General features: G+C 40.5%; 1 protein-coding gene across 2 annotated transcripts; it reads right to left on the bottom strand.

Annotated features, from left to right (window-relative positions):
• Positions 1 to 45,520: 45,520 nt before the first annotated feature.
• MYOM2 (myomesin 2) lies at positions 45,521 to 287,325 on the bottom strand. 2 transcript variants are annotated; one of them, XM_073626642.1, is made up of 37 exons: positions 287,235 to 287,325; positions 243,196 to 243,323; positions 239,042 to 239,164; positions 229,439 to 229,619; positions 226,211 to 226,368; positions 223,878 to 223,970; positions 203,331 to 203,419; positions 202,227 to 202,274; positions 199,711 to 199,875; positions 195,524 to 195,685; positions 190,240 to 190,381; positions 189,705 to 189,904; positions 183,451 to 183,504; positions 182,748 to 182,875; positions 180,240 to 180,423; positions 179,802 to 179,976; positions 170,293 to 170,414; positions 156,739 to 156,926; positions 115,567 to 115,693; positions 106,075 to 106,253; positions 104,984 to 105,098; positions 104,506 to 104,662; positions 104,308 to 104,414; positions 103,976 to 104,020; positions 99,544 to 99,680; positions 87,440 to 87,584; positions 85,609 to 85,668; positions 84,059 to 84,126; positions 76,900 to 77,013; positions 76,653 to 76,740; positions 75,048 to 75,086; positions 65,534 to 65,639; positions 52,123 to 52,286; positions 51,889 to 51,925; positions 51,778 to 51,800; positions 50,369 to 50,424; positions 45,521 to 46,818 (listed from the first exon to the last, which is right to left on the bottom strand). In XM_073626642.1, the coding sequence occupies exons 2-37, from the start codon at positions 243,300 to 243,302 to the stop codon at positions 46,435 to 46,437; spliced, it is 4,470 nt and encodes a 1,489-aa protein (XP_073482743.1). In that variant the 5' UTR covers positions 243,303 to 243,323; positions 287,235 to 287,325; the 3' UTR covers positions 45,521 to 46,434. The 2 variants fall into 2 exon arrangements, with proteins under 2 accessions (XP_073482743.1, XP_073482744.1); XM_073626643.1 differs by lacking the exon at positions 239,042 to 239,164.
• Between the last annotated feature and the right edge of the window lie 1,033 nt (positions 287,326 to 288,358).

Here is a 288,358-nt window from a genome sequence, read left to right as displayed (position 1 = left end):
ATAGACAATATAGATCCCCCTTCAAGTACAGACCTCTCAGTACAGACACCCCTCCCCAGTACTGACCTCTCAGGACAGTCATTCCATAGTACAGCCCCTCCCTCCTTGCCCAGTATAGACCTCTTAGGAAAAACAGAGAAATAGGCACATAGTATTAGGCACTTCAAATGCAATAAATGCATATAGAATGGCTAATAAGATGGGGTAGAGTTCAGAGTTCAAAGGGACTGTAGTAAATGGAGGGATTAAAAACACAGTTCAGTGTTTGAAGGTCATGGTTCAAGGGAGCCATGGTGAAAGGGTTAAATACTATATAGTCCATACACCAGGGCTGGCTTTTCTCAAGAGCTGAAGAAGACTCTGAAACCGTAAGAGCAAAATGAAACAAGAGAAGCACCTCTAGGTGTAGACTGTAACAACATTTTATTAACTCATAAATAAATCAACTCACATGCAGTAGGAGACTAAAAGGCTCATTAGTGTAAAAATTCTAATGGAATGTTGCCACTTCACGGTGATGGGAGCTGGAGGTAACCTGGTTCACAGCTGCTGGCAAAGACCTTTTGTGTGCAATGGAGAGCTCATTAGTGTGAAATCCTCATGGAGGGTATGCCACAACCCAGGGGTAGATGATGGAGGAAAGCCAATGTCAGCCTGCTGGTATTGGTGGAAGAGCCGACCAGACCCACTGGCAAGAGGAAGCGAGGGCTAGAGTGCTCCGTAGAACACGCTGTCAGTGTGGTGATGTCACTGGGGAAGGATGCAATGTGTTCCTGAGCATGCGCAATGGCAGAACCAAGCAAGTGCGCTCCTTTCTCAAGCTGAGAAAGCAGCTTGAGAAACAAGTCCACTTGCCAGGTTCTGGCATTGCGCATGCTCAGAAACACGTTGCATTCTTCCCCAATGACATCACTACGGTGACAGTGCATTCCACAAAGCACTCAAGCCCTCACTTCCCCTCACCGGCGGGTCTGGCCAGCTCTTCCACTGATACCAGTCGGCTTTCCTCCATCATCTTCCACCGGGTAGTGGCGTACCCTCCATGAGGATTTCACACTGATGAGCCTTCCATTGCACATGAACGGTCCTTACCAGTGCCTGTAAACCAGGTTACCTCCAGCTCCCACCACCATGTAGTGGCGACTTTCCATGGGGATTTTAAGACTAATGAGCCCTTTAGGCTCCTACTGCATGTGAGTTGCTCTATTTATAAGTTATTAAATTTTGTTACAGTCTACACTTAGAGACGCTTCTCTTGTTTTTTTTTTAGACCTCTTAAGAAAGTCACCCCCAGTCACCCCCTTCCCATGTACAAATCACTCAGTGCAGAGACACACTTGCTGCTGTCAGGGGAGCAGAAGGAGGAAACTCACTGGGGGGTGTCCCCCCAACATACTTTTTTTTGTGTTCCACTGCAGCCCCATGCAACACAACAAAATAATGTTGGATGAACACAGCACCCCTAGGGAGTCAGCTCCTGATGCAGACCACAACTCCACACCCCCCCACAATAACTACGTGGGATAGCGTTTCATAGAAAAACCACAATGGGCCCCATTTTTTCTCTAAACTCCACCACAATAGGAATATCTCTAATTACTTTAATGGTTGTATTCATGCTATTATTTATACTGCTAACCAATACAGTACTACAATAAGGTAAATTTTAGATAAAATATTCAATAGGGAAACAAAATATGATTTATAAGGAGAAGAGAGAAAATGCTTGAAAGTGTTGCACAATGGGACACATTGCAACACCTCATGTAAACAGACTGTGAAAACTCTTGTAAGATTTTTTTTATACAGCATGTATGCCAGAACACATTTTATCTATGATTCCCATGGAGCCATGTGTTAAAATATCTGAGAGAAAAGAAAGGATACTCTAAACTTGTGAATATGCTAAGTATGTTAGCTTCAAACTTCATTTTGCAGTATGATTATAATTAAACCATCGCCTGTAAATTAAATGTAATTTCAGTTTAATATATTTATATCAAGCAGTTGCTGTATGTAATATATTTGAGCTTGACTTACCAAAGTAATAGAGCTTGTTCAATTTGTACCAAATCTTTTGCTGCTATTGAGCAAGAAGTTTGCTAACATGCCCCTTCCTCAGGTCAATTCTTGTGTACAGCAAATCTTCAGGGGATTTGCTGTACATTAGTGTTTTTTTTTTTTTGTTAGTGTAATGCCTTTTATGGTTTAATTGGATTATGTTCTATACTATCTGGTGCACTGTACTGTTTTATTTCTGTCTAGGGGATACAAGGTTGCTAGCATAAACAGTAGAATTTGGCTTGTGGCAATACTGCCTGGATTCAATTTGCATCCAGCTTTAAAAAACAACCTCAAAATTTAAAAAAATAAATAAATTCTTCATATTTAATTAGTTCCTATTTTTGGGACTATTAAACAAATTATTGTAAAGAGTCCTAGGAATCTGGCCAGTGTCATAGGGGACACATATAGATGCTAAAATTTGAATGAAAAAAAAAAAATAACGTACAGCAGGGAAAGGGCCTTTACATGCAACTGCAGGGGCTACATCAAAGATACAAAAGACTATTTAAACTACAGGTTTGGGGGATACTTTAAAGCTATACGTGGGGTTATGAAACAGCACAGTGTACACTGACAGTCTCTAAAATATCGTTGTCTGGAAGCTCATATTTAGCTGTTGAATTAATTTTTTTATTTGCTTTTAGGTGTAGCTTATTTACAGCAGCACTCCTGCTTTATTTCAGTTTTTTAAAAAAATAGGTTGATTTATAAAGACACACATACAGTAAGTCAATGAGAACAATGTTGTCCTCCAAACTGCTTAACCCACTTACTGTATGTATAATGCTTGTTTTGTGAAGGTTGATAAGTCCCCCAGGAGCCTGTCTGCCTTCTTCCTTCTCCTCCCCTCCAGCACCCTCATATTTCCCCTTCTTGGCCTAGTAATGCCAGCATCTGGCAGCATATAGAAAACCAATGTTATCTCCAGACTGGGTCTACACTGGGACCTTGTGATTAGCAGCTCCTGCCTGCAAGCGGATAAGCAGATGTTTTGCTATTTTTATTTTCTTTCAAACCATGGACTCAGAATATGCTTTTTTTTTGTTTACTAAAAAAAAAAAAAAAAACAAAAAAATATTTTAAAAAAGTAAAAGAACTACCCTAAAATAAAAAAGGACAGTTTAAAACTTTAGCTTCAATTGGCTTGACATTCAGAAGCGCTTGATGGAAGTTATCCTACAATAAAAATAATAACTTTGCAGCTGAGACACAGCTACAAAATCGAAAATTCCCAGTGAGAAGACGACAAGTTTTTAAGCCTAAATAGACCTCAAATTCAGAAACGTGGCCGGAGGTCTCCTACAAACAATTGCTGAGACACAGCTACTAAAAAAAAATTCCAGTGCGAGGGTAACACACTTTTAGACTAGGCATCAAATTCAGGGACACATGGCAATAGTTTTCCTGTAAAAACTATAGCTTTGCAGCTGAGACTACATAAAAATAAAAACAAAAAGAGGTTATTTGAAAAAAATTATTTGTAAGAGGACGGCATGTTATTGACCTCAGAAAGATTTTACCCCCTTCATTACTAAGGAGTTTTTTTCAGCACTGTCCTATTTTATCAGGCAATTTTTCTGCCATCTTAAAGCGGAGTTCCACCCAAAAATGAAGGTGACCCCCTGACATGCCACATTTGGCATGTCATTTTTTGGGGGGGGGGGCAGATACCCTCTTTTTAGGGGCATCCAGCTCCCACTTCCTCCCAGGGCTCCGCGGAGCCGGAAGGAAGTTCACCTCTCCCCCCTGCCTCCGTGCAATCTTCTGGGACACGTCACAAGTCCCAGAAGATTGCCCGGCCAATCACAGCACACAGCGTGGCTCGTGCTTGTGCAGTGCATGCCTGGCTGTGAAGCCACAGCCGGGTGTCCACAGTCACAATGCCGGCGCCGAGGAGGGGAGGGGGAGAGGAGTGGGGCTTTGTTTGCCTGCATCGCTGGACCGTAGGACAGGTGAGTGTCTGATTATTAAAAGTCAGCAGCTACACTTTTTGTAGCTGCTTACTTTTATATGGGTGGAACTCAGCTTTAAGAAAAAGTGTGTAGGGCCAAAATTAAATGAACAGCGATTAAATGTGAATACTGTGTTAAATGCACAGCACATTGAAATAAAATCCAAAAAACTGTTAAAGTGAAAAAAATGCTAACATGAAAAAAATATATTTATAAATCCAACCTTGAATGAAAATTTACAATAAAAAACCAACATAGTGAAAAATATTAATTTAAATTCACAGTCCCATGATAGAATCAGCAATATAAAAGTATTGTTGAAAGCACAATAGTTCAGTGCAAAGATGTGCACAAAAAATTGGTGGTGACTTAAAAAGTGAAGAGGTGATCCAGTACAGTGCTCCAGAATCATCCACCACACCGCTATGAAAAGGACACTCACCGAAAAAGCTGGTTGCCGTTACAGCAGCAAACACGCACTCAGTGTAGATCCGCCATCTGTTGTGGGGAAGGCTGTTCAGCAACTCGCACCATTCAGATGTAGCTGTAGTAAATAAAGCTCACGGAAGCCAGATGAAGTCTCCATAGTGTAATCATTTTTATTGGATTTGTATTTTAAAGCCAAAATAAAATGAATCATAAAAAACATATGACAATGGGTGTCACTGCCAACCTGGTATTGGACAGTGGCCTGACGTCAGCACTAGTGTTTCCTCCCCAATGCATTTCGTCCAAAAGGACATTATCAAGGGGTCCTCTAGTGTTAGATGTCAAACTAGTTTATATAGCCTCTCAAAGCTGCTCAATTCATGGTGTCTCCTTAGAGAAATTGCAAACAGAAAGTGATCTGTTGATCATTTTGTCGGTGACCAGAAGTGACACGGCCACCAATATATCTATGCTCAAAGGCACAGGAAATACCAAAAATGTCATTTTGTTGAAGACCAGGAAGTAACCAAAGTAATTGAAACAATAACTAAACAATAATGAAAAAGATGAGAGTGTTGGTGTCCCCTAATTCAGGAAAAAGTGCATATCCTGTCTGAAAAATTCTCAGAGAACATCAAAAATAATATAATATAATATATATATATATATATATATATATATATATATATATATATATATATATATATATATATTATATAAAAAAAACTAAAATCTAAAATCAGACAATGCAGCCAATGTGCAATAATGATCTGCCACAGTATATTAATATATAAGAATGCATGAAAATATATAAAAACATACACATTTGTAGGGCAAATATATCTAAGAAAAGGGAGCAACAGTCAACAGTCAAAATTGTTTGTATAGCCTCTCAAAACTGCTCAAAACACAGTGTCTCCTTAGAGAAATTGCAAACAGGAACTGATCCGCAGGCCATTTTGACTCAAAGGCACAGGTAATAACAAAACACCATTTTGCTGAAGACCAGGAAGTAACCAAAGTAATTCAGTTGAATTACCCCAACGGATAAGAGTGTTGGCATCCCCTGATGCAGGAAAAAGTGCATATCCTGTCTGAAAAATTCTCAGAGAACATCATAGGCTATATGAACTAGTTTGACATCTGACACTAGAGAACCCCTTGATAACTTCCTATTGGACAAAACATGTTAGAGAGGAGACACTAGTGCTGATTTCAGGCCACTGTCCGATACCAGGTTGGCAGTGGCACCCCTTGTCATATGTTTTTATGATCCATTTTATTTTGGCTTTTAAAATACAAATCCAATAAAAATGACTACACTATGGAGACTTCATCTGGCTCCCGTGAGCTTTATTTACTACAGCTACATCTGAATGGTGCGAGTTGCTTAACAGCCTTCTCCACAACAGATGGTGGATCTACACTGAGTGCATGTTTGCTGCTGTAATGGCAGCCAGCTTTTTCGGTGAGTGTCCTTTTCACAGGGGTGCAGTGGATGATTCTGGAGCACTGTCCTGGATCACTGCTTCACTTTTCAAGTCACCACCAGCGGTTTAGACGTTAATGGCTGTGTGTTGAGTTATTTTGAGGGGACAGCAAATTTACACTGTTATACACTGCTGTACACTCACTACTTTACATTGTAGCAAAGTGTCATTTCTTCAGTGTTATCACATGAAAAGATATAATAAAATATTTACAAAAATGTGAGAGGTGTACTCATTTTTGTGAGATACTGTGTATATATATATATATACAGTCAGGTCCATAAATATTGGGACAGCGACACAATTCGAATCTTTTTGGCTCTATACACCACCACAATGGATTTGAAATGAAACGAACAAGATGTGCTTTAACTGCAGACTTTCAGCTTTAATTTGAGGGTATTTACATCCAAATCAGGTGAACGGTGTAGGAATTACAACAGTTTGTATATGTGCCTCCCACTTTTTAAGGGACCAAACGTAATGGGACAATTGGTTGCTCAGCTGTTCCATGGCCAGGTGTGTGTTAATAACTCATTATCCCATTTACAAGGAGCAGATAAAAAAAGGTCCAGAGTTCATTTCAAGTGTGCTATTTGCATTTGGAATCTGCTGCTGTCAACTCTCAATATGAGATCCAAAGAGCTTTCACTATCAGTGAAGCAAGCCATCATTAGGCTGAAAAAACAAAACAAATCCATCAGAGACATAGCAAAACATTAGGTGTGGCCAAATCAACTGTTTGGAACATCCTTAAAAAGAAAGAACGCACTGGTGAGCTTAGCAACACCAAAAGACCAGGAAGACCACGGAAAACAACTGTGGTGGATGACCGAAGAATTCTTTCCCTGGTGAAGAAAACACCCTTCACAACAGTTGACCAGATCAAGAACACTCTTCAGTAGACTTGTGCACAACGGAAAATTTTGTTTCGTTTCGGTTAATTGTCATTCATAAAATACATAATTTCATTCTGTTATATTCATTACGTTAATACGTTTTCGGATAATTCGTTATTATTCATAGAGTGTCGATATTCGTTATACTAAATCTCAAATCATGTCAAATTCATTCGTTATATGCGCTATAATTTCGTTTGTATTGGTTGAAATTCGATATTTATGTATGTATATATATTCGTGATAATGATTCATAGTTTGGAAAGTCGTTTGTTTATTGAATCTTTTAACACACACATTCACAATATCTCTTCTCCTCTGCTCAAATACAATACAACACCCTTCTCACTCAGTTCTCAGGAATGCACTTTGCCAGTAATCCAACCTCTAGCACAAAATTAATCAGCTGATTGGACTGTAAGATTTACTTTGAGTTGACCTTTTGTTTCATTAGACCTTTAACGAATTACTGAATCATGTTGAATTTATTCATTATATCCGCTATAATTTCTTTTGTATTCGTTGAAATTCGTTATTTTTTTATTCGGACGTTCAGATGCATGTCCGAAAGATGCAAAATTTGTTACGAAATTCGTTACGAAACAAATTGCACAAGCCTACTCTTCAGGAGGTAGGTGTATGTGTGTCAAAGTCAACAATCAAGAGAAGACTTCACCAGAGTGAATACAGAGGGTTCACCACAAGATGTAAACCATTGGTGAGCCTCAAATACAGGAAGGCCAGATTAGAGTTTGCCAAACAACATCTAAAAAAGCCTTCACAGTTCTGGAACATCATCCTATGGACTGATGAGACCAAGATCAACTTGTAGCATAGTGATGGGAAGAGAAGAGTATGGAGAAGGAAAGGAACTGCTCATGATCCAAAGCATACCACCTCATCAGTGAAGCATGGTGGTGGTAGTGTCATGGCGTGGGCATGTATGGCTGCCAATGGAACTGGTTCTCTTGTATTTATTGATGATGTGACTGCTGACAAAAGCAGCAGGATGAATTCTGAAGTGTTTCAGGCAATATTATCTGCTCATATTCAGCAAAATGCTTCAGAACTCATTGGACGGCCCTTCACAGTGCAGATGGACAATGACCTGAAGCATACTGCTAAAGCAACCAAAGAGTTTTTTAAGGGAAAGAAGTGGAATGTTATGCAATGGCCAAGTCAATCACCTGACCTGAATCCGATTGAGCATGCATTTCACTTGCTGAAGACAAAACTGAAGGGAAAATGCCCCAAGAACAAGCAGGAACTAAAGACAGTTGCAGTAAAGGCTTGGCAGATCATCACCAGGGATGAAACCCAGCGTCTGGTGATGTCTATGCGTTTCAGACTTCAGGCTGTAATTGACTGCAAAGGATTTGCAACCAAGTATTAAAAAGTGAAAGTTTGATGGATGATTGTTAATCTGTCCCATTACTTTTGGTCTCTTAAAAAGTGGGAGGCACATATACAAACTGCTGTAATTCCTACACCGTTCACCTGATTTGGATGTAAATACCCTCAAATTAAAGCTGAAAGTCTGCAGTTAAAGCACATCTTGTTAGTTTCATTTCAAATCCATTGTGGTGGTGTATAGAGCCAAAAAGATTAGAATTGTGTCAATGTCCCAATATTTCTGGACTTGACTGTGTATGTGTATGTATATATGTATATATATATATATATATATATATATATATATATATATATATATTGATCAATCCTGATACTGACTGCCTATTAGACATGTGCACACTGAAATATTTCGTTTCTGAATTTCGTTTTCGCCCGAAAAATAAATTTATTTAGTTACTCTCGAAATTCGTTTTTATTTATTTTGTTTTTCGTCCGAAAATCTAAATTAAGGTTGAATCTGTCATTGAAGGCTTATGGTGTCTGTCGAATGTTCAAAGAAGATTTGAATGAGCAGCTAAACTGTACGACGCCGTATAGTTTACCTGCTCCGTCGAATCTTCTTAGAGCTTTCAACAGACACCATAAGCCAAAGCACGTGTCTACTTGTTTCTAGCTATTTTACTGCTCCTCCTCTTTGGTTACAATCAGCCAACAACATTCATCATCATCATTATTTTTATTTATCTTTTCCCCCCCATGTTGAATCTTTTCTCCCCTACGTCTAATCTTTTCTCCCCTACGTCGAATCTTTTCTCTCTATGTCGAATCTTTTCTCTCTATGTAGAATAATCTTGGACTAATAAAGTTAAGGTTAGGCACATTCGACCACAGGTTTGATGGACACAGATTGTTATTGTCATCATCATGTCGAATCTCCTATCTATATCGAACTGCTGTAGCAACGAAAACAAAAATAAAGCATTTGTGTATGTCGGACCTTTCGTTTTTCGAATTCTGCACTTTCGTTATCGTTTGTTAAAACGATAACAAAAATACCTGAAAATCGGACGAAAATGCATTTGGACGAAAACGAATGCACATGTCTACTGCCTATCTCATTTGTTGAGGCCCTAAATGCCAGGATAGTACAAGTACTCCCAAAGGACCCCTTTCTGGAAAGTAGACAGTCCAAGGTATTTAGTAAGAGGCATGGCAAGTTTTTTAAAGTTGTACTTTTTTGTCACAATTTTTGGTAAATGAAGAAATAAAGTAAAATTTGGGGGTTTTTTTCCGCATTTTTTTTTACATTTTGTCACCAGTGCAGTACAGCATAATATGGCTGATGTGGCAGTGATCAGGGATACTGACTGGTGACAGTATGTGAAGAAAAATAAGTAATAATTTTTTATTCAATTTTAAAAAAAATGTAATTTGTTTTTATTTTGTTTTTTTTTACATATTTTTTTCAGAGTAGTTCAGTGTCAACAGAGTGGCACTATAATACTCAGGGGTGTGATCAGGGATTATTTTACACTGTATTTGCCTATTATAGTGCTGATCACTGTAACAGCAATCATTTTAACTGTCATGAATGACTTTCCTTTATGACTCATTGTTTATTATTGTGATACTGTGATTGGCGACAGCTATCACATGATACAAAGAAAGAAGGTACAGTATCTGGGCTTGTGGTTAACCTATGAAAAGCTACTGAACACTATATCCTTGATACTAGGCACAAAACAAACAACAAAAGTGCAGCGCATACAATCAAAGAAACACTACATTTTAAATAAATTAAGTAATAAAATGACAATACATAACATGGTGCTAAAAACACAGACGCGCATGCGTGGCAGCTTATAATATGCAGCATGCGTGGCCTAGTTTCGGCCATTTTTGTTACTGGAGGAAGGACTGATTTTATCTCTGGCTTTTTATATGCTGTTTGTTGTCTACAACAGCCTTTTTCAACCAGGATGCCCAGTAACCATAAGGTGCCTTCAGGTTTCTTCAGAGGTGCCTTGGAAAAATGCCTAAAAATTGCCCAACAATTGTATACAAGCTAGCGGGTGGATCAAGTCTGCCTTTCAGTTACACAAAGGCACAGGTTTTTATTGTGCATCATTACAACCTTCTAGCCTCCGGCATCCTAGCAATCAATGATGTCATTGGTAAACGTCATCGCCTGCACAGCATCCTTGTTTGCCTCTCCCCTGCCCCTTTCAATCAGCAATGGGGTCACATTAGCTGAGAGAGGGAGATAAAATGACTAAGAGAAACACTGGAATACTACAGTGTGTTTGCTTTGGAAGAATAAATCACATCTGATGTTGGGTGTACTACTTGTGCAAATGTTGCTGCATTATGTAAAACTATTAGTTTCATATGTTACATTTTAGAATGGGGTGCCTTGTGCAAAACTTAAATGGGTGCCTGGACTGAAAAAAGGTTGAGAAACACTGATCTACAATAATGTAAAGGCAATTCTTTGTAATAAATCTTGGGAGTTTAAACATACTACACTACTACTACTATGTTGAGCCTTTGCTTTACAGGTCTAATGAACAACTGTGAGCAGGCCATGATTTATCTGGGTGTCTGATGTATCCTTACCATTGTGAAGATATATTCATGCTGATGTCCTTGCTGCTGCTACCGAATCCATTGCCATTGTTTAGCTGAGCGTTTTCTGACCACCCTGAATAAGGGGGTCACTGGCACTCTGGTAAGCCTCTAGTGTGGAAATGTTTTGGTATCACATCAGCTATCCCTGGATCCTTTTCTAATTGATCACCGATTTTCAGTTTGTACTTTTCTTTACCTCTATTTACGTTAGAGGTGTATTATACAAAATCTTCTATATATGGACATTATGTATATGTTTTCACTTTTTAGCACTATGTAATGTATTGTCTTTCACTTTATTACTTAATTTGTTTAAGGTATAGTTTTTCTTTGATTGTATCACATGGTACAAGATGGTGTGATTGGCTCAGGTACCATAGATCACTGTGACCAATCACAGATCATACACAGTAGTTAACAATGATGTCATGAATGGATCACAGCTGCCCGATACCGAGCACTGCAATAAGTGACATAAGACATAAGGCAGGAGTTTTCTTGCAAGCAAAAGGAGAAATGCCAGGTGATGATAAAGCTAGCAGCAACTGAACTGAACTGAAATTTAGGCAGCAATGCTGTCACAAGTCCTGTCGCAAGCCCACTATACTATGGTCAAATAATCCCACTGACTCTGACAGATAAGTGGGTGTGATAGCTGTGGGAGGTTTTGTCAGCCAGTTAATTATCTGCTGGATGTGCTGCAACTATATCGCTCAGTCAGTTTGGGAAAAAAAAAGGCATACGTGCCCTGCCTCCAGATTGTGCAGCCCTACCACCGCTATGTACTCCAGGACCTGCTCTCCTCCTAATACTGCCACATACAGCACTTCAGGCTTTCATTTTAGACCTGTCTTCCTTTTGTAGTAATTCTTTTAGGAGATTAATGGAATGCCTAGTTTTTACTGAGACTATGATGATAGGGGGTGGATGAGGGTGCTGTTAATGCAGACTAGTTACCACACAGTAATTTAGTAGCGTGCTGCACTCAAACTGCATCTCCAACAACTGTTCAGCAACAAGTTTGTGCTGCACAACCTGAACCTAAAAAAAATTCAAGCAAGTGAAAACCAAAAAAAATATCCACCCACCCAAAAAATAAATATATATAAATATACAAAACTAACCACTCAAAACAAAAGCCCACAACTTATACAATGTATTTAACTTTTTTAACACTACTTGAAAATAAACTAGAACAACAATAAATTAAAGAAAAAATACCCCACTAAATCACAAAAGAAAAAAAGGCTGCAAAGGGGTGGCGCAAAGGCTGGCAAGAAAGCACACTAGCTGCTTTTACAGAAAACAGAGTCCTATGAAAGACATATCTAGGGAACTGTGGACATGAGATGGAGGGTGGGGAGGGGGTACACAATGGTATGTAGTCCACCACACTGCAATCCACAGTATAGTGCTATATTTCACAGTATAGCACTGTGTAGCACAATATACCACTGTATCCCTTCCTGCACTCTCCTTGCATACATTTCTCAGTTTCCCTCACCAGCTCAAACACACGCTTACAATATGGCTGGTGAGAGTCCACCTTTTTATAGTGAGGAGGTTGGCCTGTCCATTTTTTTTTCAGATTATTGGCTCTAAGGAAACTCATCTGACCATGGACAAAAGTTATATGTTCAGGAGTGAATTTTCAGTCATAAAAAAAGGAAAAGTTTTGCTGAACCACTTAACTGAGATCCTCCTCAAACTCATTTTGGCTCCAAATCCCATCTCTAGCTAACAAGCTCAAATTGTTATGCAGCTTTTTCAACTTCACCTAACACCTTATCAAATTTGCAGTGTTTTATCAGACCAAGGCTGAGCAAAAATATTGATGTGTAAACTTTCTCATGTTTGACAAGTGGACTGTCCACTAGGGATGATTGATAAATATAGAATACTGCACTGCGAGTCTCTAAATTTGATAGCTGCTAGCACCAGCTGTGTAAAAAAACACAAACTGTGTAAAAAAACTATATAGTAAATTGTGCTTCACTAAAGGTGTATTAAAAAATGATATCTGTAAGATTTTATGCATCCAAACATAAACATACCATGTGCTGATATGACAAAGTGACATATGCAAAATTTAAAGTGCAAAATACAAAAATGCATGAATAACAATCCACTGATAAAGTGCAAAAATTCTGATACAAAAATAAACCCATTAATAATGACAATAAACAAAGTGCTGTATGCAAAAAATGAAAGTGCATAAACATGTATATATTAAGTCCTCTTATAAGGTGTAGAGAGTCCCAAACGTAGGTTAGACAGTGCTCCAGTGATAGTCACCACAGTGACAATTATTCACCACCTTAGGGGTTAAATGCACTTACCAAAGCTTGTGGACCCAGTCACCAGTGGTGCTGGGTCAATCAGGCAGATATTTACTGTATATATATCAGTAGAGGAAAGCTTCAGTAGCGACTTCCAAAAGGACACTCCAAACTGTGACTTTTAGGGGCAGCAACTCCACCATAATAAACAAGTCAATTCTCTCTTAGTAACATATCAGTGGTGTCTCATCCGAGAAAAGAACAGAACATCTCCACATAGAGTAAGATCATAACAATGAAGATTTATTTTAAAAAATCAGAACACTTACATTCAAATGGTAAAAAAACGCTTAACATTAAATCCAAATGGTAAACAGCATGCGTTACGCAATGGCCTGCATGGGACCCGACCCAACATGTTTTGTCTACTTATACATCATCAGGGGTAGGGGCCCATAGTGGTAATTGCATTTCATATAGAAAATAAGACCCCCAATAATAATAGTAACCTGTATAATCAAAGCATAAGCTCAGCCACTTCCGATGGGCTGGCCAAAATGGCGCAGGAGCGTGCGTGTCAAGCCTCGCTTTGATTACATCTCGTGAGTGTGGCCGCTTCCAAAAGGCCAGCCATGACAGCGTGAAAGCGTGAGTTTCAAGCCTCGCCTAGATAAAGCTAAGTGCGCCTGTGTCATCCACGTCAGTTAACAGATTCACCAGGATGACCCTGAGGCATGCACATCAAACCTCATTTTCATTCCAGCAGGCATCAGTATGCCACTTGGAAAGGAACCAATGAACTGTCGTTCTCGCATAGTATTAACAGGGGACAAGTGTCTCAAGCATTTGCTGGAGCGGTCATTTATATTATCAACCCGTTTCTCACATGATTAAAGGCAGGTCACAAGTTCACCTGACATATAAAAATAACCATCTAAATAAACTAAAAAACATATACAATAAACAATTATAAATACACATAAATGTATAAATATATAAGGAATACCAATGTATAATGAATGGATATTATGTCTCTCTGAAGTACATTCTGAGTCACCGCCAAAAACAAAAATGGCTCATGTCTATACAAACCCCCAAAAAATGTAAACATTTTACAAAAATACATATAAAAAATATATATATATAGAAATGTATTATGAATTACATCCCCTGAGTATCTTATAATCACATACCGGGGCTCTTCTAGATGGCAGCACAGAAATTTAAGTGTCCTTAAGTTCCTTATAGTTTGACTCTTGTAAATATTACACCTACAGCCTGTCTGGTCATGGAAAAATCTTTGACAGCACATGCAGGTAAAAAAAAGAAAAATAAATTAAAAATAAAAATGAAATTAAAAAAGCTATGCCCTATTAATAAAATTGATATCCCATTCTACATTCATTCCGAATGGATAGTGGGATCTCGCATAAATCCAAAATTTATGGAACTGCCCTTTTATTTGAATCACCTCTCCATAGGGGCACATACTTGTCGATGATCAATAATAGTGTGCCTCTGGGGTCGTGATTGTGGTGGCGTAAATAGTGTTTGGGAACGCTGTGATTGGTCAAGCCCTTTTTGATATTAGTTATGTGTTCATTCACCCTCACTGAAAAAGGACGAATGGTCCTTCCCACATATTGTTTCCCACATGGGCAGGTTATCAAATAAACAATATTCTTAGTAGCACAAGTGGAAAAAATGCTTCACAGACTATGTTTGGTTGGTAACAGTATATTTAATCTAATCTGTCTTTTTCTTGCCACAGGTATTGTGATGACATTCATTACACTTGCGGCAAGGGTAATAACCAACTAAGTTGTGGAAAAACGAAGTCCTGACCGGAGGATTAATTACATTGGGGGCAACTTTGTTTCGCAGTGAAGGGGCCCCTCTGTAAATAAATCTCTATCTGATAAAAAGCGATCATTTTTGAGGATATCCCAAAGTCTGTTGAGGATATTCCTAATCTGCTTGTGCTGAATGGAAAAATAAGTAAAAAAAGACCATTTGAATGTGTCCTCTTTATTTTGCTGAGGTTTATCTATTAAAAGAGAATCTCTCGCAGCAGAAAGGGTTTTCTGGATCTCAGTATCCACTTCACTCTTGTTGTACCCCTTTTCCAGGAACCTTTGTCTTAGGATCAGAGCCTGTTGTTCAAAATCCTGGATAGTGGAACAATTTTGCCGTAATCATAAAAAATGACTGCGAGGAATTGAACGAAGCCACACTTTATGATGGCAACTATCAACGGGAATAAACCTGTGGCGGTCAGTGGGTTTGTTTGGTTAACAATTTCGATCTCAAAATCCAAAAAAAATATTTTCTCATTACTCACTTCATGGAATAATGAGATCTTTTGTTTTTATTCAGCACCACAAAAAACTGTTCCAAAGATTCTAGGCTGCCCTTCCGTAGGAGATGGATTTTGTCTATATATCTGGCCCAAAGGACCAATTCTGGTCTGGGTTGGGCATAGAAAACATCCTCCTCCTATTTAACCATAAAAAGTTTGGCTAGACTGGGGGTGAATTTAGCCCCCGTCGCAACCCCCTTTTGCCGTAAATAAAATCTACCATCAAACCAAAAATAGTTGTACCTAAAAAATTTAGAGACATGTTGTCTTGCTATGTACTAACCACATGTTTGCACCACCATGACAGCTACAATGCATCCTCAGAAACTGCTTCTCGTTCGAGATTATACATCATTGTGTTCACTATGCAGGGTTCTCTGAATCCTGGAGCTCATCATTCTTGTTACCTCCCTCAATGACCACCCTGAAATTACTCACGTGGAACTTTCGCGGAATTAGAGACCCGATTAAGAGGTCAGCCGTGTTCACACTGCTTAAAAAACAAAGGGTGGATGTGGTGGTTCTGGTAGAGACTCACGCCGAAGGCCTAACACACAGAACACTCAAATGGCCATGAATAGGGTGGGCTTTCCACTCAGTGCATACCACACATTCCAGAGGCGTATCGATCTTGACTGCCAAAGCTACACATTTTGAGCTCCAGGGTTTGGAAGTTGACCCATTGGGAAGATATGTGTTCTTGAGGGCCAAATTATATGGGGAATCGATACTCCTATTGGCATTCTATGTCCCACCACCATTCAACTATACGGTGCTCAGTGCTGGTTTTGATTACATGGCTATATACCCTAATATCTCAGCGATATGGATGGGTGATTTTAACAATGTCTTAGACCCTACTTTGGATAGAATGAGCGGTTCGGTGCCCTCGCCGGCCCACCCTCACCTAACAAGATTTGCTAGGTTACTGAACAATTTTAACCTTGTTGATACATGGAGGGTCAGAAACCCTTCCTCCAAAGCCTATTCTTGCTTCTCCACATCCCACCATGCTATGTCCCATATAGATCTCATCCTTTTATCTAAAACACTTCTCCCCAGATTAACTGACACAGGACTTTCTCCTCGATCATTATCAGATCACTGTCCTTACTGGGTCACAATCTCTTTGCCCTGTGGTCGCCCGCCAGCTACGTGGCGATTAAATCCCTTTTGGCTGACACTGCTCCCAGGGGATGACGACCTCCCAGTAGACTGGGAACAATACTTTATGACAAATGACGATTCTGCCGCAGTACAGACAGTATGGGAAATGTTTAAACTACATGCCCGTATGACTCTCACTATGCGCATTAACAAACTTAAACGAACATCTGAGTTGACTATTGCTAGGGCAGAGGAAAACCTACGTGCAACAGAGAGAGGGTTCATTAATGACCCCACTATGGAAAGAGACAACAATCTTAAATTATGCTCGAGAGCACTGGATCAACTACATTATGAAAAGTCTAGACGCAAAATCTTTTTTCATAAGCAGAGAGCATTTGAGCATGGGGAGAGGACTGGGAAACTTCTGGCCCATCTGGTATATTGCGAGGAGAGGCCCCCTGTGGTGATTTCATTACGCTCCTTTGACAATGTACTAGTGACAGAACCTAGCAGAGTATCAGATATATTCAAGGATTTCTTTAGTAAACTATACACAGCCACAGCTATGGGAGACACCTCCAATATGGAATCCTTCCTTGAGGGGCTGACAATCCCTTGGCTGGCTGCTGAGCAGGTTGAGGAGTTGGAGGCCCCACTGACAACACATGAGATATCCAGAGCTATAGCAGAATTCCCCAGATCTAAAGCCCCAGAATCGGATGGTCTACCTGTGGAATTTTACTCCACCTACTCAGATCTGTTGATCCCTAGGTTGCTCAAACTATATAATGCTATCTTTGAGGGCTCTGACATGCCGGCATCTATGCGAGAAGCAACTATAGTAGTAATCCCCAAACCGGGTAAAGATCCACATCTCCCAGAGTCATACCGTCCCATCTCCCTGCTTCAGGTGCTTCAGGTGGATGTCAAGATACTTGCCATCCGCCTGAATAAAGTCATCCTGTCCTTAGTACACAGTGACCAGGCTGGGTTTATGCCAGAAATACATCCTTTAACCTCAGAAGACTGTTCAGAAGACTGTTCATAAACCTGCAGGCCATTCATGACCATCTGGGGTCAAGGGTGATAGTGGCCCTGGACACAGCTAAGGCATTCGACTCAGTAGAGTGGAGCTACCTGTGAATTTGTCTGAGCAGATTTGGTTTGGGACCTAACTTTTTATAAAATGGGTACAGCTCTTGTATCAAGCCCCAGTTGCGAAGGTGCTGGCTAATGGTTGGCCGTCTGGACAGTTCCCCTTGTCCAGGGGTACGAGACAGGGCTTTACGCACTGTGTCAGGAAAGGGTCCATCCGCTGGTAAGATATATCATTTGGCATGCAGTACTGGGGTCCACCAGCAGGTGTCTCCTGGCAGTGTTGAACTGTCAGGAGAATATTTCCCTGCTGGTGTCATTTCATCTTTTGGCCGCAGTACTGATGTCCACCAGCATATGGATCCTGGCAGTATGGAGCAGACAACACTTCCTGCGCTCAGGTGTGACTTGAAGCCAATTAGAGTCAGCCCTATTAATACCCGGCAAGCCCTCACATGCTCGCCTTGGTATCTTTCTCCCTGTGCCTTGACCTTGCTGCCTGTATTCCGATTGTGAACCTGTTCTGTCCCGCTCTGCTCTGATCCGATCCGATCCCTATCCCAGGCCCATCCTGTTCTTGTCCTCCTGATTCCCCTGGATCCCTACCCTGCAGCTTTACCATCCTTCCTCTCCCCTTCCTGCTGGTTTCCCGTCCTTACCCATCTGCTGACTTCCCTGTGTATGACTTTGGCCTGGCTTTGTTTACGATTACGGTATCTCCATTTACTTGTATATATTGTTGTTTGTAGTGGGTTTGTTGTGTTGGTTTTGCACTGTTTATATTCCTTTTATTTATCACTTGTTTAATAAACACCATTATTTCACTTACATGTGTTTCTGGTCTCCTCTGTGCAGTCCGCACAGTCTGGTCAATTAGATTTCCCTGACAGTATACCAAGGCCATCCCTGACCAGACGTGGCTGCATTGAGGAAACCATCCTGGTTATCAGGTCTGCTAATATGGATTTCAATGAAATCATTTATTATTCTCTGCTAGCAGAAGAGGATAATGAATATTGTCGCCAGATTTTAAAGGGGTGGACTAGTGACCAGCTGATGGAAACTATCCGATCAGCTCATTCCCTAGTGGATCAGGGGTATATGTCTTTTGAAGATGTTCAGCCCCTGATCCAGATATGTGCAAAACCAACCCTGTCATGCATTCCCGAGGGAAGTGATGATTTTTCGCCCCCCTTTAATTATGGCCAAGTTGAATCCCTGGTTTGGTTGTTAGAGGATGATCCAGCCTATTTTATGGAACATTATTCCTCCTGTTCACGGCAAGTGTTGTCTAATTGCATCCAGTCGGTGCAATCCTTGATTAGTCAGGCTGTGTGTGAATCAGCGTTTGTTCAACCTGTGCTGCAGGCATGGTCAGATCTCCTGTCTTTAGCTAAGCCACAATATTCCAGCCCTGCCATTAATCATCTGTCTTCCCAAAAATGTATCTCCCCGTCGCCTATGGCAACCTCAGCTACAGCCCAGTTTGCTCAACCCCCTACCAAATACTACTACCCAGTCTCCAAGTGTAGCACCTATCCCGCCTTCAATCCACCTGTCTCTTCTCCTCCACCTGTAACAGTCCCACAAAACCCCTCTCTAGCTACAGTTCCTTGGTCTTCCTTCGATCCAGCTACTTTTTTTTCTTTCAACCCTGCACCTACATACAAAACTGCACGGGCTAAACCAAAAAAGAAACAAAAATTCTTTCCTACCCACACGATCCTGCCAGTAACCCAACTTGCTTCCACACCAACTAACCCACCTGATTCTGTCAAACCTCTGCCTGCTACCCAGCCTGACAGTCCAGTGCCTGCTACCGAGCCTGATGCGCCAGTGTCTTCTACTCAACCTGTTGTGCCAATGCCTGTGCCCGCTGTCCAGTTTGAGGTCCCAGTGCCTGCTGCTCAGCCTGACATCTCAGTGCCCATGTTCCAGTCTGACGCTTCAGTGACTATTGTCCAGTCCGTTGTACCTATTGATCAGCCTGGTATGCCAGCACTTGCTGTTCTGCCCGATGTGCCAGCGCCCATGCCTGCTGCCCAGCTTGAAGTGCCCATGCCTGCTGCCCAGCTTGAAGTGCCCATGCCTGCTGCCCAGCTTGAAGTGCCCATGCCTGCTGCCCAGCTCGATGACCCGGAGCCTGCTGCCCAGCTCGATGACCCGGAGCCTGCTGCCCAGCTCGATGACCCGGAGCCTGCTGCCCAGCTCGATGACCCGGAGCCTGCTGCCCAGCTCGATGTCCCGGAGCCTGCTGCCCAGCTCGATGACCCGGAGCCTGCTGCCCAGCTCGATGACCCGGAGCCTGCTGCCCAGCTCGATGACCCGGAGCCTGCTGCCCAGCTCGATGACCCGGAGCCTGCTGCCCAGCTCGATGACCCGGAGCCTGCTGCCCAGCTCGATGACCCGGAGCCTGCTGCCCAGCTCGGCTTGTTCCTGTCTGCTGTCCAGCTCGGCCTGTTCCTGTCTGCTGCCCAGCTCGGCTTGTTCCTGTTTGCTGCCCAGCTCGGCTTGTTCCTGTTTGCTGCCCAGCCTGGCTTGTTCCTGTCTGCTGCCCAGCTCAAGTTGTTCCTGTCTGCTGCCCACCTCAAGTTGTTCCTGTCTGCTGCCCAGCTCAAGTTGTTCCTGTCTGCTGCCCATCTCAAGTTGTTCCTGCCTGCTGCCCAGCTCAAGTTGTTCCTGTCTGCTGCCCAGCTCAAGTTGTTCTTGTCTGCTGCCCAGCTCAAGTTGTCCCTGTCTGCTGCCCAGCTCAAGTTGTCCCTGTCTGCTGCCCAGCTCAAGTTGTCCCTGTCTGCTGCCCAGCTCAAGTTGTTCCTGTCTGCTGCCCAGCTCAAGTTGTTCCTGTCTGCTGCCCAGCTCAAGTTGTTCCTGTCTGCTGCCCAGCTCAAGTTGTTCCTGTCTGCTGCCCAGCTCAAGTTGTTCCTGTCTGCTGCCCAGCCCAAGTTGTTCCTGTCTGCTGCCCAGCCCAAGTTGTTCCTGTCTGCTGCCCAGCCCAAGTTGTTCCTGTCTGCTGCCCAGCCCAAGTTGTTCCTGTCTGCTGCCCAGCCCAAGTTGTTCCTGTCTGCTGCCCAGCTCAAGTTGTTCCTGTCTGCTGCCCAGCTCAAGTTGTTCCTGTCTGCTGCCCAGCCCAAGTTGTTCCTGTCTGCTGCCCAGCCCAAGTTGTTCCTGTCTGCTGCCCAGCCCAAGTTGTTCCTGTCTGCTGCCCAGCTCAAGTTGTTCCTGTCTGCTGCCCAGCTCAAGTTGTTCCTGTCTGCTGCCCAGCTCAAGTTGTTCCTGTCTGCTGCCCAGCTCAAGTTGTTCCTGTCTGCTGCCCAGCTCAAGTTGTTCCTGTCTGCTGCCCAGCTCAAGTTGTTCCTGTCTGCTGCCCAGCTCAAGTTGTTCCTGTCTGCTGCCCAGCTCAAGTTGTTCCTGTCTGCTGCCCAGCTCAAGTTGTTCCTGTCTGCTGCCCAGCTCAAGTTGTTCCTGTCCGCTGCCCAGCTCAAGTTGTTCCTGTCCGCTGCCCAGCTCAAGTTGTTCCTGTCCGCTGCCCAGCTCAAGTTGTTCCTGTCCGCTGCCCAGCCCAAGTTGTTCCTGTCCGCTGCCCAGCCCAAGTTGTTCCTGTCCGCTGCCCAGCCCAAGTTGTTCCTGTCCCCTGCCCAGCCCAAGTTGTTCCTGTCCGCTGCCCAGCCCAAGTTGTTCCTGTCCGCTGCCCAGCCCAAGTTGTTCCTGTCCGCTGCCCAGCCCAAGTTGTTCCTGTCTGCTGCCCAGCTCAAGTTGTTCCTGTCTGCTGCCCAGCTCAAGTTGTTCCTGTCTGCTGCCCAGCTCAAGTTGTTCCTGTCTGCTGCCCAGCTCAATGACTCTGACATGCCAGCCGTCTGCCCGGATGTGCCTGATGACCAGCCTGAAATGCCTTCCTCCACCATTCTGCCTGATGCCATAGACCATGGACAATTAAGACCAGTTGGAGCGTCCGGAGGCCGCTCCTTTAGGGAGGGGTACTGTCAGGAAAGGGTCCATCCGCTGGTAAGATATATCATTTGGCATGCAGTACTGGGGTCCACCAGCAGGTGTCTCCTGGCAGTGTTGAACTGTCAGGAGAATATTTCCCTGCTGGTGTCATTTCATCTTTTGGCCGCAGTACTGATGTCCACCAGCGTATGGATCCTGGCAGTATGGAGCAGACAACACTTCCTGCGCTCAGGTGTGACTTGAAGCCAATTAGAGTCAGCCCTATTAATACCCGGCAAGCCCTCACATGCTCGCCTTGGTATCTTTCTCCCTGTGCCTTGACCTTGCTGCCTGTATTCCGATTGTGAACCTGTTCTGTCCCGCTCTGCTCTGATCCGATCCGATCCCTATCCCAGGCCCATCCTGTTCTTGTCCCTCCTGATTCCCCTGGATCCCTACCCTGCAGCTTTACCATCCTTCCTCTCCCCTTCCTGCTGGTTTCCCGTCCTTACCCATCTGCTGACTTCCCTGTGTATGACCTTGGCCTGGCTTTGTTTACGATTACGGTATCTCCATTTACTTGTATATATTGTTGTTTGTAGTGGGTTTGTTGTGTTGGTTTTGCACTGTTTATATTCCTTTTATTTATCACTTGTTTAATAAACACCATTATTTCACTTACATGTGTTTCTGGTCTCCTCTGTGCAGTCCGCACAGTCTGGTCAATTAGATTTCCCTGACACACTGGCAGCAGAGCCACTTGCGATAGCTATACGGGCACACCCTGGGATTATGGGACTCGGTAGAGGGGAGGTAATAGAAAAGATTAGCATGTACGCGGATGACACGCTTTTGTACCTAGATGACTCAGACAGTTCCCTACCGCTGGCCTTAGACCTAATTAAATGCTTCAGCATGTTCTCTGGCCTTCGTATAAATTGGGACAAGTCCCAGATACTCCCCTTGGATAGTTTTCCACCACCCAGGAATAGAGCCCTGTTACCTTTACAGAGAGTGGATACCATTAAGTATCTGGGAGTGCGGTTAACTAGAGACCCAGCAGACTATATATCACTAAACATAGTCCCACTTTATGAAATGCTTAGGCAGAAGACCCAGGGTCTGGGCTCGCCTTCCTCTGGGAGTGATGGGTCGAATAAATCTAACAAAAATGGTTCTTTTTCCCCAAATTTTGTATATGGTATGGCACTCACCAGTATACCTAATACTCAGACATTTTAAATTAATGGAAGCTATCCTAAAGCCATTTATATGGGGCAATAACAGGCACAAAATTTCTTGGCACAAATTGAAAAATCCCACTGACCTAGCTGGAATGGCCCTCCCTGACTTCAACACATATTATATGGCAGCCCAATTGACACAAATTTTCCATGTTGACAAGGTGGATAGGGAGAGATTCCTCAGTTTTCTCTGTCCTGAGTGGTCTCAGAAGACTCAGGACTCACTAGTAGCAATAACAGGGGGAGTGAGAGGGGAGGCAAAGATGGACAACCGCAGATCTCTACTGTATCAGTACAAAAGGACCTGGAAACTAGCCTCTGATAAGTTGAACATACCAGCAATACATGACTTCACCACCCTGTGGCACAACACAAATCTGCCTGAGTTCTATATGATCCCAGACAGTGAGGTGTGGAGTTCCAGGGGAATATTTTATTTGTCCCATATCACCTGTAATGGAAAACTGAAGAACTTTGACAGATTAAAATCTGAGTTTTTACTACCAAACCAGCTATTCTTCAGATATATACAACTTCGCCATGCCTTCCGTTTGCAATTTCCATTAGATGATCTTGTCTCAACCAATAATCCTCTAATGGAATCAATAAAATGCCCAGACCCAAAAAAACTGATCTCTCAATTCTACCTTATGTTGATGCTACCACTAGCAACCAGCTCAGCATATGCACTGAAATCTAGGTGGGAGAGGGAGGTGGAGGTGGGCGATCTGGAGGATGATGAATGGAGTGATGCTCTAGATGCTTGCAAAATGGTATCCCCTAAACTATCAGATTGGTTAACTCAGATCTTCATACTGCATAGATCCTACCTCACACCGCTCAGAATATCCAGATACAAACATAATCAGTCGGCAACATGCCCGATGTGCAATCAAGCAGTGGGCACTTTTTTCCACTTAATATGGCAATGCCCGCAGATCCAGGCCTTCTGGACTCAGGTGGTAAGATTCCTGCATGACACAATGGGCTCTCCTATCACACTACAGCCCAAAACGTGCATACTAGGAATTTTCCCAGATACAGAGATTAATAAATTCCAAAAGATATTTCTACATGAAACACTCTTCTCTGCAAGGAAGGTCATAGCCAGAACATGGATGAGGCCTGACCCTCCAGAGTTTGCACACCGGATCACAGAAGTTAATGCAGTTCTACCCTATAAGAAACTCACGTATTCCCACAGAGGGTGGCCTGCAAAGTATGAAAAAATTTGGGACAAATGGCTCAAAACACCTGAAACCTGTACATAAAAAAAAAAAAAAAAAAAAAAGAGATACAATAGGATACGCAGGCCAACAGCCTTTTGTAAGAAATTTATGTGAAAGGAAGAAGCGATTAACAAACTGGCATGGTATACACAGTGATTGGAATGCTACTGAATGTCATTGGTATTACAAAGCATAACTTACGCTAATGCTTATAACATAGGGGAAGTCATAGCAAACTACCTGTTACAATACCTTGTATTACTTGATGTATTTGTCTCAAGAAATTCATTGATGTATATTTATTTACTATATGATCAATAGAAAAAAAACGTGTTTAATGGAAAAAAATAGTTGTACCTGGTGGAAAATTCAAGTAACTCCATAATAAAACTACATTGCACCTGAGGTAGAGAATTGCCTTGAGATAAAAAATATTCTACCGCTTCCAAGCCTAAATGTTGGGGGATACACGTGTATAATGAAGCTACATCAGCTGTAGCCAACAAATAATCCCCCTGAAAATCAATGCTGATTGGGTGGCTGGGTCCACATGCTTTGGTAAGCGCATTTAACCCCTAAGGTGGTGGATAATTGTCACTGTGGTGATCTGTATATGAAGTCTGTGGCTGCCAGTTACTATCACTGGAGAACTGTCTAAGCTACGATTGGGACTCTCTACACCTTATAGGAGGACTTTATATATACGTACGTATTTTTATGCACTTTAATTTTTTGCATACAGCACTTTGTTTATTGTCATTAATAATGGGCTTATTTTTGTATCAGAATTTTTGCACTTTGTAAGTGGATTGTTATTCAAGTATTTTTGTATTTTGCACTTTACACTTTGCACTTTGTCATATCAGCACATGGTATGTTTATGTTTTGACGCGTAAAAGCTTACAGGTGTCCACTAGGTATGAACTTTGGACCACCATGAGTTTCACCAAACCCAAGCTCTTTGGGTAGTTTTCTGAATGGGTGAACTAAATAGGACAGTTCACCTACTTGCCTAAACCTTTCACTATTGCAGTCATTAATTCAGTGGTAGTATAACTACCATCAATAAATGATAACTTCCACCCACCGGGTTGTAAACAAGAAAGCAGGCATCTTGGGTGTTGTCATTGACAAAATATAGTCATGACCATATTTGTTCAATGATAGTGTCCACAGACAGTGTGTTGATAATTAGCAGCTGGCCAGGAAGCTGTCATCTGCAATGGGATTGCAACAGTAAAAGATCATTGTCGCACTTAGGGTTGGCATGGCATCGCTTATCTTGATGCTGGATCTACATCACTGGACAACATGATTGACCTTCGATTACCATCATGCAATGTGTTTTAGGGTGGGAATTTAATAAAATACTTTTTCTATGGCGTCTGTGTCATTTAGTTTTTCAATTGTTTTTGTGAATGAGTAACAAAATGTACTATGCACCCTCCCTCTCCCTTTCCCCAAACCAATTCAGACTACATGCCCTCAAAATTGTATGGGTACCTCACCAGAGCACCCATCTGAACTATATCACAAGTAACAAAATGTACTATGCACCCTCCCTCCCCCTTTCCCCAAACCAATTCAGACTACATGCCCTCAAAATTGTATGGGTACCTCACCAGAGCACCCATCTGAACTATACAATCAATTTGTATCCAATCAGGTAGGCCCTCACATTACAGTTGTTCTTGGTACTAAAGGAGATTGTACAGTCAGAATGTGACAGGTATAGTAAGCATTAGTAAATATCTTTCAACAAACATGCATGAGCAGTGTGTCCATAGATAAATGACTGTTTCCAGTTTCAGTCCTTATCAACCACATCAGGTCAATATTATCTCCCAGCTATTAATATCTAACATGTGTGAATGGCCTATGTGTTTAAAAAGGGAAGAATGATAACACATTAAAATGCATGGTCCAATTAACTGAGATTGCAGTTTTATATCTTTCAAAAAGGCAAGTTATTGGCGGTGTAGAACAATTATATTGGGGAACATGGTTAAGTTGTATGTATGCTAACAGTACTCTAGTAATCAGCAACCTCTGCCTGCAAGATGATAAGCAGATGTTTTTTTTTTTTTTTTCCTTCAAATCATGGATGGTTTCAGAACATGCTAACATTTTTTACTTACTTTTTTTATAAAAAAAAAAAGTTATACCTTTACATCTGAGACATGGCTATAAAATAAAGATGTGATAGGACAACACCCTTTAGACTGAATAAACCTCAGATTTAGAGACGTGGCAGGAATTTTCCTGCGAACAATCTCTGCACTAAGCTGAGTCTCTGCACTGAGACTTATCCGTTTTTATGGATAACAAGGAATAAATGGAAGAGGGGGAAAAGCAGGCATTAGTAATGCTGGCAGATTGCTGACTGCTCTGCACCTTGGAGGATATTGGTTTGGGAGGTTTCTTCAGCCAGTCAACTACAGCTGGGTATGCTGAGTTTGGGAAAAAAGGCACATGTGCCTTACCTCCAGTTTGTGGGGCCCTACTATGTACTACAGGACCTGCTTGCCTCTACTACCATACTACCACCATACACAACAGTACTTCTAGTTCCCATTTTAGACCTACCTCCCATTTAGTTTTTTTTAGGAGAATAATGGAACATTTAGCTTTTACTGATGCTATGATGATGGGGTGTGGGGTGAATATGGGGTGTCTGTAATGCACACTACTTACTGGATAGCAATGCAGTGACATACCCTAGCAAGACAAACTATAAAAAATAATATAGAATTTATTATAAAATAATTTATATGTTTATATAAATATAAACGAAAAACAATATATTTTTTAGTATTTATAAAGACCATAAAAGACTAATCACTCAAAATAAATCTCTACTTTTTTGTTTTTAGCCCTAACAAAAAAAAAGAAAAATTCAAAATGAAATACACAATTACTAAAAAATCACAAATGAAAAAAGGGTACAAAGGGTGGCACAGAGGCACACTTGCTGCTGTTATGCTAAAAAAAGTTTCCTAAGAGCCCTTTCACACTGAGCCGCCCCGGGCATCGGTGGTAAGACGCCGCTATTTTTAGCTGCGCTTTACCATTGTTTTTGCGGCAATGATCTTAAAGTGGTTGTCACCCTAAAAAAAAAAAAAAAAAAAAATTCTGTTCCTTTAAAGCATGATAGACTGCATAGTGCTTGCGCTGTGTCATTTATCCATGTCCTGTGTCCCCCTGTCTTCTCCCCCTCCCCATCAGGTCAGGAGTCAGTATTTTGACATAAACATCTTAAAATACTCATAGAATTATGTAATCCATTTTGTTGGAATTGTGCAGGCATGGGGTGCAGCGTGTCTCCCTTTGTAATTGTTTTCAGGGAAATACCTTTTGTTACAGCTCTCCTGGGCTTTTCTCCACTCCAAGATCCCCGCTGACATCAGCCCGCTCTATGCACTGAAGTGGGAGGTGCCGCAGACATCAGCCAGGAGGAGAGCAGAAGAGGGAAGCGCCGATATCCCCAATGCAGATGTCAGCCAGGAGGAAGGGAGAAGACCTCCGGCGAGTCTGTAAATAAAGTATTTGCACAATGCAGTTACAAAGGGAGACACACACACCTTATAACAGTGTAATCATTCTGCAAGGTGGATTAAAATTTTTTTTAATGAACTTTACTAGGGCTTATTTTCGGGATAGGGCTTATATTGCTGCCCTCCCCGAAAATCCTGCTAGGTATTATTATCGGCGTAGGTCTTATTTTAAGGGAAACACGGTAATAGTTCTAGATTTGTAAGAATTTTTTATGTTATTTTTAAAATATATGTAGAAAAATCTGCCGAAGTATACTATAAAAGATACTACAAGTAAATTTAATCTATCCTTCAGGTTGCCACTTTATCCAATTGCGGCCAGCATGAGAGTATATACCAAAGCCTCCTGATGACATCTCGGATGTGACGAAATGCATCGGGGCAGGATTTCACTTCCACTCCTTGGAACACACACCAACTTCCACGAGGATCGGAGTGGCAGCATCTTACAAACATTTCGGCAGATCGTTCCTGGTGCCAGGAGTGGCAACTTTACATTTATTGTGGAAATTTAAAATAAAGGATTTTACACTATGTATGCTATTCTCTGGCTTCCTTTCGTTTCATGTATGGAAAAACCAGCTGAATAACGGTACAAGGTGGATGAGATACCTGTACCGAGAGTCTATGATATAAAGCTATATTGACCTTCCTAAGCATACGCATAGGGGGTCAACAAGTTCGGTTCCTGGAGGGGACACTGGTGGTGACACAGAGTGGAGTCGGGTGGAATGAAAGCACAAGTCACTTTTATTTGCAAGAATTATAACACAAGCGGATTGCACGTTTTCTTTGCACTATTGCACTTTCATAGATATTGCAGATTGCACATGGACGTTTGTACTTTAATTCATTTCATGTACTAATAAGTTCTGAATGGTAACTATTTATTAAGAGTTTACTATATATTGTCACAATAGGGTAAAGGCAACTTTCTACATGTTTAGTAACATCAAATGATAGGGCTTAAAGTTGTTTTAAAGCGGAGTTCCACCCAAATTTTTAACAATATCTGTATGTATTCTCTTCCTTGCCTAGATGCTGACATGCCGTTTAAAAAAATTTAAATCGCCGTAATTACCTTTTATTTTTCTATTCTTCTTTGCACTTCCTGGTTCTCCTCCCGTGGGAATAGGCGTGTTTCTAGCCTCTCCCAGACTCCGCACAGAATCCTGGGAGCTAGTCTCAGGCTTCCCAGGATGCCACTGAGCATGTGCGGGAACGAGCGGTGAATGCTGGGAGCACAGCATTCACCACATCCAGGAAATAAATGCTTGTGGGCTTCAAATGCCCACAATGAAGATGGAAACCGCCTGCAGTGAATAATATAAGTTATTCTTTCCGACGAAATCTGACACAGGCGGACATATTACACACAATATGTGAGTATGTAATGCTGAGAAGAAAAGTTTGTGAATGAACTAAAAAAAAAAAAAAACGATAGATAGGTGGACCCCCGCTTTAACTTAGCACACTGTATAACACCTAGATTGTAAGCTCTAATGAGCAGGGCCCTCTGATTCCTCCTGTATTGAATTGTATTGTAATTGTACTGTCTGCCCTCATGTTGTAAAGCGCTGCGTAAACTGTCGGCGCTATATAAATCCTGTATAATAATAATAATAACACGTATATTTTAGCTTAGCACACTGAGCACAATAAAACAAGCATTCCCCGGTAATTATGCAATACAATTCCAACCCCAGCACTTGCTGTTTACAACTTTCAATGCTGCTGGCTCTGTTAGCTTATAGAAGGAAGGGGGAAGAGAGGAGTGCCTTGCCATCGTAGGTTACTGTACTGTGTGTTTCTATTGATGCACACAGTGTATAGCGACACCATTCAAATCTCTGCATGCAAGGGTAGCTCCATAACATACTAAGGGAAAGGAGTAACCTCAAAACAGAAAACCTGGGGCAGCTGCCATGGCACTAGCTTAAACAGGAACATAGGCAAGGAGTAAAAGCTAAATAAAACTGCATACTCACAAAGTAATTAAATCAGCTGCTGAAAAAGCTTACAAAACAAAAGATTTAATATCACTAAAATAATGCACAAATTGAAATTATTTAAATCTGGATTTTTTAAATCTTCTTTAAAGTCCTCACCTCAGATCCTTCCAGCGTTCTCTGGGAAGGTTGGCCACCAAGATTTACACTGACTACATTTACTAGGCCCCCTCCATGTTAGGGCTTAGCTATGAATTCTTTAAATATTTTGTGCCCCCCAACTAGTCACCCACAGCAGGTGGCTTAGCTCTGAATCTTGGGTTCTACTGAACGCTTTCAGAAGCATCCTATGTTCTTACAACTATCATGGTAATCTCATAAAAACCTGGAAGATGCGCCTTCGGTTTTGCCCATTAGCCAAGCAGGACATTTCATCCAACACTTCCTGCCCTAAGTTAGATCATTTTTTCTAGCAGACATATTATGTAGTAGCAGATTAGCATCATTTGATGTGCTAAAAGCAACCTGCTGGCCACATACTTGTTCAAATGCATACAGGTTACCCACACCTACAGAAATCAATTAAATAGCCTGTCTTTCTTGAAACTACGGATCTTCAGATGTTGCTACATCCACCCTTTCATCTAAGCTCTCCTCCGCAATCTAGCAGCACACATTAATGAATACTATTTTTTTCTCACTAGACTTTAACAGAGGTCCAACCTCTTCTTGACATGCTGACATTCTGGACACCCTGATAGAGGTTTCCTCCATATTTCTGAACCTGTGAAAAAATAAAATTTTACTGGACCCAAGTAACAACATACATTGTGGACATTACCAACCTAATTCTTGTTATGTCACTTATAATATGTCTCCTCCTAGGTCTAATTGGTGACCTGGCTCCAAGGAAGGTGGAAGCATATTTTTGATAGGACTTCTACTGCACCACACCAGAAAAGCTATCACTGTGTTTCTGCCTGGAAAAGTAGGACTTTCCACCCTGCAATTTCAGAAAAATCTGATCAGCACCGGCCTCCTTCTGTATCAGGAAACATATAAAAACAGGAAATACTCAGCCAAACTCTAGAAAGCATGAGCTCCCTAGTTGGATACCATATCTACTGCAAGTAACCTTCAATGAGTCATCACCTGGATACCCATCGTTATCATTCCTTACTTTACCTTCTGCCCAAACTTTTGTGCCACCTGGACTCCTCCTAGTTACACTGCTCAATGCCAATATACCACTACTATTTAATACTGAAAAAACCCTGTCTGATTCCTTATGAACTGATTGGTCAATGACCAATCTATTGCTCCATTGCCCCTACATCTCTTTTCTCCTCTGAGGTTAGGCATATCCTAAAAAGGCTGTCTTGTTTATCACAATGCTTTCCATATTTCTTTCTTTGGTATGTATACACATGTATATACAAGAATTTATTAACCACCTGTGTACTGTTTTTCCAGAGGATTAATGCAAGGATTAATCCCTTTGGATTTAACCTGATATACAAGTTGTAGTGTTTTTTTATATTTTTGTACCTCATTAAAATTATAAATAAATAACAATAAAAAATGTTGTGCTTGTTACTCAGACATAACCTGATGAATGGTCTTTTGATTCCTTTCAAACAATGATTAAGGCAAACAACATATAGCATGAGATGTAGCATAGCACAAAATATTTCATTTAAATATATTTCTCAATAGTCACAAAAGATATAAATTCTTCTTTTAGCGTATCAAATGCCTTTCCAAATCCAAATGCTACCTTCTAAAAGTGGTGGTGACATCCTCCCTGTGCAGAGATCAGGCTGCCTGCAGGAGGGGGTGGATCCAAGACCAGTCACCCTGCACAAGTAGGTAGGACATGAAACTTCTGCAGAGTGTCAAAGTTTCATGTCAGATTACTGTACAGATCTGAATGAAATACACAAAGCACACCAAGATTCAAGAACTCATATGCCTCTTTTATTCCAACAATATATTTTAATCCTGGAGTTCAACTTTAAATATACTGTTGGAAATCTAATATCTATATATTAAAAAAAAAACAAAGGGACAATGTTTTTCTTGGCCACTTGTTTTTGACAAAAATAAAGCTTACAGCTTTCAGTTATGGTGTTTTGCCTCTGATTTGAACATTAACTCAACACATACATAGCAAAAGGTATCAGAATGATTTACACAGTTTCATGGCATGATAATAGAATATAGATATGTATATTATTGGTATAACTTGATGTAATATTTAAATGTAAAAGAGGGAATATAAACTAAAAGTTGAACTCCAGTCAAGCAGGTAAATATACAAATGAAATACATATAGATCATTTGTTATATCTGTCAACACATTTATATTTCTGTTTATTCAGTCTTGAGATTTACACAGCTCTGCCAATCAGCAAAGCCCTGCTTGGAAGGGGAGGAGACCAGATTATAGATTCTTCCACACACACAGTGTGACTGGACAATTCATGGAGAAGTAGCAGGCTGATAGGCACATTTCTTTTTCACTTTGCTCTCACCCCTATCAGAATGTTCTTTGCACTGCAGCAAAATGCGTTGGCTCCTTATGCTGCTTTTCCCTTCGCTGTCCAAGCTCTGCTGTACCAGGATTGCAAAAGGCTGATAATAAAGGAGTTGTAAAGCCAGAAGGTTTTTTTTATCTTAAAGCATTTTATGCATTAAGATACAAAAACTTTTTATGTGTAGCAGCCACCCCAGCAACCCCTAATACTTACCCGAGCCCCATCTCTCTCCAGTGATGTCCACGAATGTCTAAACCATTCGGAACACTCCTCCTGATTGGCTGAGACACAGCAGCGGTGCAATTGGCTCCCACGGGTGTCAATCAAAGTCAGTCAACCAATCAGGTGAGAGAGGGGGCGGACCGGGTTGGGGACCCATGTCTGAATGGACACGGCTCCAGTGCCCCCATAGGAAGTTGCTGACTGTAGGGGCACTTGACAGGAGGGAGGGGCCAGGAGCAGCAAAGAGGGACCCAAGAAGAAGAGGATTCGGGCTGCTCTGTGCAAAACCAACAGCACAGAGGAGATAAGTATAACATGTTTGTTATTTTAAAAAACAAAACGAGACTTTGCAATCACTTTAATTTACTTTCAGGAACTTGAACTGCTTGTATTAATAAAATGCATTTAAAGATGCATCAATAAATACAAAATTAAATTGATGTGCCTTATATAACCTGCCTGGGGTTCCGATTTAAACAGTTTACACAATGTGCCACAGTGCCAGACTGAAAAAGATTGCTCTCCAGGCAGTCTAGATATTCCAAACATGACTGTGTGCTGTTCCGTGCTAAGCTGTCATGGCTTCTAACTTTGACTTATGGGTAGTTATAAAAGAAAATAATAATAACAAAAAAATGTCAAAACATATTTAGGATAGGTTCCTAAAAAAAAAAAAAAAAAAAAAAATTGAAAAAAAAATTGTGAATTCAGCTTAGAAATCCGCTAAGACTGAATCTTTGGCTAGGCTATGGACATGCATATATTTGTACAATAACCGACCACTTTACTAGGTACACCTTGCTAGTACCAGGTTGGAACCCCTTTTGCTTTCAGAACTTTTTTAATTCTACATGGCATAGATTTAACAAGGTGTTGGAAAAAAGATTTTGATCCATATTGACATGAAAGCAACACGCAGTTGCTGCCGATTTGTCAGCTGCACATCAATGATTTCAATCTCCGAGTCCACCACATCCAAAGGTGCTCTATTGGATTGAGATATGGCGACTGTGGAGGCCATTGGAGTACAGTGACCTCATTGTCATGTTCAAGGAACTAGTGGTGAGATGATTTGAGTTTTGTGACATGGTGCATTATCCTGCTAGAAGTAGCCATCAGAAGATAGGTACACTGTAGTCATAAAGGGATGGACATGGTCAGCGACATTACTCAGGTAGGCCGTGGCATTTAAACAATGGCCGGCTGGTACTAAGGGGCCAAAAGTGTGCCAAGAAAATATCCCCCACAAGGCAGTATAGATCCATGCTTTCATGTTTTTTTATGCCAAATTCTGACCCTACCATCTGAATGTCGCAGCTGAAAATGAGACCAAATTGATTGGTTGGAAACATTTTTCCAATCTTCTATTGTCCAATTTTGGTGAGCCTGTGTGAATTATAGCTTTAGTTTCCTGTTATTAGCTGACAGGAGTGGCACCCAGTGTGGTCTTCTGCAGCTGTAGCCCATCTGCTTCAAGGTTCAATCTATTGTGTGTTCAAAGATGGTATTCTACATACCATGGTTGTAACGAGTGGTTATTTGAGTTACTGTTGCCTTTCTCTCATCTCTGCCCATTTCCCTCTTACCTCTAACATCAACAAGGCATTTTCGTCCACACAACCGCCGCTCACTGGATATTTTCTCTTTTTCAGACCATTCTATGTAAACCCTAGAGTTGTTTGTGCCTGAAAATCCCAGTAGATCAGCAGTTTTTGAAATACTCAGACCAGCCCGTCTTGCACCAACAACAATGCCACATTCAAAGTCACTTAAATCCCCCTCCTTCCCCAGTCTGGTGCTCGGTTTGAACTTCAGCAAGTCGTCTTCACCACCTCTAGATGCCTAAATTCATTGAGTTTGGCTGAATTTATGTTACCAAGCAATTGAACAAGTAATTGGCTCGTGTGAGTGCTAGGACGATTTTTGTTTCTAATGCCTGTGATTACAGTCTTGTTGTCAGTAGTTTTTTAATAAATACCGTTTTTAATTTGGACGCTGTGCAATGATTTTCCCTTATTTCTTTTGATCACTGATTGAATCGGCTTCTGAGGATATCCTGTGGCTACATCTTTGGCTCGTTTTTACCAACAATCCCCTGCTGAGAGGCTGGATAACTCAAGCTGATCTGCACCTAATGTGAGGGGTAATAGAGATCTCAGATGCGAGTGGAGACCTTGAAAGGTCTTTGGATCTTGTGTGGAGACAATTTTGCCTGATCTATTCAAGCACAGGATGTTGTACTTGTTTGAAGGACTTTTGCACTTTATCACTATGGACTTTATTGTGTATATGATTATTATTCATTATATTTGAAGGTTGGTTAGACACATATTTAGACAGCGCAACACGTTTTTCTATATATTTTTGGATGCTGCTGTGTACAATGTAGAGTGCTGCTGTTTATCATCTATTCATTCATTCATTTTATTCTAATTTTATTCACAGGCACCAAGTGCATTATATATTTTTTATCCAATTGCATACTTGCCAACTGTCCCGGATTTCCCGGGACATTCCCGGGACTTGGACGCCATTCCCGAATTCCTGGTGTCCCGGGAAATGTCCCGAGAAATCCGGTTCTTCAATTTGCCGCCGCCACAGCTAGAGGTCCGCGGCCGGCGGAGACCATTTTGATGAAGTTCAGGAAGATGATGCTCCGCCTTACCCCGCCTACCCCCCGCCCCTTTCCATATCAGACTGGCAGCGGGGCGGGGGGATAGGCGGGGTGGGGCGGAGGGTGGGCGGCGACGCAGGAGCTCCGTCTAGCCCCCCAGCCGTCTTCCTGTCTGATATGAAAAGGTGCGGGGGTTCTAGTCATGCTGCGAACAACACTACTAGGACACCTCTGAGGTAAGGGGGGGTGCACTGCTGTGGGACTCCTGATGTGAGGGGGGGCTCCTTTGGGGACACACACCTGATGCAAGAGGGGCTCCACTGGGGACACCTGATGCAAGGGGGGCTCCACTGGGGACACCTGATGTAAGGGGGTGCTCTGCCGGGGACACCTGATGCAAGGGGGGCTCCGCTGGGGACACCTAATGTGAGGGGGAGCTTCACTGGGGACACCTAATGTGAGGGGGAGCTCCGCCGGGGACACCTGATGTGTGAGGGAGCTCCGCCGGGGATGCCTGATGTGAGGGGGAGCTCCGCCGGGGACATCTGATGTGAGAGGGAGCTCCACCAGGGACTCCTGATGTGAGGGGGGCTCCGCCGGGGACACCTGATGTGAGGGGGAGCTCCGCTGGGGACTCCTGATTTGAGGGGGAGCTCCGCCAGGGACACCTGATGTGAGGGGGAGCTCCGCCGGGGACTCCTGATGTGAGGGGGGGCTCCGCCGGGGACACCTGATGTGAGGGGGGGCTCCGCCGGGGACACCTGATGTGAGGGGGGCTCCGCCGGGGACACCTGATGTGAGGGGGCGCTCTGCCGGGGACACCTGATGTGAGGGGGCTCTGCTGGGGACACCTGATGTGAAGGGGAGCTCCGCCGGGGACTCCTGATGTGAGGGGGGGCTCCGCTGGGGACACCTGATGTGAGGGGGAGCTCCGCCGGGGACTCCTAATGTGAGGGGGAGCTCCGCGGGGGACACCTGATGTGAGGGGGGGCTCCGCCGGGGACACCTGATATGAGGGGGCTCCGCCGGGGACACCTGATGTGAGGGGGAGCTCCGCTGGGGACACCTGATGTGAGGGGGAGCTCCGCCGGGGACACCTGATGTGAGGGGGGCTCTGCTGGGGACACCTGATGTGAGGGGGGCTCCGCCGGGGACACCTGATGTGAGGGGGAGCTCCGCTGGGGACATCTGATGTAAGGGGGGCTCCGCTGGGGGCACCTGATGTGAGGGGGAGCTCCGCCGGGGACACCTGATGTGAGGGGGGCTCCGCTGGGGACTCCTGGTGTGAGGGGGGCTCCGCTGGGGACTTCTGATGTAAGGGGGGCTCCGCTGGGGGCACCTGATGCAAGGACAGACTCTGCTGGGACATCTGATGCAAGGACGGATGGCTGGTGGCAGGCGACGTGGCTAGTGAAACGCTCAGGGATCCCACTGATTCTGCATTATGGTGAGTTGAATGATTTCATTTTATATTACAATGTAATAATAGAAATAATGCACTTCAATCATCCTGACACCATAACAACCATGGTGCCAGGATGATTGAAGTGCTAACACCAGGTGTTTGGAGTATCTTTATCTGCTGATTGGTAAACTTTCTAGAATACACATATTTTTATTGTGTAGGATCTGGGGCTGCTGTCCCGTCATTTCCCTCTCCCCCTCTCCCCCCCTCTCTCTCTCTCCCTCTCCATCCCTCATTCATCTCAGACTCTAACCCCACCCTCTTGAGCCATGCCCATTTAAGCCACGCCCACCATGCTGTGTAAACCACGCCCATTTTTCGCAGTGGCGCGCATATATTTTCCCTACGCCACGCCTACAAATAAATGCCCCGCCCCCTAATTATTGTACGGCTCCGCCTACAGCCACAAAAGTGTCCCACATTTTTTTTTTACAATGTTGGCAACTATGCAATTGAACAGGTGTACCTAATAAAGTGGCCGGTGAGTGTAGATTCTTAACAAGAGCATGAGCATTGACTTCTGTAGCAGAGACACTGTAAAGCAATTCATTTTCAAAGTTTACAGCAGAAGCACTGAAGCACCTGATCTGTGTTTATGTGTGAGATTAAAAGGATGGAAAGCTGTGGTTACTGTGGGTGCTTACTTCTGAAAGGGGGTGCATGGTGAGCTGAGCTGCTGAGAGAAATGACTTCAGTATTTCTGCTTTTTATGTTTGAGGATGAATTGATTCCACAGTGTCTGTGCCTACAGAGAGTAGCAAAAGCTTGTTGTAAAGCTTATTTACTGTTTATTAACAATATGTTCTTATATGTTCTTAATAAACTTGAATGGTAGCCTAGCCTCGTAACAGGTTTACTTTAAAAAATACAGATATTTACTCTGTATAACGAATGCCGCGTACACACGGCCGGACTTCCCGACAGAAAAAGTCAGATGGGAGCTTTTGGTCGGACATTTCGACCATGTGTATGCCCCTTCGGACTTTTTCTGTCGGCATTTCCGGCGGACTCAGATATAGAACATGTTCTAAATCTTTCCGTTGGAAATGCCGACGGAGTTTAGCCCGTTGGCAAGTCCGCTCGTGTGTACGCGGCATTAGTGGCAGGCATTACCTCATATCTTTTAAACAGAATTTATCCTTAAATGCCCTTCCCACTGTATGTAGCTGAAAGCCAATTTCTTTTTGGCTGCCTTAGCTGTTTCAAAAATGTAAGGCCTCATTCACACACCTTTGCCCATACAGGATGTACAGGTGTTCCGTGCATCCATGTGCAAGTAGTCCCATTCATGTCTATTGGGGCGCAGTGGGTGCACAGACACAGCCGCTGGTCCCGACTTGACAGCCATGTGGATGCATGACTCAGAATGCACACTCTGTGTCTAGGGATGCGCACCCGTGCGCAGCTGACATGTCTAGACCAGCAGCTGTGTTCATACAGCTGCTATGTATCAATATACATGAATGAGACTGCCTGCACGCAGATGCATGGAACACCTGTGCATCTGATACGGTCAAAGAAAGGCCTTTGCACGGATATATGTATAAGTATGTCTGTGTATATGAGGCTTAAATGTGACACTGATACTGGCTAACTTTTGTAAAGAGTGAAGAAGAATACCAGGTATAATTATTTCTACATATTTACATTGGTCCAGTTTGGACCAATGTAACTATGCATATGCCATACCTCTGTGATCCTTATAGAAGCTGGAAATTACTTTAGTAGGCACCCCAACTACAGAGATCTGCACTAGCTTACGGGTCCCATGCTGAGAGGTTGCCTCACTGTATTGTGAACACAGGACTGCTGGGAACAGACCATTCTGTCAGTGAATGCAAAGTGTCTCTGATTGGGAAAGGTAGAAATGTGAGGAGGTGATGGCATGCTCTTCACCTGGTCCAATCAGAGAACGACTTTTCATTGTCAAGTGGCCAACTCCCTGTGTTCACAATACAGTGGGGCAGCCACTCAGAAAGGGACTCTGAAGTTAGTGGAGATGTCTCTATTTGGGGTGTCCAGTACAGTGATTTCCAGTTTCTATAAGGATCCCAGAGGTATGGTATACACATAGTTAAATTGACCCATGCTGGACCAATGTAAATATAGTATGTAAAAATATCCATACCGACCTGTTTTCGTTAAGGAAAAGGACATACTAAAAAAAAAATTAAGATGTATTTTCGGTTATTTTAAATACTCCTTTATATATTTTAAACCAATGTTAAATGAAACATCCTAGTAACTGAACTAGAATCTGTTAATAAAGACTGAAATTCTGGATTATTATATCCACATTATAGAGAAGCACTAAAAATTAATTTTGCCATTCCACAATATGAAAGCACAGTAATGCACAGTTTATCAGAGAATATATTTAGCTAACTAAAACTATCATTAGGAAAGTGAGCATCAGGAAGCACTCTCTGCTCCATAATTGCATATGGTCCTTATGATCACAGATTATCATAATGCCCTTCAACCACTTCCAGGAAACAGTGCTAAAATGCTCATGAGTTAAACATTGAGGCTTGAGAAGCTCAATGAAATTTAGTAAATCCTGTGAAAAATTAAGTGATGGCTTAGCTCTGCAGGAGTAAAGAGTCAGTTGCTGTAAGATATTGTATTTATGGCTTCTTTGGAAGAATTTAAATGAGGCAAGTGATATTTTCACTTCTATTCCATTGTCTTCTTATATTAAATATAGAGGGGCAAGCTTGTGATAACATTGTTTTGCCCCCACCTAATCTGTCCCATTTTTGTTGTCTTTAGTGAGGAGCACTTTATTTGGAAACCCACATTTTAATCTAGGGTTCAAGCGGATGGACAGATATAGAAATGCCTTCTTTTTTGGAAGAGAGCAACAAACAAAACCCCCACAAATTATATTAATTTAACATGACATTCAGAAATGTTTTTGATTTCCCTTACAGAATAAGTCAACCAAACAATAATGTTTACAACTGATCTGTGTTGAAACCTCACTGCAATACATTCTACCTTAGTTTCCATCCACCCTGGACTTTTGGGCATTTCACAAAACTATGAGGTGCACCTATTTATCCTTTTGCATTTGACATAAAATAAAGTTAATGAAAATATAATGTAGGGAGTGGGTCCCATTTACACTGCTTGCAGCAGGTTTAATCACTTAGGAAAAAGCATCCTTTATGTAGTTTAACTCTCTAGTATCAAAAACCAGCATATTAGTTTTGGATGAATTTACCATTTAATTTCAGAAATACATAAATGAATTCTGTTTGCAAGTATCTGGCTCTGGTGTAAAAAAAGCCTTTTCTTTTGATATGCAACTGAGCTGTTTCTAGCACTGCATAGGCCAAGGTAATCAGTGGATTAACAATGCCTGCATATGCAGTACACTGAAGTGAACATTCCCGGTCTCAAACTAAATTAGGAACCCAGCTTTTGTTATAGAAATCCATAGCATACGCTCCTTTAAAAAGCTGCTCCCTTACTTGTTCTTCAACATGAAGTACCCTCAATGATTTTAACTCCTTTTCTATTATGGCATGTTTTTAAATGGCGGACTGGTGGCCTGTTATTTACTCACTGCTGCCAGATGGCTAATCGCTGAGCCCCGGGCCACCATTAGATGGTTTGGTACACAAACACACTGTAACAAACTGTCCCAAGAGGCTTGGTACCATGTGATATCTGTGGTTATCCCACTGATCGCATGCTATTCTTTACATGATTGCCTCCCCTCTTAAAACAGAGGAAGAAGCGATATTATATTATTTTGTGAATGAGGAAAGAATAAATGGATCAACAGAAGCAGTTGCATATCAATTTGTTTAGTTTTAGTGATACTGGGATTTTTTTTAACCCTTTCATCAACCCTCCTCTACTATACTTGTGATCTAAATGCCGTCTCTCTGTTTGAATTGTATATTATCTCTTCACTACTTTTATCCTGCACATTAACCCCTTTGTCTCTATCCTGCCACTGTCAACCCCTCCTCCCTCTGTGTATGACCTGTACAGCAATATATCTAACAGCAAGTTGCGATGGATGCCTGAATCAGTAGCACAAAACGAGCTTCACAATTACACACGTACCCTAATATCCACTATTCTCCTGGAATGGTCTCCCATAGAGCTCACCATAGACCGCATCCACCGCATACCCAAAGCAGCTCACCTAGCAGACTCAGTACCCAGAGATGCACTTATGAGAGTACATTCTTTCCAAACCAAGGAAAATCTGCTTGCAGCATACAGAGCCCTGCGCTCCTTAGCAGCCCCATATGACAATATACAACTGTTTGCAGACCTATATAAGCACACCCTGCAACTCCGGCGACAACTTAACTCAGTCACCAAAGCACTACAGAATCATCATATCCTGTACAAATGGCGCCACCCTGCTACCCTACTCATCATGCGCAATGGCACCTCACATGTAGTAAATACCCCCACTATGGCATGCGACTTCTTCATACTTGAGGCATTATACCGGATCCACCATGAGAGGACAATGTGCGAGACACATCACCCGCACCTTCACAATCTCGAAGATCCACCTCTGGAGGTTTCAAACAGAGGACCTAATGATGATGCACCACAGAGACCTACCTACAACCACATTGTCTCTCCATCCCCATGAGAGTGAACACCTATTGAGTGAACTTTTCCCCCACTTTGATTGTAGCAGCTCCACTGAAAATCAACCGAATCCTACCTGCCTAGGTTTTAACTCACTACGTCTGGCTTCAACCTCCCTGTGAACGTCTAAACAGTGAGTGTTAGGAACCCTCTTGGGTGCCCGTTTCATCACACACACCTTACCATGCCCGTCACAATCCTATCAATAAATGCCAGGGAACTAAAACACCCTGTGAAACGTAATTCATTGTGAAAAACTGCACAGCCACATAGCTGTGACATTCTCTGTGTGCAGGAAACATACTTTTCTCAAACGTCTCTACCTTACTGCCACAATAAACATTTTCCTCTCATGTCATACCTCAAGAAGAGAGGGGTTATGAGTGCTGTGAAAGATTCAGTGACCTTCCAACTACATCACCATGTTCTGGATACCAATGGTCGTTACCTCATCCTTATGTGTACTATAAACTTCATACACTATTGAACGTTTATGCACCTAACAAGCTGCAAATCACCTTTCTAACCAAAACCCCCTGCAAGACCAAGAAACTTGAGCAAACACACCTGATAATATGTGGGGACTTCAACATAGTTCCAAACACCAAGCTGGGTTCTTCTTCCTCAACCAAGCGATATGACTCACAACTGAATCACTTCCTTCACTTGCATGACCTCTATGATGTTTGGCGATGTTACCATGCTGAAGAACGTAATTATACCTACTTCTCGCCATGCCACAATTCCTATATTAGGATTGACCTTTTTCTTTTAGGAAAATGGCTGTTACAAAAATTTACAATCCTCTGAGATCCACACTATCACTTGGTCGGGTGCCCCCTCTCAGCATTGATCTTTAATCTCCTCATAGAACCCCTTACTGAGCACATAAGGTCCAACCCTCTCATTTCAGGCTTTCACATCAGCAAGCTAAATCAGCTTGTTCGCCGACAATGTGGTATTAATGGTAACAAATCCGACTTCCTCACTAAGTGATATATAAAAAACATTACAATGGTTTAGCTGAGAAATCAAAATGATGGTTCTCCCCCAACTTCTTTTCATGTTTAGGACTCTACCAATCCCTGTGCCAAAATCGTATTTTGCCTCCCTACAATCTATGCTTGGCGCCTATGTCTGGGGGAGTAAAAAACCTTGTTGCGCCTATTACAAACTTATTAAGCACAGATCAGCTGGAGGGGAGGGTTGTGTGGACTCTAATGACTACTACATTGGTTCTCTTATCTCACAACTGGGTGAATGGGGGCAAATATGTCCCAGGCAGAACCTCAACATATGGCTTTTAGGTACTACTTATGACCCTCCACTACCATCCGCTATCTCACCCCCTATGGTAGCCTTAATATCTGTCTGGCACTCATTAACGGCGATTCAATGCCATATTTCACTACAAGTATCTCAGAACATCCCCCTAGAAACACTTACCCTAATAATTCCTGACATCTCACTGAAAAAATGGCGAAACCACGGTATTAATAACCTTCAAGACCTTTTTACTGAATCTTCCATCAAATCCTTTGCTACCATTCAACAGGAGTTTCAACTACTGCCCAACACAGGGTTCACCTACACCCTCTTGAACCTCTGTATCTCCATAATCACAAACCCTCTGTATGCAATTCCCAGACCGGTATGGCATTACCTTACTAGCACCATTACCAAACAAAAAGATATATCACTCATTTACTCCACTTTCAACTCAAAAAACACATTTGTCAAATCTAAACCATTCTTACAATGGGAGGTAGACCTAAAAGCCACATTCAACGACCGACAATGGACCCAAGCCTTCCAGTACATTTACAAATCCACAAGCTGCTCTGCTCTTTGGAAGCAAACTCAAAAACTTTCCCTATGATGGTACCTAACCCCTGCCAAGCTAGCTACATTCTACAATCAAACCTCGCAATTATGTTGGAGAAACTGCAAACAAGCAGGAGACAACCTGCATATCTTCTGGCAAGAGATTACTACTCCTTCCCCTGAATTGGCCCTATTAAACCTAACAATAGAAACCTTTGCACCTTTTGTCAGATACTCAATCACACATATTCATCTGGCAGCCAGGCTCGGCATTACCAGACTCTGGAAAAAACCTCAGCCTCCTTCCACGCAGGACACCCTAGACCTGACTCACAAACTAGTGCTAAGTCTTAGGTTTCCCTTTCGCTAACTGTTCTTCCAGATTTAAATGGTTGGTCCCACTGGGGCTAACTGCCTTTAGATCCTACATACCGTAACCTTACTTGATACATGATGTACCCATGGAATGATTACAGTTTATTATTCGATTGTTACTTCTTATGAATCGACTTTGTAATCGACTTTATACATAATTAGACCTTGTATGTTTAAGGAGTTGTAAAGGTTTGTTTTTTTTTTAAATAACAAACATGTTATACTTACCTCCTCTCTGCAAGGGTTTTGCACAGAGTGGCCCTGATCCTCCTCTTCTGGGGTCCCCCAGTGGCTCTCCTGGCTCCTCCCCGCATCGAGTGCCCTCTCAGAGACCCACATTCCAATGGGGCAACCGTGCGGGCATGCTCCTGAGTCCTGCTGCTGTGCTGCGTCCATAGATACAGACAGCAGGACCCGTCCCCCCATGGCTACGCTGCTATCAATCTATCCAATGAGGACCCGAGACAGCGGCTGGAGCTACTATGCTCATTCCCATCGATGGAACGATGGGATTCAGGTAAATAAAAGAGGGGCTCTGGGGGGCTGCTGCACTACAGAAGCATAGAATGCATTAAGGTGAAAAACCTTGAGGGTTTACAACCACTTTAACTTGTATTGTCTCTTAACCCTTGTTGTTCATATGGCTTTTGTTTCTTGTACTATTTTGAAGTGAAAAATTTCAATAAAAAAACTTTACATTATGCAATATTTGCAAATATGCATTTTTTTTATTTGCAGTACTTGAAGAGAACAGCCTTAACTTGTCAGTGATGTTATATGTGTGTGATAAATACATGTTAATTTAAAAATAAATAATAAATAATAGATAGATCTCTATTATTAGTCTTTACTACTTGAATCCAGAATCCAGATAACATTTATGTACACGCTATGAAGTTTTTTTTTATGAATCTATATAAAACAGAGAAGTCCCTATTTGTAAAATAGATAACTTTTCCAGAAATATTAAACATATAAGAATAACATTTTTATTGAGTAAAATAAAAATCATTAACCCATTGTTGACACTGGGAGCCAGCTCTTTTAAGTGAGCCATGATACCCTGGGTCGATAGGAGGGGCTCCTGATCATGTGGCACTAGCTGCACATGACTGGCTGAACAGTACTGTTGTTATCCCCATCATTGGTAGATGACCATGACTTATCGATAACAGCTTGGTCATAGATCTGGGAAAGCTGATGGAACACACCTCAGAACAACACAGCAACTCATATGTGTGGCAGGTGGGCATTAGGACCCACCTAACCTGATGCTACATACTGCATATGTGTACCATAAAGGTTTTAAATATCAGTATTTTGCTTACATTTCAATATGGAGCTATCCCTTAAAGGATATGTTTACCTTTGGGAACACATTACATGTTCCCCCTTTTAGGGTGAAACATGTAACCTGCTGCATGCTTCTCCTTGATCCCCCTTCAAAATGTGACAGCGGGCCGGGAATCTTCTCCCCGCACCTGCTGTCAAAATTTGAAAAAAAATATGGCATCATTCATTCAAAGAGTTCTGTTACTGAATGAACTACAACAACCGACAGCATTTATTGCTGATGGCTTGTAGTTTTCAATTAACTACCAGGGCACTGGTGAGCGCTCTAGTAGTTCATTGATTCTTCCCGTCATTCAGTAAATGCCTGCCCATACGAGGTACAGGCAGACAGCTACACAGACAGTCTGCAGGAGCCTGAGATGGCACCTGCAATCTGCTGATCGTAGGTTGCAATGCTTTACAGGCTCCTAATAAAAAAATAATAAAAGCACATTTTTTTTTTACCTGTAAAAAATGTGCATTTATTATTGTCTTTAGAAAGGTGAACTTATCCTTTAAGGCTTAGGAGAGAATAAAAGTAAGATAATATAAAACCAAAGTGTTTTTTCAACACCAGTGGATTCCCTTTTTTGTTTTCCCTCAGCAGAACACCATCAGCTAAGAATGTGCTACTTTTTTTTGCATCCACTGGAATATAGTAAAAAGCAAGAATACAGCACACTTACATAAATATAAAAGAATTCAGTCTCTAATATTGGAAGACTTACATGTGTAAGTGTGAATGCTAGCAGTAGCTCTAACGCTCATAACATCATTATTTTGATTTCTGGTGTAGTGTCCCTTCAAGTCATATTTATCTAGCATAAAAAAGAGGGAGATCGTTTGTAAGTAAAGTGCATAGTAAAGGTGCCCAATAGATGTGCAAAGTAGAACATTAGCATGCATGAGTGATAAAAGGACAAGACAAGGAACATAGAAGTGATTTAATGCAGAAAAAGGCACAGGTGTCTATTTAAGTTTATTAGCACAAAGCAAGGAAAACAACATTAGGTGATTCCAATATGGCCAAGTGACACTGCATTACAGGGAAATGTTTAATTTCCAATGATGCATACATAGACATAATCTGATATTTGTACTGGTTGATATGACAATAACACATCTGGTAAGCTTAGCTATGGGCTATGCTTGTTTTCCAAACTCCATGGAAGCTGTGTGCTGCTTTTCACTGCTTTATATTAAACTAAGACCAGATAAGAATAAATTAAACCTTTGAATTAAATCCTCTTTGAGAACATACACATTGGGTGGCTGAGGACAAGATTATAAAGTTTTCTCGTAGACAAAACTGCAATTAAGTTGAAGCTTGTTTTTCTCTTGCTGGACTGTTAATATCAGTAAACTATAAAACTTTTAAACTACCTCCAGAGGGTCAGGATTTATTTCCTGCCAACTGTGTAATTCAATGGCAAATAGCATCAGGGCATGTGAAGCTTGCTATTATGACTTAATGAATCATACTGGTAGCATTTTGGCAACTGAAATGTATGTCATGTCTTTTAAAAATACAAATTATATTAGAAGCCAAATATGTAATTAACTTGGATTTGGGGATATTAATATATTACAAGTTACAGTTGTCTAAAATTCAGGCATAGAGACCATTGGTTTATTAAGTAGACCTGTTTTAAAAGCTTTAACTTAATCCAAAAGATTTAAGAATTTAATTGAAGTTCTATCTAATATATGTATGGTCTTTAACATTGTTACTTTTCTCCACAGCGATTATAGCTTTATTTTAAAAAGTAGAACATTACAAGAGCACAAAGCCAGCGGGTCTGCATTATAAACATGTAGCAAAGCTAATGCTGTCAACCAGGTAGATATACTTTGATCTAATGTAATTTTACAAATTTACTTTCTGGTTGTCCTTCCTGCTCTGGGGGCTGCTGGCTTAGCTTTCTCGGGTGCAGGTGCAGGAGCAGGAGCAGGAGCAGGTGCAGGAGCATGTGAAGGTGCAGGTTTAGACATCTGAGTAGGTTTTACTTCCGGTAAGTCTTCACCATATTTGTATACACTTACAGTAATATCCACTGTTTCGCCACCATACTTGTTTCTAACATTAATGCCATATTTTCCAGAGTCATCTGAGGACACATCTTTTATTGTAAGGCTGGCATACTTTCCTTGGTCAAGTGTGGATAGAAAATGGTCAGTCATCTCCAGATCCCTGTCATTCTTCAGCCATGTCACTTCTGGATCAGGGTTTCCAAAGACCGTGCAAGTAAGATTTAATGTCTGAAAATGCAACAAAATTGTATTATTATTTTTATTATTATTATCATTAGTATTAGTAGAGAAATTAAACATGTATATTAGCTAGATGACCAGATTATTATTCATCTGATCCTCCCTTAAAGCTTATATATATATCTATATATAGATATAGATCTATATCTATATATAGATATAGATCTATATCTATATATAGATCTATATCTATATATCTATATATAGATATAGATCTATATATAGATATATATATATATATGGCTCTCTCAAACAGTACAGTTTCTTACCCAGCCTCTGAGTGGACAATAAAAGGAGAAGCAGCAGACTGATAATCTCTCTTTTGCACTGCTCTCTCTTTAGCTCACTGTTCTGGTTCTCTGTACAGGGACTGAAGGAAGCTGATATTAAATCAAATTCAGGTACTTAAGCTGCTTGCGTATACAAGGGGCATAGACAGAGTTATAGCACCACAATTTAAAATATTAAGTTGTTGGGACTATATACAATACAGTGGCACTTATAAACACACGATCTGTCTCCTTTCCCCTGAAAGAATCGGGATCTGTGTGTTTACACACACAGATCCCGGTTCTCGCACTGTTACGAGCGATCACAGGGGCCCGGCGGTCATCACGCCACTCAGGCACTCGTATCAGCTCCGGGTACATGCTGCTGGCGCGCTCACGTGCGCCCAAGCGGTGTGCGCCCCTAGTAGCCAAAAGGCAAAGCGACGTAAGGTAATGTCGTTTCGCCCAGCCGTGCCATTCTGCCGCAGTAAAACTGCGACAGCTGGTCGGCAAGAGGTTAACACCTTTGCTATTTCCCTTGATCCTTATTTTTCTGTAACTCTAATGAAAATGTAAAGTGCCAGAAAAAAATAAATGGATTGGGTGGCACATGTTTGGTTTTGAATTCAGTTTTTACTTTTAGGTATGATCTCTTTTTTATTGTAGAGAGTCTGTTTTGTATGTTTTCATGCATATTTATCATTTAAGAGTGCATTATTGTTTTCACTTTTGCTTAATCCTGAATGTGCAAGTCTAAAATAAAATTATTTATTTAGCATCTTAATAACAGTATGAAAAATGTTGGTGTTTGTTAGTGTTTTGTGTGCTGGTTTAATATATTGTTCCTTTCTGTAGCTTACAGACATTTAATTTTAATGCATTTCCTTCTAGCGCTGTCTTTGTTAATACCAAAAGGTCCAATGTTCTTTAACGTTGTATAATAAGCCTCGGCTGATATCTTTAAAGCTTTTATGAATGCTTACAAGAATCCCCTTAAGGCAATATATTGTACAAAATAATTTAAAAGCAAGTCTTGCACTACTTCAAATAAAACAGGCCTTCCCTTGCTACACTTTGCTGCCAAGAAAAATTTTAGAGGCACTGAAGAACATTTCAGCTTTTATGAGCAATGTCAATGTGTATCCCAAAATGTTGAAAACTTAGTTCCTGGTGTTAATGATCATCAGTTGCAGTAATTGATGTTGTCGGTTAGTGAATAACCAGTATAAACATGCAGGGAAATCATAAATCAGAAGTACAGTTAAACCTTGACTTACAAGCATAATTTGTTCTGGAAACAAGCTTGTAATCCAAAGCACTCGTATATAAAAGCGAATTCCCCATAAGAAATAATGGAAACTAAGAGGATTCATTCCACAACCATTTATTCAAAAGTGCTTCAGTCTATAGTCCATATAAAAAGATTATAGCAATGTGACCAGGTTGTGTAACCATAAAATGTCCATCCACAAATGGCAGCCTCCAAATAGGGATTAGAAGTAAAATCCAGCAGGAGCTACAGAGTATAAAAAAGAAAAATCTCTTAGGCCCCTTTCACACTGGGGCGGTGCGGGGGCTGGCGGTAAAACGGCGCTATTTTTAGCGCCGCTTTACCACCATTTTAGCAGCGGTATTCAGCCGCTAGCGGGGCGGTTTTACCCCCCTGCTAGCTGCCAAGAAAGGGTTAAAACCACCGCAAAGCACTGTTGCAGCAGCGCTATGCCGGCGGTATAGCCGCGCTGCCCCATTGATTTCAATGGGCAGGAGCGGTGAAGGAGCGGTGTATACACCGCTCCTTCACCGCTCCAAAGATGCTGCTAGCAGGACTTTTTTTACTTTCCTGCCAACGCACTGCTCCAGTGTGAAAGCCCTCGGGGCTTTCACATTGAAAACACAGCAGCGGCTCTTTCAGGGCCGCTTTGCAGGTGCTACTTTTAGCACTGTATCGCCTGCAAAGCGCCCCAGTGTGAAAGGGGCCTAAGTGCCTCTAAGTCTCTAAGAGTCTCTAAGTGTAGCAATATGGTTACATTTAATGAAGGTACAACATTTAGCAACTCACATGGTTGACCATCGAGGACGGTTTATGTGGAGAGCTTTAACCCAGAAGCCTGCATACTTAGATGTGCCTGTTTTAATCATCAACCGTGTGAATTACTAAATGTTGTACCTTCATTAAATGCAACCATATTGCTACACTTAGAAGCATCTCTTTCTCTTTTATACTCAGTTGTGATGTGACACTACTTGTATATCAAGACATCGCTTGTTTATCAAGTCAAAATTTATAAAAAAAAAATTTCAAACCAAGTTACTCTTAATCCAAGGTTTTACTGTATTAACATATTTATATTTGCCTGATTTATAAATGCCTGCAATTTTTTTTTCTCTGAAATACTTTGTAGCTATATAAAATATGTCAAACCTTTTACCTGTCAAAAGATTTGTCAATTTGGCTAGCTGATTTTGCAATTTATGTACCTCTTCCACATTGCACAGCCAGACATAGGGCACAAATATTTTATAATTCAGCAATTTAGCTTCTTGGCTAAGTTTTGGAGCTCCTTATGTCACCTTTCCAACCTCCAGGCTGATCACTGAACAGTGAATCACCAACATACATGTGCCCAATTAGCAGGGAGCTGAACTAAAAAGAACTCTGATCATCAGAGTTGCGTGTATCACAAGAATAACTGGCCAAGATAAAAACTATTTGCAAGGTAATATGCAATGTATATGTACAACGTACTTCAATTGTGTATTTAGCGCCTTGCCTGCCTTTCTATTTGAAGTATTTATTAATATATATATATATATATATATATATATATATATATATATATATATATATACACACACACACACACACACACACACACAAATACACACTATATTTTTCAATACTATGTTTTATTTCTGTTTCCATGGTCTTTATTTTTGCATTATTCATATATATTTTTGTCGTACATGTAGCACAGAACAAATAATATGAATATAAAGAAAATGGCTGTCAAAAAAAAAGTCAGAGCAGGATTTTTTTTTTCATCTAAGTCTTCTCTCTGTGCTATTGCTCTCAATGATGTATATCATGAGACAGCGCAAGGTCATTATTGAACTAGTTTTTATTTGCTTTTTTGCGATGGCGAAATTGGGGCTGGTGTATTTGTGTTACCCCCTACTATACTGATGTTCAATAATGTTAGAGGCAAACTAAATAGTAATACAGTTGGAAAAATTATGAAAACTGTACATTTTTGATATTGGTTTCATACCTTGCTTTCCATTATTGTTACCACATCAGGGAGCCCACCAATTACTTTACCGCGGTCTGCAGATTAAAAACAAACATACTGATCATTACCACAAGTCTACTGTTTTAGAGTGCCTACTACTTAAGGAAAACAACACGTGAAAATGTTTTACTTCAAAGCATATAAAGAGGTGTAGTGCAAATATTGCATATGTTCTCAGATATAAGCATTTTGAGCTCCCTAAGACCACTTTCATGCAGAGCATACTCTGTTCAGATCAGCAGGGGATCAGCTCATAGAAACACTGTTCAATTTAGTAGGGGACAGAGACTGCTTTCCTCTATGGATGGCTGGGTGTAAACAGACTTCACTGTCTATTTACACTCAACTACCTCAGATCCAATCTGCCTACACAGAGGAGGACAGATCCCCTTCTGTTTGCTTTTAGCAGACCGGATCAGATCGAATGTAGGCGGGTGTAAATGGACACAAGTCCATTTACACTCATCGGTCCATAGGTGTGAATGGATCGTTCAATCAAGTCTGCCTGAAAAACTGACAGATGGACCTGATAAGAATGGTCATGTGAAAGGGGCCTTGAGATGGCCATGGAATGCTTTCTGTGCATAGAAAAAAGTAACATTACTCCTAATCAGTACTGATGGCTCCCCTCCCAATTTTAACAATGGTAAATTGGATCTGTCCAGTAATTTCCAAAATTTGCCAGTTCTCATTTTTTCAGTTAATAGGAGAGAAGTTCATTTTAACCCTGATATTTAAATATACAAATTGAGTAGACCTAGACAGTGAACAGGCACCTAAGTCAGCTAGGTTATTTGGCTACCATGTGACATTCACATTTATTTACAAAAGTTGTGGATGTTTTTCTTTAAATACTGGTCTCTTTTCATATTTTTAAAACATTATTCATGGTTTCATTATCTACCATGCATGTTTTATGAACTTTGGGAGCTGTTAATATAAGGGCGAAATTGCACAATGCAGCTTTTGCTAATTAGGACCTTGAGCTCATTATTACAGTAATTTGCGGTAATTTGCAATATACATTTAAAGAGTATTAATATACACTAATACAGGGTTACTGAACTGCACTCATTTGCACTAATATTAATGAATAAACAAAGATAATTGCCTACAAAGCTTTTTTAGACTATTGCTGAAATACAGTATTTTCTTTGTGGGAAGGAAAGTATGTGTATGTATAGAAATAAGAAAAATCAATGTAGATAAAGTAAAATACTGCAGTTTTTTAGCGTAAAATGGATAATAATAGTAATCAAAAATGGAAAAATATTTCATTATAATAAACATAGTATGGACGATGTCAGTTTTTTAGTGTGGACATATGTATAGTATTAAACATAACATGGGATATGACAGTCCATTATTTATATACAATATGCACTTACTCTTCTCAGCAAAGGCTGCTGCCCTGTAGGGTAAAAAATAGAAAAGTAATTGTTTAACATAATATTTAATAAATCATAACCTGAACACAAAATAATGAATTTCAAACGTACTTAAGTCTCTGGAATTCAGCATAGGCTTCATCAAAAGCTGGAATTAAAAAGCAGATGTGTAATTTCATTGCCATGACAACAAGTATAGAAGCAGTAACAGAAGTTGTGGTTCTATTTCAAAAGACAGCGGAAGGAAAAAAAAAAAGGCAACATCATTTTTTTTTAAATCTTTTCTCATACCAGTGCTAATCTAGGAAAATCCTATAAAAATGTCACGGATATGTAAGATATTACCTTGCCCTGATAAATCAACTGTTCTCTTATAGGATGTTTTAGCTTCAAATATTTCAAATGTATATTTTCCTTTGTCCTTCTCAGTAGGTTCACAGATCTGCAGCCAGGCATATTCATCGGTGCCTCCAATTCTCATCTTATCACTTGAAGAAATCTTTGACTCCCTGTGGTTGAGAAATCACACACAAATAAGGTGTATTCACACATATATAAAGGACAGAAGTATACTAGCCAGCCAGCTGTATGCAATTTCCAATATAGTGGCAGATATTATGTATTTTAAAATGTCTCTGTTTTTCAATGTTTATTCATTACAAAAGGTAAATTTCTTAAAAATCCTCTATGTATAATATAATGTCCACACTAAACTATTATTTCCATGGTAGAAAGAAGTTGGCATTTTATAAGCACACAACATCTACTTACATAAACTTTGAGCTCCAGGGGTAACATTTTAATGGCCTTTTTGCTCCAATCTATTGTTCCAGCCCTGTCATATAAAAGAAACCTGCCCATATTTGCACAAAGGGCCATACTACATAATCTAGTGAAGTGGTAATTTTATACCCTGAAACCTCATCCAGTACGGCTATATAGTAACAGTACATTGATTATTGACTGCACATAGTCCAGACCACAGCAACATTGTCGTTTTGATAAAACAGAACAGGCTAGGGTAAAAAGACAATGACAGCTCATTTAAAAATGGTCAGCAAAATACAGCATACCTAGCCAAGAACAGGATGCTATAGAACAGGGTTGTCAAACTGTGGGAGTCATGCTTGTAACTGTCAGCCTTGCAATGCCTCATGGGACTTGTAGTTCTGCAGCAGCTGGAGGGCCGACAGTTTGACACCTGTGCTATAGAGAGTAGAGTAAATGAATCTATATCTGAACAAGGTAATGGCTTATGTGATGCAGTATAAGCTGTAAAATTTCCAGGCCTAAACTCCAGAGATAATGTACGTATACAGCAAGTTTGGACATGTCAGCACTTATACAGTTTGTGCTTGAATTGTTTTAAAACCTTGGATGAGCGGTGACTCCAATATTGACTTGCTATAAATTACTGATATCCACCCATTGCTGAAATATCAGCACCATATACTTGAGATACCCTTTTAAATTTGAGAAGGAGAATAAATAAGAATTGACTGCTCTAGAGAAAGAATAATTTAGCAGGGAGGGCTCTCAAAGACAGCAGTCTAAATGTAGGCCTGCTCCCAGTCTATTTTACTAGAGAGAGAAGAAACTTTCTGCAAAATGGTTTATTGGCAGACCATAATTGTGAGTCCAGTTCTGTAACAATAACTCTCTTTTTGCAGAAGTAAAGCTGCCATTTAGAGTAACAATGGAAAACTTAAACAATAACTATCTAAGGAATGTCATTTTCACGCACCACTGAGATACATTTCAGCAACATTATAGTTAATCTGCAAAAAGGGAAAATTTTTGCTTGAAAACAAAGAGTCATCCCTGCAGTCATTTCCTTTCTAATTGGCACTGCTGTGTACAGCGTTTAGCATTGCAATAATGGCAGACTTTGAAAGAGATAATCTGAACCCATCATTAGCCTAGAAGATGAGAAACTACAGACTCTTGTAAATTAATGAACATTGCTCAAGTTAGGCACTCTCAGATAACTGAGGCATGCTTTGGAAATGAAGGTCTATGTTGCTCTGTAAACAGATGCTTAATTTAATTTTCTTATGTTTCCTACATAGGCTAAACACAAATGTACCTAACAATAAAAGTTAGAACGTGAGCATTAATAGGTTAACATAAAACTCAGCAAATCACTGCTAACATAATCTAAAACAGACTTGCAATCAAAATAACTACAACCTGCTGAACCTAATTAATAGTATATCATTGGGGTAGACTGCAAAGTAGAGCAGACTAGATTTTTAACTGTTTGCCCACAGAGAAAAAGAGTGTTGTAAAACTATATAAAAGTGTATTTAGTTCATCAGAGAAGTCCTGACCTGATACAGCGTTACTGGATCTACTGATTACCAACAATACAGACCTGATCATGGATGTGGAAATACGGGGCAATTTAGGTAACAGCGATCACAGGTCAATTGACTTCAGTATAAATCACACAAATAGGAAACATAAGGGGAATACAAAGACACTGAATTTCAAAAGAGCCAACTTCCCTAAACTACAAACCTTGCTAGAAGGCATAAATTGGGATAAAATCTTAGGAACAAAGAACACGGAGGAGAGATGGGTTTGCTTTAAGAGCATATTAAATAAGGGCATTAGCCAATGCATCCCATTGGGTAATACATTTAAAAGAGCAAACAAAAGTCCTGGATGGCTTAACTCCAATGTAAAAATGCATATAAAAGCAAAGGAGAAGGCCTTCAAAAATTACAGGGTTAAGGAATCGTCATCAGCATTCAGACTTTATAAAGAATGCAACAAGAAATGTAAGGATGCAATAAGGACAGCTAAGATAGAACATGAAAGACCATAGTGGAGGAGAGCAAAAAAAATCCCATGAAATTCTTTAAGTATGTAAACAGTAAAAAAGGGAGGACGGACCATATTGGCCCCATAAAGAATGAAGAAGGACATCTGGTTACAAAGTATGGGGAGATGGTGAAGGTATTGAATTTATTCTTCTCCTCAGTCTTCACAAGGGATTCAAGGGGCTTCAGTAACCAAAACTGCAGTGTTTATCCTCATGACACATCACAGGAAGCACCTCCGTGGTTAACAGAGGACAGAATTAAAATTAGACTTGGGAAACTTAACATTAATAAATCACCAGGACCAGATGGCTTGCACCCGAGGGTATTTAGGGAACTCAGTCAAGTAATTGCCAGACCATTGTTCCTATTTTTTACTGACAGTCCACTGACAGGAATGGTACCAGCTGATTGGAGAAAAGCCAATGTAGCGCCAATATTTAAAAAGGGCCCAAAATACATTCCTGGGAATTACAGACCAGTTAGCCTAACATCAATAGTATGTAAACTCTTGGAGGGGATGATAAGGGACTATATACAAGATTTTAGTAATGAGAACAGTATCATTAGCAGAAATCAGCATGGATTCATGAAGAATCATTCTTCTTGCCAAACCAATCTATTAACCTTCTATGAGGAGGCGAGTTGCCATTTAGATAAAGGAAGGCCCATAGACGTGGTGTATCTGGATTTTGCAAAAGCATTTAACACAGTTCCCCATAAACGTTTTATTGTACAAAATAAGGTCTGTTGGCATGGACCATAGGGTGAGTGCATGGATTGAAAACTGGCTTCCAGTTCAAGTTCAGAGGGTGATAATATATGGGGAGTACTCGGAATGGTCAGGGGTGGGTAGTAGGGTCCCCCAGGGTTCTGTGCTGGGACCAATCCTGTTTAATTTGTTCATAAACGACCTGGAGGATGGGGTAAACAGTACAATCTCTGTATCTGCAGACAATACTAAGCTAAGCAGGGCGATAACTTCTCCACAGGATGTGGAAACCCTGCAAAAAGACCTGAACAAATTAATGGTGTGGGCAACTACATGGCAAATGAGGTTCAATGTTGAAAAATGTAAAATAATGCATTCAGGTGGCAAAAATATGAATGCAATCTATACACTGGGGGGCAAACCTCTGGGGGAATCTAGGATGGAAAAAGACCTTGGAGTCCTAGTAGATGTTGCAATTACATGCAATGCCAAGCTGCTGCTAACAAAGCAAACAGAATATTGGCATGCTTTAAAAATGGGATTAATTCAAGAGATAAAATGATAATTTTCCCGCTCTACAAGACTCTGGTCTGGCCGCACCTAGAATATGCTGTCCAGTTCTGGGCACCAGTCCTCAGGAAGGATGTACTGGAAATGGAGCGAGTACAAAGATGGGCAACAAAGCTAATAAAGGGTCTGGAGGATATTAGTTATGAGAAAAGGTTGCGAGCACTGAACTCATTCTCTCTGAAGAAGAGACGCTTGAGAGGGGATATGATTTCAATATACAAATACCATACTGGTGACCCCACAATAGAGATAACATTTTTTTGCGGAAGGGAGTTTAACAAGACTCGTGGCCACTCATTAAAATTAGAAGAAAAGAGGTTTAACCTTCAACTATGTAGAGGGTTCTTTACTGTAATGCCCTGTACACACGATAGGATTTTCCGACAACAAAACTGTGGATTTATTTCCAACAGATGTTGGCTCAAACTTGTCTTGCATACACACAGTCACACAAATGTTGTCGGAAATTCCGAACGTTAAGAACGCAGTGATGTACAACACGTACGACGAGCCGAGAAAAATTAAGTTCAATAGCCAGTGCAGCTCTTCTGCTTGATTCCGAGCATGCATGGAATTTTGTGCATCGGAATTGTGTACACACGATCGGAATTTCCGACAACGGATTTTGTTGTGGGAAAATTTGAGATCCAGATCTCAAATTTTGTTTGTCGGAAATCCCGACGGAAAATGTCAGATGGAGCCTACACACGGTCGGGATTTCCGACAACAAGCTCCCATCGAACATCCTATCGTGTGTACAGGGCATAAGAGCGGCATGGATGTGGAATTCCCTTCCACAAGCGGTGGTTTCAGCGGGGGGCATCTATAGTTTTAAGAAACTATTAGATAAGCACCTGAACGACCGCAAAATACAGGGATATATCATGTAATACTGACTTATAATCACACACATAGGTTGGACTTGATGGACTTGTGTCTTTTTTTGACCTCACCTACTATGTAACTATGTAAGTCTAAAGGTAACAAAGATGGCATGCCAACGCATACTTCCCAACTTTTTGGAATGGGAATGAGGGACACCTACTAGCAAAAATATGTAGGCAAAGGGCACACCCCCTGCCACGCCCCCTTAAAGGAGAATTATACAAAAAAGTGATTATTTAAACCCACAAGTGGCTTTTTTACCATTACCATTCCTTTATACTGGTTTTTGAAATTTACAAATGCAGTAGTTTAGAAATTGGATGAAAGGTTTAGCACTGGGAAACACTTTTTGAAAGATAAAAAGTGCATTTTATATACAACTATATAGATCAGACCAAAATGAGGCACAAATTAGGAGGAAAGAGGAACAGAGGGACTTTGTTTCAAATCAGGGACAGTACCTCAAAATCAGGGACAGTTGGGAGCTATGCCAATGTCTTTCAAGACCAATAAGGAAGATTCACCTTCACTGAATATTTAGTGAATGTCCCATTCCCTGGTTCATAAATACATCCCTTATTGGTTAATAGGGTTAAATCAACAATTGGCTCTTGAAATGAAAAAGCATGCTACTGTGGATTTTCAACAGAGCCTCAGATAGCAGAAAAAACCCAACAGAGGTTTTACTCCTTCCCCACGGTATCCAAAATCATAAAAAAAGAAAGACATTTAGCTGTGCATACATTTTAAAAACTGTAGATCCCTTTAAACACATTTTATAATATAGATTCTGAGTTTTCAGTAACAAAATCATAAGGTGTTTTACGATAGAATTGTATATGCTTTTTTAAAATATATATATAATAAAGTCAACAATACATACTTAAAAATTAATGCAGTCCTGACATTTGCACAATAACGTTGCTATATTGGTTGCAAATGTACAACAATTAGATTCTGAAATCCAGTGTAGATACACTTTTTTAAATTCAATTTATGTATAGCAAAAGTAATTTTATAGGTTAGAAATAGTTCCCAAGTGTTGTACATGCATCTTTTAAGTATTAAATATCATTGTATGCAATTACAGTTAATTCCCACTACAATTTAGAAGGTCTGTTATTTACTTCATAAAATATGTGCTCTAATTATTTAATATGAAGCTGACTTTTTCCATCACAGTCAAGTTAAATCCTGAATGTGTCTATAATTTCATTTGGAATATGTATGTGTCCTTAGGCTTGTCATCACTAATTTAGAGAAGTGGCTCTAAATGTTCTTGTTTTCCCCACTGACCACAGATATCAATATCGCCAACAGTGCTTGTGTTTTCCCTGAGCAAAACATGAAAGCACACGGAAAGAGAAGATAATTCATCATATGAGTAAATAAGCTACTGCCTATAAGCAAGAAATACATTTTATAATGTAAAGGACAGAAAGCTGAAGTTCAGATTTTGTGACCCTTCAGGGCATACTACTGGGATTAGTCAGGTCCAAAATCTGACATTCCAGACTACACTTGCATAGCCACCTGCTTTAGCAATATGGTATTGGCAAGAATTATTAAAATATAGTGATTGTACTTTAGTTATTCAAGCAATCTAAACAACAGCTGAAGGGACTTTGGATGAGGTGCAGGTTTACCACTATCATAGGTTCAAGGTAAATCCTGAGGAATCAAAATCGATGGTCTTAGAAAATGTATGTGCTGGTTCAACCTGCATATTTTTTTTTACCAAAATGCACTGCATGACATTTGAACTATGACTATCAAAATAGCAAATATGGGGACTTGTGGTTAAGCCAACCCCCCTACTACTGTATAAAAAGGAAGGGCACATAAGAGCCATCATGTCTGCGTATTGGAAACTGTTGTAGGGGAAGCTGACAAACAGCATAATGAGAGAATACGGTCATTTTGGAGATTTTTTGAAGGTCTTTGACGTATTTTTGCATGGCAAATGCCCCCTCACCCACCCCTGCTATCATTGCCTGGAAGTCAGCTTTGCTAAGGAGGTGTTTGAGCAGAGCATGGAATTCCTCCAGTGCATCAGTCGGGTGCCTAGGGCTCTTTGATGCAATAGATTCAGAATAATCTAAATTAACAGTCTGGTATGTTATGGGGCCCCCAATGTGAGATTTGAGAGTCACTGAAGTCAAGTCAAGCTTTATTGTCATTCTACTACACATGAGGACATATGGTAGAACAAAATGTATCTGACAGGACCATGGTGCTACATACTAATTGAACATAATTATAAATATACAAAGAATAGAACACAGCAAAGAACTTATAATAAAAAATAAAAATTATAAACCTATACACATCTGGGAACTATGTAACTGTACATATACTGTGTATTTCTAAGAGTCTTTGTAGCAGCAAATGTTTATAAAATTGTCTAGTGTATATTCAAGAGTAAAAAGGAGGGGAAGTGAGACATTCCAGGTCACAATATATAGGTTGTAGAAGTGGTTTCAAAGAGAATTGGAGTTGAGGGCTCTCACAGCCTGGGTGAAAAAACTGTTGAGCAGTCTGACAGTCCGGGTTTTGATACTCCGGTACCTTCTAACTGATGGCAAGAGCTTGAAGAGACTGTGGGAGGGATGGGTAGGATCCTGCACGATAGTAATAGCTTTGCTGGAGCATAGTGTATGCAAAATGTCCAGGATGGAGGGGAGAGAGACACCAATAATTTTTTCAGCCATCTTTACTAGCCGCTGCAGGGTCTTGCGGTCAGCAGAACTGCAGTTCCCAAACCAGACAATGATGCAGCTGGTCAGCATGCTATCAATGATTCCCCTATAGAATGTAGTAAGGATGGGTGGAGGGAGACTGGCTTTTTTAAGACGGCAGACGGCTTTTTTAAGACTGGCTTTTTTAAGACGTGATGTTGGTTGTCCAGGTAAGATCCTCTGAGATGTGCACTCCCAGGAATTTAGTACTGCTGACTCTCTCCACAATCAAGCTGTCAATGGTTGATAGAAGGTAGATGAAGGGAATCTGCTGGGTTGCAGATCTGAGTCACATGCAAAGGATGTAGGGTAAAGGGGTAAGATATTTGTCTAAATCTTCCTGATCACTGGCTTCTCAGTTTTTTTACCTTGTTTTGGGCATGCTGTGGTTAGAATGGGAATTGGGTACTGTATAAATGCTTGTAGTCAGTGATTACGGTGGTATATGGTACGGTGGGCTCCTTACATGCCCCCTTTGTTTTTATTCTGTTTGGATAGGGCCTTTTTTTCTGTTCTCTCATTTGTTTGTGGCACGCTGCTTCATTATTTGAAAGAAAAAATTTAAGTGTGCTTAAACCACCAATGGGCAATTTTACACTGCTGTATCCCCAGCATTATCTAAATTTTTGTAGTGAACCCCATTCCTTGCTCTTTGTCTCTAATAAAATTGGGCCTAGCCTTGTGCATTAAAAACATCCCACTGCTGACCAATGCTACACTACTTTATCATTTGCTGTATTATAACTTCTGCCTTTTATCTTTGTCTCTAGTACATGTTGGCCTGTTATTCCTGATTAGAATGGTCCTGCAACTGACCAGTTTTACACTGCCATATTATATTTTATTTATTTCTTATTGCTATGTCATCTGTAGTCTCTTAATTCTTGTAATAAAAGACCTCTCTTCTCTCTCACTAGTACACTTCGGCCAAAGCTGTTAGGGTTTGCAAACCCTAATAATGAACTTCTCCTATTTGCTCCCTTTTTGGTCTGTCTAATATACCACTGCCATTTTGTTATATCTGTTTGATAAGTGCAAAAAACTGTTGGTTAGAAATTCAGAGTCTCAAACAGCTGTCCTTGTTCTTATTATGGACTACAGAATGAATAGCCTGTCAGTTGGTTGAGATCTGTACGTGGGTAAATTTGACTAGTTTAGAAAAAGATGCAGAGCAGACAAGACTCAGTCCACAGAGGACTGTTAATAACTGATGGCGCTTGGTCACTTGTACCTACAGGTAAGCTCATAATAAAGCTGACCTGTGGATACAATTAATATCTCATAAATATGCACTGTTTATGAGATATTCACAAGTTCTGCAGCCGGTGAGGTTGTCGGCGCATGTGCACTGTGCTCTGAATTGAGGGCACACTAAATGTGCCATCGACCCAGAGCGATGTGTTATGATCCTGACTCCTGTGCTCAGTGACGTTATTGCGGCTCAGCAAATTAAACGGCTAGAGCCCGCGAACTCTGAAGAAGACCAGGTGAAGGTGGAAGTCCTGGCAGTAGTGACAGTGCACCACTGGAGGAATCTGTTTTACAGGTATGTCTGTCATAATAATTTAGTATGCAGTGCATACTAGCACATTATGACATTAACTTGCAAGAGTGTCAGTAGTTTTTTTTTTTTTTTGAAGACTTCACTACCTCTTTAAGGAGAGCTTAATAGAGATTGGCCAGTAGCAGGACAGTTTTGCATCAGAGAAAACAGAGACAGCCTCAGCAAACCACTGGCCAAAGCGAATGACTATCATTTGATAAGAAAGAATGTGTTACTGCTAAAGCTACATGGATTTTTTTTTTAAACTGAAATTAATAAGATTGAGGTGCAGTTGTTGTATGTAGGCAAAGTTAATTGTACAAGAAAAAAAATACATTTCACAGCCAAATATGCAATGCCAGTGTATGAGGTCACTGAGACTGTGAAAACTGTATGTTTCCCTAACACCACATACTGCTTTTAGGAATCAGCCAAACATGTTTTTTTTTTAAAGATTTGTGTATTTTCAATGTTGTCCTCAAAACGACATGAAAAGTTAGTGCCTTGCTTCCCATGCCTATTTTGAGAGTAGTTTTCCTATTAGCCCTAGAAATGATCAGACTTTGGGTTCAGTTTCCTGAATTTAAAACAGGACTCACAGAACCTTTGGTAAGCAAGAAGCTTCACCCACCACTAGAAGGGACTCCCATTGTTGGTTAGAGGGGAATGTAAGGAATCCCTAAGGCTGTGTCAGGGCTGGGCTCTCAGCCCTTCCTCCTCTGTGTTCAGGTTGCTCAGCTGTTGGTTAATTGCCAGTACTCATTGTTCCACAGTGGAACACCTGTTGATCATCTCCTGCTCGTCAGTCAAGCCCACAGCCAGCTCCTTCTGGCTATTTAAACTGCCTGGTTCATTTCATCAATTGCCTTCGCCTTGGTCAACATATCTAGAGACTCTCTGCTGTGTTCCTGTTGAAGACTTGCCTGGCTGATGTCCCTTCTGGTTCCTGATCCTGTCTGCTGCTTCTGACTATGCTGATCTCTGGCTTCCTGATTTCCTGGCTTGTTCTAACTACCCGATTTGGCTACCGAACCCTGGCTATGTTTTGACTACAATTACCAGTGGTACAATTTTTTCCATTATATTAAAAGGTGCGATTTACTGCATTTTCTGTCTCCGTCAGTTTCATGGTTCGTGACAGGCTGTCCATACTTTACGCAGGTTTCTTTCTTTCAACCCTGGGGTGAAGGAAAGAAAATAGTTTGATTCCCCCATCAACACTGTCAGTTTGTTGATGGGGGAATCCCTCTCGCTGTGCTATTTTATTTTAACAGTGGGAGGTTTCCCAGCTGTGAAAATACAATGATCATTGCTGCCAGCTATAGCCAGTGGCATCGATTGTACAAAGAAAAACCCCAACAGGCCAGTTGTATTGAAGTCAATCTAGCCTGTCTATAGATGGATCAAAATTTGGCTGGTTGATGCTGAACAGGTTTAATTTTGGTACGTCTATGACCAGCTAACTGTTGGGGGGTCTACTGATAGCTTTCACATGTATGATGAATTATGATATAATAGATTCTCAAGTTGAGTAATATTTGATTTCTTATATTTCAAAATCTCAAAAGATTTCAAGCTAGATAACAGCTGTTGATAGATAAAAGCTCCAAAACTCTAGGGCTCAGTTTAAACATTGAATGGCCAGATACTCTTACCTGGTCATAAATATGCATGCCATTGCCTGTCAATAATCATTTTTGCTTTGTAATCATGAATACCATGTTTCAATCTTGTTTTCATAAATGTTGCTCCATTAACCTAATACTGATTCTTATTAGGTATACAGAGCTACAGTTTAGTGAAAATCGGTTGAAATATAAATATTAAAAGTACCATCGCTGACTTCTTTTTAAAGATGCATGTCCTGGGGCTGTCATCCATATCTTACTTCACTGTTTCATTGTTCACTGACCCAGAACAAGTTTGTGTATATTTAAGATGTCAGGTTACTAGTTTATTCTATAAGGACTTTCATGTTTATTGGCATTAACTTAAAGGCTAAGTTCACCTTTTTTATTTTTATTTTTTCTAAAATCCAGCTCCCCTATGTTTTTATTAAAGTGGATGTAAACCCACTCTCATCAATTATAAACTACTGCCATAGTGCTAAACTATAAGGATATACATGCCTCCTGCATGTATCCTTACCTTTTAAACATCTCCCCTTTCTCTATTTGGAGCCCCCAAAAATCTGGATTCAGTGGGCGGGTATGTTATCCGTCGCTCGGTGGGCAGAGTTGTGATGTCAGCAGACTCCCCGCCCACCTCTTCACTCCCCTTGGCCAGAGCGTGTACAGGAGAGGCAGAGCACATTCTGGGTAAAAGCAGAGCGTGCTCACGGCCCCCTGTCACTTCTGAACACATGGATTTCCAGTGACAGTCGGGGATGATCGGGGACAGCTTTAAGCACCGATCTCCCTGCGTGGCTTTTCATCATCTGCTTCTACTCTCCCTCCCACGGCTTTCACCTGAAAAGCCATGCAGGGAGATCGGTGTTCACAGCTGTCCCTCACTGCACCAATCATCCCTGACTGTCCTCTGTGTCTTCCTCCTCCTCCAGCGCCTGTGTTCTCCTCCACCCCCTCTGTGTCCTCCTCATCTGCCCGCTGTGTCTTCCACATCCACCCCCCCTTGTCCCCCGCAGCTGGCTTCCCTCCTCTCCTGCGGGTCAGAGGGGTGGGGGAATCTATCAGGATGGGGAACGGAGAAAGGGGCCAGAATGTCATATACCAGCCCCTTTCTTTTCTGAATGGGACACAGTGAGCATTAATTACTGATCGCTCCTGTGTCCTGTGATAGCTGAGCAGAGTAACCTGTGTGTTACTCTGCTTCAGTTTATGAATAGAGAGGAGCCTCTGTCTCCTCTTCATTCATCTTCAATGCAGAGAAAAGGACTGGAGAATTTGTGTCCTCTGTCCCTTTCTCTGTCTCAAATGGGAGATCTCAGGGGTCTCAGTTTAGACCCCTGACATGTCACCAAAGCCCGCAACAGGGCTGATAAAAAAAATACATAAATATTACAAAATAAAATTGTAAATAAAAAACTACTGACACTACAACTGCCCCCCCATACCGACACGGTCCAGAGCCCCAAGCCCCCCACCCCCAAAAAGGATTGTGAAAAAAAATTAAGAACAAATTAACTTGTAAAAAGAAAATACATAAAGATAAAAAACTACTAACATTGTCCACTGTCCTACTGACACTGACCAGGAACATCCAATCCTGGCAGAGCAGAAGAAGAAAGGAGTGGGGGTGGGAATTAAAAAATACTGCATGTCTCTTAGGCTAGTGCATGAGATATGTAAATCACCTGTCACTCACAGCAAGTGGGAGTATTTGACAAAGTTTTTCTCTGTTTGTCAAGATTTATCTCACTGAACAATAAGAGAGGATTGCTCAGAGATGGATTAACTCTGTGTGGCAAAAATGGGCTCAAATGATAGGAAATCTTATACTCTACAGTATGATAAAAAAAATTGGGGTTTACATCCACTTTAATTGTTACACCAAACAAAGAAGAAAACACATTTTGCCACATGAAAAAACAGGTGACAAATGCAGTAACAAATTTACAAAAATGTCCTATGAGCTACTTTGCCAGGTGGAGCGCAGCCCATTGAAATCTACTGGCTGCCCTACCTGTGACACTAGAAAAAACAAGCCAAAAAACATGCACTCCCACAGCTCTATGTGTGAAAGGGGCCCGGAAGTGAAATTGATGCATTTACAGAAGAACAACGAGGTTCCATTCACATCTGTGTGTTTCCAAATGCATGGCAAACTGCACAGAAAATGTGCACTTTGCCTTGCGTTTTATAAATGCTGCAAATATGCATTGTGTTTGTGTTGTCATCACATGGTAAAGGCTCCCCAAGTGTGGCAAACACTCTTAAAACTGCAGTAACGCACCATGTGCCACTCCAAAAATAGTTCTGCAGCTTCTCTGGGGTGATTGTTGCGCATAGGGCAGTCTATTTAACTGAATGTGCTGCCCTATGCATGATGAGTGTGGAATAGAGGACACACCTGAACACCTGGACACATCCATTCAATTTGTAGCAAATCAGGCAGGCCCTTGTACTACATAGCTGATGGGAGATCTAAAGGAGATTGTACAATCATATTGTATTGGTGGTATTGTAATGAGGGAGGTGTGGAAAAGAGTGGTGAATACACCCTATGATACCCTCTTCTGTGATGCAACAAGGAAGTGATGGCTTCTGGGGGATGACCTATCAGGAAGTGAATGCTGATACAAGCTACAGGAAGTGATGGAATCTGAAAATCCACTCAAAGATACAAAAAGGCTGACTTGTTTCATTTACTATGATGATATGAAGGCACGTAACATTTTCCTAGCAGCCAGTTAGATTTCTGCTTATTTATTTCAAAGAAAAATAAATGTAGTCAGACTACTATGAGTTAAGACAATCTAGAGCTTGTTCAACATGATAAGGAACAATGTTAATAGACTCCATACCTCTGGTACCAGGACACTTTCATGTCTTCTGAGAAGTATTTCATGAAACAATGGAATCTAATTCCTTCTGGTGTGCAGTGGATTTTCAGCTCAGAAGCAGATGATCCTAAAAAAAGGAATAAGAAACACTACATGATATCATGTCCTTTTATCCTTGCTTAGAAATATTGTTTGGGAAGGCAGAAAAGCACAGTAGTTCTCTGGTAGATTTAGCAAGAAGAGCTATTTTCGTCAATGCACAGATGTATCCTTTGTAAGCTTCAGTTATATTTGAAATAGTTTGAATAACTGACTTTGATGCATTTTTAGGACAGTCTTCCTTCAAGGATGCAGACAGCTAGAATAAGACATTATAGTTCTCGGGTCTTTCAGGATATTATTCTTTCAAAACCACTTTGTCTTTACATTGCCTTCTTAACAATGATCTTTCAAACACAACATGCCTTGGTGTGTATTTTTCTCTATAAAATGATAAACACTCAGTAATTTCAGTAATTATCTTTATAATAGACTTTATCTTCCGAGAGCCATAACAAGATATTTCAACGTGTCTGTTTTTCCTAGCATTAGGAGATTATTAACATTATATATCACTATAAAATAAAAATATGTAGTTTAATTGGGTTTAGGCAATGTAAATCACTTCTGCTACCTTACGCTCTCAGTGTTAACATAATGGTCATTCTGTGTTTTTAGTTACTTTAAATATGATTAAGAATGACGATATAATACACAATTGTCAAAAGTCAGTCCGTAAACATGCTTTAGCATATGCTTATTGGAAATATGTAAAATGCAGGTTCAACAAGAAAAATTAAGTGTATATTGCATGTTATCATAGAAACATTGCAGATCTGTATCCGTATGGCTGGGGTGTGCAGCTTATGGGCTGGTTTCCTAATGGGGTCTCAGAGTCGTCGGATTTTCTGCAGTCCCATTGATATTTGATGCATTAGCAACTGTTTTGGGCTATATCTTATTTTAGCTTCAAGAACAGTAGCAATCTAACACCTCCATCCTACTGTATAAATATAGTGCTTCTGGCATAAAAAAACAGGTGATCAGAGAACTGTCAACTGTCCTTTTGTTCAAGTCACTGACAGCTAACTTCTGACAGAGTGCTTTCAAGTGCACCTGTGCCAAGACCATGGACATTATTTTATTTATGTATTTATAATATGTGAAAAAGAACATTAAGACAATCCATTTCTGATCTCTTTGGATGCATGTAATGTGAAATAATTCATTCTTAAATATTCTCAAATCCCTCAATGTAGACTCCAAAGTCTAATTCTAGTCAGTTTCTAACAACATCTGCTATGTTTTTACATTGGAAGGTTGACATGCTACCAAGATTCTGCTTAAATATAAAGTAAAATGCAAAAAGGGTTGTGATTTCAGGGCCTTTGTTGTGAAGTTTCATGATAAATTTATCCACAATGCCTGTATTTTCAAAGTGATCAAAGGCTTGTTTTAAAGATATATAAAGACTTTAATATGCATAGCCTAAGAACAAGTTCACTTTTAAATTAATACAGCTTTAAATAGACCCGTATATGCTGACAATTAAGAATAGTGATAAGGAGATCAGTTTGTTCAAACTAGGATCCATAGCAAATCGGATTGGAGATTCATAACTGGTAAATGGCTTATTTGGACCACTTCATGTGTGTGTGAAATGTCTACGGGTAACCCACATGCCATAATGAATATTGGATTTCTATAAATCACATAGATCCTTGTAGGGTGATTATCAGTATCTACTCCTCCAAATCAGTGACAGGGAGTTTGTGATATTTTGACATGACTAAATAAAATATAAGCCATAGCTAAACCATTCACCATAGCCAAACCTAACTCAATGCTTATCCTAACAGTGTTCTTCTATTGCATCAGGCAGGACTATAGAATGTATCTTGAGAAACTATTTTACTCTTATGGTAAAGTAGCAATATTTAATATGTAGCCAGATACAATCATATGGGACTACTTTCTAAAAAGTAATGTAAAGAAAATAGAAACAAGAGTGTAGCTGCCTCTAATGAGCCATAAGGTGTCATCTTTCAAAAGAAAATAGAAATCCTATTGGATGTTGTTGATATATCATTATTTTAAATCCATGCTATTTATGGCTGAAATAGTTCCTACATTTCTCTATGATGTATTTTTGAAGCACTCAGCATCTCAATAGACAATTTTGTTGACAATTTACGTGTGCTTACTCTGCCTTCCCAGCCTGCACATGTGTATATCTCCTTGAAAAACTGAACATAAAAATACACATTAGTCAGCAAGACTTTCATAATACAGATGCACTAAAGAGCATTAGCATATTCATTTTTAGACCCAGTAAAAGAAAATTTAAAATGAGGTAAAACACTTTAAAATTCATTTTGAGCAAGAGCTTTGCAATTACTCAGGGGAGGCTGAGAATGGAAGGAAGAAAATTAAAAAGATAAGATACAGTTTATATTCAAGTGTCTACGGAACCGGTATTGCAATAAAGGTTTGTCTTCTACAATTGCTAACAGACTGAAGGGTATTAAGGCTTTTTAAAATCTATTATGCAATATCAAAGTCAAATGTGGATCATGACTTACAAAATGTCATATGTTGCACAATATACAACATAGAATACAAATCCAGAGGCGGCAAAACCAGCTGTCTCTTACATTCTAACAGAAAATAACCAAATACATGCAGTCATTTCAAAACTATGGCTTCCATTTGTGTGTGTTCTTACTGCTATAAAGCTAAAAAAACAGACATCCAATTAGCTAAGACTAGCCACTTATCATTTCAATGTTCTCTTGCCTTGTAGTAGCCTTTTGACTTTTATGTGAGGCTCCAAATGTTAGTTTGTTATAGTTCTAATAGCTAGACAATTTACCACAAAAAAAAAGATATTTATTGTGAGATTGCACTGGAATCAAGCACTCATTTAGTCAGGTTTGGACTGCAGCTTATGATAGCCCATAAAAAAAGTTACTCATTTAGTAGATTACACTTCAAGCCTATGGTGGGTCTTCCAATTAAAGAGGTTTAACGCTTTATGACAGGGATCTTCAAACTACGGCCCTCCAGCTGTTGTTGAACTACACATCCCATGAGGTATTGTAAAACTCTGACATTTACAGACATGACTAGGCATGATGGGAATTGTAGTTCCTGAACAACTGGAGGGCCGTAGTTTGAAGACCCCTGCTTTATGGTAATGATTCCTTACCAGAATTTACCAGTAGGTGGCAAATAAACAAATATATTAAATAGTGCCGCACAGTGCTCTATAAAACAAAACAATCAATAAACCTATATTATGCCACACATCATTTTACCAATAGAAAAGCAAAAATTAAAAGCAACTGTGTATGTCCATAATAATTGTCACTAAAAGTTCTTCAATTATCAATGTAAGTGTCTGTTATAATTATCTTCCCCTTGTGCCATAAACACTTTAATTTTCTGCCACAACTTGTGAATCACTGTAATAGTTCTTCCACCATGTGTTGTGCAAAACCCATCACCAACATTGCAATACTCTCACCTTGTGATATGACCCAATAAAAATCAGATCCTGTGCGCTTTCCCTTTAAAAAGGCTGTTATATGTCAGAAATGTTATTCTCCTCTGCTCAATATGGATGTACTTCAATCTACCTCCATATTTAGGAATGCTTCAATAGTTATATATAGGAGGTGGAAAAAAATGGAATTGCGCTAAGGGGGGGGGGGGGACCAGTGACCATGCATATGATCATCAATCCACCTTGTTAGTGAATAAGTGAATAAATATATATATATATATAAAACATATAAAAATATATAGTGAAATACAAATGTGAAGGTTAATAGTCCATCAAGTATGCATTACTCGTATGTAACGGTGAACAATGAAAAGTCCATATGTAAACAATATAGATGAATCACCCAAGTGATTAAAAAATCAATTTAAACTAAAATCTTGCTGTATGAAGGCAAAGTGCTTGATCCACCACCATATATAAAGACTGCCCGCTTACCAGAAACTCATGACCCCCCCACTACAGAGGGTCAGAGTAAGCTGTTTTAAATGATAATCCGGGTCACCACCAAAGGACCGAAAACTTGGCACTGGGATGGGACATCAAGGGCCTTGGTGTCGTGATGGAGATGTTCACACTTACAGGAATTGGGACATCAAGCTCTCAACAGAGTGGATGTAATGTAAAATAGAAATATAGTGGGGCCCCTGGATGACGTAACTCTATTACGAAACGCTGCGTAGGGCGGAGTGACGTGTTTGCGTCACCTCCCACCGCTGCTGTGATACCAGTACCAGTAGGACGGGTTGTCTGTGAGCTTGCTCCAGACTTTTTCTAGGCGCTTACAAATTGATTACCAGCATGTGAGTGTTTTCTTTTTTGATTTTATAATAAAGTTAAACGATTTTACACTATTGGAGCTTTTCTATTTTACATTACATCCACTCTGTTGAGAGCTTGATGTCCCAATTCCTGTAAGTGTGAACACCTCCATCACGACACCAAGGCCCTTGATGTCACATCCCAGTGCCAAGTTTTCGGTCCTTCGGTGGTGACCCGGATTATCATTTAAAACAGCTTACTCTGACCCTCTGTAGTGGGGTGTCATGAGTTTCTGGTAAGCGGACAGTCTTTATATATGGTGGTGGATCAAGCACTTTTTAGTTTAAATTGATTTTTTAATCACTTTGGTGATTCATCCATATTGCTTACATATGGACTTTTCATTTTTCACCGTTACATACGAGTAATGCATACTTGATGGACTATTAACCTGTTATACATTCAGTTCACATTTGTATTTCACTATATATTTTTATATGTTTTATATATATATATATATATTTATTCACTTATTCACTAACAAGGTGAATTGATGATCATATGCATGGTCACTGGTCCCCCCCCCCCTTAGCGCGATTCCATTTTTTTCCAATTTGATTTTACTGTGTTTGTGTTGCATAGAGGAATTTGCAGCTTTTTATTTTACACTGTTTATACACTTCCCCTATGCGCAGTTTCTTTCTTTTCCTTTTTTTTATATATAGGAGGAGGCCCAGCACTATTTTTCCATGTTCCTCAACTGTCACTGAACCAGCATCCCAGTCCAAAAAGTAGATGGTGACCCTGGATGATGCCTGAACAAACATGGTACCATATTTCTTCAAACAACAAGAAGCACTCACATGAGTGTAGACGGGTAGGCCGCACACCCCATACAGTGCATGAAAAGAACAAGAAAAAAACCCCTATCGGGGCTTTTAAGCAGCCAATAAAATACAATATGGGTGGTTGAAAAAATTGGGTTTTATTGGTACAAAAAGTATATATATAAATAACGTTAAAAGAGAAAATTCATTGAAATGAATACAATAACTTGAAATACAGTACTCTCTGAAAACATGTGGTGTGGCTGTTTCAAGATGCACAATAAGGGGGCACTTGAAGAAAGGTGAGCTGCATGGTTGAGTCGCCAAACGAAAGCCATTACTACGCAAATGCCACAAAGTATCCCACTTACAATACGCCGAACAGCACAGAGACAAGCCTCACACCTTCTGGCACAAAGTCATTTGGAGTGATGAGACCAAAATTTTGCTTTTTGGCCACAACCATAAACACTACATTTAGAGAGGAGTCATCAAGGCATATGATGAAAGTTACACCATTCCCACTGTGAAACACAGAGGTGGATCGCTGATGTTTTGGTGATGTGTGAGCTACAAAGGCACAGGAACTTTAGTCAAAATTGATGGCAAGATGAATGCAGTATGTTATCAAAAAATACTGGAGGAACATTTGCATTCATTAGCCAGGAAGCTGCGCATGGGACATACTTGGAAACTCCAACATGACAATGATCCAAAACACAAGGCCAAGTCGACCTGTCATTGGCTACAGCAGAATAAAGTGAAGGTTCTGGAGTGGCAATCTCAGTCTCCCGACCTCAATATCATTGAGCCACTCTGAGGAGATCTCAAATGTGCAGTTCATGCAAGGCAGCCCAAGAATTTACAGGAACTGGAGGCTTTTTGCCAAGAGGAATGGGCATCTTTACCATCTGAGAAGATAAAGAGCCTCATCCACAAATACCACAAAAGACCTTAAGCTGTCATTGATGTTAAAGGGGGCAATACACGGTATTAAGATCTGGGGTATGTAAACTTTTGATCAGGGTCATTTGGGTAGTTTCTGTTGTGATTATGATTTAAAAAGAGTAAACACTGTTGACTGATAATAAATGGCTTTTCTCTAAAAAATGGCCAATAAATCATAAATTCTGCCAGGGTATGTAAACTTATGAAACTTATGAGTACAACTGTATATATATATATATATATATATATATATATATATATATATATATATATATATATATATATACACTGGGGATGGAAAGTATTCAGACCCCCTTACATTTTTCACTCTTTGTTATATTGCAGCCATTTGCTAAAATCATTTAAGTTCAAATTTTCCTCATTAATGTACACACAGCACCCCATATTGACAGAAAAACACAGAATTGTTGATATTTTTGCAGATTTATTAAAAAAAGAAAAACTGAAATATCACAATGTCCTAAGTATTCAGACCCTTTGCTGTGACACTCATATATTTAACTCAGGTGCTGTCCATTTCTTCAGATCATCCTTTAGATGGTTCTACACCTTCATTTGAGTCCAGCTGTGTTTGATTATACTGATTGGACTTGATTAGGAAAGCCACACACCTGTCTATATAAGACCTTATAGCTCACAGTGCATGTCAGAGCAAATGAGACTCATGAGGTCAAAGGAACTGCCTAAAGAGCTCAGAGACAGAATTGTGGCAAGGCACAGATCTGGCCAAGGTTACAAAAATTTCTGCTGCACTTAAGGTTCCTAAGAGCACAGTGGCCTCCATAATCCTTAAATGGAAGACGTTTGGGACGACCAGAACCCTTCCTAGAGCTGGCCGTCCGGCCAAACTGAGCTATCAGGGGAGAAGGGCCTTGGTGAGAGAGGTAAAGAAGAACCCAAAGATCACTGTGGCTGAGCTCCAGAGATGCAGTCGGGAGATGGGAGAAAGTTGTACAAAGTCAACCATCACTGCAGTCCTCCACCAGTCGGGGCTTCATGGCAGAGTGGCCCAGTGCAAGACACATGAAAGCCCGCATGGAGTTTGCTAAAAAAACACCTGAAGGACTCCAAGATGGTGAGAAATAAGATTCTCTGCTCTGATGAGACCAAGATAGAACTTTTTGGCCTTAATTCTAAGCGGCACTGCTCATCACCTGTCCAATACAGTCCCAACAGTGAAGCATGGTGGTGGCAGCATCATGCTGTGGGGGTGTTTTTCAGCTGCAGGGACAGGACGACTGGTTGCAATTGAGGGAAAGATGAATGTGGCCAAGTACAGGGATATCCTGGACAAAAACCTTCTCCAGAGTGCTCATGACCTCAGACTGGGCTGAAGGTTTACCTTCCAACCAGACAATGACCCTAAGCACACAGCTAAAATAACGAAGGCGTGGCTTCACAACAACTCTGTGACTGTTCTTGAATGGCCCAGCCAGAGCCCTGACTTAAACCCAATTGAGCATCTCTGGAGAGACCTAAAAATGGCTGTCCACCAACGTTTACCATCCAACCTGACAGAACTGGAGAGGATCTGCAAGGAGGAATAGCAGAGGATCCCCAAATCCAGGTGTGAAAAACTTGTTGCATCTTTCCCCAAAAGACTCATGGCTGTATTAGATCAAAAGGGTGCTTCTACTAAATACTGAGCAAAGGGTCTGAATACTTAGGACCATGTGATATTTCAGTTTTTCTTTTTTGATAAATCTGGAAAAATGTCAACAATTCTCTGTTTTTTGTCAATATGGGGTGCTGTGTGTACATTAATGAGGAAAAAAAAATGAACTTAAATGATTTTAGCAAATGGCTGCAATATAACAAAGAGTGAAAAATTTAAGGGAGTCTGAATACTTTCCATCCCCACTGTATGTATATATATATATATATATATATATATATATATATATATATGGTATAATCAGGAAGCAGGTACTGAGGCCTGATTGACCAGGACTCCCAATCGTGTCTCAGGACACACTGGCCAATCGTGTCTCAGGACACACTTCCTTTTCAGCCTGGAGGAGAAGTAATGGCCCAGCTCCTCATTCCCCCTGCCTCCTATGTTAAGGTTAGTCTAGCAGCCTTCCCGTCTGCCATCCATCTCTCGCTGGGGGGGGGGGGGGTTGCTTGCGGCGATCACTGCCTTCCTGTCCATCTCCCTGGGGGGTGGAGGGAGTTAGTTTGCCGCCCCCCCCTAAATATTTAGCACCAGCGGCCACTGTCATAGTGTATATTCAATAAAAAAGACTTTACAATTTAATTTCTTTAGCTCATAACAGTAATAGACAAATCAGTATGATGACCAGATGAATCAGTGAATTGCAAACCATTCTATCCAACCAAATTTACACATATAGATTTGTCCAGGTTCAAGGTATCAAACAACAATACATCTTGACTGCTTGAATTTCTAAATGTCATAGTCCTCCACAATAAGACAAATACTTAAGAGAATCCAAAAGTTCTGAATTATGAACTTTCCTGTTTTGATCATCCTTACTAATTAACTTCATTGAAAAAGCCAAGGGATGTGTGAGGTCTAGGACCTTCTGGGGTGCAAAATCTCGTGCAGCTCTGCATACAAACCAATCAGCTTCCAGATTTTTTTTTGTCCAAATTGTCCAAACTAATTTGAACAAGCTGAAGTTAGAAGCTAATTGGCTACCATGCACAGCTGCACCAGATTTTGCACTCTCCAGTTTTAGTAAATCGACCCATCTGTGCTCAGAGAGGCTGCTTGTTAAAAGAGGTGTTGCTATAAATACCTAACTATTCTCTCTTAGCACATCTGACTTCAGGGAAGACATAAAAGATTTTGTTCAGCTCTTGGCTATCAGAATTATGTGAATGATCTAAACTTCTTCTGCTGTTTGTTGGACATTTACCCGTTGTCAATTTTACCAGTTTTCAGCTCACTATTCATCAGGGGGCAGCCTTTATTAAGGGAGCCATCCCTACACAGAGACACAGTGAAGAACAAAGCATAGTATGCTGGTAAGGGAGAAAAGATCAGCTTTAGGAATCATATAGGCAATATTGGTGCCAAGTCATTTGCCCTATGTTTGCCATTTTTGGACACTGCTACCAGAGATCAGGTCCTCTTTAACCGCATCTAATAGACAACTGACTTTAGTAAACATGTGAAAAAACTTTGACTAGTGCCATGAGTACCCCTTATTAACACATGTTTACAAATAAAGAAATTACATAACTGTTTCTATTCTCAAAGGTATTTACTGAGCTATCATTGCATGGACCCTTATCATTCCACCGGTGACCCCTAAAACGGACTGCTTTGCAACTGACTATTGATGTATTTTGCTTGAGTGGCTTTTGCTTAATCATATGTAAATGGAATAAGAAAGAAATATTGCCTTACCACTGACTTTGCTCATTCCAAGAATAATGTCTTCATACACTGGGGAGAGAAAAAGCATTTATAAACACAGAAACTCAAAAGAAAAGATAAATACATAAGAGCCAGAACAATATGGTGCAAACACATCTACAGAAGGGCAATTTCCTTTTTAATCAAGCACATGATGGCATGACATGCAATAAAGTCCCACATTATTCATCATCATTCCGATCTTGTGTATAAAATGCCAGATTAGTTATTTGACTTTGTTTACACAGCAGAATTATAATTGCTGCTCTAAAATGTTTATTCAGGTAAATGTCTATAGAAATATAATTCTTGCTGTAGTGTATGCTTAGTAAAATGTTGCAAATATTGTTGGGATGGAAACTGCATATATAAATGAATTATTTTTATGATATGTACTGTGATGCATAGTAATGTCAAATACTATACTAGCTTTACCATCTTTCGTTATAAAATACAAAGATTGAAATCATTTTATGTACACACAAAATACACATTGGGGTTGATTTACTAAAACTGGAGAGTGCAAAATCTGGTGTAGCTGTGCATGGTAGCCAATCAGCTTCAACATGTTCAATTGAGCTTGGACAAAAAAAAATGGAAGCTGATTGGTTTGCATGCAGAGCTGCACCAGATTTTGCACTCTCCAGTTTAGTTATATAACCCCACTGTGTGTATATGTATGACGGGGTTAAATGAGTAGGATTGCTGAGAATTAATAACTTGAAATTCCTCTTCACAGATATTGTCCTGAAAATTTGATTTTTAAAAACTTTCTGTAGTTTAATGAGAAATTAAATGAACATAGGGCAGCCTATGAGAAGTTAGCTTTTGGAAGATGAGCACAACTATCGTAATTAAATGAATTACAGCCTGTGAAATTTAAAGTGAAATTCTATTATCTTGCCATGCCATGTCATCACACAATGCAAACGTAACAAAGCTATCCTGTTAGGTATCCTATAAAGTAATGGGAGTTATAGGGAGATACTATACAAATTATAGACCAGAAAACCATTTATTATTCTTATCAACAACACCTAAACATTCCCTGCTTACTACTTGCCAGAACTTGTCAAAATATGATGTAGCTACAAAACTAACTCCTGGCTTATTATACATGTTCACATAGGTATCTTTGGTACTAGCAGATCTTTAAATTCTTAAGAAGTAGGGGAAGCATCCTCTCAATAACCATAATTCATAATGTGCTAGGCACAAGCTCCCAACCCATCTCTACAATATATATAGGAGAACCACCAAACAAAACTTATTTAGAGTGGGTGATAACATGTAAAATAACTGTAACAAATCACACTTTTTTAGCTACCAAAAAGTTTTTGTGTTTTTTTTTTTATTTTTATAAGAAAACTATTAATAGAATTACAGTTTACAGACATATAAATCCATGCAGCAGCTTATTGTACATATGCACAGAGACAGCACAATGACCCTTTCTCATACAAATGGGGAAAGCTGAAGACCATTCTTGGTAAGCTTGGGGTACCTGCATTGGGCAGTACACTACCAACATGCCTTATATATATATAAATTTGTTAATTCTTTTCATAAAGAATAAAAGAATAAATACATATTTACTTTTTCCAGATAGTTCAAGAATAGACACATCTTGGCCTCTTTCATCTTTTAGCGTTGCTTTATATTCACCCTGATCTTTCTTTGTCAACTGTAAAGAAATAATTTTTTTTTTTATATTTAAGATCATCATAAAAGGAAACAGACTACTCATCTGTACACCTATAGAAAAAACAGTATTGAGCTGTTTGTAAACAAGCTTATGGCCCAGTATACAAAACACAGTGAGGGTTTGATTTTAAAATACTACCTTAGGAATGCGGAATATGCACACTCCTTGTTGCAGATCAGGAGCATCCAGTGATTCTGTTGGTATCTCATCCTTGTACCATTTAAACACTGTTTCCTTCTTTATATTTGCCACCTGTAAAATAAAAATAAAATTGCATGTATTTCATCTAGACACTGCCATTTCCTCCAACAACCCAAAAACATATGGGTAGATTCACTTGTCTCTCTTCCAGGTACTTCTGTTTTCCTCCAAAAAAATGTACAAGAAAAGTTACTGGTGTCTGATAAAAGTGTACCTAATGTGTGTGTAAGTGTGTTTCTGATTAGATCCTCAAAGAGTTCTTTGCCATGAGGTGCCACGTTGCACTTCCAGTGATAAGTATGAAAGAGTGAGAGTGATAACAAAAAATTTAACACACCTGCTCCCCATTCACCCCTGAGACCTTGTAACACTAACATGACACTGGGGAAAAAAAAAAGGCTAATTGGGCCCAACTTGGACATTTTCACTTAGGGGTGTACTCACCTTTGTTGCCAGTGGTTTAGACATTGAGGCTGGGTTCACACTGGTGCGACACGACAGCCGTCCTACTTTGGATCCGACTTTGCCCTGCGACATGATGCCGGCATGTGTCCGACTTTCAATGAACGGGGATCCGACTTGGATCCCCGCCAATGCCGGCACTGTGTTTGGTATGAATCTTTAGGGGGGAACTCCGCGCCAAATTTTAAATAAAAAACCGGCATGGGTTCCCCCTCCAGAGGCATACCAGGCCCTTGGGTCTGGTATGGACCTTGAGGGGAACCCCCCACGCCGAAAAAACGGCGTGGGGGGTCGCCCCCAATCCATACCAGACCCTTATCCGAGCACGCAGCCCGGCCAGGCAGGAATGGGGGTGGGGACGAGTGAGCGCCCCCCCCTCCTGAACCGTACCAGGCCGCATGCCCTCAACATGGGGGGTGGTGCCTTGGGGGAGGGGGCGCGCTGCGGCCCCCCCACCCCAAAGCACCTTGTCCCCATGTTGATGAGGACAAGGGCCTCTTCCCGACAACCCTGGCCGTTGGTTGTCGGGGTCTGCGGGCGGGGGGCTTATCGGAATCCGGGAGCCCCCTTTAATAAGGGAGCCCCCAGATCCCGGCCCCCCACCCTATGTGAATGAGTATGGGGTACAGCGTACCCCTACCCATTCACCTAGGAAAAAAGTGTCAATTTAAAAAAAAACACTACACAGATTTTTAAAGCATTTTATTAGACAGCTCCGGGGGTCTTCTTCCGACTTCGGGGGTCTCTCCGGTTCTTCTCCACGCTCTCCGGATCTTCTGCCGGGCTCCTCCGCTCTCTTCTGCTCTTTTGCCGCTCTTTTGCTAAAGCGGAGGAGCCTGGTCTTCAATCTTCTGCCTTCTGCCTTCTGCCTTCTGCCCTCTTCTCCTGATGTTGACACGACGCTCTCTGGGGCTAGAATGCTCTCTGTGCGCTCTGCTCTGACTTATATAGGCGGTAACCCCGCCCCCTTATGCCGTCACAGTCCCTGGGCATGCTGGGACTATGACGGCATAAGGGGGCGTGGTCATCGGGTGATGACCACGCCCCCTAAAACGTCACAGTCCCAGCATGCCCAGGGACTGTGACGGCATAAGGGGGCGGGGTCACCGCCTATATAAGTCAGAGCAGAGCGCACAGAGAGCATTCTAGCCCCAGAGAGCGTCGTGTCAACATCAGGAGAAGAGGGCAGAAGGCAGAAGGCAGAAGATTGAAGACCAGGCTCCTCCGCTTTAGCAAAAGAGCGGCAAAAGAGCAGAAGAGAGCGGAGGAGCCCGGCAGAAGATCCGGAGAGCGTGGAGAAGAACCGGAGAGACCCCCGAAGTCGGAAGAAGACCCCCGGAGCTGTCTAATAAAATGCTTTAAAAATCTGTGTAGTGTTTTTTTTTAAATTGACACTTTTTTCCTAGGTGAATGGGTAGGGGTACGCTGTACCCCATACTCATTCACATAGGGTGGGGGGCCGGGATCTGGGGGCTCCCTTATTAAAGGGGGCTCCCGGATTCCGATAAGCCCCCCGCCCGCAGACCCCGACAACCAACGGCCAGGGTTGTCGGGAAGAGGCCCTTGTCCTCATCAACATGGGGACAAGGTGCTTTGGGGTGGGGGGGCCGCAGCGCGCCCCCCTCCCCCAAGGCAACAACCCCCCATGTTGAGGGCATGCGGCCTGGTACAGTTCAGGAGGGGGGGGGGCGCTCGCTCGTCCCCACCCCCATTCCTGTCCGGCCGGGCTGCGTGCTCGGATAAGGGTCTGGTATGGATTGGGGGGACCCCCCACGCCGCTTTTTCGGCGTAGGGGGTTCCCCTCAAGTTCCATACCAGACCCAAGGGCCTGGTATGCTCTTGGAGGGGGAACCCATGCCGGATTTTTATCTAAAATTTGGCGCGGAGTTCCCCCTCAAGATGATCTGAGCACAAGTCGCGTGCCGAAGTCGGATCATGCGAGACGGCAATCCGACTTTGATCCGACTTCAATGATAGTCAATAGGCTGAAGTAGGATCAAAGTCGGACCAAAGTAGTACAGGGAGCATTTCTAAAGTCGGAACGACTTGTGTCGGACCAGTTAGGACGGCTCCCATAGGGAAACATTAAATTTCACACGTCATGCGACATGAGCTCCCAATGTCGGAGCGTTTGTCGGACCAGTGTGAACCCAGCCTAATGGCTTTGTGTTGAGTTATTTTAAGGGGACAGCAAATTGACACTGTTATACAAGCTGTACACTCACTACTTTACATTGTAGCAAAGTGTCATTTCTTCAGTGTTGTCACATGAAAAGATATTATAAAATATTTACAAAAATGTGAGGGGTGTACTCACTTTTGTGAGATACTGTATATATATATATATATATATATATATATATATATATATATATATATATATATATATATATATATATATATCCAAGTGCTTGGCTAAGAATTAAATATATATATAAATAGCCAAGTGCTTGGATAAGAATAGAGAGTGAGTGAAACACTTGCTGCAGCTGCTCTCTATAGTTACTGCCCTGTGGTGCTGAACTGGTTAACGTCTGTTTCCAGCAAGGGGAGAGAGATGCTTAGCAGGAAGTGTTCAACAGACTGTGAGACAACACTACATTATGGGAACTGTAGTCCAGAGAAGAGATTCTACTGTGGAAGTCAAGAGTTTTTGAATTACATTCTCCAGAAAGAGACTGTCAGGGAAAGAGCTGCATTTTCCCAGACTGTATTGGTTACAACCAGAGAGTGCACATCGCTGTCCGGTGTGCATCGCTTGTTGCATATCGGTCACCCAAGCGAAATGAAGAAGGCAGAGTCCTGGTGTTCTGACAAGTTGAACTACCTAGGTGCAGAACTGAAGGAGGACTAATGGCTGTGTGTGACTGAATTGTGAGCTGCAATATTGCTGGGACTGCTTGTTGGTATTGCAGTGATATACCATCTGCTTATAGGCTGACTGAGCCCTTTAGGAGCCGACTATACAGTTATCTAGTAGCTTTATTCACTGCCTACAAGTTTTACTGGGGCTGTACTGATATTCACCACTGGGAAAACTGGGCCCCAACACTAGCTGGCTAAGGAGATTGGACAAAGGACTGCCTTCCCCATAGCTGCTCCACAGAGACATTTGCCAATTGCTTATCCCAAGAGATACCTCTAAGAGGACATTGCACCATATCCTAACCATTCTCCTAGAGTGCACTCTATACCAGTTATAGTATTCTTTTTCTTTCGACAGAAGGTCTATCAATTCCCCCATCATAAGACGGTATAGGAGGATTTAAAGCTGAATCGTACTCAACAAAATGTTGCATAACAACCTCAGGGTCTGTAACCTTGTCCCCCGTTTGAGAGCGTATACATGGTACACTGACCGGAGCCCTCTGATCTGCCACCAGCATTGCCAATTATCTTACCATTTTTGTCACCCTTTCAAAAAGTGATTCAGCTCTAAGAAGCAATGTAGTGTGCACAAGGTTTGTGTCAAACAAAGCACGCTGACAGGGCTAGGGTGTATTAAATGCAAACAATACCCTAGGCAGATAATAATACTAATAAAGTGCTGCGTGCTCCTAAAAAAAAAAAAAAAAAAAAAAAAAAAAAAAAAAAATGAAAAATGTGCCTTAGTCCCAATTAATCAAATGTCCATATGTATGTAAAAGAATATACCACTAATGCAAAGTGTGTAAAATACAACCAGTCTCCCTGGCATAAAAATGCAGTAAAGTGCAAAGTGCTCCTGAACAAATGTGTCTTAATCTCAATGCATCAAATACCATAAAAATAAATAAAAATAAAAAATAAATAAATAAAAAATGTACCCGCAGGTGAATAAACAATAGTGGCAATCAAAACAGAAATTTTGCAAATCAAGCACACAATGGAAAAAATAATAATTTAGAAGATATCCCCAACAAGTGTGCATAAAAATATATAGAAAGGTATGTAAATGTCCAAAGTTCAAAATCCCAAAAAAAAAAAAAAAATGTGTCCTTATAGTGAAAAAACAGTGATCTCAGCTTTAACTGATGTAGTCCCCGTCCTCCACCGCACACCCACTCGTGCTTGCACTCACCGGACTACCTCACCCCTGCAGGGGTAAAGGCATATGTGGAAAAATCCCACGATGGCGAATCCAGGGGGGGGGGGGTTTCCTCCGTTGAAGGGTGTTATGTCCTTAGTAATATCCCCAGTAACGAACATCCATGTAAAGTGAGGAAGAAGGAAACTTCATAGCGTAACTCCACAAAAATTATATGAATTTTATTGATAAAAGTCCATGACAAACGTGCTAAAATGTAAATCGTAAAAACAAATGTAAAAAACGCCGGAGCTGACAGTGCTCCAGAAGCCGGGTCTCAGCTGTTGAGCAGCGTGGTGTGGCGTGCGTTCCACCGCTAACAGCTGTAAACCGGAACAAACACAGAGAAGGTACTGACGTGTGCGTATCACGAGGCCACGCCTTACGCGTTTCGTCATCAAGACGTCATCTGAGGCGCGGCCATCTTGACGTCTTGATGACGAAACGCGTAAGGCGTGGCCTCGTGATACGCACACGTCAGTACCTTCTCTGTGTTTGTTCCGGTTTACAGCTGTGAGCGGTGGAACGCACGCCACACCACGCTGCTCAACAGCTGAGACCCGGCTTCTGGAGCACTGTCAGCTCCGGCGTTTTTTACATTTGTTTTTACGATTTACTTTTTAGCACGTTTGTCATGGACTTTTATCAATAAAATTCATATAATTTTTGTGGAGTTACGCTATGAAGTTTCCTTCTTCCTCACTTTACATGGATGTTCGTTACTGGGGATATTACTAAGGACATAACACCCTTCAACGGAGGAAACCCCCCCCCCCCTGGATTCGCCATCGTGGGATTTTTCCACATATGCCTTTACCCCTGCAGGGGTGAGGTAGTCCGGTGAGTGCAAGCACGAGTGGGTGTGCGGTGGAGGACGGGGACTACATCAGTTAAAGCTGAGATCACTGTTTTTTCACTATAAGGACACATTTTTTTTTTTTTTTTGGGATTTTGAACTTTGGACATTTACATACCTTTCTATATATTTTTATGCACACTTGTTGGGGATATCTTCTAAATTATTATTTTTTCCATTGTGTGCTTGATTTGCAAAATTTCTGTTTTGATTGCCACTATTGTTTATTCACCTGCGGGTACATTTTTTATTTATTTATTTTTTATTTTTATTTATTTTTATGGTATTTGATGCATTGAGATTAAGACACATTTGTTCAGGAGCACTTTGCACTTTACTGCATTTTTATGCCAGGGAGACTGGTTGTATTTTACACACTTTGCATTAGTGGTATATTCTTTTACATACATATGGACATTTGATTAATTGGGACTAAGGCACATTTTTCATTTTTTTTTTTTTTTTTTTTTTTTTTTTTTAGGAGCACGCAGCACTTTATTAGTATTATTATCTGCCTAGGGTATTGTTTGCATTTAATACACCCTAGCCCTGTCACGTATTGTTTACACGCATCACCTCTTTCACAAGTACTTCTGCTTTATTTATTTGAGTAGTTTTTTATATACCTTTATGTGCATATAGCCGGACAGCGCCAACACCCCTGTTTAGATCATTACCCATTTTTTGGATATCACACTTGGTGATATTCATTTGTAGGGGGGCAGCAGTCCCTTCTCTTCCTAAGCGCGGAATTACTGCCATACAAAGCACGCTGATGCTTAGCTCCCTCCAAGGATGCAAAAAGTGGCATCCCCAGGGGCAGCCATGTATTCCACCTCCATCCTATGCTCTTCAGACTGCAACCTCTCCCTTTCCACATTATTTTCTTTACAGACAGCCTTGATGGCAGATATATATTGCCCTCTCATTACTGCCTTGAAAGTGTCCCAAACTACAGTATCTGCAGCAGACAAAGTATTGTCATCTCAGAACTCAGCCATAGGTGCTTGTACTTGTTGTGTCACCTGCTCCACCTGTATCCAACCAGGCGATAACCGCCATGCACTTCCTCCAATCCTAGCCACCAAAGAAAGGGTTATCAACAGAGGGTTCAATTATATTATTCCTAACCACACTGCAGTTATTGCTTATATGTACTGTTTATTGTTGACTAATGAGTTGATTTTAGTCTAGTGATACAGCACTTTATTCTAAGTTACTTTGGCATAATGATTATACTGTCTAGTAGACTGTGTCTGAATCTACCCTTTATCTGCTCATTTATGTTTATACCACCATTTACTCTAAACAATACCAATACATTGATTTAATTTACCACTAAATTGTCTTGTGTCTATTTCCTGGCACTAATTCTCACCCGCCTTTAAAGTATCTGTGCTTGTGTTATATAAGTGCTTGCAGCAACTTTCATTCAACCAGGTGTGTCAGAGGGGCCGAGGACCTTCACTGAGTCAAGGCAAAGAACAGAGAAAAATCAACCAAGTGGCTCCTGCGGGGGTAGCGATAAATATATTACACTGAATATATTTTTTTCCTTACATACCAATGCTCATACATTACAAGACTATCTCTTTCTGGCATAAAACATTTTTGTGGAAGGAATTCATCACAGGCTAGCTACATCAGTAGAACAGAAAACAATAGATATTTTTTTTTTGATAGAACATGAGCAGTTAAGCGATTACCCATACCTTGCAAACAAGCAAAACTTCACATTCCTCTGATACCTCCCAGTACAAATATTCCTGGAAATGGGGGCCTGTACATTGGAGAAATTAAACTTAGCATCAGAAACAGCTTTGGTTTGATTATTATTTATTTGTACAAGTATTCGGTGAACTGATTGTAATTTTTTTCCCTAAATCAGGTCTGTTTACTGGCTGATCATTGATACTTCTTAGTTGTATATTCCTGTTATACCTGTGTATTCCTGTACCCTGGGCATAAGAGGAAAATATGGCATATGGCGGCAGTAAGTCAGTTTATTGTAACAACTTCACTCTTCAGATTGCTGATAAAGAATAAGTATGGAGAGAATAATTTAAAAAAGGTTTAATATGTGTGCTGTATGCTGAAATCACAGATGTTGAACCCAACATATTGGGGGGGAGGGTGGAAGGAGGCCACAAATATGCAGAAGTCAGATAGAAGAAACAGTCTGCTTCTGATATAGAGTGGAAAACCTAATACAATGCACATACACTCCAGCAAATCCCCAAATTTCTATCCAAATATGAACAGTAAAACAATATCTGGTTAAAGCAGAATTACTGCTACCACTGTCACTGCAGGGAATGGTCATGAGTGCCTCCATATTGTATGAATATGTCAACCTGGTAGATTGTTCTCAGCAGTGGCAAATAAGATTACTAAGCCTCTCTGACTCCTATGCACCCCAACATATATAATATCTGATCAAATCCTGCAAACTGATATTTTTAAAATGTGGCTATAGCCCTGTTTGCAACAAAACAATGATAGATAATGGCACATCAGGAAGTCCAGTAGTGTCTTTTACATTTTTTGAGATAGCCTCTTTAAGCTTTAACTGTTCATGATATGTACTTATTATTTTAAAGTTCTCAGAATCAGTCTGCTCAAATTTAAAATGAATGATCTGGTTCCTCAACACAGATAAGTTGTACAGCATCTGAAGTTAAACCCCTGCATCAGCACCTAACTTTTTAGAGCCACTAGTAAACATAACATATTGCATAATAACAGCATCACATCAAAATGATGAACTATGTCACATTAATTCTGTGAAATATATGAATGATTACATTCTATAAAATGCCATGAAACTAATTTTAAAATGTTGGATATGATGAGGGTGTATGAAGCACTTTCATCAGAGCTATTACCATAAGGGAATGAATAGACAGTACTTTTCCACTTTACGTTAAGTGTAATGGTGTGTGTTCAAATTCCATTTTAAATGATAAATTCCAGCAATTACTGAAGGAGAAACTCATAGCATAATTTTTTTACGATTTACTGCAGTTGTGCCACTCTAATGAACCTGCCTCTTTAACGCAGGTGTGATATGGATAACACTTTAACCCCTGCAACTAAAAGGCAGGACGTAATTTCATACTATTTTCTGTTTATCATGTTTCAATATTAACAAGCTGTGTTGAATGCATGTTAATTAGAGGAGCACTTGTTGAACTGTAAAAACACAGCAATGTTTATGAATGTATATCATTTACTTGATGCAATACTTATTATTCCATTATACCTTGCTTTCTAATGTATTCCTTCCTCTGGAACTCAGCTTCAGCTAGTACTGCCTTGAAGGCTGTGAATGTAAAGATAAAATGCATTAAAACTAAGCAATGTGCATAGATAAAAAAGACAAATTAAATATACAACGGCAAGTGAAATCATTCTTAAATTTTAGTTTTGCTCTCAGAGAATAATAGCAAAGGCATTTTTGCATCTCTAATGATTTACATTAACTAGTTGATATTAGGGGACATTCCCGTTTTTAAGATTCTTTAAAAATTATACTGTAAACTCTAAATTCTACTGGAAACAGCAATAAAAATGTACACATTTATTTATTAGAGGTATTTATAGTGCCGACTATTTTATGCAGCACTTTACGTATATTGTACTATTCATATCAGTCCCTGCCTTCAAGAAGCTTACAATCTATTGTCTCTACCTCACATGCATTTATACACATTTTACTATTTAATCAAAAGCCAATTTACCTACCAGCATGTTTTGAAGTGTGGAAGTAAACCCACACAAGCACAATGAGAACATGCAAACGCTATGCAGATAGCGTCATCATGGTTGGATTCAAACCAAATCACCATAGTGCTGTAAGGCAGGAGTACTAACCATTCTGTTAGTTTTAAGAAAAGAGGCACTCAATTGCTTTTTTAGTACATAAAGTGAAGGGCAATCTTCCCAACAGAGACAAGCGCAATAATAAAAGCTTGTTAGGTGATTACCTACTCTGCTAAAATAAAAGTGCTTTTTTGTTATCTTCCTAGAGAAATTTCGGGACAAGAAGTAAGGAATATTTTCAGAAGAGACACGGGAGGTGAAAAAATGTCATCAGCGGTTTTAGCTCTTCCAACTGTGTTTTTTGCTTAAAAAGTAACTTCACCCCCACTTAGCATTTTTTTTTTATTCTCTGACCATTGCTTCTGCATGCTTTTCCATGTCGCAATATCTTTCTCTGTCACTGTGCTCCCTTGCCACCATTTTGGCCCAAATGCTTGCACATGCACAGACACACTACATCATCTATGAGACCTAGCAGAGCCAGAACATCCCGCATGTGCAGACACACCAGGCTGCTCTGCCAGGTCCTATAATCTCCATAGTGTGGCTGCACATGCACAAGATTGCACTTCATATGTCATCCTCCCCTAGTACAAAGGTTGAGAAAGTTAACCATGTAAAAATTAAAAACATTTAAAAAAAATATCAATTGTGTAAGAGGGAGGAGGAGAAGGCAGAGGAGAGACAGCCATATTCATGGATGAAGGTCTGCTTTAAGTTACATGAAAACCTTAAAGCAGAACCTCATCCAAAAAAGAAAATACGAGCTTTAAGTCCTCCACCCCCCCCCCTCCTCTGCAAAAAATTAGTATGCCTTTTTTGGGGGGGAGCAGGTACCTAGTTTTGACAGGTACCCACTCCCACCCCTATGCAATCCAAGTGGAAGTTCTCCTCTCCTCCTCCCTCCCCTTAGTCTTCTGTGACATGTCACAGGTCCCAGAAAACTATTCAGAAAGCACAGCACGGCTCACGCTTGCACAGTAGGCAGCTGACTGCACAGCTGGCTGCCCACACTTAAGATGTTAGCACCAGGAACCTGAAGGCTAGTGAAGAACTAGTCCAAGTGAGGATAGTGCTGGATCTCTGTACAGGTTAGTGTCCTGTTATTAAAAGTCATCAGCTAGAGGATTTGTAACTGCTAACTTTTAATTGTTTTTTTCTAGAGTGAAGTAACTCTTTAACTGTTTTTATGCTTATAATCAACTTTAAAATGACGACTAGTCTTTCATGTAATTCTACAGTTTCATTCACATTCATACAGTTAACCATACCATCTCCAATGAGAACTAATGAAGACTGGTTCTTGGCTTTTCCATCCTGAATTTGTATAGTGTATGTGCCCTCATTTTCAACTGTAAATCTGTCCATGACCATCTCAATAATTCCAGCAGACTTATCGAATTTTATACAATGGCTCTATAAAATAAGATGCAGAACACAGTGTAACCATTCACATTTCAATTTAGAATACAATCATAACATTTTACCTTGTAAATTTCAGTCACTAGAATATATCAAGTAGGATCATACTGATTTGTCTGAAAGATCACTTTTATATTTGTTTATGTAGACTGCAGATAAAAGATACAGACCAGACATACAGTGCCTTGAAAAAGTATTCATACCCCTTCAAATTGTCTACATTTTGTCATATTACAACCAAAAACGTAAATGTATTTTATTGGGATTTTATGTGATAGACAAACATAAAGTGGCACATAATTGTGAAGTGGAAGGAAAATGATAAATGGTTTTCAACATTTTTTTACAAATAAATATGTGAAAAGTGTGGCGTGCATTTGTATTTAGCCCCCCTGAGTCAATACTTTGTAGAGCCACCTTTCACTGCAATTACAGCTGCAAGCCTTTTTGGGGATGTCTCTACAAGCTTTGAACATTTACAGAGTGACATTTTTGCCCATTCTTCATTGCAAAATACAGTATCTCACAAAAGTGAGTACACCCCTCACATTTTTGTAAATAATGTATTATATATTTTCATGTGACAACACTGAAAAAATTAAATTTTGCTACAATGTAAAGTAGTGAGTGTACAGCTTGTATAACAGTGTCAATTTGCTGTCCCCTCAAAATAACTTAACACGCAGCCATTAATGTCTAAACCGCTGGCAACAAAAGTGAGTACACCCCTAAGTGAAAATTTCCAAACTAGGCCCAAAGTGTAAATATTTTGTATGGCCACCATTATTTTGAGCACTGCCTTAACCCTCTTGGACATGGAGTTCACCAGAGCTTCACAGGTTGCCACTGGAGTCCTCTTCCACTCCTCCATTACTACATCACAGAGCTGGTGGATGTTAGAGACCTTGCGCTCATTCACCTTCCATTTGAGGATGCCCCACAGATGCTCAATAGGGTTTAGGTCTGGAGACATGCTTGGCCGGTCCATCACCTTTACCCTCAGCTTCGTTAGCAAGCCAGTGGTCACCTTGGAGGTGTGTTTGAGGTCGTTATCATGTTAGAATACTGCCCTGCAGGCCAGTCTCTGAAGGGAGGGGATCATGCTCTGCTTCAATATGTCACAGTACATGTTGGCATTCATGGTTCCCTCAATGAACTGTAGCTCCCCAGTGCCAACAACACACATGCAGCCCCAGACTATGACACTCTCACCACCATGCTTGACTGTAGGCAAGACACACTTGTCTTTGTACTCCTCACCTGGTTGCTGCCACACATGCTTGACACCATCTGAACCAAATAAGTTTATCTTGGTCTCATCAGACCACAGGACATGGTTCCAGTAATCCATGTCCTTAGTCTGCTTGTCTTCAGCAAACTGTTTGCGGGCTTTCTTGTGATCATCTTTAGAAGAAGCTTCCTTCTGGGATCACAGCCATGCAGACCAGTTTGATGCAGTGTGCAGTGTATGGTCTGAGCACTGACAGGCTGAGACCCCCACCCCTTCAACCTCTGCAGCAATGCTGGCAGCACTCATACGTCTATTTCCCAAGACAACCTCTGGATATGACGCTGAGCATGTGCACTCAACTTCTTTGGTCAACCATGGTGAGGCCTGTTCTGAGTGGTACCTGTCCTATTAAACCGCCGTATGGTCTTGGCCACCGTGCTGCAGCTCAATTTCAGTCTTGGCAATCGTCTTATAGCCTAGGCCATCTTTATGTATAGCAAAAATTATTTTTTTCAGATCCTCAGAGAGTTCTTTGCCATGAGATGCCATGTTGAACTTCCAGTGACCAGTATGAGAGAGTGAGAGCGATAACACATAAAACACCTGCTCCCCATTTACACCTGATACCTTGTAACACTAATGAGTCACATGACACCGGGGAGGGAAAATGGCTAATTGCGCCCAATTTGGACAGTTTCACTTAGGGATGTACTCACTTGTGTTGCCAGCGGTTTAGACATTAATGGCTGCGTGTTGAGTTATTTTGAGGGGACAGCAAATTTATACTGTTATACAAGCTGTACAGTCACTACTTTTCATTGTAGCAAAGTGTCATTTCTGCAGTGTTGTCACATGAAAAGATATAATAAAATATTTACAAAAATGGGAGGGGTGTGCTCACTTTTGTGAGATACTGTAGCTCAAGCTCTGTCATACTGGATGAAGAGTGTCTGTGAACAGCAATTTTCAAGTCTTGCCACTGTAGCAGAGCGTCCCAGAGAGAGCCAGGAAAAGTCCTGTTAGGGGTTTATACATCTCCCAGGCTCCTCTCATACACGTTCAGGGATCTCTGATACATGGTCCAGTTCAGGTCTTGGTCCTCTCCACCAGGCTAATTTAAGCTCACCTGAGCAGACAGCCTTTGCTCTTGGCCTGGGATACTCAGACAACTTCTGTGTAGGAGAGCAAAAAGGTATGTGGAAGCTGACAAGCTGTAGGCTTGCTCAGCCTGGTAGTTAGGTTCTGTAAATATTGTTTAGTTAGTGCCGAGACATGGCTATGTTTTGTTTTGGCTATTTTTGTTCCTATTTGTTTTTTTGGAACACTGTACAGCACCCGTATATAGACTTGTATATAGCACAAATAAACACCGCACTGTTTGTCACTATTTCACTGGATTTGGTATCTGTGCCTGAAAGACTGCTCATCCCAGGGAGCTTTGTACCTGCTACCTGTCCCCCAGGTTACATATGGTGGAGACTGCGACCAGCTGTAGTAAGTTACTACTTAAAAGGCCAGTACCTAGAGTGACTAAACATGGAGGAAATCCTAAAACAATTGGTGATATCCAATGCTGCACAGCAACAATACAATGCTGCATAGCAACAAGCAAACGCTGCACTGCATCAAGCAAATGCTACACAGCAGCAAACAAACGCTATAGCACAGGAGCAAACCAAGGCCCTGTGCCAACAGATTGGTGCTGTACAGGAGCTATCGCAGAGGCTGTTTGAACAGCTAGTCACTGATGCAAAAGAGGATAGGAAAACTCTGGCTGCGGTTGTGGAGACGCTAGCACAGTGGTCACCTGCTAAAGTTAATGTTGTTGGAGACAAGCCCTCAGCCATCCATGTGGGTCGCTTTCTTTCCAAGATGACTGCAGATGATGATCCAGAGGCCTTTCTCTTAACGTTTGAACAGACCGCTGAGAGGGAAGGTTGGCCCAAAACCCAGTGGGCAGGACTGGTCGCCCCCTTGCTGTCTGGAGAATCACAGAAGGCCTACTATGATTTGGAGTCAGCAGAAGCAGGAGACTATGAAAAGATCAAGCAGGAAATCCTGGCGCGACTTGGTGTCACCTTGGCAGTTCGAGCACAGCGGGTCCACAGCTGGTTCTTCCAAGACGAGAGGCCCCCAAGATCGCAGATGTTCGACCTAATTCACTTGGTGAGGAAATGGCTACAGCCAGAGTCCCTGTCTGGGCCACAAATAGTGGAGCGTGTGGTCATGGACCGGTTCCTGAGGTCACTACCAGTTCCCCTGCAGAAGTGGGTGAGTCAAGGGGACCCCAACTCGGCGGACAACCTCGTGGAACTTGTTGAAAGGTACTTTGCTGCAGAGAGCCTGGTCACCACCCCTACAGCCGCACGGACTTTCCACCCAAAGCCACAGTCTCCCCAGGCAACCTGTAAGACTGTTCCAGGGGAAGTGGGTGGTAAGCATGGCAAGGAAATAGGGGGGAGGATTTTTGGTGCCAGGACTGAAGTTTGGCATCCCAAACAAGGGAAGCTACTGCCTGTCAGCAAACCAAACTGGGGAAACATCAGGTGTTTTCGTTGCCAAGAACTGGCGCATGTTGCAGCAAACTGTCCATTGACAGATGAACCAATGCAGTTTGATCTATCTATTAGAAGGCAGTCTATGTTTGCTGCTGTTTCATGCGCTGCAGCACCAAGTATGGGAAAACAGCTGAGATGGTTGAAACTGTGAATTTGCATGCTAAAAAAGTTGCTGTGATCTGTGTACATGGGGATACCCACAAGTATCCTATAGCCACTGTTCAGTTTAAAACTGGCTTAGGTACGGTGACCCATCCAGTCGGACTTGTGCCCCACTTGGTGCACAAGGCCATAGTTGGTAGGGACTTCCCTAAGTTTTGGAAACTGTCCCGACCCGGTCGCAGTAGCTGACTCAGTGACAGAGCCAGAACTCCTGGGCGCTACTGACAATGTGGGTTCAGGGGACTCTTCTCAGGGCTCCCCGGGTTTTCCTTTCTCAGTTATAACAGGAGAGCTGGAGGAGCTTGAGGAGGTCCCCACAACCAGTGGAGCTGGACAGCCATCTGCTGAATCTGAGCCTACGTTGGAGTTTGCTGACCTTAACCACTTCCCGACCACCGCACGACTATGTACGTCCTAAGTTTGAACGGGGATATCGTTGTTATGGCAGCAGCTAGCTGCCATAACCCCGGTATCCCCGTTTTCGTGCGGCGGCCGGCTTTCAGATAAAAGTGGTCCCTGCGGTGGATTCGCGGCAAGATCACTTTTATCGGTGGCGGGAGAGGGCCCCCCCTCCCGCCGTGATCCGGTGCCCTCCGCCGCTTACCGGAGCCGTCGGTAGCGGCGGAGGCGATCGCGTCCTGTGCCGTGGTGTGTCTGGAGACGAGTGAGGCCAAGATGGCGCTCACTCGTCTCCATGACACTGCTGGGCGGAAGCGACGTCAAAACGTCACTTCCGTCCACGCCTCTTAAAGGCATATTTTTTCAAATGTCATTTTTCTAAATGACTTTTTTTTTTTTTTTTTTTGCATTTTAGTGTAAATATGAGATCTGAGGTCTTTTTGACCCCAGATCTCATATTTAAGAGGTCCTGCCATGCTTTTTTCTATTACAAGGGATGTTTACATTCCTTGTAATAGGAATAAAAGTGACACAATTTTTTTTTTTTTTTAAACAGTGTAAAAATAAATAAAATATTGTAAAATAAATAATAAAAATAAAAAAAAAATTTTTTAAACCTCCCTGTCCCGACGAGCTCGCGCGCAGAAGCGAACGCATACGTGAGTAGCACCTGCATATGAAAACGGTGGTCAAACCACACATGTGAGGTATCACCGCGACCGGTAGAGCGAGAGCAATAATTCTGGCCCTAGACCTCCTCTGTAGCGCAAAATATGCAACCTGTAGAATTTTTTAAACGTCGCCTATGGAGATTTTTGAGGGTAAAAGTTTGACGCCATTCCACGAGCGGGCGCAATTTTCAAGCATGACATGTTGGGTATCAATTTACTTGGCGTAACATTATATTTCACAATATAAAAAAAAATTGGGATAACTTTACTGTTGTTTTATTTTTTTATTCAAAAAAGTGAATTTTTTCCAAAAAAAGTGCGCTTATAAGACCGCTGCGCAAATACGGTGCAAAAAAAAGTATTGCAATGACCGCCATTGTATTCTCTAGGGTGTTAGAAGAAAAACCATATATAATGTTTGGGGGTTCTAAGTAATTTTCTAGCAGAAAAACCTGTTTTAAACATGTAAACACCTAAAATCCAAAACGAGGCTGGTCCTTAAGTGGTTAATGTACACAAGGAAAATGTTGGTACCGAGCAGAGAAAAGACCCAACCCTTGCCAGGGCCTGGGAAAATGTAATGGTGATTAATGATGTACCTGTCGAATCAGGGGACAGGCTCTGTTTTCCTTATTTTAGCAGCAATGAGGATTTACTGTATCGTGTATTTAAAAAAAATGATGAAGTGGTTGAACACTTGGTGGTCCCTAAGCCATACAGATGGGTGGTGTTGGAACTTGCCCATGGGCACTTTGCTAGGAGGTCATTTAGGGGTTGAGAAAACTACTGAAAGGGTGTTGCGCAGGTTTTATTGGCCCGGGATACAGAAGGATATTGAGAATTATTGTCAATCCTGTCCTGTGTGTCAGATGTCAGCCCCACTACAACACTTCCGAAGTCCTTTAGTGCCCTTGCCCATTATTGAAGTGCCCTTTGAAAGGATTGTCATGGACCTTGTGGGTCCACTCCCCAAGTCTGCCCGAGGTCATCAGCATATCCTTGTAATCATGGATTATGCTACCCGTTACCCCGAGGCCATTCCCTTATGCACCGCGTCTGCTAAAAACATTGCCAAAGAGCTGTTTATGGTGTTCATTCATTTTGGAATCCCTAAAGGGGTCCTTACAGACCAGGGCACCCCATTTATGTCACGAATAACTAGAGAGCTGTGCAAGTTATTTAAGATGTTGCAATTGCGAACCTCGGTGTACCATCCTCAAATGGATGGCTTGGTGGAACGCTTAAATAAGACATTAAAGAGCATGTTAAAAAAGGTTGTTGACAAGGATGGGAAAAACTGGGACTTCCTGATACCATACTTAATGGTTCCCCAGTCCTGCACGGGGTACTCTCCATTTGAGTTGCTTTATGGGAGACACCCTCGGGGACTCTTAGACATAGCCAAAGAAACTTGGGAGGGGGAGCAGACACCCCATAAAAGTGTCATTGAGCATATCGCTCAAATGCAGGACAGGATTGCAGCAATCATGCTGATGGTAAAAGAACACTTACTGCAGGCCCAAGCAGCCCAACAGAGGATATACAACAGGGGGGCCAAACTCCGTGTTTTCTCACCTGGTGACAGGGTCCTGGTGTTAGCTCCCACTGTTGAGAGCAAGTTCCTGGCTAAGTGGCAGGGTCCCTTTGAAGTAATTGAAAGAGTTGGGGAGGTCAATTACAAGGTATATCAACTAGGGAAAAGGAAGCCCGAACAGATTTACCATATAAACCTGTTAAAGCCCTGGAAGGATAGACTGGCGTTAACTGCGAGGGCCCTCCCGGTAATGCCTAAGGGTGCTGAGTCTCTTCTGATCCCTGAGGTCACTATTCCAGACACCCTGTCATATTCCCTAAAGCAGGAAACTAGAGAATTCCTGATAAGAAATAGAGAGAAATTTTCAGAGTTACCTGGCACAACTTCAGCAGTTCAACATGATATTGTTACTGAACCTGGGGTCCGTGTCAAGCTCAAACCGTACCGAATTCCTGAAGCAAGGAGAAAGGACATCAGCGAGGAAGTTAAAAGAATGTTGGAGCTAGACGTCATTGAGGAATCCATTAGTGCCTGGTCTAGCCCCATCGTGTTAGTCCCAAAACCGGATGGCACTTGGAGGTTCTGTAATGACTTCAGGAAGCTTAATGCAGTGACAAAGTTTGACACGTACCCAATGCCCAGAGTGGACGAACTTATAGACCGACTTGGCAAGGCTCGCTATTTGATCACTTTGGACTTGACAAAAGGTTATTGGCAAATACCCCTGACTGGTAGCGCCAAAGAGAAGACTGCATTTGTGACCCCGGAGGGTTCCTTTCAATACAAAAAAATGCCTTTTGGGTTGCAAAATGCCCCCGCGACATTTCAGAGGGCCATGGACCGGACTCTAAGACCCCACCGACAATATGCAGCAGCATATCTAGATGACATAGTGGTACATAGCACTGACTGGGAGTCTCACTTGCCCCGTATCCAGGCTGTCCTTGATTCCCTCTTCAAAGAAGGTTTTACGGCAGATCCCAAAAAATGTGCCATTGGTCTAGAGGAAGCCAAGTATTTGGGCTACACTATTGGCCGTGGTGTCATAAAACCTCAAGTGAATAAAATAGAAGCCATCGAGGAATGGCCACGTCCTGCAAACAAGAAGCAGGTCAGGGCCTTTCTTGGCATTGCGGGGTATTATAGAAGATTTATCCCAACTTTTGCAACTATAGCTGCCCCACTGACAGACCTTACGAAAGGGAAAGACTCTGTAATGGTGAAATGGTCCTCAGTAGCAGAGGAATCTTTCCAAGTCCTGAAGAAGGCTCTTTGTGCACAGCCAGTACTGTACTCCCCAGATTTTTCCAAAGATTTTTTGGTTCAGACGGATACGTCTGATGTTGGTATTGGGGCAGTACAATCACAGGTACACAATGGGGAAGAACACCCTGTGGTGTACCTAAGCAGAAAGCTCAATGACCATGAGAAAAGGTATGCAGTCATTGAAAAGGAGTGTTTAGCCATGAAGTGGGCCGTGGACGCACTCAGGTACTATTTGTTAGGGTGCCAGTTTGAGTTAATAACTGACCATGCTCCTCTGAAATGGATGGCCCAAAAGAAGGAGACTAATAGACGGGTGAACCGGTGGTTTTTGGCTCTACAGGATTACTCATTCACTGTAAAACACAGGCAAGGTGTTGAGATGGGGAATGTAGATGCCCTGTCCCGTGTTCACTCCTGTTGGGCTACAGGTGTTCCAACCCTGGGGTTGAAACAGGGGGGGGATATGTAGCAGAGCATCCCAGAGAGAGCCAGGAAAAGTCCTGTTCGGGGTTTATACATCTCCCAGGCTCCTCTCATACACGTTCAGGGATCTCTGATACATGGTCCAGTTCAGGTCTTGGTCCTCTCCCCCAGGCTAATTTAAGCTCACCTGAGCAGACAGCCTTTGCTCTTGGCCTGGGATACTCAGACAACTTCTGTGTAGGAGAGCAAAAAGGTATGTGGAAGCTGACAAGCTGTAGGCTGGTAGTTAGGATCTGTAAATATTGTTTAGTTAGTGCCAAGACACGGAAAGGTTTTGTTTTGGCTATTTTTGTTCCTATTTGTTTTTTTGGAACACTGTACAGCACCTGTATATAGACTTGTATATATCACAAATAAACTCCGCACTGTTTGTCACTATTTCACTGGATTTGGTATCTGTGCCTGAAAGACTGCTCATCCCAGGGAGCTTTGTACCTGCTACCTGTCCCCCACACCACATATTCTAATTTGGATCTAGGTCTGGACTTTGACTGGGCCATTCTAACACATGAATATGCTTTGATCTAAACCATTCCATTGTAGCTCTGGCTGTAAGGTTAAGGTAGTTGTCCTGCTGGAAAGTGAACCTCCACCCTGTATTTGGCTCCATCCATCTTCCCATCAACTCTGACCAGCTTCCCTGTAACTGCTGAAGAAAAGCATCCCAACAACAAGATGCTACCACCGCCATGTTTCATGGTGGGGATGGTGTGTTCAGGGTGATGTGCAATGTTAGTTTTCTGCCACACATAATGTTTTACTTTTAGGCCACAAAGTTCAGTTCTGGTCTCATCTGACCAGAGCACCTTCTTCCACATGTTTGCTGTGTCTCCCACATGGCTTCTCACAAACTGCAAATGGGACTTCTTATGGCTTTCTTTCAACCACAGCTTTCTTCTTGCCAATCTTCCATAAAGGCCAGATTTGTGGAGAATACATCTAATAGTTGTCCTGTAAACAGATTCTCCCACCTGAGCTGTGGATCTCTGCAGCTCCTCCAGAGTTACCATGGGCCTTTTGGCTGCTGCTCTGATGAATGCTCTCCTTGCCCGGCAGTTTAAATGGACAGCCAAGTCTTGGTAGGTTTGCAGTTGTGTCATACTCTATCCATTTTGGGATGATGGATTGAACAGTGCTCAGTGAGATGTTCAAAGCTTGGGATATTTTTTTTATAACCTAACCCTGCTTTGAAATTCTCCACAACTTTATCCCTGACCTGTCTGGTGTGTTCTTTGGCCTTCATGAGGCTGTTTGTTCACTGTTTTCTAACAAACCTCTGAGGGCTTCACAAAATAGCATTAACAAAATAGTATTTACACTGAGATTAAATGACACACAGGTGGACTCTATTTACTAATTAGATGACTTCTGAAGGCACTTGGCTCCACTAGATTTTAGTTAGGGGTATCAGAGTAAAGGGGGCAGAATACAAATGCACAACACACTTTTCAGATATTTATTTGTAAAAAATATTTGAAAACCATTTGTAATTTTCCCTCCCCTTCACAATTATGTGCCACTTTGTGTTGATCTATCACATAAAATCCCAATAAAATACATTTACGTTTACGGTGGTAACATGACAAAATGTGGACAATTTCAAGAGGTAAGAATACTTTCTCAAGGCACTGTATATGAGAGGATATGTTCTATCTGTATTTTCTGGCATATTTAATAACAATCTTGGTCTGTTGGAAAGGGCACTTAGCCAGATATATATTATAGGAAGCCAGAGAGCTAATCTCTGAAATGGTTTCAGTGTCTGTGTCTATATATGTCATAAACCACATATAAGAAAAAAAATATTATTTCTATCATTATAGCATTAAGTGGTCATATTTGGGAATGTTCTATTATAACATTTTCTTTTCCTTGATCTTTCTGTTCTATATTTTGATGTGATAATTAGACAGCACCTTAATATAACATTACAATACCTTTGTTCAGTGAAATAAACATTAAGTATGAAACATTATAGTGATATACATAGCATTGACAAACAGTATACTGATACCTGTTTGCTAAGATGGACAGCATCTTTTAAAACTCAAAACTATTTTTTTTTTGGATGTACAGTAAACAAAATGTATGGATAGACAGAGTTATCATCTTCTAGAAGAATCCCAACAAATTTCAGAAGCATTCTGTGAACTTAACCCACGTACCAGTCTGTCTAAAAAGACTTATTGTATATACTGTAGGAAAAATTGTATTATATAATATACTTACAATTCTGTTTGAGTTTTAGTCTTAGACCTCCTGTATAGTTTTAATGCTTATATCATAATGAAGAATTTAAGAATCTTAGTAGATGGCTACTAACTATTCTCCATTTAGGAGATGTCAAACTGAGCAGTGTTGCATGCCAACACAACTACAATGATTACATGCAGCGCACAGCATTAATTGATTCATAAAGTTAGCATTATTAGCAAGCATGTTGAAAAGGAAACATATCTCTCCTGAATTTTGAATTTGAATTAATGTGATAGAGAAGTGATTAGAAACTAGTCATTACTATCTTTCAGTTACTCAGTAGCATTCGCTGTGGATGTTCTCAGTCATATAACATAGCCTTCATCTATCCATATTTGTGTTTGTCCCATAACTCTTACACATCGCACCTTGTCTCTATGCTTTAATTTGCCTTATAGTCATAAATGATTTGTGTAATGCTTCCAGTAGCCATTTTAGCAGTGGGCTTTCATAATGACTATAAATTGACATAGCAATAGCACTCAAGCATGGCAAAGCAAATGTAACTGGTTATAGAATGCTTTATTTCTAAACTGATTTGTACATTTGTTTTGTGCCCATATTCACAATGTTGTTTCAAAGCTTTAAAAATATGCATTGTGATTCTTTATTTAATGGATTGTGACAAGGATTAATGAACTCATTCATTTCTAAATAATACCACATAAAACCTTTTCCAAAGCATTCTAATACTGTATAATAATTTTGTATGGTAGGTCTTCAGACGGATGCGCCAAAGTACTCGCCATCCTTATTAGTTTACATTGAGCAGGCTATCTATATTTAGAGAGCTTTGTTATGCCAATAAGTTTGTGGAACAGATCTAATTAATGATGCATTTATAAGAACTCAAAGTATTATATCCTCTGCACAACAAAACAACCTTTCCAACCAAAGTGCTGTATGCAAGAAATTCACATTGTGTTACAAAAAAAAAAGAGACATTGCTTTAGGGGAAAGCAAACAATAATCATATCTACTCCTTAGGGGAAAACATAAATATATTTAGAGATTATGTAACAGATCAATATTAGCTGCAGCTTATTATACAGATCAATATCCAAATACCTGCACACTTCCTTTTGGCAAAGAAAACATTACAATAATCCTTTGCCGATACTGCTGTACATTAACTGTTTATATTGTGAGAAGACATTGGATTTTGGAAAACTGGATTCATTTAATTCTGGTACTTTGCCACTGTGATGTGAGTCATCAGATTATTCTAAAAGCAATTGGTGTAATTCTTCTTAAGGGACCCATAGCCCATTCCATTGCAATAAGCTACGATATTAAGAGGAATTAAGATTTGTGCAGAGAAACAGCATTTTTTACAGTGGTAAATTGAAAGTCTATTAAAGTGATATCAGCAGGGATAACGAAGGATACGCACCTCGCTGTTTTTAATCTCAACATCATTCACAACAAACCGGTAGTTCGTTTCTGCAGAGAGGTGTTGGGATTCAATCCAGAAGCGTACCCTGCCTTTTTCCAATATTTCATAAGTCAGTTCTGACTTAAGAGGAATAGCTAAAAGAGGAAACAAGTTGTTCTTGTTCATACGTTTTGAACTGCATTCCATACACAATGGCATCTATGCATATCATGACATGAAGACAAAAAAGGTGTAGACTCTCTATAACAGTGCAGTTTTTTGATCAGGCATTTTTAATCACTGTAATGGCACATAATGACCCTCTCCCATGAGATAAGCACACCCAGCTAGATGCAAATAACTTTAGTGCCAACATGTAGCATATGGGATTAAATGTGGTAGATATGGGGTGCAATATCTATATTTGTAGCATGAATATGTTTCACTTATGAATAGAATAAACCCAATATTACCAGGGCTCCCAGTAGAAGGATTCTGTTATAAAGAAGAGAACCCCTACAACAGACATTCTTAAAGACATGTAAGGATAAGGGTGTTTCATATGGCCTCATTTACTTTTATTTAACAATTTCCTATAGTAGTATGCACCACCATATTTTACAGTAGTTTAACCACTTCCATTCCAGGCCCTTTCCCCCCTTCTTGCCCAGGACAATTTTTAGCTTTTAGCGCTGTTGCAATTTGAATGACAATTGCGTGGTCATGCAACACTGTACCCAAACTAGATTTTTATCATTTTCTTCCCACAAATAGAGCTTTCTTTTGGTGGTATTTGATCACCTCTGCGGTTTTTAATTTTTGTGCTATAAACAAAAAATGACAGACAATTAAAAAAAAAACATGATGGCCACTGATAGGCAGCACTGACGGCACTGATAGGCGGCACTGATGGCACTGATAGGTGGCACTGATGGGCACTGATAGGCGGCAGTGATGGGCACTGATAGGTGGCACTGGATAGACAGCACTGATGAGGAGCTACTGACAGGCATTACTGAGTGGCATTGATTGGCACTTTGATGGGGCACTGACAGGCAATACTGATGGGGCACTGATTGCCACTTTTTTGGGCACTGATTGGCACTGTTGTGAGCACTGATTGGCACTGTTGTGGGCATTGACAGGCATTTATTATGGGGACAGGCTGGCAGGTGTTGAGCCCTGATTGGCAGCTGATCTTTTGATGGGGGCTGGGCTGATAATCAATGTGCTGATTATCAGCACAGACCCCCCCTCTGACAGGGAGAGCTGCCGATCGGCTCTCCCTGTCAGCATGAACTGAGGGAAGCTGTTTACTGGCACTTCCTGGTTCATGCAATGATCAGCTGTGATTGGTCACAGCTGATCACATGGTAAGAAGCCTCCATGATCAGAGTTGCTGTGTGTCAGACTGACACACAGCACCTCCAATCGCCGCACTGTGTGCCCCCGCGGGCGCACGCTGGCTGTGTTATCCTGATCATGTCATATGACGTCCAGTCAGGATATCAAAACCACTTTGCTGCTGTCATTCTGCTATATGGTGGGTGGCAAGTGGTTAAAGATATGAGCTAACATATGATGTTCCAACTGCAACCTTAAGAATATTTATTGAGATTTCTTGTACAAAGGGTTGGGATAAATCTGAAATATTATGCCATAATAATTGTGTCATATACTAAAGTAGCTCTAAAGTAGTTCTGACTTAATATAAGGTTTGCTTCCACCCAAAATGTATGCATACATTGCCTGCAGCTAGAATTCATTCATTTAGTGCCAGTATTAATATGGTCACTAAATGACAAATTCACGATGTGCAGGCTGCAAGCATTTTTGGATACTAGGATGCAAGAGGCCACCCTAGCAACTGATGATATCATTGGTTGTTAACATGCCAGTGGTCACGGGGTCACTGATTGTAATGGTGCACTATATAATAAATAACCAATGATGCTGTGCAAAAAATAAAAACTTGCTACCCCTCCAAAACAAATTCAGACCAGACCCTTGTCCAAGCTTGCAGCCTGGCTGGCTAGGAAAGGGGGAGAGGAGAGTGTGCACCCTCCTTTCTAAAGTACATAATGCCACATGCCCGCAACATGGGAGCTTTCCCTGCCAGAGGGCCCCATTTGCAGTGAGGAGTCCACGAGGAGGGGTTTTTGTTTGGTAGATTAGTGAACATCATTCCTAATAATTGACATGCATCTACATTGCTGGACAACGTGACTGATAATGGATTTACACTGTTGGACACAGGTTTTGCTTTTTTTTTTTTCTTGAGCATGTGGTGTGTTTACTTACATTTTAAAATATTTTTTGGTAAACGAGTACCTCAGATTCCTAAAAGCCCCCCCCCCCCCTCTGCTGACCCCCACATCAACTGAGCCAGGTGAGGAAGAGGCTTTGTTCTCATCAAAATGGATAAAAGGTTCTGTGCCAGGGAAAGGGGCCCCTGGCAAGTTACCCACCCCATGTTGAGTACGTGTGGCTCCCGTTTACTGGCCAGCCAGGCAACTTGAGTGGGTAAGGGTGTTGAAGGGGGGGCACCCGCCTTTTATTCTCTTGTTTTTGCATGAAGTACCCCCTTAAAATCCATACCAGACTTGAAGGGGCTAGTATGGATTGGGGGGGCACATATTTTTTTCCTTCCTTGCACAACCTCATTGGTCGGTAAAGTACACCATACCAACCAATGACTGTGTGGCCACCAGCGCCCTAGAAACCAAGGATGTCATTGGTTGCTAGGACATCAGCAGCTGAAAAGTCATTAGTTGTTATAGTGCATCATAGCAACCAATGACACTGAAAACAATGGTGTGGGGTTCTCCCTAAAAATACTTACCAGATCCTAATCCTTGTTGAAGTTTTGGTATGGTTTTTAATGAGGACCCCACAAAAGGAAAGAAACGTCAAAATGTTGGCACCTCCAAAATCCATACAAGATCCTTTGAGCTCCCTACAGATGCTTCATTTTATGTGCAGGTTTATGGCATCTGACTTACACAAATATCTAGAGTTAATTAAACATAGACAGAAATACAAACACTTTCCTATATAAATGTGAAAACAGGTGCGAAGGAACAATCAATTTGTGATATTGTAATCGTCAATAATGTTAACATTAAATCCATGCAGCTTTTAGTGATAAACAGTCCCCCCGAACTTGAAATTCCACCATAAAAGAACACGTAAAAGTGATCTATTGTGTGCTCAATTCTTATTCAAATCGCAATACATCCCATGCATGTGCCTGAAACACAGCTCAGTGACCTCTTATTGCAAAGCAGATCTAAAAACACTCACTACTACTCAGATACAGCTCCACATGTATCATCATGGCTCTGTTATTTATGATTCCACTTTCCACTCACTACTGAAGCATAAAAAATGCCAGGAGTGTAAATCAATAAAAACTCTTTGTCAAACAAAGCATTTAATGCACTAGCATTTAAGGCTTGCATATTGCCTCTGATTAGTCAAAGCAGAGTGGCCAAGTCTAGACTTCCTGGTAGCATCTGACATTACATGAACCTACCCACTCAGCATGTTTCATCCAATGGACCTCAAGAGTAGAGAGCATCAGGCTACCTGAGCTACCAGTTATATCACTTCCTCATTCTGTCACCATCAGTTTTAACTCCTGCTGTTCCCTCACTGCTGAGTTTTACTATTCCTGCCCCACATTGTGCTTAACCATTTCTATATATAACTCTCTCCCAGCATCCCAGCGCAGCCTAGCACCTATCTCCAAGGTTTAACTAATGATTATTCTATTTTACTACTAATATTTAAATAAAAACTCCCCAAACACCCTAATTCAGTATCCATATTGATAACGTATATATACTAAAATGGAAATAAATACATTGTAAATGAAAATAGATGTTTAAAAAAAAAAATATTGTCCACTAAAAGGTATAGGTACAAAAGTCCACTCAAACTCTTTCATATTTAAAACTATTAGGCATAAAGCAAAACCTTAAAATAAAAACCCTATACAGGAACATTTAACATAAAGTTCTTAGTTGCACAGATATTCTTGATCTTTTATGGTGGAAGTTCAAGTTTAGAAGGACTGTTTCTGATTAAAAGCTGTGTAGACTTCATGTTAACATTATTGATTGTTATAATATCACAAATGGTATGTTATGTGGGTACTTGTTTTCATATTTATATAGAAGTGTGTGCATTTAACTACAATTTAATCAACACAGAGTATTTTTGTAAGCCATTACAGGATATCCAGGTGGATAATTTAACTTATTAACTTTGGGGGGGGGGGGGGGGGGTTGCTCTCTTGTTGACCCACTGACTCCCATTCAATGGGGCTCACATAATTTGTGGATGCCCTCAAACTGAACCCAAGAAGAGATTTGCTCATTCCTTGTTCTGACATTTCATCATACCAAGCTAAGACATTATACCAGCAATAAAAATGAGTTCTACTTACTTGGATTTCTGATTTCATGGCTTAGAGCCATCAGGCGTTCAAGTTCTAGAACAAAGAATAAATAAAATAGTTTACCTTTATAATTAATTACCGTACCATATCTTAAAAATTATATCTTATATCAAATATTTACAAGCAAAATGTAAGTTTGTGAGTTTATTTTTTTTTTTATTTTATACATTGTATTTTATAAAATGTTTCCAGCTTTACTTTACAGTATGTTACATTAATATACTATTGATGTATAATAGTATACATTATCACTATCACAATTACCATAGGATAGAGTTAAATTTAGATTTGGCCATAGAGTAAAAAGACAATGCTCTCACCATCGGCATCCAGCACAAAGCTTGATGATATGCCATCAGTATCACTAACTGCCACTGAGTATGTACCCAAATCATTCTTGTCTGGGTCTTTAAAGTAGAGTTTGGAACTGAAAATAAAAGAAGAGCAAGAGTAATAACATATTCCCTATGTATGATGATTACATTCAGGGCACAATTTGGTGAGGATTAATGACATACTTTTCTTCAATGGTTTCAGCTTTGAATTTTTGGTCATCACTAATTTCTTCATAAGATTTGCACCAGGTAAACTGAGATGCTTCAGAGATTTCAGAGCAATTGTATGAAAGGTAAATACCCCCTTCTTCATCCACACCAGCAGTGATCTCCTGGACACCTGGTGCAAAATAAAAATGTCAGTCAGTGATCCCAAAACAGTTCTACCAAAAAAAGTAGCAATCAAGAGCAGAAAAGACAGGTGGTCTTAACCTCAGTTCATATGTTTTTTTTTAACAAAGAGTTATAATAGTAGATCTGTCTTAATGGAGGCACATGTCATTTTGTTAAGTCTGCAAATTAGAAAGAAAGAAAGTTGATTGCTCTTAATTTAACTAAAGCTATGTACACTGCCATTCAATGATATGCATACAACAATATGACTTTTTATTATTTGGTGTTGCATTGAGTTTGCTTCTTTGAGTTCTTGAAATACACATACCTGGTCTTGCATGGACAAATACTGGCTCTGAGATATCAGATGGTCTACCAACTCCTGAAGCGTTAACAGCTCGGATTTGGAAAACATACGTTTTTCCTTCTTCCAGTTCTTTGACCTGGACATCATCACAAAATGAAGCTTTAAATGAAAGAACAATTCTAGGAAAGTTTTAAAAAACTTCAATTTACTCTTCTATTTCTTCAAAAGACATCAAACAATGTTGAATGAGCCAGTGTTACCTATCAACCCTTTCATAAGTCATTATATACCTCCTGAAAGTAAGGCCTACATTATATGCTCGGTTAACTGATGAGTTAGTGTGTGTGTGTGTGTGTGCATGTGGGGGGGGGGGGGTTAGAAGTGCATATACAAGCATGGAAGCTAAGGATAGTTGTCACCATATTGATGATATTCTTTAGTAGCCTAAAATGCTCTAAAAAGCTAATTTTTACTATCTAGTCATTATAGCCCAGCTGGAGTATGTGGAACTAAAAAGTATAAGCCCAAAGAGAAAAAACTCCAGTTCTTAGTAAAAACACATTACAGAATCAGGCCTTAAATGCATTAATTTACTAAGCTTCCCAAAATTCTACATAGCTTGCAACAACAGCACACTGAACAAATGCAAGGCCATATAAATGCTTATATTTTTTATGTTTAGATCATAGTAAGCAACAAACAAGAGTAAGCTCTTTTGTGCTAATTGTGTCTGGATTAGGTCTAGATAAACAGGAATACTGACTGACCAATGCAGAAAAAGACAAAGAGGCAAATATACTTCAAGTGTATTTGCTCTAGATCTGAAGGGAAGCTTTGAAATTAGGAGAAACTCTGCTGATTTCTATCATCCAATTATGTACAAAAATGCTGTTTTTTTATTTTCCTTGCATGCAATTAAGTATTCTTTGCAAAGTGAAGCTTTACCTCATTTACTAAGGTCTGGGATGTACAGTATACAGTATTTTCCTTTAGTAAATCAACCAAAAATCTGCCATTAAACTACTAACATGGACACAAATGATTTAGAAAAGCCAAATATGTTGTCAACATACGATGGTCCAGTATATAGTGGAATTGTCTTATGGGTATACCTTTAGGTAGCGGTTTGCTGTTGCAGTCTGGTTCACTCTTGTCCACTCTTCTGCATTCACTTCTTTGTATTCTACAAAATAGCCTGCAACAGGGCTGCTTCCTGAATATATTGGTTCTTTCCAAAGAATCACAAGAGAAGTGTTTCTGACCTCACAGAATGTAAGATCATATGCTGGCCCTATAATAAGAAAACAGTGCAAGATTTGAATTTGTCTCTCTACTGCTGATAAAATTGAATTTTTGGGGCAGTGTCGCCACAATACATCATCTTAAGTGAAGTCCAAGGCCAGCTCTGTTATAGATATGCCACCTATCTTTTACAGTCAGTAATTAAAGAGAGAAATAGGCCTGTGTAAACAGTTGATACTCTTTTCCTTCACCTATGTGCCATTACTGGGTACTTGAGCACCACCTTGTCACATGGTACACTGGGGAAGGAGTCATATGCTCACCCATATCTGGTAGGAAAGGTGAGACTGTGTAGCTGATGGGATCACCATTGAAGTGAACCTGTTGAATTACCTTGCATTGGTAAACCACCCCGCACCAGTTACAAGTTCATGCAGTGGTTTACCATGACTGACTGTAAAAAGATAGGTGGCATATCTATGACTGAGCTTGCATTGGACTTCACTTAAGATGACGTATTGTGGCGACACTGCCCCAAACATTGTACAATCTCTACCTAAATTAGCAATTGTCTGCGCAGAGGATACAATTGGGTTGATTATCTAAAGGCAAAAAAACTGTTCACTTTCCAAAGGAGTTTTCCCTTAGTTTAGTAAATGAGGGGAAGCTCTGCTAACTTCCATCACCCAATCATGTGGAATCAAAAATACTTTTTTTTTTTTCCTTGAGCATGATTGGGTATTCTTTGTAAACTAAGGAAAACATCAGTTGCAAAGTGATAATTCCCTTTCTAAGTGAATAGCCTAAATGCCTTTAGTAAATTGGGACACTTCTGTCCAAAACTGCAATTTGCGCATAAATCATGGACATGACTAAATTAAGAGCTATGTCCCACAGAGGAGTTAAGCAACAGAAGATATAAATATTTAATTATATGCACATCATTATGTTATATGAGGTATTACACATAGTTTTTCCACAGTGCATGTGCTTATAGAAGGCTTTGCAGTGTGAGCTATGAGATAATAGAATTAAAACTGTAGCAAGTATTATTATATCTGTGAAGTGATGTGTAATATGTTCCTTATGCATGCTATTGAAGGGTAAGTGCAATTTTTAATGCAATATCCAGATTATGTAACCCCAAACGTACACATACAGAATAACCTCAACTGCATTTTGTCACATGAACCTGAAAAGCCATATATACACTATGGCACCTCATTGCACCAGACTGCAAATTACAGCACCCTTATCTTTCAAGTTATATGACCTCCTATTTATTTACAAATTCAGTGTGCTTCCTTTTCTCACCAAAACTAGACTTTTCAGTTGAAAATTAAGTAGTTGTACCAGGTTGTGATCAAATCTTTTTTTTTTTTTTTTACAGAAAATAACTTGGAAATAACCTTCTCAGTGTCATGAAAATATCACTCTAGGAAATGGAGTCCCTTGCTGTGCCAGCAATATATCATACAAAATAATATATTGTACTTTCTTACATAGATGCGTATAAAATGTTCACATACATTATGCAGTAATAGAGCATTTTTTTATGATGCAGAATACCAATATGTAGAGATAAAAAAGAATGAACATGGTGCTGGACTATTCTATATTTACACCAATGATATCATGGAATCTCCAAATATGATAAAGGTGGGTGTATGGCTTGCTCTGTAATGTATTGAATTGAGTATTTTAATCTCTCCCAGTGTCCAAAACTGCATCTGATACATAAGATATATGTTGCTGTTTGTTGTCACAAGGGTAATGATATTACTTTCTGAGCTAAATCCAATGTACTTTATACAGAAATGAAAATTTTAGATGGATGAAGATAACATTTAGAGTTCACCATATGTTTGACATTTTTTCAACAATTGAACATTGCCTTGTATATTTTAAAAACATATTTTAGGACAAAGAAACATACAACATATGACCTTAAAATGACCAAAAGTTAGTAGGACAAACCCCCAAAAATTCTTCAAATATATTAATAGTAAAAAGGTCAGGTCTGAGCATGTAGGCCCTTTACAAAATAATCTAGAGTGGGTGACCGGGGACAAAGACAAGGCAAATTTATTAAATACTTTCTTCAGCTCTGTGCATACAAAGGAGCATGGGGGAGCTCATGCCCATAATGAGGGTGGTATTGACACAGCCCCAAATGATCCACAATGACTCAAATGGATACGGTACAGAACTATTTAGACAGAATAAAGGTAGATAAAGCACCTGGACCAGATGGCACCCACCCACGGATCCACGGATCACGAATTGAGCTCTGTCATTTCAAGGCCATTGTTTCTAATTTTTAGGGACTCATTAATAACTTGAATGGTACCACTGGATTGACGCAGGGCCATTGTAATGCCCATATTTAAAAAGGGATCAAAGTCTTTACCAAGTAACTATAGACCTGTTAGTTTAACTTCTATACTGTAGTCGGGAAGATACTGGAGAGTTTAATAAAAGATCGCATAGACGAGTTCTTGTTGGTAAAAATATTTTAAGCAATAGACAGCATGGATTCATGACAGAAGTTGTCAAACAAACCTGATTTCTTTTTATGAGTAGATAAGTAAAACCTTGGTCAGAGGGGTGTCTGTAGTATACCTGGACTTTGCAAAAGCATTTGACACAGTTCCCCACACACGGCTCATGTGTAAGGTAACGTCTACAGGCTTGGAAAGATAAACTTGTAAATGGATAGAAAATTGGCTAAAAGATAGAATTCAGAGAGTAGTGGTTAATGACTCGTACTCTGAATGGTCTAAGGTTATCAGTGGTGTACCCCAAGGTTCAGTGCTGGGACCCTTACTTTTTAACATCTTTATAAATGATATTGGGTCTGGGATTAAAAGTACCATTTCTGCCTTTGCAGGTGACACTAAGCTATGCAGTGGAATAATGTCCTTACAGGATGTCTCCAATTTACAAGCCGACCTCAGTGCACTTTCTTTCAATGCAACGAAGTGGCAAATGAGGTTTAATGTTGATAAATGTATAGTTATGCACTTGGGGGCTAAGAATATGCATGCATCACACATACTAGGGGGAATACAACTGGGGAAATCAATGGTGGAGAAGGATCTGGGGGTTTTGGAAGATCATAAGCTCAATAATAGCATGCAATGCCAAGCTGTGGTTTCCAAAGTAAGCAAAGTCCTTTCTTGTATTAAGAGATGTATGGACTCCAGAGAGAGAGATATAATTTTGCCCCTGTACAAATCATTAGTAAGACTTCATCTGGAATATGCAGTTCAGTTTTGGGCACCAGTTCTCAAAAAGGATATCAGGGAACTGGACAAAGTGCAGAGAAGGGTAACCAAACTGATAAGAGGCATGGAGGAGCTTAGCTATGAGAAGAGATTAGAGGAACTGAATCTATTCCCTCTTGAGAAGAGGAGATTAAGGGGGGATATGATCAACATGTACAAATACATAAGTGGTCCATATCGTGAACTTGGTGTTGAGTTAATTACTTTAAGGTCATCACAGAGGACAGGGGTGCTTTTATAGGTCTAGAGGAAAAAAGATTTAATCTCCAAATAGGGAAAGGTTTCTTCATAGTAAGAGCTGTGAAAATGTGGAATAGACCCCCTCCAGGGGTGGTTCTGGCAAGCTCAGTCAATTGCTTTAAAAAAGGCCTGGATTCTTTTCTAAATGTACACAATATAACTGGGTACTAACATTTATAGGTAAAGTTGATCCAGGGAAAATCTGATTGCCTATCGGGGGATCAGGAAGGAATTTTTTACCCTGGTGTAGCAAATTGGAGCATGCTTTGCTGGGTTTTTTTGCCTTCCTCTGGATTAACTGTGGGCATAGATTTGTGTATATGGCATTGCATTTTTATTTATTTTTTGGTTGAACTTGATGGACTTGTATATTTTTTCAATCTGACTAACTATGTAACTATGTAAAAGCTAAAGTCCATGGAAATACATGTGGACTGTTTAACCTCTCATAGATCAGGATCAACAACAGATTGGTTGGGCTTTTAATATTACCCTGCACTTTAATATTACCCTGCACTAAGTCTGAGTGCTCAATTACAGAGAATTAGAGAAAGCTAATATTAATAAAAACTCAAGCCAACTAGAGGCTTTTATTAAAGTGGTTGTAAACCCTTACAACACACTTTTTGCTACAGGTAAGCCTATAAAAATATGGGCAGCACAGTGGTGTAGTGGTTAGCGCTTTCACCTAACAGCTAAAAGGGTCACCGGTTCGAATCTCGACCATGGCACTATCTGCCTGGAGTTTGCATGTTCTCCCTGTGTGGGTTTTCTCCAGGTACTCTGGTTTCCTCCCACATTCTAAAGACATGCTGGTAAATTAATCAGATCCTGCCTAAATTGGCCCTAGTATATGTATGAATGTGTGTTAGGGACCTTAGGTTGTAAGCTCCTTGAGGGTAGAGACTGATGTGAATGTACAATATATATGTAAAGCACTAAATTGGGGGCGCTATATAAGTACCTGAACGGTTTAGATGATATCCCCTGTATTTGCATGTACCAACATCATCAGTACATGTGCACTGAAGCAATGGCATGTACATGCCGTTTCTTCAGTTAGACTGTGCCATTACCATCATCGCAGCTCCGATGTTCCCAGACGAAGCAGTGAACGAGGACGGCTGCGGGGGCTTTGTCTTGCAGTTTTTTTTGGGGGGGTTTACAACCACTTTAAAAAGTGTTATTTTGTTTTTTATTGAAAAACAAACATCAATTGGTGATTGTGTATCTACCTAAAGTTTAGCTTTAATTCAATGACTTTATCTGAGTTGGGCCTTTTATGTTGCAATTCAGAGGATTCCTCAAAAGTGGAAAACAACTGGGTTTACAAACGTCACAAAGTATGGGTGGCAAATTTGGTCCACAATGGAGCCATAGGAGCCAAATGTTAAAAAAACTGTTCTTGCCATTTTCCACATAAATAGGCAAGGTAGTATAAACTGCTGTTATTCATTATTAATAACTGTGTAAGCTGCAGCGGGTGTGGGGGGGTCAGAATCTACACAGTAGATTCTTCAAACTACCTGACCTATTTATTTACAAATTCAATGTGTTTCCATTTCTTATCAAAACTAGATTTTTAAGTTTAAAATTGAATAGTTATACCAAGTTTGCAATCAAATCTTTTTCTACAGGAAAAAACGTGGAAATAACCATCTCATTGTCATGAAAATATTACTCTAGTTTCTTGCTGTGCCAGCAATATATCACACAAAATAATATATTGCATTTTCTTACATAAAAATATATACATTGTTCACATACATTATGCAGTAGGAGAGCATTTTTATAATTCAGAAATGAATACTGATTCAGAATACCAAGTTGATGAGGAAAAGGGATTCTTCTCCACAACCCTGGCCTGGTGGTTGAGGGGGTTGGTGGGTGAGGGGCTTATTGGAATGTGAATGAGTAAAGTTTACATAATACCCCTACCTATTAACCAAAAAAATGTAAACAGTAAACACACATACAGTTTTGATCAAATATCTTAACATATAGAAAAACAAAATGGTCCCATGATTATAATCACAATGCCCAATGCCTGCCAACCCACTGAAAAAAAAAAACACTGATGTGCATCTGCTGCAGTCTTTTTATTCCTGACAAATGACAGTTCCTATATACAAAGGGGCAGGGTCTTCTGGTGTGCATCTGCTGCAGTCTTTTTATTCCTGACAAATGACAGTTCCTATATACAAAGGGGCGGGGTCTTCTGGTTGATATCATTGACCAAATAGTTACATATTTGGTCAATGATGTCACTGGGATGCACATGAATGTATATGGTGGGATTATTTTAGGGGGGTTATAAAAAGATTTTTCAAAATCTGTGTTGTTTTTTTTTACTGTTTACATGAGAGGGCCCCATCTGGGAGCCCCCTAATTGTTAAAGGGGGCTTCCAGAATCCAATAATCTCCCCCACAAAGATCCCCACAACCACAAGGCCAGAGTTGTGGGACAGAGGGCCTCAGCCTCATCAACAGTGGGACAAGGTGCTTTGACAGGTAGGTTCCCCCATGGCAGAAGACCCCCCCATGTTGAGGGCATAGAATATGGGGGACCTCATGCAGCTTCTTTTTTGTTTTTTCTGCATGGGGTCCCCCTTAAAATTCATACCAGACCTGAAGGGCCTGGTATGAATTGTGGGGGTCCCAATGCCCTTTTTTAAATTATCCCCATCTCCTTGCTTACATATCTAGGGATTCCTTTCCATGTAAGTGAATGTTGCCAGTGACATTACTGGTAGTACTGATAGCAGGAAGCTGTCATGTATAGTAGCGGAAATGATGTAAATGGTGTTCAGTACCTGCCAGATAGGTAAATGTTTAGCAGTGCCATGAACTGGTAGTATAGGCTGAAACAATAGGGACATGCAAATATGTGTCCATAAAGTTCAGAGAAGACAGAAAGTTACTCTGTTAAAGGGAGGCAATGACAGGTTTGATTGAATGCATGCAGAATTTCTGGGTTTGACATGCAAAGCTATGAGATTCTAAATAAAGACATTTCCATTTGATAGGCAAACAGGTTAAAGTATATTCCCTGATAACAGTTCTCCACAAGAACTAGAGAAACAACACCTTGATCCAGAACGACCAAAAGTAAATAATAGTGGCAAGTCACACACAAAAGCCATAATAAAAAGAATGAGTTCCCCCTAATTGATACAACAAGAATGGGGCTAGAGACTTATCCCAGTCTCTAGTTTGCCTAAGTGTAAGCAAACTAGAGACTGGGATAAGCAAATGACTGCCAGGACTCTAACCCAAAGTAACACTCTGCAGAACCTCCTTAATACTGGTCTGACTTGTAGGGGAGTCTTGTGAAACTTGAAAACAAACCGGGTTAAACATACTCACGATATGCTATGGCCCTGGTCTGAACCTTCAACAAGTTCTCCCCAAACAATATTGGGCTGACCCTAAATGTGAAATCCAGTGATAGCTAGAATACAAACAAAGTTGTCAGTGCTGTAAGAGCAAAGCCAGCAAAGAGAGAACACTAATGTCTAAAACGTGGGAAACCTGTGCTGAGTGAACTGGAGAGTGTTTCAGGATTTTATATATTTGACATGAATCTACCAGTGCATGTTGGCTGACTGGTGAGACTTCCAGGTCATATGTCGGGCATGAATCTACCAGCAGCAGATGATAATAGGACTTCTTCCACAAGAACAGTGAACAGCAGAGCCAGAGAAAACACATCCACTCTCCTGAAGACACTAGCAACAACTGAGGCATGATGGTTGTAGGTGGGGTCATTCTACGCTGGCCAACAGCTTTTTTGTTGTCAGTATCCATTTCTCCTTTGGGAGACAGTGTAACCTGATGGCCACTATCTTCTTACAAAATAAATTTTTGTCTGTGCTGTAATACCAGATTATATAAATATATATATAATACAATTGGCATCTCAAATTAAAGCTGCCAGTACTACTAAAAACCAGTAACTGCAGACAAGCGAGAATTCTGCATGCTACTGCACTAAAATTTCAAATACTGGGATGTGCTAAATATTCTGCCTTTTGAAATTACCATCCATTTAATGACCAGTAGCAATCAAAAGAAATCACTGAATATCATAGGCCACATACATTTATTGTATTGTTTTGTATATGCTTGTTCACCTAGGCCACATCAGGGTCCCATATATTCTCTCTGTATAGGGAATATCTAAATAAATTGGAAATCCACTATAATAAGGCACAATGATGCAGTAATCCATATAATCCATTGCCCTCAAAGGGCCTGTTGTATCTGTAAGACTATATAAATTTATCCAGGGATTTTTTGTCACATAAAAGGTGCAGGAACTCAACTGCCCCCCCCCCCCAACTAGCCTAACTGCATCGAATAGTGTGTGTGGCCAAATTGCACTACCAATGGGAGGATCTTAAATGGGGAATAAATACAAGGAGGTATGTTTAGTGCAGAGTTCAGAGGTGTCCTATGCACAGAGTGAAGTTTCATGGGAGCTTTACATACATAGTGCAGAGTTCAGAGGTGCACTTCATACATAATGCAGGGTTCAGGTGTGCACTGCATACCAAGTGCAGGCTTGAGGAGTGTGCTACATACAGATTGAAGGGTTTAGGGGTGTGCTATGCATAGTGTGCAGGGTTCAGCTCTCTTTCACAAGATGTTCACATCTCACTTCCACCCCTCATCGGCTCTGACCTCTGCATCACTCTACCCCATCCCCCACCTTTGCACACATCTCCCTCCACAGCCCTCAGAAGAAGGCTTTGTTTTTACAAGTGACAGTGGTGAGTGGGAAGTGGAGGGCAAGAGCTGGAGATGGCAGAGCATAGTTCCGCCAGGTTACATCTTAAAAAAAGCATTGGGTATGAGGGTCACATGAAATGGGCTGGCAGGCCAGATTCAGCCCATGGGCCTTGTGTTTGACACTTGTTCTAAGTCATCCAGAAATCACCCTTTTTAAATAAAAAGAATTGATAAAAGCTGATTCCTGGTCAACTGTATCTACAGAGTAAAATTAATCTAACTATACTTCTAGCCCTTAAAAAGACATGAAACTGCATTATACATTCAGTAAGCAATTTTCAGCTTTTGTCATGGCTATCAAAAAATATGTACATTATCAATCCTAACTCCATATTAGTGTGCATAACAAGAACGTTGAAAACTGATAAAAATGGCCTTGTATATGAAGGGATGGTAAAATAAAGAAAAATTTGAGTAGTATAGCTGTCATGGATGATATAACTATTCTGCCACATGGGATTGTGCTCTGCTCTTGTGACATTGTGTCTTGTAATAAAATAAGTTGTTTTCTCTGCATGCAGAATTGTTTTTCTTATGCCCAAGTCTCAGGTTTTACTTGTGGTAAATTGTAATGATTAGAGATGCAGCTTCCTACAATTTATCTTCTAAAACGCATCAATAATGAACATATTTTAACACATTGACAAGATAAAGGGCAGATCCCTGACAATTAACTAAATATTAGCTTTTAGTAGCTTATACTATGGGGAACTAATAATGTTTAGTCATTGATATATCCCATAAATCTGCTCTCTTAGAAAATGATTGCTTATTTCCGGGTATGTCCTAACAACTGTTGATAAGTCAAATCAACTTTAGATCAAACCAAGCACTGAATTATTCTTATTTTTTAGGAAAATGCTGAAGATCATTTGAGAGAATATTTCTAGCATGCTTCAACCCCATACACAAAGTTTGAGTTTTACCCAAGGCCAAGCAAGATTTAGAAATTTCTTACCAGGCATTTATTTCTCACTGGATACAATAGAAACAATGCAAGACATAGGGGCAGGACTAAAGATGTATGAACTGAATAGGTCATACCTGGCTCTGGTGATGTCCATGCCTCACATTTGAAGTGTTCACTTGGATCAGAGGGAAGACCAAGCCCAGCAATATTGGATGCAGCTATCTTAAATTCATAGAAAGCACCCTCTTCCAGATTCTCCACCTGGCAAAAGTCAAGATACAAAGTACATACTGTTACAGTTTAAGTAAATTACACATTACATACATGCACATTACATCCTTTATAAATATCACTGTTGTGCAAGTAAACACTTTACTCTTAAAGTGTGTGTAAACTCTTACAATGTAACATTCTTATTTGCTCCCTTTGATCTGTTAAATTTATGACTGAAAGCATTTTCCAAAAAAGCTCATAATTTTTCCTCCAGCCTGTACCCCCCTTCCCTGACTTCCCATTCAAGAACAATAATACAACCATCGTCCTCCCCTCATGCCAGGGTGCTAGGTGTAATCCTGGACTCTGACTTGTCCTTTCAGCCCCAAATCCAATCACTGTCCAAATCTTGCAGACTTCACCTCCGAAACATCTTCAAAATCTCCCTTGTTATTTCTCGCCTTGACTATTGTAACTGCCCCCTTGTTGGCCTACCTCTCCACAAGCTATTCCCTCTTCAGTCTATCATGAATGCTACTGCCAGACTCATCCACCTTACCCACTGTTCAGGGTCCACCACTCCTCTCTACCAATCCCTCCACTGGCTTCCCCTTTGCCCAATGAATAAAATTCAAAACACTAACAATAACATACAAAGCCATTTACAATTCTGCCCCATGCTATATAACCAATCTTATCTCCAAATACCACCCAAACCGTCCTCTCTGCTCCTCCCAAGACTTTCTGCTCTCTAGATCCCTTGTTTCCTCCTCCCATGCTCCTCTCCAGGACTTCTCCAGAGCCTCTCCCATCCTCTCAAACGCACTACACCAATCTATCCAGCTATCTCCTACTCTGTCCACTTTTAGAAGATCCCTGAAAACTCATCTCTTCAGAGAGTTCTATCCTGTCTTCAGCTAACAACAGAATCTTCTACTTCCCTCATCAGTTCATCCCTCACAGTTACTACTTTTTGTTTCACCAGCCCATACCTCTTATATTTTAAGCTCACAAGAGTAGGGCCCTTCTAACCCTCTTGTATTGAATTGTACTATTGGTGTATTTTCTCCCTTTATATTGTAAAGCCCTGCACAAACTGAGTGCCCATAGACATAAATAGACAAACGCACAATATAACCTTTTTTTGCTGGATCAGATCCATATTTCATGTATTTTAGTGCTACCAGACCATACTGTGGGCTGGATCAACTGGATAGAAAAAAAGTCGTGCTGATTGCTGTACCAACTCCATAAGCCAATACCAGAAGCCACTACACTACTGCCCTTTCTGTCCCCACTCCCCTACAATTTGTTAGCTTTGCAGAGTCATGCAGACAAGTATATGGAGTGCTATAGAGGGGTCTTATTATCTTGTGCATTGAGGCTGTCAAAATGTGCATCCAACTAATTTTTAAGGGTTGCTTATGTTCAGGATTAGGCATATGATCTGCGTAGCCCAAACAAAATGATCCACTTGGGGAGGGCAGGGAAAGGAAGAAAATGGAGAGCTGGGTGTAAGAAGAGAGCATATATGGGTCATATGGAACCCTCTTTAGAGGGACTGCTCAGTTTGAAAATAAAAGGATAAGTTCACCCTTTTGGGCAGAATTTCACTTTTCATAATACCTAGAAGCGTTTTCCAATGCAATTCCTGGCCTAGCCATCCTAATGGGCAATGGGCAGCACAGTGGTGTAATGGTTAGCACTTTTACCTAGCAGCAAAAAAGGTTGCTGGTTTCAATCCGACCACAACACCATCTGCCTGGAGCTTCCATGTTCTCCCTGTGCCTGGGTTTTCTCTGGGTACTCTGGATTCCTCCCCCACTCTAAAGATATGCTGGTAAGTTAATTGGTTCCTGTCTAAATTGTCCCTAGTATGTATGAATGTGTGTTAGGGACCTTAGAGTGTAAGCTCCTTGAGGGTAGGGACTGATGTGAATGTGCAATGTATATGTAAAAGCTCTGCGTAAATTGACAGCGCTATATAAGTACCTGAATTAAATAAAATGAATGTGCTTTTCTCTCACTTACATCATCCACAGGAGGTTTAGAATCTTGTCAGTTTTTTTGTATCTTTGAATGGATTTTCAGATTCCATCACTTCCTGTAGCTTGTATCAGCATTCACTTCCTGTTAGGTCATCTCCCCGAAGCCTTCATTTTCTTGTTGCATCACAGAAGAGGGTGTGATAGGGCGTGTTCACCACTCTGGACCACACCTCCCTCATTACAATACCACCTTCGACCCACTTCCTATACAATCTGATTGTACAATCTCCTTTAGATCTCCCATCAGCTATGTAGTACAAGGGCCTGTCTGATTGGATACACATTGAATGGATTGTTCAGGTGTGACCCCATATTCCATAGATCTGGTAACTCTAAAGAAAATTGTATAGAGATTGTACAATCAGATTGCATAGTGTATGACCATCTTTATACATGTAGATAGGAGGGAGTGGATGGGGGTCAGGCCTTGTTCACATCTTCACATAGCGAAGACTCACATTCCTGCATGTGTTTGTTTTGGGTGTTTTGGAGCGTTTTCACTGGTCATGCAGTGGGCAGCCCATTTACTTGAATGGGTTGCCCTACTTGCAAAAATAACCCCAGAGAAACTGCAGAACTAATTTTGAAGTGGTGCATAGTGTGTTACCACAGTTTTCAGTGCATTTGCCGCACTTGGGGAGCCTTTAACATTTCTGAAACACAAACAAAGAAAAGGCGCCTCTAAGTGCAGAAGTAGACACATTTTAATATCCCCAACGGGATTAAAAACACTTACAGTATTGGAAAGCAAAAACGGCACATCGTGACAATATGTTGGATGGTACGTTCTGCAGCATTGGAAGGGGTCACAGCGGAAGAAAATCCCCAGGCTGTTCGTATGTAATCACAGCAGGTCCAATCACAGTCAGCAGCAGAGTGTCTAAGACGCTGAAACCGCCGGTGGAAGTGACGTAATCCAAGGAGAGGAGGAGAGGAGAAATGATGTCAGCGCTGAGGGACAATTTATATTCTATGGGCTGGCCGTGGGCAGGAACAATAATGGGAAAAAAGGAAATAGGCAGTATAAAATAGCGTTCTTAGAGAGAGGGAGATGTGTATATAAAAATGTGTATATAAAAATGTGTTTAACATTTTTAATAAAAGTAGAACATAATAAGAGATAATAATAAAAGAATTTTTAAAAAATGTAAAATGTTAAAATTGTTGGGAAGTAGGAGAACACATACATATAAAAACCAACAGCAATCAATGAAATATAAATGTATATGAACATATGTGTTGTGCAAACTCATACGTAATATATATTGTATTGTAAATATGAGCGTATAGGCTTATGCATACACACACACATACACATATATGCGCACACACACTAGAGTTATGCATATTATCAGTATGTGTGCACGTTAAAGTTTCTGCAGGCAAATACAGTTGACATGTGGAAATCGCATGTTGGCGGAGTCATAAAATAACTCATGAGGGAGATGATAATAATATAAGAGGTCTGAGGTCTATGAAATCTAAAGTATAGCACTGATCTCAAAGTCCTCATTTAACCCTCCAGGGGCCAGAACATTTAGCAAAAAAATCCAGTACATTTCTCTGTGACAAAGTCTTCTGTAGCGCTTAGCTGGAGGAAGATCCCTAGGCATTGCCTCAATAACCCAGACTCTAAGGCCATCTGTGGATTTATCATGATATTGAAGGTAGTGTTTGGGGACACTATGATTATCCAGTCCACCAGTGATAAAGCGGCGATGTTCGCCAAAGCGCTTATGCAGTGGCCGACCGGTTTGCCCTACATAAAAGAGGCCACAAGGGCATGTGAGGCAGTAGACGACATGGTCAGAGGAGCAAGTGTATGTAATATTTTATTTTTTATTTTATTTATTTCAGGTACTTATATATAGCGCCGTCAATTTACGCAGCGCTTTACATTGTACATTCACATCAGTCCCTACCCTCAAGGGGCTTACAATCTAAGGTCCCTAACTCACATTCATACATACATACTAGGGACAATTTAGACAGGATCCAATTGACCTACCAGCATATCTTTGAAGTGTGGGAGGAAACCGGAGTACCCGGAGGAAACCCACGCAGGCACAGGAAGAACATGCAAACTCCAAGCAGGTAGTGTCGTGGTTGGGATTCGAACCAGTGACCCTTCTTACTGCTAGGTGAGAGTGCTACCACTAATAATAGCCAGTATTAGCGGCCAATGTTTCTTCACAATATTTTCCATCTGTCTATGTCGGGAGTGGAACTGGGTAATAAAACCTAAATTACTTTTCTGAACATTAGTATGAGGAGAGGGGCCCACTGAAGAAGGTGCATTCTTATATTGGAGATAAGCCGTTTCTACGTAGTTGACTGGGAAACCTTTATCAAGAAATTTTTCTTTTAGGGTCTCACTCTGAATGTCATAGTCCTCACTCAAAGTGCAATTCTTTTTCAGTCTACAAAACTGACTTTTAGATATATTATTCAGCCATTGAGGGTGGTGACAGCTGTTATAATGAAGGAACGAATTTCCAGCTGTGGGCTTAGTGTAGTTTTTGGCATGTATTTCCTTGCCAACCGAAAAAAGTTCAAGGTCAAGGAAGGCCAACCTATTTTCATCTATGACAGAGGTGAAATTGAGGCCCATATTGTTTTTATTGCAATATGTAACAAAGTCTGAAACTATGGATGCACTGCCATCCCAGATGATAATCACATTGTCTATATATCGGCCATAAAAGACGATGTGGGAGGAAAAGGGATTGTTATGCCATATATATAGGTGTTCCTAGTGCACCATAGTAAGATTGGCATATGAGAGTGAAAAATGTGCCCCCATAGCTGTCCCATTTACTTGTAGGAAAAAGTTGTTACTTAACCGGTTCAATACAGGGCATTTTCACCCCCTTGCTTCCCAGGCCAATTTTTAGTTTTCAGCGCTGTCGCACTTTAAACGACAATTGCGCGGTCGTGCGACGTTGTACCCCAAAAAAATTGACGTCCCTTTTTCCCCACAAATAGAGCTTTCTTTTGGTGGTATTTGATCACCTCTTTTTGCTATAATAAATATCCCAATTTTTTTTAAAAAAACAAATTTTTTCCTCAGTTTCGGCTGATATGTATTCTTCTACATATTTTTGGTAAAAAAAATTGCAATAAGCGTATATTGATTGGTTTGCGCAAAAGTTATAGCATCTACAAAATACGGGATAGATTTATGGCATTTTTAAAAAAAAATATTTATTTTTTTTTTTTTAGCGGCGATCGCGATTTTTTTTCGTGACTGCGACATTATGGTGGACACATCGGACACTTTTGACACATTTTTGGGACCATTCACATTTATACAGCGATCAATGCTATAAAATTGCATTGATTACTGTGTAAATGTGACAGGCAGTGAAGGGGTTAACCACTAGGAGTTAAATGTTTCCTAAGGGAGTGTTTCTAACTGTAGGTGGCGGGGACGTACAAGGGGAGGAGACCGATCAGTGTTCCGCTGTACTAGGAACACAGATCGCTCTCCTCACAACTGACAGGACGTGGATCTGTGTGTTTACACACACAGATCCACGGTCCGGGCCGGTTGACGGGCAATCGCGGGTGCCCGGCGGACATCGCGGCCGCAGGGCACACGCACCGGGTTCCAAGCAACGCGACGGGCGCGCGTGCCCCCTAGACGGCCGGGAATCTCAGGCCGTCATATGACGTCCACCCAGGATGGGAGATCCCATCTGTGGACGTCATATGTCTATGGCTGGGTAGGGAAGTGGTTAAAGTAATTATGGATCAAGCAGAAGGAAGTAGCCTCAATAATGTAGGAGGCTTGTCTAGGGTTCAACATGGGATCTTGGCATAAAAAGAATAAAGTAAAATGAACATCCTTGACCAGAAATGACGCTTCTTGTTGTGTGATGATATGTGACTAGTCATCCTTCTACTCACTCTCTCTGCCTTGATGGCTCTGAGATTGATCATTTATTATATACACAGCATCCCATTACTTCCCCACCCATTCAGAACACTACTTTCAGACCCACGTCTGTGTTTTACCCTACCCACTCTAAAGGTTCATGCATTGATGCTTTTTATCGCATCGTTTATGCCGATATACAAGAGATGTGCAATTCAGTCAAAATAAAAACAATAAAGTTATTTCCAACCTGACCAACTCGGAAAAAAAAGCTCTTGATACTTTAACTAACAATTTTGATTTGGTCATTTAAAGTGCAGATAAAGGAGGAGGCATAGTCATACAAAACAGAGTTGACTATGTCACTGAAGCCACTTGACTTTTATCTGATACCAACACATATATTAGATTAAATATAGATCCACTGCCCCGGTTTACCTTTGAAGCCACCTCTCTTGTTAGGGAAGCACTGGGTGACCATATCATCACGCAACAAGATGCGTCATTTCTGGTCAAGGATGTTCGTTTTACTCCATATTTCTATCACCTGCCCAAGGTGCATAAAGATCTTAATAATCCCCCTGGACGACCCAATGTTGCAGCCATGGGCAGAATCAGTAGCGGCTTTTCACAATACATAGACAAGTTCCTCCAACCTCTCGCCCAATCCCTTCAGTCTTACATTAGAGATGGCATCCACCTGTTGGAGCTTTTGTTCACGTACTCTTGGAAGCACAGTTATTATTGGGTTTCCCTAGATGTACAATCATTGTACACCTCTATAAATCATGATGTGGGCCTCAATGCTTTACAGTTCTTTTTATGCCAAGATCCCATGTTGAACCCTAGACAAGCCTCCTTCATTGTTGAGGCTATGACATTAGTGAGGACTATGACATTCAGAGTGAGACCCTAAAAGAAAAATTTCTTGATAAACGTTTCCCAGTCAACCTTGTAGAAACGGCTTATCTCCAATATAAGAATGCACCTTCTTCTGTGGGCCCCTCTCTTCGTACTAATGTTCAGAAAAATAATTTAGGTTTTATTACCCAAATATTGTGAAGAAACATTGGCCGCTATTACTTCAGGATGAGCACCTTCATTCTGTCTTGCCCAATAAACCCCAATTTGCATACAGAAAAGCGCTCAATATAAAAAGCAAGGTAGCACCTAGTAAACTTAAGGTGAAACCTCCGCCCTCTGGTCAGTACATACCTACCTTTTTAGCCATTTCTGGGATGTACCAATGTCACAAGCCTCTTTGTTAAACCTGCCGTTTTGTGACGCATGGCCAGAAGGATTTTTGTGTAAAAGGAAAAACATATCAGATAAAGGGTTTTCACACTTGCTCCTCTGACCATGTCGTCTACTGCCTCACATGCCCTTGTGGCCTCTTTTATGTAGGGCGAACCGGTCGGCCACTGCATAAGCGCTTTGGCGAACATCGCCGCTTTATCACTGGTGGACTGGATAATCATAGTGTCCCCAAACACTACCTTCAATATCATGATAAATCCACAGATGGCCTTAGAGTCTGGGTTATTGAGGCAATGCCTAGGGATCTTCCTCCAGCTGAGCGCTACAGAAGACTTTGTCACAGAGAAATGTACTGGATTTTTTTGCTAAATGTTCTGGCCCCTGGAGGGTTAAATGAGGAGTTTGAGATCAGTACTATACTTTAGATTTCATAGACCTCAGACCTCTTATAGTATTATCTTCCCCCTCATGAGTTATTTTATTGCTCCGCCAATATGCGATTTCACATGCCAACTGTATTTGCCTGCAGAAATTTTAACGTGCAGACATACTCATAATATGCATAACTCTAGTGCGTGTGTGCATATATGTGTATGTATGTGTGTATGCATAAGCCTATACGCTCATATTTACAATACAATATATATTACTTATGAGTTTGCACAACACATATGTTCATATACATTTATATTTAATTGATTGCTGTTGGTTTTTATATATATGTGTTCTCCTACTTCCCAACAATTTTAACATTTCACATTTTTTAAAAATTCTTTTATTATTATCTCTTATTATGTTCTTCTTTTATTAAAAAATGTTAAACACATCTTTATATACACATTGCCCTCTCTCTAAGAACGCTATTTTATACTGCCTATTTCCTTTTTTCCCATTATTGTTCCCGCCCACGGCCAGCCCATAGAATATAAATTGTGTATGGCTATCTCCATGGTCATAGGGTGATAAAGGAACCAGATAGAGTTCCGAAACGCGTCCCTTTCTTATGACCACCTCCACTCTGCTCTGCGGTCCAGGCTGGTTTGTTGTCCCTCAGCACTGACATAATTTCCGGGTCCTCTCCTCCTCTCCTTGGATTACGTCACTTCCACCAGCGGTTTCAGCGTCTTGGACACTCTGCTGCTGACTGTGATTGGACCTGCTGTGATTACATATGAACAGCCTGGGGATTTTCTTCCACTGTGACCCCTTCCAATGCTGCAGAACATACCATCCAATATATTGTCACGATGTGCCGTTTTTGCTTTCCAATCCTGCAAGTGTTTTTAATCCCATTGGGGATATTAATATGTGTCTACTTCTGCACTTAGAGGCGCCTTTTCTTTGTTTATGTTTTTTTATAGAAACTGCTTCATTCTGTAAGCTGCAGCCATAAGTACTGGAGAAACCTCCACATTATTGCCACTATCATCATTATTGGACTTTTGCATAGAGACATTGTTTGTTCTATCTTGAAGTTTTGAGCGCCCTAACCATCTCTTTTTAATTGTATCAGCATTTCTGAAACACATGGCAAAGTGCACATTTTCTGTGTGGTTTGTCATGCGTTTGGAAACACATAGATGTGAATGGAGCCTCATTGTTCTTGTATAAACGCACCAAATTCACTTTCAGACCCCATTCACACCTAGCGTAGTGGGAGAGCATGTTTTTGGCAGCCCATTGATTTTAAAAGGCTGTGTTACACGTTGCAAAAACATGGGACATTTTTGTACATTTTTTATAGCATTTGTCACTCGTGGGATGTGGCAAAATGTGTGTTTGCTTCTGTAATTGGTGTGTTGTTAACAATTAATGACACTGAAAGTGCAACTAGGTCATTTTAGGTGTATAAATGTGGCCATAAATTATACAATCTCATTTTTAGAAGCTCTATACAATCTCCTTTAGATTTACCAGAACTATATAATAGGAGGACCGTCTATTCAATCACTCTGTATCCAATCAGGCAGGCTCTTGTACTACAGGGGTGTCCCGTGGGCTGTAGGTTGTCCCAGGGAATTTAGCATGCACCTTGAGCCCATCTGAAAGGGGAAGCCAGACAAATGCACATATGGAGGAATGCCGGAGGTGCTGTGAAAATGTAGTTGATGGGTGAAGATGTGCTAATGAGGTCAGCTGGTAAACTCCTTCCTGTGTTGTACTGGCTCGTTTGTCTGTTTCTGTATACCAGGGAGTTTCTGAAGTGATCTGTGAAATATAGCCATGGATGAGGCAGGCCTTGCTTTCAAAACCAAAGAAACCTTTTTTTTTTTTTTTTGTGCAACAGAGGTATATTAATGGTATATTGGTACCTAGGGGAGCTGGATTTTAGGAAAAAAAACAAGGTAAACTTAGCCATTAACCGCTTCTTGATCAGCTGCCGCAGTTATACTGTGGCAGGTTGGCTCCCCTGCGTGAGCCATCATAGCTATACGTTGACTTGCGGGGTGGGATAGCAGGCGCGCGCGCGTGCTGCACAGCGGGGGTGCTGATGCTCATGGCCGACGGTCGCAATGACCACCGGCCATGAGCAATTGTGAGCAGGTGACACAGAACAGGAACGAGTGTGTGTAAACACACAACTCCCTGTTCTGTTCTGAGAGGAGTGACAGATCGTGTGTTCCTATTAGCTCCTCCCCCTTCAGTTAGAATCATGTCCCAGGGAACACAGTTAACCCCTTGATTGCCCCCTAGTGTTAACCCCTTCACTGCCAGTGACATTTTTACAGCAATCAATGCATTTTTATAGCACTGATCGCTGTATTAATGCCAATGGTCCCAAAAATGTGTCAAAATTGTGTGATGTGTCTGCCATAATGTCGCCATAATTTTGTACTGTTTGTAGGTCTTATAGCAGCACCATCTTGAATTTGAACGCATTGTATGGTGTGCCCCCCAAATATGTTCTTGTATATTGTAATAGGCCCTGACCAGGTTTTTTGGGCTGGAGCACCCCTCCCCCTCCTCATTACCTCCTATTTAGTGGCCACCAGTGTTTAGGATGTATCCCCTTCAGTTCGGATGTATCCCCTTCAGTTCTCCCACATAGAGGAGTTCAGCTCCCATGGTTGAGACAAAGGATTTTCCATTCTATTACTAGTGTAGGACCCACTAATTCAGGGTACTTTGTCGCAGTAAGTGGGCTTAGCACTATATGACCATATAGTGTGACCAAACCCCCGTATTTTTTTAATATGTTCAGGTGTTTTTAACTAGCCCTGCAGGAAATGTCATTCTTGTATGTGTGCGCTGTAAAATATTTTGTACTGCCATAATGTCGCAGTCATAAAAAAAAATTGCAGATCGCCGCCATTACTAGTAAAAAAAAATAATAATAAAAATGCTATAAATCTATCCCCTATTTTGTAGACGCTATAACTTTTGCGCAAACCAATCAATATATTCTTATTGCAATTTTTTTTTTACCAAAAATATGTAGAAGAATACATATCGGCCTAAACTGAGAAAAAATTAGCTTAAAAAAAAAAAAATGGGGATATTTATTATAGCAAAAAGTACAAAATATTGTGTTCTTTTCAAAATTGTCACAGTTTTTTGTTTATAGCACAAAAAATAAAAACCGCTGATGCAATCAAATACCACCAAGGGAAAGCTCTATTTGTTTGGAAAAAAAGGACTTCAACTTTGATTGGGTGCAATGTTGCACGACCGGGGCAATTGTCAGTTAAAGCGACGTAGTGCCGAATCGCAAAAAGTGCTCTGGTCGGGTAGGGGGTAAATTCTTCCGTGAAGTGGTTAAATACTTTAAATCATGTGGCAAGTTGTTAATGATGTTTGTGGTATACAAAAATATGATAATGGCGCTGGAATCAGCCAAAGTAAATAGAGGCTGGGAACAGATACAAAATGAAAACAGCTTTGCAGGTTCCAGACAGTATAGGGGACATTAAGTCACTGGTCCATACACAGATGAACGATGCATGAGTATCCAAAAGCCAAAGAAACCACTTGATAATTTTATGATTTGTATGTTCCTGTCAATATAAATCTGGAGCTTTTATATAAAAAAATAAATTAATAAAGTGGTGTTACTCATGTCAACCCATTAGCTGTTTAGGCTCACTTTCTTATTAATAGGCAAATATTGACATCTATATAATAGACTGTTAGTAGGCAGGAACTATTCTATCCTTTGCATCCCTAAACATTAGGTTTAATAAATGAACCCTATTAAAACCAACCACTGTTTAATTATTTTTCCTTTTTTTAATATTGCGGCTGGAGCTGTATGTATAGTCCTGTTTTTAAATCATTAAAATAAATGAACAAAAGCAAATTCAACAGAGTATAATCAATAAGAACATGCTGGCTCTATGGTATTTCTCTGACTGATACTGTAATGAGCTTGTGAACGACGAGCCTGTAAACAATTGCAGTAATTATAAACAAACAACATTAAGGAAATACATTTATTGCCAGTACTATCACACAGCTCTGAAGGATATGCCTTTTGTAAATTTAATGTCTTAATAATCATAACAAAATCAGTATAATATTCTAGGGATTAGAGCTGATTTTCATTTCAGGCTTCACGTCAATGTAACTGCTGTAGCAATGAGAACAAGTTAAATTCACCTTATCTCTAATTCTTTAACTCAGAAAGCTCTATACTTACAAATAAAGAGTTATAAGAAAACTTACTTAATGGGCTTAAAATTGCATATGCTATATCTTGTAAACTTTTAGAGAATGACATTTTTTATTTGCCAGTATTAGTAACTTAAAAAGTTTTTTAATGTGTAAAAGTAACATGTTACCCTAATGTGTTCTTTCCTGTTTCTGTGCAGTTGTTTATTTTGCCTCTGCGGATCTCTTATAATAAAACTGCCTGTTTATATTTCCACTTCCCTTATGGTCTTCCTCTCCCCTATTATTTTTATTATTATTGATCCTGTTCTGAACTGCAACATATTTTCTGTACATAACAATGCTTAAAATATTTAGGGCACGCTGTAATTACTAGAGGCATGTGTAAACTACCACCATCATTTCACTGACTTTTGCTTGTTTTTAATGGTGCAGTATGGGAAAAATCAGGAATAGAAATAGAAAGTAATGGAAAAAAAAAAGCTCTACCCCAATAAACCAACAGTAGATGTCTATTCACAGCCTTAGGCCCAGTTCACACTGGTGCAACATACGCTCCGATTTTGGGAGCGCATGTCACATGACGTGTACAAATCAATGGTTCCCTATGAGAGCCGTCTTATTTGGTCCGACACAAGTCGGTCCGACTTTAGAAAAGGTTCCTGCACTACTTTGGTCCGACTTTGGTCCTACTTCAGCCCATTGAATATCATTGAAGTCGGATCAAAGTCGGATCCTCATCCTAACCATCCGACTTGTGACATCTGACATGGTGATTACAGCAGCAGAAAAAGGAATTTATGTCACACTGGAACTGTTTTGAGTGGTCAAAGAACAAGTCGGACTATCTCAAAGTTGGAACAAAATTGTATCCTGTTCATTCAAGTCGGATGAAAATAAGACTGAAGTAGGACCAATGTAGGACCGATGTCGCAGGGTAAAGTAGGATCGACAGTCGTATAACAGTCATGTAGTACCAGTGTGAATCCGGCCTCAAAGTGGAAGTAAATGCTACATATAAGTATGCTTAAAACAACTGCTCCATCACCCCTCCACCTCCTCCTACCTATGCTGTATGGTGCTTGTAAGAAAGATTGGTGTAAATACCTTATTTCATACCCACTCCAATCAAGTCAAGTGACGCAGAAGCTCCGGCCCCCTTGTATCATGGGATATTCAAATAAAAGGCTGAATTCCGGGAGCTGTAATGTCATCCATTTTTGGTGCACCCTCCTCTACCCTACCCTACACAAGAAGCCGTATCCTCTGCATCACTTGCCTATAGGGATGAGCTTCGTGTTCGAGTCGAACCCATGTTCGACTCGAACATCGGCTGTTCGATCGTTCGCCGAATTGCGAACGTTATGGGCCGTTCGCGCTAAATTCGTGTGGCGCGTCACGGCCCATAATTCACTGCGGCATCGCAGTGCATTGCTGGCTGATGATTGGCCAAGCATGCACTATGACCCGCATGCTTGGCCAATCACAGCGCTGTCAGTAGAGAGAGCTGTAATTGGCCAAAGCCAGGGTGGCTTTGGCCAATTATGGCTCAGGGGATTTAGTACACACCCCACACTATATAAGGCCGCCTGCACGGCGGCCCTGTGTAGTGTGTGTTCCGGTGTGCTGAGAGATAGAGAGAGAGAGAGACAGTGTCATTTGATTTGAGTTAGATAGATTAGGCAGAACAGTCAGTCAGTTAGCTGCACTTACAGTGTATTGTGTATATATATGCATCCCAGGTGTTGCATATATATATATACACTGTATTCAGTTTAGCTAGATCCGTTCCTGTTATCTTCTATCTAGACTATTTACATTTAATGCAGTGCGTCCTGCTCACAGTGTTCAGCTAGATCCGTTCCTGCTATTTACATTTAGTGCAGTGCGTCCTGCTCACAGTGTTCAGCTAGATCCGTTCCTGTTATCTTCTAGACTATTTACATTTAGTGCAGTGCGTCCTGCTCACAGTGTTCAGCTAGATCCGTTCCTGCAATTTACATTTAGTGCAGTGCGTCCTGCTCACAGTGTTCAGCTAGATCCGTTCCTGCTATTTACATTTAGTGCAGTGCGTCCTGCTCACAGTGTTCAGCTAGATCCGTTCCTGCTATTTACATTTAGTGCAGTGCGTCCTGCTCACAGTGTTCAGCTAGATCCGTTCCTGCTATTTACATTTAGTGCAGTGCGTCCTGCTCACAGTGTTCAGCTAGATCCGTTCCTGTTATCTTCTAGACTATTTACATTTAGTGCAGTGCGTCCTGCTCACAGTGTTCAGCTAGATCCGTTCCTGCAATTTACATTTAGTGCAGTGCGTCCTGCTCACAGTGTTCAGCTAGATCCGTTCCTGCTATTTACATTTAGTGCAGTGCGTCCTGCTCACAGTGTTCAGCTAGATCCGTTCCTGCTATTTACATTTAGTGCAGTGCGTCCTGCTCACAGTGTTCAGCTAGATCCGTTCCTGCTATTTACATTTAGTGCAGTGCGTCCTGCTCACAGTGTTCAGCTAGATCCGTTCCTGCTATTTACATTTAGTGCAGTGCGTCCTGCTCACAGTGTTCAGCTAGATCCGTTCCTGTTATCTTCTAGACTATTTACATTTAGTGCAGTGCGTCCTGCTCACAGTGTTCAGCTAGATCCGTTCCTGTTATCTTCTAGACTATTTACATTTAGTGCAGTGCGTCCTGCTCACAGTGTTCAGCTAGATCTGTTCCTGCTATTTACATTTAGTGCAGTGCGTCCTGCTCACAGTGTTCAGCTAGATCCGTTCCTGTTAAATTCCTACTGACCGGCAGGCTTGTCTGGTTACAGTATATAAAGCTACCTGAAGAAAATTACAGGTGTTCTATTTGATCCTATTAGTACCACGGTCAGGCAGCTAGACTATTTACATTTAGTACAGTGCGTCCTGCTCACAGTGTTCAGCTAGATCCGTTCCTGTTATCTTCCTACTGACAGGCAGGCTTGTCTGGTTACAGTATATAAAGCTACCTGAAGAAAATTACAGGTGTTCTATTTGATCCTATTAGTACCACGGTCAGGCAGCTAGACTATTTACATTTAGTACAGTGCGTCCTGCTCACAGTGTACAGCTAGATCCGTTCCTGTTATCTTCCTACTGACAGGCAGGCTTGTCTGGTTACAGTATATAAAGCTACCTGAAGAAAATTACAGGTGTTCTATTTGATCCTATTAGTACCACGGTCAGGCAGCTAGACTATTTACATTTAGTACAGTGCGTCCTGCTCACAGTGTACAGCTAGATCCGTTCCTGTTATCTTCCTACTGACAGGCAGGCTTGTCTGGTTACAGTATATAAAGCTACCTGAAGAAAATTACAGGTGTTCTATTTGATCCTATTAGTACCACGGTCAGGCAGCTAGACTATTTACATTTAGTACAGTGCGTCCTGCTCACAGTGTTCAGCTAGATCCGTTCCTGTTATCTTCCTACTGACAGGCAGGCTTGTCTGGTTACAGTATATAAAGCTACTTGAAGAAAATTACAGGTGTTCTATCCCAGCTTAGTGCAGCTACAGGCCATTAGTATGTCTGGAAGGCCAAGAAGGAGAGGCAGACAGTCACAAGCCAATAAGAGAGGGCAAGCAGGCTCTGTGTTTAGTGCTGGTCGTGGAGACGGTGCATCCTCATCAGCACGTGGCCATGGGACACGCTTGGCCTTTTTTTCGGCAGCTGGCCATGTTGAGCCGCAACATGCGGAAGACTTGGTCGAGTGGATGACCAAGCCGTCCTCATCCTCCTCATCCTCTCTCACCCATGCCCAGGGTGCTTTGTCTGGCAAAGCAGCGGCCTCTTCCCTCAGCTCAATGTCATCAGTGACTCCTTCCCTAGCTCCACCATGTCCTCATGAGGATTCCCTCGAACTGTTTGACCACAGTGTTGGGTACATGCTCCAGGAGGATGCCCAGCGTTTGGAAGGCTCTGATGACGATACTGAGCTCGATGAAGGCAGTAACATGAGCGCGGACAGAGGGGGTGCCCAAGAAGGACAGCAATCTGGCAGTCATGCTCCCCCTGCTGCAGCATACTGCCAGGTTTGCTCCAGTGATGAGGAGGGAGGGGATGATGAGGTCACTGACTCAACGTGGGTGCCTGATAGGAGAGAGGAGGAGGAGGAGGAGGAGGAGGAGGAGGAGGAGGCGGCAGCACATCACCAACGAGGCAGGATGCCCTCCAGGGGCCAGCCTAAGGGCAGCACATTGACTGCATCACACCCCAAAGCTCCACATGTGCAGGGCGCTGCAGTCTCTGCGCGTTATTCAAAAAGTTCTTTGGTGTGGGCCTTTTTTGAGACGAGTGCATCAGATCGCACCGCTGCTATTTGCAACATATGTCTCAAGCGTATCTCGCGTGGCCAAAATATCTCCCGCTTGGGTACCACATGCTTGACCAGACATATGTTGACCTGCCATGCAGTTCGTTGGCAAGCGTATCTAAAAGACCCACACCAAAGAACAAAGAGGATCTCTCCTTGCTCCTCATCAGCTGAGATTTCCAACCCCACTAGACCTTCAGTCCTCTCTGAGACCTGCAGTGAGAGGAATGAAGGTGTAGAATTAGGTGTGTCACAGCCAAGTACTTGTGGGCAATCTGCTTTTGGTACACCGACGTCAGATTGTACCAGGCAAATTTCCCTGCCCCAGCTGCTGCACCGCCGAAAGAAGTTTGCTCCCAGCCATCCACATGCCCAGCGGTTGAATGCTAGCTTGGCAAAATTGCTAGCACTTCAACTGCTGCCTTTTCAGTTGGTAGACTCTGCCCCCTTCCGTGAGTTTGTGGAATGTGCGGTTCCTCAGTGGCAGGTACCCAAACGCCACTTTTTCTCACGGAAGGCGATTCCGGCTCTCTACCGGCATGTGGAAGGCAATGTCCATGCCTCGCTGGACAGGGCGGTCAGCGGTAAGGTGCATATTACCGCTGACTCATGGTCCAGCAGGCATGGACAGGGACGTTACCTAAGTTTCACGGCGCATTGGGTGACTCTGCTGGCAGCTGGGAAGGATGCAGGACAAGGTGCAGTAGTGTTGGAGGTTGTTCCGCCACCACGCCTCCAAAATGCTGATTGTGACACACCTCTCTCCTCCACCCCCTCCTCTTCTTCTTCCTCCATGGCCTCTTCCTCGGAACCAGCGGTGCTCCGTAGGCGTTCAAGGGGCTACGCAAGTACGCAGGCCAAAAGATGCCATGCGGTGCTTGAGCTGGTGTGCTTGGGGGACAGGAGCCACACTGGGGCAGAGGTTCTGTCAGCTCTGCAGGGGCAGGTTCAGAGGTGGTTGACGCCACGCCAACTTAAGGCAGGAATGGTGGTTTGCGACAATGGCACCAACCTCCTCTCTGCCCTCCGACAGGGACAAATGACCCATGTGCCCTGTTTGGCTCACGTCCTTAACTTGGTGGTGCAGCGGTTCTTGGGCAGGTACCCGGGCTTACAGGATGTCCTGAGGCAGGCCAGGAAAGTCTGTGTGCATTTCCGCCGGTCATATAATGCCAGTGCTCGGCTGACGGACCTCCAAAAGGAGTTTAACCTGCCCAAGAACCGCCTAATCTGTGACATGCCCACCAGGTGGAACTCAACGTTGGCCATGCTGCAGCGGCTGCACACGCAGCAGAGGGCCATAAATGAGTACCTGTGCGACTATGGCACCAGGACAGGGTCAGGGGAGCTTGGTTTTTTTTCCCCACGCCAGTGGGCCATGATCAGGGATGCATGCACTGTCCTGTCACCATTCGAGGAGGCCACGAGGATGGTGAGCAGTGACAGTGCATGCATCAGTGACACTGTCCCCCTTGTCCACCTGTTGGAGCACACGCTGCGTGGAATAATGGACAGGGCACTTGAGGCAGAACAGAGGCAGGAAGAGGAGGACTTCCTTAGCTCTCAAGGCCCCCTTTATCCAGACAGTGTTCCTGCGTGCCCGCCGATCACACAGGAAGAGGACGAGGAGGAAGAGGAGGAGGAGGAAGATTGTGTCAGTATGGAGGTGGAGCCTGGCACTCAGCATCAGCAGCAGTCTTTAAGGGATCAGTCCCAAGAAACACATGGACTTGTACGTGGCTGGGAGGAGGTGGCTGCGGACCATGTCGTTCTTAGTGACCCAGAGGACTCCGGACCGAATGCCTCAGCAAACCTACGCTGCATGGCCTCCCTGATCCTGCAAAGCCTGCGTAAGGATCCTCGTATTCGTGGTATCAAGGAGAAGGACCAATACTGGCTGGCAACCCTCCTTGATCCACGTTACAAGGGTAAGGTTGCGGACCTTATCTTGCCATCGCAGAGGGAGCAGAGGATGAAACATCTTCGGGAGGCCTTGCAGAAAGGTCTGTGCAACGCGTTCCCAGAGACTGGGAGGTTACAAACTCCTGTTTCTGGACAACGTGTTGCTGAGGCTTCGGTCAGTCAAAGAAGGAGCGGTGGAGAAGGTGGCCGTCTGACCGATGCGTTCAGACAATTTTTTGGTCCGCAGCCCCAAGGTATGATCGGTTCCAGCAACCATCGCCAGCGTCTGTTTTACATGGTGCAGGAATACCTAGGGGCAAGATCAGACTTGGACACCTTTCCCACCGAAAATCCTCTGGGTTACTGGGTCTTGAGGATGGATCACTGGCCAGAGCTTGCACAGTATGCAATTGAGCTACTGGCCTGTCCTGCATCCAGCGTTCTTTCGGAACGCACATTCAGTGCTGCTGGAGGCGTGGTAACCGATCACAGGGTGCGTCTGTCCACCGACTCGGTCGATCGGCTGACCTTCATAAAAATGAATGAGTCTTGGATCACCACCAGCTACCAAGCACCTGATGCTGATGTAACCGAATAATTTTTTTTGAAATCTCAGATCCCTTCAAAGACTGCCTATGCTGATGCTGAGTGACTATCCCTGAGTAATTATCCTCTTCCTCCTCAATCATCACGCTGATAGCTTGTAAGAACATTTTTGGTTCTGGGCGCCACCACCAGTGCCTAAGGCACAATTTTTCAGCCCCTGTTTAACAGGGGCGTGTAATTACAATTTTTGATGTAATACTTTGCAGCAGGGCTCGTTCCTGCATTCCAACTAGAGTGTCTGTGAGGGGTTGCAGTGTTGTGGCACCAGCACCAGTGCCTAGGGCCCAATTTTTCTGCCCCTGTCTAACAGGGGCGTGTAATTACAATTTTTGATGCAATACTTTGCAGCAGGGCTCGTTCCTGCGTTCCAACTAGAGTGTCTGTGAGGGGTTGCAGTGTTGTGGCACCAGCACCAGTGCCTAAGGCCCAATTTTTCTGCCCCTGTCTAACAGGGGCGTGTAATTACAATTTTTGATGCAATACTTTGCAGCAGGGCTCGTTCCTGCGTTCCAACTAGAGTGTCTGTGAGGGGTTGCAGTGTTGTGGCACCAGCACCAGTGCCTAAGGCCCAATTTTTCTGCCCCTGTCTAACAGGGGCGTGTAATTACAATTTTTGAAGCAATAATTTGCAGCAGGGCTCGTTCCTGCGTTCCAACTAGAGTGTCTGTGAGGGGTTGCAGTGTTGTGGCACCAGCACCAGTGCCTAAGGCCTAATTTTTCAGCTCCTGTTCAACAGGGGCATGTAATTACAATTCTTGATCTAATATTTCACAGCAGGGCCCTGTGAGGGCTTACAGTGTTGTGGCCACAGCAACACCTAAGGCCCAAATTTCTGCTGAGTATATAGGGCAGGACCCTACTTTCAAACATCTAACTTACAAACGACTCCTACTTGCAAACGGAAGGAGACAACAGGAAGTGAGATGAAATCTACCCCTAGGAAGGGAAATTCTCTCCTGTAAGAGTTAATATGGGAAAACAAGTTCTCCTTTCCACTGATGCTTTCCAATCCTTGTTCCACAAAAAAACCCAAATTTTCAAAAAACATTTTTCATTGGGACAAAAAAGTGAGGTGAAATCTTCTGAAGAGGAGGAAAGACAGCAAAACAAATGTCACAGGGGTGATAACCCTTCCCTATGTTTTCCAAAAAGCTTAGAAAAGATTTTTTGGCTGGAGCTAAACACGTTAAAAATGTTCAAAATTACAAACAGATTCTACTTAACAACAAACCTACAGTCCCTGTCTTGTTTGCACCGCCTGTATACTGCTGTTCAGAGTATATAGGGCCTGGTGGCCCCACACCTTTCCTTATTTTAATTTGGGTGCGGGGTTCCCCTTAATATCCATACAAGACCCAAAGGGACTGGTAATGGACTGGGGGGTACCCATGCCGTTTGTCTCACTGATTTTCATCCATATTGCCATGACCCGACATGACATTAAACCCGCAAGCAGTCGGAATTTCCGATCGCCAACCACGCGGTCACGTACACCACGTACGACGAGACTAGAAAAGGCCGGTTCAGAACCAAGCGCGGCACCCTTTGGGCTCCTTTTGCTAATCTCGTGTTAGTAAAAGTTTGGTGAGAGACGATTCGCGCTTTTTCAGACTCGTGGCTTTCAGATCGTTTTCTGCCGTTCAGTTTGTGCTTGTGGGTTTGTATCTGCTCTTCAGTGCGTGCAGTCAGTTCGTATTGGAGTTTTCTGTGCGATCTTGTCCGCTCGTTGCTGTTTTTCAGGTCGCTCTTCACAGGCCTTGCTGTTCTTCAGTGCGTTCTGTTACTTCGTTCTTAGCAGCCGACCGTTTTTTAGCCATGTTTTGTATGCGTACTCCTCGTAGAGTTCGTGCTGTGCGGGGGCTTGGTGTTGGGGTCCTGACCTTGACACAAGTCCAGTCCATGAACAGGGTGGGGAGGAGTTCATGGACCAAGAATTGGTTGCTTCAGCATGACCAGTTCTCTCATATGCCTTTGCTCCGTGAGATCCGTGAGAATAATCCTGATGATTTCAGGAACTTTCTCAGGATGACGGACCCCGTGTTTCACCGTTTGTTGGCTTCGCTGACCCCCTATATCATCAGGCAGGATACCTACATGAGGCAAGCCATCACTCCGGAGCAGAGGTTGGTCGCTACCCTGTGGTATTTGGCGACAGGGAGAAGCCTGCAGGACTTGAAGTTCTCGACAGGCATCTCCCCCCAGGCTCTGGGGATCATTATCCCAGAGACCTGTTCTGCCATCATCCAGGTCCTGCAGAAGGAGTATATGAAGCTAAGATTTTTATCCTTTTATATCACATTTTATTGTATTGAATGTTTGCTAAGATATTGTATTTCTTTCCTCATTCCCTAATTACCATGATTGTAATATGCTGTGAATGTCCCCTTTGTTCTCATGCATGCTGGATTTTTATGTAATTATTATTTTATGTCCTTCATACATATTTGCCCTTCACTAACCTCCCCAGCATGGTGTCTCCTGCCCTATATTCACCTCATGTAGTCACTTAACAATGTATTTTATCAGCTCCATAGTAGTGCTTTGCCCCAAACACCCCCTAAAATGTTTGGAAATGTTATTTTTGATTTAAATTCAGGCAGAGTGCCAGAGTTTTTTTTTTGTGGTGTCCCCCAAAAATTTTTAGTAACCCTCCCTCCCCCAACTGCTAAGTCAGCTGATCCCAATTCTCTATCCTCAATCATCTATCTGCTGACTTTGCCAAACCCATACACACTATACCCATCTCTTTTGTGGTCAGATTTATGGATGAATTCCCCAAAGCATGTAGTGCAAGGGCCTACTTTCCAATGGTACTGTTTAAAGTTTTTGTATCCTATTATTATCTTGATAGGTAATAGCAGAATGTCCAAATGTCCTCAAATGTGTACAATGTGTATTTATATCTTTGTATTATGACACTTCTTACCTGTCCAGTGGTCTGCCAATAGTGTAACTAAGGAGGGTCTGTTCAAAGTAATACCCATTATTTAGGCATTCATCTCTCAATGAAGTGAAGAGGGTTACCTGTCCAAGATTTCCACACACCCCCTATAATGTTAGAAATGACCCATGAGAGGGGGGGGGGGGAATATGATAGGTGTACCTTATACTTTGGCCTTGTTAAATTCCCCTTAGTAAATGCTATCTGGAGGTTGCCCCATAATGTTTGTGTATAATCTGCTTGCCATGTTTCTGAGTAAAAATAGTAATGTTTATTATTTTTTCCTCAACAGTTTCCTTCCACGCCACAAGAATGGCAGACTGTGGCCTCCCACTTTGCCCAGCGGTGGGACTTTACTAACTGCGGAGGGGCAATTGATGGGAAACACGTCCACATCGTCCCACCACCCAACTCAGGGTCGTACTATTATGCCGCGTACACACGGTCGGACTTTTCGTCTACAAAAGTCCAACGGACGCTGACGGACTAAAGCTGGCTGGTAATCCGATCGTGTGTGGGCTTCTCCGGACTTTCAACTGACTTTTTCAGCCTCAAATCCGACGGACTTTAGATTTGAAACATGCTTCAAATCTTTCCGACGGACTCGAGTCCGGTCGAAAAATCCGCTCGTCTGTATGCTAGTCTGACGGACAAAAACCCACGCTAGGGCAGCTATTGGCTACTGGCTATCAACTTCCTTATTTTAGTCCGGTGTACGTCATCACGTAAGAATTCGACGGACTTTTGTGTGATCGTGTGTAGGCAAGTCTGTTCGTTAGAAAGTCCGCCGCAAGTCCGTCGAAAGTCCGTCGAAAGTCTGTCGGACAGGCTGTCGGACTTTTGTAGCTGAAAAGTCCGACCGTGTGTACGCCCCATTATAATTACAAGGGGTTTAATAGTATAGTGATGTTGGCGGTGGTGTCGGCTAATTACGACTTCTTGTATGTGGACGTGGGGAAGAATGGGCGGATGTCCGATGGTGGAGTCATCGCCCAGACGGAGTTTTACAGGTGTCTCCAGAATGGCAGCTTGGACTTGCCAGCTCCAGAGGACAATGTTGAAGGACTCCCATTTGTGTTCGTTGCTGATGAAGCGTTTGCGCTGGGGGACCACCTGATGCGGCCATTCCCAATGAGGACCCTCACCCCGGAACAGTGGGTTTTTAATTACCGGCTGGCCAGAGCCCAAAGAGTGGTGGAGAACACATTTGGAATCCTGGCCAGCCGGTTCCGCCTATTTATGACACCCATCCATATGGCGGAGTATAAACTGAACCATATTATACTGGCGTGCTGTGTTCTCCATAACTTTTTAAGGAAACATTCGGCCAACTATGCTGGCTCAGTTGGGCCTGAGGCCGGAATCCTACATCAAACCACACTGACGGCGCTTGAAAGTGGCCGTCCTGGCTTGCCCTCCCTGAGTGCCCGTGATGTCCGGTTACGCTACCTGGAGTTCTTTGCGGGTAGGGGGGCTATCAATATGCCAGACAATCTGTGAAGCCTTTTTATAATAATAAAAAAAAAAGAAATTCTTGGTGGACATTTACTGCTTGTGTTTGTTTTAGCTGACCCTGACAGAAATGTTTTGAGTGCAGAAAATGTCGTGATTGTGTAACCTTATACAAAGCACTGTTGGCTGTTATTTCCTAAATGCAAAAACACATTTCACTACAAGTGCACCTGCAAATGCACTGAAACTGCACTTGTAGTGCCAAGAGGATTTGCCCTTAGTAAATAACCCCCATTTGCAATGAAAACAGCAATTACATCACCCCAAAAGTGTTGTAGCGTTGAGACAATAATCCACACGTTCTTGATTAACAATCTTTTTAATACCTGCACAATCACATGTGCATTTACCAAAGGATTTGAAAAAAAAACAACATGTTTGTGGTATACCAATTTTTGTGGTGGCATTATCAAAACTCAAAATGCCAATTTTACATAAAACAGGTATGTGTAAAACCAACAAGAAAGACACAAATCTTGAACTTACAAAGTTCACATTTGGTAGAACTTGAAGGCAATATCATACATGAGTATTTAGGAACTGTGTTTGATATTGCGTTCAGATGGGGGGAAATCACCCCTGGAAAAGCCAAATTTGGAAGATGCACACAATTTTGCCAATGTCAACATGTGCTAGCTGCCATCACGGGGTTTCAAAGGATGTGTTTTGGGGGAGCAAGCCCTTCCTCTCAGCTACTTTATAATTGAGGAAGGGGTTGCACCCCCAAAATGCGTCCATTGATCTCCCGTGATGGCAGATAGCACATGTTGACACACTGTGTGCCTCCTCCAAATTTGGCTTTGGGAAAAATCACAAAAACATTTAGCACATTGTAGCACACAAAAGAAGAAAGTGATTTTGAGGGGCTTTAAACTCGCCCCAAAACATCAATGATTTTTTTATTTTTTGGAATAACATCATTGATGTTTTGCTTGATGATTTCCAATTGTAAATTACACCCCATGATCTCCCCGATCAGGATCTGGGCACTTTCGGATGTGAAAGGATCTGGATCCACAACCTCAAGATCACCTAAAAAGAGAGGAACCCCAAAATAAATTAGGTCTAAAAAAAATGCCGCCATCCATCTCTTATCTGAGCCTGTGGTTGCAGACACTCACCTGTTGTGGTGACTAGTTCCACCACATCTTCTTCCTCCTGCTCAGCTTGTGTTGGGGGGATTTCCCCTTCTTCCAGAGGGGGATGTCTCTGGTCTCCTCGGATGAGGGGTGTCTTCCGAGTCTTTTCTCCCCTATGTAAAGCAAAAATGGTATAATTAGCACACAGATATTTGATGGCAGAACTATAAAGATGAAACATTGCTTGGAAGTGGGGTACAATTGTCTATTTTAGCAGAGTTCCAAGATGTAGCTTTTTTAGTGTCCTTTGTCAAGCTGCAATACTTTACCTGTTTGGTACAAGCTTCATAGATGGAGACCCCCTTATAGTATACACTGGAGCACCTGTGTGGCCCCCTAATAAAAATGGTGTTCTTTTGTCCCACACTAGTGCTCCAGTGTCCTCTCCTTACACAGAATCTAGTTTGCATTTCATTCTAGTAACAAAGCCATCTACACAACCCAATTCTTTGAAGACAAGTATAGGGCGTCAAAATGGTGGCCAAATGCATATGGCCTAAACAATGGTATTTTATAGTTGGAACGAAAAATGTTTGATCCGAACGAATAATGTGCCCATGAACATGAAAGTTGCCATTTTAAACTGTACAACAGTTCCTAAAAGCACATGGAGCAGCACGAACGTAATAAACACAAAAAGAATAGGAACACAGCACAACTACTTACTTTTTTGCAGCACTCTCCGGATCTTTCTGTACTGCTCATGTTCTCGTAATTTGAGGTCTGACCACCACTTCCTGAGCTGATCTTTCGCTCGTCGTACCCCGAAATTCCGGCACAGACTCCTGACCACTTTTGCCATGATCTTGGCCTTTCGGACATTGGGGTTGGGGTAAGGCCCATACTTTCCATCATAGTCGGACTTCTTCAGGATGTCCACCATTTCCAACATCTCCCCAAAGGACATATTTGAGTCCTTAAATCTCCTTCTGGATCGGGACGTTTCAGGCTCCGGCCTTTCCTCCCCCTCCTCCTCGTTGCTACAATTAGCACGCACCTGCTGTCTATCCGCCATGTGCTCTTCCCCCACTGCGCCGAACGAAAAGGGGCGGGGAATAGACTAGAAAGAACGTCAGGGGCGGGTGGAGTTATACGCATGCGCAGTGTGTATAAAGCGTAACACACGTGCATATTACGTACGATCTGTGAGCGGAGGAAGGAGCATCGGAGACGCCGATCGCGATAACAAAGGTAAGATCTAAACTTGCTCCTATACTGCTTCGAAATGGAAGCCTATATTGTAACAAGATTAGGGGAGTTTGGCCTAACATTAGGGTTTGTCTTGTGTTGTGTCTTGCAGAGAAAATGGATGGGTTCAACGACCACAATTTCCTGCCCCTGTTCATTGACAAATACAGGGAGCTGCCCTGTCTGTGGCATGTGAGACACCCCCTCTATAATCACAAACAGAAGAGGCAGGCAGCGCTGGAGAAACTGTTGGAGTTGGTGAAGCCGGTGGTCGCCACAGCAACCATCCCTTATTTAAAAGCCAAAATTGGTGGCCTGAGGAGCACTTATCTTAGGGAGCGCAAGAAGGTCACAGATTCCCAGAGATCAGGAGCTGCAGCAGATGACGTTTATGTCCCCAGGCTGTGGTACTATGAGAGACTGCGATTTCTGTCAGACCACACTGAAGTCAGGGAATCCCTCTCCACTCTTCCATCCACTCTTCCTTCCATCCCAGCTGAGGCTTCCGATATCCAACCTGGGACTTCCAGCCAGGAAGAAGTGGAGGAGCCCAGCTGGAGTCAGGTATAGCATTGTTCTACTGATTTCTGGTCAATAAATAAATGATGTTTACTAGATGTTAGTATTGATCACTAAGTGCTGATTGAAAGTGTTTTACATATCAATAGACAGTAGTGGGCACCCAAAATTGGGACAAGAATGAAAAATGCTGGGCTCAGAATGATAGTCAGTTATATTTGTTAACATTCAATTTGCAACAGTCAGGAGGTGAAAATTGTGTGTGATTGATGAATAAAAAACTCAAACTACACAGGAAGACCTCAGCCAGGAGGAGGTTGTGGAATGTGGCAGTCAGGAGGAGGCGGGGATTAGTGGCAGCCAGGAGGAGGCGGGGCTAAGTGTCAGCCAGGAGAAGCCTGGGACCAGTCGTAGCCTGACTGAGTCTCAGGTACCTCCCCTCTGCCTGCCATATAAACGAGCCAGGAAGGCCACTCCGAGTCCCGTGCAGGATTCAGCATTCAGGCTGATCCAGGAGGCTTCTGCGTCCCTCAGAGCCTTACCAACTCCTGAAGAGGCCTTTGCCTGCATGGCTGCCACCAAATTGCAGGGCATGCAGGAGGGTCAACACAGGCTCTGTGAGGACCTTCTGTACAAAGTCCTACATAAGGGGGTGAGTGGGGAACTAACACCCAAGACGGATGTCATTGAGTTGGACCATCCTCCTCCTCCTCCTCCTCCTGCTGCCACAACTCCACCACCAGAGCCACCGCGTGGAAGGAAGCGTGGAAGGAAGACCAAAGAGTGATGGCCCTGGGTTCAGTCTGGTCTGACAGAAGCTGCAGTCTCTCGTATGACCACAGCCTGGGGACACAGATGTCATCTGCTGCTTTCCGGATCTCTGGGACTTCTGGACCAGACTGCCCTCCCTTAGATAAGGACTCCTCAGGCCACCAATTTGGCTTTCAAATTATTTATGTCTGCCCTGGGGGTCCAAGGCTTCACCCACTTCTGCAGTTTCTCCAGCATTGCCTCCCTCTTTGTTTAGTTGTGACCCCTTAATAAATCTTTTTAGGTAAATTCTACTGTCCTGTGTGTGTTTTCATCCAAAAAGGACAGTTTGTTGGTGACGATTCAGGTACATTTCTAAAGTACAATGTGAAATTAACAAGGGACAACAACACCAAACAATCTCCTACAGATTAAATAGAACAACATATCAATGGTGTTGTGGGAACTTGACACAAAAAACACACACAAACATTTTTGGGAGTACAAATCAAAATCGCCCAAAAAAAAAAAATACAAACACAAAAAAAGAATCCACATTAAAGCCAAAAAATATATAAAAAATATACAAAAATATGTCGTCAGATGTGAGAAATCAAAATATATTGAGGGAATCACGATAAATAGTAACGAAATAAGTTTGTGAGAAGTGTGTGTGAATATGAGCAGCAAAACTACTTAATTTTTGTCACATTATAAAGAAGAAGAGATTGCGCTGTATTAAACCATTTTTAACATTGCAGCATGACGAAAGTGCTGTATCCATTGCGAATGCTAAGTTTACCAGAACGAGCTGTTCCGTCTTGGAATTTCTTCTGAGCATGCGTGGCACTTTGTGCGTCGGAACAGGCCACACACGGTCGGAATTGTCGCGATCGGATTTTGTTGTCGGAAAATTTTATCTCCTGCTCTCCAACTTTGTGTGTCGGAAAATCCGATGGAAAATGATCCGATGGAGCCCACACACGGTCGGAAGTTCTGACAACACGCTCCGATCGGACATTTTCCATTGGAAAATCCGACCGTGTGTATGGGGCATTAGCCTCAGATACTGGGGTGAAATTGTAATTAGGTTAGGTTTAGTTTAGATCATAATTCATATTTAACACAACAAGGCTAAATTACTTAAGTAGCTTATTTAAACAAAGAAGCATAGGCGTGCGCACAGGGTGTGCCAGGTGTGCCTGGGCACACCCTAATCGCCTTGTGTGGTGCATATTCCCCCCTGTTTAGACCACTGATATTTCATCCCCCAAAAAAATGTTACCAAATAAAATATTTTTTAAAAAAATCTAATAAAACTACTGACACAGTCCACTGCCCTACTGACACCATCAGTACATATACATATGTATTAGAGCTTTGGGGTGCACACCCTAATGCAAGAGGCTGCGCACACCTATGCAAAGAGGGATATTTCACTTCCACAGTCTAATCATGTTCGAGTAACATATAAAGACAGGGATTTTCTTTTCAAATGATGGCATGAATAATGTGAATCTTGTGTTAATGTACACAAATCTTTTAGTAGATCAGCCTCATGGATGCTACAAAGTTCATCTTTATCCTACTGTAGTTGTTAAAGTGAACCTATATGCAAATATTACCATGAAGCTAGAATTGTTGACATTTTTGCAAATTTATAAAAAAAAAAAAAATGAAATATCACATGGTCCTAAGTATTCAGACCCTTTGCTGTGACACTCATATATTTAACTCTGTAAAAAAGCTGTCCATTTCTTCTGATCATCCTTGAGATGGTTCTACACCTTCATTTGAGTCCAGCTGTGTTTGATTATACTGATTGGACTTGATTAGGAAAACCACACACCTGTCTATATAAAACCTTACAGCTTACAGTGCATGTCAGAGCAAATGAGAATCATGAGGTCAAAGGAACTGCCTGAAGAGCTCAGAGACAGAATTGTGGCAAGGCGCAGATCTGGCCAAGGTTACAAAAAAATTTCTGCTGCACTTAAGGTTCCTAAGAGCACAGTGGCCTCCATAATCCTTAAATGGAAGAAGTTTGGGACGACCAGAACCCTTCCTAGACCTGGCCATCCGGCCAAACTGAGCTATCGGGGGGGAAGAGCCTTGGTGAGAGAGGTAAAGAATAACCCAAAGATCACCGTGGCTGAGCTCCAGAGATGCAGTCAGGAGATGGGAGAAAGTTGTAGAAAGTCAACCATCACTGCAGCCCTCCACCAGTCGGGGCTTTATGGCAGAGTGGCCCAAGGGAAGCCTCTCCTCAGTGCAAGACACATGAAAGCCCGCATGGAGTTTGCTAAAAAAAACACCTGAAGTACTCCAAGATGGTGAGAAATAAGATTCCCTGGTCTGATGAGACCAACATAGAACTTTTTGGCCTTAATTCTAAGCGTATGTGTGGACAAAACCAGGCACTGCTCATCACCTGTCCAATACAGTTCCAACAGTGAAGCATGGTGGTGGCAGCATCATACTGTGGGGGTGTTTTTCAGCTGCAGGGATAAGACGACTGGTTGCAATCGAGGGAAAGATGAATGCGGCCAAGTACAGGGATATCCTGGACGAAAACCTTCTCCAGAGTGCTCAGGGCCTCAGAATGGGCGGAAGGTTTACCTTCCAACAAGACAATGACCCATAGCACACAGCTAAAATAACGAAGGAGTGGCTTTACAACAACTCCGTGACTGTTCTTGAATGGCCCAGCCAGAGCCCTGACTTAAACCCAATTGAGCATCTCTGGAGAGACCTAAAAATGGCTGTCCACCAACGTTTACCATCCAACCTGACAGAACTGGAGAGGATCCCCAAATCCAGGTGTGAAAAACTTGTTGCATCTTTCCCAAAAAGACTCATGGCTGTATTAGATCAAAAGGGTGCTTCTACTAAATACTGAGCAAAGGGTCTGAATACTTAGGACCATGTGATATTTCAGTTTTTCTTTTTTAATAAATCTGCAAAAATGTCAGCAATTCTGTGTTTTTCTGTCAATATGGGGTGCTGTGTCTACATTAATGAGGAAAAAAAATGAACTTAAATGATTTTAGCAAATGGCTGCAATATAACAAAGAGTGAAAAATTTAAGGGGGTCTGAATACTTTCCGTCCCCACTGTATGTTAACCATACAAGCTGGTATTGATAACAGAATAATGAACTAAACTTCTAGCCTTTTCTTGAGAAACATTTCAGTAGACTAAAAAGGTCAGCTTAAGGGCCAGTTTACACTGGTCCAACATATGCTCTGACTTCGAGAGCACAAGTCGCATGACATGTCAAAATCAATGGTTACCTATTAGAGCCATCTTAACTGGCCCAACTTTGAAAAAGATTCCTGCATTACTTTGGTCTGACTTGGGCATGATTTCAGCCAATTGACTTGAATGTAAATTGCATCCAAGTTGGATTATCATCTTATCTGATCCGACTTGTGGCATGCGACTTGTGCTCTGAGGATATTGAAAGTGAACCGCACAGTAAAAACAAAAAAAAAAACAGTGTGGGGTTCCCCCCAAGACCATACCAAACCCTTCGGTCTGGTATGAACTTTGAGGGGAAAGCCCACACCAAAAAAACAAAACAGCGTGGGGTCCCTCACAGAATCTATACCAGACCCTTATCCAAGCATGCAGCCCGGCTGGCAGGGCACAGTGATGTCACAAGCGGCGGGTTCTCCAGGTGACATCACTGGAGGATCATGGCCCATAGCTATATAAGAACTGGCAGACAACGGAGCTGACACCACGGTGGCAGCCAGCATCAGAGGAGGACTTTTTTTTTTATTTTTAGGCAGCGGCAGAAGACATTATCTGAGGGAGAAGACTGGAGGAAGAAGACATCAGAGGAGGGAGAAGATATCACCAAAGGGAGAAGACATTACCAGAGGTAGAAGACATTACCAGAGGGAGAAGAAGACATCAGAGGAGGAAGAAGACATAAGTGGAGGGAGAAGACCGGAGGAATAAGACACATTGGAGCTATGACATTCTTCATTTTTAATAAAGGACTTGGAATGGTCAAAAACCATCTCTTGTTTTTTGTCGGAGGGGCCAAGATCTGGGGCCCCCTTGTTAGCCTGCCCGCAGAACCCCACAACCACCGCCCATGGATTTTGGGGGGACCCCACGGCATTTTTTGATTTTTATTTTGCCGTGGGCTCCCCCTCAAGATCCATAGCAGACTCAAAGGGCCTGGTATGGATCTGGGGGGGCCACACCATTTTTTTTTTTAAGAAATTTGGCATGAGGTTTCCTCCATACCAAAAGCAAAGGAATTGTTTTGATTGGTCAAAGAACAAGTTGCAATTATCTCAAAGTCAGATCAAAGTCACATCCTGTTCATTAAAGTCACATAGACGTCGGACCTGAAGTCGCAGGGCAAAGTTGGATTGGAAGTTGTGCGACTTCCGTGTCGGAGCAGTGTGAACTAAATTGTAGATGTAGCCAAAACTTTTATTTTTTATTTCAGATATCATAGATACCCAATTGTAAACCTTTTTTATGTGAACTGGTTTGTTTGTCATTATTGATAACCCTTACCTGACATTGACATTGTATTTGAGAGTGTTTTATGTACAGAAGGGGACATATAGGCAGTCTATGCTGCAGCATAAGAGCCAAAAAATGAAAAAACAGATTCAGTAAGAGTGGGAGAAAGTAGGATATTTATGGAGAGCTGGTTGGAAAAGACATAGTAGAGTACATTTGGACCATCTGAAGCCCTCTATGAAATGAACGGTCTTATATTTAACTGTTTAGCCACTTGCCGACCAGCTCACGCCGATATATGTCGGCAAAGTGGCACAGGTGCGCAAAATTACGTACCCGTACGTCACTCCGTCATTGGCGGCTAGCAGGCGGGTGCACGCCACAGGAGCGCCCCCACTGCGAGAGTGTGCCCGTGGATCCCGTGGACTCGATGTCCATCAGTGGCCCGCTATCATGGCATGGAGAGGCAGAACGGGGGGATGCCTATGTAAACAAGGCATTTCCCTGTTCTGCCTAGCAACATGACAGGGATCTACCGCTCCCAGTGATCGGGAGCAGTGATCTCTGTCATGTCCTAGTGAGCCCATCCCACCTACAGTTAGAACACGCTGAGGGAACACACTTAACCCCTTGATCACACCCTAGTGTTTAACCCCTTCCCTGCCAGTGACATTTACACAGTAATCAGTGCATTTTTATAGGACTGATCGCTGTATAAATGTCAATAGTCCCAAAATAGTGTCAAAAGTATCCGATCTGTCCGCCACAATTTCGCAGTCATGATAATAATCACGAATCGCCATCACTACTAATTAAAAAAAAATAAATAAAAATGCCATCAATCTATCCCCTATTTTGTAGATGTGATAACCTTTGTGCAAACCAATCAATATACGCTTATTGTGATTTTTTTTTACCAAAAATATGTAGAAGAATACTCATTGGCCTAAACAGAGGAAGAAATGTGTTTTCTTCTATTTTTTGGGGGGATTTTTATTATAGCAAAAAGTAAAACATATTGCTTTTTTTTCAAAATGGTCGCTCTTTTTTTGTTTATTGCGCAAAAATTCAAAACCGCAGAGGTGATGAAATACCACCAAAATAAAGCTCTATTTGTGGGGAAAGAAGGACGTAAATTTTGTTTGGGTACAACTATCAGTTAAAGCGACGCAGTGCCGTATCACAAAAAAGGGCTTGGTCAGGAAGGGGGTAAATCCTTCCGGGGCTGAAGTGGTTAAACGATGAAACAAATTGCTGGCGGTTATATTACTACAAGATATGGAAATTGTGTTTGTGATGATAAGAGAGTAGCTGAAGTGAATAGAGTAGTATATGGTAAGATGTGGCTGGGAACAGATAGAAAATAATTTATATTAAGTGAAGTAAGAAATCTCAATATACCTAATTTCTTACAATTTCTTACAATTCTGATTTGCTTAGTCTGTTCACTTAGAAAGGTGAAGTAGTTAATTCACAGTGTATGTTCAAGTAGTTTAGTAAATAAGGTGTAGTCCCTGAATGTCCAGCCATGTGCAGGGGAAACTTTAAGAAAAGAAAAAAAGTATTTTTGCTTGTAAATGACTGATGGGGAAAACAGCTTCACATCATTAAGCTAGGTGAACATTCACCTTGCATTATGAAAAGACACTTTTTAAAGTGAACAGTCTTTTCTTTAGTAAATCAGAATTATCAAAGAAGCCAGCCATGGCAGCTGATATATTTCTCTCAGTACTGGTTTCCAGTGGCATCGCTAGGGGGTAGCTTCTGGGGCTATAGGCTGAATCTGGGGCCCATAGCACAGAGTCTCTTACTGGATGCAGCAGTCAGGGCCGGACTGGCCTACTGGGGTACTTGCAAGGCCGCCTGCCCTGGGGCCGCTATAAGGACAGTTGCTCAGGAAAGTAAAAAATAAAAATAGCCCTGAATCCAATTTGCTGCTGTTGAGATGACTCAATTAGATTGAAAAATTACCAATTCGATTTTTTAGGCGGGATGCCTACAGAGCAGTAATAATCTATTAAATATTAAAAAATTAGAGCAAAGAGATGCCCCAGAAAAGCCCTTGGAGAATCAACCACGGTATGTCCAAAAGATGATAATAAACTTTATTTCTGTATCAAAAAAAGTGTTAAAATTCCAAAAATAATTGGACAGTACAAAATAGAATTTGCATCCCCATCATAACAACAATTAAAAAATCATACATACAAGACATGACAACATTGTCACAATAAGGCGCCGGACCAATATGCCCCACTCATACACATCCCCACATACGCCCAGCTAAAGGTGACTAAACGGTGCTGCTATATAAGTAATTTAAAAACATTAATCTAGGAAAACAGACGCTACTTCAAGAACTTGTAATTAGTAAAGATGTATAACTAAATGTCCATCACGGACTTGTTGCAGTTGCCAGTTTCCATATTCCAAGGATGTTTCCTGATTGATATTTAATGAATAATTAGTGAACCGTAATCCGAGCCAAGCAAGTGCTTATGTTCAAACTGAGATACCACAATTGCCAATAAAGACTTATCTGGGGGGTACGTGAATAAGCAGCCTGGTATACACAAAGGAACAGTGTAAAAAGTCATTAGTTTCCTCCCGATTGTTATTGATTCTACTGCAACATGCTCAGTTCACAGGGTCACATCATATAGTCATATAATCACTACTCATATAAGGAAACTGAACAAGGAAGAAAGCGGATAATTCAAATGATAGCCCAAAGGCTCTCACCACTCCACAGTACCCGCCAAAGGCTCCATCGCCTCCGTGATCTCCCAGTTTTTTCTTGTTCCTCCACTAATAACAATGCCACTGACGAGTGAATCAAATCAGAGTGACCATATGTGCAGGCAGCTAACTGTGTCTCAGCTAAGTGTTGAACAGTCTAGTCAGCTGTCTGGATTGCCTCAGCTACGGCGGCTCCATGATCTTTACAGAGTAGGCTTATTCGAACAGAACAACCAGAGATGGAAGTGCGGAAATATCACGCACATTTTAGCTAGAACGCACAGTGTATGATGGGGCTGGTCAGACGCTCCCTACATCAAAGCTGCTCAGGAAAGCCTGTATATGCTCGGCCCTTTTTGGGCAGGGAGGTGGATGTGCAGAGACGGGCGGCGCCATTTTTAAATGTAAAGCAGCAGTGTCACCTCTGTGAGGTCTCTCATAATGGCCGGGTAATACCCTTCTGCATCCTCTGACTACCTCCTTTTATTGCTCTCCTGCACCATGTCTGCAGCCTCTGACCATCTCCCCCCGCACAATGTCCACAGCCTCTGACTATCTCCTCCTGCACCATGTCCGCAGCTTCTGACTATCTCCTCCTGCACCATGACTCTTGCTTTATTTTCTTCCCGCATATCAAATTTATTTAATTTACATACACAGTTGTGCTCATAAGTTTACATACCCTGGCATAATTTATGATTTCTTGCCCATTTTGAGAATATGAATGATAATACAAAAACTTTTCTTTCACTCATGGTTAGTGTTTGGCTGAAGCCATTTATTATCAACCAACTGTGATTACGCTTTTTAAATCATAATCACAACAGAAACTACCCAAATGATCCTAATCAAAAGTTTACATACCCTGTTGATTTTGGCATGATAACATGCACACAAGTTGACAGAAAGAGGTTTGAATGGCTATTAAAGGTAACCATCCTCGCCTGTGGTCTGTTGGTTGTAAGTGTGTGTGTGTATAAAAGGTCAATGAGTTTCTGGACTCCTCATAGACCCTTGCATCTTTCACCCAGTGAGGCACTGACATTTCTGGATTCTGAGTCATGGGGAAAGCAAAAGAATTGTCAAAGGATCTGTGGGAAAAGGTAGTTGAACTGTATAAAACAGGATATAAAAAGATATCCAAGGAATTGAGAATGCCAATCAGCAGTGTTCAAACTCTAATCAAGAAGTGGAAAATGAGGGGTTCTGTAGAAACCAAACCACAGTCATGTAGACCAACTAAAATTTCAGCCTCAACTGTCAGGAAAATTGAAAATTGTTGGGGATGCAACGAAAAACCCACAAATAACTTCAGGTGAAATACATGACTCTCTGAAAACATGTGGTGTGGCTCTCTCAAGATGCACAAAAAAGAGTCATTTGAAGAAAGATGGGCAGCATGGTCGAGTCAACATGAGACAGTCAATACTACGCAAATGCCACAAAGTATCCCGCTTACAATACGCCAAACAGCACAGAGACAAGCCTCAAACCTTCTGGCACAAAGTCATTTGGAGTGATGAGACTAAAATTTATTTTTTGGAGGGGAGTCAACAAGGCCTATGATGAAAGGTACACCATTCCTACAGTGGTGGAGGTGGATCGCTGATGTTTTGGGGATGTGTGAGCTACAAAGACACAGGAAATTTGGTCAAAATTGATGTCAAGATGAATGCAGTATGTTATCAAAAAATACTGGAGGAACATTTGCATTCATCAGCCAGGAAGCTGCGCATGGGACGTACTTGGACATTCCAACATAACAATGATCCAAAACACAAGGCCAAGTCGACCTGTCATTGGCTACAGCAGAATAAATTGAAGGTTCTAGAGTGGCCATCTCTGTCTCCTGACCTCAATATCATTGAGCCACTCTGGGGAGATCTCAAACGTGCAGTTCATGCAAGACAGCCCAAGAATTTACAGGAACTGGAGGCTTTTTGCAAAGAGGAATGGGCAGCTTTACCATCTGAGAAGATAAAGTGCCTCATCCACAAATACCACAAAAGACTTCAAGCTGTCATTGATGTTAAAGGGGGCAATACACTGTATTAAGAACTGGGGTATGTAAACTTTTGATCAGGGTCATTTGGGTAGTTTCTGTTGTGATTGTGATTTAAAAAAAATAAACACAGTTGATTGATAATAAATGGCTTCATCCAAACACATATCCATATGTTCTGAAAAATGGCCAAGAAATCATAAATTCTGCCAGGGTATATAAACTTATGAGCAGAACTGTGTATATATATATATATATATATATATATATATATATATATATATATATATATATATATATATATACACACACACACACATGTATATTATATACATGTGTATGCCCGCCCAAGCGTATTACTTTCTTTACTTCGCTGCTATGGGCTCTAGCCCCAGATGTTTGTAGACCTAGCACTGCCTCTGCTGGTTTCATTGAAGATATGCCTACTTCACACTACATATACATTGTTTTTATTAAACTTTATGCATAGGTTTATCTAGTCCCTGTTGAATTTCTCAGTAGTTAAAATATAAAGGTTCCAATTCAGACCTTCACACTGTAGCTTATCATAAATAATCCTCATCACATTTCATAATGTGTTTATGTTGCTGTTGGGTAGTTAATTTAAACCTGCCATGTCATGGGTGTGTTTAACAATTATTCTTGCTGAAGTCAGCAAAACATTGCAGAAAAAAACCTTCTGTCTTTTTTTCCCCCTTTAATACTATAATCATATTTGCCACAAAATGAATTATGGAAATGTAAAATTAACCTGCACCCTTGGAATTTATTACATATACTATTACAATAATACATAATTACAGAAAAAAAGATTCAAAGGATTAAAAACTAAGGAAACTATTAGATTGGCAAAGAACTGCTCAAGAGATAAAGATTCATCACTGGGAGACAGAGTAAGCTCTAAAATAATTGTGCGAAAGTACTATTAGATCTGCTTTGTCCAAATTACTTGCAGATGTAATTTGTTTCATGAGGGTACAATGGTATATTATCTCATTGAATTCTGACAGATTGATGACTGCTAAAATCTACTAGTTGCTGTGTTCCTGGCATATGAACTCTAAATGCATCAGTCTGTCATCTAAAAAGAGTACCACAATTGTGTTAAATCCCATTTAACTTAAAGTGCTCTTTCAAGTTGCCTTCAGCTCAGCATTGTACAAAATTACTTGAATGTGGAATTTGTTTTATTTGAAACATCACACAAGGTACACCAAATTCTATTTCACCAAGAAATCATTTTTTTAAGAACTTTGACCAATCAAGGTACCTGCAGACATATGGATGGGCATTCAGAGAAATAATACAGATGAGAGTATGCTAACATTAAAGGGTAAGTTCACCTTTACAGAAAAATCTGTAAGGTGAACATACACAGGACTCCCTCCTCACCCCCACCCTCCTTCGGTCCCGCTGACCTAGTCCACGGCAATCTTCCATTCTGAGCCCCAGTATATCCGCATCAGGAGACTGGGGCTTAGACATCCCCTTGGCATCCATGAGTCTTCTTCCCAGCTGACAGGATGGGCTATGCAGCTCCTGATTGGCGGCGCATAAAAAAATGTAAATGAGAAGGCCTTCAAAAAATACAAAGCTGAGGGATCATCACCATCCTTCCAACTTTACAAAGAATGCAACAAGAAATGTAAGGGTGCATCACCAGCATTCCATCCAGCATTTCATCACCAGCATTCCAACTTTACAAAGAATGCAACAAAAAATTTAAGGGTGCAATCAGGGTGGCTAAGATAGAACATGAAAGGCGCATAGCAGAGGAGGGTAAAAAAAATCACAAGAAATTCTTTAAGTATATAAATAGTAAGAAAGGGAGGTCAGATCATATTGGTCCCATAAAGAATGATGTAGGGAATCTGGTTACTAAGGATGAAGAGATGGCGAAGGTATTGAATTTATTCTTCTCCTTAGTCTTCACAAGGGAAATGTCAGGCTTCAGTAACCAAAACTGCAATGTTTATCCTCATGACAAGTCACAGGAAGCACCCTTATGGCTAACAGAAGATAGAATTAGAAATAGACTTGAAAAACTTAATATTAATAAGTCATCGGACCAGATGGCTTGCACCTGTGGGTCCTTAACCACTTGCCGACCAGCCGCTGTAAGAGTGGTAAGGATGTGGAACTTGGTACGCATACGTCGCTCTATCTTCTGTTTATGCTGTTTACTTCCGGCTTTTGGTAGACGGGCTGTGGAACGCACGCCGCTACCGCTTCACTGTCTGCGGCTTCTGGCGTGGAGCCAGCTGGCAGAGAGCTGCTAGTTTTTTGTTCAAACTTTTTTTAATGTAAGCTTGAAAAGCCAAATAAAGTAATCTTTGGATTTATGCTATGAGGCTCTTCTCTTCTCCCTGTATATGGAATTTTATCCCGGTGGATGCCATTAAGATTACACTGGTGACACAGGTGGAGAGAAGTCGGTGAAGGGGACATCGATCATTTGGACCATCGGATTTATATCTACATGCCTATTACCCCTCCAGGGGTTGGGCGTTCCGGTGAGTGGGGACACTAGTGGGGGCTCCACATAGGACGGTTCACACCAATCTCAAACAGATACATCCGGAACCATTTGGAGACATATCAAATTTCTGCACAAGGATCTTTTATATACACAGGACATTTTTTGATATATGCATCACATTTTTGATACTTTTGTAATTTTTGTATGCACGGACACTCTTTTTGAAATTTTGTATGCACGGACTATCATTGCTGTGTTTTAGTATTTCTAATATTTCTATTTATATTTTTTTTGTTTTTTTTGCTCAACTTGGTATGAGATCACAATTTCAGATTTTAATGCACAAAAAATTTTTTTGTTCCACTTTTTACATGATCATCATTTAGATTTCTAAACACATAATTGGTATAACACCATTTGGATTGTTTATCACTGATTGTTTTTCAGGGCACTTCTTTAATATATATACATCTTTTATTATTTTTTGGATTTTGTGTTACCTTTGTATATTTGATTTATTTTTTATTTTCATTTTCTGTACATATTTTTATTTTTTATTTTTTATTTTTATATTTCACTTCAAGCAGTTTGTATGTTTATTGGTATTCTTAGTCATATTCGTGGATATATATATACCATTTTATGGGATTATACGTATTGAAGTATACTTTTTCACCGTTTTTTTATTAATTTACTCAGAGTTGTAGCGCAGTTCTTCCCTTGTGGTGAGAGTTTTTTTACTATTATTCTAAACAGTGAACAGCACCAATCCCCTATTTCTTATAGTTTATAGCATTTGGACTTCACCTAGGTGTTTTCCTTTTCTGGGGGGCTGCAGTTCGTATTGGTGTCAGTCCTGAGCGCGGAATACTAATATATAGTACGGTATTTGTACATTGAAATCATATCCCCTCTCAAACGTCTCTTTAGTTTAAGTTTTTAAGTTTAGTGCTCATAACCTTTCCTCATAACTAAGGTCTTCTAGTCCCTTTATTAGTTTTGTTGCCCTTCTCTGGACTCTCTCCAGTTCCAGCACATCCTTCCTGAGGACTGGTGCCCAGATCTGGATGGCATACTCCAGTTGCAGCCGGACCAGAGCCTTGTAGAGTGGGAGAATTATCGTTTTATCTCTGGAGTTAATCCCCTTTTTAATGCATGTCAATATTCTTACCGGGGCAGTCGGTAAACCCGGAAGTGATCCGGGTTCTGCAGATGGCTGGAGAGGAAGTTAGGTAAGGGCAAGATGGCCCTCACTTGGCTCTATGCCCTTGGAGGACCAGAGCGACCTGCGACGTCACTGTCGGTCTTCGGACACCCATCCGATCCGATTCTGCTGCGGACCAAAAAAGGGTCCTCTGCGAGTTTGGTCTGAATGCAATGTGAATTTAGCCATACTTTCTGTATGGCTAAAATTGCATCGCACAGACATCGCATGTGATTTGCACTGTAGTGCAGTGTGAATCACATCCAATGTCGGTCATCGCACCAATGGGAACTGGCCCTTAAGGCTAAGTTTACCTTTAACAAACAAAATAATAGCACAGTATTTTTTAAGGTAAAAAATGCACTTGTATTATTTTTACCTACAGGAGCCTGCAACGTATTGCACCCGCATCTGCTGATACAATGTCAGGCTACTGTAGACATGTCCTCCAGCCCTCCAGCTGTCTGCCCATACCTCTGTACGGGCTTTCAGTTTGAAAGCTGAAGTTGAAACTTAGCATACAATATATACAGTTAACAGGTTGAAGTTAATTATAAGCATTAAAATGGTTCTAAAGCCTTAAGGTTTGCCTTAACACTCTGTGCTGCAGGATCCCCCCATCCACCCTATACTTACCTGACCCCAATCCAGCGAAGTGCATGAGAGCAACGGCTCTCATTGCTGTCTTCATCCTCACTGGGCAGATTAATAGCCATTGGCTTCCACTGCTGTCAATCAAATGCTGTGATGAGGGAGCGGTAGACAGGGCCGAGCCGCCCGGTCTGTGTCATTGGACGCAGAAAGGGTGTCTCAGGAGTGACTTTTTATGGGACACTCGCCCAAGAGGAGAAGCCTGGCGTGATGTGGGGAGACCCCAGAAGAGAAGGATCTGGGCTGCCCTGTGCAAAATTATCACACAGAGCAGGTAACTTTAACACGTTTATTATTTAAATTGAAAAAAAAAAACTGAAGGTTTAATGTTACTTTAAATTTAAATCTCTCTTTCAGTCTTGTTACCTATAAGACCTAGGTGATGGAATCTTGTAAAGTACAATGCTCTTATTGATTGAATGTTCAGAAAAAAAAAAAATGCCTTGACATGCAATTTAAAATGAGATGGACAGCTCAGAAACTTATTGTAACTTTCTCAGACTTAGATACAACAATGTTCAAAGAATGATTATGTAATCATGCTTAGAAGAAGAGAGCATGGACAATGCAAGGGATGCGTTGTTCATTGTTCACAGTTGATGATACCAGAAGTTGAAAAAAGCACTATGACTGTCATCAAATGGCGTAGCCATTAACCATTTTATTTTCTGCCTTAGGTGCATCAGCCGTTCCTTGGCAAGTCTTTTAAGGAGAATTATGAAAGCATAACTTTCCAATGGTTGGTATTTACACAGCAATGCAAAACTCCAGGTCTAGACTTGTTAAATGTAAAATATTTTAAATAAAAACATCTCTTTTGTTTTACTAACCTTGTAGATTCTTTGGGTAATTAGGCTGGTATTCACTTCATGCCAGTTGAGGTGATTAGCTTCCCGTTTGTCAATGTAGTATCCAGTGATGTGAGATCCTCCAGTGAATTTGGGTAACTTCCAGCCCAGCGTCATTGAATGACCATCACAGCTCAATAGGGTAATACCGTAAGGGTGAGATGGAGCAGCTGAAAAATTACACAGAGATGTTGACAACGCCACCTGAGATAAACATTTCCTATATGTACAGAGTAGCTGAAACAATCAAATTGTTCAAATTTCTTAATCAGTTTCTGATTAAAAAATCAGATAAAAATGTATAAAAAATAGAATATGCTGACCACAATGTTTGCAATAATAGAACATAGTGGTGATGATGCAATAAATAGTAGTAGTAGTAGTACTTCAGAGTACATGCAAGTAAAATTTAAGGATACTATAAGCTATTATAGTGTGCAATATTATCTCCTATTTATTACACCTTGTGTGACATATTACACTCTCAGCCTCACCCTGTGCAGAAATTTTTATCTAGCGGGACCACAATCTAAGTGCCAACAGATTCAAAGTGATTATCACTGGGGCAGGTTAACGCTGCAGTTAACCCTTTACACGGTGGCATCCTCCACCTGTTTTATTGGAAACATATATCGTTCACACCATCTGCAATTCTGACCTTAACCACTTCAATACTGGGCACTTTCCCCAGTTCCTGCCCAGATCAATTTTCAGCTTTCAGCGCTGTTGCATTTTGAATGACAATTGCGCGGTCATGCAACACTGTACCCAAACTAAATTTTTATCTTTTTTTCCCCACAAATAGAGCTTTCTTTTGGATGTATCTGGTCTCTACAAATAAAAAAAACTACAATTTTAAAAAAAATAAGTTTTTCTTTGTTTCTGTTACAAAACTTTGTAAATTAGTAAGTTTTCGCCTTCATTGATGGGCACTGATGAAGCTGCACTGATGGGCACTAATGAGGCAGTACTGATTGGCACTGATGAGTTTGCACTGATGGGCACTGTTGATGAGGCACTTATATGCAGCACTGATGGGCACTGATAGGTGGCACTGATAAGCAGCACTGACGGGCACTGATATGCAGCAATGATGGGAACTGAGAGGTGGCACTGATGGGCACTCATAGGCAGCACTGATGGGCACTAATAGGTGGCACTGGGCACTGATAGGTGGCACTTATGGGCACTGATAGGTGGCCCTGGTGGGCACTGATGTGCACTGATAGGTGGCACTGGTTGGTAATGATGGGAAATGACAGGCAGCACTGATAGATGGCACTGTTAAGCAGCACTGACCAGGAGGCACTGGCAGGCATCACTGATGGGCACTAAGGTCCATCTGTATTGGGCATTGATTGGCATACCTGGTGGTCCTGGGTGGGCATCCCTGGTGGTCCTGGGTGGGCATCCCTAGTAGTCCTTGGTGGGCATCCTGGGGGGGCTGCAATGATAATCAATCAGTGCAGACCCCCGCTGTCTGGAGAGCAACCGATCGGCTCTCCTCTCCTCGCGTCTGTCAGTGCATGTAGTGAAAAAGTCGATAAATGGCTCTTCCTATTTACACTGTGATCAGCTGTGATTGGACACAGATAATCAATTAGTAAAGAGCCTATGTCAGAGGCTCTTACCAAGATCAGAGATGCAGTGTGTCAGACTGACATGTCACACCACCGATCACCGCGCTGCGTGCCCCCGAGGGCGCGCGCTGTCTTGTTATTGTGCTGGACATCATATGACGCCCAGTCAGGATAACTGAAACACTTCCCAGCCGTCATTCTGCTGTAGGCCGGGAAGGAAGTGGTTAAAGAATAAGTCCACCTTAGCACTAAAATCTCTACATCTACAGACATCCACGATCTAACACTAACCTATCTAACCCCATAAAGAAGAAATCATTATACATTCCTTTTTTGAAGCCAATCTGACCCAATCCCACGCTGAACTGTCAGCTGTGGCTTTGCTGGGGAGGCGGGTGCAGAGGACACAGCCAACAACAGAAGCCCCATAGTAGGCTATGGGTGACATCCCTCCCCATTCATTTCACAGCCGTTGTCGGCTGTGTCCTTGGAAGAGCTTCCACCGCTGGAGACCGGATCGGCTTCAAAAAAGGTACATTATGTATACCAATTTCTTTTTTACAGGGCTATATAGGTTAGTGTTAGATCGAGGATGTCTGTAGCTGTAGAAATTTTAGTTTTAGGGTGGACTTATCCTTTAAAGAAATGTCTGTGAAACTAGTTGCCATGCCCAGACAGGAATAAAACAGAGTTTTAAAATGTAGATGCCTTTACAGAGGCAAACATGTTTTAATTTCTGATTAGAGCATTCAGAGATTCAGCCTAATGTTTAAAATGACTTAATATAATAATAAAAAAGAAAAGGAAAAACAGTGCAAGAAAATATTTGGAGAAAAAGTATTACACAACAGTCAATAAGCAACAGTAAAATAAATTAGATTAAATCTGAATGATAGTAAAGTTTGCCTGTTCTTGGTTCTGTGCAGAGTAAGTCCAATCTGATATATCAGACTTGCTGGCTCTCATAAATGACCCTGTGCATTCCTTTATCATTTTAATGGTAAGCGACTGCTGCAGCTGCCAATTGCAGCCATCTTCTCAGGTTCCAGAAAAGACCATTTACAAGATCAACATAATCAATTAAAGGGTCTGAGGGGTGTGCTAAAGAGGCTGGAAAGTATTTTATGATTCTCAGCAGACACATCTAAGTGTCAATTTTCCTAATAATATCTATATTTCCAGATAACAAGGTTTCACATGAAAATTAAATTACAATTTGTTAGCGGGTCCAGATATTATATAGATATAGGCACGTTTGATTTCTAACTGATTGTTATTTTCTTATATATTAGTGTAACCAATTTTTATGATGGTAACTCTATCACAGCAGAAATTGTGGAATATGGATAAAGCTTGAGATGTACTAAAGTTCAGTCTTAGGTTATTTACAACCAGGCATTAGGAGGCTTGCAGACTCTGCTAAGTACTGTTTATGACAGGGACGTGTAGTCAGGGGAGGCAGGTGAGGCAGAGCACAGAGAGTCACAGAAAAACCCAAAGTAGCCTAAGTCCTACCCCACCACTGGTAAAAATTTGGGGTTCCTATGACCTATGGTTCCGGAGATACGGGGCTCCTTGTGTAGCATGTCAGAAGCTACATACAGAGCGGCCAGTTTAAATACACACTGGCACACTCTGTTTGCAGCAGACTGAGAGGATGACCTCACAGTGCCTCTCACTTCTTGTCAGAGGCACTGAGCTCAATGAACAGATTGGAGTCTTGGACAAATGGTAAAGTACCATTAGCCCCAGCTGTCCAATAAAAATGCTGCAGTGGAGGCATGCCTCTCACTGCAGTGTCATAGAAGGGGCATGTGTCCAAAAGACAAATACTCCCTTCCAGACCAGCCCTTTTAACTACAAGGAAAAAAGATGTGTTTATGGGAATCTGCTGCTAGTGAAAAGGTACTGTTATAATCAAGCTAAATCATATATTATTATTCTATATGTTATAAGATATTAATTTAGTTATAACTTCAAACTTCAGTAATTTGTCTGTTAAGCCACCTGCTTGAGTACAGTTTTTGAAAATACAGTAAATTACCTTAAAAACAATATATAATAATTATTTGCATAATCATCATTTTACACAGTATTTGCACAGAAATTTTTCAAACACTTTATTTTTGGAAAAAAACAGTTTCATGCATATAAAAAAATAAATAAAAAACACTAAAGATTACACCCAATTTTTTTGTATAATGTGAAAGATGATGTTTCGCCAAGTAAATTGATACCTGACATGTCTCGGTTTAAAATTGCACACACTCGTGGAATGGCGCCAAACTTCAGTACTTAAAAATCTCCATAGGCGACGCTTTCAATTTTTTTATAGATTACATGTTTAGAGTTACAGAGGAGGTCTAGTGCTAGAATTATTGCTCTCGCTCTAACGATCGCGGCATATTTAACCTGTGTGTATCTGGCTCTGATACTAGCCAGTGCCTCACCAGCCACCGACCTCACTGCACATCCCTGGTTTATGATGCTGCTAAAGGTTTTGTGACCCACCTGCATTTAAACAACATGATCTACTTTGTGTCAACGTGTCTTAGGATTGCTTTATGTATTTAATGTGTACATCTCTGCTGCACATATTGGGGAAATTAGGGTAGCACTGTAACACAGTTTAGGGTCATCAAACCTCATTATCATGTCCAATTTACATCAGGATGAATGGGTTGGTTCGAGAGGGCAGGAAGTAATGGCAAATAATGCAAAACTGGGTGTTTCAATGACCAAGCCCTGAGCTCTGTCACTTGGGCATGAGAGAAGCCCTGATGTAGACCAACCTGAAATCTGCACAACCTTTTCTCAGGCTCTAGCAGGTTAATGGGAGGCATGGGAATGAAGGAAAGCAAAATCTCAATAGCAGAAAAGGTGATTCTTAAGGAAACCTTTTTTTTTTTTATCTCTTTATTTTTTTTTCTTTAAATCAACAAAACTAACACAAATACATTACACAGTACAAAACACTATACACGTTGGTCACAGTGTATAATCATCATTGAGATCCTCATCGTATCACAATACCATTTTCCTATCTGATAAGTAAATTAGTGACATACTAAAAAAAAAAAAAAAAAAAAATTAATAAATACTATCTAGAACATCACATAAACCCTTTCAGTCACCACAATATCAGCCTTATCATGTATATATTTAGCAAATCATATAATAAATAATCCATTTAATCCATATAGCAATATATGTATCAATATCATATCTAAAAATTAATATTAACGATTAGAAGTCAATATTGTTGGGGGATACCGTGTAGGGCTCCTCCAACCACTTAGCCTAAATTTTTTTCGTATTTACGAGGACAACCTCTGTTCACATAGGTGTCTCTATGTAATGGTAAACTATTATTAACGAGTTGTTTCCAGTATACTAATGTGGGCGGGAAAGGCTTCTTCCAATACAGGGCAATAGCCTTTCTTGCATAAAACAGTGTAACATTAACAAATGTCCGTTCTGCCTCTGTTGGAAGAATATCCTTAACCAAACCCAACAAACACACTGACATAGTAACTGGCATATGAGCGTGTAAAATAGAATTTAACAAAGCCACTACCTCCATCCAAAACTCTACAATGTGTGGACAAATGCAGAAAATGTGTGTGAAATCTCCCAGAGCCACACCACACTGCCAACAGTCGGAGAACATGTAGGAGGGTTCAAACCTGTTAATTTTACCTGAATGCAATTTTGTTTAATGGTCCTATAAGCTGGCTGGGAATTTGAATACACACAGCCCTCTCCTAATTTAACATCAATGTACCTGGTATACTGGGTTATCATTATTGGGGAGGGAAGGGCTCCTTTTTTCATGGGGAAAAAAATTATAAAAATATTTGTCCAGTGCCAATCTGGTAAAAACACAGGGTCAGTGTAATGTCGCTGCTCAGTGTTCATTTTAAGCCAAGCCTAGTCTAACTGTGCAGTGAACAGTAAACTTGGATACAGGATAATTACCACTTATATTATTACTCACTATCATGCCTGTTTTTCCTTTATGCCTTTTTTGAGAAAAACCTTTCCATAGAAAAATATGGGAGCTAAATTCCCAGACTTCTCATTCTGCTTGTGCTAATTGTCTGGCTGTCATGATGGCCCTCTGGCCTTAATACTTTCTGTGATTGACTTGAAAAAAGTATATAGATCATGGAAGTGAGAGGAAACTAAGAACTTCTTTGTACATACTTGATTCAAGTCAGTTACTCGGAATAATTAAACAGGAACGTCAATATTGCAGACAGGAAACTAAAATTTGCAGAAACAGATGTCTGCAATGACAGCCTTATTGGTTCTCTCAGAAAAGGTTTCTTTTAACAAATCAAGAACTAATCTGCATGTGAAGTGTGACATAATTACAATCACTAGTGTCACTCAGTGCCCCAGCATTTGATGAATTAATCCTTTAGTCTCCAGTCAGAAAAATGCTATTTTTGTGATCAGTTGACATCTTATAAACAGATCAATCACTAAAATACTGTAGTTACAACAGGTTGTGTATTCCATTTTTAACAGAAAATGCAAAATTGTTTAAGACGTATACTTATTTCTCTGTTTAGTTTGTCCTCTTACATTTTAGTCGACTTGCACATATTCGATACCAGAAAAGCATTGTTTCAAAATTGCAGTTAAGAGTAACATACATGGCAGACTTCACAAAGTTATCACATATCTAAAGGCATTTTTTCTTTATTTTGTATAGAGTTGGAAATAGTTAAAGTGGTTGTAAACCCTTGTGTTTGTGCATTAAGGTGAAAAAACTTCTGTCACTGACCAGCCAGACCAGCCCCCCAGCTCACCTGAGCCCCGTAATTTCCATGTCAGAGATGCACAAACCCTCTCCTCTATGGTCGGGGTCTTGGCTCTTGATTGGATAGATTGATAGCAGCGCAGCCATTGGCTCCCACTGCTGTCAATCAAATACAATGATGCGCGTGCCGGGGGACGGGGCTGAGTCCAGCATTCTAAAGGAGAGCGCTTCTCCTTTAGGGGGTTTCCTAATGAGGAGAGGAGACGTGAGTGCCATTGAGGGACCCCAGAAGACGATGATGGGGGCCACACTGTGCAAAACGAACTGCCTAGTGGAGGTAAGTATGATATGTTTGTTTACAACTCCTTTAAGTCTGCTGCCAGTTTTTTTTTGGGGGGGGGGATTGCCCTTCTCTCTAATGTGAGCGACAGCCCCTCTTAGGTATCTACTGAAAGAAGTAATAATGTTTATATGTCTTATGGTTAAATTACTGAGGACATAGTCAGTTGATTCTGAAGATAGCCATGCAAGGATTTTTTTTAGGTGGTAAACATAAATGTGATAGCTAGGGGGTGATATACTGAAGGTAAATAAGCTGTTCATTTTGCAAGGGAAATTGCTCCAAAGCTTAAAGTGATTGTAAAGTCTCAGTTTTTTTTCTATAAAAATAACAAACATTTTATACTTACCTTCCCTGTGCAGTGGATTTGCACAAAGCAGTGGGAGCCAATAGCACCACTGCTGTGTCTCAGCCAATCAGGAGGAAGAGTTACAGACGGCTGAGGCACTCGTGCACATCGTTGGAGGAACATGGGGCCCTGGTAAGTATAAGGGGTGCTAGGGCGGCTGCTGAACACCAAAGGCTTTTTATCCTAAGGCAAAGAATGCATTAAGATAAAAAAAAAAAATCTGCCTTTACAACACCTTTAACCATTTGCCGACTGGCTCACACCGATATACGTTGGCAGAATGGCACGGCTACGCAAAACAACGTATGAGTACGTTGTTCCCTTTAAGAACCACTGAAAACGCTATGCGTGCTCTCGGCACGGCAGGGGACCTCATGCGAGTCACCAGCGGGTGCGTCCGATTGCATGCACGAGAGCCAGCACCGGAATTTGTGTGTGTAAACACACAAATCCCTGTTCTGTCAGGGCAGAGGAGACATATTGTTTGTTCCTACTAAGTAGGAACAATGATATGTTTCCTCCCCCAGTCAGTCCTATCCCCATACAGTTAGAAACACTAAGTCGAGAATACATTTAACCCCTTGACTGAGCCCTAGTGTTAACCCTTTCGCTACCAGTGACATTTACACAGTAATCAGTGCATTTTTATATCTCTGATCGCTGTATAAATGTCAATGGTCCCAAAAATGTGTCAAAAGTGTCCAATCTGTCCACCGCAATGTCACAGTACCGCTAAATATCGCAGATCACCGCCATTACTAGTAAAAAAAATAATAATAAAAATGCCATAAATCTTTCCCATAGTTTGTAGATGCTAACCCTTTTGCGCAAACCAATCAATATACGCTTATTGCTATTTTTTACCAAAAATATGTAGAAGAATATATATTGGCTTAAACCAATGAAGAAATTTGTTTTTTAAAAACATTTTTGGGGATATTTATTATAGCAAAAAGTAAAAAATATAGGTATCTTTAAAACTGTTGCTCTTTTTTTGTTTATAACGCAAAAAATAAAAACCACAGAGGTGAGCGCTTCCCCTCATTCACTAAGCTTTAGGGAAAATACCCTTGCAAAATGCAACTTCCACTGCAAAATAAACATATTATTTGCCTTTAGTAAATCAATCTTCTGGAGTGTATGTGGCAGCAATGCCTACAATAGGCAGGGTCTAAAGGAACATGAATGGATGGAAAAAACAGTTATCTAAAAAAGAACCATATCCAAAGCTATACGATGTATAGGAAGGATGGTTCAGTGGTCACTCTTAGCTCAGCCATACAGTCCCTGCACTCAGTCCATTGACAATAGGGCAAGCATTAGTCTGCATAGGGTTGACTGCTAAAGATAACGATACACACAAAGATTTCTTTTGTTCAGCCTGCAGACTGAACGTAAGAAATCTAACAGATTCCTCTATCATTCCTCAATGCAGATGTCCCCTTCCAGCTATTGTATTCTGAGTCAGTGTCGGTGCCTGTTGGAATACCTGAACAGTGACTGCAGCTGATTGACTGCAGTCATTACCCATCCAACAGTTTTGTCTCCCAGCTCTTTCAGTCAAAGTTTGGTGAACTGGGTGATGCGGCCAGGCCACGCACATATCATATTTTAGCTGGACCAGCAAAAAACAGCCAAAGTTTAATATGTGTATAGTCAGCTTAAGTTATAAAAAAACATTTATAACAGTCAGAGGTTTTATACTTTTTGAAATATCCCTGCATAAGGCAACACTGATGTTTCCCTATCTTTGTAAAAAAGGGAACAGGTATTACACCACATTTACAGTATACTACCCACATTTATCACCAGAATCAAGACAAAAACTATGGCCAGTCCCAAAAAGGATGCAGTAAAGAGCAAGATGGCATTATATTCACTAATGGTCATCCTGAACATACAAATTACTAAAAACTCTGTGCATGATCAACTTTATTTGAAATGTCACTTAACCCACATCATAAAAAACTATCAATAAATTCTGTATTACATGCTGTTCTTGCTCACTCAGTAACTGAGATTCGTTTTCTGTATTCTGCAAAAAAAACTGGTTGATCCTGCTGCTCTCTATCTCCCCCTTCTGTCCTTGTCCCCAATTCAGCCAGGGATTTTGCAGCTGTGGTCGCAACTCTGCACATGCTCAGTTTTCAGTGAGTTTCTATACTGGGCATTTCCTCCATATCACATCTGAGCAGCCCATGTGACTATAGAGTCACACATGTGGGTGTATACACAGTGGTAAATGACAGTACACTCCCTCCCTCCACCATGCCCACTAAGCAGCTAAACACAATAGGGGCGGGATTTTACAAGGATATTACATTACAATGGAGGCTTCAACTCCCTCTTATTCTAAGACAGGCTGGAGGGGTGTGACATAACTTGTGACTGTCAGAATTATGTCCACACCGTGTTATTGCCAAAAAAATAACAAAGATTTGTTTTCAAATATATATATTTATATGACAATTTAAAGCAGTTTATTGACATTCATTATTTATTTTTACTCTGTATTCCAAAGGCTGTTTTTTTAACACATGACCAGCAGCAGAGGACTAGAAGTTCCTCCTGCTTATATTTACATGCAGACAGGCTGGGAAAAAGCTGGGTCATGTGACAGCTGTATATTAATTAGGAAAAATTTACTTTTTTTAATTAAAAATAATGCTATCATCCATATACAGAAATAGAAGGGATAATGTAAATTAAACAGTGTGTGATTAGTATCACTCTTAGGTTGATTACATTTGGTGACAGGGTGCTTTGTGAAATAAAAGTGATTAAAAATTGAAAATGAAAAAGTGAACAGTGTGACATGTGCAACATGTGACATCCTTTCTAGTATAACCTACCATGTGGAATACCTCCTCCTAAAACAATGAAATTGAAAGAAAATGCAGAATATATCAGAACAAGAATAACAAAATATGTCACTTTACTACATACAGAACCTACAGTGGGGCTGATTTACTAAAACTGGAGAGTGAAAAATCGGGTGCAGCTTTGTATGGTAGCCAATCAGCTTCTAACTTCAGCTTGTTCAAAATACTTTGACCGTAGGCGTGAGCTGGGGTGTGCCGGGTGTGCCTTAGCACACCCTAAGCACCCCATGTGCAGTGCCATATAATCCAGTGTGCAGGAGTGTGCGGGGCACACTGCCCTGTCACAGACTACACACCCCGAGTAATCCATCCTAGTTCATCTTGAGCGATGCACGCTGCTTCATCTACCTGTCATTGCCCCCATGGGCATTTCTGCCTGTGAGCTGGGGGCAGGTGCACTGTGCTGTGCCAATCCTGTAATATCGTACTCATAGGAATCCTTTGAGTGAGATATTGAGACACACAATCGGCAGTGCCCTGCACAGTGTGCTATATGAACAAGACAGAGGAGGCTAAATCTGCTCCATCTCCCCCCCATTCATGCTGTGTCTGCCCCACCACACCCCTCCATGGAGGTGGCAGATTTAATTATAAAGCACACAGCAGCTCTAGATCCTGGCTGTCTGAGCCTAAGGGAGACCAGCGTGAGGTCATAATTGGTGAATGCAGGTATAATCTCTTTCTCTCACCCCCCTCTCTTCCTTGCCCCCTCTCTCTCTCACCCCCCTTCTCTTCCTCGCCCCCTCTCTCTCTCACCCCCCTCTTCCTTGCCCCCTCTCTCTCTCACCCCCCCTTCTCTTCCTCGTCCCCTCTCTCTCTCTCACCCCCCTTCTCTTCCTCGCCCCCTCTCTCTCTCACCCCCCTCTCTTCCTCACCCCCCTTCTCTTCCTCGCCCCCTCTCTCTCTCTCACCCCCCTTCTCTTCCTCGCCCCCTCTCTCTCTCAACCTCCCTCTTTCTCACCCCCTCTCTCTCATCCTCCCTCTCCCTCACCCCCCCTATACTTTCCCTATAGTTAAATGTAAATTTATTAAAAGTTTTCAAAACAATACAAATATTTAAAGGCATAAACACAAAATTTGGCAGGGATGTATATATATATATATATATATATATATATACTAATATATATATATATATATATATATATACACACTATACACATACACACACACCATGTGTGCTTGAGCTTTGAGGTGCACACCCTAATGCAATAGGCTGCGCACACCTATGGCTTTGACAAAAAAACGGGTAGCTAATTGGCTTTGCAGAGCTGCACCAGATTTTGCACTCTCTAGTTTTAGTAAACCAACCCCAGAGTATCTATCAAATGCTCAGGGCTAGTGCTTTCTTTTGGATCACTTAGAAACTTGATGAGGTATGGTGTTTGCCTACTTTTTTCTCATACAAAGTCAGTGTTAAAGCAGAAAAAGAAAGTCAGTTGCAATTAAAAAGCAAGTCAGTTGCAATTAAAATCTCAAATAAAAGCTTTTTACATCGTGCAACTGATTTGCCTCTGAGTTAGGAAGTCATGTACACAAACTTGTATGTTGTTTTGAGGGTGGGACCAAATACAGCATGGCTCCCATGGACTCCCACTGACCTTAAAATAGTTAAGGGCACAAACAGAATTTTGACTATGTATATCACATTAAAATGATAAAATTACACTGTGGGCAGCACAAGGTGTTTTGTTATAAATATGTATAGCATATTACAGTACACATATAGTACATTCATTGACAAGTGTATATGAGAATGAACTAGTACATTCTTAAATGGCTACTAAGCAGAAATTATATTTTTAAACTGCCTTATGTAAAATATATTTATAGAAAAATAATGGGTAAACAAGTTGTAAATTCAAATTGTTGTTGATACAGACGATAATAAAACCTAGTATCTATAGTACAGAGTGATAAAAACCTATCATAAAACAAAAACTAAGACCTTGGCAGTAATATACTGTAATATTAGTTGTATGGCTGCCTACCTTTGGCCTTAAAGTAACCCTGTCACTGTGTTTAAAATCTGAAACAAAAGCCTTCCTGCAAATATTTTCAGCATCTCCCACAATACCTGCTGTATCTAATATCTGATCCCCTGCTGTGTGTTGTGATTCTTACACCATGAATATATTTGCCAACACACCATGGATCTTAAGTCCAAACATTTTTTTATTCAAGCATGATCACATCACAAGCACGAGAGTGCAACGTTTCAGAGTCACGCAGGACCCCTTCATCAGACATGTGATGTGATGGTTCTTACACCAAACCCTGTGCCCTGTAGAGTTTTTTTTTTTTAGAGCCTTAGGCTCTAATTGGCTTTAAAAAAGTGTGGGCTCGGAGCGCAGAGCACTGCACCTCCTGAGCCCACCCACTTGTGTGGCAATAGCCAATTACTATTCACTATTGTCTTCCTTGTTCTCCTCCTGGGCCCATCAGGAAGCCCTGATGGGCCTGGGAGTCTTAGGACTCCCGGACCAATCGTGTCTCATGACACATTTCCTGTACCTGTTTGGCTGGGGAGGAAAATGTCTCTCTGTGTGAGAATCTCTTCCTTCCCCCTGCCTCCATAATAGCATAATAGTAAGGCATCTGATTGGTACATTCACATTCCCATTGCCAATCGCTGCCATCTGTCTCCCGTGGGGGGGGTGTGGTGGTGATCCTCGCCGTCCGTCTCCCGTGGAGGGTTGGGGGGTGGTGATAGTTCCCCCCCCAAAAAAAATATTGAGCACCAGCCGCCACTTGTTACCAATGACGGCCTGAATATTTCTACCATGGCAAGTTTTCAGTAAATGCACAACTGAGACAGCCAACTTCCTGTCTAGTAATCACTTCCTGCCTGTTTTAAGTAACTAACCAATTAACATAAATCAATATTCTGCACAGAAATATCAAATATCTCAATATCTATATCGTACATATAAAGAGGTCAATAAAATAAAAACTTACAGCACACAATATTATTTTCTAATTTTACCATGGAAAATCCTGTTGATCACTTCAATGCATTGCGTGTTCTTTATATTATTATTTTATGTGGGGGGGGGGGGGTGTATGTAAAGACAATTCACAAAACCAATTACACAGGTTTTTACTTTTTGAAGTACTTCTAATTTCTGACTGCAATTAATTGTGAGTCAGCTAATCTTCAGCAATTAATCTACGAGATATTAATTGGGGAAAGCAGAACACAGAGCCTTTGTGGTAGAGATAAAATGATGATCCATTATAAAAATACTGATGCATGAGAAATAAAGGCTTAAGATAATCAAATTACTGTTTTCATGCCAGAAATAACACCTGCACACTTATGAGAGAGTTATGTATGTTAATTAAACAATTTCATTAGAAAACTTTACCAAGATAAAAATTTAGCCCAGTTAAAACTCAAAACACTTTTTGATCTGAACCCATTGTTACAAATGTTGCTAGTAACTCTTTCAGTTTTCTTTTTGATATAGTGATCTATTTACAAGCAACATTTGCATTTTGCTTCTGATCTTGTTTTCTTATTACTGCTTAGTTAGCTGGACTGATGAGATTGTCAAACTGCTTATGAAAATAACATTAATATCTTAACAGACAGAAGCACATCACTGGATACTTACTAAGGGCAGCTTTAACGGTTATTGCCTCTGATTCCTGAGAATTCTCACTGACACCGACTGCATTTACTGCCTTTACACGGAAAATGTACTTTTCTCCAAATGTTAAACCATGCACAACAAACCTAAGGAAGAAAATTGGTCAATGTTATTACATGTTCATTGATTTGTACACTTTCCCCCTGAAGGTTATGAATAAATATGCTCAGTCTGACAGACATCATATACCAAATGACAGTTAAAAAAAAGCGATTGCGGGATTTTTAAAGGGATACGGGGTAAATAGCTTTAGCACAGTGTCATTGCTGCCTTGGTATTAAATGTGCAGGATGTATGGCTGTCAACAAGTATACAGCTAGTGAGGTAAGGACTCCCATTCAAAAAGTAACACAAGGGGCACCAGCTAAGTGCATCATCTATAGGTTTATTGCAATTCAAAATCCAAATGCAAACTTACAGAAATATAAAATCAAAGAGCTTATCTGCAGCCAGCTCTTTCATTTTATATTTCTCAGAGTTTGCATTTGGCTTTTTAATCATAATAAAGCCATCGATGCTTCACTTAGCTGGCGCCCCCTTGTCTTCATTTTTGTAATTTCAGAGATTTGTTCCGGTCTCCAGTGGAACTGCCTACTGAAGTACAACACCCTTCCTATGGGATTTTTTTATGAACTCCTTATGAACATTTTATGAACTACCTATGTTACACAAGTGTATATTCATATTTATCTAGGGGGGTAGAGGCTAACTTATGTGGATGGCGCATTAGCATTTGTTTGTGTCACAATTTATATTGTTGTTTAGGACTCCCAGTCAGAATATTTGTTCTAGGCTAGTAAATAGTAGCAGCTACAGAATAGAATGCAGCTACAGGCATCATTCAGATATCAGCTTTTTTAGCCGGTGATTCCCTACACCATAAGAACAATCATAGTGGCTGTTCCACTGCTTGATCGTTCTTACGGGAGGCAAGAGGGGACTCCCCCCCTCCCGCCACCCTCCGGTGCTTCTACCGACTCACCGCTACAATCGAAGCCAGGATCTTTTTGTTTTTTTTTTATTTCAGGCTTCCCAGGCTAGAGGTGAGATGTGAGGTCTTATTGACCCCATATCTCACTGTAAAGAGGACCTGTCATGCCATATTCCTATTACAAGGGATGTTTACATTCCTTGTAATAGGAATAAAAGAGGTCAAATTATTTTTTTTTTTAAAAAAGCATCAAACTAAAATAAATAAAGTAAAATGAACAATAAAAAAAATACATTTTTAAAGCGCCCCTGTCCCTGTGTGCTCGCATGCAGAAGTGAACGCATACGTAAGTCCCGCCCACATAAAACGGTGTTCAAACCACACATGTGAGGTATCGGTGCGATCGGTAGAGCGAGAGAAATAATTTTGGCCCTAGACCTCCTCTGTAACTCAAAACATGTAACCAGTAAAAATTTTTAAAGCGTCGCCTATGGGGATTTTTGAGTAGCGAAGTTTGACGCCATTCCACAAGCGCATGCAATTTTGAAAGGTGACATGTTGGGTATCTATTCACTCAGCGTAACTTCATCTTTCCTATTATGCAAAAACATTGGGCTAACTTTACTGTTTTTTTTCCAAAAAAAAAGTGTTTAAAAAATTGCTGCGCAAATACCGTGCGAGATAAAAAGTTGCAATGACCTCCATTGTATTCTCTAGGGTCTTTGCTAAAAAAACATATATAATGTTTTGGGGTCTATGTAATTTTCTAGCTAATAAATGATGATTTTTACATGTAGGAGAGAAATGTCAGAATTGGCCTGGGCACTCCAGAACGCCTGAAGGTGCTCCATGCATGTTGGGCCTCTGTATGTGGCCACGCTGTGTAAAAGTCTCACACATGTGGTATCGCCATACTCGGGAGTAATAGCAGAATGTGTTTTGGGGTGTAATTTGTGGTATGCATATGTGGTGTGTGAGAAATAACCTGCTAATATGACAATTTTGTGGAAAAAAAAAAGTAAAAAAAAAAAAACTTGATTTTGCAAAGAATTGTGGGGAAAAAATGACAACTTCAAAAAACTCACCATGCATTTTTCTAAATACCTTGGAATGTCTTATTTCCAAAAAGGGGTAATTTGGGGGGTATTTGTACTTTTCTGGCATGTTAGGGTCTTAAGAAATTAGATAGGCCGTCAGTACTTCAGGTGTGATCAATATTCAGAGATTGGCACCATAGCTTTTGGACTCTATAACTTTCACAAAGACCAAATAATATCCAACAATTTGGGTTATTTTTACCAAAGATATGTAGCGGTATAAATTTTGGCCAAAATATATGAAGAAAAATTACTAATTTGCAAAATTTTATAACAGAACCAAAGAAAAATTCATTTTTTTACAGATTTTTCGGTCTTCTTTCTTTTATAGAGCAAAAAATAAAAAACCCAGAGGTGATTAAATACCACCAAAAGAAAGCTCTATTTGTGTGAAAGAAAGGACAAATATTTCATATAGATACAGTGTTGCATGACTGAGTAATTGTCATTCAAAATGTGAGAGCACCAAAAGCTGAAAATTGGTCTGGTTATTAAGGGGGTTTAAGTGCCCAGTAGGTAAGTGGTTAATCTAGAGGAGTTTTTGTTTTACCATTGCATTTACATGAAAATGAATGTATGTCATATTAGAGAAAGATAGATTTTCCCCTTTTTACAAACATACAGTATCTCACAAACGTGAGTACACCCCTCTCATTTTGGTAAATATTTTATTATATCTTTTCATGTGATAACACTGAAGAAAGGACACTTTGCTACAATGATAAGTAGTGAGTGTACAGCTTGTATAACAGTGTAAATTTGCTGTCAATCTCAAAATAACTCAACACACAGCCATTAATGTCTAAACCGCTGGCAAAAAAAGTGAGTACACCCCTAAGTGAAAATGTCCAAATTGGGCCCAAAGTGTCAATATTTTTGTGGCCACCATTATTTTCCAGCACTGCCTTAACCCCCTTGGGCATTGAGTTCACCAGAGCTTCACAAGTTGCCTGTCCTCTTCCACTCCTCTATGACGACATCATTGAGCTGGTAGATGTTGGAGACCTTGTGCTCCTCCACCTTCCATTTGAGGATGCCCCTGTCAGAAGCCATGAATCAGACTGAGACAGAAGTACAGTTACATCTCACTTGTTTAATAATAATAAAAAAAAGGTAAACAGTGTAAACATTGTCAAAACAGAGTTCAGGAACAAGAACGGATAGTCAGACAAGACAAAACGTCAGGGAGACAGAGATGAGCATATAAGAACAGCAAACAGGATCTGGAGCCAGAAAGAATGTCAGCAAAGCAAGTCTTTAACAGGAAAACAGGAGAGCGTGACCAAGGCCAAGGCAGAGATCATCTGGGCTGGACGGCTTAAGTAGGCAGGACTGACGAGCAGGATATCAACAACAGGTGAGTGACTGTGGAGAGATAGGAGCTGGCAATTAGCCGACAGCTGAGTGGCCAGCTCAGAGAAGGAAGGGCAGAGCCCAGCCCTGACAGCCCCACAGATGGTCAATAGGGTTTAGGTCTGGAGACATGCTTGGCCAGTCCATCACCTTTACCCTTAGCTTCTTTAGCAAGGCAGTGGTCGTCTTGGAGGTGTGTTTGGGGTTGCTATCATGTTGGAATACTGCCCTGTGGCCCAGTCTCCGAAGGGGGGGATCATGCTCTGCTTCAGTATGTTACAGTACATGTTGGCATTCATGGTTCCCTCAGTGAACTGTAGCTCCCAGTGCCGACAGCACTCATGCAGCCCCAGACCATGACACTCTCACCACCATGCTTGACTGTAGGCAAGACACACACTTGTCTTTGTACTCCTCACCTGATTGCCGCCACACACGTTGATGCCATCTCAACCAAATAAGTTTATCTTGGTCTCATCAGACCACAGGACATGGTTCCAGTAATCCATGTCTTTAGTCTGCTTGTCTTCAGCAAACTATTTGCGGGCTCTCTTGTGCATCATCTTTAGATGAGGCTTCCTTCTGGGAGGACAGCCATGCAGTCCAATTTGATGCAGTGTGCAGTGTATGGTTTGAGCACTGACAGGCTAACTCCCCACCCCTTCAACCTTTGCAGCAATGCTGGCAGCACTCATACATCTTTTTCCAAAGACAACCTCTGGATATGAAGCTGAGCACATGCACTCAACTTCTTTAGTCAACCATGGCGAGGCCTGTTCTGAGTGGAACCTGTCCTGGTAAACCTCTGTATGGTCTTGGACACCATGCTGCAGCTCAGTTTCAGGGTCTTGGTAATCTTCTTATAGCCTAGGTCATCTTTATGTAGAGCACCAATTATTTTATTCAGATCCTCATAGAGTTCTTTGCCATGAGGTGCCATGTTGAACTTCCAGTGACCAGTATGAAGGAGTGAGAGCAATAACACTAAATTGAACACACCTGCTCCCCATTCACACCTGAGATCTTGTAAAACTAATGAGTCACATGACACCAGGGAGGGAAAATGGCTAATTGGGCCCAATTTGGACATTTTCACTTAGGGGTATACTTACTTTTGTTGCCAGCAGTTTAGACATTAATGGCTGTGTGTTGAGTTATTTTGAGGGGACAGCAAATTCACACTGTTATACAAGCTGTACACTCACTACTTTACATTGTACATTTCTTCAGCGTTATCACATGAAAAGATATAATAAAACATTTGCAAAAATGCTAGGGGTGTACTCACTTTTGTCAGATACTGTATATATTTTTTTAGCGCTTCCAGTGTAACAGATTTTTTTTTACATATGGGCTTCTTTACTTCTTCAATTTTCTTTATAGCAGCACTCTGTGAGATGTAAGGTCTGCACTAAATGCTAAACAGACTCTTTGGGGGCATATGTGCTGAGAGGGAACATGTTGACAATAGTAATAGAACTTCTGCTCATGTATAGTTTTATCAGCAGGTTTAGGTTGTCCTTTACCGAGACATGATGTTACTGCCTTGGAGGTCCAGGACTTGATTACCTTGTCGTGCAGGAGTGCTGAGATTGGAGAACTGGCTACACACAATAACACCACTTTACTTGAAAGGTAAAAAAATTTACATATATGTGTTTTTAGTGTTTATTTAGCTACTTGACTTGAGGTTACTTTTAAACAGAAAATAAAAGTTGCATTTAAGCTACAGCAAAATCATACAGTAAAATTATCTATCTATCTATCTATCTATATATATATATATATATATATATATATATATATATATATATACACACAGTGGGGACGGAAAGTATTCAGACCCCCTTAAATTTTTCACTCTTTGTTATATTGCAGCCATTTGCTAAAATCATTTAAGTTCATTTTTTTCCTCATTAATGTACACACAGCACCCTATATTGACAGAAAAACACAGAATTGTTGACATTTTTGCAGATTTATTAAAAAAGAAAAACTGAAATATCACATGGTCCTAAGTATTTAGACCCTTTGCTGTGACACTCATATATTTAACTCAGGTGCTGTCCATTTCTTCTGATCATCCTTGAGATGGTTCTACACCTTCCTTTGAGTCCAGCTGCGTTTCATTATACTGATTGGACTTAATTAGGAAAGCCACACATCTGTCTATATAAGACCTTACAGCTCACAGTGCATGTCAGAGCAAATGAGAATCATGAGGTCAAAGGAACTGCCTGAAGAGCTCAGAGACAGAATTGTGGCAAGGCACAGATCTGGCCAAGGTTTCAAAAAAATTCTGCTGCACTTAAGGTTCCTAAGAGCACAGTGGCCTCCATAATCCTTAAATGGAAGATGTTTGGGACGACCAGAACCCTTCCTAGAGCTGGCCGTCTAGCCAAACTGAGCTATCGGGGGAGAAGAGCCTTGGTGAGAGAGGTAAAAAAAGAACCCAAAGATCACTGTGGCTGAGCTCCAGAGATGCAGTCGGGAGATGGGAGAAAGTTGTAGAAAGTCAACCATCACTGCAGCCCTCCACCAGTCGGGGCTTTATGCAGAGTGGCCCAACAGAAGCCTCTCCTTAGTGCAAGATACACGAAAGACCGCATGGAGTTTGCTAAAAAACACCTGAAGGACTCCAAGATGGTGAGAAATAAGATTCTCTGGTCTGATGAGACCAAGATAGAACTTTTTGGCCTTAATTCTAAGCAGTATGTGTGGAGAAAAACCAGGCACTGCTCATCACCTGTCCAATACAGTCCCAACAGTGAAGCATGGTGGTGGCAGCATCATGCTGTGGGGGTGTTTTTCAGCTGCAGGGACAGGACGACTGGTTGCAGTCAAGGGAAAGATTAATGCAGCCAAGTACAGGGATATCCTGGACGGAAACCTTCTCCAGAGTGCTCAGGACCTCAGACTGGGCCGAAGGTTTACCTTTCAACAAGACAATGACCCTAAGCACACAGCTAAAATAATGAAGGAGTGGCTTCACAACAACTCTGTGACTATTCTTGAATGGCCCAGCCAGAGCCCTGACTTAAACCCAATTGAGCATCTCTGGAGAGACCTAAAAATGGCTGTCCACCAACGTTTACCATAAAACCTGACAGAACTGGAGAGGATCTGCAAGGAGGAATGGCAGAGGATCCCCAAATCCAGGTGTGAAAAACTTGTTGCATCTTTCCCAAAAAGACTCATGGCTGTATTAGATCAAAAGAGTGCTTCTACTAAATACTGAGCAAAGGGTCTGAAGATTTAGGACCGTGTGATATTTCAGTTTTTCTTTTTTAATAAATCTGCAAAAATGTCAACAATTCTGTGTTTTTCTGTCAATATGGGGTGCTGTGTGTACATTGATGAGGAAAAAAATGACCTTAAATGATTTTAGCAAATGGATGCAATATAACAAAGAGTAAAAAATTTAAGGGGGTCTGAATACTTTCCGTCCCCACTATATATATATATATATATATATATATATATATATATATATATATATATATATATATATATACAGTATATCCTGCTCAATTCTGTTTATACAGACGTTTTACTGTTGTTATATATATTTGGAGTTCTGCTAATTTTGCTTGGTATCATGACACAGTCTGGGAGTCATTTGAACCCTGTTCTCAGATTTACAATCTCATAGTTTTTCACAAAATTTTACCATGGTGATTTCGAACCACTAGGTAGATGGGTCAAAAGAATAACATAATTTGTAAAGTAATATGTGCCAAATCTAGCATTTACAATGTGCACTCTTCCATCTAAATGTATGTCTTGGTATCAACTCCATTTACATAATGAACAGCACTAGAAATAGAACACAACCCTGAAAGACCTAAACTACACAGGACAGAAAGATGTGCCTTTAGCAAACACATCTTCCCACTTGGTACTGCTGTTTGATACACATTGCTGTATTATAAAGGCTTTACGGATCAGTTGACTGTCCACCCCTCTGCAACTCACATCATTTTCAGCTTGATGTAAACGGTTTTCAAATTAAGCAACTGTCAACAATTCACTTGCAACATAGTAATTTAAAAGGCAATCTGGTGTTGCTGAATCTATATTTTATGCATGCAGACTAAAGGCTCGCTAAACTCTTAAAGACCAGATAACTCATAGAAGTCGAGCTGTGTCTGCTACTGTCTGTGTATTATACATCTACAAATGTTTATTGATGTATATACAGTGGGTTATATACAGTGGGTATAGAAAATAATAACCCGCTTAAAAATAATCAAAATGTTGCTGCTTTGCAGCCTGGATTGAAGACAAAAACAATTTTTGTTTTATTCAGCTGTATTTACTAGTGCAACAAATAACATCCAAGTGAAAGATATAACACCATCATGTCAGAAAAAAAATCAAAACCAGAATCACTAAGTTAAAAATAGGATCACCCCCCTTGTGTCAGTATTTTGTTGGACCACATTTTGCTTTATTTACAGCCTTTAGTCTGTTGGAATATGTCTCTACTAACTTTGCACATCTAGACTTTTTAATATTTGTCCACTCTTCTTTGTAGAACTGCTCAAGTTCAGTTAAATTTGATGGTGGGCTGCAGTCTTCAAGTCATTCCACAGATTTTCATTGTGGTTTAAGTCTGGGCTCTGACTAAGCCATGCAAGGACATTCACATTTTTCTCCTTCAACCACTGTGCGGTAATTTTTGCTGTGTGGTTTGGGTCATTGTCATGTTGGAAGGTAAACCTTCTTCCCATTGACAACTTTCTGGCAGAGGGCAGCAGATTTTCCTCAAGAATTTGATTGTATTTTGCTCCATCCATTTTACTTGTATCCTGACAAGTGCCTCAGTCCCTGCTGCAGAGAAACTTCCCCATAACCGGATATTACCACCTTCATGCTTTACTGTAGAAATGGTGTTATTTGGATGGTGAGCTGTATTGGATTTCCGCCAGACATATCGTTTGGTGTTCAGTCCAAATAATTAGATTTTAGTCTCATCTGACCACCTTAAATGCACCTTGAAGATTCTGAGGCCATATGTAAAAAGGTGTTATGGTCAGATGAGACTAAAATTGAACTATTTGGCTTGAACACCAAATGATATGTCTGTCAAATATGTCACCATCAAATATACCTGAACTTGGGCAGATATTGAAAAGTATAGATGTGCAAAAGTTAGTAGAGACGTATTCCAACAGACTAAAGGCTGTGATTAAAGGAAAAGGTGGTTCAATAAAATACTGACATAAGGGGGATGACCTTTTTTCAAACTCAGTGATTCTGTTTTTGAATATTGTTATTTTTCTCTGACATGTTGATGTTATATCTTTCACTTGGATGTTATAAATTGCAGTAGTAAATACAGCTGGATAAAACAAAAACTGTGTCTGTCTTCATTTCAGGCTGCAAAGCAACAAAATGTGATTATTTTAAAGGGGGCTGATTCTTTTTTATACCCACTGTATGTAAGGCTAGCTAATCCATTGCTCTCCAGCGGGGGCCCTCCAGCTGTTGCGTAACTACAAGTTCCATCATGCCTCTGCCTGTGGGAGTCATGCTTGTAACTGTCAGCCTTGCAATGCCTCATGGGACCTGTAGTTTTGCAACAGCTGGAGGGCCACCAGTTTGAGACCCCTGCAGTCTACAGCATGACCAAAACAATATTTGAAGCCTGGCAGTAAGATCATGTGACAAAACCTAAATATGATATGCTGCAGCTCTCCTAGAGTGATTGCTTATGCATCTTTAAAACATCTTGAATACTGTTAGCCCTCAACTGTGCATTGTACGTTCATAAGTATGTATTTTCAATATGCATGACTGGAAGCGTTAACAAGGCTTAGGTTGTATAATTTCATCCATAACAAAAACCCTAATATAATCATAAGGACTTATATGGATTGATGTTGGTGAAGGTGGTAAATGACTGAAATACAGCACACAAGCATCTTACTGTATTTTGAGAGGCTATGACAATTGAGATGAGTCTTTACTTTGTCTCCTGCTCTACAAACAAGCCAAATAAAAATATACATTGTTTGAAAGTCAAGTATCATTTGTCACAAAACCTAGTGTCTAAAAAGGTTATATATATTTCCAAATAAATTTCACACCTGGTATACTTAATGGGTTTGTGGTTGCAGTGTTCCCAGTGGTTAGACCCCACAACAGATTTATCTATATAGTATCCAATTAATTCTTCCTCTACTTTAGCTCTATCAAACTGTACGACAACTGATGTTCTGGTGTTTCTAGATGCCAATATACGACCAGGAGCAGATGGCACAGCTTTAAAGAAGAAAGAAAAAAATACATCAGAATATAACTCTAAAATAAGAGAATGCAAGCACATAAAAACAGGCATATAAATCAGTAAACAAGTACAATAAACCTAACTTTTACTAGCAAGAACTACATACTAAATATAATCTTAATTATAGCTCAGTGGATTTATAGGATCAGATAAGTATACTAAAGAGTATACTAAAGAAAGCAATGTACTGTATAGTAAATTTACAACACTTATTCAAATAAAGTAACACATGGATTACCCAGACGCTCCTGTGCCTGTATTGGTGGTGTTACTTCAGAAGGTTCACTGACACCATGCTTATTGACTGCAATAACTCTGAAATTATAAGATTTTCCTTCCGCCAAATCAAACACTGCATAGCGAGGTGATCTTACTGGGATCTGAGAATTGACCCTCTGCCAACTTCCACTACCAACCATCGTCTATAAGAAAAAAAAAAATCAATATTTTAATTAGTACATAGTGAAAAACCTTTCCCCATTCAAGAAATAGTCTTGTATGATTATTAAAAGTAATACACCATTGTCATTGTATGATTTGCACTAGAGGCCAAGCAAGTTTTTTTATCCCTTGCCCATTGATAAGGATTGGATTCATAGGTTTAAATGCACAATGATTATACTTATTAACAATAATAATTATAACAATAATGCTTTCAGGAAAAGTACAATTATAATTATATGCAAACATACCTGTGGCCCAGAAAAAAATCTTAGGACCTTTTAGCAATAGGCTTCATTCCCCTGCCAGTGCTTCAAGCCTTTCCTCTATTAGAGATAGTTCCATAGAACCATATGGGACGCCATTTCTCAGATATGGCCAAGGGATTGACTATGTAAACTGGAGGTTTCCTGTGTGATTTAGATTACTTTGAAGTTCATACAATTTTAAACTGTTGTTTGATATCTTTTTAACTATCTATAGCCAATCTTTGTTTTACAAATGCACATTTCACACATGCCAAAGGGTTCCTGGAGCAGTATACGTGGAGCAAATTCCTAGATTGTAAGCTCTAATGAGCAGGGCCCTCTGATTCCTCCTGTATTGAATTGTATTGTAACTGTACTGTCTGTCCTCATGTTGTAAAGCACTGCGAAAACTGATGACGCTATATAAATCCTGTATGTTAATGATAAGAGGATGGGGAAGCTTGCTATGCTGTTTCATTTTTATCTCAGACTCAGTTGTGTGCTAAGAGTTGAGTCACTGCTCTTAGCAATGCTCTTAGCAAAGCTGAAAAAGTCATGTCCATAATAAAAAGGAGGAGAATATGTACAACACATTTAACTGTGAAATGAAAGCTGCCTCCATCCTTATATATATTTTCACATTAATTCACCTAGTCTATCTAACATGTAAGCCCCACTATACCGCTTGCTACCTTGCTGTACTGCTATCCCCTAGATAGGAGAAGATTGATTCCTGCTAAAACTCTGTCTCTACTGCTTAATATTTTTGTATCATGCTGTGTTTTAAATAAGTGAATAAAATAGCTCCCAACTGTCCCTGATTTTGAGGGACTGTCCCTGATTCAGAACAAAGTCCCTTTGTCCCTCCTTCCTCCTCATTTGTTCCTCATTTTGGTCTAATCTACATAGTTGTATATAAAAACTTTCATCTAATTTCTAAAAATGCTACATTTGTAAATCTCAAAAGCCAACATAAAGGAAGAGTAGTGGTAAAAAAAAAAAAAAAAAGCGCTTGTGGGTTTATCCAATCCAAATCCAATTTTTTTGTACAATCCTCCTTTAAGGGGGTGTGTCCCATGCCTGCATACTTTTGCTAATAGGTGTCCCTCATTCCCATCTCAGAAAATTGGGAGGTATGGAATAATGATAGGAGAAATGGGGGATGCAAGGAAACCTAAATCATGCTACTTAGATAAAGTTAAACTTAAATACACATTTAAAAAACATATGTTTTACTTGCACAGTATTGGTATTTCGGTATATTCAGTCCTGAGATTTAAACAGCCCTACCAGACAGCTTAGCTATGCAATAGAGCTACCTTCTACCATCAACCAATGATTAGACAGTGAATGGGGCAGCAGTACTATAATGGGCTCATGACTCTGCTCTCCCCTGTTGTCAGCAATGACAACAAATGTGTGTGCAGCATACCTAATGGGTTCCTTTTGCTCCCCCTCCTCTCTCTGTCTATATTCTATTGTACAGGGGACTACAATAGGTTGATATCAAGGAAGATATTAGTTATTGTACCAGTTAAATTTTACAATACTTTTACTTATTTTTACATAACTGTCATTGTTTTTGTTTAATACATGCATAAAGATCAGATTAAAATTGTGTGCTCCGTTGATGATAAGGCCACACATTTTTCACATTAATGACTACTGTTGACAGTGATGGCCATATCTTCACGTGTGATATTATTAGAACTTTTGATTTCACTGTTTCTTGCGAATGTTTTTGACTATGCTGGAAAGGTTTCACTGGTAATTAAAGTTTATGTCAACCAAAGAGTAATCTTCTACACAGACATTATATGACTTTTTCACTTCCACGCGTTTTCAGCTTGTCATACTTCAAAGTGAAATGAATCCTCTGCCCTACGTAAACTTCAAACGACACAAAAGTAAAGAGTTCACATTTTCCATCCTCAAGTAGCTAAAATTACACTGAGTTAATGATGTCTTTTATAACACATTACACATTTTCTCTGATCCTTGTCAAGAGGTACTTACGGATAAGACTAAAGAAAAATAATTGACCATCCACTCTTTACCTTTTCAATGTAATAGACAAGTGGATCTCTACCACGAGGAACTGGTGGTTCCCAACTGAGCACAACATAGGTTTTGCTGGTTTCCAAAGCCTGGACATTAGTGGGAGACCCAGGAATTTTGACATCACCTAATAAAAAGCCATACTTAGTAAACAGGCAAATTATTTGTGGACACTGATGTTATTTGTCATTTTTATTCACTGTTACATGATACAATGAAGAAATTAAATAAAACTCAAGATCACCACTCTGTAGAAACACATATATTATTAAAGTCAATATCAAAGCAAACTGTTGCAAGTGAGAGAAAAAGTTGTAATTTCCAAAACAGTCAAACTAAACAATGCAAAAAAAAAAAACCACTGGCATGTACATACATCAGAAATAGCCTTTAAAAGAATCAGCTAGGAAATAGCACTATAAAATACTGGCATCCATCATTTTAAATGCTGAACTCCTTAGTATTAAAATATAAAAAGGGATTTAATTGCAAAACAGTAAAATTACCAACTCAGCCACGACATTCAGGAATTGTTTGAACACTTCTATATGCCAAAGTACTTAAACATAATCAGTATTGCATTATGCTACTGCCAATGGTAAATACAATTTACATATGTAGATTCTATTTTATCAAAGAAATTTGAAGATTTACTTAAAAAAAAACTACTATCATAATTTGATAGAAAAATTCATAAAATACCTTCCAAATCATCCTGACATATAACAATTTCTTGTCCCCCATCCAAATGGATTTCTAAAAAGAGAAAGTATGCATATTAGATAACATTATACATGAATTTACTAAATTAAACATGTATTTATTTCTGTTAGGAATGATTTTGTGCTGCATGTTTAAATTAGAAGGCCTACCCCATCTTCACTTGTTCCCCTCATGAAATTTAGTAATACTTATAAACAGTACCGAGACAGGGTCACCCAGTGCCCAAGGCAAGGATGCAGAATTGCACCCCCTTCCCCCACTATTAATACATGCTGTAGAATGGGTGTACCACCCTGCAGCTATTTTTTGCCCCTTTGCTTCACTGCGCCCAGGGCAACTGTCCCTCCTGCCTACCCCCTTGTCTAGGTCTGCTTAGAAACCTCAGATGAAGATCTACCTTATATTGTCACAGTTTAGTTCAGCCTCCTAGCAGCTCTCCCGCAGTTTATGAATTCACTGGTCTTGCCATGATCCGATCCATTGTTCATGTCCTTCATTTCACTTTCAAGTAAAGTTTCACTTTGCAAAATAAATTTGACCCAGAGCCTAGTGCATGAGTTAAACTTTCACTTTACAAAGAATACTCAATCTTATGCAAGGAAAGTTTTAAAAAAACAGTGTTTTTGCTTGCATATGATTGGATGATTGAAGTCAGCAGAATTTCACCTTATTCACTAAGCTCTGGGGCAAATCCCGTTGAAAGTAAATCAACCCCACAGTCTGGTTTAAGTTCAGTAAAAAAAAAATATTAAAATCTACCTCAAGCCAAAACAATTAAATAGAGTGGTAAAGAGTTAGAATCTATCCTATAGGATCAGGACAAAAAAAAAAAAGATTGACATTCACAGGAAGTCACAGACAAAAAAAAAATCAAAGATTTTTTATGTTATCTCTGGAAAGATTTCCCACCATTTCTTGCCCCAATGATCTCCTGTCACCAAGACTGGAAGTGAAGAGAAATGAGAACACAAAAAACTACGATCTATCAAAAATAAAAAGAATTGTCTGGAGTTGGGCTTTACTGATATAAAGGAAAAACAAAAATATGACACAACTAAGGCCAATACATTTCTGATTATACAAGCAGATTTTCCATATCATCTCTTTAGTTACCGATGCATATGAATTACGCAGGTTCTGTGACCGATAAAATGAAGTTTAGGCAATGACTAAAGCTTGGAACCAGTATCAAACAGATGTGTCAGTAATAAAAGGTATACATTGGCAACCATGGAACTGAACGAAGGCATAGAACTGCTGATTGTTGGATGGACATGTTCTTTATGCTTGTTTCATTGTGCGCATCTACGCTTTTTATTTTTTTTTCTCATCTTCAAATTTGAGTTAAAATCTCTCATACGATACCCAGATTTTTATGATTGAAGCAAGCTTCTAGCTTTATGTTCATTTTAAAAACACAAAATGTGCACTCCGTTATAATACAGCTCTGTGATTTATTGACACTAAGGTATAACAAGCTTTTTTTATGTTCTTTTTTTGGTGGCATACAGCCTGACATCTGTTTTGATACTGTAAGCTCTGCAGGAGCTATGCGCAATATATGCTTCATCGCTCTGCATTAAGAATAATAAAGTAGTTTATTGCGCAAATGTTTACTACTACCACACAGGGAAATAGGTAAATAAATATATATATGGGCTGTGGAGGCGCAGTAGACATACGTTCCTGAGGGTCTTGAAGTGTTTTATAGACAGTACAAGCAGTAAGAGCATGTTGAAAATCAGTTCATTATGGTGGTAGAGCTAAGCAACTCTCTGGCAAAGAGATTTATGTACAGAAAAAAAAATGACATTGCATCTTTCAATTTGTGTTACTATACCTTGTTATCTTTACCATTTGATATATAACAATATTATGATCACATCTTTTGTATAACCAAGATGATTGTACAAACTTAGGAACAAAATGTTATGCGTCTGTTAACTTTAATAAAAACAAATGAACCCCTAAAGTTGTGACTAATATAGATGTGGCCTTTTCATGCTTTAAAATATATGCTAAATGAGAAGAGTGGAATTTAATTTTGGTTCTCAGACACATACTCAGTATAATCAGATATATCTTTCTAGTGCCAATTTACCTGAAATGTATTCATTCCTGACAAATGGGAACAAAAAAATACAACATGAACCAAAATATAAGTCAATCAAAGAATATAAATAATATAACGTGTAGGACCAAGGACTATGGGTTAAAACGTTCAGCAACTAAATCAAACAATCTAAAACACAGCTAGTATTATCAGAGCACTAATTTTACATTTCTTTTTTTTTCAGAATTATTTTACATTTCTAGTCTCTCATCGGGCTGATAAGTAGAAATATAAATGGAGCTTGTTGTCAATCTGCAAGCTTTAGACCAAACAATGCATAAAGGTCAGCTTCACACCAGAATGTGATGCAGAAAAGATGTGTTCCATGTACATTTCCTGGACCACAGGTGAACGCACCCCCCTTGTGATCTGCATACAGGTACCAATGTATTGTTAACAGCACCCCAAATGCAGATTGAAAACTCTGTGCATTTATGGGCACCATAACCGCAGTACCATGCAGTCTGGTGAAGGGCATTTTCAAAAGTAGTGCAAGCACTACTTTTTGCGTGGTCCAGTGCTTCTTGCAGTCCATTCAAATGAACAGGCTGTCAAAACACATCATATCAGAGTGTGCAAGAATCCCGGTGTGAGCCAGCCCTAAAAGAAAATTGTACTGAGAAAAACAAAGCTGCTATTGTTGACCTCCTTCTCAAAATGCTATTTTCCTGGGCACTATTAGCTTTGATATTTTCTCAAACATTGACCCAGGCTCAAAGTATTTAAGTCAGTGGTAAGCAAGATAACCAGGCAAGTAGTATTTTCAGAAGGAAAAGTCGGAAATGGAAGTTCTCATGTTCCACAATGAGTTTTATTTAAAATGTACAAAATTAAAGAGGAAGTAAACCCTGATGGGTTTTACTTCCTCTTTTTTCCCCTGCAAAGTAAAAGCATAATGGGCTAGTATGCATCACATACTAGCCCATTATGTGCCACTTACCTGCAAATGAAGCCTGCGCCATCCCTACAGGTGGCCGCATCCATCTTCACCCCTCTTCCTTCCCGGGCCATGGACTCTGGCTCTGTGACTGGCCGAAGTCACGTGACGTCACTCCCGCGCATGCACGAATGCGCATGGGAGCCATCAGTCACGGCACTTGCTAGTGAAGAAACGGCACGGAGGACTGTTACTTCACAGTGCATGCACCAATGACATCATTGGTGCACTACAAGGTAAAAATCTCCTAAACGGCGCACGTTTAGGAGATATTTACAGTACCTATAGGTAAGCCTTATTATAGGCTTGCCTATAGGTACAAGTTGCACAGAGGGGTTTACAACCACTTTAACCACTTCATTAGCTGGAAGATTTTCCCCCTTAATGATGGGCCATTTTTTGCGATATGGCACTGCGTCGCTTTAACTGACAATTGCGCAGTCGTGCGACGCTGTACCCAAATAAAATTGAGGTCCGTATCCGCTCACTTTATGCACAGTGAACATGGACTCTGCTCTATGGACTGGCAGGTTTAAATAGACCCCTGCTGTCTGTTTACACCCGACTACTCTCCCATCCGCCTAGGGGGAGGGGATGGATCCTCTTTTTTTTTTAGTGGACTAGAATTGGAGGTAGGTGGGTATAAATGAACAGGTCCATTTACACCCACCGGTCCATAGGGATGAATGGAGGGTCAGATTGGGTTTGTCTGAAAAACTGACAGGTGGACCCGATCGGACACTTAATATGAAAGGAGCCATAGCCAGCCTAAAAGACAGATTTCCTATAATACATTAGCAGATACATACAGATAATCCATAGTGATCTATACTGTGAGTCACTGCAGAGAGAATTTCAGACATCTGTAACTCAAATTAAAGAACTTGTGTAACTGATCACAGGCATGGGCCTTTCATTCCAGCAGACCCTCACCTCTTTTGCAAGTGAACAAAAAACACAAATGGCAGCCTGGTTCCATGGCATGAATCTGGAACTTGGCTGGCCTGGAGAGAGCTCAGAAGACTGCACAGTGATTGGTACTGCAATGTGCTCTATGCTGAACTTTCTCTTGCCATCTCCGTCCAGCCCTACTGCTGCTCAGACTGAGAGCTCCAATCTAGCCAGGCACACCGTGACAGGAGCCAAAGCTGGGAGAAAGCAACCTTCTCCCATGTGTGAACACTGATTGGCTGCTGCAGATGCAGAGAGGAGGCACGTAACATTAGCTCTGTGGGCGAGCAGTAGAAGAGTTCAGGGCACAGGGAGGTGTGACAGCCAGGCGATTTTGTGGAGAGTTTCTCCTGTATATAAAGAGCATAGTGCAGCTCACAATCCGGCGCCTTACCCTTACAAAATTCCGCCCCTGGGCAGTTGCCCCTTCCGCCCACTCCTCCTCCCAGCCCTGATTGTAAGCTCTAACAAGCAGGGCCCCCTGATTCCTCCTGTATTGAATTGTATTGTAACTGTACTGTCTGCCCTCACATTGTAAAGTGCTGCTCAAACTGTAGGAGCTATATAAATCCTGTATAATAAAAATGATTATTATTAACATAAACATCACTAGAATTTTTTTTTATACACTAATTTATGAATCCATTTTTCAGCTTTGTATGGATACATTCTCTCACCGTTGGAGGACCCAAAATATGTTCATTACCAGCTCAGAGAGCCTTAGAGGTTTAGGAGACACTGAAAACAGAATTAACCTTGACAAAATCGAATGCCCTTGAGCCTAGCATGATATTTTCTTCAAGGTAAATCTGGCCATACAACAGAATAGAGGGAAATTGTATGTAAATCCTTTTTCATGATCCAAACACAAGGGAACTAAAAAATAGCAGTTTGATTAGGTTTGAATTTTTAGAGTGATTTCTTGTCATGAACCTTTTTGTATCTTAGTGCAGTGCTAATATCCATCATGTATATACCATACATGATGGATATTAGTTTTTACTATGTGCCTTTAAAATGTATTTCCACTTTTGCCAACACGTTTGTAAAAACTCTACTATATGTCTGTTATGTATTCCCATTTGCACAGCATACCTATTTTTTTTACACATTTTACCTTTTAGATGTTTCTTAGAAGAAGGTGCCATAGCTGACTGCAACCATTTCTCAACAAATTCAATGTGATCTGTCCCAGTAGAAAGCCTCAGGACAGGATGAGCTTCCTCTCATTAAAGGATAAGTTCACCTTTCAGGGAAAAGTAATAAATCCACATATTTTTGAAGAAAAAAAGATGTGCATTTATAATTTTTCCCTGCAGGAACCAGCAATGCAGTGCACTCATGATCAGTGGATTGCAGGTGCAACAGCAGGTTTCTGCATACTCTCCTTCCAGCTTTCTGCCCATACCTCTGTACAGTCATTCTGCTTCAAAGTTGAAGGAAGAATGAATGGGCTACAAGTATGCTAATCAGCATGCTCATAGTCCATTGAAATTACAAGTCTGTCTGCCAAGGTGGAAGATGGGACTTGTAGTTTATTTATTCACAGATCCCTGTGAATGAATGACACAGCTGTGTGGGTAATGGAAGGGGGGTGGTTGCTAGAACATGTTACTTGCTACACCTCAAATAAGGGTGTACCATGTAACATGCTCCAAAGGTGAATTTAGACTTTAACATACATTAGTGTAGCCCAGCTTCTAAATGGTTAACCCTTTGTTGTTGAGAAGAGATCTCTCTGTCAGCACAGGACAGACAGGATTAATTATGGCAATTATAGCTACCCAGCCTCCTCATAAACAAAGATCACTAAGTAGGATTTGTCCTTGTCAAAGTTCAAAAAACAGCATCTAAAAAAAGAAAAGCTGCAGATTTTAAATATTTCTTTCACATTATGCTATGCGAATGGTAACATGTAACAATGTAAAAAAGGTATTCTGATGTGGCTGCAAACGTGGAAATGCAATTAATAACAGATTAGCATGTCAGGTGAAAACTAGAACTGTATGCACATAAGTTACCTCCTTTTTTTAAAGTTAAATACCAAGAGAAGTAGTTACTGGACAGAGTAATAAACTACTGTGGAGTCACAGAAGATTATTTCATTGATATGTGCATTACAGAGCCTGCCTGCAAATAAACAAAAAGCATGGCAGCCGTACTACAGAGTGTCAGTGTACATGCTAGAAAAAAATGTATACATGGTTATACAATCATTTCTAGTAATCATACTTTGCAGTCTTGATAAGTCAGCAGGATCCAGAGCCGCAACTGCTATAGAAACTCTTGATGGTCTACTGATTCCTGCTTTGTTAACTGCTCGGACGCGGAAAATGTAAGATCTTCCTTCATATAAGCCAGTTACTGGATATCTACAGATCTTAACAGGTGAATCATTGCACTGGATCCAGTTGTCGGTTCCTACTTCGCATCTGTCATGAAAAAAAAATGTTCAGTTAAAAAATAGTTAATATTGGCTTTCAGAAATAATATTAATAGATAGTAAGTCATAGCAATTAGCGATGGATGCTGCACTTCATTGCTATTTTCTTCCTCACATTAATTATTTCACACACCTGTTATCTGATGATATTTCCTGTTTGACATTTGGATATCTTCAAAGTTCGGGAACATGATGGTGCTGCCTACACAAATGTCTAATTATCCTTTACATCTACTGTTAGAAAGGTCTTTAAAATTATAAATAAACAAATGGATAGAGATGGGTAATGTGGTTAAAAAAAAAATATTGGTGCCAAGTACTTACTTATCAACAAAGTATCCAATGACTGGAGCTTCGCTGGCAGTGTTTGGTGGCTTCCATGATACAATCACATAATCTTTGTTAGCATCATGGCACGCAACATCCATTGGAGCACCTGGTGCCCCTAAAACCAAAGCTGCAGCATCTTTAGAGAAATAGGAATAAAAAATAGGAATCAGTGGCAGTTCAATTAAATAGTGGTAATCCAGAGAAAATAAAATATTTAACATAACTGTATTAATGCTGCTGCTGTATATTATATACTGTATCATCATGTGACCTTGGATGTTCTAATTCTAAATTCTAAAGCTCAGCAATCCCCATATAAGTAAATGATATGCAGCTTTTTTCTTATTTTGTGCAGACACTCTCCTAGCTTCAAAATGATCACTTTTACTTACAAAAGCATTTTGTAATGCCGTGCCATCTTAAATGTATTGTTATTTAACCACTTCAGCCCCAGAAGGTTTTACCCCCTTCCCGACCAAGCCATTTTTTGCGATATGGCAATGCGTCACTTTAACTGACAATTGCGCGGTCGTGTGACGCTGTACCCAAATAAAATTGATGTCCTTCTTTTCCCACAAATAGAGATTCCTTTTGGTGGTATTCTGCTACATGTTTTTTGTAAAAAAAATATCCCAATAAGCGTACTGTATATTGATTGGTTTGCGCAAAAGTTATTGCATCTACAGTACAAACTATGGGATATATTTAATTACTTTTTTTTTTTTTAATTGTTTTTATTAGTAATGATCAGCAATCTGCGATTTTTAGCAGGACTGCAACATTGCAGCAGACAAATCTGACACTTTTTGGGGACTTTTTTACATAGGCAGACCACCGTTCTGTCTCTCCAGAGAATGATCGCGGGTGGCCGGCGGCCATCGCTGCTGCTGGACCCGCTGATTGTCTCCCGCTGTGTCCAGTCACAGTGGGAGCAGGTCGCCGGTGACCTGCGCCCCAGACCTCGTGCACAAAATCACGTACAGAGATGTGATTTCATGCAGTCATGCTGTCCTGCCACAGTATATATGCGGTAAGCGGCCCGGAAGCGGTTAAAGGGTAACTCCACTTTTGTGGGGAAAAAAATGAGCAAATAAAAAAATAATAATAATATTGCGTGTACAATTGCGTCATAAGTCATATTGTAATTGAATGTTATTAAAAATTATCTTTTCCTTTCAATCTGCAGCACTGTAATTTTCTGTTAAATGCAATGGAATATGGCAGCCTGGAGGTGTTCTGTAAACTGATGGTGTACAGAACACTCCCCAGAAATGTAATTTCCCCTTTATGTGATTTGCTTAATGGTTTTCCCAGGAGTCTGCACTAAAATAAAAGTCAGATTTTAGACATCCCCTGCAAGAAAAATCTGACTGTTGGTGAGATATTCCCAAAGGGAAATTACATCTAATGCAACGTACACACTTTTCGACCTGACTGGTCAAATGGTCTTTCCGATGGACTTTCGACAGACTTTTGACGGACTTCGGACAGACTTTTGAACGAACGGACTTGCCTACACACGATCACACCAAAGTCCGACGGATTTGTACGTGATGACGTATGACCGGACTAAAATAAGGAAGTTGATAGCCAGTAGCCAATAGCTGCCCTAGCGTGGGTTTTCGTCCGTCGGACTAGCATACAGATGAGTGGATTTTTCGACCAGACTCGAGTCCGTCGGAAAGATTTGAAACATGTTCCAAATCTAAAGTCCGTTAGATTTTTGACCGAAAAAGTGAAAGCCATACCTAAATGTATACAGTGCAACAGTTGTGCAACAGTTTGCATTATCACTGGTCAAAGCCAGTCGTACCTAAGTCACACCCATCCAAAGATGCATAAAAGTTGCACTCCACAGTCTGTGCAACTTTGGAGTTGTATAAGTGTGAATGGAACCTAGAGGGATGCAGGCCTTGCCAATTTCCTCATTAAAGCCCTGCAAAATGCAGCACCTGATTGATAATTATAAAAACATTCCTATACAGATTTACTCTGCACATGGACACAGACAAGCACAAAGTTATTTCTTCAGTATAATAAAAAGTTAGAATCTGGAACAAAGTTTGTTAAAATTCCTGCAATGTACATAGATCACTCAGAGGGGAATGTTTTTTCCCTCAACAAAATGGAAGTTACTCTTTAAGAATGTCCACCAAAGTCACAGACAAATAAAATGAGGAAAGGTTGGAATAATACTTATCTAATTTTGTTTTCTGACAAACTCCCTTCATCTGTGCAACTGATCTTTCAAAGCCTCCTCTATAAGGCACCCTTGGCATCAGTTGCACACTTAGCTCCTCACATACAATGCAGGACTAATAGTCCTGCATTGTGCATGATGATGTTAAGGGACCCTCCATGGTCCAGAGTGTCAGGGAGAAGCAGGGAGCACTGGAGCCTGCCAGAGTGGAGAATACAGTGAGTAATACAGCTTTTTCCAATACCCTCTACAGTTAAGGAACTGCGGGCCCCACTGGAAGGGTTTTTTTTTCTAGAGTTTAGATTTAACAACCCAGTTATCCTAGAGTACCCCTCTATACCAGCAATGCCATGCCCTACCAAAATGTCAAGTTTTTAATTGCTGAGTGCTATCAATAACTATCACCAACACCTCCCCCAAACCTACACTTAACATCGGAATCTAGTTGCAGGTTTATAAACAAATACTGGAAATGAATAAGTTTTTTAATTAGATATGACTAAGATTTTGAACAAAAATAAGAACCTGCTCTCAGGTTTCTCATATCTTTAGATTATAAAAGTGAACCTGCACTATGCTCCAATAACAGTGCTGCTGAGAGAGCATTGGCACTGCATATTAAAGTAGAACTATAGGCAAAACCTTTTTTTTATATTTTGGGTAAGCAAGGAAGGGTTATAACCTATGTCAGTTTATTTATGCCATCTGTGTCCCAAAGAGAGCTTTTCTTTCACTTCCTATAGCCAAACAGGAAGCGAGAGAAAATCCCTGGAAATTAAAGGAATTCCTTGGGGACCCCCAGGTCACCAGAACTGGTGTCTCCATAGGAAGATTTTCCCTCTATTACTTTTCTGGGGACAACCCAAAATGTGGGATTTTCTTTACTTTCATTTTCAATGATAATGTTAAACAGAACAAATAGAGAGGGTGAATCCCCCCTAATGGGGGGCACAGACAGCAATACAAACTGACAAGCGTTCTAATTTCTCTCAACTCTATCCAAAACTAAAAAAAAAAAAGTTTTGCCTTTAGTTATACCTTAAGGGAGGTATCAGAAATGGAGTTCTGAATCGATGTGCTCTGCATTGAGCTGTAGTCTGACTCTCTAGTGTGCTGTTAGTGTAGGGCATTTTAACCTTTTCTGCAGCAAATAGCACTGTTAAAATGTAAGAAAAAAGCCCTTGGTTATTAATGTATATGCAGTCTGGCTGCACTACAGTAAATGATAAACCTTCCGGTGGGCTTTAAACCGGTGTTCTGCCCCCCCACGAAAAAATGTAAAGTCAGCAGCTACAAATACTTAATATTAGGACACTTACCTGTCCAGGGTTCCCGCGATGTCGGCACCCGAGCTGATTTTCGGGTCGGCTGTCGGGTGCTGCCGCCACTATTCCTGGTAAGGGAAACCGGCAATGAAGCCTTTTGGCTTCACAGCCGGAACCCTACTGCAGTAGAATTTCGGGAACTTGGGTGGAATTTCGCTTTAAGCTGTCATGGGCAAGACCCCCTTCTTTCCTTTGCACTGTTAATCTATGCAGGTTTATTTGGGGATTTTTCCCAGATTGACAACACCACAGAATATGTATATGCTCTATCAATAAATAGTTATTATAATAACAGCGACACTAGTAGTACGCTACTTTGTTGTTAAAAACAACAGAACAATGTCAGTACCAACTTGCTGTTTTTATTTTTAATAATTACAGACGTTTACTGTCCAACTGAAAATTTTAGAAGGATTGTTTAACCACTGTTTGAATTGTTTACATGAAAATTATTAAAGGCACTTGCCAACAAGATGGCTAACCCTTTTATTTTTGGTTTTGCTAGATTGCAGAGTATGCCAACGTTGGACAGATGCCATATAATTCCATTACAGTTTTCATGTATAAAAGAAATGAAGAACATTTTCACTAAAGGTTTAAATTGTTTATCCAAAGAGTTAGTCACAACATCAAGTGATTAGTGATATTTAGGCCAGTATTGTTGAGGGGCATTACTAAAATAATTGTAAAGTGTTTCCTAAAGTGTTACTTAACCCACAAGAGTAAAATCAGTCTGTATATGCAGTAAAGCATGCGTGTTATACTCACCGTGGTACCTAAGGGGTTAATCCTCTGCATTGTGTAAAACGGCTGTTCAATGCTGTCTACTCTGATCCTCTCCTCCTTCCATTGTCCCCAATATATTTCCCTATAATACAGAGCCAGGGGACAGGCTTTGCATGCTCAGTTTGGTATGTATTTTTAGAGAGTTTTTTTTTTCTTGGGAGGGTGCATGTGATCATCACAGGGCCAATCAGCACCCCAGACAGAGAGTCAGGGGTCCTGCATCCTGATAGGACAGTCAGTGCAGATTAGGGTTGCCACCTGTCCAGGATTCATCTGGACAGTCCAGGTTTTGAATCAAGTGTCCAGGTTACAGGCAGACTGAAACCAGGACACATTATTCAGACTGGGCTGTGGCTCCCCAAGTAACCAAGATAGTCACACACAAATGTGTTGTTCTCCAGGAGCTGCGAGCCGCTGTCTGGGAGCAGGTTCAGCATCATTGGGGGGGCAGGGCAATAATGTCAGCAAGAGCAATTAGTGCAGAATGAAAACTTCCCCTACAAGCTTTAACCAGATACTAATAGATGTCACAAGACTGCTATATACTGCTGATGAGAAAGGGTATTTAGCCGTTTATATTTACTAAAATAATTGTATTTCCATGTTCTGTACTGTGGGAGACCAGATAAAGTGAATACAGGGTCCTGGATTTAGTAACACTTTAAAGTCTTGTGTGAAAAATGCAGCATAGTAATATGGCAGCTCCCATTGTTGACTTGCTCTTGGGGATACATGGTCTGGGATTGTCATCCTGATCCTGGCTTCACTACTTGGTGAATCTCTCACCTGGAACTAACATGTGCTCTCCAGGTTTGTCAGCTTGTTTCAGATCAATGATCAGAATGACAACCCTAAAACAATGTCAAAAATAAGTCAACAATGGCCCCTTTTTGACAGGTTCCTTTTGAACCTATGGTTTGAAAATTAAGAACTGTAAATGATAAACAAAGTAAACTGAGACACAAACCAGCTACAAAGAGGAATCCGCTGTGCTGATTGACTCCACCTCTGGTGACCATTCTTACAGTGTACAATCCTTCATCGTCCTTATTCAAATGTGTCAGTGTCAGAGTGGTACGACCTTCTCCAAAATGCAGCTGGTGCCATTTGGATTCCTTCACCAACACATCTAAAAGTAAATCAAATTGGAAAGAAAGAATGAAATGCCTTTTACATTTACATATGCCCAGGCCAAAATAGACTGTAATAAGTATTTATTACTCTTGCTAATGATTGCTGACACTCGTGGTAGTGTATAAATCAAGTACAGTAAAACCTTGGAATGACAGTAACTTGGTTTGAGAGCATTTTGCAAGACAAGCTATTTTTTTTGTGTAAATTTTCACTTAATAAACGAGTGATATCTTGATATACAAGTAGCGTCACGTTACAACTGAGTATAAAAGAGAAGAGAAGCGCCTCCAAGTGTAGCAAAATGGTTACATTTAATGAAGGTACAACATTTAGTAACTCACATGGTTGATGATTAAAACAGGCAGATCTAGGTATGCAGGCACCCGTGGTAAAGCTGTCCACATAGAGCGTCCTCTTCACTGCCATCAATGTCATCCCTTCCACGCTGCCCCCCACGAGCGCTTCAAGCCACGCTTTCATAGCGCTCTACTGCAGGGTAGTCTTTACGGTCATGATTGCAGACTGAGAGCAGTGAGAGCCATCGGTGTGGAGGATGGTCTATGTGGACAGCTTTACCCCTATGCCTTTATACTTATATTTTCAGACACCCATGTTTCCCTCTTTCCTACATTTTAAAGTTGTGAAGTATGTAAAAATGTGTTAATGTGACATGATATAACACAACTATGACAGCATTGCACAATTCGCTGATGTAGCTTGTCAAGCTGGTTGATATAATGCCGGTATGATGTACTTTTGTAATATATTTTGTTGCAGCTTGTTATCCTTTGCTATGATGGGCTTTTATGATGATATAATGTGCTGTTGTAGCTTGATATAATGTAATATTTTGTCATAGTGTGGGCAGCTTAGTGGTTAGCAGTTCTGCTGGTCAGCAGTACAAATGCCGACACAGAGTTTGTGTGTTTTCCTTGTGCTTGCATTGGTTTTCTCCCACGCTCCAAAGACATGCTGGTAGATTAATTGTTTAAATTAACTGTCTAAAACTGGCCCCGTTGTGCATATGTATGCATGTGAAATATATTTCGATTTTAGATTGTAAGCTCCTTGAGGTGCATGAACCGTACAGTATATATTGTATTAATTGTCATCTCTATAAATAATGCTTGTTTGCTATAATACATTTAAAACGGGAAACATAAAATTAATGTGCTATAATAAAAAAATATGTAATGTGCTATGGTGGAGCCATGCTATTAAAAATGTCAGTACAGGTTGTCCCCGGGTTACAAACAGGATAGGGTCTGTAGGTTTGTTCTTAAGTTGATCTTTTTTTTTTTAAGTCGGAACACGTACATTTTATAAGTTTAGCTCCAGCCAAAAGAATCATTTTAATTTTTTTTGGATAGCATAGGGAAGGGTTAATACCCCTGTAATGTTTGTTTTGCTGTCTATGCCCAGTGTTAAGAAGATTTCACCTCACTTTCTGTCCCCCAATGACAATTGGATTTTGAAAATGTTGGGTTGTTGGGGAAACAAGGATTGATGATAAAGCTTTTCTCCATAATAACTCTTACAGAAGTAAATTTCTCTCCCTAGGGTAGATTTCTTCTCACTTCCTGTTGTTTCCCTCCGTTTGTAAGTAGGAGTCGTTTGTAAGTTGGATATTTGTAACCCGGGGACCACCTGTATTTCCTTCCACACTCACTATTCACAGTGGAGCATTGCCTGCACCGTTATACGGTTAGTCCCCGCCCACATTTCCTCTGGTGGGCCTCAGGTACCCTTGAAAATCTCTCCAAAATGAAGAAATATCATCTTTTAAAGATTAGTTACTGTTGGAGAAGTCCTTTTGCCTTCTTTTCCTGTGATAAGTAAAACATTTATTCCCCTCCTCACTTTACATCCTAGTGACAGCTGTTACAAAGACAGAGGGGTTTATTTTCCCTGCAGGGCTATAAACAGCTATCAGAATCTGATGGATAGTCTAACCTTTTCCACTTTATCCAAAACTAAATTACAAAATGGTAAGATAGCTTCTTGCAGGCCAAAAAAAAAATGACCATGCCTGTAAACCATAACATTGAAATGGCTGTATACTCTTGCAGTATTGAATGAGTAAAAACTAAAAGTCAGTATAAAGTTAATGTTTTACATCTCCTTCACAATAAATGTCTGCTGTAAATGTCAGCCCTTACTTTCTGTGTGAAATGTCATGATAAGATATATTACACAAACTGCATGCAACCTTTCTGAGCAAAGTATATTGGTTTTAGCACTGAACACACCTGTAGTTGTTAAGTTCTGGGTGCTGATAGAAATTTAGTAGATACAGACCCTGACTGCAAATCAGTTTCACAAATGCTGCATTATACAAATCCTTTCAGAACCAGCTGGATACATGATAGGAATTCTGAAAATTTCCAAACAAGGTTTTAAGGGGTATAGGTCTAAAGAAGTGGTCTCCAAACTGTAGCCCGGGGGCCAGACATGGCCCTTTACTTGCCTTTAGCTGGCCCTTGGGGGCACTGTTCCACCAACTGACACCAATGATGGAGCACAATTCCTCCTACTGACATCATCGATGGGCCACTATTCTTCTCATTGATATCAACAATGGGGCACTATTCCTCCCATTACAATTAATAATGGGGCACTGATGCCGAGGCATTTTCTACTCGCAATGGCTACAGCCTGGCCCCCCTAAAGCCTGAAGGACAGTAAACTGGTCCTTTGTTTAGAAAGTTTGGAGACCACTCGTCTAAAGTATCAATGTGGAAGATTTTCCCCACCGCCACTGATTACGTTCAGATTTTCAAGCCAGGTGTAGCCACGCTGTCCTAAGCATGCGTGACAATTTAAATGTAGTGTTTTGCTGTTTTTCTCTAAGTTGGGCATTATTGTTTGCTTCTGCCTGCTGCTGGGGAAAGTCGTTGGCAATAGTGTGGGAAGCTGCAATGACCTGAGTTATGTATTTTAATATCTCCCTGACCACTAGGAGGTTTATTGCCAGTGGTGCAGAATGTGGGAGGATATAAGTGATTAGGGGTACCTTCTGGAAGCTCTCTTGCCTCACTTGCCTGGTGAGGAGGTGTTGCCGCCAATAATCTTTTCCTCCTAGGCCTGCTGCCAGGGGAGGGTGTGCTGAGTTACAAAAAGGGCCAAGCCTGGGGCCTGAAGTTTTCGGTTATCCTGCCGGAAGGTATATCCAAGGGAAGTAGAATAGGAAGGTGATTGCCTGGGTTAGAGGACCAGGGGTTAAACTTTGTCTGATGGATAGTGTCCAGAGAAGTTGTATCCTGATCCTCTTGAGTTTATTAGCCTTATTAAGCTCTGATAAACTGTCTTAAAGTGACTGGTGCCCATCTGTTCATAACCACACCATAAGTCAACGACTGGACCCTGAGGTGAAATATCAGCCCGCCTGGCCTCTGGTCCCTGATAGTCTCTAGGAGATGAGGGGGTGCTACAGAGGTTGGAATCTGATTAGTGGCTTCGGGTAAATAACACTTACTCTTAGTAAAAACACACTGATACATCAGCATTGTGACTGCAATCTATACTAGCAGATCAGCTCTTCATATCCTACTAAATATTCTTAAATAATCATATCTACCCTGGTGGTTGAAAATCCATTTCGGTATGAAAACTGTAGTGTATAAGCTATACAGAAATAACATGCAACAAAAATAATAGCTTTAGGTATATACAATGTACAGTACTTGTTCCTATACAGAGTAATGCTTGATTCACACTATTACCAAAGCGGCCTTAATGCGATTTTCAAATTGCACTGAGATCACACCGGTAGTACAGGAACCTTTTCCAATCACACCAGACAGAGCCATATTGATGTGACTGAGCACCTTTGAAAACATTGTGATTTTCCTTAAAATGTGATTCTGTGCAACTCAAGGTGCATCAAAAAACGAACCAGTGTGAACCAGCACTTAAAGGTAATCTGTTGACTTCTTTTTACACTCTTGATTAAAACTTGCTACCAGCACAAATGTAAAAGAACACTAATAACACTAATAAGGTTTTTCAAAAAATGCTCACCATCTCTGTACCATTCTGCCTCTGGTCGCAGTCTGGTAAGGTCAGGAGTTAAAAGAACTGAACATGACAAAGTTAGCGTTTCACCCTCAACTCCAAACGTCACACCAAAAGTTTCCAGAAACTGAACTTCAATGTGGGTAAAACAAACTGCAGCTGTCAGGGGCACTGAAAGAAAAGGGTGTGTGTTAATTATACATTGAAAAAGCATGGGTCATGGACAGAGTTAGATTTATCATATAGCACAGTAGGGTGGTGCCTGTAGGTGGAAGGTGCAAACAGCCAACTTTTTTCTGTATAAATAACAAGCACATTTTTTTTTATTCTTAGAAGAAAATTAAGTCATATAGTATATATTTATTTTACATTAATGTATTGCATTACAAACTGTCACAATATTCCAAATTAGGGCTAGGCACAGTAATACAGTAAAAAAAAAAAAGTTAAACCGAAAATAAGGGTGTGGCTTTAAATGCCAAAGGCTGTGTTCCTACAGGCTCCAGTGATGGGAATCTGGAAATTGATGGGTCAGATACCAAGGCATTGTTCCCTAGAATTTCCTATTGTTAAAAGGTATATTACAAAGCCTTGTGAACCGCTGCATTTTTGCAAGGACAGTAAGTGATAAGGTTCTATTATAGGTATAATTTACAGCATTTTAAACTATTTATATTTTCAGGTTCAGTCAAAATGTAACAAACATAGAGGGGCCTGACAGTCAAAGTTATAGCAATGCATACCTCATGGCAAAAGTGGCACTTCAAGTAATAGTGGTGGTTATTTACTAAAGCTGAAGAATGCAAAATCTGCTGCAACTCTATATAGTAACCAATTAGCTTCCAGGTTTTATTTTCAAAGCTTAATTGAACAAGCTGAAATTAAAAGCTGATTGGCTACCATGCACAGCTGCACCAGATTCTGAGTGCTCCAGTTTTAGGAAATCTCTCCCATAGTCACATGTGATAATAATATGTCAAAGAGGAAAATGTTTCAGACATTATCAAGGCATAACATTTCTACCTCTGTAATTTATACACCCGATTTACAACATTTTTGTGTGAAGACTGATTCTGGCATACAGTATATACGTGCTGTTTTTGATTACTTTGAATGATTTTATTATTAAAAAACTGGATTGAATAGTGATCGTTAATATCTAAAATTTAGTTCAGATTTAGGTAGCTTGTTTGTTGGTAAACTGTACATTAAGCACATTTTGCGACCATTCGCTGCAGTAATTTGTGACAATCTTTTTCTTGTGAATAACAAGAAAGGTTGGAAGCGCACACCAAAAGCCACTAAGTTTCAAGTATGATAGAAAGGCTTTAGCTTTGTCCCTTCGCAAGCCATGCCCCTCTAACATATTTCACCCATCATGGGCTTAATCATAGATCTCTACAATTAAGCCCATGAAATGTGAAAAGCGTTAATGGGGCATGGCTTGTGGGGGGGGGGGGGGGGGGACGAAGCTAAAGCCTATCTATCATACTTGAAATTAAAAAAACTTTTGGTGTGTGCTTCCATCCTTTTTTCCTACCCAGTTGATGATCGGGCAAGATGAGCCTTTGGTGGGCTGCACTAGGAGGAAGGTGAATCCCAGGGTTAACCTGGCAGTGGTGCTTGGACCCACTACATATAGTGGACATATAGGGGTTCATTTACTAAAGCTAAAGAGGGCAAAAATAGTCACTTTCTGCATAGAAACCAATCAGCTTCTAACCTCAGCTTGTTAAATAAGCTTTGGCAATAAAACTTTGAAGCTGATTGGTTTCTCTGCAGAAGTGACACTAATTTTGCCCTCTCTAGCTTTAGTAAATAAACCCCATAGTGGACATATATGCTTCATGCTTGGCTCTTTTTCTTGTGATTCACTGTGCAGACGAAGATAACACCCAATAATGATATGATATGAAGTTTTTAAAATGAACTACCTAAACTAATGGCACAGTAATGATTAAATTGCAAACATCAATTTATAACTTACTGTAATTTAAGATGCCTGCTGCTCTAAGCAATATAAAAGTAGACATAAAAAAAAAACACCCAAAAAAGTTGATGTTTATGTATCATAGACATTTCTATTGCTTACCATTCCATACTGAAATAAGTCCAAAAACACTATATACTACTCCAAGTCAGTCCAGTTTTCATTCCAGTCCCAAAAGTTGCCAGGTACTGGTCTTGCTTGCAACACAGAACCTCAATAGCAAAGGTGAATAACTGCACACTGATTCTGATAAGGTCCAAAACATTTATTCTAAAATGTAAAAGTCCATAACAGAACACAGTACACACAAAGAGCATATGTTTTTTTTTTTATGGCAGTGGGGCTTAATCACAACATAATGCTTGTTATGATTAAGTGCCCACTTGCGTGAAACGCGTCAACAATTGCTCTTTGTGTGTGCTGTGTTCTGTTACGGACTTTTACATTTTGGAATAAATGTTTTGGACTTTATCAGAATCAGTGTGTGGTCATCCACCTTTGCTATACATATGCTGAAATAGGGTTTACTTACAATGTGGCACCAAACCAGGGTGAAGGGGCTCTTCTTCTCCTCTGAATCCTATAAAAAAAGAAATATTACAGTGTGTTAAGCATATTTTAATCAAACTTTATGCACAGGTTATTTTAAACGGATAATTAAAATAAAAGTAACTATTCTACAAGCAGTCTGCACTGCAGCATATATATCAGTGATTATCTCTTATGTTCAGTGATTATTAGCAAGTCAAAGCAGGGGGCTAATTGGCAAGCTGTGACAGCAGTGAAGTCCCTGTCTCTCCTAACATGTTGTCAGGTCAGCAGGCAGTACCTCTATACAAAGCTGCTGCCTCTCTCAAGACTGACAGGAAAAGTCAGCAAGCCATATGTACTGTATTATTGATGTGATTTAGAATGTGTGAACCTGGGTACCCCTCCTTAGTTGTGACAAAAGATCAGAGACCTGCCTGTTAGCACAAAAATTACAAAGGCCACAAGGCCAGATGCCCAGTTTGATCTTTTTTTTTTTTTTTGTGTTGCTGAACTCTGTTTTACTACATGCAAACATTTCAGCAGACTGAAAAATGTCTACACCCAGTGCTAAGCATTTCTACTTGTTATTTGTTGTACCTTTCTATCGAACTTTCATGGCACTCTGCTTGCTTCATTGAGTCAGTGAATGACTGCAAATGCCTGAGCAGAATTTCTATAGCAGACACCAATTCTCAGATGTCCAGCTTTAAGGCAATCCCACCTGGGAGCCCTGTGCAGTAACTAGCAGGAATACCAACAGCATTGATAGCATCCTAACACAGACCTGCAATACATTTATTTTACAACAATTTGTCACACTTCCTATGTCACTCTGCAGTTACACATAGGGCCCCTGGAGGATTTTCTCTATGCACCTGTAACATTTTGAAAACACTGTTGCAAGGGCACATATTAGATATATCCGAAATTACCTTTATCTAAATAAGTGATCTATCAATGATTGACTGTTATAACCACAGGTGCACAAAAGTTCTTAGGTTTCCCACTGTTTTCTGCTTGTGGCAAAAAGCATTTTATGTTTGAATCGATACCCCAAAGGGACCATGATAAATCATTTTTATATCCTCAATGACAATTTACTCACTTCTGACAATGACAGCTGCATTGGTGGATGATTGACCATGCACATTTCTTGCCACTGCTGTGTAAGTAGCAGTGTCATTTGTGGTAGTTCTGAAAAAAAAAAAAACAGATAAAGTATACATCACTTACCAAGACTCTGTATTCATAGATATTTCTTGTGATTATTACTTGCTTATAGTTGTTTTTTTTTTTCTTCTTTTTAAGTATAACTAAAGGTCGTTTTTCTTTTAGTTTTAGACTGATAAGAGGTTAACACCAGTTTCAGGGTTTTGCTGCTGTCTGCTCCCCTTTAGGAATATTCCTCCTCTCTATTTGTCATGTTCACTGTTATCACCAAGGGTGACAGTGTAGGATAATCACACATTTTAGGTTGTCACCAGAAGAGGAATAGAGGGGAAAATCTTCCAATAGGGACACTAGTTCTGATGACCCTGGTGGCAACCAGGGATTCTCTCACTTGCATTTCACTTGCTGTTTTGATTATGGGACAAGAGGTGAAGGGAAATCTCCCCAAGAAGACACAGATGACAAAAAAGAACTGACAAGGGTTATAACTCTCCCTTACTCTATTCAAAATGAAAGGAACATTTTTTCCTTTAGTTCTAATTTTTATCAGGATTTATACATCAGATACAGCCAATTGGGTTGATTTACTAAAGGGAAATACAGTGGAACCTCGGATTACAAGCATAATCCATTCCAGGAGAATGCTCGTAATCAAAAGTACTCGCATATCAAAGCGAGTTTCCCCATTGAAGTCAATGGAAACAAAAATAATTTGTTCTGCATTGACTTCAATGGCATGCAATACCACATGTGGCCAGAGGTGGGGGGTGCCAGAGAGCCTCGGAAACGGCCGGAAAGGCCCGAGGACACCTCAGCTGACCTCAGCAAACCTCAGAAAGACTCCGTTCCCGAGGTTTGCCAAGGTCAGCCGAGCTGTCCTTGGGCCTTTCCGTGCATTTCGGCTGCGATCGGCGCCGCTCGGCTCCAGCGCCCCCCCACCTCAGGCCAAACGCGGTACCGCACACGCTTTGGCCTGAATCGTGCTCGTTTTGCGAGACAACACTCGCAAACTGAGTTACGATTTTTAAAAATATAATGCTTGTATTGCGAAACGCTCGTTAACCGCGTTACTCGCAATCCGAGGTTCCACTGTAGGCTGTTCACTTTGCAAGGGAAATTGCACGTTGCAAGGGAATTTTCCCCAGAGTTCAGTGAATGTGATGTGAAGTTTCACTTTGAAAAGAATAACCAATCATATGAAAGGAAAATAAAAAAACTGCATTTTTGCTTGCACATGTTTGAAAGATGAAAGTCAGCAGAGCTTTACCCCAATCACTAAGCTCTTGGGTTAATTTTTTTTGCAAAATGAACAGACTATTGACTTTTCAGCTGCTAAAGAAAACGCAAGCCAGAACTCCATGACAAACAATAAGTATGTACACCCTTCAAACATGTGCTAGTGTTTCAAGTGATTGACAATAATGCACCAGTCTACTCCATACAGAAAAGTATATTCATGTAAACCTGTTAAAATAATAGAAGCATGGATATGTTGCATACAACATTTTTTTTTTTTTTACATATATGCAGTATATGATATCATATTTTCACATGCATAATTACAACTGCATTTCCCAGGTATGCCACTTGATGGCACTCATTGGAAAGAAAATGTTTCATTCTACTAATACAGCTAATACAGTGCTTTTAAAATAGACAGCTACAAGTACTAGGAATGCCATAAATAAATAAATACAACTGTAAGTTAATCTATGAGAAAAGTGTAATAGCATTTATAGCAAAAGTGCCTGCAGACACCCTAATGCAGGTACAGAAGATATCTGCATTGTATGCAGTGTTTTGAGATGTCCATTGATCTCCCATCCACTGGTGTGCCAAAAGTACAGTTAATGATCTCTGTTTATTACTATGCTCATTTAATGTACTTTATCCAAGAAAGGAATGTGGGGTTACATGTACAAGTTCTCTGTAAAGAAATGTGTAATAACCTGTTTATCATCACCAGTCCAGCTCACAAAACAGCCATATTCACTTTAAGATGATTTTATGTCTTGGTGCATGGAGGATGCCCTGGAAAAAGGAAATATTCCAACTACCTAAGGTACTGACATTTAATAGAACTGTAGTGTATAGTGATTTGTAAAGATAAGAGCAAAGAAAGTCAGTGAGGAGTGTTCCAGCATCTGTTCTGTCCTGTATTAGATTTCACCTTTATATCACCAGATTTCATAAAATCATCATAAACTGATTTATTCAAAGGTAAATGCTTTGGAAAATATTAGTTTGTATTAAGAAATCAATATATAGTGCTTCTGAACAAAGCTATGTATGCCTTTCATGCTAAACCTGTACTCAACCTAAGGCTTATCTATTATATATGTGGGTGCGGGAATGTGTGTAAATGAAATAAATTCCTGCGCCAGCAGGCACCCAAAGGCAAACCGTGCTGCTATTTAGCCGACGTGCGGAGCTACTATTAATTCTTAATGACACCCCCACGCATCTGAAAACACAGTTCGTTTTCTGATGGGGGAAAGCACCAGGCGATTTCCATGTGACTGCATTTTTAAAAAGGCGCAGGGACCTTTTTCTTGCTTTTCCCACAGGTAGAGCAACCCATTCAAATTAAAGGGATGCTATACCCGTGCAATCGCGACCCACACCAATCACATAGGTGTGTACCTAGCCTTAAGGGATATTAGCAACAGTATTGTACTTGTATGTAAAGGGAAATGCTAGAATTATTACAGTACAGTGTAAACAGTTTATCATAGCTTTGTGGTTTAGTGATCCCAACTATACATGTAATTTATACATAGATGTATCACTTGGTAAACAGAACAAGGGCAAAAAAGGCAAAGGCAAAAAATGGACACACCCGATCCAAGGTGCTAATCCAGGCTCATCACTGTAGGCAATATCAAGAAGAGAAGAAAAGATTGATCGCACACTTGAATCCAAAAGATGCTGTAGAAATTTCTTTATTGTCATGAGCCAGACAAAATTGCAATGATGATCAATTGACGCGTTTCTGACGAAAAGAACCGTGCTTGTTCACTTGGTGAACGTTGAGTTAGGGCTAGTTTACACTTTTTTCAAAACAAGGCTTCGGACAGGCTTTGTTAAAGCTCTCTGAATGCTAGTCAAAGCTCCTGTCGCTAAATAAAATCGTTAGCTTACAGTCCTGTTTACACATTGCTTTTGCTTTGCTTCGGCTTTGCTTCAAAAATTATACCCCATGTCGCTTTAGTGATGCTTCAAAGCATCTCCAAAGCCTCCATAGAAGTCTATGACAAAGCTTGCTTGAAGCACCATTGAGGCATCATTGAAGCCCCACCAAAGCATCAAAAATGCATAAAAAAAACATGTTGAAAAGGTAGGCTCTTTCATGTGTGTTGAACCTGAAGCAAGTGTAAATCAGCCCATATAGACACCTTCCTGTCTTTTTAGCTGAATTTAGAGTGACACGAGAACTCCAAGGGCTCATTTACACCTGCTTTGGCATCAACACACATTAAAACGCCTACTGCTTCAACCTGCTTTTAAGATAAGTTTTTTTGAAGCTTCTGTGTTGTTTCGATGAAGCTTTGGTGATGCTTCGGTGAAAGGTCGATGATGCTTCCGTAATGCTCTGTTGAAGCTTGACCGATGCCCTGTGTTTATGTGGATATCTCATACCTGCAATTTCTCCAAAACAAGGTGAAGCTAAAGCTGAATTAAGGAATCTCAAAAGCCGCAGTTGCTTCAAGTGAGCTTTGTCATAGAGTTCTATGGAGGCTATGAAGATGCTTTGAAGCACCACTAAAGCGACATGGGGTATAATTTTTGAAGCAAAGCAAACGCAAGGTGTAAACAGGATTGTAAGCTAATCATTTTTGGGCTAGTTTACACTTGCTTCAAAACATGGCTTCGGACAGGCTTTGTTAAAGCTCTCTGAACACCAGTCAGAGCCCCTGTCACTAAATAAAATGGTTAGGCTACAGTCCTGTTTACACCTTGCTTGGTGCTTCGATGAGGCTTTGATGAGGCTTCGGTGGGGCTTCGATGGGGCTTCAATGAGCCTTTGGTGGGACTTTGGTGGGGCTTTGGTAAGGCGTCATGGGGCTTCGATGAGGCTTCGGTGGGGCTTCAGTGGGGCTTCAAGCGAGCTTTGCCATAGACTTCTATGGAGGATTTGAAGACGCTTTGAAGCACCACTGAAGCTACATGGGGTATAATTTTTGAAGCAAAGCTGAAGCAAAGCAAAGCAAAAGGTGTAAACAGGATTGTAAGCTAACCATTTTATTTAGTGACAGGAGTCATTCAGAGAGCTTTAACAAAGCCTGTCCAAAGCTTTGTTTTGCAGTAAGAGTAAACTAGATGTTAATGTGTATTGAAGCCAAAGCGTAAATGAGCCCTTAGGGTCAATGGCATTAGTTTGTGATGCTCCTGAGATCATTAAGAATTCATTGACAGATACATTTGACTTCTCATCTGCATTTTACCTGTTTTAAGGGGGTTTTGCATTCCCATAGACTTGTGTGAGAATGCAAAACCTATCTGAAATAAACAGAAACCCATCTACTCAGGTCATTGAAGTGTATGTAAACCCTAACAATTATCTTTTATTGTTTTCACTTTTTTTAGTCTGTTAAATATGCCCTTGCTAGCCGATTATTACATCTGTTCAGTATGTACAAAAGAAAAACCTAATAATCCCGACAGGTATCTAGTATTTTGTCCTAACACACCTCCTGTTCTAAGATGACAAGCTGCTGCTCCATAAATACTGTACAATGAGTGAGCGTTGTTACTCTAGGACAGGAAGTGTGTTATTGGCAGGATCACAGGTGAAAATAAGTCAGAGAAAGAGAACAATTGTAGCGACCACATCTGAGACTTACTTGACACCACTTGGGGGGCACACCCTAAAATGCTTTACATTCAAGATGGTGCTGCTATAAGACCAAAAACAGTACAGCCCTCATGTTGTAAAGTGCTGTGCAAACTGTTGGTGTTATATAAATCCTGTATAATAATAATAATAATAAAGACAGATCTGTCTCCGCTCTGTCCAATGTCTCCACGCAGCAATAGATCTATCTATAGTGAGATATAGCTGACTGATTCTATCTAGCCATAGATCACTATTAGAAGTGTGTATTTATAAGTATTTATACACAGTGAAAATAGTATATACTGTATAAATGTACTGTAAATGCCAAAAATAAATACATTTTTTTCCTCCCCCCAGGTTAAATTCCAGATCCCAGCAAGCTTGTCGGAAGATCTGGATGACACTTAGTGTTCACTGTACAAGCATCAAATGCTCACGAAAGTGAACACAATGACATTCAAATTTTTTGTGATCTCAAACTTGTGGAAATGTCACCATCATGCTAATTTATGCTCTCATCAACCCAACTATATCTTGTCTCGATGTTGAGTTAACAATTTATGCAAACCAGATTTTTCCCCCTACATGCATTGTAATGTAGAGCCAAAAATGAAAAAAGCTCCCCTAAAGTAAAAGGCATACATAAATTACAAGAGAATGCTTTTTTTACATTTTTTTTTTACAAATGATTGCCAATAAAAATCGAAGGAAATAAAAATATATGCATCTAAATCTGCTACCAAATGTTGCAAATAAAATATAATACACTAGGGTAGACTATATATGCAAAACAGTAAAATGTGTGAAGCCAAACCATCTCCAAAAATGCTCTGGAATAAAAGGGGATTTATGGGGGAAAGAAAAGCCTGAAGACAGAGATAGATAATAAGAATTGTGAATCTCTTAAAATCAATCTATGTAATGCCATAAGTGCCCTGTGAACTGAATTCTACCAATTTACGGTACTTAAAGAAAAATATTTTTTTAAGCCATTTACTGAGCCAGGGTAGAAGGGCAGAGAAATCCTTGGGAATATGCCCAGGATTTTTTGTTTCCTTAATATTGGCCAATCCAACTTAAATTGTAATCTTGTAGATTCTGATAAAACAGAAAAGAGTGAACAAATAGAGGAATTAATGGAAGTACTGTGGATTGGCTGGATGGGCATTTATAATTAAATATGATGCTCTCTAGTCTAGTATTTTCCAGTCCAGCCAAAGAACACGCAACATATACCCATAGACAAATGTCACTAAGGAAAAACTCACTAACATTAGAGTACAGTCAAGATGACAGCCAAGACATTCCAAGCTGTTTTAAGTATCAACTGATCAGATTGCACACAGCTCAGCAATATGGTATGAACAGCTGAGAATACAGAAGAAGCCCAGAAACACTATAGTCTCAAGTACAGAGATAAAAAATTAACAAGTGCTTCTACCCATGAGTTTCATTCATATACTTCACTTCCTGGTCTAATATTCTTATTGAAGTAGAAATGTCTGCATTTTGTTCCTTTCATTAGTGCTTCAGACAGCTGCAGTGTCACAGTCTAGATTCTGCTATTGTTAGCTCTCCAAAGGAATTAGACACAGACTTCAGTATGACCACAGATTAAAGCTTTATCAAGTGCAAGAAAGAAAATAGTTGACATCTGTCTTCAGAAACATTTAAAAAATATATCAGTAAACAAGACACTCACATAAAAATAATGGAAGGTGATATTGAATTTCATACAAAAGAATTCTAAATGTTAACAACGTTCCTAATATATATATATATATATATATATACTATATTGTCAAAAGTATTATGATGCCTGCCTTCACACACACATGAACTTTCCACCCTTTGCAGCTATAACAGCTTCAACTCTTCTGGGAAGGCTGTCCACAAGGTTTAGGAGTGTTTGACTCTGTAAAATGTGTGTATCCTGCTACTGGACAGAGTGTTAATTGATGTGTTGCAAGATGCCTCTTTACAATATTTAGATCCTTGTCAGTAGGGATGAGCCCAATGTTCGATTCAAATGTAAGTTTGACTCGAACATCAGGTGTTCGCCTGTTCGCCGAACATTATGCGTTGTTCGCAGCAAATTCAAAAGCCACAGAACACAGTTAAAGTCTATGGGACACTAACTTGAAAAACCAAAAATGCTAATTTTAAAGGCTTATATGCAAGTTATTGTCATAAAAAGTGCATGGGAACCCTGATACTGCCCCAGGGGACATGTATCAATGCAAAAAATAGTTTTAAAAAATGGCCTTTTTTTCAGGAGCAGTGATTTTAATAATGCTTAAACAATACAAAATGAAATATTCCTTTAAATATCGTGCCTGGGGGTGTCCTTAGTATGCCTGTAAAGTAGCTAATTTTTCCCCTGTTTAGAACAACACTGCAGCAAAATGACATTTCTAAAGTAAAAAAGTCATTTAAAAGTGCAAAAAAAGGCATGGGTCCACTCCCCCCAGTCCATTTCCAGGCCCTTTGGGTCTGGTATGAATATTAAGGGGAACCCCACACCAAAATAAAAAAAAATGGCTTAGGGGTCCCCCCAAAATCCATACCAGGCCCTCCAGGCCTGGTATGGATTTTAAGGGGAACCCTGTGTCAAAATAAAAAGATGGCGTAGGGGTCCCCCCAAAATCCATGTCAAGCACGTCAGCTCGGGTATGGATTTTAAGGTGAACCCTGCATCAAAATTAAAAAAATGGCGTAGAGGTTCCCCCCCAAAATCCATACCAGACCCTTATCCAAGCACGCAACCTGGCAGGCTGCAGGAAAAGAGGCGGGATGAGAGAGCGCCCCCCCTCCTGAACCATACCAGGCCACATGCCCTCATTATTGGGAGGATGCTTTGGGGTCCCCCCCAAAGCACCTTTTCCCCATGTTGAGGGGTACAAGGGCCTCATCCCCACAACCCTTGCCCGGTGGTTGTGGGGGACAAGGCGGGGAGCTTATTGGAATCTGGAAGCCCCCTTTAACAAAGGGACCCTCAGATCCCGCCCCCCCTAAGTAGGGGTACGTTGTCACCAAAAAAAGTGTCAAAATGTTAAAAATGACAGTAGACAATTTGGGACAAGTCCTTTATTAAAAAAAAAAGGAACACTGTCCCGTGATGTCCATTCATCTTTGATCACAGCGCCAACAGACCGTGGAAAAAAAAACGCAACAACTTCGGCGATTGAATCTTCTTTGCGATGACAGCTGTTATATAGCTGAGGGCGGGGCCACCCAGTGACGTAAACAGGTGACTCCGCCCCTTTCTGACATCATGTGACGTGGCTATATAACAGCTGTCATCGCAAAGAGGATTAAATCAGCGGGAGCATCCCATGGAGGAGGGGTTGTTGCGGGGTTTTTTTGGGTTTTTTTCCTGGTCTGTCAGCACTGTGATCGAAGATGAATGGACATCGTGGGACAGGTTTTTTAAATAAAGGACTTGTCCCAAATTGTCTACTGTAATTTTTAACATTTTGACACTTTTTTGGTGAATGTTTAGGGGTACAATGTACCTGATACTCATTCACATAGGTAGGCAGGATCTGGGGTCCCCTTGTTAAAGGGGGCTTCCAGATTCCGATAAGCCCCCTGCCCGCAGACCCCCACAACCACTGGGCAAGGGTTGTGGGGATGAGGCCCTTGTCCCCATCAACATAGGGACAAGGCGCTTTGGGGTCCCCAAATCATCCTCCCTATGTTGAGGGCATGTGGCCTGGTACAGTTCAGGAGGAGGGGCACTCTCTCACCCCCCTTTTCACTTTAAGCATAATTAAAATCACTGCTCCTGAAAAAAACGGCCATTTTTAAAACTTTTTTTTGCATTGATACATGTCCCCTGGGGCAGGTCCCGGGTCCCCATACACTTTTTATGGCAATAACTTGCATATAAGCCCTTAAAATGAGCACGTTTGATTTTTCATGTTTGTGTCCCATAGGCTTTAACGGTGTTCGCTTGCTCGTACACATTTTTTGCCTGTTCGCATGTTCTGGTGTGAACCAAACCAGGGGGTGTTTGGCTCATCCCTACTTGTCAGCACTTGCTTATCTATATACCACTTTTTACTGTGTGAGTCAGCACCAAAGTGTGTGTAAACACCATGTGACAACAGGTGTTAAAGAAAATCTGTATTTTGGATGTATGAAGGTTGTCAATAGTGACCCTTTGCTTCTAAAAATAGTAGTTCCCCAGCTGTCATGCTGATCTACGACTTTCTGAGCCACTCATCAGGAACAATTGTACACACTGGAGCTGTGACTTTACTTTGACTTTACTCATCTGAATGACGTCAGCAATGGCAGCTTCTCTACTGGTATTTAAAAAAAACAAACAAAAAAAACATTGCACACTGTTTAATAGATTATCCTGTTTATATTTTTGGGAGAAATCTATAGATGCCAATGACTGTTTACTTAATGTGCAAAACAGCGCTAGGGTAAATGTTTTAAATGAACTGTCTTGGTGATATGTTTAGTCAGAACTGTCAGCAGGAGTAAGCCAAGTTCAGCTTGGTAAAAATCTACATGCTGCTGCAAGGCTGAGGTTCATGCTGCTGGGCATTCTTTCCAAGAAGAGAGCAGTGTAGCTAATACCTGGAGGAGTATGGATATTAAAACCAATTCTGGTTGGCATTGAGTGGTGGCCTAGCGGAGAAGGGTCTGCTTGCTTGGCGGTGGTAGTGAAGGTTCTCCAGGGTGTACATGTCCGTCAACCTGGGCCCCCATGTCTCATGGGCCTCAGGTGTTCAGCAGGACTGGGTCTGCAACTATTGGAATGCCACACCTGTATAGATCAGTAAAAATGAGGCGGCTTTTGCTAAAGGTTACATTAAATTATACTTGTACTGGGATTGAACCAAATAAGATGCAAAACAAGTTCTTTTAATTTCCCCTAAACTTGATTAAGTGTATGAAGCAAGCATAGATGTGCTAGCCTGCAGTACACTCAATACAACCTAAATAGCTAAATCCAAACTTTGTTTCCATTTTTGGGGATGCAACTAGGGTGAATGAATTTGTATTAAGTATCATTAAGTATCATTAGAGCTTGTTCAGCCATTTAAATAAACCCTACTGCTATTCTTGGAAACACATCCTGATATCATAGTGCTATCTACATTCATTGCCAGGTTATCAGGATATGTTACACAGCTACAAGTACACAAGATATCACTATAAAGAAAGATATGTAAAGTATTTCTAAAGCAATTACATAATTCATTGAGGTACAATTTTCTGTATGCATTTGCTAATTTGTAGTGAATCTGGTGATCAATTGTAAAGCAGCAAGAGGTGAAATGTAAATATCCTACATCTGCATAACAGAGAGGTGCCACTCCAAGCCTGCAGTATCATTCTCCCAGGTTTATACTCTGTAATTCAGGTGCTGGCAGAGATAGAGTACTTATCGCCCCAAGATACAATATAGCATACAAGTATCTCAGTCCACTGTATTCAACAGTGAAAGGCAGGCTTTACCTCAAGTCCCCCTCCATTGGTCACGGCACTCTGACATATTTTACCCACATTGGTCTCAATCGTATGATTAAGCCCAATGCGGAGCTTGAGCTGAAGACTGTTTTTCATTCACTTCCCACTGGAGTTGAATACAGTGTACTGTGGTTCTTGAATGCTATATTGTATCCTACAATTGTCTTTATACCCCAGGTAAAACAGCTAATATACTAGGCAGTCAACCATAACTGGAATCTAAAGTGGAAAAATGATCCACTTTACCAAATAACTAATGGCAGATTGTTTATTAGGCATTTAGCAGCTATTACTACTCTGGGACAACTTGTGTCATGGTCATCCTCTGAGGTTCACTGTATCTGTTAAAAAATCTGTCTGTCTTTAGATGTCCTATTTGAAAAAAAATCAAATTTTCGTTATTTCAGCAGAAATAATCAATACAACACAGATATTTGAACCAGTGAACCCCATTCAGTAAGCAGAGGAATTTCCACTCAAAGTTCCAGAACTGATTTCATTTTAAAGAGCCAAAGGTGGCACTGATCGCCAATGTAAGCAGACACTTATCCCACTGTCACCAATACAAAGGAGTATTTCTCCCACTGACACAAATGTAAAAGGGCCCATCTACCATTGATACCGATGTAAGAGGACCTTCTACCAATGACACCAATGTAAGGGGACTTTTTCTTTTCCATTATCTTTACTGAAAGGGAGTTATACTACCACTGACATTTATGTAACACAGCACTTCTCTCCTGGCCACCAATACGGGATTATTTGTGTCAGATGAGTGAATATTTGAGAGATTCCCACAGAAATGTTTCATAAATAGACTCTTAAGCCTTGTACACACGATCAGATTTTCGGATAGGAAATGTGTGATAACAGGCTGTTGGCGGAAAATCCGACCGTGTGTATGCTCCATCATGAGTGAATGAGTGAATACTTGAGACATTCACACAGAAATGTTTCATAAATAGACTCTTAAGCCTCGTACACACGATCGGATTTTCCGACGGGAAATGTGTGATGACAGACTGTTGGCGGAAAATCCGACCATGTGTATGCTCCATCAGACAATTGTTGGCCAACTTTTCATGGACAAATGTTGGATGGCAGGTTTATAAATTTTCCACGGACAAATATCTGTTGTCGGATTTTCCGAGCTTGTGTACACAAGTCCATCAGACAAAAGTCCAAAGTACAAACACGCATGCTCAGAAGCAAGGACGATCCAGAAGTGGCTGGTCTTGTAAACTAGCGTTCGTAATGGAGAATTAACATTCGTGACGTGGCAAATTATGAAATCTTAAAATTCTCTTCTTCTTTAATGGGATAATAATGAAGCTGCTTTGCTGGTGATACTGATGGAGTTATTGCAAACAAATTTTCACATTTTAATATTATTATGCTTTTTTTTAACAACATTATCCCATAGTTTTTAAGATCAAAGATACAACTATGTTGGTGTCCCTTCTTAATTTTACATTGTATTTTTTAAAATGTAACTGCCTGCTCCCAAACTGTCATTTGAAGTAAAAAACACAGCCAAGTATTATTCTCCACAATTTTTTATTGTGCATTAAAAAAAGAAAACAAATAAAATTAGACATGCTATCTGCCAATAGAATTTAACCAAAAAGTGCATTCTATGCATCCAAAAATATAGAAAATATACCAAATCAAATCGTTATTCAACCAAAAAAATAATGTCAAAGCAATAGCTCCAAGGCCAATAATAAATGACACGTTATCTCCTCTGATCCCGCAAAATAGCTGGTTGATGAACGGCAGTTCAGAAACAAACTGAAAAGCACAAACTGAAAAGCGCAAACTGAAAAGTGCTAAATGAAAAGCGTGAAAAGAAAAGCGCGAATCAACACTCACCAATCTTCTACTAACATGAAATTAGCAGAAGGAGCCCAAAGGGTGGGGCTAAAGAGCAGAAAAACAATGTAGTACGTCACTACGTTTGTAATTGTTGGCCAACAATGGTGCGGCCGTGTGTATGCAAGGCACGTTTGGGCCAACGCCCTTCAGACAAAAGTCCACGGTTTTGTTGGCCAACAATCCGATCGTGTGTACAAGGCTTTAGTGTGTTGAGAGGGGGGGATAAATCCTAATTTTTGCACAAAGGCTCCTTGTTGACATTGTCTGTCATGATTTGAAGTATGGAAAAGAGAGTGTAGCGCTTAAAATAAACAATACGAATTCATCAGAGACAATAAACGTTCCAGCACAAGGTCCATTCAAGGTGTTTTCATATATGGAGGGAAAGTAAAACCATCACCATCACCCAATAAAACTGACCCTTACCATCAGTGTAAAGGGTATACGCTTTAAATGTACTAGATAGCGGCACCATCAATTCTTCCTGCAAACGCTGTTCCACTCCGCAAGCGGTTTAAGCTGATCCTCCTCATAAAAGACCATTAAGGGTAAGGAAATCACTCCACTCCAAGAAAGGATCTACTGCAGGAAAGCTCCAGCATCCACATAAGCAAAAAGATAGAGAGGAACGCTTATTGCGCAATGATCGATACAAAATGATTTATTGAAGATAAAAATGAATCCACTCACATAAAACGCAGGTTAAACAGGTGTAGCGGGCACCTACTTTTATGTAGGTGACCTTTCTTCTAGTTTACAGTTTCAGGTAAAATTTAGGCAGGCTTGCACTATTATAACATGCCTGGTTGTTTATTTTGGGAGCTGGGAGTGTCAATATAATGCAGGGTGTGGCCACCTGTGCTTGGACCCAGAGATGCCTCCTCTGCTTTCAGTGAAATGGTTCTGGAAGAGAGGTTAGACTTGGGATCTGAGTAAGAGGCAGCTTGTGTGAGTTCTGGCCAATCATTAAGTTGTTTGGCAGGAGGTGAGGGGAGGGGAGAGGTTCCCCTGTGGGGAGCCAAGAGCTTTTCCCCCGCCACGGGGAGGGAGGGGGAACCGGGACCTGCAGAAGAGTTAATGACACCAGACAGCATGTAGTCTCTGGTGTTGCTGGACACCCCTGAGGGGAAGGGAGCGTGCCAGATTCGAGAGAAGGGATGGAGAAACCATTTCAGAAGAAGTAGCAACTAAGCGGAAGACAACTGGGTGATCGATCGTTTATGAGTGGCACATGGACTGTTGATCAAGTGAGTAAAAGCCCAGGGGAGGGGTACTACCAGAGGCTAAGGGATGTTGGTACGCAAGTCAGTGAGACAGGTGGAGATGGCCTGTGACTTTGGGTTCAACAATACCCCGGGATTCCATTCAGTCAGGCGGAAGGAATTATTCAGAGTAATCTCTTCCTTAGCTCAACTTGAAAGTACTGTACAGACAGGAAGTAGTGGTCAAAAGGCGGCGGTAGAGCTCCGAGCACAAACAGAGATACAGATTGTTCTAAAAAGGTCTACGGGTGAAGAAGTTATTCAGAGTGACTCTTTACTACAACAGCCTATGTATTCTCTAGTAAATCTACCCACGTCTATATGCAAAGAGTTATTCAGAGTGGCTCTTTGCTATTCGCTTTCATTGTTCTCAGAGACCAGATTACTTCCGTCTTTCCCACGAAGAAATCATTCAAAGTGATTTTTCATTATCCGCATTGTTCTAAGTCTTTGCATAAGAAGGCAAAGAAAAGATTATGAAACAACAAAAGAGCATCTCAGAAAATCCTTCTCCTATCCCAGTTTATGTTATATTAATAAAGCAAGAGAAAAGCACAATATGGACTGTTTCTATTTCTATGGGCTGTGATGGGCTAGGTAGAAAGCGTGATTTACAGATATAATATATAATCAGCAGCCCCTGCAGGGGTAAGTGCTACACAGGCATGTAGAAAGTAAGATGGCCACCACATCACCGCCCACAATCTGCACCACACATCCCTAGCAGATGCAGATCATGGGCGGTGATGTGGCGGCCATCTTTACACCTGCATGTGAGCATTATTATGAACGCTGCATGCACACAGAACAGTGAGAAAACAAACTGCTAAGAGCATGAATCAGCCTTACGCTCTTACCTTTGTTGCCTCTGATCTGCCATTCGGTAGCAGTCTCTGGATCATTTCTGGGTATCAAAGACAGCACCCAATCTGTACCCATTGGCCAGCAGAGTCAGGCCTGCGGTGGGCATTCTTGTTGGTAAGCAGTAGATCACTCCATCTGCTAGCCTCCCTCCCCATAACGTTGGCCAGTGACCACACACTCCTGGCCTTTGGCTGCCCTGCTCTAATTGGCCAAATGCCCCTGGTGCTGTATTTAAGTGTCACAAGCCCAGGGCTCTGGGCTTGTGATAACATCTGTTTTTTAGATCCCTTCCTGTCCTGTCCTGCCTGCTGACTTCTGATTGCTGACCCTAGCCTGGTACCCAGATTACTCTTTTGGGTTGCTGTCTGACCTTGACCTCAGACTGTTTACTGGAGTATGCTTGCTTGCTACCTGCCTTAACCTTGGAACTGTCTTTGGATTACACTTGTCCATTACCTGCCCTGACTTAGGACTGTCCCAGAATTCTGCTACCAGACTCTGCCTTCTGCCTAACCAACCTTGAGACTACAGGTATCCTTCCTTGTCTCTTTTGCTCAGTTCTAGTGCCATGTGGAGCAGAACTGTAGCATCACGTTCTTAGACCTGGGTTAATCAAGTACTGCCACTGATAGCTGATGTGTCCTTTTCTACAGAGAAAAGTTAATAAAGCTTTACTGCAAGTGCACTACATCTGTTAGTCAAAGTGGGGAAAAGACTACTGTGGTCTTTAGGACATGAATCTTTTGTAAGCATTCAGATGTCTCCTAGTCTGTGATTCTTAAAACATAGTATTTAGGAAATACTATGTAATAACATATTTATGACACCATTCAAATACACATGTAAATTATCTTTGCTTCTAAAGGATTTGTATTTTGACCAGTTAATTTTTTATGAATAATATGCTCTTGCCAGAAGGCACAGCTAGGAGGTGACACCTCTTTCTTTGTAAGAGTTACAGAATACTTTGGCATCATGTCAGCCACCTCCTTCAGACTGGGCAATAATTGAAGTCATCAACTATGCTGATGTTGTGCATTCTTCTGTATGTTTGTACCATGCCAGTACATGTGCAGACATAAGAACTGAGTTAGCCTTCTGTTTCGCTCCCCCCCCCCCTTACAATCTGAGTGGTGCTGTATAGGGGATGAGGCTGGTACGAGAAAGGCAGGTTCAGGTAATTATGCCATTAATACATTTGAAAAATACAACTGTCCAATGTTTTACAGCAGACCACGGTATCTGTATATGTTTTATACAAAGCTCTAAGTGTTCAGTTAGTTACAGTGCATTTATAAACAAATCTATGCTTTCATAGAAATTTCATTGTACTTGAGGGATGTTCTGATTCAATCAATTTTCCCGCAATCTGAGAAGTAGTTTTCGTTTTTGCCATTGTCTCCATTTTATTGTCTGTCTTCTACCATGGATTTCTGCAGCATTCTAGAAATACATTTTAGTAATTCTGGGATTCATATAATGAAACCATTTCAGGTTTCAAGGCCAAGGGTTCCCACATCATAAAATCCTTTTTATATTCACAAATGCATTTTATACCATTGCACTGAAATCAATCAAGTCTTCCATTCTTTTATATTTTTCTTTCGTTTTATAGTGCGTCTATTCTGCATTACATGTCAAGCAGTCACTCCTTCCACCTAAACTTCATTTGAGAATGGCTTCTGGAATGTTCTTCTGTGCAGATTCTTAAAAGCAGAATAATGTCTGACCCTAAGCCAAGTTTAAAATATTATGATCAAGCCCACTATTATTAAAGTGAAAAGCACTGAACGACATTAGTCATTTCTCACCGGATAACAGAATTATTTCTAGTTCACTCCCATTGCCTTTATACACGATCTGTTGACTTCAGATTGTCAATTATATATTCCTAGTTCTGATTTAAAGCTCTTTGAAGTAAAAAAAAATGAACCAATGTTCCCCGTTCCAATTCACTATAACCGGGACCCACAATAATTCATTTTATGCACTTTCATTTAAGCCGTTAAATCAGTTTGAAAGGGAAAAATCTTAAAGTGCACCCATCATTTTGTAGCAGTTATAGAGACTGCTGTCAGGGGAAAATAAACTACAGATCTCATAAAACTGGAACATTATCTCATATGTTTTGTTTACTTTCATTTTTTTTCCAATTTCACAGATTTCCCTCTCTTCTTACTGACTTAGTTGCGCCATACAGATATAACCCTTCTTGAAGCAAACCAAATAACACTATCTAGTGAAGTGAGAAAAATTGGGCTGCAGCATACATTAAAGTGGAACTAAACTCTTTCAATCAACATTAACTATTTTTAGTTCTTATGCTGTTGGCATTAGTAAATAGATAGGAAGGCTCACTATATATTTGCTTGTTTTAATGTTTTTTTTTACATTTCTTCAGTTGCTTCCTGGTTTCTGGCCTAGGCCAAAATTATCTCTTCAATTGCTTCTGATACTGCTCAAAGTAGAGGTGAAAGCATATCCCTGTGTCCCAGAACATAGGGTGTAGGCTTGTCCTAATACCAAGCCAAGGGGTTAAGATCCTCTGACTAAGCCTTGGTGGGCAGGGCAAAAGCATTAGGGAGTGTGGTTTGGTGGAGACATGCAGGCAAAGGCTGTGGCAGTCTAGTGTAAACGGACAGACGGTCCGTTTGCATGGAACTGCCCATAGAGGAGAGCAGGCTGTGTCTGTGTCCGCTCTGCAAAGCGGACATGGACCAGCCATCCGCCTGCTCAGTGGGGACCAGTGGACAGATTCCCCACTGACTCCAATGGAACCCACCCAGTGTGTAAGGGGCCTTAAGCTGACCACATATGTTACAATCTGATTTTACAATCTCCTTTAGAACTACCACCAACATGGTTATATTTTGATACTAATTAATAGGATAGACTAGGTAGATCCTCATATTGCATAGTTTTGGCAACTTGCAAGTTTTCCATTGATTGTACAGTCAGATTGTAATGTGTATGCAGGGACTTTAACAGTAATAGACCCTGACAAAGGATTTAAGTCTCCACAAAATTATCATTTACTTTGGATGATATTCTGGGTTTTTTTGGCAAACAGTGTGATGCCCCGTACACACGGTCGGACTTTGTTCGAACATTCCGACAACAAAATCCTAGGATTTTTTCAGACGGATGTTGGCTCAAACTTGTCTTGCATACACACGGTCACACAAAGTTGTCGGAAAATCCGATTGTTCTAAACGCGGTGACGTAAAACACGTATGTTGGGACTATAAACGGGGCAGTGGCCAATAGCTTTCATCTCTTTATTTATTCTGAGCATGCGTGGCACTTTGTCCGTCGGATTTGTGTACACACGATTGGAATTTCCGACAACGGATTTTGTTGTCGGAAAATTTTATAGCTTGCTCTCAAACTTTGTGTGTCGGAAAATCCGATGGAAAATGTCCGATGGAGCCCACACACGGTCGGAATTTCTGACAACACGCTCCGATCGGACATTTTCCATCGGAAAATCCAACCGTGTGTACGGGGCATGAGAGTCTTCCATAGCTGGTCGTATGATACAACTGGTATTGAGTTGGCATATCTTAGTGGTGGATGAGCATTTATGCTGTGTTAGTGATTTTAATGTCTTTTGCTTTTAATTTCAACTACAGCGACATGAATGAAGCGTACTTTTGTATACTTCAAAAAACAGTTTGTACACAAATTGCGCACCATACTGCCTCCTACCGCAGTCGGCAACAGATATTTGCCAGAGAGATAAAGCACTCTGGAAGCTTGTCTGTTCTAGTTTGAATTTGCCCTTGATAAATTAGTGCTATGACGGTCTCCTTCTTCCCCTGCTAATCCATTTATGAGTATTACCTTGAGACCCCTGGAGATGTGGTTCCAGTATCAATAGCAGTATATCTACGAATTTTATATAAAAGTCTTCTAAAACCCACTTATTGGTTTAAGAGGTCATTTTGGATTGATGAGCCTCTGTGTTTAGGGAAAGTGTGTCTGAGGTGAAGGAGTTAACACCTTCTTCTCTGATGTGCAGCACTGATTTGATATGGACACTTTATGAGCTCATTTGAATTGCTTTCTGCTATTGCTACACAGGAACTGCACTTTGAATTGAATTGCTGTATGAGTTTTTTTATGGATGTTTTCCATTTAATGTCCATGCACATTATGATTTGGGGTATTTTTAGCACAGATTTATTTATCACACATATATTGCAATAAAAATTCTATTGCTAGAATTTTAGCACTGTAGCAAAAATAATTTATTGATATGATGCAAGCAAATGTCTGCCTTTACCAAGAAGACCTCCACAAAAAGACAGAGGGTCTGATTTACTAATGGCAAATCGACTGTTCACAATGCAAGGGTGCTTAATGAAATAGGCGAAGCTCTGCTGACTTTCATCATCCAATCATTTGCAATATATATTTTTTTTTATTTTGCTTGCAAATGATTGAGTATTCTTTGCAAAGTGAAATATCACCACATTCAATAAGCCCTGGGGAAAATTACCTTGAAAAGTGAACATTCTAATTGCTTTTATTAAATCAACTCCACAATGTGGAACAAGGCATGCCTTATTTCGCAATGTGGGGTTGATTTACTAAAGGCAAATAGATTGTTCACTTTGCAAGTGCAGTTGCGCTCTGCAAGGGAATTACACTCAGAGCTTAATGAATGAGGTGAGGTTCCACTGACTTCAATCAACCAAACAATTGCAAGCAAAAATGCAGTTTGTTTGTTTTTTTTGTTTTTTTTTCCTTGCAAGTCTGGATATTCTTTGCAAAGTACAATTTTACCGCATTCATAGGAAAATTCTCTTGCAAAGTGAACAGCCTATTTACCTTTAGTAAACCAACCCCACATTGTGGAATAAGGCCTGGTGAGTTAGTATTGTGTAAATGATCAGATGCAGGGAGCCTACAGGCATACTGGTGACTAGTCTTTTGCCATATGTAGGTCTTTTTCAAGCACAGCTTCCAGAGTTCAGGTCCTCTTAAAGTGGTTGTAAACCTCAGACATGAAATATGAAAAAAAAAGCACATCCTTCTATACTGTGTACTTGTCTCTCTCCAAAGCTCTGAGTGTCTTTTCTCTCTGCTGCCTGGTTCCTCTATTATCTTATCATCATGACTTAGTTCTGGCATCTTTTCCCAACACCAGGAGTTACAATGGTGATGAGGGAGGAAGCTACAGTACTCAGCCTGTGACTGTTGTCCACAGCTGTGCTCGCTCTAAACTGTGTGGAGTGAGTGTGTCCCTTCAGTCCAGAGCTCAGAGTCCTTTCCAGCTGTGTGAAGATTTCAGATCTGCACCCCCTGCTCCTAGAACTAAAAATAAATTCTTTCTTCTGTGTGTTTTCAGAGCGATCTTCAGAAGAAATGACTGAGGATACACAGCTCTAACTTATGTAGGGGGATTTGTTACATCTCTGTGAATCATCTAATCATCTAGTCACCAGTCTAGTCACTAATCATCTAGTCACTTCACGGGGTACATGTGAGGGTTTACGACCACTTTAAAGTGGTTGTAAAACCCATTCATGAATCTGACCTGGGCACATCTATCTGTAGTGTTTACTTATCTCTCTCCAAAGCTCTAAGTGCTATGTCTTTCTGCTGCTCTGTTCCTCTGTTATCAGTAGAATCATTTCTGACAAGTTCTCTGACACACAAGATAACAGAAGCTGAAAATTTGTGTTGGGGAGGGAACTTAGAGATAGATAAGCAGAGAGCGTGTCTATTCAAAGTATAGCTCTGCAAGTTCCTTCATTCCTCTGCCTATGTGGAGTGGAGGTGTGTGCCTTTCCACCAATCAGCTCTCACACAGTGTAAGCCCAGACTCCACTCCCACTGCTGAATGAGAAAGAAAAATTAATAACATGATGTGCACTTTATAAAGAGTGTAGAAAGGGAAAGACAGCAGATATACATGTAAGACTTATGTATAGTTACATAGTTACATAGCTAGTAAGGTTAAATAAAGACACCAGTCCATCCAGTTCAACCCGAGTGAAGGATTTGTTTCATCTCTGTGTATCACCTGAGGCCAGTCACTTCACTAGGTATAGGAGAGGGTTTCCAACCACTTTAAAGATCATACTATTACCAATGTAACAGGTAAAAACAGATAGTTACTTAGTGTAAGCAAATGCTGTCTACTTACCTGTAGATTTCCAAACTGTTCACTCCATATTTACTTTCAATTCTATACTTTCCTGGTTCACTTGCTGGGCTAATCAAAGATTCATTCTTATACCTAATCAAAATAAAAGAAATGGTAATTTTATCCCCATAAACGAAATTGTTTTATTAAAAAAACAAGTACGTTATAGTTACATAGTCCTGAAGTGCACTGACACTGCAATGCAAAGAAGAAGTTATTCTGTGCATTGCAAATGCAACACACCACTTAATTATAGCTAATGGCAAGCTTAAGCTGGGCATTCACCTTTTAGAGCTTTTCAAAATTGGATTGAAGTGTTTGCTGTGCTGCTATAGGGTACGTGAACCATTCAAAGTTTTAAAATGTGCAAGAAAGACATTAAACAGGAAATAAAATTGAAAAATGAACACTGAAATTACTTTCAAGACTATTTTGTTATAGAATGTGTGTAATAAAAACAAGCTGGTGAAAAAAACAGCTTGTAGACTGAATGATTTGACATGCATGATAGTGACATGCAGGACATTATTACTAAATATACTATCATTTGCATATGAGGAAATACAGTAGAAACCTCAACTAGATCTAACACAAAGGTTTCAAATATAAAGCTGCTAGAATTTTCAGTTTTAGGAAAACACATTTCTGAGCTAAAATATTTTTTAGCATTTTGAGTACGCACAATTTATGCTATAATAAACAAGCTAAAGTACTGCAATAATCATTTCTGTGATATATTTTTAGAGGATTATATTGACACAATGAAATTCACCTTTTTAAGCTGTATTTTAAACATTAGGAGCCATGTTGTTATAAAAATCAGATCTGTGATTTTTTTTTTTTTTCTGCCATTGAACTTATCTATGGCTAGTTATGTCTACTGATAAGTGCAAGCACCAAGAATAATAATATACAGAAGTGTATTCTGAGTATAACATTTAGGACAAGGCTGAAATTATAGTTTCTCAATTGCAAGTATATTTTACAGAAAAAAATGATTTTGCCCCCGTTCACACTGCTGACAGTTTCAAATCGCATGACAAGTTGCACCCTATTGTTTGCATTGGAAGTGCTCAAATTGGTGCAACTCTGACTCCATTGGAGTCACACCGATTTTGAAAGTAGATTCCCGCACTACTTTTTTGCAATTTCAGGTGCAACTTGCATAGACATCTGTACATGAAGTCGCACAGATATCTTTCAAGTAGCACCTACTTCAAGTAAAGTAGCATGATTTCAATGTCATGATCAGTGTGACCGGGGTGTTAAGGTGTACTGTATGTATAGCCCAAATTTGTTTTTTAAAGAGTGGGAAAATATTAAAACCCCTGACAAGTTTTATTTACTGCTATTTACCCTCTCTATTAGCCCCTGAGTCTATTGTTGTTGAAAGAAAATTCAAAGTTGTACAAATGCCATTAAAGTGTATGTTTCCTTAAACATGCTTTTTTTCTATGTGTGTCTCTATCATTTTCATGTACTTCTTCATGTACCTGATTTATCCCGCCATTCACTTTTCTTCCTTGTTCTAAATTAATCACTCAAAGCACAAAAGCTGATCTGTGTTGGCGTGATCAGTTTTAATTTGGCTGTCAAATCAGAGGTACAGGACACTGTGCAGACACACAGTATGTCTGTATTGGGGAGTTTGTTGATCCACCACACCCCCTGACGAGTCACAGTTGCTTATAGCACACACACCCTTCCAATCACAGTCTGCCTCTTGAACATACCTCCTGCTGAAGTATAGCCTGCCTGTTGCCCTAAGGCTGAACAGACTATGAAATACAGGCACCCTATGTGTCTGCACAGTGTCCTGTAACCCCACTCCCAGTATCAAGGAGAAAATATGCAAGGTCACATGACAGAAGGTAAGAAAGATCATTTCTGACACTAAGCAAAATTGGTTATGGTGCCTGCATAGTTATAACTATCACAACTACTTTAAAGCAAGGTGATGTTAAAATCTAAAAGAAAACATGTTTTGGTGACAACTGTCTAATAAGGGAACCTTCTTCACTTTGTAGAGCTTTCCCCTCACTTTCTGATGTATCTGTAGGACATGAAGAGAAGAGAAATCTACCAAAGGGTACACTGAAAGCAAACAAAAAAAAGAAACTGACAGGGAATTTAACTAATCCCTATTTTAACCAAAAATGTTTTGGCTATACATACTGAAAGCCCTGAAAACAGAGGTGACACTGTTTGGATTTTATTTGAGCACTGTCCACAGTTGCAGATGGGAAGGTGATGATTCTAGGTCATAAACCTTTTTTCACCTTGCCTCATGGCAGGCAATGTCTTGTATAAAAGCTGCTGGAGTTTCTACTCACCACTGCACTAGCGGTGTAGGATATCCTTGTACCGTGAAGAAAAGCTTTACAGCCATGCCTTCCCAAACTGTGTGGGATCTGAGTCGTACTAAGATATCTGGAGCACGACTTATGCAATCTTCATGGATCTGTCTCTGCAATGCCATTTTTTCTTCTACCTGCCAAATGAAAATATGCATATGGTCAGTTAGTAATATGTATGCTGTAGGGGCCAAAGGGCTGATTCCCAAACCCTGTACGTTTAGCTGGGCCCTTGGATCTCAGTTATTGGATCCCAATTATTATATGTGCTGTACTTGCTCACGTGACCACCCACCTCTCTCCTCCTTTCCTCCCCTCCTCCCGACTGACGTCAGGGGGGGATCCTCAGCCCCTCCCACTGTAGCTGTCAGATCTTGATAGGGAACGGCGGGTGGTCACATGAGCACCAAGCGGCGCTCTGAAATAAGATACAGTATATAGCGGCATTTTTTTAATAAAGCACACACACATATGGACACAGCATTATCGAACACAGAAGATTGCCTGAGAATTACCAAGTGAGGTTACAACCACTTTAGGGAACAATGCTGCAACCCCATGGGTTTGTGCTGTTTCAATTCCATTATTATAATGTTTTACTACTATGTTTTACCACCCATTCTTCATTACTTTTAATTTCAGTGAAGGCACACATAAAAATACCATGTGTTATTAAGGAAATTATTTATTAGGTGCCTATGCAACAAAGAGCCCTTGATCTACTTACAGCAATTCTATGTAAGAATTAGCAACCCGCTGCACAATGTAACATATGTTTGATAATGCAAAATGTTTTAAACTTAGCGCTGTTCTTAAGTATCAAATAAACTATAATTAAAGTGCTAGTGCAATAATAAAGTTCATAATAGTGCAATCATGAGTGAAAGTCCATGCAAATAAAGTGTCAAACGTGTTCAATTTTTGCTTGTGAGGATTCCAGTGCCACTCCGTGCTTCTCTCCTGGATCCCCACTTACCAGCAATATGCTTTAAAAATGTAAGGTCTTTGTCCTGCTCCTCCTGTGGTCAGGTTTCCATTATAATGGTATTGATGTATGATATAGTAAATTAAGAGAAATGCATAGCGTAATATTGCTTGGTTTTAAAATCAAAAACAAATGCACTTACATCAAAGAAAGGGCATATATGTAAAAATTACCACCTTGGCGTCCTTTCAGTCATCACTAGGTCTTGTGTATCTTGTCCCTTCTTGGTGTGTTTCTCCGCTCCCACTGGGCACCTTCACAAGCCATTGATACAGGACAAAGACCTTCCATTTTCAAAGCATATTGCTGGTGAGTGGAGACCCAGGAGAGAAGCACGGAGTGTCACTGGAACCCTCACAAGCAGAAATTTAACACGTTTGACAATTTATTTGCATGGATGGACTTTCACTCATGATTGCACTATTATGAACTTTATTATTGCATTAGCACTTTAATTATAGTTTATTTGATACCTAAGAGCAGCGCTAAGTTTAAAACATTTTGCATTATCTTCTTGGGGTTATTTACCTTGCACGATAGCAGCAGCTCTAATTTATTTAATTAATTTATTTACACATTACCATATTGCGGGTATTTATATATTTTTAACATACGTTTGAGCCTTCTGTGTGATATTTGTGTAGGGAATGTGTAGTGAATGAGACATAATAGGGTTGATTTGCTAAAGGCAAATAGACTGTTCACCTTGCAAGTTCAGTGGCACTCTGTAAGGGAATGTCTGCAGACCTTGGTAAATGAGGTGACGTTCTGCTGACTTCCATCATCCAATCATTTGCAAGCAGAAATGCTGTTTTTTTAATGTACCTTACATGTGTTTGGGTATTCTTTTTCAAAATAAAGTTTCACCACATTCACTAAGCTATGAGGAGCATTCCCTTGCAAAACAAACAGTGTGATTGCCTTTAGTAAATCAACCCTGATGTGTTCTGGATCCATCAGTCTTTCAACACTGCAGAACATTTCCACCGTTGAAGTATAAGATCAAATAAATAGATCTTAGCCAAGCCAAAGGGAACAATCCCTTGTGAATGTTTTGTTTTTTGAAATCTTTTGCATTATAAGAAAAAATCCTATAGAATGCTGAGACACAGTAATCATTTTGAAACAGGTAATTGTCAGAACTGTAAATGCTGGAAGGGCTCAATTTGACTGTATATTGGCATTTTTATTATTATTACTATTATTGCTGATATGAATCATTTCTCTTTTGTAACACTATTCACAACAAGGACATACAATATCCACAATAATGGCATTAGAATATTATTATTTTTTATATAATATGAATGAGAGTCCTACCCAAAGAAGCTTAAAATTATAAGAAGGCTATAGACCTCGGAAGACTGTTAGAAATGCAGACACAAAACACTTGTTAGTGAGGTCTTTTTGAGCAGCTTCATAGATTCGATAAATATGTTTTCTCTCTTAGGGAGAGCTATGGTGTCTTCTGGTGCATAAAAAAGAAGTAGTATAAATCAGAAAGATCGGGTTATTACCCGCACATATCTATGGTCAGATTGCAAGGGATGGGATTAATTCAGTTAGGGTTGGTGGAAACAATTGAATAGGAAGTCTAGAAATATTTTTGTGTTGGAAGAGAATGGTGGGATGGGGCAACCTGGGTATAAGGTGTCTGCAGAGATTCCACAAAGACGTGGTTGGATCAGGTGATACATTTTCAGATGATGTCTGTAGGCATCAACTGCTATTGCTGGAAAGTTTGACATGCAAACACAGCTGTATAGAACAACAGGAAGGATTTCATTAAAATTTAATTTACAATAAATCAATTTAGTCAGTGAAAGAACTCCACTTGATAAACTCCATTATCCTTCCTACAATCCCTTTCAAGACAAGTCACACGAGGCATGTATTGTCTAATTAGAGCCCTTTCAAGTCTTATGGCACTACTGTAATATCTGGTTACATTCATCTTCCACGCCCAGTCTTACCCACTTGAAATGCTAAGTATGGAAGCTGGCAATGGAGAGAATGTAGAGATATGATGATAGATAAATCTAAACAGTAAGAATGACAAATGTATTGTCAAAGGGATACCTATTATTAGCTAACATAAAAAAGATATTCGAGGATGCACTGGACTTTCTATTGCTCAGTGGTGTTTATCATTACTTAATAGGGTTTGGATAGTGGAACATAACATTGGTTTGTGCCAGCAAGAAAGGCAATAATTGCATTACCAATCTTTGAATATACACTTTATCAATCTGTTCTCTTGCTAAAGCACGTGCGATGCGAACATCTTCTTCCAAATGGGCCAGCTCGGTGGCATAATGCACACTTCTGTCATAGCTTCTGTGTTGCTGGGTATGCTGCTCACTGTATTGCTGCGTTTGTTGTTCAATATGTTGCTCCTGGGTCCTGCAGAACAAATATACAGCTATAAAAGTGTAGTGATGCAGTGAATGATAACAAATAATGAATTAATGTAAGGCCCCAAAAACCAAACTTCTGAACTATGGAGTCTTTTAAAAGCCAAGATGCACAATTTTTTTAAACGAGTCACTACAGTATACATAGCAGAAAGCATTATTGGACCAATTACTGTATATACAGCTGTTACCACAAACATACACATTCATAAAAGCATAAGAAATATTAGAGAAGATCAAAAAATGCATGTGGCAAAAATGGTTATATATTTGTTTTGCAAGTTGGAATTTGCTAAAACTAATACTGTAAAATGTATAACAATACTGTATGGTATGTAGTCTAACAAAAAATGCTCTAGTGTTTGTCCTACCAGATTAACAGGTTTTTACCTTTTACAGTACATAAGCAATCATGCTCTATTGGTACTATATTTTTTATATATGTATATATATGTTTTAGGCCTGACTGATAGAGGAAAGTCATAAAATGAGCAAGTTGATACATTAAAACTTTACACAGTGAATTCACATTATTGGCAGGCGTGTTATAAAATATGCGTGAATATCCCAAATCTCCTTACATCATAACTAAAAGTAAAAGCAAACTGGAAAAATTATGAACTTGTGTCTGTTGTATCCAGTATATGATATCTGAAAAAATTCCTTAATAAATCAAGTAACATTTAAAAAAAACAAACCAAAACCAATGTAAAAAAAAAACAAAACCAATATATAAGTCCAAATCTGCTATAAAGAACTATCCGCAATAAATGTCCATAATTCAAAAAATCCCAACGTGACTTGTGCAGAATCCAGGTGATAACACTTTATCACAATTTCTGTGCAGAGAAATAATGTGACTTTTCTGTGCTCCCTCTTTGTTTTATGCACTCACCAGAAAACCCTACCCCTGCAGGGGTAAAGAGCATATGGTCAGATATGCCTCTGGTCCTGGTGTCCCAATGGTTAATATGACCTCCTGCTCTGTGGAGTTGCTTGTGTAATAGGGTGTCCACATAAAATTAAAAGTAGAAACGGGCACTCATAGCGTAAATCTGGTATAAACAAAATGTATTTTCCAAAGGTAAAGTCTTTTAAAAAGAAGGAGCTCCAATTGCCCCAATTCATATAGGCATACATACAGTTTCCTGGGTCTGGACGGCGTGAGTTCCACAAACCACAGCGCAAAAAACGGAAGTTCCGTAAGTGATGTGAATGTGTTCCAAGTCCCGCCTTGCGCGTTTTATCGCCTCAGGTGACGTCCAATGACGAAACGCGCAAGGCGGGACTTGGTACGCATTCACTTCCGGTACTTCCGTTTTTTGCACTGTGGTCTGTGGAATGTAGCGCCGTCCAGACCCAGGAAACTGTTTGTATGCCTATACAAATTGGGGCAATTGGAGCTCCTTCTTTTTAAAAGATTTTACCTTTGGAAAATAAATTTTGTTAATACTGGATTTACGCTATGAGTGCCCGTTTCTACTATTAATTTTATGTGGACCTTCCGCTAACATCACCTCATGCTTTTACATGCTGTATCAATTTCTTCCAAGTGTGAGTGTTGAATTAATATTTTTAATAAACCACCTTCTTTTTAAACGGCATCATGCTATGTCAGCCCCCTTTTTCTATTACATGATACCCTTCCTGTGACAATAAGTTTTCATGCTCCCCGAGACTCCTGGAGCCTTCAGCTAACATCTCATGACCGTCTGAGGCTGATGGACTGATGGAGTTCCAGGATCTGCTGTCCCCATTGGGTGGTTTGAACCCAACAAGCCTTGTTGACTTGGGTGGTATATGCCCCGCCAAGTCAATATTATCTGGTAAGCCTCCTCCCTCTTTCACGGTGGTGGTTTTTGCTTCCATTTTTTCACTCCAAGGTTCCCAGGAATGCCAGGAACTTCTCATATGCGTATTGGATCACAAACCTAATTGGACTGCATTTCATCATTTTGTTCAATTTGGACATTTGTGTGTAGTGCAGTCACTATATTAGCACATTGCTTAATATCCATTCACATCTATTATGTTAGAGTTTGTGTCATTGTGTCACATATATGTTTGAATCACATACATTTTTTCCCTTTTCTTGCAATCATAGCACTGCACTTATTTATTTTCTACATAAAACAAAGGGGGAACACAGAAAAGTCACCTTATTTCTCTGCACAGAAATTGTGATAAAGTGTTATCACCTGGATTCTGCACAAGTCACGTTGGTATTTTTTTGAATTATGGACATTTATTGGGGATAGTTCTTTATCACAGATTTGGACTTAAATATTGGTTTAGTTTTTTTTTTTTTACATTGGTTTTGGTTTGTGTATTTTTTATGTTACTTGATTTATTAAGGAATTTTCAGGTATCATATACTGGCTGCAACAGACACAAGTTCATATTGTTTTCAGTTTGCTTTTACTTTTAGTTGTGATATAAGGAGATTTGGGATATTCACGCATATTTTATATAAAAAAATAATTTGTATATGGCACCACAGTTATAATTATACACAATTTTCAAATATTTGTTGTAAGCAGCGCCATATTCCCTTCCTTTTATAATAAACTAATTGGACTTCACTTGTGAAGTTTTTTTCAGGGAGGCTGCAGCACACACCTAAGCGTGGAATTTTAGTTAAATAGATGGAGCTAAATTGTTTCAGCTAAATAGCACACTTCAGTGCCACGTTGACCTTCTGCATTCACATAAACTTTCATATGAGTGTGGTGGAAAGAAGCACCTATCCAGTTTAGAACCAATGCCATATGCCTCTGACATAAAAGTGAGGCACTGTAAAACACACAGATATAAAAAGAATACAGCTTATATATGAATGTGTACAACCTAAAGAACACTTTATTCTATATTTTACACACACACATGAATATTCATTAATCATGCTTCTATTTTCCCAAACCTCATCATCACAAATTTAAATGCATCACTGCATAGTATTGGGAATGTTACCTGTGAACTCTAAAGGCATTTAAAAGTATTAATGTTTGTTGACTGGGCTGCAGAATTTAGAAAAAGGGCTAAAAAAACAGCTGCACAAAGATATACTTGGGAATGTGGAACGTTAGCGCTGGACCCATGAGGTTTTCCTATTGGTGTTATTATTCCATAGCGTTGTAAAGTTGCTGATGTAAGTGATCTTGTCAGACAGGCAGCTTCAACACATCAGAGGATCTTCACAGATTCCTTGGTTTGTAGTGCAATACAGCAAAAATAGGAATTAAAGTGCTACAGCAATGTTCAATAATCCAGATATAATTTTGCTCCAGTAAAGGACAGAAGGACAGTCAAAAGAGTAGCCAATGTGCTTTGGGGCCCAAAAACACACTCTTCATCAGGGCTTGCAATAGGAAACAATGTACAAAGACTGAATACTGACTTGAACATGAATAGTATTTTTATTCAGTGCTCAGCAGATGTTTTGGCTACTCCTTTGATTATCCTTTTGACTCTTACTGGAACAAAATTGTACTTGTAATTGATAATTGATTATTGAACAGCGGGTGTTGCATTTCAGCAATGGGAAATCAGTCAACCTGTATACAAGACAGAAAATCTTGCACTATATGTAAAAATAACATAAAAATAACACTCAAGTGAATGAAGAAATAATGCAGTGAAAGCTATATTAAATTAATATATAAATATCAAGCAAATGCTACATACTAATTGTAAACTGTTGCATCTTTGTTAGAAGAAACTGATGCAAGTGTTAAACAAAATAAAGTTCCATGTATAATGGATAAAAGGACCTCTGCAATCCTATATCTGTGATCAGTTTCGGTGTAAAGTAAGAATGTAAGAAAGCACTGATTTCTACTCTTGGTCTAATGGGTGAAGAAAAGTGAAATACTGTGAAATTAAGCTGTGTTGACTTCCAAACATACAATTATGTGAAGAGGAATTAAAAAAAAAAAAAAACAGATTTACTTCTCTTGAATTCACTGACTGTAAACTTTTATAAGTACAGCAGTTAATGCAATAAAAACAATGTACACTGCCAACTGCCAACACCTCATGCTTGCTCAAAGCTTGTCTTTAGCAGGTTGTTTTGACTTTCTATAACCTAGGTACAAACCAGTTGTCCTAAGCTGTTAAAGTATATGATGTGGCCCTTTTTTTTGACGTTTCTGTGAATTTTTTTGTGACATTAGATCTCATTTAAAAATTAAAGTACTCCATATTCCCATACACCTAATCCACCAGATATTAACATTTAATCTTTAATTGACACTATTAGTATTTCTTTTTTCCAATTTAATATTTTATTTATTTCAAAGAAAAAGAAGGCTAACACTTTACCACAATAAATATAATAATATACTAATCTAATATACAAATAAATTCATTTTCTTCCGGGGCTTATACTCTGGATTCAACAAAAACAACTATCTCTGTTTAGTCCCCCGGTTACATCATACAAAGGGTCACCTCCCACCCTGAGTCAGAATATATCTCAGACTCCACCCTGAGGGGTTCTCCCTATGTATTCCTAAGGTGTCAAGCTCTCTCCTATCTCTACCTTTATAAACCAAACAAAATCAAACTAAACAGAATCAAACCAAGCAAAACCCTCACAAAAAAAAAAGGGGGGTTGTTAATCTAAAAAAAAAAGAGGCGGGGGATGCGGAACCCGTCTCACACCTTTCCCTCACCTCCTCCTCCTCCCCACCCACCCCCCTCTCCTGATTGACCACGCCATCTACCGGGACTCTAATAGTAACCTCTTTATTTTTCAATCATTAGAATTCACATCTATAAGGATTCTTCCCTCCTCTGTGTTAATGAAAAGATTCCATAAAGACCATGTTTTCAAATATATCCCTTTTTTTTGCCTGGATGTCCAAACCAAATCCTCCAAAAGGTTCAGCTGTTCTACTCTTTTAAGTCACATTCCTACCGATGGTGGTTGTGTCTGCTTCCACACTATTAGTATTTCAATTTTCTGTATTTTTGCCATTATTCTCCTCTTCATCATTTGTAATTCTTGTGATGATAGCAATCTTGCAATAATTCTCCCAGACAAAATACTACCATTCCTTTTCTTTTTTACTAGTATCTGTTTATTAATTGTGCATGAGGCTCATATTGCTTTAGTCTATTTCTGTGCTGACTTAATTGATCTTCCTTCTTGCTATACCATCTTTCTTTTTTTTTCTTGCTTTATTTCCTGCCTTTTATTCTTGATCCTCACTATCTCCCTTATTCTCTATCTCCTGCTTGCTACTTTATATTCTTAAACTGCTAACTGCTTCTTACTTTTCTTATATTCTTCCTTCATAATTGCTCTTATTTTCTCGTCAGCTTTTTGTAATCTTATGACATATTTTCCCATCATGCTTGAGAATTAAACATGCATAGTACTATCCTATTCCCAAAGTGTCTCAGTGCTGCCCCACTCTGTATAAGTAGTGAGTAGATTGTAGTATCAATAAAGAAGAATTTGAAAGGCAATCTAGTATAAAGAAATAATTGCACAATTGTCATCATCATTAAAAATGTGAATGGTGCACAGGAAAAAATGTCTAAATAGTGTGAAAAAAGTATTACACAGTATTTTTTATTTCGTGGCTTAGAATATGGAGCACATCAATTTCCATTTGTTTTTTTAATCAGAGCATGGTACAGTTAAAATATTCCTGGCTAATAAAGCTAAGAATATAAACCTTGTAGAATCTGCTCTGTACAGAACATCTGGAGTGTGGGTTCACTTTAACCCTTTTTTCATAATATTGTTCTTGAAGACGGTTCCAATTTATATATTAACAATGCCCTTTGCTACCATTGATGATACAACTTTTTGCCTAAATAGAAACTGATGAAATATTTTTATTACATATAAACAGCCATATTCTTCCTGACTGATCCAAAGCACAAATATCAGGTTATGCATGTGCCAAAGGGGAAAAAATCTTATTGTTTGTTATGGTAAATTATGGCTATTAGAGGTGAGGGAGCTGAGTTAACCATATCAAGATATTACCCATAAAACTTAATTCATACACTTACATACATTGTTGGTAGGGCAGATGTGGAAAATAGAATAAACAGAAGAGATTACTGACCTTATCGTGAAGAAGTTTAAGCCGGGATTTAGCATACACTCGCATATGATCATCAGAGCTAATTTGCTGATCTCTAATGATCTTGACCATGGCATTTTCATACAGAAAATCCTAGCAAACTGAAAGCGCTACCTGGAATGCATATATGAGTTGCATAGAGCATGCATATGCACTAAGCATACCTAGCAATATTTTTCAGTGATGTTTATTTATGGCAATTAGTCAAACAAAGCTTAGCGCAGTAGGCTGTAAACTTTCACATTCCCACCAAGCTATAAAGCTAAATTTTGCTAGAATCTATTTTTGAGTAATGCACAAAATGAAAGAATAAAAAAATCCTTACCTGAATGCCTGGGCCATTCAGACTGTAAACACTAGTAGAACGCATTATCTTTACACAGTTAAAAACATTAAGCTGATAAGTCTACATTTTGTAAAGTTTTGTTTTACCAATTTAATGTTATGGTGTTATGGTGGGTGGTACTTTAAAGGTAAAAAAGGGAAAAAAGGGAAAGGAAATTAAGGCTACATCCACATTATTCAAGTGCACCTGTTCTTCATTTCATTATAATGCCGCATACACGCGGTCGGATTTTCCAACGGGAAATGTTCAATGGAAGCTTGTTGTTGGAAAATCCGACCGTGTGTAGGCTCCATCAGACATTTTCCGTCGGAATTTCTGACAAACAAAATTTGAGATCTGGATCTCAAATTTTCCGACAACAAAATCTGTTGTCGGAAATTCTGATTGTGTGTACACAATTCCGAAGCACAAACTTCCACGCAGAATCAAGCAGAAGAGCCGGCTATTGAACTTCATTTTTCTCGGCTCGACGTATGTGTTGTACGTCACCGCGTTCTTGACATTCGGAATTTTCGACAAGATTTGTGTGACCGTGTGTATGCTAGACAAGTTTGAGCCAACATCCGACAGAAAAAAAACATGGATTTTGTTGTCGAAATGTGCAATCTTGTGTACGAGTCATAAGAGCATTTTTTTCAGCTGCCTCTGTCCCCATGGGCACAATTCATTTCCCGTCCTAGAAATGCACCATAAAATGAAAGGAAACTTTACAATGTGAGGGTAATTCCTCTTGCTATGGGAACACTTATTCCATGTTTCACCGGAATTTGTGTTCTTATTGGAAGGTCTACACTCATGTCTTGCTCTGGTGACAACTTAATAGTATTGTCTCTTGAGGAGACCCCAACAAATAAAAAGCTTATACGTATGGTATGAGAATGTGGGCCATATATACAAATTAGAATTGTGTATGTGGATGAAACCTAGAAGGAAAATATTATCATGCTTTAATATAGATGCCTACTTTTTCAATTTAAGTTATTTCAATCTCTAAAAACTCTCAGACTACGCATATTCATTAAAATGTTTATTAATACATGTTAAGATTTTCCATCACCCCAACAACATTATGTTTAATTGCTTGTTATCTATTATTAATGCTAACTACATGTTTAAAAGTTTAAACATATTCTAAATGCAATTTAGTTAATGAATGCATTCTCAAAGGACACTGAGAAGCTCAGTTGTATCACAAAACCAATACCTGCTTTAAGTAATTTAGTATAAAGGCTCTGTATTCCCTGTTTCTTAGGTTGTGCAGACTCTAATGTATACTTATATTAAATAAGATAAAACAAACAAGAACATTTTGTGAACTCTTCTTTGATAACTAGGTGACATCTAATTTTACATTTATGTACAGTATGCCATTTGAGCAGTAATTTTTTTTCCAGTTTATTTAATAGTAAACAATATTCATATATTTACATTTTATAACAGGTAACAATCAAAATTAACGTATTATTACTGACAATATGGGAATAAAGTATAAAACAAATTTTGGTTGTTAGACTTGCTGATGCTATTAAGGGCCATCATGACATTGTCCCTTCTGCTTGTAAAAATGCAACTTAATATTGTTTCTATAAAGTTTAAAGATTAGTTTGCCATAACTTTGAAGGAAGTGTCAAAATGTATGCAGTACAGCTTTGATTGTTAAAGCTGATCAAAAGCTATCCCAAAAAAATATATTTATAGATTTCTAATGTGAAAAGTTTCATCTTGTGAAATGTATTTAAGCTTTGTAATTTATATCATTAGCAGTTTTCTCTAATGACAGCACATGCAGGGTAGCATGAAAATGCCTGTGACCGCTTGCTACAAAAGCAATGGGAGTTTTAATAGCAAAGTCACTGCCACACCCACACACTATGTAGTGCAGGTTATTGAGTGGAAAGAGCAAGGCTAGTTAATTTCCTGAATTCCTACCCCAGAGCAGGGTTTCTTTTACCATTTTGCAGCCAAACAGCTCAGCAGAAGTCAGTTCATGAACATAAAAAAATACCATCCCCACTGAATTACATGGCATTTTATAGATGGCTACAGTTAAGTTTTAAACCAATTAATTTTGTCAGGTTTTTTAAAGACTGAACATTTTCATCTGAATAAAAAGCCATAAATTAACGATAATATTACTGAAGAGAAAGATATTTTTAAATGAATCATTATAATTGTTATACCTTTATTCCCACTAATGTCATTGAATTTAGTTCCTGTACTTGTAAATTGTATTCACAATGACATCGAGTCTCAAGGTTGCTCAGTGCATCATTTGACGTATATGCTCATCTTGTTAGTTAGTAGTATTACCTTGTTGTAATATAAATAAGATATATGAACTATGACAAAGAGTTTAAATTTCAATTTTCATTACCAAGCTCCAAAAGTAAGATTTTAAAGTAGAACTAAAGGTAAAACTTTTTTTTTTTCCTTTTGGATGAGCAAGAGAGTGTTATAACTAGAGTCTTTTTTGGGGGGCTATCTGTGTTTCTTGGTGAGATTTACCTATATTTCCTGTCCCATAGATAAAACAGGAAGTGAAAGGATATCCCTCCAAAGTGAGTAATCCCTGATTGTTACCAGATTCACCTGAATTAGTGTCCCCATTGGAAGATTTCAGCTCTCTTCCTATTCTGGTGACAACTCAACATTTTAGATTTTCTTTTACTTTCAATTTTGGGAATATTGGTAAATAGGTCAAATAGAGAGGGTAAATCTCCTTAACAGGGGACACAGACAGCAATAAAAATCTATACAACAATGAACAAAAAAAAAGATTCACCTTTAGTTAATTTAAGGTAAGTTAAGCTGTTGCTACTACAAAGTACTACTACTGCTACTGTTACTACTACTACTACTACTAGTGTGTTAATGATCCAAAGCATATTAAGAGTAAAAAAAAATAATATGTAACTATTTTAGTTTGCCTCTAGCCATCCATGCATGGTACACAGTTGCATGTACCTTTTTTTAAATGCAGGGACATGGTATTCTTGAACATCTCTATCAGCCCCACAAACGCATTTTATTCTTGAACCGGAGAAGGAAGTTGCTGAACTTCTTACAGCAGAAGCTGAGGTGCTTCTTCTGCAGTGACAGAGAGGAGATGATGTCCAATCAATCTATTGCAGCACTTTCATTTGACAAACATTCCACCTTTTTGAATAAATCATTTTTGCGTTGTTCTTGTTTAATTTTTTTTTTTTCTATTTAGGAATATATGGTCATATTATTAAAATTCATTAAATTGAAAACATTTTTCTTCTATTTTTTGTTTGTGTTTGAAGCTGTCTCAGAACTGTACGTTATCTTCCTGAATCCCCAAAATATTAGCTGTTTGTCCGCCCAACCAAAAACTCTGCCTGATTCATTCAGAAAGTTATTTAACAAGTAATTTGATTTAAGAAGACATGCAAATACTCATTCAAGTGGAACTTAAAGTGTATGTTACCCCACAAAGTAAGATTTAATAAATGTGTGGTAAGCATGTATTTTTTTTCTTGTTCAAATAGTTTATGGATAACATGATTTAGGAGTACAGAAAATACATGTCACTTTTTAGACAAATGGCATACAAAGAGTGCTCAACCAGTCAAATATAAAAACGACTTAAAGGATAAGCATAACATGAAATAATGGTCAGGTATCCAAGGCAGAAACATCGCTATTACAGAAAGTAAAGCAGAAGGAGTTTCTGACATTGGATTAAAAACAGGAGGTATGCTTTATACAACCAAAAAGGGGGTAGTGAAGGCTGCCAATAGAATGGGGAAGATGTTTTCCATAAAGGTAGTTAAGCAAGTTAAGACCATAAGGTCAGGCCACTATGGCATAGGGTCCTGCTAGAATAATTGGGTTAAGCAAACCATATTTTTTTTAATTTTTTTTTTCAGCTTTCTAACTTTTTATTTACTCTACCTCTTTTAAAACCCTGCTGATCCTGACAGTTCCCTTGAGTCCTTGCTTCAAAGAGACCATGGTAAACACGGAAGAAGATCCATGCTGCCAAGACCAGTTTGCATCCCTGTGATGTTACAGGGCGTTACAGGATGGCATGCCTACACATGCCTGAACCTCCAATGGTCAGTTTTATGGCCACACCCCTCCACGTTCCTATTAGTTTAGTAATGGGGTGGGTGTGGCTTAGATTAAACATAGAAGGTGGCATTATCACAAAGTGGGTGGGCAGGATTACTGACACAGCGGGCAGGTGAGTGGGTTTATATCACACACACAGTGGCGGAGTTACTACCCCATATATGTGTGATGCATTGCAGGGCCAGTTTTAGTTTTGACAGCTGGGCTTCAGCTGGGAACTACTGTCAAAACCAAAGCTGGTTCTGGACTGCAGCACACACATTCAGGGAAGTTACATCTCCGCTGTGTATATGCGTAATGTTAGCCCGCCTGTCTGATGCATGTGACTGAGCCATAGACCAGGACTTTTCCACTGTATCTTCCCCTTCTAAACAGTTACAAGGGACTGATGAAGATGTGATGTCACCTGCCAGCCATAATAAAAGGATACAATAACGGTTAAAAAATTGTCATTTAAAAAAATAAAGTTGTATTGAGACATGTAATCGTATAGAAGCAGTGTGTTCACAAATACTTTAACTCAGAAGGTGAAGATTTGCTGTATGAAACATGTTTTGTTTTGATTTCCTCTTAAAGGTAGCAGGGCACTTCTTGGTGTGTGAGGGTGCCTAGACCCTCCTGTTCCTACAACCCCATAGCTGTACTGTAGATCGGATGTGTGATATATAAGGCTCTACTGTCTCTAGAGATGTGGAATGAGATTTAGTGATATCCCTACTGTGTTGTTCACTGTCTCCTTGCTGGAGATTTTGAGGAAACAATACATTTCCTTTAACTCCACACAGACATACAGTGCATAGAACATCAGCAATAGAGAAAATCAGCTGCAATGAGACCTGAGGCAATGAGCTGCCCATCCTTTGCCCTCTGCCTGCCTATTTTGTGAACAGATTACAGAGTTCAATTCCTCTTTAAATGTAGGGAGCTCTTTATTCCAAATAGGCCATGCAGGTCTAACCACTGGACCCAACTATCACTGTCAAAATTATATTACTAAATATTAAAACTACAGTAGTCATTTGTCTCCTGGACATAGTTATAATCTATACAAATTTCTTGAGTAGTCATCATGTATTGAGAACTGTACAGTATATATTGGTCCAGTAATAATCTTCTGTAAGAGGTGGAAAAAGGCCCCAGTCTGTTTAGGAAAGAACACATTGTAAGACAGTAGAGCCAATACAATAGTGGACACCTACACCTACTACAGTCAGGTCCATAAATATTGGGACATCGACACAATTCTAATCTTTTTGGCTCTATACACCACCACAATGGATTTGAAATGAAACAAACAAGATGTGCTTTAACTGCAGACTTCTGGCTTTAATTTGAGTGTATTTACATCCAAATCAGATGAACGGTGTAGGAATTACAACAGTTTGTATATGTTCCTCCCACTTTTTAAGGGACCAAAAGTAATGAGACAGATTAACAATCATCCATCAAACTTTCACTTTTTAATACTTGGTTGCAAATCTTTTGCAGTCAATTACAGCCTGAAGTCTGGAATGCATAGACATCACCAGACACTGGGTTTCATCCCTGGTGATGCTCTTCCAGGCCTCTACTGCATCTGTCTTCAGTTCCTGCTTGTTCTTGGGGCATTTTCCCTTCAGTTTTGTCTTCAGCAAGTGAAATCAATGCTCAATCGGATTCAGGTCAGGTGATTGACTTGGCCATTGCATAACATTCCACTTCTTTCCCTTAAAAAACTCTTTGGTTGCTTTCGCAGTATGCTTTGCGTCATTGTCCATGTGCACTGTGAAGCGCCGTCCAATGAGTTGTGAAGCGTTTTTCTGAATATGAGCAGATAATATTGCCCGAAACACTTCAGAATTCATCCTTCTGCTTTTGTCGGCAGTCACATCATCAATAAATACAAGAGAACCAGTTCCATTGGCAGCCATACATGCCCACGCCATGACACTACCACCACCATGCTTCACTGATGAGGTGGTATGCTTTAGATCATGAGCAGTTCCTTTCCTTCTCCATACTCTTCTCTTCCCATCACTCTGGTACAAGTTGACCTTGTTCTCATCTGTCCATAGGATGTTGTTCCAGAACTGTGAAGGCTTTTTTAGATGTTGTTTGGCAAACTCTAATCTGGCTTTCCTGTTTTTGAGGCTCACCAATGGTTTACATCTTGTGGTGAACCCTCTGTATTCACTCTGGTGAAGTCTTCTCTTGATTGTTGACTTTGACACACATACACCTACCTCCTGGAGAGTGTTCTTTATCTGGCCAACTGTTGTGAAGGGTGTTTTCTTCACCAAGGAAAGAATTCTTCAGTCATCCACCACAGTTGTTCTCCGTGGTCTTCCTGGTCTTTTGGTGTTGCTGAGCTCACCAGTGCATTCTTTCCCTTAAAGGATGTTCCAAACAGTTGATTTGGCCACACCTAATGTTTTTGCTATCTCTCTGATGGGTTTATTTTGTTTTTTCAGCCTAATGATGGCTTGCTTCACTGATAGTGACAGCTCTTTGGATCTCATATTGAGAGTTGACAGCAACAGATTCCAAATGCAAATAGCACACTTGAAATGAACTCTGGACCTTTTATCTGCTCCTTGTAAATGGGATAATGAGGGGATAACACACACCTGGCCATGGAAAAGCTGAGCAGCCAATTGTCTCATTACTTTTGGTCCCTTAAAAAGTGTGAGGCACATATACAAACTGTTGTAATTCCTACACCGTTCACCTGATTTGGATGTAAATAACCTCAAATTACAGCTGAAAGTCTGCAGTTAAAGCACATCTTGTTTGTTTCATTTCAAATCCATTGTGGTGGTGTATAGAGCCAAAAAGATTAGAATTGTGTCAATGTCCCAATATTTGTGGACCTGACTGTATGTTTTCACTGTTATTTAATTTCTGTAATTATTCCTTTATAATGAAAGTTTGGATCAGTCTATCCCAGTGAATTCTAACAGAAAACTGTGTAGTGTGCACAAAAGACAGATTTCAACATATAATACAGTGTTACAAATTATATTTATGTGAGCACTACTTACTTTTGTGCAGAATATTCCTTAACTACATATCTAGTATCAACATTTCTGTATGATTGGTCATAATGCCTGTGCCTCTTCTGATAGAAAGGGACAACCTTCGAAGACATGGCACCAGCCTGTCCTTATAACTAGAAGGAAAGATATTTTAATTATATCAAGGTTAAAGCACATACAGCCATAATAACAGGCATATCCAGTCTACAAACTCATTCTCTCAAACCGCAGAACCACACAGCAACATTATAATAGGCAGAAAATATATATGAAAATTTTGATAAGTTAAGCAAACAATAGTCCAAAATGACAGAAAAATAAATAAATATTTATATACAGTATTTATATATATAAATATGGATTGGGTATAGATAAAATATATTATTAAATAGATTATGTAGTATAAAGCAGAGGGACACATCCTAATTAAGTATAATGATTCAAATAGATAAGATAGCTAGACCAGTCCAAATCGCTCTAATCTGTCCTGGAAGCCCTGCAGAAAGAGTAGGAAGACAAGCAGGGATTTCAAATCCCCAAATCACTATTTCGACTGCGTGGGCACTGACAGCTCATAATCCACGACTGCGGGAATTGGGCCAGTGGTTAGGGTGTATGATGTTAGGTCACCTTTTCATTTTTTCTGAAAAAAAGGCACTTAAAATTGTCAATAGATGATGCTATAAAAGGCTTTAAAGGTCATCATTTTAGGGTTAACCCTGAATGATGGCACTAGAATTATTCATCTCACTCTAGTGTGCCTGGGGATACCTAATACATGTGCTGTTCTCATCATTTTCATACATAAATACACTTAATTTGTGCTTTTACTTTCACATGTGAATGCAAGGGGTTCAAAAATTATTTTTTTATTTGATTTTATTTAACTTTAATTTTTTTAAGTTTTTCTTTTTTTCACTTAACTATATTGCTATATCAAGCAGGCTGAAAATCCACTTATGTGATATCATATATGGAGTGACAGGTTCTCTTTTATGAGACATTGAGAGTTTATTAGACCCCTAATGTCACCTCTGCACACAGGACCGGTGCTACCACTAGGCGGACTAGGCAGTCGCCTAAGGCGCCCTGCCGCCTAGGGCGCCCGGCCGCTAGTTATACTACTCCTGCACTGTCAGTGTACAGAGCTTGCAACACTAGGCAGCCACTATGACATGTGTGAAGCAGCGCCCCCGCCCCCCCATCTCCGCTCTGACACTGTGTGACGTGTGTCCACTCTACAGTCCAGCACTCCCCCCCGGGCCTGCCGATCTGACGTGTTTCCACTGCAGCACCCATCCCACCCCCCAGCCTGCTCTCCGCTCTGCACTCTGACTCGGAGCGGAGATCGTTCTGACAGTGAGTGTCATGTGACAGTGTCCAGGTCCAGCCCACCCACCAGGGCGCGCTCCCCAATGATATGATGCGTGTGTAAAGTGCCGCCAGCACACTCCCCCAGGATGCTCTCCGTCGCTCTGACATGTGTGTGTCCAGCATGCCCCCCCCGAGGACACTCTCCTGGCCGTGTCACACACAATCACATTGCTGAGCCCTTTTTTGGTGAGTAAAAACTGTTGCTGTGTGTCTTACTTAGATGATGAGATTGTATATTATATATTGACAATGACATTTGCAAATGTGTGTGTAAATGTATATTCACTGATCTGCCAAATGCCAAGTATGTACCGAGGCCCCCCCCCCCCCCCCCGTGAGGCTACATTGATTGGCAGTGGGGAAGCCGCATTGATGGGCACAGCTGAGACGATATTTGATGGGCACAAGTGAGGCAGAATGGATGGGCACAGGTGAGACTGTATTTGATGGGCACAGGTGAGACTGTATTTAATGGGCACAGCTGATACCGTATTTGATGGGCACAGCTGAGACTGTATTTGATGGGCACAGCTGAGACTATTTGATGGGCACAGGTGAGACTGTATTTGGTGGGCACACCTGATACTGTATTTGATGGGCACAGCTGAGACTGTAATTGATGGGCACAGGTGAGACTGTATTTGATGGGCACAAGTGGGACTATTTGATGGGCACAGCTGAGACTGTATTTGATGGGCACAGGTGAGACTGTATTTGATGGGCACAGCTGAGACTGTAATTGATGGGCACAGCTGAGACTGTATTTGTTGGGCACAGGTGAGACTGTATTTGATGGGCACAGGTGAGACTGTATTTGATGGGCACAGCTGAAACCGTATTCGATGGGCACAGGTGAGACTGTATTTGATGGGCACAGCTGAGACCATATTCGATGGGCACAGGTGAGACTCTATTTTATGGGCGCTTCATTAAAAAGGTGGAGTATACATGGGCAGGGCAAAGGGGTGGAGTCAGGGGTGGAGCCAGGGAGGGGCGGCAAAATGAGGTTTCACCTAGGGTGTCAAAAATCTTTGCACCAGCCCTGTCTGCACACCATTGAAGCTAATCAAGCCCAGATTGTATTGAGTAGCTTCTTCCTTCATTCTTCCTGACAGCACTGAAACTAGAAGCAAAGAAATGCTGGCAGAATGATCAGTGAATCAATGTTCATTGATCTCCTTTCATTCTACTTGCTGACACCCGCTATTGATATCCCAGGCCGGTCCAGCAAAGTCAGCCCAAGAGCTGACCAACTGATGCTAAAAGAAGTCTCCAAGAACCCCAAAATTTACTACAGTTGGGGTCATCTACATTCAGAAAGAGATTATATTATTCAACGTGCATGAAAGGTATAAAGGTTAAATCAAAAGCATTTGCTATCCAAAAAGAACATTACAGTGAGATTACAGTTTTATAATGAATATATATACAAATACCATGCCTTCTGGTACAATGTGCTGAAGACTGATCAATCTAAAGAAGTTGTTTGGTCAAAGTAACAGTAGACGTGTGACATGTATTTCAGGTGAAGAAACTCATAATATCTCTAAAGCATGGTGGTAGAAATGTTGTGTTCATCACTTCAGGGACTGGGTAGCTCATAGTAATAAAGTCAACTATACATTCTTTACCATGTCAAAGAGTGTTTGATGAGAACGTGGGGCCATCTGTTGAACCGGAAATTTGTCTTTAAACACAACATTGATTCAAAGCACACTAGAAAATGGCTCAAAAGAAAAGAATTTAGAAGGTTATGGACTGTTCTTGTCAAAGCCCCTTGATTCTTATTGAAACACTTTAGGGGGCTTTTTAAATGAGAAGGTAATGTAAGGAAAACACAGTTTCCAACTGAAGAAAGGAATAGTAGTCAAAAATTTCAGTCTAAATCAATGTTGGAGACTGGTGTGCAGTTATAGAAAAATGCGTAGAAAAAGTAATTTCTGCTATAAGGGGCAATATCACCTTTTGATGCCAAGAATATGCTAACTTTTATCTCAGTTTACCATTACATCTATTGCAAAATGTTCTTGTTCTCTTATTCAATTGTATCATCTTTATCTATAGACAATGTTTGAACCAAGATTGAACATTGAAGATCCAATGTCTACTTGTTTATATATGTTGAAAATATCAGCAATTTCAATGAGGTGTACTTCACTTCATTCTTCATGTGACTATACATACCGTATATACAGTATATATATATATATATATATATATATACTGTATATTTATATATTTAGATTTTTTCAATATTTCTATGAAAGAAATGATTAATCTTTCTCACTCGAACAATTGCCTTTAAAAGAGTAGTTAGTAAAACACAGGCCCCTTAATAGTTTTATTATGTTTTACTATGGGCCCAATTACACATAGTTATGACCATGACATCGCCATCTGAAAAATAATAGGCACTCTTGGGTATCCTGTATATCCTGTAAATCTGCAATGTGAAATTAAAGATAAAAAGCCTTCTGCATGCAGCAACCCCCTCAGTCCCCCTTATACTTACCAGTGCCCCATCTCTGTCCACTTACTTACCGGAGCCCCATCTCTGTCCAGCGATGTCTACGAGTGTCTCGCCCATTCGGGACTCTCCCTCCTGATTGGCTGAGACACAGCAGCAGCAGGGATGGGGCCGAACTGCAGCTCCATGTCTAAATGGACACAAGAAGCTGCGGCTCGGCTTGGGTGCCCCCATAGCAAGCTGCTTGCTGTGGGGACACTCAACAGAAGGGAGGGGCTAGGATCACAGAAAAGGCACCCGAGAAGAGGAAGATCTGGGCTGCTCTTTGCAAATCCACTGCAACAGAGCAAGTAAGTATAACATGTTTGTTATTTTTATTTAAAAAAAATAGATTTTAAAATCACTTTAAGACACTGACTGCTAGATTTTTGAGAGAGATTTAGTACTACTTTGCTGCTTATTGTTTTTCTTATTGGAGGCTCTGACACATGGCAAAGAAAACTGTCTCTGCCAAGATAGCTGCCTCTGCACAGGGACACGGTGCAGAACAAGGCATGGTGAGTCAGTAATGGAGAAAGATCATCTGCAGGGAGACCAAAGGTAAAACATAACTTGCCTTTATCCATCTTTTTTGAAAGAGCTTCCAGAGTTCACTCCCTCTTAAAACCTTAAAGAGCTAGGGCAAATAATGCTGGGGAGCGAAGGCCGCCCTGCCTTGAGCCCCTTTGGAGATCAAATAGATCAGAAAGCACATTATTTTATGCATGTTGGTTATGAGTATAAGATGTTAAAGGGGACCTTGCATAAAATGCAAGGTCTGCTTAGTGGATAGACTCCCATCACCCATGTAAAAAAACTGAAAATCTAAAATCTTGCAAAAATATGCTCTTGCACATTGCTAGAGAGTCTTCTCTTGAGATTTGTTTAGAGCACAATCTCACTTTAAATTATCAAGCAGAGATCAATTCGTAGATCCAGTGTTATTGCTAGGCCTTGGCACACAGGATACATGTCCCTAGTCTCAGGCAACTGACCTTCTAATCCACACCTAGTCCTTTATCCAGACATCTGTGTAAACAGCCTTCCATTAAAGTGGTTGTAAACCCTGGTAAAAAAAAAGAAAAAACCCTGCAAGACAAAGGCATAATGAGCTAGTATGCATAGCATACTAGCTCATTATGAATTACTTACCCAAGAATGAAGCCCCCGTAGCCGTCCTCGTCTCCCCCTCTGGCCGGCGACATCTCCCCCGGTGGTTACTTCCGGGTATCGCAGCTCCAGTGCTGTGATTGTCCAGACCATGCGCGCAGGAGCCACCAGTAATGGCACACAGACTGAAGCAATGGTACATATGTGCCATTGCTTCAGTTTGCCCCAGTGCGCATGTGGCGATGTCATCGGCACATGCAGGGGATAGGGATATCTCCTAAACCATGCAGGTTTTGGAGATATTCTAGGTAGCTACAGGTAAGCCTTAGTAAAGGCTTTCCTGTAGCATAAAGTTATTGTAAAGGGTTTACAACCACTTTAATGCAAAGTGTTCCCTTCACCACACTTTTGAACGGACACTTCTGAGTGGGGCCCGGTGGTTGATACCCAAGTTGGAAGAATGGCACATGTGGGAGATTTACTAAGTCTAGGTTCACATCTATGCTCTGCACCCCCCACCCCAAAGCACCTTGCCCCATGTTGGTGAAGACAAGGGCCTCTTCCCGACAACCCTAGCTGGTGGTTGTCGGGGTCTGCGGGTAGGGGCTTATCGAAATCTGGAAGCCCCCTTTAAGAAGGGGGGACCCAGATCCCGCCCCCCATGGGCGACAACAAAACAGATGAAGACATCAACAGAACAAGAGTGGCAAGGAAGAAGACAGCAGCGGGAAGAGATGGCGGTAGCAGGAACAGACAGATCGAGGAGAAGACGGCGGGAAGGAGAAGACAGCGGAAAGAGACAGCTCGAGGAGGAGATGGCGGGAAGGAGAAGACAGCGGGAAGAGACAGCTCGTGGAGGAGATGGTGGGAAGGAGAAGACAGCAGGAAGAGACACCTTGAGGAGGAGACAGCGGGAAGGAGACGACAGTGGGAAGAGACAGCTCAAGGAGAAGATGCAGGGAGAGACGGCTAGAGAAGACAAAGCTATTAATAAAGGAATTGTCAAAAACCGTCTCTTGTGTTTTTATTACATTTTACTGCTTTTTTGGTGAATGGGTAGAGGTATGATGTACCCGATACCCATTGACGAAGGAGGAGTCGGGATCTGGGAGCCTCCTTCTTAAAGGGGCAGTCTTCCAGATTCCGATAAGCCCCCCACCCGCAGACCCCGACAACCACTGGCTAGGGTTGTCAGGAAAAGGCCCTTGTTCTCATCAACAGCAGGGAACCCCGCTGACAGCTGATGTCTCATCGGTTGCTAAGGATACGGCAGGCCGGCTTCCTGGCCCCCTGCTTAGCAACCAGCTATATACAGTGGTAAAATAAGAACCATAAAATGCAAAACACCATAGGAAGCCATGTTAAATGGATTGTAGTGCATTTCTGCAAACTGCAAAACGTACTAAAAAACGCATAGGTGTGAACGTAGGGTTAAACTGGTTCACACAGAATCTGGTGCAGCTGTGCATAGTAACCGATCAGCTTTTAGGTTTTATTGCCAAACTTAAAGCGGAACTTCAGTAATTTTTTCATCTTTCCATCTATTAAATCTTCTGCCCTTGTTGTTTTGGATAGTAAAACATTTTTTTTTTCTGCCAGTAAGTAACTTATACAGCCCACTTCCTGTTTCTTGTCTGGAAAAAAAACTAGGCTAATGAAATCATGCACAGTTCTCGCTCTCATTCTTGTGAGAGTTTTCCAGGGAGGGAGATGGGATGAGTCATAAGAGGGCCAATGAGAGCTGCAGAGCTGGAGGCGTGCCTCTGGGTGTCTGTGTAAATCCAGGAAGTGAACAGGCAGCAGCTTCAGCTGCCCACAGTTAAAATGATTGCAGCCAGACTCAGTGGAGGGAGATTTCTGCATCATATTTGGCAAGCACAGAATCCCAGTATATATAATGCAAAGTGGTTGGAAGGACACTTCATAATGGCAAAGATGTTTTTATTGCAAATTATGTGAGCAGGCTGTCAGTTATGCGGTCATTGTTTACTAGTGTGATCGATGTGATTGGTCACAGCGATCACATGGTACAGGGCCAAGGCCAGACCAGTTCTGCCAGTCACTGCAGTGTCTCCAATCACTGCTGCACCAGTCAAAGTGGGCTCCATTGACAGAACCAGATTGCATGCTCTATTTAGGTGTTTTCCCATATATCGCATGCAATCCTGAAAATGTCAATTTACGACTGCATTTACCCCATAAAACAAAAACACTTGGTAAATACTGCATAAAACAGGAGTGAAAGTAAATTCACAAAAAAATAAAATAAAATGCATGCGTTAAATAAATAGCGGTCCCGACATGCGATATTTAAGGAACTGGCAGCCGCCGGTACCAGTAAACAACCTGTTGTTAAGGAGCAGGTGGCCACCGTGTCCTTAACCTCCCTGGCGGTATGATTATTTCGGATTTTAGGTGCTGAAAGCGGTACAATTATTTCGCATGGAAATTTGGCGTTTTATATTGTAGGCCTGTAATTCTTAACAATAACACACTTAAATCTGTCCAAACAAGAGTCTAGTAGATATCCCGGGTATGATGAAGTTTGAAACACAAAAACATAAATTATAATATAATAAATAAATATAAATAATTTAAAAAAATAATAATATAATAATAATAAAATAAATTTCCCCACGATTCACTATCGCTCAATTCTGCAAGTGTTCTAATTTACTATAGCTGTTTTCTAGCTGATCTAAAGCCACTTTTGACATAAAGGGACACTTTTTGGTTGCTATGGATAATCTTCAGTTTCCAGGCAGAAAGAACAGTATATATAACATAAAACTGCATGCAGGGCATGGGCCAAAGCACTGGGGACAAAAGGGATGTGAAATAATTTCATACAGTACTGTAATCTGTAAGATTACAGTACTGTATGTGTTATGACTTGTACATTTTTTTGAATTTGCCGCCAGGCTCCACCCCCGTGCGTCGCGCTGCTTGCAGGGAATGGAGCCTGGCATGGAGAGACTTCGGAGGAGACAGAGCCCACGGACACTGCGGGGGACATCGCAGGATCCTGGGGACAAGGTAAGTAAAGCCGCACCAGGATCCTGCAATGTAATCCCAAGTGTGACTCGGGGTTAGTGCTAATGGGACTGAAATTTAACCCCGAGCCACACTCGGGATTACCGTCAGGGAGGCTACCAACCAATGAGTTATCAACTATCAGCAGGCTTCCCTGCTGACACCTGAAAGTAAAAAAGACAATTTACGGCAATTAAAAAATTGGGGGGGGAAATGGCGTTGGGTCCCCCTGCAAGAGAACCCCCATGTAAAAGTTTTTTTTTAAATGGCATAGGGTGCCCCCAAATCAATACCAGACCCTTATCCTTTGTTTATTGACCTGGACAGGAAGAGGGTGAAAGTGTCCGGTATAGAAGTGGTTAAATACCACCAAAAGAAAGCTCTATCTATCTAAAAAAAAAATTAGCAAAGTGATATATACGACAGAACAATTTTAGTTTAAAACTGAATTCACACCTAGTTCGGTGACAGACATTATACTGCACTGTAAAACACCTGTCAGCACAAAGACACACAGAAAACAATTGTTTCCTGTGTGTCCCATTTACTCTGCAATGCAGCCTGGAGCTGCACTATAGCATGCTGCAATAAGGTGCAGACATTTATTACAGTGCACCATACCAAATTGCATGGAACTGGACAGCAGCACAGTGCATTGTGCTGCTGCACAGCGCCATGGATGAAGTGTACATTTTGTACACTTCACCTAAAGTTTAAAAAAAAAAAAAAGAAAGGGACCCGTGTGATGTGCTGAATCCTGCACCACACTTCTCCCTACTGCAGCCGGGAATGGACAGCTGTCCGAGTGGTAAAGCTCTCCATTGCTGTGCAAACTTAGCCTAAAAGTGGAAAGAATATATCAAAATGACAAAGTCATGTTATGAACTGCTATATAATAATATATAGGTATGCGCACTGTTATCATCTCATATACAGACTGACACAATAAATATATATAAACTTTTGCCCGTCTTTTCATCATCTTAAAAGAAAAATATGTAGGAAACATGGAAAAACATATTCACATATACACAGCCAGCTCCTGATTGGATTTGATCCAAAAAATCCAGCACAGGAGAACCTTGTCCTAAGTATAGCACTGGCCAGCTGATCCTCCAAACTGCACACAAGTGGTTCCACTTCTTACATGCTCTAGCCTTAACCTAGTTGTGTTATATGTCAAGATAATAATAAGATAATCTGCCCTTACTCTGAAACCTGAGGCCAATACCTAACTGGCTGAATTTGCTACCTGACGCTAGCATATGAATCTGATACTCAATCTGATTCTGAAACACATAACCCTGAGGTCTCATTCTGACATGTAACTTTGACATTTGACTCTGACTTCTGACTTAGACGTTCAACTTTAGAGCAGTATTAAAAACAAAATCTTATTATAATCAGCTTACCAATTCTTAAAAGTGGGGGCTACATTCATTTTATTTATTTTTTTTTATTTTCACCTGGTGATCCAGACAATAATCTCTTATTTTTCAACTCCCTTCCTTTAACATGCCAAGCTGTCCAATAAAAGTGACAGTTGGAAGGTTGAGACAAACCGTTTACCACTGACAGGGGTGCTTACAATGGTCAGCTTTTATTAATTTATGTAAAACTTTAATTCCAAAAGGAAAGAAGAAACTGTTGCTGTCACTGCTTAAAAGGTGTTATCTGGTGTTGAGCTTTAATCTGTTAGTCAAGTCCATCTAAATCTGCTAGTGCATATAACACTATTCTTCCTGCAGAGTGACAATTCTGCTCTCCAAAAGTGTCCCCATTGTCCCCATTATCCCCCCTATCTTCTACCTGAAGATAGACTGTGTGTTACTGGCCAGATAAAGGAAAACAAGCCTGAAAAAAAAATTAATGCAGCCACCACATTTAGGAATTGTTAAGCAGCAATAAATTACATTTTTGTATTTGGTTTTGATACTGTTGTAAGGCTGGCCTGTGGTGCTACATATGTTATCTGAGACTTTCACTGAGTCTGCAGGGATAAGTATTGACTAAGATTTGGGGAGGATTGAGTTTGTAGAATAAATGGAAATAATAAAGGAAAGTCAGTAAACATTTTTAGGGGTCAGGCTGACTCCTTGTATAAGGCGTAATCAAGATTTGAAGAAAGACTAATGCCGCGTACACACGAGCAGACTTCTCGTCTGCCTGAACTCCGAAGGACTTTTCGACGGAGTTCTGATGGAGTTGCGGCGGAGTTCCGACTAAATGGACTTGCCTACACATGATCACACCAAAGTCCAATTGTTTCGAACGTGATGATGTACGACCGGACTAGAATGAGGAAGTCCATAGCCAGTAGCCAATAGCTGCCCTTGCGTCCTTTTTTGTCTGTCGGACTAGCATACAGACAAACGGATTTTTCGATCGGACTCGAGTCCGTCGGAAAGATTTGAAACATGTGCTATTTCTAAGTCTGTCAGAATTTTCAACAGAAAAGGTCCGATGAAGGTCCGATGAAGCCCGTTCCGTCTGACCTTTTCTGCCGGACAGTCCGCTCGTGTGTATGCGGCATTACAGTTTGAGAGAAGGCTTATGGAAGTGTGGTGGAGTAAAAAGCATACTGTGGTATATCTAAACTGCACACTATACAGGTGATACTCAAAAAATGTAAAATATAGTGCAAAAGTTCATTTATTTCACTAATGCAATTACAAAAGGTGAAACTAATATATGAGATAGACTCATTACATGCAAAGTAAGTAAGTTCAAGCCGTGATTTGTCATAATTGTGATGATTATGGCTTACAGCTCATGAAAACCCCACATCCACAATCTCAGAAAATTTGAATATTACATGCAATCAATAAAACAAAGATTGTACATAGAACAACATCGGACCTCTGAAAAGTATAAGCATGCATATGTACTCAGTACTTGGTTTGGGCCCCTTTTGCAGCAATTACTGCCTCAATGCAGCGTGTCATGGAAGCTATCAGCCTGTGGCACTGCTGAGATGTTATGGAAGACCAGGATGCTTCAATAGCGGCCTTCAGCTCTTCTGCATTGTTCGGTTTCATGTCTCTCATCTTTCTCTTGGCAATGCCCCATAGATTCTCTATGGGGTTCAGGTCAGGCGAGTTTGCTGGCCAATCAAGCACAGTAATCCCACAATCATTGAACCAGGTTTTGGTGCTTTTGGCAGTGTGGGCAGGTGCCAAGTCCTGCTGGAAAATGAAGTCAGCATCCCCATAGAGCTTGTCTGCAGAAGGAAGCATGAAGTGCTCCAAAATCTCCTGGTAGATGGCTGCGCTGACCCTGGACTTAATGCAGCACAGTGGACCAACATCAGCAGATGACATGGCTCCCCAAATCAACACAGACTGTGGAAACTTCACACTGGACTTCAAGCATCTTGCAGTGTGTGCCTCTCCATTCTTCCTCCATACTCTGGGTCCTTGGTTTCCAAATGAGATGCAAAATTTGCTCTCATCAAAAAAGAGGACTTTGGACAACTGAGCAACAGACCAGATCTGTCTTTCTTTAGCCCAGGTAACACGCTTCTGACATTGTTTGTTGTTCAGGAGTGGCTTGACAAGAGGAATACGACATTTGAAGCCCATGTCCAGGATACGTCTTTGTGTGGTGGCTCTTGATGCACTGACTCCAGTCTCAGTCCACTCCTTGTGAAAGTCCCCAACACTTTTGAATGGCCTTTTCCTGACAATGCTCTCCAGGCTGTGGTCATCCCTGCTGCTTGTGCACCTTTTTCTTCCACACTTTTCCCTTCCACATAACTTTCTATTAATGTGCTTTGATACAGCACTTTGAGAACATCCAACTTCTTTTGCAATTAACTTTTGAGGCTTCCCCCTTATGGTGGGTGTCAGTGATGGTTTCAACTGTCAGGTCAGCAGTCTTTCCCATGATTGTGATTCCTACTGAACCAGACTGAGAGACCATTTAAAGGCTCAGGGACCCTTTTGCAGGTGTTACGGCTTAATTAGCTGATTAGGGTGGAACACTTTGAGGCTAGAATATTGCACCTTTTCACAATATTCTAATTTTCTGAGATTGTGGATTTGGGGTTTTCATGAGCTGTAAGCCATAATCATCACAATTATGACAAAGCGCAGCTTGAACTATCTTGCTTTGCATGTAATGAGTCTATCTCATATATTAGTTTCACCTTTTAAGTTGCATTAGTGAAATAAATGAACTTTTGCACAATATTCAAATTTTTCGAGTATCACCTGTATATCTCTCCCATCCTTTAATCAAATGCATTGTAAGTGGGTGTCAGACAGAGAAAGGCTGTTTTCAGTAAAATAAGAGGTGGGTCAGTGAGTGTATGAGCATAATTAAGGGACCTGGTTGGGAAAGGAGGTCAAGAATGCTTACCTATCTCTCCTCATGACAACCACCCAGCTGCTTCAAGCCTAAGCTGATCTCCTTGGATGTTTGAATGACTACTGGCAATACATATGCAGTTGTTTCCTAGAAGCTAGTTTGTTGGTCATATGAGTGATAGGAGTAAGGATTATTTGTTTTTTTTTTTAAAGACATTCCTTACATTTAATGGTGGTTGGCAACCCATAGCTACTTTAGGTGAAACTGTGTAAACAGATGGCAAAACTTTCATGGGGGTTGCATTAACCTAAATAATCATTGCCAGATAGCTGCATTACTGTTTTGGGGGACAGAGAGGAGTTTGTACATTGCTTTTAGGCATCTCTTTGTAGAATAGGAGTCAAAGATTGGGCTCTATTAAACAACACCTTCATAAATGGCCCTTATATTTGAGAGCATCTATTGTTAAATTGTTGTGTGTATGCTGTAAGTTTTTTTTTTTTTCTAAAGGGTCACCAGAAGTGCCATTTAGCATCTTCAGTACACTCAACAATGCTCCTTCAATGCTTTTGAAGAGGTCCAGGTCCAATATAATGAATGTATTGTTAATGAATACATTTAAAAAACCTTCCTCCATTTAGCTTTTGCATTCCCATAATGAATAATCATGGTTTGCCAGCATTCTTTCAAACCAAAACCACCTTGGGCAAGTTCAATAATGAAATCAGAGCAGCATTAAAGTGCTTCTGATAGCCTTCATGTAAACCTTTTCATTACAGCAAAGGTCTGATTTTTACCTATTCTCCCACCGAAGAGAACCACATAGATCCAACATCATTCTCCTGTTGACAATTTTATATCACATGGTCTCTGGCTTAGACCCTTTTAAGTTTTGGGGACTGGTGAACTTAAAAAATAATATTTTTACCCTGGTGTGTTTACTTCAAATACCTAATTGAGTCAAGGCAAAGCATTACATATTGTAAATTGTACTTATTATGATTAGGTATAATTAAAGTTCTTCAAGGTGAAATAATATTTTTTGCAGCATAACCAATTTTAATTTATACAAATAATTGCAAGCTAAAAGATATTTTTCAGTGTTTGCCATTTTTTGATCTTGTGATTCATGATGCTTAATAGATACAGTAAAATAAAAAAATCCATTACATTTGTCAATAGGAAATAAGGAAAACAAGATCCCCAGTGACCCCTGCACATTTGTATCTCCAGTGACCACAGCATGTCCAGTGACTACTGCACTCCTGCTTCACCTTGTGCCCTCACAGCACCCTGTGACAGAGCATCCTCACGCAGTGACACCGGAGCATCCTGAGTCAACCTGCGACTCCATAATACACTAAGCCTCTATATTCAATCCTAGGTGCATTTCTGTATTTCCTGAACAGATAGCTCATCTCCCCTTGTAGATGTGAACCCCTGTCTATGACATTAACATTTGTTTTTTTCTCTCACATTATTCTGAGATTATGTTGTAAGTTCACTAAGCAATACTTGTCTTTTTACAAACAATCATCTAAGAGGAATTGGTTGCCTAGGTGCTAACTGATTTGATATTTCATAATGTAATACATCTGTAAAATAAGACTACTTTTAGCAGTTAAGGGGTCATGCATACAGACATTGTTCAATTTTAGCTTGTAATCTTAGCTAGTAAATACTAGTCTCAAGTACATTAAATTCATCAAGCATTTAAAAGGCCTTGGGCAGCTTTTACGAAACCCTTCAAGTACTTTTCAGCTCCAGACTTGGAAAGCTGAATACAGCTCATAATGTGTTTGCCTTCTGTAGTGCTGATGTGTCTAACTGATATTGTTGTAAAGTTTCTTTGCTAAGCATCTGTTCAACCTGTGCTTGTTCTAAAAAAAAAGTTATTCATTCAACATAGCAGACGATGACAATGAGAGTTAGAAAGAACTAAACAGTGAAAACTCTGTCCAATAAAAGGCAAACAGAGGACAAAGGACTAGTCACCAGTATATTCTGTTTGGACAAGCAGTTTCCCGATCTCTCTAAGGTAAGCTGGATTCCACAAGGCCTCCACTCAAAGTGACTCCCGTCACGCACAGTAATATTACCAAATCTCACTCCAAATCTGCTAAGACAACAATCAGAGGCAGCGGTGCCTTAGTTCCCACAATACAGATATATAGTTATGAGGCCGTGGGCAAAGGATGCACATTCACCATCACATACCAGGAAGGGCACTGCTTTTTTTTTAGAAAGAATTTAAGAAAAAAATATATATATGTATATTCAAGCTACTGCATGGGCCAATCAACATCTTTAGATGTTACCTATAATTTTGTAAATCTTTACTTTTTTACTTCAGTTTCATTAAACTAAAGTGTAAAACTACCTACAACTAAGAAAAAAGTTTCAGTTTTGACTAGGCTTTTTCTATTATTCCTGACCTCTTGGTGTCCAAAAAATGATCACACGTTTAAAAAAAAATAGATAAAATCCTACACTAGAATAACCCTACAGGAAATATTGTTCATGGCTCATAGAACCATCACTACAGTACAGTTGTGGCCAAAAGTTTTGAGAATGACACAAATATTCATTTTGACAAAGTCTACTACCTCAGTTTTTTTGATGGCAATTTGCGTATACTCCAGAATGTTATGAAGAGTGATTAGATGAATTGCAATTAATTGCAAAGTCCCTCTTTGTCATGAAAATGAACTTAATCCTATAAAAAAACATTTCCACTACATTTGTGAAGAAGGCTTCAGGGCACCCAAGAAAGTCCAACAAGCACCGTCTCCTACAGTTGATTCAGCTGTGGGATCAGGGCACCACTAGTGCAAAGCTTGCTGAGGAATGGCAGCAGGCATGTGTGAGTGCGTCTGCACACACAGTGAGGAGAAGACTTTTGGGGGGTGGCCTGGTGTCAGGAAGGGCAGCAAAGAAGCCACTTCACTCCAGAAAAAACATCAGGGACAGACTGATATTCTGCAAAAGGTACGGGGATTAGACTGCTGAGGATTAGGGTAAAGTTATTTTTGCTGATGAATACCCTATTCCATTGTTTGAGACATTTGGTAAAACCTTGCCTGGAGAAGAAAAGGTGAGTGCTACCATAAGTCCTGTGTCATGCCAATAGAAAAGCATCTTGAGACCAGTCATGTGTGGGGTTGCTTCTCAGCTAAGGAAGTGGGCTCATTTACAATTTTGCCTAAGAACACAGCCATGAATAAAGAATGGCACAAAAACATCCACCGAGAGCAACTTCTCCCAACCATCCAAGAACAGTTTGGGGACCAACAATGCCTTTTACAGCATGATAGAGCACATTGTCATAAGGCAAAAGTGATAATTAAGTGGCTTGGGGAACAAAACATTGACATGTTAGGTCCATGGCCAGGAAACTCCCCAGATTTTAATCCCATTGAGAACTTGTGGTCAATCCTTTAAGGCTGGTAAGCAAAGAAAACCCCACACATTCTGACAAACTCCAAGCATTCATTATGCAAGAATGGGCTGTCATCAGTCAGGATGTGGCTCAGAACTTGACAGCATGGCAGGGCGAATTGCAGAGTTCTGGAAAAAGAAGGGTCAACATTGCAAATATTGACTATTTGCAAAATCTTAATGTAATTTTCAATAAAAGCCTTTGACACTGATGAAATGCTTGTAATTATACTTCAGTATACCATAGTAACAGCTGACAAAAAGATCTAAAACCATTGAGGCAGCAGACTTTCTGAAAATTAATATTTGTGTTATTTTCAAAACCTTTGGCGACGGCTGTATATAGTGGATGAACCCATCCCCCAGTGTATTCCAGTGGAAATAAAGAAAGTTATGTACATTGTATGAAAGAAAAAACTGTCCTTTTAAATTTCATAAAATGTAGGGCTTATGTTGTGAATCTGTACTTATTTGAGATAGTAATAGTATGGCCTTCTTAATGTAATCTTGAAAATCGACTGTGCTTATTTCATAGATTCAACGGACAGCTCTGAAAGTCTCTACCTATGAGGAGAGGGGGTGTGTTCCTTTCCTCCGATCAGCTGTCTTGGCTGTATACCCAGGCTTCACTGCAGTGCAAAACCGGAAGAGAAGTGGAACCGTGGGCTCCCCAGAGTCAAATACAATCTGCTCACTCCCCTGAAGTTACAGGGTGGAGCAGGTCTCCCTGACTTTGCACTCTACTACAAAGCCACCAATATGGCACGCATTGTGGAATGGTTCCCTCGTCCCTTCCTGAAGGCGTTGATCTCAATAGAGCAAGACCTGGCCCCTGTGGACCTTCGGGCCCTTTTATAGGGATATAGACATGACTATGCCCACCTACCCATCCTTCTACCACTAACGTTCGCCTCTCTTAAACTTTGGTACTGTAGGGGTCTCTGTGCCATTCTATCCTCTGTGCCATTCTATTCCATCCCCGTTGACATCTCTGTTTGATAACCTGATGTTCCCTCAGGGAGTGGGAGCGACGACCATGGGGTCCCTTAAACATATTGATTGGCCTCTTTTGTACATCACCTACAGGGGACAGCGGTCATGCCGGCAGGATCCTGTGAGTGGCTCACTGTCTACGCTCACTAAACGCCTACACGCTTCCTCCCAGGTACCCCGCCCCTGATCTGGTTTTGAGGACCTATGTTCCCTCCCTGAAACACCCAGGCACCTTCTCTCATCCCTATATGGCCTACTACAGGCCCTAACACACGACCACCTGCCACATTACACCAGGATGTGGTCTGTGGAGCTGGGTGAGGACATTTCCAGACCGGAATGGCAGACCTTGTTCCACTTCATGCATAAATCAATGATATCTTTCTATTCCCAGGAAAAGAATTACAAGATTCTATCCAGGTAGTACAGGGACCCCGACACTTTGCATAAAATTTTTCCATCTTCCCGGCCTCCTGCTGGCGTTGCAACACCTTTACTGGAACTTACCTACATGTCTGTTGGGACTGTGAGAGCATCCGCCCCTTCTGGACTCAGTTATTTGAATATCAAAGATTGCTCTCCACTCCATACTACCCGGTTCTATAACAGCACAGAAACTGAACTTACTACTTTTTTTATGTCCTCAGCGAGGCAGCTCATTTCATCATATTGGAAGACAACCACCACTCCTCCTTTGTCACGGTGGTTTTCGATCATGAATGATACCATGAAAATGGAGGAGATGCTGGCCCTTGATAATGATACATATGATAAGTATACGATGTTGTGGTCTGTCTGGCTCCGCTTCTCCACCTCAGACACTCTCATGAACATGCTTAGAACCAGCAGAGAATATCCTAAAGGGAACCTTACCCTGAGGCTCACCGGCCCATGGAGCCACTGATCCACTACCTTCTACCCTAATGCCGTGTACACGCAGGCAGAATTTTTGGCATCATAGGTCCGACGGTCTTTCCGACAGACTTTCAACGGACTTTTGATGGACTTCTGATGGACATTTGAATGAACGGACTTGCCTATACATGATCACACCAAAGTCCGACGGATTAGTACGTGATGATGTACGACCGGACTAAAATACGGAAGTTGATAGCCAGTAGCCAATAGATGCCCTAGCGTCGGTTTTCGTCCGTCGGACTAGCATACAGAAGAGCGGATTTTTCGACCAGACTCGAGTCCGTCAGAAAGATTTGAAACATGATCCAAATCTAAAGTCCGTCTGATTTTCGAACGAAAAAGTCAGCTGCAGGTCTGATCAAGCCCACACATGGTCGAATTGTGCAACAGATTCGTTCCGTCTGACAAGTTTGGTCGAAAAGTCCGGCCGTGTGTACACGCCATAACTCTTACTTTTCCAGGAGAATGTCTCCTCAGCAGCTCTTCCGCTCTACTTTCCCTAGCTTACTCCCTGTCCCTCTTTGATGCTTCCCTCCCCTTTTTTCCTCTTCCTCCCCTTTTTCTTTTCTTTTTCCAACCTGGTCTTTCTTTTTCTTTTTTTTCTCTCTCTTTCTATTCTTCTTTTACTCTCTACAATCCACATATGTTACTTTATATTATGAACACCAAGGCTTTTTAGCCACTCATTTTTGTGCCAGAGGACGGTCCTCCACTCTAGCTTTACACTACTAGAAAACAGGAGTCAAGCTGTGGGAGACTCCCTACACGTGTTTGTTTATGACTGTCCCTGGATTGTGAATTCACATGTTGTTCGCTGTGTTTTTATATGAAAAATGTAATAAATATATTTTCAACGCTAAACAGGAAGAGAAAATCTCCTAACACAATCTAAAGAATATATAAAGCTGAAGACAGCAGATATGCATGTAAAACTTATATAGGGAGATTTGTTTCATCCCTGTGTATCATCTGAGGCTTCACTTCACTGGGTATATGTGAGGGTTTACATCCACTTTAACCACTTCAATACAGGGCACTTACACCCCCTTTATGCCCAGACCAATTTTCTGCTTTCAGTACTCTCACAATTTCAATGTCAATTACTCAGTCATACAACACTGTACCCAAACGAAATTGTGTTAGTTTTTTTCACATAAATAGAGCTTTCTTTTGGTGGTATTTAATCACCATTGCAAGGATTAAAACAACCTTTGTTGCCGATTCCTACCTTTTGTTATTCTGAAGAAATCCCTGTTTGTTGCTCTGTGCCACTGGGCTGAGTGGGTCTAATGGGAGTGGTTTAATTATTATCCATCAGCTGTGCAGCTGCAGAGCACTAATGAGGAAATCTGCTGGGCCTGCATCCCTTTAGACCTGTTCCTATTGGAAGTATCTCACCAAAAATGATATTTTTTGTTGCAGGGAATGCCTGAAATCTGACTCGTATCTTAGGCACACTTCTGGGAAAATTGGTGAGCCAATCACACAAGCAGGAAATTATGTTTCTGGGGTGGTCAGTACACATTCTGTGTACAGAACAACTCCAGGTAGCCATATTGCATTGCATTTTCAGAAAATTAGAGCGGCTGCAGATTGAAAAGGAAAGGTTATTTTATAATAACATTCAATTACAATATGACTTGTGTCGCAATTGAATACGCTATATTATTTTTTCTTTATTTGCTATTTCCTTTCCCCCATGAAAGTGGAGTTACCCTTTAAGTAATGCACTTTTTAATTAATGTTATGAAATTATTTCTCTATTTCGGTCTGCTACATTTTTTTTTTTTCCAAATAATGGTGACCCTATGAGTGCCATTGTGTCAATGCACATTTCACTGACCACATTTGTATTATCCATAAACAAAAATCACTAAAACATCCTGATCTTCTTATAAAAGCTGACTTTATTAGAATAGATGAGAGAAGCAATGCTTACATGTTTCAAACAAACTCATCATTATTCATAGCGCAAGGATTTTTCAGCATTCTAAGATGAATTGAGCTGTCATACCCATAACATGCAGTTGATTGCTACAAGAGAAAAAGGCTAGTACAAGGGGACATTTTTGTGTGTTATTGACTACCAATGTTTCATACAGCATCAAGCTCATGGAGATGACTTATGGCTGTTATACAAATGGTGAGACACATGAACATAGGGGGTATTGAACTGTGCATGACATGCTTGATTTCTCTAGTGAATACAGCAAAGAGAAAGATTGCCAGACATACACTGAATAATAGATGTGCTTGTTGAGTGACCATTTATTTCATTTGTAACCACTGATTACATTTTCTATATGCCATAGATTAGTTATTAGCTCATACACATATAAATAATGTAGACTAATGTAGACTCACTGTACAAAACATTGATAGTATGTACCTCATTAATATAATAGCTAAAGAGTCAGTTTATATAACAGATGGAAAGCGTCAAGCATTGAATTTAAGGATATGTGCAAAAAGGATGGTTAAAAGTTATTTTAAAGTTCTATGAACTTGCTAAATCACCTATGAATAAAAAGTGTGAAATAGTCCAGACTCTGGGCAGACTCAGAATTCATGTCTATTCCTACATGGCAAGCACTGTCTGTGTCTCTCCTTCCAATGAAAAGTAGATTGCCAAACCAAGCTGTAAATACATATTCAGAATGTATGAGCTGTAAAAGGCTTCTGTAAATAGGGGTCACACTCAGAAGCAAGTGGAAAGAAACCACAAGAAAGCAGAACGCTTAAATTCTGGGTTCTAGAGTCTTCCCAAAGAGCAGCACAACACAATTTCATTGGTACAGCAAGGTCTGGTAACCGTTGGGTAAGTGATTCACTCTGTACCTAATAGAGCTTGCTGGCCAACTAAACACAGTAGGAAAAATAGTGAGGTGACTTGTTTCAATTGAATCAGTATAAAGTTGGACGGATTTATATGACCTGGGGCAAACGTGGCACAACTGTCTATAGCTAACAGTCAGGCTTCATCTTTCAAATAACATAAGTATTTGGTTGTTATGAGTATCTCTTCCAGTTTTACTCCACTCATTTTTGCTCTAGTTTTTGTAAATTAGCACCAATGTCAGTAATAGGTCACTGAGAAAACCCAGCAGAAAAGTAGCGTTAGCTACAAAATTCTAGTTGAAATGGGAATATTTTACCTTCCACTCACGTTCCTTATCCAAGCTCCTAAATAGATAGTGCTATAAGATGTTAGTTGCTCAAACTCTGATCTGACTTTTTACAGTGGTTGTAAACCCTTACATATACTCAGTGATGTGACTATCCTAGGTGATACACAGAGATGAAGCAATTCCTCCTACATAAGTTGTATCTGTCTATCTGCAGCCCTCTCTCCTCTACATCCATTCAAAGTGCTGAAATTATAAGCTTGTCTAAAAATTCAGAGAAAAGGAGGAAAGTAGGTGGAGATCTGATGTTACACTCTGCAGAGCTCAGTGAGGAGAACTCTGAGAGCTGATTGGAGGGAAGAGATGACCCCCTTCACACAGCTCACAGGAGCAGAGCTGATACCGTCAATCTGCTGGAGCCCCCCCATGTTCACCATTTTTCTCCTGGTGTCAAGAAAAATTGTCAGAAGTGAGTCATGCTGATAGCAGACGAACAAAGCAGCCGACAGAAATCACACTTGGTGCTCTTAATTGAGATAAGAACACACTATAGAGGGATAAGCTTTGTTCATATTTCATGTCTGAGATTTACAATCTGACCCCATACTACTACTTAGTTCCATGGAAGCTAGATCAATCAGTTCCTTTTAGTCAGACTCAGTTTTTTTGCTTCATCTGAGTAGGGTCTATAAAGTCTCAATAGATTGGTCTTTGAGCTGTAGAATGGTATTTAGCTGCCCGTCAAGACTTTTTACATAGAAATTTGATTTCATAGGCAGTTATAGAGGATGCAGACACTTTCCATATTTATAGACATATTAAATTAATAGGGAGAAGAGTACTGAAGGTATTACTAAAGTAGTATACCACAGTAACCAATCCAACTTTAGTTGATTGAAGTCAGGACAGGATGGATCCTAATTGGTTGATATGAACATACTGTACTTTGCACTTGGTGTTTTAAGCCCTGCACTGTTTTTAAGTCAATTAAACTTACCATTTCCACAACTATATACATTAACAAATACAGTACATATAGACACAGCACGGTAAAGCCTTCTGAAAACAGAAGGTATTCGTGTCCCACATGATATATCCTAAAATAAGAGGGTTGTTCCTCATTTCAAGACAGTGGGATGCAAAAATCATTGCTTTACATCCCATTGGCCAGATGCACATTCAGAGCTGGTGTATAGCCTAACTGGAAGTATCCTATGCCTAATATTACAGAACCATTTATTCCAAACTGCATTCTGTTATTTCAAGCTATTTGAGCACCATCAGTGCAGTGTACGGAGAGCCATGGCTTCTATGACGTAAGATTTGGGACTCAACAATGGTATAATCCTTTTAATTTTGAGATATGTGATATAATGAATACTTTCTGTTTTAAGAAAGCTTTACTGTGCTGCACATTGAATGATTGGGGGGTTGGTGATAGCTGTATTCCCTTTTTCACCACAACCTGTATGATTATCTGTTTTGTACTGTCCCAAATACATATAGCAAAAGATGTTTTTTCTACACATTGCACATACAGTGTAGGCAATTCAAACATCAATGAAACTGGAATAAACTACATATGCCCAATGAGAAATCTTAAGATCAAAAATAAAATACTAACAGTTTATTTTTGCAGCACTGAGTAAAAAATGACTTCTAATTGACTGCTATGGACAATGGCAAATCTTTTGATCTGTCCGTTTTATTTAAATAACCTCCATTGTGATCCTTATCCAACTATTCATAACATCAACAAGCCACTGGATTATAGTATTTGATACCCTGGAGCCTCTGGGGAAACCCTGCTACATAAAATAACAAGAAGAACCAATAACATGTTGATCCTTATAATCCATTTGTGTCCTTATAATCTCTAGTTTCAGATATACTTTGGAGCAGTGCATTGCTTGAATACGATCCAACGTTATCATGAACGGAACTCAAACCTTTAAAAGAAGATCTCCTAATAGGAGCTGCCTGTAAAATGTTATGTGTATGCAATTGCTTCCAAATTTTAATTAATATTACTTTTTAATAATATTGTGGTCAAGCTAATTTCATACATGCAAATTTGTCTTTATAAGGGCTTGTTCACACTTTCCCATATGCTAAATCAGAGCAGTTTAGCATGTGGGCAGCAATCCATTTTGGACTGAAGTGCGATGCGACCAGGGCTGTTGTTAGAAATTACAGGGCCCCATACAGCCTACCTGACAAGCCCCCCCCCCCCCCTCCCGTAAATATCAAATTACATTTTTTGCTAAAATGCCATGGTCGCAATGCTGTTTTGCAGCCATGGCAGAAATTATAACCTTGCTACTGCTACCTCCTGACACCCGTATTTTGTTATAATTTTTTTAAATTGCTGAATAGTAATTTTACTTTGTGAGACTGGCTGAAACTGTGGGCAACTTTTGGCTGCAACTGTGAGCCAAGTGTTTCGCTTGCAGTTGCAAAGCGGCCCCATTGAACTCAATGGGGAGTTTGATAGGTGGTGTTGCCTGTCAAACTCTGCAGCCTGTGTTAAAATGGTGTTGTTAATTGTTAATGGCACCCCAAAAACAGCAGACTTGCATTTTGTCATGTGACCAACTTGCAAAGCTGCACACCTGAAAATGTTCTAGAACTTTTATGGTGTGTTTGTCAAATGTAGGGCAGCCCATTCAAGTGAATGGGCTGCCCTATGTATAAACAAGCTAAATTTTTTTTTTTTTTTTTTAACGCACAGTAACATGTGTTCTTGCTATGCTAAGTGTGAATGGGGGCCTCAGGAGTGGCATATAGAAATAGCTGGTACAGATTGTGGCTGGTGGAGATGTTTGTCAGCTGGAATTCTGAACTTTCTGCAGCTTCACCCCCCCCCTTCTCCAGTCACCCCTTTCCAGCAGAAGCCCTACAACATTCAAACCCTACAGCCACAATGCACACAGAGCACGGAGTGGAGGTCAGGAGAGCAGAGCTCAGGACTCATCAGGGAGAAACAGGCAGATAACTTCTTACCTCCAATCTTTCTTCTTTGCAAGATAATACTGCCAATCACAGGGGGAGGGGAGGGGGAGCTTAAGGACCCAGCAGTGTAATGATTTCAAGGCAGAAGCAGAGAGAGACAGTGTGCAGCCATCCCTGCTGCTCTAAAATTGGGGTGTAGCCCAAGAACAAAGCCAGCATGGGACAGCTTGCTAAACAAAGGGACTGTAGGCAAGTAAGTAGAACAGAGGGATAAAGCACAGGAGTCACAAGGCAGAACAGCCAGCTCTCCTCTCCTGCAGTTGTCCAGGCCCCCTTTTGGACTGATGAGGCTTGGGCCCCCTACAGGAGGGCTGGCTGTACTGCTTTATCAGCGGCCCTGGATGCGACACTTCAACTTTATGTGAAGTGTACAAAGTGACACTTCATTGTTGTCAATGCAGTAGCTGTGCAGCGACATGCAGTGCCATACAGAGAGATGTGATGTAATGCAAACATCTTGCATAACATTACACAGTTCAGGAACACAGTAGTGTGTTATGGTGTGTCACTGCAGTTACTGGTGTTTATCCATGAAGTAAAACACAGGTAACTCTGCTGGAGATGAGGGACTCTCCTAGCTGCCAGGGGAAGAACTCCTCCAGTGAGAGTGGGGGGGCAGCAAAGGGAAAGGAAAGACAGATTCTGGTGGTAGGGGACTCAATTCTTAGAAGGACAGAGAGGGCAATCTGTGACCAAGACCTGAAGCGCCGAACAGTATGTTGTCTACCGGGCGCTCGGGTTCGGCACATCACGGATCTTGTGGACAGATTACTGGGAGGGGCTGGGGGGCTGTCATGGTGCACGTTGGCACCAATGACAAAGTCAGAGGCAGATGGAGTGTCCTAAAGAACGATTTTAGGGACTTAGGTGCTAAATTGAGGAAAAGGACCTCCAAGGTAGTGTTCTCAGGAATACTACCGGTACATCGAGCCACACCAGAAAGGCGGAGGGAGATTAGGGAAGTAAACAAGTGGCTGAAGAGCTGGTGTAGTAAGGAGGGGTTTGGGTTCCTGGAGGACTGGGCCGACTTCTCAGTCGGTAACCGGTACTATAGAAGGGACGGACTGCACCTAAATGAAGAGGGTGCAGATCTGCTGGGAATGAAGATGGCCAAAAAGTTAGAGGGGTTTTTAAACTAGGCGATGGGGGGAGGGTCCAGAGACAGTGATAGCCAGTGCGGAAGATATTCCAGAGGGTAGTATTGGGGGCATTAGTGGTAGGTTAACCAAAGCACAAAAACACAAGGTGAGTATAGTAGCAAGTCCTAGTTGCAATCTTGAAACACCCAATACGAGGACAATATGCGACCGGTCTAAACTATGTGGCATGTTCACCAATGCCAGGAGCATGGCGGACAAGATGGGTGAACTAGAGATACTGTTGTACAAGGAGGATTTGGATTTTGTGGGAATTTCAGAGACCTGGTTCAACAGCTCTCATGATTGGCTGGCAAACATTCAAGGGTATACCCTATACCGCAAGGATAGAGAGGGTAAAAAAGGGGGAGGAGTATGCCTATATATCAAGAATAATGTACAAGTGAATGTGAGAGATGACATCACTGAGGGAGCTAGTGAGGAGGTGGAATCCTTATGGGTAGAGCTCCAAAGGGATGAAGCTAAGGGGAAAATAATACTGGGAGTATGCTATAGGCCCCCTAACCTGAGGGAGGAAGTGGAGACGGATCTCCTATCACAAATTGGATTAGCAGCAAGGATGGGAAGTGTTATCATAATGGGGGATTTTAATTATCCAGACATAGACTGGGCGGAGGGAACCGCGCATTCATTTAAGGATCGCCAGTTCCTTAATGTCTTGCAGGACAATTTTATGGGTCAGATGGTAGACGCACCAACTAGAAATAAAACATTACTGGATCTACTGATTACCAACAATACAGACCTGATCACAGATGTGGAAATACGGGGCAATTTAGGTAACAGCGATCACAGGTCAATTAGTTTCAGTATAAATCACACAAATAGGAAACATGAAGGGAACACAAAGACACTGAATTTCAAAAGAGCCAACTTCCCTAAACTACAAACCTTGCTAAAAGGCATAAATTGGGATAAAATATTAGGAACAAAGAATACGGAGGAGAGATGGGTTTGCTTTAAGAGCATATTAAATAAGGGCATTAGCCAATGTATCCCATTGGGTAATAAATTTAACCACTTGACCACTGGGCACTTAAACCCCCTTCCTAACCAGACCAATTTTCAGCTTTCGGTGCTCTCACACTTTGAATGACAATTACTCAGTCATACAACACTTTACCCATATGAAATTTTTATCCTTTTTTTCACACAAATAGAGCTTTCTTTTGGTGGTATTTAATCACCGTTGGGTTTTTTATTTTTTGCGCTATAAAAGAAAAAAGACTGAAAATTTGGTAAAAAAATGAATTTTTCTTTGTTTCTGTTATAAAATTTAGCAAATTAGTAATTTTTCTTCGTAAATTTTGGCCAAAATTTATACCGCTACATATCTTTGGTAAAAATAAGTACAACTTGGTGTATATTATTTGGTCTTTGTGAATGTTAGAGAGTCCAAAAGCTACGGTGCCAATATCTGAAAATTGATCACACCTGAAGTACTGACGGCCTATCTCATTTCTTGAGACCCTAACATGCCAGAAAAGTACAAATACCCCTCAAATGACCCCTTTTTGGAAAGAAGACATTCCAAGGTATTTAGAAAGATGCATGGTGAGTTTTTTTGAAATTGTCATCTTTTCCCACAATTCTTTGCAAAATCAAGATTTTTTTTTTCTTTTTTTTTTTTTTCACAAAATTGTCATATTAGAAGGTTATTTCTCACACACAGCATATGCATACCACAAATTACACCCCAAAACACATTCTGCTATTACTCCCGAGTATGGCGATACCACATATGTGAGACTTTTACACAGAGTGGCCACATACAGAGGCCCAACATGCAGGGGAGCACCTCCAGGCGTTCTGGAGCGCCCAGGCCAATTCTGACATTTCTCTCCTACATGTAAAAATCATAATTTATTTGCTAGAAAATTACATAGAACCCCAAAACAATATATATATTTTTTTTAGCAAAGACCCTAGAGAATACAATGGCGGTTGTTGCAACTTTTTATCTCGCACGGTATTTGTGCAGCAATTTTTCGAACGCGTTTTTTTGGGGAAAGAAACAGTTTTGTGCTTTAAAAAAAAACAAAACAGTAAAGTTAGCCCAATGTTTTTGCATAATGTGAAAGATGAAGTTACGCTGAGTAAATAGATACCCAACATGTCACCCTTCAAAATTGCACACTCTCGTGGAATGGTGCCAAACGTCGCTACTTAAAAATCTCCATAGGTGACACTTTAAAATTTTTTCCTGGTTACATGTTTTGAGTTACAGAGGAGGTCTAGGGCCAAAATTATTGCTCTTGCTCTACCGATCGCAGCGATACCTCACATGTGTGGTTTGAACACCGTTTTCATATGTGGGCGGGACTTACGTATGTGTTCGCTTCTGCATGCGAGCACACGGACATGGGCGCTTTAAATTTTTTTTTTTTTTTTTTTATTGTTTATTTTACTTTATTTATTTTAGTTTGACACTTTTTCCCCCCCAAAAAATTTTTTGATCACTTTTATTCCTATTACAAGGAATGTAAACATCCCTTGTAATAGGAATATGGCATGACAGGTCCTCTTTACAGTGAGATATGGGGTCAATAAGACCCCACATCTCACCTCTAGGCTGGGAAGCCTGAAATAATAATAAAAAAAAAACGTTCTTGGCTTCGATCGTAGCGGTGAGTCGGTAGAAGCACCGGAGGGTGGCGGGAAGGGGGGGGCGTCCCCTCTCGCCTCCCATAAGAATGATCAAGCAGTGGAACAGCCACTATGATCATTCCTATGGTGTAGGAAATCGCCGGCTGAAAAAGCTGATATCTGAATGATGCCTGTAGCTGCACCCATCATTCAGATATACCCGCTCAAAGTCAGGGAGGTCATATGACTGTGGGCGGGAACTGGTTAAAAATTGCGGAGTATTGCGGGCTATTGCAGAGTATTGCGGGGTATATTGCAGAGTATTGCGGGGTATATTGCAGAGTATTGCGGGGTATATTGCAGAGTATTGCGGGGTATATTGCAGAGTATTGCAGGGTATATTCCAGAGTAGTGCCGGGTATAATGCAGAGTAGTGCCGGGTATTATGCAGAGTATTGCAGGGTGTTATGCAGAGTATTGCAGGGTGTTATGCAGAGTATTGCAGGGTATTATGCAGAGTATTGCAGGGTGTTATGCAGAGTATTGCAGGGTATAGTGCAGAGTATTGCAGGGTATTATGCAGAGTATTGCAGGGTGTTATGCAGAGTATTGCAGGGTATTATGCAGAGTATTGCAGGGTGTTATGCAGAGTATTGCAGGGTGTTATGCAGAGTATTGCAGGGTATTATGCAGAGTATTGCAGGGTGTTATGCAGAGTATTGCAGGGTATAGTGCAGAGTATTGCAGGGTATTATGCAGAGTATTGCAGGGTGTTGTGCAGAGTATTGTAGGGTATTATGCAGGGATGGCTGAGCATGGAGGGATGGATGGATGTGACAGCAATTGTCACTGAGCACCGCTGTGAGCACTACACATACAGCCCACAGCGGTACTGCCATCCGATCCCTCCCCCTCTCCCCTCGCACTGTACCGATCGGTACAGAGAGGGGAGGGAGGAACCGGCGTCATGAGATGACGCCGGTCTGTTGACATGTGATCGCTCCGTCATTTGACGGAGCGATCACATGGTAAACGGCCGCGATCAGCGGCCGTTTACCGTGATCCGTGATGCGCCGGGTCCTCCGGACCCGGCGGTCACGGAAGTTCTCGGGTGCGCGCCCCAGGGGGCGCGCGAGAGCAGTATTCTGGGAGGACGTCCATGGACGTCCACCCAGAACTAGCCGACCGCGCTGTTGCCGTCTTTCGGCTATGGCCCGGTCGGCAAGTGGTTAAAAGAGCGAACAAAAATCCTGGATGGCTTAACTCCAATGTAAAAATGCATATAAAAGCAAAGGAGAAGGCCTTCAAAAAATACAAGGTTGAGGGATCATCCTCAGCATTCAGACTTTGTAAAGAATGCAATAAGAAATGTAAGGGTGCAATTAGGACGGCTAAGATAGAACATGAAAGACACATAGCGGAGGAGAGCAAAAAAAATCCCAAGAAATTCTTTAAGTATGTAAACAGTAAAAAAGGGAGGACAGACCATATTGGCCCCATAAAGAATGAGGAAGGACATCTGGTTACAAAGGATGGGAAGATGGCAAAGGTATTGAATTTATTCTTCTCCTCAGTATTCACGAGTGAATCGGGGGGCTTCAGTAACCAAAACTGCAGTGTTTATCCTCATGACACAACACAGGAAGCACCTACATGGTTAACAGAGGACGGAATTAAAATTAGACTTGAGAAACTTAACATTAATAAATCACCGGGACCAGATGGCTTGTATCCGAGGGTACTTAGGGAACTCAGTCAGGTGATTGCCAGACCGTTGTTCCTAATTTTTACAGACAGTCTATTGACTGGAATGATACCAGCTGACTGGAGAAAAGCCAATGTAGCACCAATATTTAAAAAGGGCCCAAAAAACATGCCTGGGAATTACAGACCAGTTAGCCTAACATCAATAGTATGTAAACTCTTGGAGGGGATGATAAGGGACTATATACAAGATTTTAGTAATAAGAATGATATCATTAGCAGTAATCAGCATGGATTCATGAAGAATCGTTCTTGCCAAACCAATCTATTAACCTTCTGTGAGGAGGTGAGTTGCCATCTAGATATAGGAAGGCCCGTAGACGTGGTGTATCTGGATTTTGCAAAAGCATTTGACACAGTTCCCCATTAACGTTTACTGTACAAAATAAGGTCTGTTGGCATGGACCATAGGTGAGTACATGGATTGAAAACTGGCTACAAGGGCCTGTTCAGAGGGTGGTGATAAATGGGGAGTACTCAGAATGGTCAGGGGTGGGTAGTGGGGTTCCCCAGGGTTCTGTGCTGGGACCAATCCTATTTAATTTGTTTATAAATGACCTGGAGGATGGGATAAACAGTTCAATCTCTGTATTTGCAGACAATACTAAGCTAAGCAGGGAATGACTTCTCCGCAGGATGTGGAAACCTTGCAAAAAGACCTGAACAAATTAATGGGGTGGGCGACTACATGGCAAATGAGGTTCAATGTAGAAAAATGTAAAATAATGCATTTGGGTGGCAAAAATATGAATGCAATCTATACACTGGGGGGAGAACCTCTGGGGGAATCTAGGATGGAAAAGGACCTGGGGGTCCTAGTAGATGATAGGCTCAGCAATGGCATGCAATGCCAAGCTGCTGCTAATAAAGCAAACAGAATATTGACATGCATTAAAAGGGGGATCAACTCCAGAGATAAAACGATAATTCTCCCGCTCTACAAGACTCTGGTCCGGCCGCACCTGGAGTATGCTGTCCAGTTCTGGGCACCAGTCCTCAGGAGGGATGTACAAAGAAGGGCAACAAAGCTAATAAAGGGTCTGGAGGATCTTAGTTATGAGGAAAGGTTGCGAGCACTGAACTTATTCTCTCTGGAGAAGAGACGCTTGAGAGGGGATATGATTTCAATTTACAAATACTGTACTGGTGACCCCACAATAGGGATAAAACTTTTTCGCAGAAGAGAGTTTAATAAGACTCGTGGCCACTCATTACAATTAGAAGAAAAGAGGTTTAACCTTAAACTACGTAGAGGGTTCTTTACTGTAAGAGCGGCAAGGATGTGGAATTCCCTTCCACAGGCGGTGGTCTCAGCGGGGAGCATTGATAGCTTCAAGAAACTATTAGATAATCACCTGAATGACCGCAACATACAGGAATATGTAATGAAATACTGACACATAATCACACACATAGGTTGGACTTGATGGACTTGTGTCTTTTTTCAACCTCACCTACTATGTAACTATGTAACTGCACATATTGTGAACTGGCCCTAAAAAGTTGTGAGTGCTGGGGTTATGATATGGGCAGGCGTATGCTATGGACAACGAACACAGGTGCATTTTATAAATGGCATTTTGAATGCACAGAGATACCGTGACAAGATCCTGAGGGCCATTTTTGTGCCATTCTTCTACGACCATCACTTCATGTTGCAGCATGATAATGCACAGCCCCATGTTGCAAAGATCTGTACACGATTCCTGGAAGTTGAAAACATCCCAGTTCTTGCATGGCCAGCATACTCACAGGACATGTCACCCACTGAGCATGTTTGGGATGCTCTGGATCGGCGTATGCGGCAGCCTGTTCCAGTTCCTGCCAATATCCAGCAACTTCGCACAGCCATTGAAGAGTAATGGACCAACGATCCACAGGCCACAATCAACAACCTGATTGACTGTATGCGAAGGAGATGTGCTGCACTGCTTGAGGCAAATGGTGATCACACCAGATACTGACTGGTTTTTGGACCCCCGGACCCTCCCCAATACAGTAAAACTGCACATTTTAGAGTGGCCTTTTATTGTGACCAGCCTAACCAGTGCAATAATAACCAGTGACCAAGGAGAAGTGCTCACTAACACAGATTTAGACAGATTTGTGAACAATATTTGAGACAAATAGGCCTTTTCTGTACATAGAAAAAGTCGTAAATCTTTAAGTTCAGTTCATGATAAATAGGGGCAAACACAAAAGCGTTGCATTTATAATTTTGCTCAGTGTAAGTAAGTAAGCTAGAAATAATTGAAATACAATGTGGAAACCATAGACAATTCTATGTTTTAATTGGAATTTGTAGAACTATAGGCAAAACTTTTTTTATTTTATTTTGGATAGAGTAAGGGAGGGTTATAACACCTGTCCATTTTTTTGCCATCTTTGTCCCAATAGCGAGATTTACCTTCACTTCTTGTCCCATATCCAAAACAGGAAATGAGTGGAAATCCCTGTAACGTAAGGGAATCCCTTGGGGCCCCCCCAGCTCACCAGAAGTAGTGTCTCCATTGGAAGATTTCCCCACTATAACTTTTTTACTTTTCTGAGGACAACCCAACATTTGGGATTTACTTTTACTTTCACTTTCAGTGATAATGGTAAACAGGACAAATAGAGGGGGTAAATCTCCCTAATGGGGGCACAGACGGCATAAAAACCTGACAGGGGTTCTAATCCCTCATCACTCTATCCAAATGAAAAAAAAAAAGTTTTGCCTTTAGTTATACTTTAACTTGCACTAGTCTGGATTTTCTGTGCAAGAGAATGTCCTGGCAATCAATGGCATATTCATTACTGTATCTAGCAAAAAATAAAAATAAATTGGACAGTCATAACAAGACAAAAATCCACAATGGCTAGACTGTGCCACACAGATTATTCTAGCAGAACACCAGCTCTTAATGAAAGAATGCATTGCTTTTCTGAGAGAATATCAAATGTATATGTGTATCTAAAGCTATTTTATGCATTGTGTGCAAATAATGTACAATTTTAATGGAAAATATAATAAATAGTAACAAGTAGGGCCATACTTACCACTAGGCACAGTAGGCACATGCCTACAGTATAAGCAGTAAAGACAAAGAGGCAACCTTTCCCTGTATAATTATTAGCCGCATATTTTTTTATCCATTTTCAGTTAGAGTATTCATCTCATATATGGGTATGCACACATTATCACATTATTCTAAACCACATTAGGAACAGGAAAACAGGCATATGTCTTGAATAAAATTAGTGATTCTAGCTTAGAAGTATTGTTTGGGACTCCAATTCTTGTGTTCCTTTAGGCTCTAGTGATGAAAAACCATATGAACACATTTTGTTTCTCATTCAGAAATTTTCCCTTGTGCATGTGTATATTGCTCACCTAAAGCTGAACTCAGTTAAATACATCTATGGGAGCTATTTTACCTGCCAGAGTATTTGTAATTTAGTTCAGCCAGTCCTACCAGACAGCAAAGTCAGATTGATGACCTCACCTTTATTTACTACAGATAAGCAGTATAGCCAGCATACCTCTATGCCCATGTCAACATGTTTCTTGCCAGTAGGGATGAGCCAAACTGGCCTGGGTTCAGTTCAAGCAGGGTTCGCCAAACTGCAAAGAAGTTCAGATGGCAAGTCTGAACCCCACTGAGATCAATGGGAGCCATATAAACAAAAATTCATATTCTTGACTAATTGGCAAAACGTTGTCATAAAAGTAGCATGAGTCCCTGGGGAGGAAGTACCAGTACAAAAGAAAGATTAAAATTCCATTTGGCCAGGAGCAGTGTTTTTTTTTTTTTTTAAAGGACTGACATTTACAAGGGAAATGGTTTTAAATTGCTAGGAAATTTCCCTATTAAAAAATGTCACACAATCCCCTCTAAAATTTCCCCAAACTTCTACTAACACAAAATTAGCAGAAGGAGCCCAAAAGGTGGCGCTAAACAGCTAAAAAACCATGTAGTACGTCACTACGTTCGTGTTTGCTGGCCGGCAATACCTTGCCGTTTGTATGCAAGACAAGTTTGGGGCCAACGCCCTTCGGACAAAAGTCTGAGGTTTTGTCTGCGGAAAATCCGATCATGTGTACGAGGCTTTAGTTGGATCCTGTGGCAACTGGTAAGGTTTTTCAATTTATCTGGCCTGTCGTCAATGTCAGCAGACCTTAATTTGTAAATTAAGCATTTATGGGGTACTGTATCAAACGCTTTGGCGAAACCCAGGTACACCACTTCCATAGCCCTTTCTCTATCCAGATTACAGCTCACTTCTACATAGAATATTTACAGGTTGGTCTATCAAGAGCGTTATTTCATAAATCCATGCTGTTTACTACTAATGATGATACTACTTCATCAAAGAATTCTTGGATAGGGTTCCTTATCATCCTCTCCAATAGGTCACATACTATTGATGTTAGGCTGACTGGCCTGTAATTTCCAGATATATATCACAGCCCTTTTTTTTAATATTGTTACTACATTAGCTTTTCACTTTTGGTGACAGCTCTAAATTGGATTCTTGATATCAGCCAAGCTGTGTGTTTATTTCTACCAGCTATATACCACCATATGAATGTGTGGCACTCTTGTGGAAATTGGTAAGTGATAAAAATATACACAAGCTGCATATAATGGCCACAACTCTTTGAACAAGCTACATCATGACCAAAAGAATAAGGCAAATGTGTACCTCCCCTTATAGATCCACCTTGACAAAACATTAAACTTTAATACTGCAGAAAATAAAAACAGGTGCACAGCTATGTATATACTGTACAATAATATATACTGGTCTGATATTTTTTACATGAATATTCTGGTTTTGCTGAATGATTACCCTTTTTCTTCTGTAAAGACACCACATTCAGAATGTATGCCTGCTAGATCTATACAAGTACAAAATTATTTTCTGCTCCCGAGTCTCTTCCACTTGTGACATGTGTTAGGCATGATAATATCCAAAGCAGCCTTTGCAGCTGTTCCAAACATTCAGCATGGTTGCTAAGACTTCCATCCACATAAGAGCTTACACTCTCTCCATCGAAAGAGACTGACTTCACTGCTAAGACTGCAAGGCAAGCGTCTGCTACTATGCTACTTTAAAACTATTTTGTTTCACTAACCTAAAGCCAATAACACATGTGTTACTTGAATTATACAGATTCTTGAGGATTATGTTATAATCTTAAATTATCTACTATATATTTCTTATAGAACACCAAAATAAACTGTTTAAAACACAATGTTTGTAAATTAAATGTAAATTAAAGTTGTAAATGTCAGAAAACCTTAAATCTTATTTGTGTCCATTCGTTTTCAGGCATAAAGTGAACATTCACAGAATTACAGAAAAAACAGAAGTGTACAACATTTTGGCACATTCTATTTAAATCTACCATTCCATCCATAGCAGACATTTCCAAGGAGTCATAGGTGCTCAGTAATGCACTGGGCCTGGCAACAGCAGGTTAATATGCAAAATGCTGCACTAGAGTCTGGTTATATTTGGTGTAATATAATTAAACTTTTTATATTTGTATTAGCAAATATACCAGACATTAAACATTGTGTTATTCTATAATATTTAAAAAAATAATTCCAAAGTTATAACATTTTATACCTATTTTTAAAAAATTCTTAAATATATAACTGTGTCTTTCTAGATAAACAAATAATAATTCAAACACTGGATATTAAGCATAACTTTTTCTTATCAAATAGGTTAAAGATGGAACTTTATAGAAATTAAAGGATTTCTAGTGGCAGCCATTTATCAAACATACAGCACCGTATTTACTAAAGAAGTCACTCTAGAAGGTGTTTGTTGGGGTTCAGAGGAAATTATTTTTTTACTTTGAAATGTATTTGAACATGACTGAATATATGAACTGAACACATGATAAGATGAAAATGACTCCTTTTGTGAATTTGTTTACAAGAATATTGTTATATATAGAAAATTGTATGAGCTATTGTGTCTGTCCTGTTCACTCATCACTTACAGTATCTGCATCCTAAAATATCATGCTGTGCCATGCCCATATGTCATTAAGATCAGCTGGTTTGAAAGTCAACATCAAGATTCCATTACATTCTCAGCTATCAGATGGGCCTAGACCAAACTTTAGACATACTGTAGTTAGTGCATTATAATAGCACATTTTCTGAAGCACTCACTGACTCCATTTTTTAACATATCATGGCATAACTTTCTTCAAAACACATTTCTAAGGGGTTGAAGAACCTTCACAGAACTCTTGCTGGTCTTGATGAGGACCCTTCACCTCCCGAAGTCAAGCTTCGGATGAAGAGGTTGTTTCTTCCAGCTGTTCCTCAATTTCTCTTAGACACAGAGAAACCTTCTCAGGTCAGAGGGCCTTTTCACAGAGATTGTGAGAACTATCAAATCAAGATGCTCCAGTGGACACAAAAGACAGTTCACTAAACATCCCCCAAGTCCCAAGCAGAGCCCAACACCTTCTCTTTACAAGTCTAACAGTGCCACAGAACTCTGTGCTTTTCCAGACATATTGTAGCTTAAATAATGAAAAGTCCAAAAAGACAAAAAAAGATAATATTTAATGAAGAAAAGTAAAAATTACAATTGAGAAATTGGTCTTCCTTATGAAGAATGTCACATATCTTTCTGTTTCAAAAAGTAATGACTCTGGTGCTCAAATAATCTTATTGCAAATAACATTTATTGTAAGACTCTCGCTTAAAACAAAATAACCTCCAAGAGTGAGTGTAGCTCTTTCTGCTGGGAAAAAAGTAAGGAAAGCTTTCATGATGTTAGAAAGTAAATGTAAGAATCCTAAGATCAAACTGTCATTCTCTGATTCCCAGTCAGTATGCTGGGGCAGTGAAACCCCTGGCCCAGAACAGCAGCTCAAAATGAGGGAACTGCAGCTTGTAACATATGTGATGTGATAGATTCTTAAAGGTGATTTGTGATAGCTTTTCTTTAAAAGCAAAGCAAATGCACACTCTCATTTTAATGACTCAGGGCTAACAATACTGGACCAGATTGCTAATTTTATTATGTAAAGAATAAGATACTTGTACAAACTAACCTTTTGACAAATGATTACTATGTATGGATGCTAAACACTTTCAATACCAGTAAACATCTGAGAAAGATAGCAAAGGAAAGTACATGATGCTTGCTGATTAGCAATATTCTTTTATGTCTAGCAACACAAACCACCAAAATTAAAAAGACACTGTATGTATTAGCCTACAATTCAGAATGACACAAAAATTATCAGTCCAGGCAAACAACTTTGCCTCCAGTTTTACTGCTTGAGATTATCTAGTGTGATCATTTGGACCTCATTTATGGTACAGTATGAAACAAATTAGGCCAAGATCTCCAATACTGGACAACAGTCCAAGCATACAATTGTACACTATCCCAGTGAATAGTCATTTCAAACTTACAACAAACTTTGTTGCAAATATATGGTTTTAAATTTCCCTTTAGAGCTCATTTGCACAATAATGCATGCAGTAATATGTGTGGCATTGATGTGTGCTGATATGTATTTTACTTTGTTCTGGGCCCTTTTTTAAAGAATGGTATTAACTTAAAAGAAAGGGTCAATGCACCCAAAGTATAGTATAAGTATAGCAGACAAGCCTTGTTTAAGGCACTAAAATATAATCCACTGGATTAGAAATCATTGTAAATCTCATGTCCAAAGATTTTTCCTGCATTGAATATCTTAGCAAAATTATTTACAACTCTTTTGAAGTTAATGAACTCTAAGGTGATGGGCTATAAAAACAATATTTTTCAACATTTAGAATTGGCTTTAAGACCTGAGTGCTGACAGCTTGATATCTCAGATCTGGCTATGCATTAGTAAGCCAAATCTGACACAGAACTGAATGTCCTGTTTGGTTATTGGCAACATATTCTCTCATAGTTGCCAACATTTGAAAACATGTAGGAGGGACACCAATACGCTAAAAGAAAAATGCAGCATGCAAAGTGTGCCACCCAGCAAGTGCATAGGGTTGTGGCCAATATAGTTTATATGGTCAATAAAGTAGGTGTGGTTTTACAGCATATATCTTGTAGCATCACACTTTCTCCCTAGCTCGCTATGCTTAAGACAGGCCATTGATTATGCAACCACAAGTTGCAGGAAAGAAAATCACTTGATTCCCCCATCAACACAGTCAGTGTTGATGGAGGAATCCCTCTCGCAGTGCTATTGCGTTCTCCCATTGGGGGAGGGGGCATGGGGAGCCATCTTTGCTAGGATTACACAGTAATTACTGCTGGCGGTTATAGCCACTGGCAATAATCACATGCTAGAAATCTAACATGCTGGTTGTACCCAAGTCGATTGATGGATCGACTTGGGTACAATCAGTCTGCCCATAGATGGCTTGTATCTCAGCCAGCCCCTTCTGAACCGGCCAAGATTCAAACCATCTATGGCCGGCTTAAGACAAAATACATTCTCAAGGAAAACTGAGAAGAAAATTAGAGTAAAAAGGGCCCATCAGTCAGAGTAAAATAAGTCCTATTCTTCGTGTCAGTGGTGACAAACAAGTATCATCATTTTTATGAGTTATATTGTTGGGATCAATGGGAGGAAATTGGAGGAAAATAAGGAGGATTGGGAACTTCTAGTCCACTGGAAATAGAACCAAATAGGGAACATATGGCACAGTGTACAAAATGAGGTGGCGTGGAACAAAAATGTACACTGCAGCATAAGGAAAAATGCATTGTGGAAAAAGGAATGTACAGACCAGCGTACAGAATGAGGAGGCGTGGAATAAGGAATATACAGCCCAGTGTATATGGTGTAGTGTGGAATAGGAAATGTACAGTGCAGAATCAGGTGAGGTGGAATAGGGAATATACAATGTTTATTTGTCTGTTATATATAAGGGATAATTCACAGTAAAACACAGGCACTTTCACACAATAATTTTTGTGAGTTGAAGCAGCACATTTTAGTGAATGGCCTATAAACACACCTGAATGCACAGATAAGTCACACCTGTAGAGTGTCATGTAACTTTTTTGTAAACAGATATATTGTCAGACCAATGTTTTAACACCAGATGAATAATCTGCCTTACCAAGTTGCTAGTGTTACCACTGAGCATTACTTCTAAACTATATGCATGCAGGTGCAGGTCTATGTGGTTGACCATTCTAGGCAGTGGGAAGATGTGAGGCCCATGTATATCCTAGACATGGGCGTTTCCTTTGTGTGATTCAGGAGAACCCCAAAGTACAGCAGAAGAGAGACTAGTATATGTAAACTCTCACCTTGTAAAACAACCCATTCAATTTAAAATAGAAATGAAAGGCAAAACTTTTGTGTATAAATATAAATATACAGTATCTCACAAAAGTGAGTACACCCCTCACATTTTTGTAAATATTTTATTATATCTTTTCCTGTGACAACACTGAAGATATTACACTTTGCTATAATGTAAATTAATGAGTGTACAGCTTGTATAACAGTGTGAATTTGCTGTGGTCTCAAAATAACTCAACACACAGCTATTAATGTCTAAACCACTGGCAACAAAAGTGAGTACACCCTTAAGTGAAAATGTCCAAATTGGGCCCAAAGTGTCAATATTTTATGTGGCCACCATTATTTTCCAGCTGTGCTTTAACCCTCTTGGGCATGGAGTTCACCAGAGCTTCACAGGTTGCCACTGGAGTCCTCTTCCACTCCTTCATGACGACATCATGGAGCTGGTGGATGTTAGAGAACTTACGCTCTACCACCTTCTGTTTGAGGATGCCCCGAGATGCTCAATAGGGTTTAGGTCTGGAGACGTGTTTGTCCACTCCATCACCTTTACCCGCAGCTTCTTTAGCAAGGCAGTGGTCGCCTTGGAGGTGAGTTTGGGGTCATTATCATGTTGGAATACTGCCCTGCGGCCCAATCTCTGAAGGGAGGGGACATTGCTCTGCTTCAGTATGTCACAGTACATGTTGGCATTCATGGTTCCTTCAATGAACTGTAGCTCCCCAGTGCCGGCAGCACTCATGCAGCCCCAGACTATGACGCTCTCACCACCATGCTTGACTGTAGGCAAGACACACTTGTCTTTGTACTCCTCACCTGGTTGCCGCCATACACGCTTGACACCATCTAAACCAAATACGTTTATCTTGGTCTCATCAGACCACAGGACATGGTTCCAGTAATCCATGTTCTTAGCCTGTTTGTCTTCAGCAAACTGTTTGCGAGCTTTCTTGTGCATCATCTTTAGAAGAGGCCTCCTTCTGGGATGACAGCCATACAGACCAATTTGATGCAGTGTGCGGCGTATGTTTTGAGCACTGACAGGCTGACCCCCAACCCCTTCAACCTCTGCAGCAAAGCTGGCAGTACTCATACGTCTATTCCCCAAAGACAACCTCTGCATATGACACTGAGCACGTGCACTCAACTCCTTTGGTTGACCATGGTGAGGCCTGTTCTGAGTGGAACCTGTCCTGTTAAACCGCTGTATGGTCTTGGCCACTGTGCTGCAGCTCAGTTTCAGGGTCTTGGCAATCTTCTTATAGCCTAGGCCATATTTATGTAGAGCAACAATTCTTTTTTTTCAGATCCTCAGAGAGTTCTTTGCCATGAGGTGCCATGTTAGACTTCCAGTAACCAGTATGAGAGCATTAGCGCGATAACACCAAATTTACCACACCTTAGACCTTGTAACACTAATGAGTCACATGATACCAGGGAGGGAAAATGGCTAATTGGGCCCAATTTGGACATTTTCACTTAGGGTTGTACTCACTTTTGTTGCCAGCGATGGCTGTGTGTTGAGTTATTTAGAGGGGACAGCAAATTTACACTGTTATACAAGCTGTACACTCATGACTTGTACTCACTTTTGTGAGATACTGTATCTATATATATCTATATATAGATAGCTAAATAGCTAGATAGCTAGATAGCTAGATAGCTAGATAGATAGATAGATAGATAGATAGATAGATAGATAGATAGATAGATAGATAGATAGATAGATAGATAGATTATTAGATTACATTTACATTATAAATAACTTATTTTTCTTTTTTTATAACTATTCACATACCCTCTGTTCTCAGCTGCATAAGAGCTAGAGGAAAAGAAACAGCATCACACTGGCCTCCTCAGTGAATAGCTGTGCAGGAAGGGGGGACATGTCAGGACAAATCTAATGATTGGAGGAGAGTAGGTTCAGTTCCCAACACAGCAAGAGAACTGACCACACTGTGCTCTCCCACATAGCGTGGTCAGTTTTTTTAATAGGAAAGCAGATGGACTGGCAGGAACACCAGGCATTTCACACAAAGGAAGCAATACAAGAGAACATGATACTTTATCATACAAGCACATGCCACAGCAGACACATACCAGGAATATGAAATGTTGGGTTTATACATTCTTTAAAAGCACAGTGAGTACCCATGCTATTAAGAACTTTGTCCTTAGTTCAGAAAAGTCTTCTGGAGATGGACAGGACATAGTTTGAAGTGTTTTATGGTTATAACTGGTTATAACTGGTTATATGATTATAACTAAGCACCTGTGACACTATAAACACCTAAGTACTAACAAGGTGTTTGGTCTATTAAAATTCTATTCTGTTCTATTAGAATTTGCCTTAAAGTGGACCTTCACTCACTTTTACAACTTTCATGTATCTTTACCCCCCCCCCCCCCCACCTCCTACAGCCAATCAACATTTTTTTTAAGGGTGAGGATTACCCCTTTTGTGGAGCGCAGCCGTGATCCTGCTTTTCTCACCTAGGCAAAAAGGATGCCCCTTTCCCATTTGAAGCCTCCTAAGATACCTACATCACACATCCAAAGAGGCTTTGAGGCTATGTGGAACACAATGAGCATGCACACTGAATCGTCATCAGGGGGCTAGCTGCGAGGAGCCAGACTACCTTTTAAAGATGTCATCAGAAACACATTGGAGATTAAAATTAACCCCAGGAAGTGAAGTTCATCTGTAAGCCACCAAGTTGTAAATGCCTCTTCATAAAAGATTGTTTGCTAACAAATTATATTAAATTAAATCTACTCAAATGCAATCTGAACCTGACTGGACATTCTCTGTCTGAAATAGGCTAGAATAGGGAGCATAGGTGTGCACAGCCTGTTGCATTAGGGTGTGCAACCTAAAGCTCAAACCCACGTGTGTGTTTGTCCACATATATATGACCCTGTGCACATTGATCTCCCTGCCGACACAGTGAAAGAGAAGTGCATAAACACTTCTCTTATGGCATGGGTTACTGTCCTCCTGAATTTATACGGTATACTTTGTGCAAATTCTTCTGGCCAGCAGTATGAAGAGAAGTCTTTTGAATTAAAGTGGTTGTAAACGGCGGATGTTCAAAAAAAACCTGCAAGGCAATGGCATAATGTACTAGTATGCATCCGGCGCTGTGATTGGCCGTAGCCGTGAGGACACCACTCCGCACGGGAGCTCCAAAGTGCATGTGAGAGTGATGTCACTGGCTGCATGTAGGGTGAATATCTCCTAAATTGGTGCACATTTAGGAGATATTAATTTTAACTACAGATAAGCCTTATTTTAGCCTTACCTGTAGGTAAAAATTACTAAGCAGGGTTTACAACTGCTTTAAATGTTTCCGTGACAGCACAGAAGCTGTTAAGTAAGTTAAGTGATTTGATTTCTAACCTTCCTTAACTGTCTGATAAGTAAGATGGCCCTCCAGCAGGAAATGGCTTATGAACCTGCTGGATGGATCGCTAACATGTTGGCATAGCCATATCCCAGCCACTAGGGATAGCTGCCTTAACCACGCAAGCTACATGCAGCTGTAGTCATATTAGCACAGCTTACTCTGGCCACTGTAAATCAGCAGTGGCAGCCTGATATACTAGGGTAGCACCAGTCTATCTCCTTGAGTCCACTGCTTAGTATCCCAAATCATATTGGACAGCCCATGGAATGCAGACACTGCCGAACTATACCAAAATTCCGGGAACTAACCTGCAGAATTCAAGACACTTGGTAACTATAGCTGCTAAGGGTTACTGCACAGACCAGCTGTTTATACTAAACAACAAAATGAACCCTATACAGTGTAAATACAGATAATCTCTTTCAAAGGTTACATAGAAATAAAAAGGCACAAGGTGAAGCATGGTTTTTGCTAATCCATACCTGCGAACTATGTATCAGCTTATGCACAGCTTATAAATAATAGCATTGAGACTTGTTTTTGAAGGCACAGCTTCTCAAGCTTTCATCTTTACACCACCTTCTCTACGTGGAACATCTTTGGCCTATAGCAAGCACCAGTGTGCCAGGATACCTGATATATACATGCTTGTACTAGACCTTGTTAAGCAGCTAAGCAATTATAAGAACACCAACCCAGCAGCATGTACCTTCAAAAATAAGCCAAACAGCTACCTCCTCTACCCTATTATTATAAAAAGAATAATTTGTTTTAGCTAATATTTTTTTCATTAAAGTATATTTAAACCCAAACTTTTTTATTATTTAAAGATTATTATTTTAGAGTGGGCTAATTTTTAAAACCCCTCTTATTTTATTTTTTTTCCATTGGGGAACTTTCCGTTCCCTGTATGCAGAACAGAAATTCAGAGGAAGTCTTAGCAAAGTAGAAATTGCAATTTCCCTTGTACACAGTTGTCACTGGAACAGTGACTCAAATGTTGAATTTTCCTTTACTGTCAGTCCTGGTAGCAATGGTCTTCAGTGTAAAAAGAGACAAACTAAAAACTGACAGGGGACCTAACTCTCCATCATTCTATTCCAAACTCAAGGAAAAAAAAAGTTATGACTCTAGATCCACTTTAAAAAGGCAATGCAAACAGTTTGCAAGATACTGAGACCCACAGTAACAAGATTTTATCAAAGTCCTTGTTGTGTTTTAGCTTTTAAGAAAATAAAAATAGTTTTGCTATATTGCTTGCTGTGGTTTAATGCACGTTCTGCTTTTATTTTCCAAATGGTTCATTTTAAGCCACATTTAACCACATAAAAATAACTTACAACAAGCACACCCATGTTTTTTTAGGTGTTTACACTGATATTTTGGCAAGCATAATAGATAGTGTATGTTAGTAAATATATAATTTAGTGAAATAAAAAGTTGTATATGCCTTTAATAATGTAGTTTATCATAAAGCATGGAAAATATTTCTATGGTTTTTCCATGCTACAGAACTTACTTTGTTGTTCTACAGTGAAATATCAGAATACGTAGTTGAAATGCATGGCATTTGCCTAATAATCCCATATTGCAAGCAATTGCCATGTAATGCCTTTAATACCACTTTGGAAGTGTCAGTTTATTAGCTATCTGGCTTGTATTCAAGGTGCTGAAGTACATGGATTTTTATAGTAAAATCTTAGAGAGCTAAGAGAGCTCATTAGATGATTCAGAGGCTTACAATAAATGCTTTTGAAAAGCTGCCATTCATTTTCTTCAGTCTATATAGTTCACCTCTAATTTTCACCCTCTAAAAAAAGCAAAAAATAATTAGTTAATTAACTGCTTTAACCTTGACATCATTAATTACCTAGATGCTGACTATTCACCTGTACGCTAAATACACAGCACAACGGAAGGACACACAGTTAACTTCAGAGCAAAGTGACATAACCCCTGTTTTAGTAATTAGGAGCAATAAACTTTTACACACTAATATTGTTTTACAGATGAAAACTAACTTACCAGTGATGAGAGGAGAACTAAAACCTTCCAAGCAGGGTATTGCAGGGTCTGTGTTAACCTACTAACCAGACCCTGGGTGATGAAAACAAAAATAATATCTATCTGTAAAGGAATGCTGCAGCCCTTCCATCCCATGTATGGCAAAGCATGATGCTATATATAGCTGCCATGGAGTTGGACTACCACACTTTTAGGTCATCCTGATAAAGTATATCTTAACTCTAAGCATATTAGTTCACATTTTGGTGGTTTAATTATGCATTGGCGATTACAGGATTTATTTTGTAAAATTTCAATCTTACTATTTCAATAATAAATTGAATATCATCATTTTGTCTGATACTTACATTTCTAACACAAATATTTTGCATGTTATCTATCTATCTATCTATCTATCTATCTATCTATCTATCTATCTATCTATCTATCTATCTATCTATCTATCCTGCTAGATATAAGACACACTGTTATTTTTATCTTATTGTCTAATGTACCTGGCAGAAAAACATAAAAAATATTGCAAACCAGTTACCTTATTCTGTAATATAGGGACAAATTAGTTGCTACTTGTCTCTATACATAGACATAGTAATTTAATATGTTCCAGTATTTTTTTAGGATAGTCATAAACAGTTTAGTTTTTTTTTTAGGCAGTGACATGCTTTTGAAATCTTATATCTATGATAGATATAATTCTCTGAATGTCTATCTATCTATCTATCTATCTATCTATCTATCTATCTATCTATCTATCTATCTATCTATCTATCTATCTATCTATCTATCTATCTATCTATCCTTGTATCTACATACCCAGTGAGCTTGATATACTAAAAAGACTAAAAGTTAATGCAGAAAAGCAGGGAGATATCATTAGGATGAAAGTTGGTATGCTTGTAATGTAGATGCTTCCCAGTGAATGTTTTCAATGCTCTTTGCTGCTCTGTTGCAGAGAACTGGTACTCTGGAATACAACACAAGACTTCTGGGTTCAAAAACTGAGAATCTCCTGGGTTCCCTGCAGATCATGCTGATTCCTCCCTGTGATCTCACGTCACTACCGTATTATACAGTGATGTAAGGTCAGAGAGAGCAATAAGCAAGTGTTAATTGATCGACACTCC

The sequence above is a fragment of the Aquarana catesbeiana genome, linkage group LG04, assembly GCF_042186555.1.
Source record: "Aquarana catesbeiana isolate 2022-GZ linkage group LG04, ASM4218655v1, whole genome shotgun sequence".
In the NCBI taxonomy this organism is placed as follows: Eukaryota; Metazoa; Chordata; class Amphibia; order Anura; family Ranidae; genus Aquarana; species Aquarana catesbeiana.
This window is presented reverse-complemented; position numbering and strand designations above follow the sequence as displayed.

Excerpts from the sequence above, each read along its gene's own strand:
- MYOM2 (XM_073626642.1), bottom strand. The coding sequence starts at position 243,302 with ATGTCTTCGAAGGTTGTCCCTTTCTATCAGAAGAGGCACAGGCATTAT. Across the intron at positions 229,620-239,041 it reads GTCCCTGCATTTAAAAAAAG|GACCCAGGAGCAACATATTG; the intron begins GTACATGCAACT and ends TTTGTTCTGCAG. Across the intron at positions 84,127-85,608 it reads GGAATACATTAGAAAGCAAG|GCCCCCATTTCCAGGAATAT; the intron begins GTATAATGGAAT and ends TCCAATGTACAG.